The 288,358-nt window shown below is 37.8% G+C and overlaps 12 protein-coding genes across 39 annotated transcripts in view; 5 read left to right on the top strand and 7 right to left on the bottom strand.

The window, feature by feature from the left end:
• amacr (alpha-methylacyl-CoA racemase) overlaps positions 1-3,609 on the bottom strand; it is a 13,727-nt gene extending 10,118 nt beyond the window's left edge. Inside the window, exons 1-4 of one of the 2 annotated variants that reach the window (XM_055052528.1) lie at positions 3,282-3,609; positions 2,069-2,328; positions 1,832-1,975; positions 423-583 (exon numbers count right to left, since the gene is read on the bottom strand). In XM_055052528.1, the coding sequence (XP_054908503.1) occupies positions 423-583; positions 1,832-1,975; positions 2,069-2,315 (552 nt within the window). In that variant the 5' untranslated portion in view covers positions 2,316-2,328; positions 3,282-3,609. The remainder of the gene's footprint in view (positions 1-422; positions 584-1,831; positions 1,976-2,068; positions 2,329-3,281) is intronic. The other variant, XM_055052529.1, reaches the window with a different exon arrangement.
• Positions 3,610-31,893: 28,284 nt separating this feature from the next.
• Positions 31,894-52,548, top strand: LOC129374209 (lysosome membrane protein 2-like). 2 transcript variants are annotated; one of them, XM_055052490.1, is made up of 13 exons: positions 31,894-32,326; positions 38,647-38,804; positions 39,219-39,366; positions 39,529-39,714; positions 39,865-39,956; positions 40,665-40,784; positions 45,483-45,661; positions 47,710-47,828; positions 48,515-48,588; positions 48,687-48,738; positions 49,088-49,240; positions 49,395-49,436; positions 50,395-52,548. In XM_055052490.1, exons 1-13 carry the CDS (start codon positions 32,204-32,206, stop codon positions 50,497-50,499), a joined length of 1,551 nt encoding a protein of 516 aa, XP_054908465.1. In that variant the 5' UTR covers positions 31,894-32,203; the 3' UTR covers positions 50,500-52,548. The 2 variants fall into 2 exon arrangements, with proteins under 2 accessions (XP_054908465.1, XP_054908466.1); XM_055052491.1 differs by lacking the exon at positions 49,395-49,436 and having other exon boundaries at positions 31,897-32,326.
• A 1,417-nt stretch (positions 52,549-53,965) lies between these two features.
• On the top strand, positions 53,966-60,609 carry nup54 (nucleoporin 54). Of its 2 annotated transcripts, XM_055052573.1 has the most exons (15): positions 53,966-54,045; positions 54,431-54,535; positions 55,061-55,141; positions 55,311-55,475; positions 55,836-55,919; positions 56,494-56,649; positions 56,876-57,102; positions 57,356-57,543; positions 57,634-57,830; positions 57,920-57,974; positions 58,072-58,165; positions 58,798-58,905; positions 59,191-59,310; positions 60,069-60,179; positions 60,355-60,609. In XM_055052573.1, exons 1-15 carry the CDS (start codon positions 54,003-54,005, stop codon positions 60,481-60,483), a joined length of 1,863 nt encoding a protein of 620 aa, XP_054908548.1. In that variant the 5' UTR covers positions 53,966-54,002; the 3' UTR covers positions 60,484-60,609. The 2 variants fall into 2 exon arrangements, with proteins under 2 accessions (XP_054908548.1, XP_054908549.1); XM_055052574.1 differs by lacking the exon at positions 55,311-55,475.
• Positions 60,610-61,805: 1,196 nt separating this feature from the next.
• Positions 61,806-68,861, bottom strand: LOC129374253 (serine/threonine-protein phosphatase with EF-hands 2-like). 2 transcript variants are annotated; one of them, XM_055052571.1, is made up of 19 exons: positions 68,553-68,861; positions 68,228-68,297; positions 68,110-68,127; positions 67,990-67,998; positions 67,643-67,770; positions 66,918-66,972; positions 66,617-66,792; positions 66,374-66,488; positions 66,237-66,283; positions 66,004-66,170; positions 65,740-65,776; positions 65,501-65,650; positions 65,070-65,408; positions 64,354-64,539; positions 64,105-64,247; positions 63,474-63,580; positions 63,228-63,391; positions 63,050-63,137; positions 61,806-62,279 (listed from the first exon to the last, which is right to left on the bottom strand). In XM_055052571.1, the coding sequence occupies exons 2-19, from the start codon at positions 68,277-68,279 to the stop codon at positions 62,095-62,097; spliced, it is 2,166 nt and encodes a 721-aa protein (XP_054908546.1). In that variant the 5' UTR covers positions 68,280-68,297; positions 68,553-68,861; the 3' UTR covers positions 61,806-62,094. The 2 variants fall into 2 exon arrangements, with proteins under 2 accessions (XP_054908546.1, XP_054908547.1); XM_055052572.1 differs by lacking the exons at positions 67,990-67,998; positions 68,110-68,127 and having other exon boundaries at positions 68,553-68,860.
• A 7,712-nt stretch (positions 68,862-76,573) lies between these two features.
• gsdf (gonadal somatic cell derived factor) lies at positions 76,574-79,818 on the top strand. Of its 2 annotated transcripts, none has more exons than XM_055052738.1 (5): positions 76,574-76,800; positions 77,153-77,310; positions 77,417-77,500; positions 77,593-77,723; positions 78,034-79,818. In XM_055052738.1, exons 1-5 carry the CDS (start codon positions 76,679-76,681, stop codon positions 78,181-78,183), a joined length of 645 nt encoding a protein of 214 aa, XP_054908713.1. In that variant the 5' UTR covers positions 76,574-76,678; the 3' UTR covers positions 78,184-79,818. The 2 variants fall into 2 exon arrangements, with proteins under 2 accessions (XP_054908713.1, XP_054908712.1); XM_055052737.1 differs by having other exon boundaries at positions 77,414-77,500.
• A 4,891-nt stretch (positions 79,819-84,709) lies between these two features.
• aff1 (AF4/FMR2 family, member 1) lies at positions 84,710-100,635 on the top strand. Of its 3 annotated transcripts, XR_008607474.1 has the most exons (20): positions 84,710-84,918; positions 90,097-90,217; positions 91,005-91,820; positions 92,669-92,710; positions 93,258-93,341; positions 93,473-93,506; positions 93,824-93,881; positions 94,396-94,504; positions 94,629-95,504; positions 95,592-95,674; positions 95,758-95,968; positions 96,040-96,140; positions 96,597-96,660; positions 96,755-96,891; positions 97,072-97,143; positions 97,303-97,396; positions 97,472-97,512; positions 97,602-97,822; positions 98,450-99,007; positions 99,047-100,635. XR_008607474.1 is itself a non-coding variant. In XM_055052489.1 (19 exons), exons 1-19 carry the CDS (start codon positions 84,902-84,904, stop codon positions 98,569-98,571), a joined length of 3,300 nt encoding a protein of 1,099 aa, XP_054908464.1. In that variant the 5' UTR covers positions 84,710-84,901; the 3' UTR covers positions 98,572-100,635. The 3 variants fall into 3 exon arrangements, 2 of the variants coding, with proteins under 2 accessions (XP_054908464.1, XP_054908462.1); XM_055052489.1 differs by having other exon boundaries at positions 96,758-96,891; positions 98,450-100,635; XM_055052487.1 differs by having other exon boundaries at positions 98,450-100,635.
• LOC129374207 (macrophage mannose receptor 1) lies at positions 100,106-118,446 on the bottom strand. The gene is made up of 50 exons (XM_055052486.1): positions 118,267-118,446; positions 116,601-116,746; positions 116,406-116,518; positions 116,130-116,263; positions 115,154-115,377; positions 114,947-115,050; positions 114,741-114,859; positions 114,494-114,629; positions 113,979-114,061; positions 113,741-113,860; positions 113,561-113,662; positions 113,323-113,481; positions 113,113-113,195; positions 112,870-113,011; positions 112,745-112,789; positions 112,484-112,651; positions 111,900-112,019; positions 111,714-111,824; positions 111,599-111,631; positions 111,367-111,501; positions 111,105-111,251; positions 110,314-110,448; positions 110,024-110,181; positions 109,517-109,661; positions 109,370-109,424; positions 109,221-109,287; positions 108,994-109,127; positions 108,874-108,917; positions 108,610-108,783; positions 108,365-108,519; positions 108,169-108,282; positions 107,973-108,088; positions 107,236-107,390; positions 106,957-107,162; positions 106,184-106,361; positions 105,880-106,104; positions 105,602-105,771; positions 105,454-105,524; positions 105,245-105,345; positions 105,041-105,160; positions 104,676-104,813; positions 104,445-104,599; positions 104,261-104,360; positions 103,938-104,173; positions 103,327-103,510; positions 102,990-103,238; positions 102,702-102,884; positions 102,555-102,611; positions 101,475-101,620; positions 100,106-101,383 (listed from the first exon to the last, which is right to left on the bottom strand). The coding sequence occupies exons 1-50, from the start codon at positions 118,319-118,321 to the stop codon at positions 101,339-101,341; spliced, it is 6,495 nt and encodes a 2,164-aa protein (XP_054908461.1). The 5' UTR covers positions 118,322-118,446; the 3' UTR covers positions 100,106-101,338.
• A 1,092-nt stretch (positions 118,447-119,538) lies between these two features.
• klhl8 (kelch-like family member 8) lies at positions 119,539-128,346 on the bottom strand. 2 transcript variants are annotated; one of them, XM_055052608.1, is made up of 12 exons: positions 128,268-128,346; positions 125,730-125,949; positions 125,573-125,634; positions 124,902-125,067; positions 124,477-124,797; positions 123,623-123,809; positions 123,015-123,158; positions 122,723-122,858; positions 122,476-122,644; positions 122,226-122,385; positions 121,607-121,808; positions 119,539-121,014 (listed from the first exon to the last, which is right to left on the bottom strand). In XM_055052608.1, the coding sequence occupies exons 2-12, from the start codon at positions 125,925-125,927 to the stop codon at positions 120,891-120,893; spliced, it is 1,869 nt and encodes a 622-aa protein (XP_054908583.1). In that variant the 5' UTR covers positions 125,928-125,949; positions 128,268-128,346; the 3' UTR covers positions 119,539-120,890. The 2 variants fall into 2 exon arrangements, with proteins under 2 accessions (XP_054908583.1, XP_054908584.1); XM_055052609.1 differs by having other exon boundaries at positions 122,723-122,834.
• Positions 128,347-129,112: 766 nt separating this feature from the next.
• Positions 129,113-134,875, bottom strand: sdad1 (SDA1 domain containing 1). Its single transcript, XM_055052607.1, has 22 exons — positions 134,688-134,875; positions 134,513-134,617; positions 134,336-134,434; positions 134,116-134,226; positions 133,469-133,540; positions 133,280-133,380; positions 133,140-133,197; positions 132,979-133,053; positions 132,754-132,855; positions 132,451-132,520; positions 132,257-132,360; positions 132,109-132,166; positions 131,978-132,036; positions 131,821-131,897; positions 131,345-131,442; positions 131,100-131,176; positions 130,760-130,889; positions 130,529-130,620; positions 130,257-130,444; positions 129,721-129,805; positions 129,418-129,579; positions 129,113-129,312 (listed from the first exon to the last, which is right to left on the bottom strand). Exons 1-22 carry the CDS (start codon positions 134,775-134,777, stop codon positions 129,265-129,267), a joined length of 2,061 nt encoding a protein of 686 aa, XP_054908582.1. The 5' UTR covers positions 134,778-134,875; the 3' UTR covers positions 129,113-129,264.
• A 1,808-nt stretch (positions 134,876-136,683) lies between these two features.
• ptpn13 (protein tyrosine phosphatase non-receptor type 13) lies at positions 136,684-182,068 on the bottom strand. Of its 6 annotated transcripts, none has more exons than XM_055052379.1 (49): positions 181,748-182,068; positions 175,944-176,063; positions 172,843-173,009; positions 170,571-170,636; positions 169,273-169,458; positions 169,041-169,128; positions 166,116-166,748; positions 158,360-158,452; positions 157,776-157,872; positions 156,119-156,323; positions 155,465-155,539; positions 155,210-155,387; positions 154,448-154,598; positions 154,175-154,313; positions 153,793-153,945; positions 153,188-153,370; positions 152,923-153,085; positions 152,021-152,453; positions 150,334-150,440; positions 149,726-149,779; positions 149,155-149,244; positions 148,737-148,844; positions 148,502-148,639; positions 147,978-148,405; positions 147,519-147,650; positions 145,404-145,497; positions 145,241-145,326; positions 144,990-145,158; positions 143,322-143,536; positions 143,101-143,199; positions 142,641-143,014; positions 142,140-142,299; positions 141,864-142,019; positions 141,483-141,654; positions 141,149-141,359; positions 140,937-141,019; positions 140,778-140,839; positions 140,308-140,463; positions 140,024-140,189; positions 139,847-139,933; positions 139,661-139,755; positions 139,521-139,576; positions 139,328-139,428; positions 139,077-139,225; positions 138,562-138,652; positions 138,148-138,485; positions 137,855-138,070; positions 137,699-137,761; positions 136,684-137,606 (listed from the first exon to the last, which is right to left on the bottom strand). In XM_055052379.1, the coding sequence occupies exons 2-49, from the start codon at positions 176,056-176,058 to the stop codon at positions 137,529-137,531; spliced, it is 7,659 nt and encodes a 2,552-aa protein (XP_054908354.1). In that variant the 5' UTR covers positions 176,059-176,063; positions 181,748-182,068; the 3' UTR covers positions 136,684-137,528. The 6 variants fall into 6 exon arrangements, with proteins under 6 accessions (XP_054908354.1, XP_054908355.1, XP_054908356.1 ...); XM_055052380.1 differs by having other exon boundaries at positions 139,328-139,425; XM_055052381.1 differs by having other exon boundaries at positions 147,534-147,650.
• A 3,788-nt stretch (positions 182,069-185,856) lies between these two features.
• On the top strand, positions 185,857-221,544 carry mapk10 (mitogen-activated protein kinase 10). 8 transcript variants are annotated; one of them, XM_055052280.1, is made up of 13 exons: positions 185,857-186,208; positions 200,919-200,990; positions 202,846-203,015; positions 205,650-205,779; positions 206,217-206,275; positions 206,468-206,606; positions 207,292-207,457; positions 207,960-208,031; positions 211,311-211,493; positions 214,186-214,310; positions 214,461-214,524; positions 214,820-214,897; positions 217,644-221,544. In XM_055052280.1, the coding sequence occupies exons 1-13, from the start codon at positions 186,206-186,208 to the stop codon at positions 217,784-217,786; spliced, it is 1,404 nt and encodes a 467-aa protein (XP_054908255.1). In that variant the 5' UTR covers positions 185,857-186,205; the 3' UTR covers positions 217,787-221,544. The 8 variants fall into 8 exon arrangements, with proteins under 8 accessions (XP_054908255.1, XP_054908257.1, XP_054908256.1 ...); XM_055052282.1 differs by having other exon boundaries at positions 200,919-201,007; XM_055052281.1 differs by having other exon boundaries at positions 200,919-201,016.
• Positions 221,545-222,790: 1,246 nt separating this feature from the next.
• Positions 222,791-282,124, bottom strand: arhgap24 (Rho GTPase activating protein 24). Of its 8 annotated transcripts, none has more exons than XM_055052272.1 (10): positions 281,684-282,124; positions 271,017-271,235; positions 259,834-259,921; positions 234,234-234,356; positions 229,485-229,692; positions 227,627-227,759; positions 226,810-226,883; positions 226,606-226,727; positions 225,369-226,527; positions 222,791-225,174 (listed from the first exon to the last, which is right to left on the bottom strand). In XM_055052272.1, the coding sequence occupies exons 2-10, from the start codon at positions 271,218-271,220 to the stop codon at positions 224,910-224,912; spliced, it is 2,376 nt and encodes a 791-aa protein (XP_054908247.1). In that variant the 5' UTR covers positions 271,221-271,235; positions 281,684-282,124; the 3' UTR covers positions 222,791-224,909. The 8 variants fall into 8 exon arrangements, with proteins under 8 accessions (XP_054908247.1, XP_054908246.1, XP_054908254.1 ...); XM_055052271.1 differs by lacking the exon at positions 281,684-282,124 and adding an exon at positions 281,060-281,147; XM_055052279.1 differs by lacking the exon at positions 281,684-282,124 and adding an exon at positions 277,579-277,647.
• Positions 282,125-288,358: the final 6,234 nt, after the last annotated feature.

Raw genomic sequence — 288,358 nt, 5'->3', positions numbered from 1 at the left:
ATAACCTCCCTCCCATTGGGCTTCATTTAAAGATGTTCTGCCTTCTGAGACTCTGATGGGCTTTTCTAAGTAACTCCACCATGAGCTGTCCAACTTCACCCATCGATGCTAATTGGGACTTTACGACACAGAAGAGCCCCAACTTGCAGCAGTGCAGAAAACATTTTGTGCTTGTTGATGTCAACAGATCACATCACAGAGACAGAAGAGACAATTAGTTCTGCATCCTGTCCAAAAGTCATCTGAAGAATATATGATCCTTTATTGTGTCTGATCACTTTCTGGTTGAATTTTCTGAACTGTATCTCACCTGTATTGTGGTTCTAAGGTTTCCTAAGTGTATTTTGCCCTAAAGCAGTGACTGCAGTCAGGAGACATATAAGTAAATGGAAACTTGTTCTAAAAATCATAGGGTTTCTTACCATGCTAGCGTCAATGATCTGTCCCTTTCCCGACTTTGTACGCTCCAGCAGGGCTAAGACGATCCCCAGAGCACAAGTAAGACCACCACCGGCAAAATCTGCAACCAGATTCAAAGGCGCGTAGGGCTTCTCTCCACTCCGACCCAGTTGGGACAAAAGGCCTGTATGGACATTAAACAAACTCTTTAGATAAAACTTACAGCACACTAAGGACCAATTTAGATCAGAAACAAGATATTGTTTAGAAGTTTTTCACTGATGTGGAGGAATTCACTGCACAAATGCTTATGAAAGAACCTGGACTTTGTGTGAGACTTTCTGCTCCTTTTGCTGCACTGCTATTGCTCTCGTATCGCAAAGCACCTTGAACAATAATAAAAGCATAACTGTAATTGCAAAAGGATTTTCAAAGTTTCTTTGTAATATTTGCTTTGGATGCCGCATAGGAAAGGCCATACACAAATGTCAAACAGAATTGCTACAAAGTCTTCAATCCTAATAATCTAATCCTGATTTATTTTTAAAATATAATTTGAGCAGGTATTTATTTGTGCATTTATTCAAACTTGTTTGTTGTATTTTAAGATATGAATGAATTTTTCTGTTACCAAAGATAATGGACCTATCATCGGGGCTACAAAACAGCACTCCACTTCGGTTTGTACCCTAAAATGATCTTTTAGTCACAGCTGAACTCAATCTGTGTGCTACAAAACAGAGACGGGGCTGATGAACAACTGCAGCGTTCATTTGAAAGGCACCACACAGTGTTCACCCACAAAATATTACAAGCTTAAAGTACAAAGGCAGAGGAATCTCTGGTAATTCTTCATTGGACACCCTTGGTAGTTCACCCAGAGTCCAAACTCTCCTCAGCTCACCCTGCCGGTTTTTAATGGGATTTATGTCTGAGGACTGACAAGGCTATGAAGAAATGTTTATTTTGAATTTGATTAACCATTTCTGGTTTGGCCATATGTCTTAAGCCTCATAATCACCCTTTTAATTTAATTTTGAGGTTTATTTTATTACCTTTGTATATAAGACAAATTTATATTTTAACAAGGTTTCAAAAGCTTTGGAAGGAGAAACAGACCCCCAGCATCATACATCCTTCAATATAACCGTAGTGGGAACAAAACTGGGTCTCTGCATCATTTATAAGAAAGTCAAAGACAAGAAAATGACTCAAATGAATTTATATGACATTACTCTGATCACGACTACATTGGAAGTGAGTGGAAGAGGATCCAAGGTTCAAAGAAAAACTCTGACGGTCATCAGAAATCCTGCATGTTTCAATTAATATTCTGGCGCTTAGAATCAAAACAAAAAGAAATTTGGAATTAAAACTTTTGCAACAAACTAATATGACCATATTATTTACAGGTTTTCCAACCAGTCTTTACCTGACATGGCGAGGTAGTTGATGTCATGTCCAGCTGCAGAAGCGTAACGCCCACTCTGGCCATATCCCGTCAACCGAGCGTAGATCAGACGAGGATTTTCTTTATGTAATTCACTTGGACCAAGGCCCAGTTTTTCCATAACACCTTCAAATAAGAATAATAACCATTATTCGTTAAAGACACATTAGCAGTCACTCAAAAGCGTTCCCCCTATCTTTTCACAGACTCAGTTCTGACCTTTGCGATAGGGCTCAAGGACAACATCTGACTGAACACAGAGCCGCCTGAGCAAAGCCACACCCTGTGGCATTTTCAGGTTGAGGGCAAGGGACTGTTTCCCGCGAGCTTGAGTGTCCAGAGTTGAGAAAACCTTGGTGCGGTCCACACGGATCACCTTGGCTCCAAAGTCTGCCAGGATCATGCCACAGAACGGTGCAGGGGCCAGACCTGCCAACTCGATGACTTTCACTCCCGACAGTGCCATGGGTTTATGACTGCTGAGTTAATTTACACATATAGATCTCAGTTTATATAAGATAATGAATGAGTTATGTTAGTATTAAAAACAAAATGTCACAAGCAAGACGCAATCAATAATATTGAGTGTTATTCTCACTAAGCCCATCATTATGTTCTCTTTTTTCCAAATAATGTAATTCAGGCCATTTTTCAAAAAAGATCAACAGATACTTAGACAAAAAAACTTACTGACTGACTGCAAAACAGCCTAATTATGCTTTAGGCTATTTTTATTCAACAGTACAATTTTGCCTTTCTCCTGAGATTACATGTTGAGCTCATTAAATTCAAACTCAGAGCCTTTTGCCATTGCGGTATGATACATTGTCAGACGCTGCATAACAAAGTCCTTTTTGGTTAGTTGCATATTGTGAGAGCAGCTCCAGTCCAGCTGGACGCAAAAAAAATACAATAATAATAATAATTTCCTTACTTTAACAGTACTGTTTTTGCACAGTGTCAAAAAAATAAAAAAAAAAATATGAATGTACTTACTTTGGTTTATTTATCCAATTACTGCAACTGTTCCACAGTTTCAGCCTCTTATAAAACAATTTAGTATGTACATAAATTGTATGTATATACAATTTAGTACGTGCAGTTTAAACCCTGTTTCTATGGAAATTGGGTCTAATACTTTTAGTAAATAATATGCATCTCAAGTTAATGGGAGTTGTGATTTAAGGCTTCACTATAATGCACTAAAAAACTAGCTACTAAGAAAAATAAGCTGAGGTGAAATGACAATGTTGGAACAACAGGTGGGTATGAAAAGGAGTTATGATTTCTCAAAATAACCCGCATACCTGCAACACAGTAAATTATAACGTTAAACAGTAACTTCTGTGTTACAATGCCAACGAAAAAACAAAACAAGATATGTCTCTGCAGAATCTGCTCATGCAAATGACGTGTTTGAATAAAAGCTCACCTCAGTCAGCTCTGAACACCAAACAGCTGGAGACTCGGCTCAGAATGACCGGCTCCTTTATCTTGAGACTGAATTTAGCTGTTTGAACAGCGGAGTGAACAACAGAGGAGCCGCTGGCTCATAGGCTCAAAGTCAAGTAAACTACAGACAGTGGAGCCTACAGTGCGGCTGGCATTCAGTAATTGCAGATAGACATGCGTGGTTTAAGCATAAAATCCCGCCTCAGGGACTCTTTAGCAGGAGTTTACCCCGTCTTATGCGGGGAACGGTAACTCCGCCTGGTCCCGCAACTTCCAGGTCCCGCTGCGGTGTAAAGGCGATGAGATTCATGAATAAACTTCCTGGTGGCGTCTGACGTCATCGCGTTGTTTTGCTATGGCCATCTGGGAAATGTCGTTTTTTTTTTTCGTTGTTTAATCCATTCATAATTTATTAATTTCGATAAATAAGATCAAAATTATGCATCATTATGAAGAAACTTGCTTTGTTCTTTTAGACAGTTAAAACATGAAAAGTGTAGCTTACATTTGTTTGGTTATCCAGTAGAAGCTTCTTGTCCTGCAAATACACTTGCTGCTGACAAACTTTATCACAACATGGTGTGAAAGATGTGATGTTTTGTAAATCTTTTGTGTTAAAGCATTGCACATCTAGAGCCTAGAATCATTACCCATTTTCCTCAGAAACTGTCTTGAACTCAGTCAGATTGAATGTAGAGCATCTGTACACAGCGGTTCTCAAGTCACAGATTGTCTTTGCCATGTAGGTGTTTGGTCTTTCTCCTACTGGACAGGGAGCCTCCATCCAACACTTTTTTGCTTCTTCGGAGATGCTTTCTTCCAGGTTTGCTTTGCATTTCAATCCATCTTCTCATTCATTCTGGTCATCTTTCTTGTTCTGCTGAAAATGACTCTTACCAGTCGTGAGTGTTTGTTCAGTGAAGTGTTAGTTTTCCTCCATATATGGCACATGTTGCCTTGAAAGTTCAGATTTGGTCTCATCTGTCACTTTAAAGTTGATCCTTTTTTTAAAAAAAAACTTTGCCACATCTTTACCACGCCTTTCTGCCGTGTCCCTTGCTGTTGATGATGCTGTTTGTGTTGTAATGGTAATGACAAATCCCTGAGCCCTGGGATTCAGACTCAGTCTACATCAGTGAGGATCAGAGAGTGTCGTATCATGGAAATAGGATTACAAAATCAGGAAGACAGACAGCAAGCAGTTGGAGATCATTTATGTCAACATTCACATCAGAATCCTCACAAATGTTTAACAGTGCGCAACTAAAAGGCTGACAGGCTTTATCACAACACAAGGACCAAAACAGACCATGTTGTCAAAGGAAGGCACAGATCTTCTCTGACCCCTACCAAACGACATTTTATTTTGAAATGGGTGTTGTAAACTTTAGCTCATTGTCTTTTATTTTTTATTTTGCAATATTGAAGGGCTTAGAACCAATGCAATTATGTTTTGCATGTTATAACTCTGAATCTGAGTTATGGTTGCTTGTTTTTGTTTAATTCCCTGAGGAAGGAATATGACAGAATGCATCAGAGAGCTGATTTGATATGCCAGCAGATCTTAATTCCAGTGAGCCAAGATTAATTAAATGGGGACTGCAAAAGTGAGTAAACTGAGGAAGAAACTCATTGTAGGACCACTGGTCAAGTGGATTCTGATATAAACTTTTACAGAAAAGTTTTAACAACACAGTCCTTTATGGCCTGTTTGACAATGAAAACTGAATCAGCAAAAAAAAAAAAAAATAGATCTGTGTCAGAAAGAAATTCTGCTTGAAGAAGTCTTTGTTCTCTTCCCAGCCAATTTAACGATTCAGCTGGAGGTACTTAACTAGTGCTTGTTCTCTGTTACACAGCCACAATCTAAATATGGTTGGAGAACTGCTTAACAAAGAACAGGGAAACAAAGAACAGGGAAACAAAACTGCCAGCATGATTTGGCTCAATGGTGCATTGAGTTTATGTAAGGACTGCTTCTGCCATCAGAAAGTTGCTCATGTTGGTGTAGACAAATTTACCTATTACACATAAGAATAGGTAATTGCTGGAGGTAGCATCGAACGAAAGAGACCGCCACCCACAATGACTACAACAAATACTTATGGTAGACTGGTGTTACTTCAGATCCCAAAGTAGTTTCACACTGTGACAAAAACTTGTGACATGGGCTTGAGGTGCCTGAGGCATATTCATCCTCACAGGCTTTGTTTGTGATCAATAAATTTGATTTTGTACCTCGTTCGTTTTTAGTGCTGCTTCAAACTGTTGCTACTTGTGCATGGCCATTTTTTAAACTTTCTCTTTAACTGTGAAAACTGTTGAAATGTATCATTTTGCTTCCTCACAATAAGGTACAAATAAAAATAAATACATTGAATTTTGTGTTTCTAATTCCCCAAGCTTATTAATGAAGTTAAAATGGGATTTAAAACATTTGCAAAATACTGTGTTGTTTCAGTGTTTTCAACAGGTATTAATATAAATCCTAATCTCCTCATTGTTTAGTATCATAAGTTCAATAGCCAGGCAGGTTGCATCTCGAACTGCTGCTCTGCAGAAGAAATATATCTTTTCCGAGTATCCTTCAGGGTTTTAGGTGATTTCTTATTATCATTTTAAGAAATGTAGGGCAATAAGAAAATCTTTTTACAGAAATGTTCCTGCTAGCAAGTTCAAAGTCAAAAAATCAAAAGCATCCTTACCATGAAAAGGCTGCATCTGCGTTCTTAATTAAGTAGAAAATACTCTGCGCAACAAAAAAAAAGTTCATCACAGTGTGACAAAGGGAACGTACCAGAGATGCTCTTCAAAGGAACAGACTTTTGAGCTCATTTCTTCAGGTCATCAGCTTGAGAATTGTTGCTGTTGTGTTTTTACGTTCTAAATTGTTAATGATGCCACTTATTTAATGCTTGGCATATGGGTGTGCCGTTTTCCTTTATCACTCAGCAGTTGTAGACGGTGGTATCAAATTCTAAGTATTTGTATAGCAACTGTGAATTATTCCTTCTGTCAGAACTGATATAACTGAGTCAGGCTTCTGGATCATTTTGCTCAAACTCGCCTTAACTTCCTGACTGTTGTTTTAATACTTCCATGTAATGTTTTGCTTTTTATTGTACCATCTGTTTTGTATCACAATCTATCTGGGCTTTCTTGTGGCTTTTTAGTTTTTGTCAAAGTAAAGAAAGAACAACCTAACTTTTCATTTTTTTTCATTTGAAACACAATGAGTGGTAGATCAAACAAGACTTGCACTTATGAGGAGAAAAAAAATTATTACAGCCTATTAAGTAATCTCTTTTATGCACTGGAATAAAGTAAATGTTTCATTTTGCTGAGTGTGAAATGTTTTGAAAACAGCCATCTTCAAAATGTAATAGTATAAATATTCATTTTCCAATTATTTTTCTTTAATTACAATTTAGAAAATTCAAGGATGTGCTTGACAAATTATCTTCTGCAGGTTTAATCATTTCTGACACTGGGTTTTTTTTCATAATGGTCATTCCCTTTAAATTAAATTTAGAGCTGATTGAAAAATGTGTCATGTTTATCTTACGTTGTTATTCCAAGTAGTCACACAGTACACCTGAAAATGATCAAAATTAATTTAAAACATTAATCAGAAACACTCAAGTAGCTTGCTGGTGTAAAAAAAAATAAATAAATAAAATAAACTTAAAAAGCAACCCCAAATTGAGTTACTAACGTCTTTGCTGCAAAATTAAAATATCTTCAGGCATTAAAAAACTGCTGGCAGATTTTTTTAGTTGCAGTCGGTCGCTTGATCCCATGAACCAGAAGAAAAGCTACCGAATGAGTCCTAAAATCTATATCAATCCAACACATCTTAAAAATGTGATTATGATTAGTTTCTGCCAAGTTACTGTGACCTTTCCTGTTAAAGTCACTAGCATCAGTGGGAATAATGAAGCTTTTAACTGATAGACTAAAGTGATTTATTGCTACAAAAGAATAACAATAGTAGAATAAAAAAAAGAAGAAATGTATCTTGCAATATTTTACACAAACAAATAAACCGGTTGCATATGGTGTTCATAATAATTATGTGTCCTTTACTCTGGTACACTGTAAAAAGGTTTTTATATAGTTTATAGTAAAATGCCGGCAGCTGTGCTTACCAGAATTTTACTGTATTTATACAGTGTAGGTCAAAATAAAATCTGGTTCAAGCTACTGTCTTACTAGGTCATTACATTATTAAATGGAGTCTTCCTGGGTGTATTTTTTAGTCAGTATAAATATAGCTCTTCAATGAAGACCTCAGATGTTTGTTGAAGAGCATTTGAAAACAAAAACAGCATCACAAAGTTCAATGATAAAGTTGTAGGGACGTTTTAAGTAGGGTTAGGTTATTAACCAAGATCCCCAACTTTAAAAAATCCCTTGTAAACCTTATCAATTTAAATAGTTTCTATATTAAACATAGAAAAAAACTGCATATGTTTAGGTCTAACTTAAAATTTTTGAGCTAAATAAATCGGATTGTTTTATTTTGCATTTCTGTGCATGTATATTCATCAGACATAGCTGAGATTCTGCTCCCAGAAACTGTGGAGTGGCAGAAATCCACAACAATATGTGTATGACAACCTTGAATTGAAATGTCACCTGATGCCAGCAGATGTGAACTGATGGTTTATGTAAGATTTCTGTGGCTCGGTTTGCAAAGGTCATCTTACCTTGACAGTCAGATTTTGTGCAAACCCAGATGTGAGATTTTTTTATTTATTCATTTATTTAGGTTTTACAACATTTTCTGCCAGAAAGAGAAGAGATGCAGGAGACGAGGTAAAAGAGGGGTCTTTATTTCTGGGATAATCTTGATTTGTAAGGGGTATGTAATTTAGACGCATTCAGTTCGTACATAAGACATAATTACAGCTTTCAACTGAACGTTTTCACATCAGTCACCATGTTTACTCCTCAGAGAGCTGCTCAGCATGAAAAAAAAAGTCTAAAAGGGGGAAATTAGACAGAAAAAGGAAAGGGATAAATGTGCAAGTATGAGGAAAATATTTGATGTTATTTATTGAAAAAAAGGAAGTCTAAAAAATGGATTGTTGATAAATGGAAATAATTTTAAATAGATCTCTCAGTACTTTGAAGCTACTTCATAGTCTTAGTGAAATAACTCACACACAGCGAGATTTTTAGAAACAATTTTGCTCACACCAAATATTTTTGAGGTCTTTTTGTGTTTGTTCACATTTAAGCCTGGTATTGAAATAGATACTGTAAAACATTTGTGTTCGGGTTTGTAGCTCTCTGTGGTTAGATTTATTTCCATGACCAAAAATCGAGGGGTTGCATAAAGTGCTAAGGAGTAAACTGTGTGATGTAAGCAGATAAATCATTGTCAAAAAATTGCTCTTAAATCCACACTTCCTGTTTGGAAAACAATGGAATTGCTGATTATTAATCAAAGATGTTTATTTCAATCTTTCTATATTTTATAGTTGTAAATTACATTTGCTCAGCAATGATAATGACACATTGTCATTTCTTCTTTGTAGAGACAAATTGTTGTCAAATTAACTGCTGATTTCATCATTTATTTGTTTTGTCTGACCGGCTCTAATGTTTGATTTTGTTCACCGGTCCCCCTGCTGAGACTGATTAAGACTGAAAGAAATTGATTTCAATAAAATCCCAACAAATGATTGCAGTGAGGTTAAGGCAGACAAACTGTAGCATTGGGTCCAGCAAAAAATAATGCGCATTATAAAGGAAATTGGCCAGGAGACCAAAAGATGGCAAGATAAAGTGAAAGTTGGACATAGATAACAAAGATAATAAGATAGTGAGAGAAAAAGTTTTCGGATGTTAGGAAGGAGAAAAACTTGAGATCTTTGATTAAGAATGCCAATATTGCCAAGAAACACATGGGAAGAGAAAAATCTTTGAATGCCACTGGAGCCTTGACTCAATGACAGTAACAGGAAAGAGGCATTATGGAAAATCCTTGCTAAACAGCCTTTTCTGCAGGCATCAGGTCCATGAGGATTCGCACTTTGAATCAATACAGTATTGCTGGGGTCTCTTCAACCCTTTAATCTTTCATGTCTCTGTTCCTGAACTACTGCTGAATGTGTTCAGTGCATTTGCAGTTGAAACTTTTATTTGAAAATTATTTCAGTGAGGTTCCATGTATAGTAAAGATTGATAAATCTTGGTATTGATTTCTCTGCAGGGAGCCTTGCAACACTCCAAGGCACAGAGGAGAACATTCTTCTCTGCTGAAAGGAAGAACTGTCGGCGTTAGCTTGGCAAATGCCATGTTTGAGGTTTTTGGGGGTTTTTTTGTAAAAGGAATGTGACACATTATAGGTACACTGAGTTCAATTAATTAAACAAAATATTATCCCACCGTTCTCTTGCTTACCTTCATGCCATTTAGCTCTGGGAGCATGGAAATTGATCAAGGCTATTTAAAAAAGCTGATTTTCTTAATGTCACAAATACTAATAAATTTTTTATATAATAAGAAATATACATAGTGTCATTAATTTTTGGCCTGCTGTGATGTATTAGAAGATCTTTTTCAGGATCTTTTTTCAGGTTAAAATTATTGTATAGTAAACATCTTTAAATGGCAAAATCAGGAGTTGTTTTGACTTTATAGTGGATTTTTGCTATTCTGTCAAAATAAAATAAAACGCAATGTTTATATTGACTTATGTAAGGTCATGTAAACATGATACATAAAGAAATAAATAAACAAACAAATAAATAAATAAGATTCAGAATATTTACTATTCAGAATCTTTTTAAAAGTTTTTTAAAGTTCTTTCTGTTTTTTTTTTATTTTTTATTCTTTAGATATTCTGTAAAGTACTTTGAACTGTACATGCGTGGTAATGTGTACATAAACTATCCTGCCCTTGAGTTCATTATAATAAATAGTTTTTGTCATTCTTCTGCTTCTCCTCTTTTCAAAAACTCATCTTTTCCCATCCACTGTTCATCTTTAATAACAGAAATGTTTATGTGTTTCCATGCTGACCTGAACTCGGTGAGTCATCACATGCTGAACTTAAAGGTAGAATTGAATGTTTATTGACAGCTTTTCCTCTGTAGACATGATTATGTGACTTCCTTGTTCAATTTATGTTATGACTGGTTTCATGTAAAATGCATTTCCCCTTATCCAGCTTGCTCTGTTGGCATTTTAATCAGGATGATTGTAGTTGCACTTTGTGCTTCTCATGTATTACCATAAATTTCCATCTCAGTGATAAATGGTGGCTCTCAGGACACTTTCCTGTGGAATCAACTCTCCCATTTGGTTTTGGAAACCGATACTTTCTGAGTCACAAGAAGACCGGACAGAAAAATGTTGAATTGTCTCAAAGCTTAGACAATAACTGGTTCAAATGTCCCTCAAATATTCATGTGTTACTCTGCTATCACCTCTGGCTGCTTGGGGAAATTTAAATAATGCATCAAATGCCCTCCTCCAACTATTATCATCTTTATTTCATATTGTTAGCTTTGGGTGCTTCCCATAGTTTGACTAGCTATTTCACATCCTCTATTTAACCTGCTCAGAATGACAGAACTGTCAAATGAAAGCAAGAAAAGCACGATTAATTAACAATTCTAAATAGCCCCTTATATCCACACTTCTGCACTGCATTTTGCTTGTAACGATACACTCCAACTCATCAACCTATAAAATCTCGACTGCAGCAGATTCACTGTTCTTCCCGTCTCTCTAATTCAAACTCATGTTCTGTTTTGCTTCTGCCAACTCTTGTGTTTGTATTTCAGGGGCATTTTTAGGCTCTCTAACTCCCTACAAGCAAATTGACAGAGTATAGAATATAAATTTTACATCAAATATCACAAAGTTAATTTAATTTAGCTAGCATCACTGAGGAAACTGTTACTTGGTCTTATTTATAGTAATATGAAACCAGTCAGAGCTCTTGTTTGTGCTTGGCGAATAGAGCTGATTCTAATCACTGAGCTGCTCACAGATTCATGCATTCAACTAATGTCTTGGCTGTTTCGGTCTGCATTTTCCCTGGCCCTGCTTTCTGAAGTTGTCTGTGATGTTGCTGCTGTAAGTTAAAGTTTGTTTTGTGATCTCCGTTACATCAACATGACCATTAGTTTTCCATATAAAGCCCCTCTGTATCAAACTGTTTATTTTCTTCTATGCTTGTCCATCTTATGTGCAAAAATGATGCAAGGCAGCTCATCTTTAAAAAAATGAAGCTGTCAATGCCATCAAAGAATGCCCAGAAAAGTATTTTTCTGCTTCCTCATAATGGAAAACTATTCTGTGTATAGGCTGCTGTATAAATAAATCCTTTTAGATACAGTGTTGGATTTTTTAGCTGATTTCTTTGCTTGTTTCTAGTATTTCTACTTTTCATTCTCTTTGTACGTCAATGCACCATGGAAGCTTAATTCTATATTTAATTTTCGAAATATCTGTGTAACTTTTTTACGCTGCCATCCAAAAATATTTGGATACATTCAAGATATTTTGGCACATTTAAGCTTTTCATATGTTGCGTTATGATGCATATAACACATTAAAGTCACATTTACCAAAATGTGACTGTTCACCTAAACTGAAAACAAATTATCTTACCAAAATAAATTTTTTGAACATCACACTTAAGGATTTTTATTCTTTATCATAATTGGAAAAACTGTACAAAACAGACAAAGACATTCTGCCCAAATTTACTGCTGTAAGTGCTGAGAAAGATGGTTCTACAAATATATTTTACTATGTAAAATATAAGCTGCGTTTTCCAGTTCCACTTAACAAGTACGCAAGATAATGTTTTGGTTTATCATGTAAAATTTGAACAAAATACAAAAAAGTTCACGGTTGTAATGTGACAAAATGTGAAATGATTTACCAGGTCTGAAAACTTTTGCAAGGCACTGTATCATTCATGTATTTACATCAGAGTACAAAAAGAGAGATTATATACAGGAAAAGAACGGAATTATTTTCTGATTGGAACATAAACCCTGCTGTGAAATGGCCATGAATCTTCTTATGCATTTGTTTCATCTGTGCAGTTTCTCGCTCATGGACTGTAGTTTTTAAACTAAAAGTAGCACAAGTTTTATAAGCTTTGCAATTCAACTTTTGAGCCACATTTTACAGTCGATATCTTTATGTGGAAACCTTTTTTTCACTTTTTGACCAGATTGCACATCACTTAGATGGATATAATGTCATCCTCCTATCACATTTTACTTGAGGGAAAGGTTCCAAATTTGTTCCAAGTAAAATTAAATCATTTTTATAAATGAATATTATAAGCCTTTGTCCACAAATTTACTATTATTACTCTTATTTAACAACGGAAATTTGTTAATAATTCAGAAAGCTAAAGCTTTAAACCTTAAACCAATCATGAAAGAACACCTGCCATTAAATGAATATAGAGGTCCATTTATTAAATGGACCTCTATATATTTGAAGGTCCATTCATAATCCTTGGTATTATGAATGGACGTAGTAGATTTAGTCATCTGAAATTAGTTGGGATTTTGAGTGTATTTCTTTAGATTATTTATCAAACTAAGCAAATTAAATTCTGGGTGCTCAAACTTGTGGACTTCTTGCCGTTTTTCAAGAAGCTTTGTGATTAGAGGGGCTCTTTGGATCTGAAGCATTGAATAACAGATGGTATTTTGTGAATGCTGTTTGTCCAAAAAACATACTGGAAGCAGAAAAGTTATATAGAATATGTATTCACTTATTTTGCTCTGTACAATGTTTTGCCCATTAGCAGCAGCAGTTTTGAGCAAAACTGGTCTACATGTTCTCCTCCCTGTTTAGTGGCAGCTACACAGACTTTAATCACGGCCATTTTTTCAGTAATGGCAGTTCATCAAAGCTGCACAAAAATGATGGAGACACCCTGCTGTTTTTCTGCAAGAGAGGAGGGGAGGTGAGAGGAATCCACAGATCGTTGTTGCCCTCTGTTGGTCATGATGAATTAAGCATTTTATTCCAGAGGACACCTGCCTAGACATTGTTTCTACCACAGTGAGAAATAAATTGCAGGACCTGTGGTGATGAAGCCACAGCAAATTATCCCCGAAGCAGTTTAAGGTGTTAGGAAGAACTTCAAAGCTTAAAATGTGTCTCGTTGTGGTACTAAATAGATTTTTAATGCTTCGGTTATGCTTGGACTATTATTATTTTTCTCTGTTGAAAGGTAGCATGGGGTGTCTACAGGAATCATGAAGCTTATCTTCAAAATAAGGTGAAATTAAACAAGAAAATTGTTTTTTCCTTATTTGGATTATTGATTTTTTTTCCTCTTTTCTCCATAAACATGTTCTAAAAAGTATTCACTCCTAACATTTCTCTCACGTTATAGGATATAGTGATTATGTTGAGTTTTGCAGGGGAGTGGTTTTCTTCTTCTTCACAGGGGGGCAGGCTGATGGAATCCAGTTGTTACTCATCACCACCAATTTGCAAGGTCCTTAAAGAGGAGCAGCTTCCCAGATTCAGATGCCAGATGGTTCTGCTTCTACTGTGGTACTCTATAGCAATCAGTGCTGTCTTCCAGTGTCTTCCTTGCTCTGACTTTTTTCAATCTACTCCTTCCTCTAGTGAACCCACGCTGAACACCCTCTGAGATAGACTCACATGAAGGATCTCATCCTGGCTGCTCCGTTGGGTACGTCACACCCGCCACTCAGCTGCTGCCTGTCCACCCTCAGTCTTCTACAGGAACCCCTCCATCTGGAAACCACCACACCACGCCAACTGCTGGAACTCCCAAGTACTCCCCTCTGCCGGCCTCAATCCGCTGACCATAAGCTACCCTCAGGTTGCCCGTCGTTCCCTTCATTACTTCCCTCTTTAACCGCTTCCTCTTTCAGTTTCCCTGCTGACCTGGTCCCTCCCTGCTGTCGCAGATCGACGTCCCTCCACACACTTCCCTGTTTAATACATTTCTTAAAACTGTTTGAGTGTCCGTAGTTGTTGCTTGCCTTAGAGTCCTGGTAACCTCGCATTATGACAGATTAACATTTATCACAACAAGACTTGTTCGGCTCAACAAGCGTGGAAAAAGGTGATCTGCTCAGATGAGATTAAAAAAATTACTTTTTTTAACACTGCACATCACCTTGAATAAATGTTCATGAGTCCATTTTCTTAATATATTCTGCTTTACATCACGTTGTAAATACGACTTGATTCTGAATCAGGCAGAAAAAAAGTGGTGAGCCAATGCCCACATCTCATTGAACGTATGCCAAATTCATATTTTTATGGCATGGTAGCTTTTGGGCTCCAAATCCAGTGCTGTGAAAATGATTCATAAATGTTCAGACAGACAACTGTCAAACAGGAACCCTGCAGAGATAAAGAGAAAAATGCAATTCTGGTAAAAGTGGTGAGAACTTTTCATTCCAAGGACAAATTGTCCAAAATCAGAACCATTGTGTTAGGTTGTAGCAGTCTACCTACAAGTGACTCTCATTGTTTGTCATATAAGGAGTTTTGGTAATTACAGTTTCATTTATCTGCTACTATGACAGTAGACAAATTTTTACATCATTGCAAATATTGATGACATCTCATACATGTCAGAAGATACAGGTGCTGTGTTTATTACGAGCGTAGAACAAAAGACTGAAGAAAAACACAAATTTATGTCTCGAAAAATTACAAAATACAAAGGCACTCTGTCAGTTCAAGGATTTTATAAGTCATACACCCTTGAGGTTATGTGTTGCCATTTTATGTCAGTTGACTTTCATCATGGTTAGGTGTATACTTAGTTTTTTTTGTCTATTGTTTCAAATTGGCTCACAGCACACGCAATGGCCCCAAAGAGACCATGTCTGCATTTCTCATTACATTTGTTCAAAGGATTGTTATGTGTGGGTAGGACCTATTGTTTCCTTACCTACTGTAAATGTTATCTGATAACATAAATCTCATATTACGGATATTATTAGTAACAACGACTACAGGAGTACACTCGTGTTTACAGACTGACTATTTATGACTTGGTCAGGAGTTCACAAGCCAAGGCCATTTTCCCTCCTTAATGGTTTATACATCCCACTTTGCACCTATGCCATTCAAAACATGTTACACATATCTTGCATCAGTTTATTTTCTCTTATTATTTAAACATTTTGATGATTTAAGGAGACATTTAATCCAAAATGCTTGACTGCTTAGGAAAACTTCATTTATTATGAATTATTTTCTTAGAATTTTATATTAATCTCTGTTGCTAGAAACTGATTCTGTTTCAGTTTCTAGCAAAGTCAAATTAAAGTGACTATGGGTCACTTTTATTTATTAAAATTATAATCCTTGATCAGAACAATATAAATAATTACAGACTGACTATTTATGACTTGGTCAGGAGTCATAAATAGTCAGTCTGTATATATATCCTATATATATATATATATATATATATATATATATATATATATATATATATATATATATATATATATATATATATATATATATATATATATATATATATATATATATATATATATATATATAAAGTCACAGTGTGGGCTACAATAAACACATATATATATATTGTTTATATATATATATATATATATATATATATATATATATATATATATATATATATATATATCCTATATATATATATATATATATATATATAAAGTCACAGTGTGGGCTACAATAAACAATATATATATATTGTTTATATATATATATATATATATATATATATATATATATCCTATATATATATATATATATATATATATATATATATATATATATATATATATATATATATATATATATATATATATATATATATATATATATATATATCCTATATATATATAGGATATATATACAGACTGACTATTTATGACTCCTGACCAAGTCATAAATAGTCAGTCTGTAATTATTTATATTGTTCTGATCAAGGATTATAATTTTAATAAATAAAAGTATATATATATATATATATATATATATATATATATATATATATATATAATATATATATATATATATATATATATATATATATATATATATATATATATATATATATATATATATAACCTGGCACCTATAGGTGCCAGGTTGAGGTGCCAGAGATACCATCATGGGAGGACAAGCCCCTACATGGGATGTACCACCAGCAAATAACCCAAGTGGCTGATATCAGTAAATCCTACCAATGGCTGGAAAAAGCTGGACTCAAGGACAGCACAGAAGCCCTCATCCTGGCCGCCCAGGAACAGGCCCTAAACACCAGAGCAATAGAGGCCCAGATCTACCACACCAGACAAGACCCAAGGTGTAGGTTGTGCAAGGAGGCCCCTGAGACAGTCCAGCACATCACAGCAGGGTGCAAGATACTGGCAGGGAAAGCGTACATGGAGCGACATAACCAAGTGGCAGGCATAGTGTACAGAAACATCTGTGCAGAATATGGACTGGAAACCCCGAGATCAAAGTGGGAAACACCCCCAAAGGTGGTGGAGAACACCAGAGCTAAGATCCTGTGGGACTTCCAGATCCAGACAGACAAAATGGTAATGGCAAACCAACCAGACATTGTCGTAGTGGATAAACATCAGAGGAAAGCCGTTGTGGTAGATGTAGCAATACCAAGTGATTGCAACATCAGGAAAAAGGAGCACGAGAAACTAGAGAAATACCAGGGCCTCAGGGAAGAACTGGAGAGGGCCTGGAAGGTGAAGACCACAGTGGTGCCTGTGGTCATCGGGGCCCTCGGGGCAGTAACCCCCAAACTGGAGCAGTGGCTACAACAGATCCCAGGAACAACATCAGACATCTCAGTCCAGAAATGTGCAGTCCTTGGCACAGCCAAGATACTGCGCAGAACCCTCAAGCTCCCAGGCCTCTGGTAGAGGACCCGAGCTCAGAGGATAAGAACCACCCGCGGTGGGTGAGAAGGGAATTTTTTTTTATTTTTATTATATTACTAAAGTTATAAAATGACAGAAAAAATAGAAAAATAATGAAAAATAATAAATTCTCAGTACTGAAGGTAAATGTTACAAAATAAAAATGATGCAGGATGAAAATGACCAGCAGTCAGACAGAAATCAGTTCTTGCTCTTTCCTACAGATGTGTCTCCGTACTGAAAAGCGTATTTATTCAGTCATTTTGTTGAGGAAGAGTTTATTTCATTATCACAGTGTAGCATGTTCGAAGTGCTTATTGGCTGTTTTTGATGGCTTATAGCTAATGAAAGCCTAACATTTTATTTCCCATAATCCAACCACATCTTCAGCTATCCGTAATTCTTGCACCCCTTTTTCTAGAACACGTTTTACTTTCAGTCAACCCCACTTTAATATTCTTGGATGTTACTGTCTGTGACCAGCCAGCTATTTGGCAATTACCTTTGGCAGGGAAGTCAAAACTTAACATTTACGTTTTAAAAACTAACTTAGATTTTTTTCTTTTCTGTGATCTTTTTTTCTGTTTGTTTTTATGTCTGTTATCCAATTTACTGCCATTACAACTCTCCTTTTTTTTTTTTTTACTGAATGGCATGATGGCATTAGTTAGAAAATCAAATCAGGTTGCTAACTTAGTTTCAATCTCCATGCTCTATGCTTTGCTTGTGTGTAATATGCAGTTCTGAAATAAAAAAAATCTTCTTAGCCTGAGCTGACGTTGATGGTCATTCCACAGCCAGTTGTTACCATTCCACAGCTCAACATGGAAACAACCGCTTGCCCGCACACTTAATGAGGTCATCAGTCTATAAATATAGTTTTCCTTGTCAGCGAGTGTCAAACATTGAACAACCAAAGCTTTGATGTGCAAGTGCTTCATTCCACTTTACAGTTCTAGCTTCTTCACTGTCGTTCTCTGTCAGTGGGATTTAAAGGTAAAGTTTGAAGTTTCACCAAAATATACAGGCTATGTAATATTTAAACTTACTAGCGCTTGAAGCAATAATTCTGCAAACAAGAAACGCTACTACTTCTGCATTAAAGCTTCTTTGAACACAGACTTTGGATTATGTGAAAGGAAGGACTTATATACAAGTCCTATATCTATTAATAGCCTGGGCCACTCACACCTGTTTTTTTCACTCTAAACAAATTAATTATATGTCATGTGAAAACATAAATCATCACTACATATTGATCGACTTTAGAATATCTTGACATGAAACAAATTCAGATGCTTCAACTGCCTAAATAACCATTTTCAACAATTTGCATAAAACAAACCTACTCAGGATTGTTTTATGTAACATCTACCTCTGAATTACATCACTATTGGATTGGGCTTGGTGCTTTAAAGCAGCCTAAACAAAGACAATGCCAGGATGTCAGGCGACGTTGAATTATGACTTTAACAGGGAACAACTACATCCAGTCCTGGAGTAAGAGGAAGAAATATTGTTTTGGGCTACAAATTAATGACAAGGTTAAGTTGTAGACCTTTAAACAGTTTACTCAAGGTCATCATAAGATGTATGAAAAGCTATGACAGCAGTGGTGGAAAACATAATTATTCTTCAAAGGAGCGGATACATTCTCAAAGGAGTGGAGTGTGTGTCTATTCAGGCCCTAATTTACATTCAGTGCAAACAATTGACATCAGAAGTCACCCAAGATTTATAAACAATCTATTTCTGTTTATTTATTCCAGTAAATCTACACCTGTAGCCGTGAACATGCTTTTAATTCTACAGACAGAGGAACATGTTGTATCTACATTTTGTTTATATACTTACATTGCAAATCAATGGGTCCACATAATGGGTTACTAAAAGTATTACGCAAAAACGCTCCAAACCCAAAATTAGAAACAACCTTTGAAAATTTGGTCACATGTTTTCTATTCTGATATCAGTGGAAGAGGACATTAGTAGGCGTTTTCTCATTGCTCAACTCAGCTTAGAGTTAAGACTATTCACTTTTATGTTTATCGGCCAGAATCCATGCAGTTGACCCATTGCACACTTTTGAATTCATAAACTATTTGCTATCCACACTTAAACCCCCGAGATAGTACAAAATTTGAATAACATGCCCAGGTCAAAAACAATGCATTGCACACATATTTTTTATATTAGTTTATTTGCAAGAAAAAGAGAATAAGGCCACATGTTACTAAAAGATGTGTGAAAAGAAATGTCCTTGAAAAATGTAAAGACTCAAGAGAACACAATAAACTCCCGCTCTGCTGAATAATAAATCTTTAACCATTCATATAAAGAGGAAATGTCAGCGAGACCATCACAGAGGGTAAGAGTGGGTTGATTCAAGAGCAACAAAAAAAGGCCAATCATTAACCTTTAAGTCAATAAACAGCAACCAAACATCAGCAGTAGGTGTTCAGATGTGTCTCCTTCGGAAACACCGATAAATATTTTCACTCATGTAATTTCAAAATTCAACTAAGCCCAGTGTCACTGACAGTTATAAGCCTGATCATGTTTCAAATGTAATACAGACACTTAGAGAGGAAGCGGTGCCGGTTTCCTCTTCAGCTGCGTGACTGAATATAAACTGTGCAGCCACAGGCTTCAGATAGGCTGTGGGATTACAGTAGCTGCTCACACAAAGTCTTGACGCTTTGACCCCTATTTGAAAGGACTAATCTGGCACTCAGACACAGATGATGGATGTTGCTGTCTGGGAGTAAAAAAATCAGCATTTCAAATGTAACTTTTCCACAATGCTCTGTTTTGGGTCACAAACCTTAGCTCAGCTAAAAAGTTTGTCAATAGTAACAAGGTTTCTGTTAGAGAAAGTGACTTGATAATATGTATCAAATGAAACACTGCTATGAAGACAGATTTTCTTTCCATTTCTGTTGAAATAAAATTTAAGCAATGTTTAATAGTTTTCACAGAGACTGAAGTGTGTGGCAAAGTTATAACAAACTTTTGCCTTGTTTGTAACAGAGCAAAAGGTCAACAGTGATATGCCATGTGGGAGTGGACACTGACATTTGTCCCCATTAAACTGCATCTGTGAGTGGAAGCTGGAGTGTTGTCTTCAAGGAAGTAAATACCGTTCAGGCTTTACGTCCAATTCATAGTTATCTGCTGCTATGTACATGTCTGTCGAAATAAAGTGGGAGAAACATCCATTTATCAGAGAGTTTCCCTCATTTCATAATTTACAGTTATTAGTGAGATGTGCATCCACAAATCTCAGAGATTTTCAGCTGGAGAAAGAACACGTGGCTTCAAAAGCTTCCTTTTTGCTTTTGCAAAAAGGAAGCTTGCCTCCTACACAGGAAGTGTAAATTGCTCAAACCAAAACTCTGTCTTTATTTGCAGTATGTGGTCTTCTGGGAGGACAAGAAGACATTTACAATGCCAGCTAAATAACTACTTGAAAAAAGAAAAACACATCTAAAGAGCAGATGACTGTAAAACATCTTGTTGCAGAAACATTTGTTTTCATGTGTTCTGTGATTCTTAAAGTAGAGTTACATTGGTAACCTCGGGGTCACACAAAATGACTCTCCTCCCAGGCCTTATGAAACAAAAATAGGACTTTTTGGACTTTCCAGATGCTCAATCTGGAAACTCAGTTTGCAGATTGAGCTAATTTTGGTTGAATCTGATTATTTTTTAGCCGATAGGAAACAATTGGTTGTAAACACACCCAACAAACCTTTGAACACATTTAAATGCAATTGCAGATATCCAGGAAGGGGTTCCTTGGGGCCTTTCAGTGTTGTGTCAGCCAAGTTGAGCTAAAGGTCATTGGAGGCCATATCCCCGGTGTCGTTGTGGAATAACACGCAACTAATGCCTGAACAATTATCCAGAAGAATTCCACTTGCAGACACAATCGGAAAATGTTGAGCAACAGTTTCAGCCAAATCTACACAAGATGTTCACTACAGTTCCACACGTTGTACACCAGTGTATGTTTCAAACTGGTAAAGCGACTGCCTCCTTTGTTTATCATGGGCGGAGTGTTCTGTCGTCCATCCTGCTTTGTATCTTTAAACTGCATGGGAAATGTTCGGAAGTGAGAGTAACACACCAAGTCCAAGGCTAAAACACTTCCTGAGTGTTAAAAAGACCTTAAAGTTCGGTCCGTACGTTCCAACAAGAACAACAACAACAAAAAATCACGTGGGTGCGACACTGCAAGGACGCAAAAACGCTTCTCATGGCATTTTCTTCATTCTGTAAAGCGTCACGGGAGGTGCTCAGCTCAAGCAGATTGTTTGACAGGTTTTTGGAGAATCCTTTGGGAAAAAAAACAGTTTGTTTACAAAAGATAAACAATAGTAACATAAAGTTGGCAAGATTCCCACCTAATTCAAAAATGCCGTTTCACGTCTTTCCTGAGAAAGGGTGTCTCTGGGCTGCTCCAAGCTGATAATAGTTGCAGCTAAGTGTTTTCCTTTTTAAAATCACTTTCAGCACAGCCAAGTTCTTCTTCAAGGCAGATAAAGAGCAAGTTGAGGATGTTTGTTTTGACTCTTCCTGCACAGATGTTTCCATGTAGTCAAAGCAAAGTCACAAAAATTACATAAGTAATGTAAGGAAGACGTTATTCCCTCCTCAAAACTTTCCATGACTGTTGCTTTTATTCCTTTCACGCATGTTTGAGAAATCCTTGAATCTCCCATTATAGCCAGTCACCTGTGCAGAATGTATGGGGGGGACCAAGTGCCAATAATCACCACGATTCTCAGTTCCTTTAGACTAGCCATCAGCAATAAGCAAACAACTGGTGGAACTGATGATCTCTTAGAGGAGCAATGTTGTGATGTTGTGAGACAGAAGGACAAGACATTAAATTATGATGTCAAATTTCTTTTAAGCCATGTTTTATTGATAGAGCATTTTTATAACAGCTAAAGGTACTAGGCTTGCTTGATTGTGCTATGAAATGGCATAACACTGCCCCTTTAAAACATTACCAAAATGCCTCCAGACAAAATATACAGCACTAATTTGACACTACATTCTAGTTTCAATTTAAAATGTCTTCTACAGCACACCTTCATCAACAAATAACATTAGTAGTAATAAGTTGTAGCAAAAGTAGTAGCCATAAGTAGTATTGTGAGGAATGTATTTCCAATTGAGTATTCATCAGTTTAAAATGAATTTTTTGTCTGTTCAAAAGTGGTCTTCAAAATGCTCCCTTCTTTTAGAAATGGCTAGAACAGAATAATGCTTTATGATTCCATCATTTTGTAAATTTTGTCATGTGGATATTCAAATTTACATTTCACGTTGCTTAATTAAGCTTTCTCCATTCATTCATGTTGTTGTCTTTAGCTTATGTGAAATTAAGGAACAACAGATCCAAATGGGGAAACCAAAATGAATCTTGTCAGTAGCATTCTTGAGGATCTGTGGAGTTCCCAGGCGGGATATATAGATATAGTAACCTCTGGTGTTTCTGGGTCTCCTCCCAGTGGGACCTGCTTAGAAAAACCTTTAAAAATAGAAAACCTTTTGATCAGTTGACTGTACTGCCTGAACTGACTCATTTTCAAGAAAGGTCTCTTATGTAGGAAGATCACTTCAGCTGCTCTTATTCAAGGATAGTTTCCCCAGTGGGGAAATAAAGATCTTCATATTTTGGCTTAGCTGGTTGTTGACCACAACAGACAAAGATAAAGGTCACAGTACTGCAGATCAGGCCAATATCCATTTATTACACTCCTGCTCCATCATGTCACTCATCAACAAAATCCAGAGATACTTGAACTTGCCTACTTGAGGAAGAAATTGCGAAGAGGAAGCTGTCATTTTTCAAGTTGGGGACTGTGGACTTAGACTTCGAGTCCATCGTAGCATTCCAGGTGCTTCACATTCAGCTGCAAACCAATTCTGTGCGACCTGAGAGTCATCACCATGAGGTGAACCCAAGCACAGACGGGGCAAAGGCAGTCTTGTGTTGATGAGGATAGAATTTATTCAGCTGAAGATTCACAAAACTAAGGAATTGCACATTGTATGTCATGTCTCCTTATTTCTTTTGTTCCTCCTATAATTGATGGAGATATATAGATATTATTTCTAATGTATAAAAGTATTGTTTATGTCATTTAATTAGCTCTAGATCCTTCCAAAATGAAAAAAATAGGGTGGGTGATAAGATAATTTATTTTTTACGGTGCCCGTCATGCCGAAATTAATAGTGAATAATAAGGTACAAGACTGAAAGTGCTCAGTCCCCGCCCCTTTCTGCTTGCTGCAGCGAGGTCCTTCTCCAGTAATAAGGTGGATAGGCTACATTAAATGTATCTAATTAACAGGAAGACAAAAGTCTCTCTCCTTTTTGCTTTAACATAATTGAACAGCTCTTTTTTGTTGCTTTGTTGCCTTTTGTTTCTTATGCCAAGGCTAAATTATGAACACAAACGTCTTAATGTGTGAACACACTAAGAAGTGTGTACACACACTGTGTACATATTGACCATGTTAATTTAAACTCAACAGACAGCAGAACATCAAGGCACAATGCCAGGGTTGGAAGTATTCACTCCTGAAGGGGCTTTAAAAGAATCGATTTTTATACAGGCAGCCGTTGTTATGTACAGTATGTTGTATCTACTTGTTAAGCTCCAAAGCTGCTGCTTTTTCTTCAAGAAGAATGTAATTAGTTTAGAGTTTCTCTTAATCCATTTTCTGGTGCAATGGAGGGAATGGTAAGTGTAAAGTTGAATGTCTAAATACACAGGCACAAAGTATGTGTATTTTGTTTTGCCCCCAGGGGATAATTTGGGAATGTTCCCCTTGTCTGGTTTTAGGCTGCGGCATTCTTTCCTCCTTAGACAAGAACGCAAAGTCGTGACCCTAGTTATCGCAGTAGAGTCATACAAGAAACTGAACAGTCCATGCAAATTTACAAGTTATTATTAATTTATGTTATTTTCTCTTTATCTGCATTGCAACTATATCCTTTAATACATAAACAAATTTAAATGCTGAGTGAAATTAGAAAAAATGTCAACATTGCTGTGTTTTTTGCTTTTTAAATTGCTTGTTCATATCAGTTTCAAGCCCCGGTGTTAAAAATGCAGTGGTTGAGTTTACACACTCAGAACCAGATTTTTAGGACTTCTTGGATGAGTCATTGATTCTGGGAGTAATTTGGTAGACTAGCCACTCCTGCAAAGGTTCCCATGGTTTCCCTATTTGTGGATAATAGTTATTATTCTGGTTCTTCATATAATTACATAGGTAGTGTCTTTTTTCACCATCATTTGAGAATGGGATCATTTCTGTACTCCAACTCATCAGAACAGATGGGAGGAGCAGTTCTGACCCTCTATCCTGAATTGCACCCGTATGCCCTGCCAGACAGAAATATTAGCAACTATCACAGAATATCCCACTGATTACAACAGACTTCCCACACACTTCACAATGTTGTCACTGCTCTGACTTTACCAGAATAATTGCAGCCTTGTTGATGTGGTTCAGGTTGATATGAGAATTGAGGAAAAATTTCATTGATAAACTGTTGAATTTTTGAGGAGTCAGAAGCTTTGAACAGCTCGGGTTTAAATGAGTGGGTTAGTGGTGATGCGTGATCTTCAGGGGATTCTTTAGGAAAAAGGATAGCACAAGATTAGTTATAGGTACACACTAAGAATATAAAGACGAGTATAATAACTTTCCAGATGTCCAGGCTTCTATAACCACTCTGGGATCTTTCTAGATGGAATTGCATATGATCCCTTTGCTTGCAGAAAGATCCCAGATACTCCTTCCACAGTCTGAAAATATGATTGGTGCACTTGGCAATGTGCTTGGGAGTGTGTGTGCACGCATGTGTGCTGCCCTGTGGCAGACCAGACCAGAGTGAACTCCGCCGCTCATAGGCACCCCGCCCTGCAAGGAAGAGCTGATTGGACCATTAGTAGGTAGATGGATAATAATATTCAGCATGTTGAGCTAAAGAAAATGTTAAATTATTGGTCAGATAACCTTTTCAAATGTTAAAAGCAAAAAAAATGTAAAATAAATAAAAGTAATATGTTTGATATGTTAATGGTCATATGTGATAATGTAACCTTGATGAAAATGTTGATAACGGTTGAGTATTTTTAGACTTTTAATTAAAAATAAAATAAAAACATAAGTCCTTTTCCCTTCACTTCAAAATTATGCAACAAATTCATCTAACATTCAAATTAAGTGTAAAAAATGTGCACTTCTTCAGGAGGTATGGTTGAATATTTGGAGTTTTTTTTTTTTTATGTTACCATTTTAGTCAGTTTAAGACTCATTTATGGAAACATGTTTGTTTTGACTATATAAGGAAGTCAGTGAGGAATGTAATGAAGAGTCCAATGCTGACCCTTGAAGGAAATGCTGAAGAAAGGCTTTCTCCTTCTCATCAAACTCTGCTACCCACTACACCACTGTGCTACCAGCTACAACAGATATTTCTGAAAACAGTAAATGTCCCAAAAAAATCTTTTAACAATAACTAAATCTTCCATGACTGACAAAATCCAGCAGTTTGTTTCTGAGACACATTCAAACGACACAGCAGAAGCACCTCTGTGCTGTTTCTTGCTGCCCGTTTGCACATGAAAAGCATCTGCTTGGAAGACGCTGGTGAACCACAAAATACATGTTTCAGGGGAGTGTCTAAAAAATGTTCTACTCATGCTGTGTCTCAAGCCTTAAATCACAGACAATTACTTTTAACTTGAAAACCAGTGAAGAAAACTGATTGCTAGGCAGAAACCTGATGGCACTGTGTTGTGCTGATTGGTGGACTCTTTGATCCCCCTCACTGGCAAGAGTTATTCAGAGCTGGTTTTCTTTAAGACCAAGGAAACAATATTGTGGGAAGCTCAGCCATCTGTTGATAAAGTCTTCTGTCTCTCAGAACCCCTGAAGGAAGGGTCAAAGTTCACATTCTGAAACAGGTGAGAAAACCCAGGACTCCAATAAAGACAAAAGACAGTTTTGTGTTTCCAGAAAGCCCTGGAAGGCCTTTTCATTTACTGATGAAGGTAAAATTATCACAAAGAACAATGATGATTTTTTGTTTTATTCCTAGATGATAAAGTGTTTACGACAAATATTATGTCTTCCTGAAGCACCAAAGCAGCATTGGACCATCACAATAACACTGTTAACGTTTGACTGTCAGTATGTATTTTTAAATGATTTTTCATTAAAACTACACTAGTTTTACTTTTTGGAAAGTAGCATACTTTCCAAAACGTTTAACTGTCTCATTGTCACCCAGAATGTTTTTCTCAAACTCCTGGGAATTAAAAGTATAAATTTTGAATTTAAGAAGCTTGTATTTGTATGATATTAAAACTTTTTTCAGTGGCACATAAACTACATACAAGTACCCTTAATGTGAGGATGAAAGTTTAAATATTGTCTATAAGTTTAACAGAATATTTGATTTATGCACCTGAAGAATGTGCAAACACATAATTTAGGGAATAAGATATCACCCACCTTCAGGTATCTTACTCAACTGATCAATGTTATGAAAAAGCAGCACAAAAAGTCCTTCAGACATTTGATGTAGAATACAGAAAATCTAATATTCTGAAATGATGGTCACTGTTTGTTTGATTTGCTGTATTCTATCCTTGTGCATTTGTCCTATAATGAGTCCTTGTACAAATGTACAAGGATTTGTACAATAGGACAAGGAAAGCTTTGTATGAGTAGGACCTTAAAAATGCAGTACAACAGCTTGACATTTTCAAAACTTTAGATTCTTCCTTTAAAAAAAATATGATCTCTGTGCATTTTTAATTTGACTGACAAAAAGGCTCAGTTTTAGAAAATCACTGGAATTTAACTCTCTAGGGCAGACAGTTTGTTTTCAATGTTCACTTTTTTTCTTCTTTAAAGTAATCTGATTAAGAAAAACATTTTCACCTATAACATAATAAAATTGTCTGCATAATGGTTCAGTAAAATATTACTCATTTTATTAATTGGTTCCCAACCCCACCTCCCACACACCTCACACACATACACACGCCATCACTAACGTGCACAATCTCACAAACTGTGATATTGCAATCTCTCATTCACCTATTTTCATCTGCAGCCTACAAAAAAATGTATCTTTGGATTCTTTATCTTTGGAGTTGCACTGTGTAGGAGTTTTTCTAAGTGGTGTTTAAAAAATCATTTAAAAAGTACATATTGGATGTAAAGAAGCTTGTATTTGGGTGTAAAGATCGGAATAGATATAGAAATAAAATTACACATGTAGAACCAAGCACTGTCTGCTGTTTGCCTAAACATGAAATAAGAGATATAAAGATTTGCATTTCCCAGTATAGTTGGATATTTTATTTAGGTGTAGATTTTAGAAATAAGCAATGATCTTTTAATTGAACATGCTATTAACGTTATGTCAAAGTCATTCATGATTAGCTTCCCTTTTACCGACTGATCATATAAATTGATCGTGACTTCAACCTTTGCCTCATTGCTGAAGCAAGTCTGACTTGGACAGTCATTTCCTTCCTTGTGATAAGCAAGAACGGAAACAACTTAAACTTTTCAACATTTTGTCACATGACATTTATAAAATCCCCGTAAATTTACGGGGCAACTGTTTCTGAAAGACCAACCTAAAATATATTGTGAAGTACATGCAAATGACAGATACATGGTTTCAAAAGCTTTTTTTACAAATAGAATATATGGGAGATGGTGGAAGCAGCATCATAATGTGGGGACATTTTTTCCGAACAACGACTGAGAAGCTGACGAAAGTTATAGAGAAGATAGATGTAGCAAAACAGAGAAATCCTGGAAGGAAAGTTGCAAGATGTAATACTGGGCTCGGACGGAGATTTGCCTTCCAGCAGCACAACAATCTTGAACATCTTGATATAGAGACAATGGTTAAGTTTAGATAAAAGGATGTTCATGAGTTCATGTGTTGCACACATGCTTAAATACTGTAAATTTTAATGATGGTTCAGAGTTTACCTTCTGCCTGACTAGTGACCCCAGTTTCTCTCAGATCTTCAACTCAGACACTTGTATATTTACATATGCTTACACAGTGTGTACTCAGCATTGTTTCTTTGTACAAAGGTAAACGTGCTCTTGAGGTTCAGTTAGCCAATGATTACATATGGCAAATATCCAACAATAGTCAGAAAAGCAACATTTTCTTGTTATATATAATATGCAGTTGATGTTTGAAGATGGAAAAAAAAACTGCTTCCACAAGTTTTAGGTATTAGTAGCAGCCTATACAATGCAAACCACAGGAGGCTCCTGTAGGACAATGGTCATTTCCTAAAATCTATTTTTAAAATTAGGCCAGCGGATGAAAAACGACTTTTCATTTGGTCTGTAAAAGGGTTTGATCTTTGAAGAGACATTTTGTCTTTGTTTGAGGTTGCACCTGTTTACCAGCTGTGCTGTTTACATTCTCATATCTACTACGGCTGCTAGACGAGCAACCTTCAGAAATTATATAGCATGACTATTATTTAATAACAGATATTTTAATATATTCAAGACAAACTCAGCTTTTCACCCTTGTCCACATTTAAAGCAAACAAATTCATTAAAAAAAAATTTTTTTTGAATGTGAATATGTAAGAGATGCTTGGAACATGTATGAGTTGTTCTGCTCCTTCCTCTTTTTTACATAAAGAAGAAGTCTCATAGTTTGCAAAGGATTCAGTTCTAATGATTGCAAAACAAACAAAAAAAAGTGCAACATCACATTAAATGATGATAAAATCAGTGGTGTGTTGATAAAGAGGTGGACTATGACCAAAGTGGAGTTCTGGGCAGGAAAAATGTCAATTACATAACAGCTTTAACTTCACGGTTGACCTACTGCTCAGTTAAAAAGGGAACCAACTTATTCTTGTCAAAGACATCACAAGTCTTGTGTTGCACTGTTTTATCAGCCTGGACAGTGTGAATTGCCTCAAAATTAAAGACATGTTCACTCTATCAGTTCTATCGGTGTCAAAGTTTTAGCTTGTCAAAAGAGTCTAAAACTGGCTGCAACTTGCTCATTTTCCATATATCGGGAAATGGTGTCAAATAGCAGAGTTGCATACTCAGCATTATAGAGTTTTTCATTTTAATAAGATCCTTAAGCAATAGTTTAAAAAATGGGTTTATTTTACTTGAGGGCTTTTATACCATGAGAATCTGCAAATCTTAACATGCTTCTTTTAAAATGCCACTGTCAGTTTTTTTTTTTTTTTTTGTCCTGTAGGGGTTTTCAAGATCAGATCAGTTACCTTGAAACTGTAAAAAAAAAAAAAAAAAGGCATATCATTGAGATTTAGAAAGCATAATTTAAGACAAACACCTTTATGAAAGTGCTGCAAATGACCATTGTGTTGGTGTCTGATGAAGGGAATAACCTTAGTGATCAATAGTGCATTTTGAAGAGAAAAGTGAAAGCTTCGAGAACTGAAAAGGACACTGCAAAGGAAGGGAGATTTTCACAAAATGAATGGCATCTTGAGAAAAGTCCATTAATTGGATATTTACGCCATCACCACAGCGATATCCTGCAAGACTGTAGCAATACGATTCTTCCTGACATTGTGCAACCTCAATGAAAAGTGTTTTGCTTGGTTCTGATGAAGTAAACCAAGACATCCGACAAAAAAATTGTGCCTCTGTGGGCTCTCAAATGTGTGAAGATGAAGAAGCAGAGGGAGACCTAATACATTTCATTCCACTGTTATTAATCACATAATGTACACATGCAGAAACAGCTTCTAAATACAGAAAATGTCAACAAGAAATCCGACACTATGCCCCGGTGTGTCACATAAAGTGCATGCCCACCGTTTGCACCACTGCCTACGAACATCAATCACTTATACAATTTCAGGCCCAAGAAAGGGCCACAATCTCAGCCAACTGTCGTAATGTATGATCAAACATTAACAAAATATGCGTCTGTTTGGAATGTGCAAAAGAAATAGAAAAAGCTTGTGCGTCTTTTCGTACAGTGTACATAAACATTGGATTTCAATGTTAGGTTTTCAGCACCATTTGGAACTAAAACCTTTGGTTTTCTATCACAAAAACTACTTTTCCTATTTCACAGAATCTATTTTCTCTTTCCAGATGTTTAAAGTACTAGAATTTTGCAGTTTTGTGTTTTTTAAAAAGGTTACAATCCAGTGGTCTAATAGGCTTTCGAAGGCCTGGAGTTTTGCCAAGGATTATGTCAGAGTTCAAATATTTTGGCATGCTCTGATTTCTGCATGGCTCAATGTTAGTTCATAAAAGAAAAGTTTAATACTTAAAGAAGAAAAATGTAAAAATAGTAAAATGTGCCATTATTTTCCCTGGATATACCGTTTTCTCTGAATATCGAACGTAAACAATAACTCAGACCTCCAATTTGGAGAGTTGGCTCTGAATCACTCAACTTAAGAAACAGCATATTTTGGACAGATTATATTCAAGTGGAAATAAAGTGAACTGATCAGCAAAACAAACCACTATAGTATGGAATAGGCTTATGCACAGGATTCAGGCTCCATGCCATCACTGAATTAGCCTCCTCCATATCCCAAAGGATTCCATAGACAATACAGGGAAATGTAACTCGAAAATGATTCCAAACACACCATCACACCCAAGAGAGACATAATAAGTCCCTTAATAAAAGTGCATAAAGGTGATGAAATAACCCACTCAAATTCCAGACAAAAAAATTTGAACTATAGAAGACAGTGATTTAACTTGTTCCCAATGGACACAAACTTTCTAAAGTTGCGGAGAATGTGGCACAGTTCCACTAACATGATGTGTATGTTATCTGTCCTTGTTGTTTTACAAATTTTCAGATGTTATTAGAACACTGCAAACCCTTCAAGCTGGGGAAAGATTTAGTTTGAGAGGACAGTGATTTGAAAGGACTGTCATTTCACACTAAATCCTCTCCCTGCTGACCTTGTCTGACAAGGTGTCAGCCTGATAGTCAGCTGACACACTGTTACTTTTTTTCTTTGGTTGATAAAATGCAGAGCAGTGTACATCATCTTTGAGTGCAGCATTAAGATCATGTATTTATTTATTTATTTATTTTGCTTCTGTTTGTATGAGACACATTCAGTTGAGAAAAGCAAGCCTCGCGTGGAAATAGCGCCACCGAATAAACCGAAAATGAGTTTGTTCGGTTTTAACAGCGTGAGTTGAAATGAAGAACTCGAATTTTTGACCTGGGTGTTTCTGCCTGTACCTAAACACTTTCATTTTCAGGAAAGTGTCAAAACAAACCCATAACAATGAATACCATGGATTCACATCGCTGTTAGGTGCAGTCAATATTCTTTAATGAAAGAGAGACATGATCTCAAGATGAGCACCTGTTAACAGTTTAATAAAATGTCATTTATACGTGCAGCTCCAGTTCCTCTGATGCTTCCACCTCTGTGAATCCGACCAGGGAAATTCTTGAAGTTGGGGGGGTTGGGAGGGAGTTTTAAGGTTATTATAGGTTGCGCCCGAGAGAGAAGAGCGTCCTCAGCCCACTGCGCTCCCACCGCTGGAGCCAATCAGAGGGCTCGTGGCTTGGAGGAGGGAGAAGCTCGGCAGTCCGCTACAAATACGCCGCGCTTCAGTTTTTAATTCATGTGCTTCGCTCCGACACAGAAAAGGAACCGCGTGGTTTCATTACTCATAAGAGCGCCTCCCTGCAAAGCGTGGTGGTGGGACGTCTGTCGCAAACCCTGCTCAAAACTTTCCCTCAACTTTTCTACTGGGCAAAGTTCATTTCAAAAACGAAACAAGAGCAAGAGGCACATTTTTGTAGGGCGCTGGAGTAAGATGGTGTAAAACTTTCTCGGTGAAAGGAAATTAACCTGTCCATCCTTCCATCCATCCATCCTTCAGTCTTGCTGCTTGCATCTGCCAACAATGACGCGAAGGTCCTGCGCTATCTACACGGTGGGGGCCATCTGCGCCGTCCTGCTGGTCAGTGGAATCGCCTTGATGGTGGCTCAAGTGTTCCGCAGTTTGATGCACAAACGCCTGAAAAAGGTAGAAAACTTGAACCTTCTGAGTTTCACTTTTATTCAGCGACTTTGCCGTCTCTCTATATAGAGGGGGAGTAAAGTTCACTCGTTGCCACATGTGGTAAAAGCCTAACAATGATGTGATTGTGTGAACCAACCCTACAGATCCTGTACTGTCTTCAGTTATGTACAGCTTCAGTTATTACTAGATTGTAATCACATAATCCTTATATGATGTTTGATTCTACTTAATATGGAAAATTGTAGTTTTTGATTCAATAGATAGTCCTATTAAAATGAAAGCCAAATGTGAAATGATAGCATAGCCTTATGAGAAAACAAAACAACAAAGAAATGCCATATTTCCATCACCTTCCAACCCGAAACCTCAATATTTTTCAGTGGAATGAAAATTCTAGACATTTGTATTTACAAAACTGTCTTTTGTTGTGGCATGAAAGCTGTAGTCCACATAGGACACTTCTAGAGGAACATAGTGCTCGGCTGAGATCTTCAACTTTTTGGTTTAATGCCAAATAATCGCACACAGCAATTACATTGAGACTCAAAAGGAGGTGGCTGCATCATTTGAGGGATGCTTTTCTTCTACAGGGAAAGCAGTCTGAGTATTTGTAGATAAATGCTGCACAAAATACCAGGGACTCCTGGAAGAAAACCTGTTAGAAGTTGGGAAATTTGTGAGACTTAGTCAGACGTTCAGCCTTGATATACATCTAGAGAGCAACAGTGGAAGGGTTAGGGTGTGTAATGTGACAAAATGTGGGACAGTTCAATGGCCAGTAATATATTTGCAAAGAACTGTTATGCTTTTATCCTAAATGTATATATATATAAAAAGCCTAAAAATGTAAAAATCTCTGTGTTCTCTTTGCTTTCATGGCTAGCTCATAAGCATTTTGGCCAAGAGGCTCAACTTGATTCCATAAAATGAAGCAGCAAATTCATTGAACTTTTGCAACATAAGCTTTATAGGGACACATTTTAGTAAATTACAGTTGTTGAGCTGCTACAAAGTAGTAGAGGTTTTTACAAGAAGTTGCGGACGGATGACTTACTAGGAATTGTGGGTTCGGTGGCTGGCACAATGAAACCAGCAATTTTTACTCCTTCTGCATGCAGTAAAAGTCTGTGTTGACAAACTTTGCCATAGAGCCTACTTTTGCAAAATAAGAGTTGTGCTGGCAGGTTTCTGCATGTATTTGCTGGTGCTGCATAAATTTGACATATTTCAAGGATTTCAGTCAAATATAGTAAATAAATTGTCAGCAGTTTTACTAAAAGTGGCTTAGTTGATTATCTCAGTTGAATACTAGAGACAGATTGTCTGTAGTGTGTAATAGTTGTGAAAAGTAGGCCAATAATTAATCACTAATTAACCGTCTTTTGTAAAGTTATTGCATTTGCTTTGTGTTGTCTGCACTGCTTTGTTTGACACTTGTTTGTATTATTTAGAAATGATTCCTGATTTTAAGCAGAATGCTATATGGAAGTGACCAGTAGAGGGAGTCTAGCCATAAAGCTGGTAAATCCTTTTGTGTTGAGATCATAAAGTTGGTCAGTCTCTTCCTGTCATGTCTCATCTCTTCTCTGCCCCATCTTTTAGTGCCTGGTTGTGTTTTGATGTTGCTTTTGTTGTTGCTGTAATGCTTTACATCTCATACATTCCTAATCAATTGTAAACAACTTGCTATCCAAGCTTTTCCTTTCTTCAAAGGCATTGAAGTAATGAACTCTCAGTTGTGGTCCCCTTTGCAACTAACAATATCATTTGCTCATTGGCGGGATCAGTGCCTGTAGCTCTAATAAGAATTTTATCTCTGCTGTTCAAAGAAAAGAGAACATCAACATTGCCATCTACACATATTTGCCTCCTTTGGCTCAACTTTTCCAATGCTTTGGTTCAAAGGGGCTTGCAGATGTTTGAACTCATTCCCAGAGGCGGCCGATTCAATGAACTATGTGTACAGAGCAATATAGGCAACTTGTTATTGTTTCCACAAGATACTCAGATTCGCACATGGCGAGTCCAAAACACAGCAAAAATATTCAAAAAATTTTCTTTCTGCAAAACAAAGTATTAAAAGACAACAGATGTAGCCCAACCTATAGTCACCATCTGAGCTGGCAATTTTGAAGGGACTGCTAACATGCATTGCTCAGGTGGAAGGAATCTGTCAGCAAAACTATTAGTTGTATGTTCTACTAATTTTACAAAGCAGTCCTGGAATAAAGCCTCCACCTCAGAAAACACTTGAGGCGGAGGCTTTATTTTACAGCAGGGCATCAAGCCAAAACATACAGTTAGACCTAATGAGAGATGGTTTATGTCAGTGATCCTCCTTTAGGTGTTTCCCCAACTAAAATGTTTGGGAAACACATAAAGAGTGGTTAATTTGCAGCCTTCGAGCACTTGATGGCATGCTAGGAAAAAAAAAATACACTTGAATTAGATATATGACTCTAAAACATTTAGGGTAGTCGTCCCTCAGGAGTTAGGCATCACAATTTTATTTTATATGTCAGTGGGCTAGTCAGGAATGTTCTTCATGTTATGATAACTGATCAGTGTCAGAGAAATATATTTGTTTTAAATCAGAATAGGAATATTTGTCAAAAGTCATCAACCAATCACGATGCGCTGCAATGGAAACATGTCTTGTAATAATGGCCTAAAATTATAGCAGAGTAATTTCTCTTAAATCATCACATTAACAAAATAATTACCTTCTGGGGGAGTGGGCTCAGATTTATGTGTTGATGCAGAAATAAGCGGAGTCATGGGAAGACTTGGCAACGTCTCCTGACGTTACTGTAAATATGGATAAGAAAGCCTGATGGAATTTAAAATGACAGCAAAAACAACTAAAATCTTTACAGAAATGGAGAAATGAAGTTGGGATTGTGACTGCATTTGTAGAGGCTGCAGAATTGATTCATTGCTTTGACTACAGTTGACACACCAAAGTCCATGTTTTAGTTTTGTCTCCCACTAGGAATCAGTTTTGATTTTCTGCTGAGATCATAAAACTAGCCACAATATTTTGAGGGGAAAACTGATACTCTTGTAGGATCTAGACTTTGAAGATAACAGTTAAGATGTTAAGTGACTCAGAACCAGTGAAACAAATACCTATTAATTGCATCCAGCCTGGACAACTTAAAGTGTTTTTCTTAGAGGCAGGCTTAACAAAAAAAATTAAATAAATAAACTTTCTCACACACGAGATAGTATGTGGTGCACACATATTATCTCATGTGCACCACATTTAATTTAGGTATTTTTTTAAGTTAAAAAATTATATGTAATTTTTATATAAACAAACGTTTAATTTAGAACCTCAGCCTTGCTGAAAATTTTGATGACAGGTGGAAATATTTACTTCCTGAATTAAAAATTTACAATAAGAAGTAGAGGTGTTAGAATAAACGAGGTACATGTCACATATAAAAAAATAGATAAAATAAAAAGAATTTCCCCCATAACTTCTCAAATTTTACATTGCGGCATTGATAAATTGTCATGAACAGCTTTCCAATGTTCTTTACACCCAACAAATATTTTTTTGAGGGTCAATATCCTCTACCTCCTCCTTAAATATTTTAGCAGTTTCCTTGAGTTTAAAGATGCTGAAACCTCTCAATATTATTGTAAAGGTTTCTCAGAAAGTTCACCTTACTATGATAACAGTGCAGCCAGAAAAATGACATTACTCTGATGTTAGTGTTATCACACACTACACATTCATTTTTAGTTTCACATCAAGCCTGCTTCTCCATTGCAAGGATCAGGTTCCTTTTAGGTGAGAGGTTTTTAAATCATCCTTTGGAAAATAACAGAATACTAGCATTTCCATAGAATCAATAACGTAGATTTATTAGCAGAATCATTTAATAAAATGAACTCAAGTCATCAATAATTGTATCTTTTGGTTGAGTCTTGTTGCAGTTCTTCTCTTCAACTGATTCAGTTGGAAAATATGTTATTAAATATTTTTTTATGAACTCTTCTGTGACCCTCAATTTTTTATTTTTGCATAACATTGGCTGTGCTGATATAAATGGCACATACTTTTGGTCTTTTTGTGCATAGCATGAATTTAAATGTTAAATTATTTTGTTATTCTGTTTTGTTTTAACAATTTTAATTTCATCTGTGTTTTTTTTTTGTTTTTCTAAAAAAGAAAATACATTTTATAAATAACATCCACATTTTAAGGTTAAACACATTTGTATGGTAAACACACAACTTAATAGTATTAAATATTAATTATGATGTATTAAAATGTCTTGATACATAATATTAGTATGATAATGTTAGTATTAGTATGATAATATTTAAAAAAGCTGTTTTTGTCCAAGCAACAAACAGTTGCTTGTTTGACTTGCAACAACTTGTTTGACTTGACGACTGATAAGTATCAGGGGTCCTCAGGGGTTGTCAAAGGTCGTCGAGGGACGACTGATAATATATCTTTATTTTTGCATTGCTGAGAATATGTATGAAGAAAATAATTTGAGTTGAAACATACCAAATAGCATGGGTATATTTTGAACCGCACACTACATATTATGCCACATTTCTTGTTTTTCCCTTGGTAAATTAAATTGTTATTTTGAAAAGTACAATTTGGCCATATTTAAGTGAGGGTTGTGGTGCTTTAGAATGATTCTTTATCCACCTCCTGGATGAGTTGATGCCCTGTTGGAGTTATTTAGTTGGCCAGTCACTCTTTGAAAGGTTTAGTCCCAAATCCTTAGAAATTGTTTTTTATGACTGGTAGATAAAACATACTGTGATGCTTTTTGAGCTCTTTTCTTGCTGTCAAGTTTAATAGATTTGATTTATTCTCTTCAAAAATCATCCTTTGAAAACCGATTTTGTCTGCAAGTCTGAAACAACAAATTGTGTCAAAAAAGAAATTCTTGAAAAAATCTCTAGGTTTCACTGTGTGTGACTTTAGTTCGGAAAGTTTTGTTCCAATACTCCAGCTCAATCTCTCTGTTGTTATTGTCGGACCCCAAAGGCAAGAACAAATCTGAATCAGACTCATTATAAATTTGGTTATTTTACTACATTTAATTTCCACAATGCTGTAGATTATTTTGCTTTGCAGGAAGAGGCAAACACTTTCAAAGACTGTAAAACTTTTATGGCTCTACTGGAAGATTCTCAGAACTGCCTCCAGCTGTGTCCAGTATGTATTTGAACATCGCCACATCAAAGCACAGGTTTCAATGTGTGTTTTTGTATTCACCTGCCACGTGTGTTTATGTATTGGGTGTGGTGAAAGGGTAGCGATGAACAGAGATGAGAGAGATTTTTTGTTCCTGTTTCCCATGTATTTCATGTAGCATGCTGTGCAATTTTAAGCGACAACTTTGTAATCCTTGGCGACTCGGTTAAGGTTTTGTGTTATAGCGCAAGTAATAAGGGACTCTAAAAAGGAGGGGATTTTTATTCTCTTGAAAAAGTTGCTTGGTGCCTATGATAAATTTGACAAAATTAGGTCATGTCATCTTTTCTCTTTTCTTGCTGCTTGGAAAAAGACCAGTCCCAACTCTATTCTTATTCCTTGAGTTGTAGTTTGAAAAAATACCTTTGTTTCATCATACTGTATAATCAAGCAGGGTGGTCGGCAGTGCTCCTCCTCTGGGGCCTCAAAAAGCTATATCCTGAGGAATGTGGCTCAGATCATCAAGGTGCCCCACAAACAGTGGGCTTCAGGCTCCATGCATCACATGATCTGTCGGGCGGTCTCTCCAAGTGCCTGTCGTCAAGGGAAACTACTGACAATGGGGTGGTGGAAGGGTCCCCTCTCACACCATTTATGTCCAGAGCCAATGCTGTTGACCGACACACACACATTCCCCTGCACCCACCCAGAAGGATGTTTTTCTTCTTGGGGTTGTTTTTACTGCAAGAGTACTGGGAAAACTCCAGATTCAAAACATGTGCTTGCTGTGGCGAAGCACTGTTCATCGTGCAAGAACAGTCATACGATTAAAACACATCCAGTGGTCCACGAATCATTTGTATGCTCCGATGTGGAAGGTTTCAGCGAGCTCATTTTCTTTGCTCAGAGGATACAAAAAATTAAATAGTGTCTGATGTTCTGTTGAAAATGCATACCAAACTTGCTGCAATTGGGCACAATGACCTAGAAAAGCAGCAGATGCAAAGCAATAGCTACGAAGACATTTTAAGCAGTTCAGGAATGTTTTTTTTTCTTTTTTCATTGGTTTAAACTTTCAGAAAAAAGCTACAAAAAGCATTGTATATAGTTTCATTATTTTTGTGTGATTTTTGTTCATTCTTCTCAATAGGAAATTGTTTTAGTGGAAGGTAGCCGCGTGTTCGAGTCATGGAAAGCCCCTCCCCCTCCTGTCTTCATGGAGTTTTTCTTCTTTAATGTGACCAATGAAGAAGAGGTCCTTAAAGGGGAAAAACCAGAGGTGAACCAGATCGGACCCTACACCTACAGGTAAGTCAAAAAAGAAACAGAAAACTTTTTAAATTTGAGACGTCTTTTTGCAGAGCGACATGCTCATTTTGATCACGCTATAACAAAATATTCTTTTTATTTTGTGGTAATAGGGAAAGAAAATGTGGACCATTTTATACAACTTTTTTTAATAAATTAATATTTTTTTTATAAAACATTAATAGCTAATGTGCAAAAAAAAAAAAACTCCAAACAAAACAAGAAAAACGTGAGCCGTAATCACTGAACAACTTTAAAAAAAAAACAAAAAACTGTATTTTCTTTTTACCTGTATGTAAGAGGCATTGTTGGATGTACCAATAGCTAGTGTTCTTTTTTTCCTCTAATTTAATATTGATTTAATGTCCCATTCAACAGAAAAGTAATCTTTTTTTTTAATGACTGTTTGTACAGAGAGTACAGATATAAGGACAACGTCACCATGTTGGACAATAATACAAAGGTGTCGGCGTACAACGCCAAAAGCTTTGTGTTCGTGAGGGATAAGTCTGTTGGTGACCCATATGTGGATAACATCACCACTATCAACATCCCCATTTGGGTGAGTCCTTATTTAAAGGTTGGAGATAAGTGGAAACAAAGATTGGGAATCCAACTGGGGTAAAGGGGAGTGTGTACTCCCACTGCATTGCTCTGCTCACCACCAGCATATCCTGCAAAATCGGTTTTATTTTCTCATATCTGTTCAAATTCTTGACTCCAGGCTGCAATGAACAAGGCGCAGGGATTCAAGAGCTTTCTTTTGAACTTTATGATACGAGGCACCAAAAGTCGTCTCTTCACCACTCGAAGTGTTCAGGAATTACTTTGGGGTTATGAAGATGCGTTGTTGGACCGCATTGCCTCATCCGGTACCGATGTGGAGCGGGTTTTTGGCCTCATGCACAAGGTATGTACAGGTTTAACAACCATAAAATCATAAAAGCTCTCCTGTATTTTAGCAATTTTACAAAAGAGAGAGGACATTGTTATCTAAACTTGCTCTTACCATCACACAAGAAAATGTCATTTTAATGAGCTCAATGTTGGTTTGGCACAGAAAAATGAAAGCAGCGACGGAGAATATGTCTTCCACACCGGAACGCAGAACTACTTAGATTATGCACGCATCGAAACATATAAAGGGGAAAGGTAACACTGATGCAGCCTCACACAAACACACCCAGGACACAATAGAATCGCTCTTCTCATTGTGGCAGCATGTTGGGGGTCGCAGCTCACTTTGAAGACACTGGGATGATATGAGCTGTGACATTTAATTTCTCTTTGGGATAAATAAAGTATTTTTTTAATAGAATAGGTGTGTGTTGGGTAATCTCTACCTTTCACTTTTTTTCTTGTTGGTCTTGCAACCAACAAGCTTTCTCTTACCACAGAAATCTGGACTGAACATCCTGTTACTTGGATTTTCTCAAAAGACTTTCAAATAGCCTTATCTTATCCAAATTTCTTATCCTTAAGTGCTATAATTACCCGTTCGCACTAGGGATGCTGTGCTTTGAAGTGCTGTAGATTAAACCATTCTTGATCATTTCTAAGATGAGCATAGCAAACATGTTGACATAACAAATGTGATTTTTGGAAAACATCTTGTGCTTTTTCTTTTATCTGGGACCTCTTTATCTGTGCAAAATAAAATAGCTTGCTAAACCTTTCTCTAATGCTGGCAACAAAGAGGTACCACACATAACTTCATAAATTCAACAATTAACTTGGATCGATGTGCTGAATTTAGCAAAAACCTAAGCAATCCGTAAAGAGGGAAATACAGGCTATATGAACAGTTGTGATTGGTTTGTTGGCAACAAAGGACAATGTTAATTTAATTTTGTGTTATAGGATGCTCAAATACTGGTCAACTAATGAGAGCAACAGCATCCTTGGATCAGACGGAAGTGCTTTCCATCCCTTGCTAAACAAGAGCGAACGTCTTTATGTCTTCTCTCCTGACTTGTGCAGGTAAAAGTTCAGGACCAGACCACCCTCCTGTGTGACCTTTTATGTGCTTTGATATAAAGACTTTGGCAGGATCCTTCCACCTTCATTTGCTACAGGGAAAAACAGCAAAGAAAATACATACAGTTCAAGGCGATTTTATCTAATGGCTCTATTCCGGAGTGAAGTACAGAAGCATTGTACCAGGAAGACTTTCTATGGGAAAGAAAGATGATAGAAAAAATGGATTAGAGCAAACACTAGCTCTGGGTAGACCCCAACATGCAAAGATTCAAAGCTAAATGCTAAATGCCAGGATTCCAGGATTACTAACAAAGAAATTAGAGACAGTTAATCACAGCAATTGGTTTGTCAATGACTGAGTCCAGGAAGGAAATATAGCCAGAAGCTTTGAGCCAGAAGAACATACTAAAGATGAGTCACAAAGTTAAGCAATTGGAAGTTCTGCATTAATGGAAAGTAGGGAGGAAAGATAGTAGGATGGTCATAATATTCATTAGCAATCTGTAGATACAGTTATATCTAAGGATTATCTGAATCGCTCTTAACAGAAAGCTGTAAGCCTAAAGTACACTGAGTGTTTAGCTTTGGTAGAAAAATAAGAGCTGGTTCCACCGGAGATGGAACCATCTCCTATTTGAGCTCCTACTGTTAGAAACTAAAGGAACAACTTGCATTGTAGAGAAATGACACAATATTTTCCTTTGCACAGGGACTTCTATTCCATTGAATCCACATCTCTTCTAATGACCAGAAATGTGATTAACAGGAACAGATTAGGGTTGTACCCCATTGCCTGACACAATGTTGAGTTCAAATTATTATTTGCGAGGAAATACCAATATGTTTTGTTCTCGAAACCAGTTTTGGATCCCATTTACAGCATCGTGATCACATCCAAATAAGGCCACACCAAACCTCCTTTTAATTGCTGGCTTCCCATGCAGTGGAGGCATTTCATGTTTGATAAAAACCTAGTATCAATCAAATATATTTTTTTTAATGCTAACCTGACATTTCCGGAACGAATGTTTTGGTAAACAAAGGTGTAAGTTGAAATCTCTGTGCTCAAAGCTTGATCTGTGTGGAGAATAACCTTTTACTTATTAACAATCTAAGTAGTCCATTTAAGTTTGATTTCACAACTGTTAATCCGTGTTTGTTGCAAAACATATGTGCCTTGTGCTTATCCGTAATGAGGCCCACATCTTCCTCTTTTTGTTTGCGAGGAAAGAATCTGGTAGAGTAATAGAGCAAGCACCTTTTGCTCTGGTTGGATGTGTGCCGACGACCCCTCACCCAAATTTTCAAAACTCTTTCACACACTTACTTTATCCCTAATGATGTCATTGTGTCTGACTGTGCTTTAATGACCAAAGGGGAGACTTCCCTCCTTGTTCCTGTTTTTTTTTGTTTTTTTTAATAATTTGAAGAAGAAGAAGAAATACTGTTTTGACCCTTTACATACTTACTATAGTGTGACGCCTGTAGCTGAGTGGTAAAACATGTGCTGCATGACATCTGAGACTGATCTGCTAGATAAAAAAAAGTGCCAGGATTCCCATCTGCAAGCTCATGGGGTAATGACCTTTTGCTCCAGTAACTGACAGCTGACCTGCAAAAGCTGCAAAGTTTTGACAAACTGCAGACAGGTGTTATTGTTTAAATACCATTCTTCTATCTGAGGTTTATCTTCCCCCATAGCCACTAAGGGTTTTGAAGATCCTTTTGGATTCCCCTGAATCAGAAATAACCAATTTAGAAGTATGAATATTTGAAAAGGAATTCATAATCCTTGAACTTGTTCACATTGTGTCAAAGTACAACCAACTTCTCAAAAGTTTTTTGGGTTTCTTTTTTTTTTTTTTTGCTACAACATAATTGAGAAGTGGAAAGAAACATTTTCAACGTCTTTGACGATTAACAATTTGAAGAGCAAGCTGGGTTGCACAACAATATTCAGCTTGAAGAAGTGAGGGAAGGCTTGCACAGCTGCAAACTTCACAAGACAAGGTCCTTCACCTGAACTGACAGCCGAGGCAAGGAGAGGATTATTCAACAGAGCAGCTATTATCCACACATTTAACAGATCTGGAATTCACAAGTCCTGTTTAAAGTTTGAGACAAGCCGTGTAGGCGGACACAAGAAGAATTTTCTGAGCTCAAAAAAATAATAAATTGACAAGTAGGTCATCCTCCTGAATACACAATCACCCTGGTGAAACCTGGCGGTACCAGCGTCACGTTGTGGAGAAGCTTTACTTCAACAGAGTATGGTTCATAGGACAACAATAAATGTGGAACCAGCTCTACCAGCACTGACCCTTGTAAGTGCGATAGTGGTGGAGTAAAAGTTCAAACCTAAATCCAATTGAAAATCTGTGGCAAGAGTTGAAAATTTATGTTTGGGGATGTTTTCCTAACAATATGACTGAGCTGAAGCAAAGTTACCAAGAGGAATGGGCAAATATTTGTATATTTACAAAGCTGGGATAAGCATACCAACAAGATTGCTGCAATTACGACAAAATGTAGTCAACCGAAGCTTAAGTGTTTGCTCAGCTGATCTAAGCTCTCTTCAGATTGGTGCTTGTTTCTCATTATGAGTACAAGACAGAAATTCCCAGTCCAGTCGAAGGAAAGCGCTTTAGGTGCTTTCCTTGGCTTTTCTCCCAAAGGTCAAGAGAAAAGGTCTACATAGTGTTGATGCACTACTGGTGTGCCTTGTTTCCTCCCAGTCAGTTGGCAGACAGTGTATGGAGGGCTTTGTTCTCGCTGAGGATGGTCCAGATTCCCCTCACACTATGTAGCCGCAGTTATTCACAGAAAAAGGATGGGCCCCTCACAATAATGTGATTCTCCTATGAAGTGTTGTAAGATTTCTAACATAAAGAAACAGAACTGAAAGACAGATAAGAATAAAACCCTAATAAGATCAAGTAAAGATTAAATATGATTCATTTTACTAAGAAGCTTTGTCTTGGTTAAATGGCCCTGCTTTTTAAATCTGGGCTGTGACAAATTGTGATTTTGTTTATTTACGTATGTATTAAATGATAACTTTTAAACCATTTTAAGAAATTCAAATATGTTAGAAATGTTAACTGAGACTTGACGCTTGAGGACAGGCCTGAGCTTGAGAATGCATGCAGGATTTCATCCAAATGTACTTTTGGAGAGAATGAAACAGTTTAGACCTATCCAGACACATCCAGCTGGAATCTCACTAAACTTCAACAAATTCTTCTATTAAAAATTAGTTTTCTGGTGTCACAATTGTGTGTTGTTACATTGTTGGGTCAAGGTCCAAGTATGCTTTACGGCTTTGTGAACAAGTTTTGGGAAGTGGACAGTTCCATTTGATTTTCTGTTCTTTTAGCACAAAAAGTCACTGCTCTGACAGAAAATAAGGAAAGAATTTCATTTTTGTGGGGATGTTCCAGTCAGAGTTTTTTTTGTCTATCTTTTAAGCTCCTTTACTTATTCAAGTCATTGAGGATGAAGAGTTTTCTCTCTATTTCAGAAGCACTGAAATTCTTCTTTTCGAATTGGCTTCAGTTCATGCAGATTGAATAGACTTTTTTTTTTTTTTTGCAAATTTTTCCACAAATTCTCAAGTTAATTTAGATTTGGACTTTGACTGGGCCAGGAAGAGACATAACTATGGTTTGACCATTTTATTGTAGCTAATGGTTATGCTAAAGCTAATATGAGACTTGGAATCTGTTTGAAGTGTTTTTGGTCATTTTTACAGCTTCTTTGTTCCTATTTAAAAAAATAAATATTAACAGTATGATTCTGCCACCACTATTTTTATTGTGAGAATGCTATATACAACATTAGTTTTCAAACACACGACTTAAAGCAGGCTGAGTACAAATTAAGGTTACAGCTTGCAGAGTTTATTAGTGGATAAAATTGTAAACAAGCCTTATCTTGCTTTCCAAATCACAATTTCCCACTGTTTTGTGCGTATTTCCCCTCAAAACACAAAGAAAAAGCCATTGTGTAGGATGTCATATAAAAAAAAGTATAATTGTTGGCCAATCATTGCTACACATCACATTTAAAGCCAGGTCTAATGTGCCTATTCTGCACTTTTTTTTTTCCTGTGTGAAAGTACATCCACAAATCAATGGCACTGTTGTTACTGACGCTTGTAACTTTGAACGACTTGTGGGAGCACACACTAATGTCGCACTGAGCTCCTTCTGTTTAGTCTGTGTGAATTACCAAAAAGCAACAATAGAAGCTGATAAGCTGAAAGCACTTTCTGAACAGGGCTCAGAGAAAGCAAAGGAAGATTCGGGAGGATTTGGTGCTGTTGAACTCGCTGCTCAATCAGGCAACCCAGAGCATATTATCAATACTAAGCTTTAACAAAGTGCTTTTATTTTAATGACAGATTTATTTGCCTTCCCTCAGGTCTTACTAATAGTCAGAGTAATTTTATCATCATTACCTTGCTATTGTATGGCAGTCACACGGAGGAATAAACCACATTTAAGTCGATAATTAATCAAACTCCTGGCAGATTGAGGTTTGAATAAATCGAAACGTTCAAATGCTGGTCAGAAATTATAGGAAGAATTTGAATGCTCTAAAACTAATAAAGATATTGTCCAATAATATTTATGTTGATCTTTAAAACAATAAAACATAGACTTCAAAAACATTTTTAGCTTCTCCTCTGCTCTCTAGGACTATCTACATGGAGTTTGAGAAGGATGTTGAGGTGAAAGGAATCCCTGCCTACCGCTTCACACCTCCCCGCTCGGTTTTGGCCAGCAAGGACGAGAACCCGGCCAACAAAGGTTTCTGTGTCACCCCTAAAGAGTGCCTGGGAACTGGGGTCCTCAAAGTCAGCCCCTGTCGGAAAGGTAATTTTCACCCTGTGCGCCACATTTACCTTTAATTGTGTTTGAACTCCTACATGAATCTGAAGAGCTTTAGCTGTAGCATTTGTTTCTTCTTTTTTACTCTCCTTTTTGATTTTTTTGATTGCCGACAAAGGGGCGTAGGGTTTCAGTTATATCACCAGCAGTAAAATTAAGCATGAAGGACTCACGTGATGCAGCTCTGCAGCCCAGGCCACACCTCAGGCACCATCTGACCATGATTGGGCCTGCAGCATGTGGCAGTAAGCTCTGTCACCTGATTGTACCTTTGAATCTGATCAGGAATGACCTTACTGCCTTTGTTTCTGGACACTAAATCACTCATGTGTTTCATTGGCGTTACCGGGCAGTCTATTTCAAAGAACAACTTACTTCACAGGAAAAAAAAAATATTGAGTTAAATCGGACTTTTATACTTTTCATAGGGATAAAAATTTAATACTGCTGACAATCCCAGCAGTAAAAGTGGTGACATGTTGAAAGTTTGCAAAAGTCAATGTTCGGCTGAGGTCAAGAGTTTTGTTTAGCCACCAACAAAGAGGAGTTTTGGAGTGGAGGATTAAGGTCACCCGTGGCTGTGTTGATTTATTTTAAAAAAAAGCGAGTGCCGTGCTTGCTCTAGAGTGACCTTGCAGGTTGTCACGTGAAGACTGCTCTCAGGTGACTGCGGGTGTGCCGATGTTCTTGTCCAGCATCCACTGCCAAACACAAGAGAAGGAAATCTGTCACCTATGCTCCACTTTGTCATCACCTCACCCTCTTCCCCCTGTTATTGTTGTCAACAAACACGAGCAGTGTGCAAACTGTGAAATATATTAATTTAGCTCAGAATGATGTCCAAGCAAAGGCAATTCAGGCAAAAAAGATGTTTCTTGTCTGTACTCTTTACTTTTAAACTGTGTTATCTAGTACGGGACCCTGCTAACAATAAGAGGAAGGGAATAATAAGAATAAGAGGAAAAGGAATAATGTCTGGATAAAGAATGATTCTTTATCTAGACAGCCTTTAATTCATTACTCAAGTTGATTTATTGTCCCTTCGTGTACTGCTATGTTTTTGTCTTGGACATTAACTTTTGAGGACAGATTGTATCTCTAACTTCCAAGGCCAAGTTACATTCTGATTTAATCAAGCGTAAAAGTAAGGAAATAAAACGGTGTTTGCAGTTATCAAGCTGTGTGTATGTCTGTCTGTGTGTGTGTTTGTGGCTGTGTGCCTTCACTTTCATGACCTCCGTGTGTGCCTAGACACATAAACATAAAGAACAAGATCAGCTTGGAGAGCATTAATATGACTGACATTAAGTACACCTGTTCAATTGCAAACAGAACGGGGAAGACTGATGTGACTTCGAATGTGGTATTGTTGTCCGTACCAGACAGGCTGGTCTGAGTATTTCAACAGCTGCCGATTTCCTGTAATTTTCGTGTATCGCTCAAGGAGAACGAGCCAAAAAAAGAGAGAAAATATTCACTGGGCAGCAGTTGCACGGATCATAGCTCCTTGTTGAGAATAGGAAGACTTGTTCAAGACTTGTGAACAATAGGTCAAATAATTCATTAGAATTAGACAATACCAGGTTGGAAAAGGTGTTTCCTGGTGCTATGAATCTTGAATTCAGCTTCATAATTCAGACAATGGGGAAGATCAGAACTGAGTGAAAACAACATGAAAGCATGGATCTGTTCTGCCTCCTATAATCAACATCTTAGACTGACGGCATATTGGTGTGGGAATTATTTTCTTGGAACATATTGTTATTGTTATTTATATCAAACAAGGATTGTTTGACCGCCTCAGGCTACCAGAGTATTGTTGCTGAACATATCCACTCCTTTATGGCCACATTGCACCAATCCTATGGTGGCTACCTCCAGCTGGACGATGCACCAGAACTTGCAGGGTATACCTAATATATTGGCCAATGAATGTCTTTTTGGATACCCTGTATTTAATCAGTGAGTTGGCCAAAAAACACTATGGTTAAAGTAGTTCTTATTTGTAAAAATAATCATTTTTCCTCTTGTAGGTGCCCCTGTGGTTGCCTCTTTTCCTCATTTCTACCTGGGAGAGGACAAATATGTAGAAGCGATTGGAGGAATGTCCCCTCAAAGGCAACATCACCAAACATTTTTAGACCTCAACCCGGTAAGCAACAAGAACGCATAGCTGTCTTCTATTTATGCCAAAAAGATGTATTGCTACACCACCTACTGGCTCAAAATCAGCAGTGTAACCATTTTATGAAACATCAGAGGCCATAACATAAGGCATTTTTTCCCCCTCTTAACATAATTAGAGGTAGATTTGAATACAGTCTTTTGCAGGTTGGAAAAACATTTAAAAACAATTTATTTCACTAATTCAGTTCAATAAGTGAAAGTTATATATTGCAGCTTCCAGACACAAATTTATTTCAAGCATTTATTGGTTTAGAGAACATAAAACAATAAAGCTTAGATTTTCGAAAAACTACATTATTGCATAAGACAAATCAAGGGGACTTTTAATGAATCGATTTCGTACTGAAATGTAGGTTTCTTTATTTTCTTTATATCTTCTTATGTAACAGTCTAATTTCATAAAAAGATTAATATTAGGATTTCAGCAGCTATAAACTTTAATAATCTAGATTAACACACAAAAAACATTCAGTCAATGACTGTGTGCAATGACTCCAAATAATATGTCATTTAAAAAGCAACTTTTTGAAATTATTTACCGAAATACATTCACTTATAGTATATGATAGCAAACTTAATCAGGTTCACCTACGCTTTTTATTTAACATAATAATAATAATTATAAATATTTGGTAATTTTTTTGCCGACAGACAACTGGAGTGATTGTGCGTGCAAGCAAAAGAGCTCAGGTTAACATCTTGATCAACAAAATTTCTGGATACCCGTGAGTATCTGCATCCCAGTTTAGGCTTAACACTGCTGTATTTTTGCACCTTTATATTATTTATGTGAATCTTCACATTCTTTTCACTTTTTCAACAGGGACACTAAACTATTGAATGAAACAATCTTCCCTGTTATTTTCCTCAATGAGGTGAGAAATGACAGATAGTTGGGGGTATTTGATCTAGTCTTTTTGTGAAGTCACAAATGCTAAGTTAAACAGGTATTCTGTTTTTGTTATCAGAATATGTTATATCATTAACTAGTTTATTTATGCCATTAACTAGATTTGTTCAGCACCCTAAACCTCGCTAAGGGTGATGGTACCCCAGTTTAGGGTACCAGAATGAGCTCCCATCACGATTAAAACAGTGAATTCAGTACAACCAAATGACATATCCTTATCTGACTTGATGAAAACAGGTCATAGCTTATCGTAGATTATGTTGCCATATTCTTTTTTTGTCATTTAACTCTATAACCTACTTCTTGACTTTCAGAGTGTGGAGATCGATGATGCGTCAGCAGCAAAGTTGCACAAGCTGCTCATGATTGTCAATGTGGGCTCCAACTTCCCCCTCATTATTGTGGGGCTAGGTGGGATCATGCTTATTGTCTTCATCATCCTCCTGGTTAGGGCCCATCAACAGAAGGTAAAACACATCCTCCTTAACCAGGCATCTTTCTAACACCTTGCAGTTTGCTTGATCCTATAAAGTAATTTGTGTTAATCCTTGTTAATTACATTTTTTTAACCCCTCACCAATGTCTCTACGCATGTGTTTATCACCATTTATCTCTATGCAGAAAAGAGTTAAGCGCATTGTGTTTACCAAGGCTGCCTATGCTGTAAGTCTTGCTGCATTGTTTCAATCCATTCATTTCTTTGTTGTATTACTTAATGCCTAAATGCATGACGCACAGTTCTAGTGAGAAGTTTACTTGTGGTCACTGTGGAGATGAATTTTGTGGTTTAAATTATTTATTCAACCATTCACTTATTTCCAGCAAGACTGGTAGGAAGTGCAACATCAATAAGCTTCAGAAACGAGAGTTGGCTGCACAATTTTGAATTATTTTGTGAATCTTTAATCATCCACAGAGGTAAATGCAGGCTCAAATAAATACATAACATGGTACATAACATAACTATATGAAATGTCTTTTAGCGAGATTTACCTGAACCAGACAGTTTTTAAGCTTTTCTGAAATTTCTGGCATGATTCTCAACTATTCATCAGGGCAGATTTTGTGAATATCCTAAAGTTCTCATCTCTGATATATGAAAAAAATTTTTTTTTTTTTTTTAAAGCTTACTGCTTGTTGCGAAGCAAAACTGTTGAAATGAAATCTAGCAATTGTGCCAATGAGAGTGGTTGAATATCCAACTAGAATAAAGCAGCACCTCAAGCACATTTTAAATGTGGTGGCAAGAAGAGGGTCAGTTTAATCTTGGAGCAAAATACCAAAACTTGAATTCATGGTCCAGGTTCAGGTGTTTTATTCTGTTGTTAACATCTGTTGCAACAGAAGGGTTAATTAGACCTAATTATAATTACACTTTTGCCCATATTAGTGATGAAAAACTTCTCTCTGGAAATGCATGTAATTTTTCAGCACACAGTAAAGAACACCCTCACTCCTGGTTGTAACACTTTAACACAGCTTGGTTATGCTGGAGCGTTACAAGAAATGTTAAATGCTTACCAGTGCAAAAGACAACATCAGCCCTTTTAGCCAAAGACTCAAAACATAGAATCGAAACTGAAGATATATATATTTTTTTATCTTTTCCTCAATAATGCAGACCGCAACTGAAGAGGACACCTCCTATTCACGAGTCAACACTAAGGAGAAAGACGATGGCCAAAATGGAAACTACATTGGCATGACGACTAAAACGGAGCAATAACAAGGGAATGCGGTGTGGCATCCTTTTCATTTAAGCACAATGTATTCATTTTTTTTTTTTTTTTGATTAAGCACATGCCACCTACAGTCCAGGTGTAGCCATTGGAATCCTGAAAGCAGTTCTTTTTAGGTTTTGTGCCGCCAATCTGTTTTTAACTGGCTGGATTCTTGTCTTGGTCAGAGCTCAGTGCTGTCAGATTATGAAGTGCTCCTAAGCCAGGCACCAAGTGTTATTTAGGGAAGCAGCTCATTGGCATCTGTAAATGTAGTATTTGTAAGCTAGAGTTGTCATTCTCAGGGGGTCTCCTGCCAAGCTGCTGCCAAACATTATTAAAGCAGGAGAGACACAAAACTGCAAGTAATCTTTTTTTTTTTTTTTTCTAAAGACATTTCAATCAGTTCAGTGTTATTTTGTCCAATTTCCCTGTTATTCACTCAGTGTTGCAAAACATTTACTATTTTATATGTAGGTAGTCCGTTTAGAACTACGTACATATGGTCATGATGTGAAGTGAGCTTTTTGTATAGACTGTGGGAGTTGAACAGCTTTTTGTTGTTGTTAGTGTGTGATCGGGACAAAACTCAAACAAAACATTGTGTATTTGGACTGTTTAAATTTGGTTAACTTAGGCATTTCATGCAGTTTTTACTATAAATGTTAATTTAGAAATATTTGAGTATAGAGCTTCTCAAGCCCTTGAAGTGATAACTCAGAATTTTTGCAGCAAAGTTTTGCTTAAAGGTTTCATCTAATATGTATTCTGGAGTAGATAACTCCCCTAATGTTTTAGTTTAAAATGAATCCAGATTAATTAATACAAGAAGCAAAAGGTAATGCCGAGCCCAAAAAACTCCCTTCCCTCCCTAACATTATTTTGAGAAATCATAAACTGTTTGATATTTTACATCAGACATTTATTTACGGAAAACAATATAATTAGTTTGACAAGAAATCAACATAGGGATAGTACATTTGAAGCTCTTCAAGTCAAAATAGAAGCATAATAGAAAAGTTAGGCAGAGTAAAAAAAGCTTTGATTTGTTTTTATCATTACATTCTCTGTACAATTTTTGCATATAAGGAGGTCATTGTTGCTTGTACACCTGATTCTCCAGTGTCACTAAACTGGGTTCATATTAAATGGAGAGGCCATGAAGTATCTACTGCAGAACTTCTCACACATCCTGAAACGTCCCTTTTATCGGAAAGTTTTTAAATACGCTGTTCAAATGCCTTTACTAACCAACATGTTATTCGGAAAATTATTTTAACTGCTGTAGTCGTGCCTTTGTAAAGATCAGGATTATTGTGTGCCTTCTATTGTATTTGTTCTTTATAAATGGAGTATTATGCCATATGGATTTGACTTCTTCTTTCAGATTCAAGCAAAAGTAGAACATAAGACTCATGGAAGTTTTTTTTTTCTTTTTCCATGAGGCTGTTTTTATTTGATGTGAATTTTGATGCAATCTTGAAAATGCTGTGGAATGATTCAAGTGAAACTGTGATGAGCCCCAGCTGTGATGACTGCTCCTGAAACATGACAGGAGGGATCTGGTAGGAGTTCCCTATGCACATAAAATGAAAAATCATAATGTACATATCAGACAACAGTGGAGAGCTTATGCCTTCTTCATTAGTTTTTTTTCTTTTAAATGTTAGATCAAACCAGTTACAAACAATTAAAAAAAAAGTTGAATGGAGCTCCAATGCTGTTGCAATTTTTATTTCATATGAGCAGTACATTTCTGGATAGACATGATAGAAATGTTGTTGCTTTTGTAATGAAAAGTAAGCAGTATTATACAACAAAAATCTGTCAAATGGCTGGAAGAGGGTAAATTATTTTTGTTACACTTACAAAACCAAAACACTGACAATGTAGATACTAGTCTGGGGTTCTCTGTACCAAATTTTAATCACAATGTTCTGTTCTGTGAAATTATTGTTACTACTACAACCACATATTGCTCTGATTGTAAGCTTTTGAAATGTTGACTGTTAGCAATGTTTTTACTGTGTTCGCAAAAATAAAGCATAGTTTCAGTAGATCAGTCTCATTACTTCATGCCACTCACCGCTTGCTTCTCAGTTTGGTCATTTTAAAGTTACAAAAATGAAGAGTCTGTAGCTTACCGGATTTGAAGGGAAATACGGAGAGATGAGTTGCATGGATTTGATGGATTGATGTATAGCTAGATCAACGGATGGACAGATAGACGAACGAATGACAACATAGCCCTTTTGTTTAGCAATGACTTAAAAGCTGTTAAATAGATAGCAAAACCGGGAGACAGATAGATTACTTTGGTCTGGGTATTTCCCACTTCCTCCATGTTGATCTTCTCTGAGTGGAACAGCATTCACAAGTAGTACAATTGAATAAAGATTAAATGCTCCTTTAAACTATAATGAATAAAAATGTGAAGACTATGAGTGTAAATCACTTTTGTGGCTACTTGCAACATCAATAGACAAACCAACAGTTTGAGGGCTGCTGTATGAATAAATCTATCTGACAACAGTGCAAGACAAGTTCAAAGCATTGCCTTTGTGTTTTATAATGATATATATTTTAAGAATAAGCAACAGAGATGTTCAGTGTCTTAAAGACAAAAACATTATGATGAATATTACAATTACTAACTCACAATCGAGAAATTGTTATCTACATAACAACTCTCCAATTACCAGATTTTGTGTTCTAGTGACAGGAGACAATGGACTTTTTTATAAGTATATTGAAATTTTTTGCATTAGTGTGTTGTTATTAAGTCATATTAAATTAATTTATTTTTATTATTATTCCTTATTTTATGTGAATCTGAGAGCTTCCGTATTCTGTTTCATTCTATTTGTTTGTTGTCGACTTTGTTTGTTTATCTGAATTACGACCACAAGGTGGCAGTAGTTCCCCACGTTGTAGAGTGATTACTGACTGGAGAACAAGGCGAAGATGAGGTACAGAGAATCTAAATAACAAAGAAAAAAGAGGACGTGAAATAATATGACAGACATATTGAATTATTTCATAATGATGAAGTTTTCTTTGATAGAGTTAAATAATGCACTGAAGAAATCCAGTAAATCAACTCCTGAGAATGATCAACTCAGTTATAGTATGTTAAATAATCTTAGTGACGTGAGTAAAGAAATATTATTAGAATTGTATAATAAGGTGTGGGAGGAAGGGATATTACCTGATAAGTGAAAGGAAGCCATCTTTATACCCATTGGTAAATTGATGAAGATCCTAATTCAGCTGAAAGTTATAGCTCGAGGTTACCTATATAATGGTAAATAACAGATTAATTTATTTTTTAGAAAGTAAGAAAAAGTTTAAGTCTTGTCAATTTGGATTTAGAAAAGACAGAAGTGCAATAGATCCTGCATTATGTCTGGAACATACTCCAATCTGGCAGGTGGCGGTAATGTACCTAAAAGTTGTTTGCCGCCATTAAAAAAAAGAGAGAAGAAGAGCGCTTGTGGTGACAGTCGTCAACATGGCGTTCAGTTTTGGCGGTGCCGCGACTAACACAGGGGCAGGTATGAGCAATATTTACTAAGGGTTTTTTGTTAAACTCAGGATATGTCACATTTGTGTTACGAACGTGGGTTGCAGTGAAATTAATTCAGAACATGTTCATGTCACTGATTGGCTGAACGTTGCTAACTTACCGCTAACCCTCGACGTCTCGAGCAGTGCGGTGACCAAGCTAACGATAAACTTTCTTGATATTTCTTGTGGCCTTCACATATATGGCTTGGAAAAAAATAGTAATTTGTAGTAAAGACATGTATTGACTTCTGTTGCTGCTCGAGAGGGTGTAGAACGTGTCTTCATTTGCTCCGTACTAACCATGCCTCTCTTGAGTTTGTTCTCTCTTCAAGCCGAGGTAATTGTAACTGAACTCCGTTTGTTCGTCTGAAGGGACATCCGGGTTTTCATTTGGTCAGTTTGGGGCCAAAACCACGGCTTCGACGTTTGGTTTTAACCCCACAGCGACCACTACCACCGCTTCTTCAGGGTTTGGCAGTAAGTCCCCACAGGTCCTGAATTGTCTTCAAAGACCTCCACGCATAAACTCATAATTAATTGGGGTTAAAGTGTGGACAAGACTGAGATATGCATGCTTCCTGGACTTATTTATATTTTTCAGATAGTTCACCTTTTGCCCATATTTGTGTTGACCACATATGTTGTGGCAAACAGGAGTTTTTAAAGTTTTCTTCACTCCTCAATAAAGGCCTTTACACAACAACTGTATTTGATATTGAGACAAGAAGTACACACTGGTGGACTTTATAGCTTACTTCTGAAGTGAGTTACTATTACTGGATTGTGAAGTAGAATGGCCAAATACAAATCTTTTCAGGTTTTTCAGTGAAACAATTATACTCTGGGTTTATCTATGACATAGTCCCAATACAATACATGCAATCTTACACTCTTAACATAATAAAATGTATTCAATTTTATATACAAGTTAACTAATCTTTGTCTTATTTTGTATTTACATTTGTGTATCATTTTAATCACCGACTTATTTCACTTTCTCAGCTCTGACGGCTCCTGCTTTTGGCGCAGCCACGACTACAGCTGCACCAGCCACGGGATTTAGTTTTGGTGCTTCCAACACAGGTGAGCTGAAGGTCCTATTTCAAGCATCAAATGTGTTTATTGTTTCTTTAGATCGCCTTCATAAGCACATAGAGGTTGTTAATCATATTGAGTAATTTTGAGCTCTGGCGTTATTTATCTCCTCTGTGTTACTCTCTCTCTCTTCGCTGCCTGCCTGCTTTGGCTGCAGGATTTGGGGGGCTTGGAGCTGGAAGCACCACAGCTGGTGGGTTTAGCTTTGGGGGGTTTGGTTTAAATGCAAACCCAGCAGCAATCAGCCTCAATGCAGGTTGCTTCGGTACAGCAATCACAACTGGCTCTGTTTTCAATTTTGGTAATAGCCTGGCTAGCACAGGTAGAGGATCTTTGTGATTCAGTTCATTTTGTGCCTGTCAATCATGCATCTTTTAGTTTTTCCACCTCAGTGTGGTGCAGTGATGTTTTATTTTTCTCTCATCTCACTTGGTGATTCTAAGTCACAACATCTGCATGAAAAGTTTTGAGTTATTCACCCATGCCCATAGATGCCAATGAGGAATGTTATTTTATGGTGGAAATCTTTTTTATGAAAATCATTTGTCAAATTCTTTTCCAATTATTGTGAAAGTTTTGCCATGATTGTTTTCTCTGTTGTGTTTTTTCTTGTTTTCTTTTCTTTCATCCTCACTTTATCATTTGTTTCATCTGACTTGTACTCATTCCCATTGCTTCTTAGGTGCGTTTGGTGGCTTTGGGACAACTACGACAACTGCTGCTGCACCAGGATCCACTTTCAACTTTGCCCCCTCCAACACAACAGGTCAGTAACGGAGCTCAAAACATCCAGCTTTACATTTTCCAAATTTAAATTTGGAATCATAGCAATGGACAGTAAATTTAAGTTGTTTCTACAATGCCTTATATTAAGTGGTCACTGTAGAGCCAGTCAAAAGTAATGGAGTGATCCCATTGAGCAGCACACCTGATTTCAGTGTTCAGGCTACACACACACTTCATTCAGACATGATTGGGTGGTGTGATGCTGTGGGCTTGTTTCTTTTCTGAAAGCCCCGGGGAACCTGGTTAAACTGGAATGCATCATGACCTCTTAAAAAAACCATATAGCATTACAAATTTGGTGATTGTAATGATCAAGAATACTTTGCTGTAAAACTATGTTGTCCATCATCAATCATCCATCGACTCTATTAAATATTACAAGCTGATGAATTAAACTAACCTGCCACTAGATGTCACCATTTGTCTCCCAGAACATGGGGCAAAAGCCTGACTGATCTAGTGGTCCTCCTGCAAAGCTGACATATTTTCTAAACACTCCCGACCTTAAAGATGGTTTTTTCGTAAGTGATCATTTTCTTAATATTGTATTTCAGGAAGCTTGTTTGGTAACACACAGAACAAAGGGTTTGGATTCCCATCTGGACTCGGAACTGGTGCCACTACTGGAGCGACGGGCTTTGGAACTGGATTAGGAACAACTGGCCTTGGTTTTGGAGGTTTTAATATCCAGCCGACACAACAGCAGCAAGGTCAAAAATAAAATAAATAAGTTCTGAGAATATCTGAGCAAATGCAGAAATTTATAGCTCCACCTTAACCATAGCTTGTTCAAAGTGTTAGGTTTTTTTTTTAAGAAATGTGGATAAAATTATTTTATTAGATTATTATTTTTTTTTAACATTTCATTAACTCGATTGCACATAAATCTCAGCGTGACTGTGTTTCACTCCCCTTTTTTTACTATTTCTGCTACAGGAGGCTTGTTTGGCCAGCCGGCCCAGCAGCAGGGTCAAGCTCAGCCAACCCAGCTTTATCAGCAAGTGACCGCTCTCTCAGCCCCCACTCTGCTGGGAGACGAACGGGACTCCATACTTGCCAAATGGAACCAGTTGCAGGCCTACTGGGGAACAGGGAAGGGCTACTATGTTAACAACAACCTACCAGTGGACTTTACTCAGGAGAACCCTTTCTGCAGGTTCAAGGTAAACTAGGGATAATTGGTTCACTCATTTTCTACTCTTACTAATCATAAGCAGTTTGGAAAAATCTTAAATTGAAGTGTTTTGCAGGTTCAGATAAGTAAAAGTAAAAGAGAAACTGGAGTTGGGAATTAAATAATATTTAAAAATACAATAGTGGTTATGTATTTCATTGACCATTTTTGTCTAACATTGTATAAAAAAGGCTTACTGAGGCAGCCCTCGGTTTATTTATTAATCTTTGGTCTTTTTGCAGGCAGTGGGGTACAGCTGTGTCCCGGTAAGCAAGGACGAAGATGGTTTAGTGGTGTTGGTTCTGAATAAAAAGGAACCTGATGTTCGTGCTCAGCAGCAGCAGCTGGTTGAGTCACTGCACAAGGTTCTGGGAAGCAACCAGACTATTAGCGTCAATGTAGAGGGTGTTAAAGCTCTGCCCAACGATCAGTAAGTTTCTCTCACTTTACATGGTTTTGTAAATGCTGAAGACTAAAAAGTCATTCTGAACAATAACCTCCTGCTTCATTTGTTCTCCAGGTCAGAGGTGATCATTTATGTGGTGGAGCGTTCCCCCAATGGCACCTCCAAGAGGATCCCAGCTTCCACACTCTTCACCTTCCTGGAGCAGGCCAACATCAAGGCTCAGCTCTCCCAGATTGGAGTGCTCATGTCAGTAACACGCACAGAGCTGTCCCCAGCACAGCTGAAGCAGCTGCTGCAAAATGCTCCTGCAGGTAAATATGTGCACATATGTTTACCAACAGGTTGGTAATTTTGTAGTCAAAATCAGCTAACCGCGTTACCTCCTTTTTGCCGTCTCCAGGTGTGGATCCCATCATTTGGGAACAAGCTAAGGTGGACAACCCTGACCCAGAGAAGTATGTTGGAATGACTTTTTATTTTTTTCTTGCTTTTATCCAGAGCTCATAAATCATCCTAGGTTTTGTCTTTGAACCACCTTCCATAAATGTTCAGGTTAATCCCAGTACCCATGGTGGGTTTCAAGGAGCTGCTCCACAGATTGCAGATCCAGGAGCAGATGACCAAGCAACACCAGACCAGAGTGGATGTAAGTGAAAATATCTTTTGCTTTTTGTTTCTACATTTAGCAAAGGTTTAGAAGAAAAGGCAAGAAAATGGACAAAAAGCCACCTGGTTAACAGAAAAGGAATTCTGAGGCAGACTTCTGGTGTCAAGGTCGGTACGCAGATGTCCATTCAATCCTCACTGCCAGCTGCTTGTTTTCATCATGAAATATTAGAAATACCAGAGCAATCAGCGGGAGGAAGAGTGTTTCAGAAAATGTTTCCTTGTTGAAGACTTCAAATGAAAGCCTTGGATAACCTTGAGTCCTTGTATTTGTAACTCCAGTGTGGTTTAATTTGGATGCAACTTAAGGGAAAGGACTACAAAGTTGGGTTTAGTTACAGAAGATTTGGGTTTTTACTTTAGAAACCTAATTTGAAGCGGAAAAACATTCAAAAAGCATCTGTGTAGATGGAAGTAGAAAATTTGAACTTTTATGTCCAAATCTAGGGAGTTTTCATAACAAACGTTTGTCTATGGCTCGTTATTGCACAAGTCGAAAGGGGTGAAGGCCACAATGAGGGATGGATGCAGGGGGGTGGTAAAGTCTAAATGTAAAAAAAAAAAAGAATGCTTAATGAGATGTCTTTGTTTGCCGCCTTTGTGCACTTTCAGATAATCTCCAATGACATCAGTGAGCTGCAGAAGAACCAGGCAACAACTGTAGCCAAGATCGCTCAATACAAGAGGAAGCTGATGGATCTGTCTCACAGGGTGCTGCAGGTAGTTTCTGCATTCAGTTTAACTAAAAATGTGCGTCTCATTTGTCTCATTAACAAAAACATAAAACTGTGAATGACACAGATGCAACTCTTAAGTAGCCTCCACCCCGCTTCACTGACCCATATGCTCTCCAGTAGATTTCAGATCCCTTCTTTCTCCCACAAATAGCAAAACCGCATCGAGCAGCATGTGTAAATTATATCAACTTGGAATGTCCTGGCGCCGTCCGCTTCTCTCCCGGCTCCATAAATTCATCTTCAATAACTGGCATATTTTTCCTGGAAGGTACTAATAAAGCAGGAGATTCAGAGAAAAAGCGGCTACGCTATCCAAGTGGATGAGGAGCATCTGAGGGTGCAGCTGGACACCATTCAGTCAGAACTCAATGCACCCACACAGTTCAAGGCAAGTGTGTCCTGTCCAATAAGAAGCTTTTTATTTATTTAACAGTTTCATTTTAAGTGGACTTATAATGTCACTTGGATATTATCACATTTGTAGGTTTTACAAATTTAATATGTTGGTGTTGGTCTGAAACAATTAATTGTAATTAATCAATTTTGGTCAACTAATTTATTGATTGATGAATCATTAATTGAAGCAAGAAAAAGCCATTTGCTGAAAGAACGACACTGTCAGAATAGTAATTACACCAAAACTACAAAAATATATACATTTTCCATTTAAAATAAAAAAATGTAAGTATGTTCTACCCAGAACTCTGAAATTGTCATAGATTTAACTTCTCCTGGTTCAAATCCTGTAAAATCCATATTGTCCTATGATGCACAGTTTGCTTCTAATTATTAATTGGTTTATGCTAATGATCAAATGTTCACTAAAAGAATGCTTTCTTGTTGCACTTTGGACAACTAGCTATGTTTTTGTATTTAATAAAAAAGAATTAGATTACTTATTTGTATCTCTTTCATGCATTTTTAATATTGTATAAAATCTTAAGTGAAAATCTGAAACAGAATGCTAAGTTTTTTTTATCTGATTCATTATCTGAATAATCAACAGAGTAATGTTTGTTCTAGCCTTACAACAGTCAATCTAAAGTAGTGTATCAGTCTTTCTTACTCAGGGATCAAACTCCTGTTGTAATTTAGACACGTTTTTTATTCCATGTGTAATTTGTGTTTGGTTTTAATCCTATCCAGGGTCGATTGAATGAGCTGATGTCTCAAATTCGAATGCAGAACCACTTTGGAGCCGTGAGATCAGAAGAGCGGTACAACGTCGACGCAGATCTCCTCCGAGAAATCAAACAAGTAGGATATCTTTTTGCCCGTTTGTAAATCTAAGGCTTTTACTTATCAGATTGATAAGAATTAATCTGAAATATTTTTGCCTGTTTTACACCGACTGCATAATATGAGTTAATGCTAGATGAGGTGTTTGTTTTTTTTGTGACTGAAACACTCTTATCTTGCCTCACACTTCCAGCACTTAAAGCAGCAACAAGAAGGTTTAAGTCACCTGATCAGCGTCATTAAAGATGACTTGGAGGACATCAAACTCATAGAACATGGACTAAGCGACGGCGGCCACATCAGAGGGGGCATCCTGAGCTGAGGACGCCCATCCAACCTCAACGTGTGTTCAGACCCTCTATCAGTCTGAAAAGGGACACTTCTCACCCAGATCAACCTTCATCACAAGAAGGATATTAAAATCTCATTTTTTTTGCAGGTGTGATAATTGAGTGTTTGAATGAGTGGTCATTCTCTGCCGTCTGGGCAGATTTAAACAGCTTAAAGAAGACTCAACAGTGTCTAATAAAAGCAGGCTTCCCTCATGTTAAATCAGATTATGGAACGCGTCTGGCAAGTTAGCTGTAGGAGTACACAGCATGATTCAAAACTGTAAATACATATTTGTATTTCTTTTTTTTTATGCTAGTAGAATATTAAATCTTTGAATTTAAACAACTGTATCTCCTTTTATACATTGGTGCAGTAGAAGCTTTTTGTTTTGTGGTGGAGACATTTCTAGGCTGCGTTCTTTACTCGTGTGTTTGCATTTATAGATTTGCGTCGTTATTGTAATTGGTTCATTTCTTGTTTACCTTTTTGGATTAGTGCTTTCCTACATCTCATCAAAGCAGGGCTTCACTTGATAGGTTTATGTCCTGGATTTGCATCCTCTACTGGAATGAAAAGGCTGATTGGCAGTTGAACTTATTAGGCTCCTTCAAACCGATTACATCCCCTCATGCAACAGGGTCACCCACATACTAAGGGTCTGTAGTGTTATCCAGCGCACACGGAGATGTAAACATGTCAGATGTGTAGAGGAAGCAACACATAACTGCCTTCGGTGTTTATAAATAGAAGAACAAATTTAGAGGAAACGGATTAGTAGCAACTACCTCTACAGACAAAATAACCCTTAGAAAACATTTCCAAACAAAAAGCTCCAGGCTATGAGAATTAAACATGAGGAAGGTGACTCTTTTTTTATTTTTTCCATGAGTTGCTATTGATATGTTCAATAGCGACGCATACAAATGGGATGTTTGTTCAATAGACAGTCAGTTCTGGTCTTCGAGGGGAAGAGTTCTGGATGTCTTATATGAATATTTATCAGGTTATCCTAAAATGGTCTTCCAAGGCTTGTGGAGAAGAAAACAGACCCACAGCATCACCCACTGTGTTTAATGAGTTAGAAGTGCTTTTCCGCTTTGTTTTTCTGAACTGTATAAGGATCATTTTAGGTGAGCAACTAAAGTCGGCGTTTCCTGACTTATTGATGATGTCTTGTTCTTCTCATTTTGAAGAGTGACTAAGAGAAACAGGTCTCTGTGTTATCGAATGAACGATTTTGAATAACTGCAGGCATGGCTATAGGTTTTAAGTTATATTAGGCATCAAATAGTGGGACCTAATATATCATGGTTGATCAGAGAATGTCTTTATTTTCTTTCATCAACTAAAAAGGCAGTGTTTAAGTACAAAATTGTAGAAAATCAGTAGAACTACAGTGTGTAGGGAACATGATACAGATGGAGAAATAATAATGCATTCAGATAACCCACCTATTAGAAAAAAGGTAATTAAAATGTCCATTTTATTTACGCAGCACATTTAAAAACAACTAAGGTTGACAGGACGTTTGGCCTGATCTTCACACTGGTGGTTTTCAAAAAAAACCAAAAAACTAACCTATCACTCCAACTTCTCTCCATCAGGCGTGTGTGGAGAGGTCAACCAGGCGAAAGGCCTCCATGAACTCATTGATATCGATGCTGCCGTCCTTGTTGAAGTCCATGCTCTGGGCCAGGTCAGTGATGGCCTTATCACTGATTTCCACTTTAAGATGAGAGCTCAGGAGCTTCCAAGTCTGACGAAACTCCTCGAAAGAGATTAAACCTATAAGAACGGGAGAACTGCACACTTTAACCATTGCTTTGATCGGGTTAGTGTATAAATCACCGATTTATACAACGATATGTATCAGTGTAACAGATGGAAGTAGATTCGTTTAAAATCCTGTGTCTGAAAGTTCTTTCAAAGAATCTATTGGTAAGGATTTAAGTAAGCACAACTATTTCAGTCTTTAAGAACTTTGGTTCTTGCTCTGCAGGAAGAATTCAAATATATCACAAATAAATGGTAATTGTTTTGGAAGGTTGGAAAATATGTTGAAATAAAAATGCATAATTTTTATTCATAATTGCAAACTACAGCACGGTTCATTCAACATGAACTTTAAAAAAATCTAGTGAAGAAAATTATGCATTTTTATTTCCAAATCTGGTTAATATTTTGGTGATTTTGAATTGAATTTGACTTAGTTTGGGTATACTTTTTCAGGCGGTGGTGTCGGTTTTTGTATGGTCAGTTAAACAATTTCAGTAATAATTCAAAAGTCATGGCTACTTCTACATAAGTTGATAGTGGCAACGCACCACAGAAACCAGGACAAAAAACTGGTTCAATATGATATCAACGACCTTTAAATTTTTATTTAGTGATCAGTAAATGATTGGTTGCAGATCTATTTTGTTTATTTCATAGACTTAATTATTTCTTTAAATTTAACTGAAGGATCAAAGTAAGAATATAATTACTCATTCTGACATTTTAGCATTTCTTTGGCCCTCCACAGATGAAAAATACATCCGCTGCGTCTTGCTCACCTGAGTGATCTGTGTCGATGATGCGGAAGATGGTCTCCAGGTTGGAGTGGTTTTTGTACATCGTCTCCATGATGCTGGTATCTGACACCTGCCAGGAGTTTGAAGTTACTTTCTCGTGTTTCAAGTAATCGTGAGAACCAAGTGAGCAGCGAGTGGAAGATGTTTTTGAAGAAGACACCTCTGTTTTGGGCTCAGTGATGGAGAGCTCTCGTATCCACTGCTGGTAGTCCACCATGCCGTGCGGGGCTCTGTTGATGAGCTGCGGCCGCAGCACCCTCCAAGGCAAACCCAGCTTCAGCACTCTCTCTGTCGCTGTCGCCCAGTGGCGTAGAGAAATCACCCCTGAAATAAATAGAGATACTTTTCAGGGGGGGCGCTGTCACATTAACTGGTATGAAGATCAGTGGTTCTGCTGCTACTGTACCGGTGTTGTTTGGGTCAAACTCCTGGAAGGCACCGATGAGATCCGACTTGTGCACAAACAGTTGCTGCCTGAGCGCTCGCAGGGCGGATCTCTCTGTCCAGCCCACACTGGCGGAAAAACACCAGTTTAGTAAAACTCAAATGACTTAAATAATGAAAAGAATCCTTGATACTAAGCATGAAATTGAAATTCCAACACAAAATAATTGTGTATTTTAAAATAACTTTGATTTTGTTGTTTTAACATATTACCACCTGCTTAGACCCAATAAATTCTTAGCTATTTAAAAAAAGATAGTAGTTACAACTCAAATCCATGGATAATTTGATGGCAAGAGGGTTGTCGAACTTAATCTGATATTCTGATTTTATTTAATAATATAGTATCAAATAATATACATAATTGCAAGAATTCTTGCTATTAGTAGTAAGAAGCGCTTTTACTTCATCAGAAACTTATTTTTAAAGTTAGACAACAGAATAGAAAGCAGAACCATTTTTCACTATGCCAAAAGTATAAAATAATCCGTTTCTCTCATTCAGTGACAAAATAAATAGATTTTGTGCTGCTTAATAAGTCCATTGAGCCTCAATGGTGTTCTCTAGTCAAATTATTTGCTAAAGCTGTTCACCTCTGTCTCAGGGTCAGCTCCCTGCATGTCCTGCTTGCTTGGTACTGAATGAAGTGAGGGACCAGGTCGTGACCCATTCTGATGTAGGCTCCTCTGTTGCTGCCCACCTCATAATAATTAGAGGCTGAAAATATGGTCAGCACCTGTTGTAACAATAGAGGGAACACTCAGGTCTTGTTTTTTTCCTCCAGAACTTGAGTCTTTGCTTTTTTTATTATTATTATTTGCCGTGTTTCTTTCTGTGCTTACCCTGCGATTGTGGAAGAACTCGTAGCCGTCCTGTTTGCACTCGTGGGAGCGGATGAGAAGCTGAAGGTTGTGTTTTCCCAGCACCTCCTCAGTCACGTCCGGCCCCCAGTAGCAGCCTCCACCTCGCACCTCGTTGGAAATGCAGCCATTTTGAGGCATCGGATCGCTCCATAGAAGGTCCACTATCTGAGTGCATACATCACTTGTTAGATAAAAACACATCGGATAACACTGAAAAAATAGGACACAGATTAATGGACAAATGGGTCTCTTGAAATCATTTTTTTTAAAAATGGCACAAGAAAAATGAAAACATCATCACTCAGAATTTTGAAGTAACATTTAGTCTGGTGCATGCCAGAGTGTTGAAGTCAGAAAGAAGACCATACAGGAGTCATGGGGCCTTCAGATTGTAAAACATTAAAGAGGTCTGAAAATAATTTGAAGCCAGTCCACTGCACGGAAAATAAGAACAGGCTCCCTGTATCACAATGTCAGGGCAAAATGGGCAAAAAGAAGTCAAAATTATTCACAATGAGTAAATGTTAAAAAATACAAACTACTTAAATGTTAAAACATTTCAGTTAATGAGAGGTTAAATACACACTACCCTCTACTATGGTACTAAACTAAAGCGTTATGTTACAAAAACAAAAACTGATCCATTGACCTTTCACTTGTTAGAAGAGAATTGCTGTACATGTTTGCAGTCTTACTTGTTTCCACTCATGCCCGTGGGTTTCTGTGGGTTCTCCAAACTCCGGGTCTGAGTCAGAGTCCAGCGTCTTCACTTCTCTGTAGGTCTGATCGAACCCAGCCAGCCTGCGCCTCTTCTTCAGCTCGTCCTCCACCGAGCAGTTCAGCTGGGCGCCGCTGGTGGGCACGTTGTGGAGGGAGCGACGCGGGATGTTGCTCCTCTGACCCGGGGCCGAGGTGTTGGTCAGGGAGCGCACCCGGCGGCGGCCTTCCGCTGGTCCAGACGCGTCTTCGCTCTTTGCTTTGTTGCCGTTGGGAGTGGGGCGGATCACTTTAGGAGGCCGTAGAACCGACACATACTGCGCAGTGAAAGGTTCAACACTTTTAGCTTTCCTGGGTTTGTATTGTACAAAACACTCTAATCCTCTAATCTAATGGAAGCTTCTCTCACTCTGTGTCTGTCTATCCTGGCAACCATGTCGAGGTCTGTTGAGTCAGAGATTCCTCCATGGACAACCAGGACCTTATGGTTGATCACTGTAGCCAGGGGAAGCCAGCTGAAGATCTTTTGGAGCAGCTTTAGGATCTTCTTGCCATGTACCTGACAGACAATTCAGCGTACGGGATAATCTGCTCTAAAATCCATGGTTTCATCATGATGCTATTAGTTGCATAAATTTGCAGACTCACTCTGTATTTTCCCAAGACCTCCTTGGTAAAACCGTACCTGAAGAGAACACATTGATAAAACCACACAAGGATTACGAACACTAGTCTAGTGCAAATTATATATGCAATGTATTTTATATAAAATTCTGGATTATGTTTCTTCTACTTCACAAATGTCTGCAATGTAAAAATATATTGATGTTTATGGTTGTAACTTGACAAAATGTTGTAAGTTTAAGCACCATGAAGGTATTGGGAGTGTGAAGGTAAAGTGAAGATTTTCACCTCAAGTTAACAATGTGATCTTCATGGTTCCCTCTGTTCAGATGCACTTCATTGGGGTAAACAAGCAGGAACCCAAACAGGATGAGCAGAATCTCTAAAGAATTCTTGCCACGATCCACAAAGTCTCCATTGAAGATGTAAGGTTTCTCACATGAGGGTAAACCATTCTGATAAAAAATAAAATTAAGAAGGACATTCTGACTGAAGATACATTTTTACATATATTTTTATACCTTATAGAATATCAAAAGCAGATCTTCAAGCTGCCCATGCAAATCTCCTAAGAACAAACACACACAAATAAACATTTGTAGTAAACAGCAAAATAAAATGTTAGTGGAAGAACCTAGAAAGAGCAGCTTCAGTGTACCACATATTGTAATCTCCTTGGTGTGGCAGACCGATACATGATTGATGTTCGGAAGGATTCTTAGAAGTCTCCAAGTTTCTCCAAGAATCTGCAGAACATAGCGAGCGTGGAGTTGCTACAGGGAGAAAAACATGTATAAATCATACGAAAAAACCTAGAAACGCCTACTTTTATCTTCTTTTCTCATTTGGCTTTTTTTTTTTCAATCTACTATCTTAGATCTTTATGAACCAGAGCACCTACTTGTTTCACCTTGAAAGCCTCCATTAGCTTGGACACCCCACAGAACGTCATGGGGAAAGTCAAGTGGGGGCCGCAGTAGCTGTCCGGCACCTCTATGTCTTTGTAGCAGAAATATCTTTCCCAGTCTGCATCATGGCAGACCTCATTCTCACGAAAGATGTGAGATATTAGGTTTCCTTCATTAAACACAAAGGAGGTACAAAGGAAGTGGATCAATATGAAAGTGAGTCAAAATCTTGGAATAAGGAGCAGATTGTTGATAAATAAAAGATATAGGGTTAAAGTGTTTACAGTGTCTTACTTTCACTGCTGACTGGGGTGAAATGGTCCATCAAGAAGCCAAAGAAATGGTACAACTGCGAGAGGAGCCACAGTTTTAATGAAGAAAATGCCAAAGTTTAGATTTTATTTACTTGAGGATAGCTCTAAACTTAAACTCGCTGATTGTAATGTGCAGGTAGATTGTACAAAGAGCATGAACTTGTTAACAGAACACATGTTGCATTCTTAGCTGACCCAAAACAGAACTTTAAGTAAGCTGCTGCTTGGGTTCTCCGAACCAGCAGGGGGCCCCAAAGAGTGCTTGAGTTCTTACAACTGACATCTCAAAATTATAATTTTTTTTATGAAGGTTGAGCCTAACTATCCCACCAGATTCTCCAGTCTAGGTCTGTGGATCACTGCACCCTCTCCAGAGTAACTATGGGCATTTTGGCTACTTCTCCAATTAATGCTCTCCTTCCTCAACCTGTTAGCTTCGTAGGGAAGCCATATTTTTATTGGTTTGTGGTTGTGACATTCCCCTTCCATTTTCTGAGGAATGGATTGAACGGGTCACAGATTACGGCTACACCATTAAACTCCACTTTGTGTTTTTCCATGACATAAAATTTTGATAACATACGTTCAACTTGTGGTTGCACCTTGACCAGGTTTACGAGGTTTATTCTTTTGCAAGGTGCTTTATAAATACTTTTACTCACACATTGGGGGCCAATGTTTTCTGTGCCAAAATTTTGACCTCACCTTTATTTGATCTTGCTCGCCTGCATATTCAATAGATTGGAAGATGTTCCACGTGCACCTGCGTCTCATTTCCAGCCTGGCAACATACTGTCGATACCAGCGCTGGATCAGCAAAGCTGCTCTAATTGCTGAGAAACAGCAAAAGGAAACATCAGGAACGTGTCTAAGTGGCATTGTTTCACTGAAACTCAACTAGTTGTTTGGGATATCTAAGCTGTTAGGCTTCAGAAGAAAGTTTCTGAAACGTAATGACACACCTCCAAGTGTTTTCTTTCTGAGTTTTAGGAACACTTTGACGTGGAGTTATAATTAAAAGTAAATATCATTCTGGAAAGAAAATGACCTACCGGTGGCAGCTGTTCCGAGTGCATGAAATTTGGATTAAGATTACAACAATTAAACACAAAATGAGAAATCCGAGTGCAGATTTTAATAATTAAGGTTTTGACGATGGTAGATAAAATTACCTGGAACAGAAATGCTCACTGAAAATGACCAAAACAAAATTATTGAGGTTCAGAAATGAAAGGGAGGACTTGTTTAAAGTTGTGCTAAATTAAGAGTTTAAAGAAAAAAACGTTGCACCTCTGTCACATTTGTTCGCCTGGATTCTGGATTTTCCCATACTGCATCCCATGATCCTTCGCTGCTTTCCCTGTCAGAAAAATCAAGTCTGAGATATGTGACCTTGGGTTTTGCAACCTCAACTATTCAGCAAAAAATTATCTACACACAAAGTAGCACACTCCTCTACCATTTCCAACTCATTAAACAGATGCTGAATGAAATCTCTAAACAATGTAAGGACCAAAGATAAAATTATTATCTCAATGCATTCAATGGACATACTGTTTCTCAGTTTTTGCTTAAAATTGCCTATATGACTTAAAAAAAAAAAAAAAAAACTCACCTATAGGAGTCACCCGTTTTTCATCACCTCCCCTGACTTCCCCTGCTTGTAGATATGTCCATTTTGTTTAAAAACTCCTTTGCTGCAACGACACAGTGATAAAAAAAAAGAAAAAAATGTTTGATTAAAATATGTTATCTCATTGTTCGCTTCCTCTGCAGGTTTGGTGTCTGTGATATTGTAACTCTTCTCTGCTACACGTCCATGCAAAAGCCCCGGGGCATTTCAGAGCCAGGTGTCTCGAACAGGCTACTGTAATCACTCACTCAAAACGAAATGCAGATGGATTAGGATTAAACTTTACTACAGCTCACATCCACCCTGAATAAACACACGAGGGCTCTGTTAAAGGGCAGCAAGCTCTTCAAAAGCATCTCATGTAAGGCCGAGTTATTTTTGTGACTCACTGGACAAATCTGGGCACTGATCCCTGACTTGTCTGATATGTAAATAAAAAGAATATAAATATAATAAAAAAAATAACATCTGTATGTGTTTCAATGGAAAAAAAAGCTTTTTATTATTAAATTATTTAAATGTGTCTTGAAGTGTAAAGTTCATACAAATACCCTTTTTTTTGTTGTTGTTGTTTTCTTTTTCATTATAAAACTCCCACACTCCCCTGATTTTTTTTGCACCTCAAGCTTTATTGCAATGCACCGACGAATACTCCCCTCATTCACAATGTGTTGAAATACCTTTTGGAATCATCCGCCGCTGGATCAGTTAAAATATTTTCTCTCTGTAAGTCACTCATCAGTCAGCTCTCTGTGGTCCCAGACACTGGCAGCTGGCCGTGCTGTGACTCCCCGCTCCAGCAACGGTTCTGTGGGAGGCGTCTGGCCTTCAAGGACTTCGTTCTTTCACAGGAGGCAGCAAAAGGCCAAAGGTGCGCTATCCCACAGAGACGTGCACATGTCGGATTGTGTGCAGGCAGTCTCATGCATTATGTGGGTGGTTTGTTTTCCTTATACGGTCCAAAAAAAAAATACATATATATATATATGAAGTCAACCAAAAGGTTTAAAAACAGCCTCCATTGATTGAAATAATGTATAAAATATGTACTGGCCTGCAAAAGTATTTGTGCAATTTATTTATTTACATTTTAATGCATTGCAACAACAAACTGTTTATTTTTTATTTGGATTTTATGTCATATGCAACACAAAGTAGAGCAATAATTGTAAAGAGGAAGGAAAATGGGAAATCATTTGAAAGATTTTTCACAATTTAAAATTGTAGGGAGCCTTTGTCTTGAACTCACTCTGATATGAATACGACTCAAAAGAAATATCCAGTGCAATTAATTTTCTTCAGAGCTTGTCTAATTAAATGCAGTTGTGCATAATTCATTGTCATTGTGGCTAAAGTTCTTTGGTGAAGGCTTCAGGGCTTTGCTAGTGGCTATGAGTGAACAACCAGTCTTGTGAACAGAGAAGGCAGGTCAGGCATAAAGTTGTGAATTTAAGGCAAAGGTAGGTAATAAAACAACATCTCAAGCTTTGAACACCTCACAGAACTCTGTTCAATCTACTGTTCTGAAACGACAACAATTAAAAACCTTTGCAGACTGAGGGCACCCGTCCACCAGGCAAGGAGAGCTGAGCAGATCCAAAGATTCCCGTCGTAACTCTGGCTCCTGAAATCCACTTCTCAGGTCGGAAATATGTTGAGAGGATAGTTATTTGTGCATTCCACAAATCTGGCTGTTAGGAGATTATTCAAAAGAATAATCTTTACTGGAGAGCACTGCAGACTCTTGACAACACCTGGACTGAGTGGTGCACCTTAGCGTATGCATTCCCATTCTGATTGTTTATCATATTAACAGTACAATTTGAAAATAAGCCGTTTTTTCCACATACTGTTTTTCTTAATTTGATGTAATATTCTAAACTTCAGTGTCGTGTTTTTGTGAGATGTGAGCAGAAAAACATCCTCGTTAAGAGAAATAAATGTTTCAAAACATGCATATGTGTAATTAATCTAAAACAAACAAACTGTTCAATAACATTCAAATTTATCGGTGCAATGAGTGGAGCATAAGAAAAGCTGCTCGTCACTCTGAACACTTCATCTTTCTGCACAGCACAAACTAGCCCAATCCCAGAAGAAAATATGTTACAGGCTGCAAAAGCCATACAAGCTGAGCTTGTATGGAATGAATGGTTTACAAAACATAGTCACGTGTTAGAAAGGGTCACTCAGTTCAGGCCTGAAACCAGGTGAGAGTCCGTTTGAACATTGCTGCTCACAGGATTTCTCCGTGCAGCCTGAGCTTTATCTTTTCTGCCAAGAAGGATGGGAAAAGTTTATTTCTCCGAATGTGTAGCTCTGATAGAGATGTAGCTGGAAACACTTGTAGCACAAGTGGGTTATACAAAGTACTAACTCAGGGTGTCTGAAATTCACACCATTTTTTGTTGTTGGTTCAAAAATAATAATAATAAAAAAAAACCCATGCTGTATAATTTTCTTTCTACTTCACAGTTGTGCATAACGTCATTTTGGTATATTATGCAATTGCGACAAACTAACTTGTTTCTGGTTGTAGCATGGCAGGATGTGAAAAAAGTTTGAAACAGCACTGGCCATATCAAAGACACTAAAAACATAATATACATTTTTCATACTGAATTGAAAGACAGCAGCCATGGGCCATTATCTTAAATAATCACCACTACTTTTTTGCTCGTCAGAAGGCTCACTGCAAAATTTTGAACATCTTTCAGGCGCCAAAGTGACTACAGGTCAAGACCAGGTTACAAATACCTACAATGATCAGAACAAGATGTAATTAAGGCGTGAATTACTGCCTTAAAGTCTTGCAATGGAATGTGGGCCATAACCTTAAAGCATTGTGAAAAAACTTAGCTTGACAACTGAGCTAATATGTCACCAAACTATTGCTTCAAGGTTCCTTGTAAGACGAATTATGTTTATGTTTGTTTGCATGATTAGACTGTTAAAGCAAAATCTGTTTTGTTAAGTTAATGGTGTTTATATGCATTGATATCTGTACATGCATTCTAAAACAATCCAACAAAGTATGAGTAGATGTGTCTTTGTTAATTAGAGAAGGCAAATAAAGTCTAAATAAACCAGCAAAACAACAGAAAGTGAACTTATGCTTTTAAAAAATGCACTTTGAAGAATATATAATGAGAAAAGACCTTATATGGAGCCTTGAAGTATGCCATGGCTAAGAGAGGACACATTATGTGTAACAAAATGCAGTTTTCACTGTTACATTTTTTTATAAACTTCAATTATAGATCATTTTCATAAAACAGGACTTATCATACAGTTTGTGTCAGATCTTAGGATTTCTAAACATTATTGATCCATTTAAAAATAAAAAAATTGTTGCGACAAACATCTTGCACTTAAAACGCACACAGATCACCCCTGTGCCCATAGACAAATAAATTCAATGCATCAAGGTCCCGGCTGGAATTCGAGCTCAGTATCTTCTCGTTGTAAAATAACTGCTTGGACGAGTTCAGAACATGCATAACTATTGCAGCAGCCTGTTCCCACTTAATACATGTAGAGTCACTTTTAAACCTTAGGGGATTCTCACCCTCGAGCTGTTATAGTTTAAGGAGTTCATCTAAACTTAGGGGAACACTGGAGTTATGCAAGTGAAAAATAAAATAAACTTTAATTACTACTTTCAAGAGCTGAACAAAAGATGCTGCAGGCTAGGAACTATGGAGGCAAAGGTCTGGCAGGAAGTAAAGCATCAGATTTCCTTGACATATATTTTATTAAAAATGCTGTTGCAAAACACGGCTTTGAATCTGTGCAAAATACACAAACAGGCATAGCTTGAGCAAATAAAGGAGGAACTATTTTGAAAAAGAAAAATAACTTCAGTACTTGCAAAACAAATAGTAAATACCTATTTGTAGTGTTATTCATTTGGCAGGAACTATATAGATTACATAAGATGCTACTGGAGACATGTTACACAAATTATGATGCATGCACAATACTGAAGTGTGATTACAGGACTATAATGACTTCGCATGAGAAAATTGACAGACAGATTTTTGTACTCACTGATTATTGTTGTTAGAAACATAATCATTCTACAATGGCCTATATATGCACACAGGTGCAGGTGATACACATGTACATGTATGTATGTGTTTCTATTTGTATATCTGTTTTTGAATCGTGATGTGTATTGTATCACAGAATGTTAGAAAATAATGATTGCAATTTGTTGTATAAATGGAAAGTACAAATAGCTCTATTTTTGTTTTGTTCAATGTTTCATATATTCACCTAAATCCTTTTATGTGAATATAATTCTGTTGGACCCCAGTAAGAATAGCTGTAGCTCTACTGCAGCTGACAGGAATCTTAATGAATGCATAAACATCACTTGTAAGTGTTGCGTTGACAGTCATGCAATTATGACAGACAGCCACGCCAATGCTAGGAGAAGTTCAGACTTGCAGAGAATGGGACATATTGATACCTGTGACTGAGACCTCAGCAGGACTGTTGAGACTTGTCGAGCATCTCACAAATGTTTTATAGTATAAATCCATGAAACAAATAAAGGCTGTCACATTTAATCTCTTTAGAGGAACAGAAATGGCAAAATAGCTACTTGAAAATATTTCCCTGAAAGTAAACATCAAAAACTGAATACATACAGGTGTGGGAAAAAAAGAGAGGCCACTGCATTGAACCTCAATGAAAACCTCATGGTTATTTGTATTGTTATTCCTAAATGAATATGAACTGAAAGCCCCAAATCTTTTTGTTATTTTGACCAGTTTTCATTTTCTGCAAATAAATACTAAATTTCAGAGACATGTTGTCAGTAATTCATATAACAAAAGAACAATGTTCATTTGTACATAAAATATACATTGTAAAATTTATATTTACATAGAATGTATGCAGCGAGAGCATGCCCATAAATTTATTTCAATACTTAATCACAGCATTTCCTTCTGCATTCAAAATGCAGAAGTATTTTGAATCTAGAATTTTTAGTTATTTCTCTATTTTCTATATTTAGCCCTGTTTACTCAGGGTTTACTGTTCTTCTATCTATTCCATGTTTCTGTCTTGCCGTCAGTCTCTTGTTCTCAGTTCCTAAATCTTGCTCTCCACTCAGCTGCCTTTCATTCTTGTGACAATACGCACCTGATTTCCGTGTCACACTTAAAAACCTCCAGAGTTTTTAATTGGCCCTTGCAGGTTTCGACAGTGGTCCCTTTGTTGATTTTTCTTGTGTCTTTTAATAAGCTTCTATGATTTAAAATGTTTAAATCCGTCATTCCACATTCCTTCCATGTCTACCGGTGCCCTGTTTGCATTTGGGTCCTCATCAATGTGATGTTAATATATTTTACTTGAATTTTATTTGATAGACCAAATGAGAAAATGTCACTTTCTGCTGCAGTTACATGTGTGAGTATTTGGATCAGCAATACATCTCTAGAAAATTACCTTTTTACTCATTATTCTTTCCTAAGTTCAAGCTTCTTTTGCCCAAGTCAAGCCTTTTGCAACCTGCAAAAAGTCCCCAAAGCAAAAAGCTGCTACCACCATCCCTTAGAGTTGGGATGGATTACGTAAAATGTACAGATTATGTATTCCTTCATTGTTTGTGGCAAATTACAACAAGATGTCTAATGGCCTGATTGCTGCAGAATAGCTTACGTTTTAGTTAAAAACAAGCTGTGTATACTTCATGAATAGGTAACTCTGAAGACAGGATTTTATTTAGTGGTGTCAAAGTAAAGTGTCTGACTACATATGCATGCTACTCTTATTTGTTTTAGCCTCACAAAATGTGGACGTTTGTAGAATATGAACAGGGTGCAGCATTATGATACACTAGTGTTAACTGCTGCAAAACGTCCACTGGTTTTATTTCTCCAGGTCCAAATCCAACACGTAACATTCTTATCGTGGTCGGCACTTAAAATTCCTCTCATGGTTTGTTCTGTCTTGTTTCTGCTTGAAGCAGACATTCCTCTGGCTCTCTGGTGAAATATGGTTTGATATCAAGTGCACCTGAGAAATGCCCCATTTTGGGCCTCATGAGAAAGTTTTTACTTGTGCTTTGGTTTTGGCAAGGGGATCTCATTCGAGGGAACCTAAAGACAAAGCGCTACTGTATACAGCAACTCTTAACTCCGAGATGTCTTTTTTGTTTGTTTGTTTGTTTGTTTCCACACTTCCAGATAACATCACCTGCAGCAATTGTTTTGGATTTGTTTGTGACCACAGAGGACTAATGATGTTGTTGTCCTCATCATGTGAGGCAGCATGAGAGATGCATAAAAGCAGATAATTAACCGTATGCAGATATCCTGGTCTACGGTTTTGTGCAATTCTTTACATATTTTAGATCTAGATTGAATCCATCCCAACATTATCTGATATTTTTTGGTTTAACCCAAACATATACAAGGGATCTGGTTGTACATCCACACAGTGGTGCACTTGCAGACACCCCAGCTCAGGGTGGCACAGCTGCCCTTTAGCCTCTGTAACTTCTTGCGTGTCTCCCATCCAAGTCTTGCACAAGTTTGACCCCGGTTAAACTCTGAGATAACACAAGCTCGAGCTTGTTCAAGTGGTGTTTTCTAAAAGCCATCATCAACACATCGGGGTGGATCTCAAACTGGAAAATAAAGCTGTTGCGCTTCATGAATGGTTGCTGTTTTTTTCTTTCCATTTTTAAAAATAAAAATATGTTTTCTGTGTTGTTAATCAAAAATAAAACAGCCAAAGAACAAGCAGTGGCACAGGAAACAGCTATTCTGCTTGGTAATAAGCAGATTATGTACATATAGCAGTGATTTCTGCTATGTGCTGATCCAGGAGGATTAAATGCTGCAAGTCAGTGACTCGATGGAGTCTGGTGGGTTTCCTTAGATAGTAGCTTTTTAACTATTCTGAATGATTAATTGAGCATATTGTGCTGTTTGATAACCGGGATTAATTGGAATGTACGTGTGATTGAATTGCAATGATTTTTCATAAAGTGCCTTGAGACGACATTTGTTGTGAATTGGCTCTATATAAATACATTTAATTGAACTGAATTGATTTATTTTTGGGATACCATAGGAAACAATGACCCTATACATTTTTTCCATGTCAAAATTAATAATTTTGTCAATTCAAATTTCCAAAAATTTGCACACATTTTTACTCAAGTTACATAATATTAGTATAAAAGATATTTGAGGGTTGAAAGAACTGCATCTTTTGGCTTTGTTTCACCATTTCTCATTTTCTGCAAATAAGTACAAAATTTATGATTAAAATGTGTGGGACATGTTAGGAGTTAATAGAATAAAAGAACACATACCTATAAAAAGAGAAACTGGTCATTTTAACTGATTTCTTCATTTTTCTCAGAGCTGTATATGTAAGTACATAATAGCACATCACCCCAAGCACATCATTTGCAGAAGTATCACACTCTAAGGATGCTTATCACCAATAAACTCATGTTTGTGGTACTTTGCTTTGGATGCAACATACAATCTTATTGAAATAGATTGACGTTTGTGTTTGGAACTTGAATATATGTATGCAAGTTCATACATGTACTTGTATGAACTTGCTCAAGAAAAAAAATGCTCAAGAGGTGTGAATACTTTTGCGAGGCAACGTACTTACACTAAGTTTGGCAGAACGTACTCCAAAACATCAAAAGAGCGTCACCTTTAAATGTGACTTCAGGAGCTGATATTATATTAAGTCACTCAGCTGGAACAGTCACAGCTCTGTCCTGTGACACTGTTGTATTTTCAAGTGTATACTGCAACATGTGTGGCTTTGTTAATTTTGTCTTCTTCCCACCTTTCCTTCTGGTGTGTTTGTCTTGAGTCTACTAGTCTTCCTCTGTTGGACCGTCCTCCTTGCGCTTTTTCACACAGAGTTGGGACAAGACAACAATGTTAAATATCTCAAGGCCACACTGGCTTGAATGAAAATAAAAGCTCAGTTTCCCAGACCCCGTGTAACAGTACCTTGCACAGCATCCGCGTCTCCACACTTCGTCCAAGAAGACGTCTGTGCAGAACTGCCATCTTTATTCTTTTGGAACCAGCCTTGGCCTCACGCCACATCCCAGCATGTCTTTTGCATTCATTGGCATGATGATAGTTCTTGGCTTTTCGAAGACAACTGCATTTGTCCTGCATCGATCCAATGAGGAGCCTACAGCCCCTGCTATTTCTTCATTGTCTCATCAAAGGTCAGTTTTAGAAAATATGATTTTAATAAGTTTTGTGATTATATTCTGTGCATGTGTGCAGCCTTTCTATGATGTGGAAACATTTTGTAAGCATTTACCATAAATGAATAACAGATTTTATATGTGATTCAGGGTGACTTCGTTTTACATTCTTGCAAACATTTTCTTTTCAAGCATCAACCCTCTATCATAAAAAAAAATAAAAATACGCACCACTCCCCTTTCAACCATCTCCGCAGTGCTATTTTGTTTCATTTATTCCATAATTTCACTTAAGCAATAAAATCAAATTTTAAAAAAATTCTAATCGAAACCTTAATGGATACATTCATGTGTTGATTTTAATATTCAGGTGCAAGGACGAGTCATTGCAGTCAGTCAGGAAGGGTCTCCTTCGGGCTCTCAACCTGCAGGCTGAGCCACAGCTGCCTGCTGGTGTGATAGATAGAGTCCGTGACCAGTGGCAGAGAACAATCGGCTTCATTCCTCATGCTGCAAAAAAGACGGCACGTACGTGAAATTCATATTACAAAGAATCAACTCCAGGTGGTCAGACCTAATCCCATGTGACAGTAGTTTGTACCCAGCGCTGACAATGTCCCTCTTTCTCCAGCAGCTACTGATTACTCTGTATCGCATGACAGTGGAAACAGAACAGGCCTGAAGTGTTGCTCCATAGCCTCTGAGATCTCAATGAAAGGTACTGAATGAAGACTAAAAATTATAATGTACTCAAGACTGGGGATTTTTTATGTTATTTAATTGTAATAATTATGTTTTGTGACCTTTCAGACCTTAGCTGGGACAGCTGGGTGATCCACCCTTTGAGCCTGACCTTTGTTCAGTGTGCCCTGTGCAACCCTGCAGATGGCACCGTGCAATGTCCCTCATCCTCTTCCGGGGTCCTAGATGCCAGCTCACAGGTAGGAATGGTCAAGAGCAGTTCAATTCTCGACCTCCAAAAGAACTAAATGTACTACAAGTCGTTCCTTCTGGTTGTGACCCTGTTTGATAAAAATGTGTTTGGGAAACACAAGATTATAAAATAATTTCATATCCGCATTGTGTTTTGGTTAAATTATTTAAAAATGCTTTGCCATTCCACAAAAAAAACCCTCAATTATTTTAGTACAGCATACATGTTTATAAAATCAAGATATTTTAAATGCTTATTATTTAAAGGGTGTTATAATGTGCTATATAGACTAACTTTAGATCCCTTTGACCACTCAGGATCTTTCATCATGTTGCCAGCCCACCGTGCAGGAAACACTGAATATTGTCTACATGGATGAAACCGGCACCATCGTCATTTCCCCAATTGAGGTGAACCGCAGCTGTGGCTGCGGTCCTGGGAACGCCCCGCAGCCCAGCACAGAGTGAGCTGAAGTCTGTCCCGCAGTCTTTGGCATGAGATCCGAGCCACCTGGCATATCCAAAATATCTTTGTACACAGACCTGTTTTCTCAGATGTTGAATCACCCACCTGTACTGCCCTCTATCCTAAATCGTTTCTCTGTGTACTCAGGACTGATCGTGGGAACCAAAGCAACGTCTCAGTTTTGCATTCCTGCTGCTCCCTTATACCAAAAACAGATTTGTTGAGCCTGAACGTCTTGAAAATTAGGCCCTACTTCTGGAAAAGACACAATTGTGATGTTTAAAAAAAGAAACATTATCTAGGAGATAGGCTTCTATAAGAAAATATTGTCTTTTTTTTTTAAATCTTGGATTTTTCAACATTATTAGCTGGAAAAGAATTGTGGTTCAGATGTCATCTATGTAGTTGGTGTTCTCAAGTCATTTATTTATAGCTGCTAACGGTTACTCTGTGTTCCCTCTAAAAATGTGAGAGAGAGTCTTGCCAAATACTTGACTGGCCAGTTTTATTTCTTAACTGAATTGTGAGGCCACCATGCTTTCTTACGGGAAGGATGTTGGTTTATTCTCAGCTGGCAAATTCTAACCAGGGTTAGAAAAATAAGGGTGTAAATTTTATAGTGCCCTGTGAAGGATAGATTTAAAGTCTGCACGGCTCCAAAGCTCCCAAATTTATTCATCTTTCAGAAACCTTGTAAAATTGGGAGCCTTGGTGTTTGAGGGAGCTTTAGCAATAAAATAATTGTACTATGTACCAACAACATCCAGTAATGTAGAACAAAGGCAATCTAAAATGCACGAGTATTTATACACTTATCATTAACTACAAAAGAATTAAGAATTAAATTAAAGCACCATTTGAACACACTTAATTTAGTTAAATCTGATTAAGCAAACTACAAAAAGATCAACAACAAAAACATGGTTTTAGTCAGTACTAGATGATCTTAAGAAAGCATGCAGCTGTCAAGGAATTCTCCATGTTTTTTAGAATAATTATACTGCGGTGATGGTTAGTCCAGAATGCTTATGGGAAAACAACCTACCATTAAAACCTAGTTTTAAGGTTCACTTAGATCCTAGCAATATGTAAGACTGTCCCTCCTCTGGCAAAACACCATGTCCAGACTTTAGCTATCCAAAAAAAAAAAAAAAAACCTCCTTGAAATTTTTCTGAAACAATTTTTGATCAGTTTGATGTCTTCACTATTGTTGCCAGAGTTAGGGTTTGGCTTAATGTAAAGCTTATCTTAACTGGAAAGACACTTCTTTCTCTGTTTGAGCTCTAATGACAAAAATATATATATGGTAATATATATATATATATTCACAAATTTTAAATAAATTTAATGTTCTCTTCTGGGTACTTTTAATAACTTCTCAAGTAGTGACAATTCTTAATGAGTTCAAATTTTTTTTTATTTTTTTTTTTCAAAATTTTTATTGTATTTTTGTACTAACTTCACAAAGTTACCTCACAGTTTATGTCTTTTTTTCCCACAGTGTGCAACTACTTTTAATAAACACATTTAGATCCAATGTTTAGGACTTTGCTTTGCCTTTGAAATCATGTGTATCAATTGTGTGATTTCTTGCCCTTGATTATTTCAATAAATAAAAAAAAAAGAATAATTACAATGCTTTTAAACAGATTCTTGTTTTTATTCCTCTGATTTAATTATACATGGCCTCAATGTCCTTTCACAAAAAATAAAAAAAATACAAGTAAATATCATAAAACTCTTCATCAATCTTGTCCTATGCCTGCCTGACAAGCAGGAATTTGTGAAGTCACGCCAAGAAGGAGGGAAATCTGAGCTGAAGAAAAGTTGGCTGTGTGATTCAAAAGATCAGGTGGTGCTGAGGGAAACGATGATACGCTGCTGTCTTTCTGGGTAGCTACTGATGTTTTTACTTGTGGTGAAGGCATTTGTGCGTAGTTTCAGACTCAGCCGATTAGGACAGCTGAACACTGCCACTTGTATTCTTTGAAGCCTGTTACTGGACAGAATGGCAGGATATCTTACGGCGTGCCTTTTGGCCTTTGGCTTGCTTTCCCATCTTTTGCTGGCGACTGGTGCGGCTAAGTGCACTGAGAAGGAAACGCTGTTGGCGCCGAAGCCCAGCTCCATGAAACTGCCAACGGACTGTTTGATAGAGTGCAGTTCAATGACCTATGCTAAGAAACTGCAACTCCGGGACAATCACAACATACGGATTACAGACTCCACAGAAGGTAAGAGGCCACAAAGTGACTTCAGCTGAGTTTGATGCAAAAATAAATCCTGAGTTGTGTGTTTTTTTTTTACCTAAATTAAATGCAGAATCAATATGAACCAGTCTTTAATAAATTACTTTCTGACAAATCTAAGCTTTCTTTTTTATTTTTATTTCAATATATAAGATATATTATTTAACAAGGCCAGTTTATCTCATTCACTTCACTGTGATTCATATGGTTTTGCACATATTACACATAATAAACAATAAAACTCGTAAAAAGTTAGTAGCTTCTGCAAGCCAATGCTGTAGACTGACTTCTCTCAGATTTTTATATTTCATATTTTTGCTTAATCCAACTGTAAGCGATTGTGGCTGTATAAATCTGAACTTCATCATCATTAATACTTGCAGCAGTTTTTTTTCTCTCTATTTACAGAGACATTGTTAAAATTACAATATGTAACTGTAATTTATTAGCTGCCTGCATCAGATGACAATATTGCAATGCTTTGCATCCAAACTGATTTATGTAAAGATTTAAATCCTTCACAATTTTAATTCTCCATAAACAGGGGGTCCAGGGGAATACTGCTGGTCCACCAAGCTGAAGTGCCTGGAAGGAGATAGCTTCACAAATGCATATGTGGTGTTGCCTGTGGACGTATCAGCAACGGAAAATGAGCAACTGGAAGTCAAAACCACCGGTCCCACTGCCGCAACGTTGCATGCGAACAACAGGCCAACCACAATTGCAGAGAGCTGTGGACATATTTACGAAGTAACCCCACATTTCACCACGCCAGCCACAGAGACATCGTTCTGCTTGCAAGTTGTTACCCAAGAAAACGAGCCAGGGGACAGATTTCTTCTTTGTCCACCCTTTCTGGTCTCCTTCTGGCAGAGAAATCCAAACCAACCAAGTCAACAAGATCTTGGATAAATCACAGCTACAGTTAATTGGATATGATGATGCTATTGCAAAAGTTCTCATTTTAGATTGACTGTATTGACCGTGTGTAAACATTATGAAAGAAGTAAGAAGAAATTTTGTTCAAATATAACATAGACAACTTCTATTTGTAAATAATTTTTAAAAATTAAGATGATCAAGAAGGTCAGTGTTACAAATCATCAACAATGATTTAAATATCTGCAAATATTTCAAGGAGGACAACTGAGAACATCGGCCGACAGATCAGTGAAGAAAGATGTTAATTTTCAACTTGGTTGGCAAACAGTAGATCAAATCAAGAGGTTCTGATTTAAAAGGTCATGCAAAGCTTGAGGCCACAAAAATAACGTTTACCCAACCAATCTGCCATTTTGACCAAACAAGATATATGTAAATGTAAATGTATGCTGTGACAGTCACACACTTTCAGAAAAAAAAAAAATGATCTAAAGAGACTAATGGCATAATATACATACAATAACTATCCAATTATAAGAACCAAGAAACCATGACTATGTTAGATTGTTTAAGGTTAATTAAATTGTGTTTTAACTACCTAACAATACTCTGTGCACTCCTTCTGAAAATGCAGAACTGAACAAGTCTTTTGTATGCATTGAAAAGTCTGAAATCACCAAGTTTTAGATTAGAAACAATATGTCAATCATAGAAGCTGCTCAGTCAAAATAAAAAAGAAACTCAGTGTGATTTATCCTTTATATAATATTCAGACAAGTTATTCCAAACTTTACCGTGTATATAACTTCAATAAACTAAGCTGCTATTTGAATGCAACAAATTAGTGTTGTTTAAAAACATTTTATTGACAGATTACAATAAGTTGCTTGTCTGTTTTTATTTTCATTCTTCAAAGACTGAAGAAATTAGAAGACTTGGTTTATAATTTTCACCCTCAGCCTCTTTGTTTGTAAGATTATGTGATTTTCAGGACATCATCTGTCTTAAATCTCCTTGTTGATAGATTTATTTCAGCTGTTTCTTTCTTCTTTTTAAAGCTTATAATGTCACTGTAGCATTGATGTGAAGAAAAACAAAAATTATCCATTTGTGCTGTTTTTTGGAATTTACATAAACAAAACAGAAAAACTAAGATATGACTCCTTGACTTTGGTACATTGATAGTTTTGGAGCTTTGCAAGCAATTATTTCTCCTTCAGCTTACTCTTCTGCAAAGTTTGGCTGTTTAGGTAAGGCTCAGTGTAAGAATTGCCACAGTAAACGTGGTGATTAAAAAACAAAAAAAACAATCGTAAAGTAAGCAAGCCTAATTCTTTATAGTTTTGTGACTAGTAAACAATTCTCTGAATTAGGACATTGACTAATGTTTTTCTTCATCCCAGGTTCAAATAATTCAGTCTATTGTAGAATGCACACATTTGCTGGTATATTCTGCAATATTGTAATTCAACACAAGCAATAAAATAGGGCCACCTGCTGGACATAATGTAAACTGTTAAGGGAGCTTGAATGTCTGGATAACAAGGATGCTACAAAGCAGCCAAGATTTTTTGTGTATTGAGTAAACATAAAAAAAAGACCAAGTTTCGGCAAGATATTGTGTTCACAAGAACGTATAATTATGTACCAGATCGATTACCTTTCCTTTTTTTTTTAAACCGTCTGTGTCTACAAAATGGCTCTCTCCAATTCTTACCCCACACATATATACATATATATATATATATATATATTATATATATATATATATATATGTATATATATATATATATATATATATATATATATATATATATATATATTTATTTTTATTTTTTATTTTTTTTCACATTTTATTGTGTTGAACTACAAATAACATTGCATTTTTGGGGGATTTTTATGTGACAAATAAACATAAGTGGAAGTTTTTTTTCAGGGTACATCTCTACTTATACCTACATTTAGTACATTGTTCAGTCAGACTGAGGGTTTGCAAGAAGCAAATTTCAAAGTCAGATTCTCAAGTAGATTGGTTCTGAACTTTGACTGGGCCATTCTAAGGCATGGATATGCTATGGTCTAAAACCATTTCATTGTTTAGTGCTGTTGTCCTGGGAGAAGATAAACCTCTATCAATCTATTATCTAAGGAAACCTGCACCATGGTTTCTTTCAGGATTGCTGTAAATTTAGCTCTATCACTATTACCTTCAGCTCTGCTCACCTCCTGAAGCAAAGCTTCCCCACGGCATAATGCTGCCATGCCCATGTTTCATCATAGAGATGGTGTTTTCAGGGTAAGGTAAGATCAAGTCCTCATTTCCCTCCAGACACAGTTTTTGCATGTAGGTCAAAAACTTCAAAATTGGTTTTATCTGACTAGAGACCTTCCTCCAAACATTTAATGGTTAAATGTGTGGGGGGAAAACAAACAAACAAAAAAACAAACAAAAATTACTATTGCCTCACCTCTGTTTTAAACATCTCCATGACTTTATCCCTGTGTTGATGTGAAGATCTGCGTTTTATTGTGGTGTTGCATATATGTGTGAACTAAATACATTACCTGTTTTTTATATGGTAAATAGGAGGCACTTCCTGGGGCAGCACCAGGAGGGGGTATAGGTGGTGAATATCTGGCACTAGTAACAGATCAAATCTAAGTGAATAGGTTTTGTTTTGCATGACTGATTTGGGGGACCTAGAGAAGGGTGCACAGGCCAAAATTGATTCAAAAACCTATTTCAGATTTTCAGTTGTAAGAAAAATGCTGCATCTGTAACTTCCAATAGAATACAATGAAGTTTGCCATTTTACAACATGTGACAAATATGGAGCAGATTCCTGCATGGAAGTCCTGTCATTATCCATCCATTCTTTCAACATTGTCCCTTAAAGACGCCAAGCCATTAAAACTTTGAATTTTGCAACAAGGTGCTGTGTGAAGCCATCTTGTCTTTACGTTGAACCATCAGAGATTTTGTCAGATGAAGGTTTAGATTCTCACAGTTGCCAAGCGTAAAAATAAATAAATAAATAAATAAATAGATTATTATGAAACAATGTGTGCAAGCTTTTTTTCACTATTAATTGTGGCGTTTAAAACTGACAGCGCAGTAGGTGGAACACCGTAAACACAGATGGCAGTACCATGTTTCGTCGCGTAGGGGTAAATGTCCAAAAGTTTACCCAAACCGCAGCGAAGGACCAAGAATAGTCCCGAAACATACACCCGACTGGACCCGGATCCTTTTGCTGTTCAGTTTCTTTTCGAAATTGCAGGTGAAAGCGGTGAAAAGAGCTGCTTTGTGAGCCTTTCTCGGTACCATTAAGAGCATATAAAACCTGAGCCTGGTCCCCGGCTGGCTGCGGAGGGTAGAACAGTCCAGCAGGCAGACGGGCTGGACAGAACCCAAAATACGCGCAGAAAGCTGACAGCCGCAAAAAAACAACAACTTTGGAGCCGAAATAATTCAATTAAGTTCACCGGTAAACAATGTGACCAAGTGCAGAGATAACCTCTGCTGGGGACCTTCAGGAAAAAACGCATGACGACGAACTTTGTCCGCTGCGAGAGGCGCACTGCACCATGGCATCCCAGCCGAGGTAGGCAGAACCCTCCGCGGCTAGCCGCTAGCAGCTACCCCCGCTTAGCCGAGGGGTGAGCCCGGTCGGTGCCGCGCTGCTGGTGGCGGTCCAGCCCGTCCCGCGGCAGCGCGTCGGGTCTCCTGGAATGAGATTGCAGCTCTCTGGTGAAACTTTATGCGAGCACAGCAGGGAGAAATGGACGTGGGGTTTTGGTCATTGAACATCGTGTTGTCAAACTAACTTGAAGACATGCGAGGTTTCAGGTCGGGCAGAGTGAGGTGGAATCAGCTGGAAACCACAGACTGGTGTGATTTTTACCAGCTGCGAGCCACAGCATGTTAATGCATGTTATTTAAAAGGACGTCAATCTCAGGTCATAAGCTCCATATCATCTGGGTGCATGCTCTCTCTCTCTCTCTCTCTCTCTCTCTCTCTCTCTCTCTCTCTCTCTCTCTCTGTTTTTGCTTTAGCGTCGTGTTTGATAAACCTGGCTCCAGTTGTATTATTTCACTGTCCCTTTAACTATGTCCCCCATTACTGCCATCTAGCAGTGTTTTGCTGCCTAACATTAGCTACAAAGAATGGCGTTTGACAACAAGTTTCCTATTTTTCCACAAAACGCAGGCATTTTCTAAACAAAGCCCAACGACATGCAACTGAGAGAGATTTTAGAAAAACAAAATATAAATATTTCTATCAGTTTGGTTTGTTCGCACATCTCTAATTTACAACAGATGTCATGTTATTACACTTGTCCAAATGTAAAGCAGCCAATTATTTACTGTCCAGTTCAGTCAAACATGTAGGACGGTGCAGTCAGGTTTAGGTTTCCTACTCAGTCAAGAAACGCTGGGAATTTGAATCCAGTCTTTTCAAAGTCTGAATCACTATGAAAGAGGGCAAGTATTCCAGACATTACTTCCTGTCCTAATTTCATTCCTTCATTCATTCCCTGGTTGCATCCTTCCCTGTGTCCTCCTCACCCTTTTATTTCTACTTCTGGTCGCTCTTGCTATTCCTTCCTTTCTCGATCTCTTCCTTTTTACTGTTTTTCTTGTTTTTCCTTTAAGTCCTTGCTCCCTTTCCTTCTTTGTGTATTTCTTTACTTCCTCTGTTGTCGGTCTTCTTTCTAACTTTCTTTCATATTCTTTACATGTCATTCCTTCCAGCTGTAGGGACATTAGCAGTCATTATCACAAAACTAATGTTTTTTTAAAATGTGTGTAGGATGCAATTTCAGGACTGGTGGAGGTGTTGGGGACCTGCAACGATTTTTTCCAGATAGCCTAATCTAAAGATTGGCTTTACTAAAGAAGTGCAGTCCTTAGTGATGCATCAATTGAATATAACAATTGAATATATATAAAAAAATGTAATGCTTTGTTTTTCTTGAATGGAAGATTGCATGGAGTTAAAACTTTAACTTTTTCAATCTGAAAAAAATTATGCTCTTTTTGTGAATTGGAGTTGTTTGAAAATTGGGTTAGTGCCATGTTCTGATACAATAATTTTAGATTTATTCCATTTTAGGTTGGATTCAAAACTAGAGAAACTGTCACTAAACATGCAACACACAGTTTCTTTTATGGTAAATGTTTGCTATTCAGTTGTTGAGTAAAAGCAAATTTTATCCTAATATTTACACAAAAACAATTCAGTACATCAAAACGCTCTCTTTGTTTTCTCTTCAATTTGTTGCCTTGTTCACACTGTCATCACAAATATACCTCCAGTTTGTCCATGCGTTGAACAGATTAGTCAAAAAGTATGTTTTGAGTCATTCCTGTTGGAAAAACACAGTGATGACTCAGTGCTGGAGTCATTGCAGCTGGTTGTGGAATGCTGTTAAAGAAAGGAATATATCCCTGTAGGCATATTAGTGAGGGGTTTGGTGCAAAGACCAAAGAAAGCTGTTCCTGGCAAATTGTTTTAGCTGTGTATATAATCAACATTGACTGTGTTGTTTCCAAAGCAACAAACAACATTGGATCTTATTGTAACATCAATAGGAGTGTGATGCAAATATCTTAACAACATGCTTCCTCAGCTTACTTTGTAGAAGATTTCCAGGCAAGTCCCTCTTTGGGGAGACCCCTCATGGTAAATCCAGAGCATTGAAAGGAAATCTTTCTCTGCCTGAGAACACATTGGGATTTCTCTGGATGAGCTTGTGGAGAGATTTCTGGATTTGCTCCTGTACTTCTTAAATTTCCAACGCAAATTCAGATCTGCATAAGAGGTTACAAAACTGGATAAAAATCTGTTTGCTTGGCTGCATACGATGGTCTAAAGGAGAAGAGAATGGTTTTGTGTTGATGAGTCACTTTCTTTCTAGATTCTTCACTAGTTTAGACAAGGTGGTCATTGTTGTAGGTTCATTAGGTACAGTCTGGGTTGCATGCAGCAGCCTAGTGTTGAGTAGTTTCACTGTTCTATTGTTCACTCGTACACGGGGTTTTGTAGACCTCTGAAAGTCTGCTGCAGAATTTGGCACCAGTCTGCTAGCAGTAGCAGTTTTCTCCTGAACATCGCACAAAGTCAAATTAGGGCCACATTAAGTGGAAGTTGCCACCTGACATCTGGGAATATTGATGTTGGAATGGTTGCACACTTTGAAGAACAATAGCTGTTTCCTAAACACCCCAGGGGAACCTATGCTTTCCAGAGAAACCTTGACTCTCCAGTGACCCCGTTTCTGGTCCACTGTCCTTTTCTTGTTTTTTTTTTTTTCCTTGACTGAAACTCTAAGTTTTACCCAAATCAGACAGGAAATGACCCTCAAGAGCTTCTGGAACAAAATAGCAAGAACCTAGGCCTATAATGTATTCGCCATCCAGTCCATCCGTTATCTATACCTGCTTAACCCAGCTAGGTCGTAGGGAGCAGGCTGGTACCCTTCATCAATCACTGGGGAGACTTGGGATACAGCCTTATAGGTCACCAGTCCATGACATTAAATCAGCTCTTTTCAACACCATTCAACTTCTTATCCTTTGCTTTGCTTAACTTTAATTAATTGTTCTAACAGGCTTTGATGTAATTTGAGGTTTGAAGTAGGGACATTATGCAAGCTTTTCTTTTTTATTTGTATTTTTTTTGCTGATAAATTGTACCAGCAGTTATTGGTCTTCCAGCTGTTGTAAAGAGCTGCTTAAAATTTAAAGATTGAAGCCGTGTTTTACAAGGGTAGTTATGGTTCCTATCTGTTCTTTTACGGGACAGAGATGAGTTCTCAATGTTTATGGATTTCTTTTTATGTTGCCTCAAATTCTTCTGTTGCCAGTGGTCTCAGAGCTTGTTTTTTTTTCTTTCTTGCTTTGTATTTACAGTTTTGAGGGGAGTTTTTTGTCTTCTTGTAACCTCTGGGATTAACTTGTAAGAATTTGTAATCTTTATTAAACTTGAAACACTAGAGCTTCTGTATTATTAGGGTTTCTTCACTGGTTATTATTATGCTTTCTCCTTGGGTTTAAGAAGTTAATCATATGCTTGCAGTTTTTATTTTGTCCTTTCTTATACCATCAGAACCTTTCTACCTAAATTAAAGCCAATTTTAAGATGGGGAGGGGTATACACAGAGCAATAATTAATCTGCACCTTTATAGTCAGTAAAGTGTCTTACAATATGTAAATTCCAAGATGAGCAGCGCTATGTATATATTTACTTAAAATCTTAGAAAATGTAAAATTGTTAGGAAGATTTCCAAGATGACCTTTTTTCTCACTGCAAAGAACTTAGCTGCACTGTTTAGCACTCTCTGACTGGAGTATATCAAAAAGCATGACCTTTTGCAAAGCTCCCACACTATATATCAAGCAGATATGGTGGAGAAATAATGGATTGGCCAAAGAATCTGACACCTTGCAGACTTGACGTTTGCTACCCATCTATCCTGGAATACAAACTTTGGTCAACCATTCAGAGGCAGACGCTTGTCTAATTTCTGTCCTGCAACAGTACAGCCATCAGAGTTAAGCAAGAAAAGAGTCAGTGTGTTGCAATTCTCCCGGTCAAAGTCCGCACCACGGCTAGATTAAAATACTTTGCCTGGACCTAAAGAAAGAATCTTGTTCCTTCAGTGAAGTGAGACAACTACACGAAAGACAACACAAATAGATTGATATGTCCTATTGTTTCTCTGGAGATGGAACTGTTTCCTGCTGCAGCGTCAAGCAAACTGATCAATCCGATAGCCCTAAAAAGTGAACCTTTATGCTGTGCCAACACTTTTAATTACAGACAGTTTAATCAGTCGCACAATCTTTTATTTTTATCTTTGTGTTTAGTCAAAGTAGATTGAGCTATTGGAATTCAATGCAATCGACCTTTAAATCTAGGCCTGAAATGCTCAACTTCTGTGAACATTTAAATGCAACATACACTCAACAATCGCAGTTTGATGGAAAATAACCTAACCGATCAAATGAACTGATTTGGCACTGACATAACTTGTCTTTTATGCATATATTGTAAGTAACGTGTGATTCACTTGTTGTGTTGTTCACCCATGGGTGTTCAGCCTGTTACTGGGCCGTGCCAGTTTGTGCTTTCCTTGGAGTTTAGCAAGTCTGTCTGCTGCATTAATGAGGAGGTGCTCATCTGTTTGGCTTGGTCCCAAATCTTTGCTGCTCCTCTCATTGCCATGGCAGCATCCTGCTGGGATTGTTGTCAGTGAGAATGATTAGCACAGTGTTTTGGGAAGAAACATGTGAAAACTGAAAATGCAGTGTTTGTGTTCATATTTGTAAAACGTACCCATAGAAGTTTCTGCATTTTTTAAATTTATTTTTCATCATTTATCATGGTTATTGGGTTCGTAAAAGTTCAAACAAATCTACTTTGGAGACGTGGCATACGTGATGTGAATCCCCCTTGCACCTGTGAATCAGTTCACACTTGTCTGCAGATTTAATCTCATCTGACGCTGCTGCTTTCCCCTTGGATTTAAGAAGTCAATCATACGCATGCAGTATTTCTTTTCTGTTTTTGCAGAAATCTTATGATGGCGTATTATTGCTTTGCCTTGCAATGGAATTTAATTGTAACTGTTTGTTTTGTTTTATAAAATAAAATAAAAAAAGCAAACAAAATTACTTCATCACTGTAACATGGTCAGATTTTCATATCTTTTGTCCTAAGGTGATGGTCATGCGATGGTTGATTTAGCTTGGTTGTATTTCTTTGTGATTTTCCAGCGCACACAGTGAAGAGAGGAACCTTCTTCGCCGCCGAGCATGGGAACAAAGAATCCAAGAAACCAGCCAAACCAAAGAAGTTGATGCTGAAAATGCGCCACTCTTTGCAGAACCGTACAAGGTAAGAGCTGCCTTTAAAATGCTTAAAGGACAACAGTGGCTGTCATTTGACCATCTGGTAGATCAGTCCAGGCGGTCTGGATACGTGTACATGTAAACAGAAGTGCAGCCCCTTGTAAGGCTCTTGACTCATGGTTTCTATGAATAGCTATTTACTCATCTTAGCTTTGCTCAAAAAGGTTGCAAAAGTTCAGGATGAAAACTTGGGTAGAGTCTGTCGTCCTCCTCTGAGTCTGGTGATGGCCTTAATAACCTCTGCAGCTAAAATAGCCCAGTCTCTGTGGAGCAAACCAAGGGGCCTTAAGGTCAGTGAAACACTAGCTGGTTCTCTAAAGGATTCATTCTGTGAGGACACAGTCATAATTGAGCGAGACTTTGTTGCACTCATTAATCTTTTAGTTTTGAATGCAGCTGATGGAGGCTATCATTTTGTTCACTCAAAAAAAGATTGAAATAGTGAATGGTAAGACAAAGTTTAGCATTTTAGCAATACTGAGAAATTCAAGTAATAAATAGAAGAAAATGCACTTTATGTTACTAAATTAGACTATTATTTCAGTAATTGATTCAACACGACAAAACGAAAGAATCTTTCCAGTCATATTGTGGAGTTAAAATTTTTTCACAGAAGTTTCAGTATTTTTTAATTTATTTTGTATTATTTATTACAGTCATTGGGCTCCTAAAAGTTCAAATAAATCTACTTTTAGGCTTGGCAGACACGATGTGATGAGTGGTGTCTTTGTTTTGTTCATAAAAGTAGAAAAATAATTTTTTTTGTTTTCCAGACGAACAAAGCGGATGAGCTCTCCGATCGAATCCAAAGGATGCTGGGCAGTTACGAAGATGTGAATAATCCCGTGCCTTCTTCACTGGAGGCTTTACCCATTCCTTCCTACGTTTCCGTATCACAGTCGGATCAGAACCAGCCAGTTGCAGAACAATCAAGCAAAACTCTTTCCCACAAGCAGGACCTTCACATGTCTACTACCCAACAAAGCCAGAAAGGGACATCTGATAGTGTTTACTCCTCATCTCCAAACCACCGTGGACATTCATCTAGATTTTCAGCTACATCTTCGACCCACAGTCAGCTGAGTTGTTTAGGACGTCATATAAAGGAGAGTGAAGTCTTCCCAGATCTCAGAGGGGCAGTCAGCCTTCCCCAGGAAGTGTCTGCCCCCTCTCCAGATGCTAAGCCTCTTCCGGTCCTACATTCCTGTGACCACAATACTAACACAGACACCAGGGACACGTTCAAAAGGGATCAGCTTCAAGGGTCTCCAGATCTTTCCTCTGGGTTGACTGGCAGTGTGACTGTTTTTACATTGAACAGCAAGCTTTCACCTATAAATCCACCTCCACCCCAAGTCAAGACCAGCACACTGCCCTCCCAGACATTTCCTTCTCTGCTGTCGTCCAAGCAGGCTGGGATAGTCATGACCCAGAAGCCAACGGCCTACGTGCGACCCATGGATGGTCAGGACCAGGTGGTCCAGAAGTCACCTGAGCTGAAGCCATCGCCAGAGCATTATGCGCCATTACCAGAGCTGATCACCAAATCGGACATTGCCAAAACAATGAAAGTGCCTCAATTCTTCGAGGTAAGATTTTGCATGTGCAATTAAACATAAATGTATCTAAAATCACTGCTATAGTGGTTAAAAAATATCTCTACTAAAAACTGCAACAATAAAGGACACTTGCGCTAGTATTTTCAATTTGAAATTAGGTATTCAAATGAAGTTGAGCGGGAACTATCAGAAGCTAGTGATGCACAAAATGAAAATTCCTTCTCCTGCTTTACACTTTTTCTTTCATGAGTGGATATCCTTTTCTTTCCACTTCTTCTCATTTAGCATTTCACCAGGTTGGAACATTGAAAGAGAGGAATGCTTGACCGTTCCTCTCTGGCTCTGCCTCCCTTGGTCAATATTTTATGGCATTTATTGCGAGTATAGAAGTGGTGATTAAAAAAAAAGTTGTTGTAGGATGCATCCCTGCATACAGCTAGTCCTTTATATAAAACAAATGCTGCTGTACAAAATTAAAGCTATTGTCAAGAATCCATTAAGACTCCATTATACATTGATTTATTAAGAATCAATACATTGAGTAGAGTAACTGTGCCTCGAAATCGAACAGAGTTATAGTACTTCAGCCAAATCTTTAAATTGTTTGTTTATTGAGTCTAATGGAACCTACTATGGAAGAAAATGTTCAAACAACTAATGTAATGAAGTTAATTATTACTTGACTATTATCAGCAATATGCTGGTGGATATGTTGATAAATCACTTATTTATTCCACTAATTGTGAATTTAGAAATGGTGTCATTTTCACTTACACATATTAGTTTTTGGTTTGCTTTTTTTTTGTTTATCAGGCAGTGGGAAAAAAAACGTATATAATTTTATATATATTATAATATAAATTTTCCTGTTTTTAAAGGCTCCAGCTGATGAAGTTCTGTGTGTGGAAGATATCTTAAGGGTAAGTGCAGCCACTTATGTCCATGTTTAAGCAAATGATAGATAAATAAATAATAAATATGCTCAAAATTTTTCTTGGATTTTCTGAAAGTACTTAAAAAAATGAAGTTGAAATGCAGAAGTTGTTTTCTTTTTCCTGTTTTTTTTGTTTGTTTGTTTTTTGCCGCATTTGACCTCAATGTACTTCTGGGTTTTTTTGTTGTTGTTGTGTTTTTTCATCATTTTGGGCTTTATACCAGATTATGAATTGGTATTTGCAGAAACTTAAATTGTTTATAAACAGCCTTCTGTATTTCCTCAGGCTTTTAATGTTTGATAAGCAGTATTCGAGGATCTTTAAATGTGAACTCAAAATAAAAAACCGATAAGGTTTTGAGTTCTTTTGTATTCCAGATTTACTGATTTCCATATTTAAGTAACACTTTCTCCAGTTCTAGTTTACTGGACAGAACAAATGAACTTGTTCAAAATAGATGGTTGTGAATCAACCATGTTTTTTTTAAACTTTTTTTTTAAATGCATGTCAACCTCTTGTTTGTGTTTGACAGGAAATGACTCTGCCATGGCCCCCTCTGCTGACAGCGATTCACACGCCAACCTATGAACCATCCAAGTCTCCAATCCCAGCCAAGGTCAATGAAGCTTAATCATTCAGTTAACCTTCTTGCCCTTTTCCCTCTTATTATGTTCTAACTACACGGTTTATCCCTGAACAAATTTGCTGATGAAAAATAAATTCATCTTTATTTTTCCATCCTGGCAGGAAGCAGAACAAGTCTCATCATGTCCAGAGCAAAGTGAGTAACATTTAGCTTGTCTTTAGCAGTCGCTACAGCTAAATGAGTCTGTTTTGGATGGCAGGCCTTTTCACAGTTATGGTGAGAAGTAGAAGTTTAAGCTAACAGGAAATGTAAAAGACACAGATTAAAATACATTGGAATATAATATCAGGTCAACATAAAAGATGAGAGCTTTTAGTGAAACGTCAGTTGAATAATTTGTACATCCAGCTATAGCGCAACTAAGAAGAATTGTCGCTCACATTGTTACTGATCAGTTACTATTTTAGTTCATCAAAATGTCACGATCAAAATTTCTGTCTGTTTCTTTTCAGAAAGCCTTGAATTCTCCAGTAAAGATTCATCTCCTTACAAGCGGCTGAATTCCTCAAAGTGAGTATCTAAACCGTTCAGAACGACAGCTTCCTCATTTCATAAATATAATATATAATTAGCATAACCATATATTTGTTTTCATCAAATATGCATGTTTTTTTTTTTTTTTACATGTAGATGAGAATTTACCTCTAAGCATTCTTAAATCTGTGTCGTGAAAGGAAATTCACTCCCTCAGATTATGGCAATTTAGCAATTTTGGATGGCAATAACAATTAGCTTTTTTCCAAAAGCCTGAGAACTTGGTTTATTCTTTAATACACGTCTTATGCTAACTGTGCCCCACAGAACTTTAAAGAAAGTTACCCATGTTATACATTTATTGGAGTGCATCAATACCTCCTTTTGTCCTTGTTGACCTAAATTCGGACTAATTTGTCTGATTTACTAACCAGTAGTGAAAGGTAAATGTTTTATCGGTTGTACAAAAACATCTGGTTTCAGTTGCATGTATTAATGATAACCAATGGCTACTTTTTAATACCACTCTGTGTGTATGTGTGTTTTTCAGTTCCTTTGAAGCCACACATTCCAGTGATGCAGAGATGAGGAGCTCCAGTGACAGCAGCTTAGAGTCAGACAGTGACATTTCCATTAAAGAGCCTCCAAAACCTCCAGAGGTAAAACTGGTTGAAATGGAGGTCTTAACTCATTTTACTATGCTTTAATTATAAACCTCTAAATTAGTCACATGCTTGTGTTTTCTTCTTATTATTTTTAATACTCTTTATGTTCTTTTTATAGCCTGATGCTCCAGCAGCAAGTGATCGGGACTGGCAGCTGGGAGAGCGGGTTAGCTCCCATCAGCAGACCTTCAGCACTGATCGTCAGACCCCCAAGCAGAGCAGTTCAGATGCCAGTGAGGAATCAAAGTCTTTTTCCCAGCAAAAAGCTCCCACAGACAACATGGCTGTTACTCAGCAGAGCAGTGAAAGCGTCCAGGATGCCTCTTTCAGCCAGAACAATGGCAAAAAAAGCCTTTCTGATGTAGGGAGCCGTCGCAGCAGTTCAAGGAGACTTTCAAAGCCTTCAGCGGCAGGGGGCCCAAATCGCACTGAAACAGCTCTCAGTGTTAAGTCTGAGGAACTCGCAGCTCCAAAAACGGAGCATAATTTCACAGACAATCCTGAAGTAAAATCAAAAATGGGTGAACACAAAAAGGAAACTGAAAGAGAAGCTAAAAGAACTAAATACGCCAAACATAAGAAGGCTGGATTAGAAGTCGCGCCTGCGCCGCGTGGTCGCTGTCCAACCTGTGGTGTTCATTATCCTAAATCCTGCTGCTGCTCAGCTCAGAGCCCTGCCCGGCCTGCTGCTCCAGTCAGAGTCGGCTGTCCCAAAAACAATCCAGAGACCAAGGTGCCTCACAAATCAACGCACAAGCATTCACATAAGGCCTCTCAGGCAGCAAAGGGTTGGTGGGACCAATACCAGCCTCCTAAGTCCCTGCTGGTGAGGATTGATATCAGTCTGCTCTCAAGAGTCCCCCTGAAATCCAGTAATAATAAAGGGATGTCCAGCAATGCAAAGAGACCAGCACTGGCCATAGAAAAGGATGAAGCAAGCAGAGAGTCCTCTAAAGCACACAGACCTGGAAAAAGCAATAAAAAGTCCCAAAATGTGAGGATTTTGTGCGGCACAGAAGAGATTGTACCCATTCTTATCAGAAAATGTTTTTTTACTGTGCTGTGCTTTTTTTTTTTTCAGGTTGAGACTAAAAGTCCTCCCAAGAAGAAGCTTAAGTTGGAAAACCAGAAAACCTCATTAAGTCGTGCTTCTGTGAAAGTAGAGTACGTCCAGTAAAACAAAAAAATCTGCAAATTTAACATTAAGTCATCGCTGCTGTAACTCTTGTGATCTATATTTCACACAGGAGTTCCAACAAACCAGACAAGGAGCAAAAGAAGGCTAAGAAAACATCTCAGGACCTGGCAACATCCAAAGACGCCACTAAAGCTCCAAAGATACAGAATCCCTGTTTTGCAACGGTACTAAAGATCAGCAAGGAGAATGCCAAGGGTAAGGACTCCAACAAGCACAAGACAATTAAAGGAAAACACCCACAACCCTCACTTCATAAAAAGGTAATTGTTCAAACTCTAGTGTATGTGGTGAAATATGAATACAAGTTTTCAATCTCATGCGTCTTCTTCAGAGTCAGGCCAAGACCCCAAAGAGCGGTCTGGATGTGCCGTCAGATTTAAAGCCCCAAAAAGGAGCTGTGAGCAACAGACCCTTGCTGAATTTTGACAAGAGGTACAATTCCAGGTTTTCCTTGCACTCAGTCTGGAAAAAGTTTTTATAGCCGTTTTATGTAACTTTTCCGAAATATTGTAATATGGTAATGTATTATCTTTTTGCAAGAGATTGTGTGTTTATTGTTTTTTCACGTTTCCTACACAATTTCAGCTGCTTTGGTGGACTTAATTGGTTTTTAAAATTCAAATCAATTTATTTATGTTGCTGCAATTCACCACACATGGTGTCTCAAGGCGCTTAACAAAAAACAGCAACGTGAATCCGAGCACGCAGATTCAAAATCAGGTACATATTGAGCCCAGTTATTAAGCTTGGTTAATTGTTCAAATTAGCTTAAAAAAGGAAATCCAGCAGATTGCATTAACTTGCAGCGTTCACTCCTACTGGATGAGCAGGTAGCATCAGTAGACTCACTTACATTGAGTTGTAAAGTAAAATCATTCATTTTCACAGGCAGTATCCAGTGAACCATTACATAAAAGAGGCAAAAAAACTGAAGCACAAGGCAGACGCTGAGGTAAGTCGTTTTTTTTTTTTTTCTTCTTTTAATGCACCACACTCCATACAGCAGTGCTTTTTTTCTACTCTTGTATTCTGTTACGTTTGTGCAGCAGGACAAGCTTAGTAAAGCTTTCACCTACTTGGAGGCAGCCATGTTTTTTGTTGAGAGTGGCATTGCCATGGAGAAAGATCCACAGATTTCAGGGTCTTCCTACACGATGCTTGCAGAGACGGTGGAGCTGCTCAAGTAAGACTTTGTGCTTCTTTGACAATGCTTCAGGGACTTATTACTCATGGATGCTTTCAGAAAAGTTTGGAGATCGATCCTTTAAAGCTTTTCACATACTATATTCTTATAGATGTGAGGCAAGTTTCCAGTAATGGTGAGATAAATAATTTTTCCTGATTGTTTCTCTCATTCTCACAGATTTGTTCTGAAACTTAAAAGCCCAGTGGGCTCATCAGCTGCACCCCCAGAAAATGACTTTTTAGCTTTATGGTAAGTTGAAGCTCCATCTCAGATAGTATTATGTTGGGTGGTTAAACTGTATTGCAAAGGATAGAAAAGCTGCAGAAATGCCATGTCTTCACCTAATGATTTTCTCATTGTTTTCTGACACTTTTTTTTTTTTTGAATAACTTTTGTATCTTTTTGCAGTTTAAAGTGCCAGTCTCTTCTTCACATGGCCATGTTTCGCCACAAACAAAAAACTGCAACAAAGTTTTCAAAGACCCTTACGGATCACTTTCAAGTAAGTTATAAATGCTTTATTATCATCTCCGTTTGTTTTGTAGTTATATTATAAAATATTCGGTTTGTCTTTCAGAACTTCACTCAGGTGTCACGCAAACAGCTCTCCTCAGCAAAGTCAGTCACCCCCGCCCCCCCGCAAAAAAATCATATTTAATGTTTGCAACCCTACACAGGGCTTAAGCTTTTTACATTTCATCTTTTAGGCTAGCAGAAAATCCATCGCCCAGCGTGCCGTCTCCAGCCAGCTCCAGCTCAGGTACCGGTTCGAACCACAGCGGCTCCGAGATCGCTGCAGTCGGCAGCACTGTGGCGATTCCTCAAAACATAGAACAAGTGGCCTTTTCCTACGTCAACATCACCACGTTATTTCTAAGTGCTCATGACATCTGGGAGGAGGCAGAGGAACTGACATTAAAAGGCAGCGGTAAGAAAGAAAAATCCCTCCAGCTGGTTGGTTAGCCAGCTAACATCTGGAAATCAAAGATAAGCTTCTCTGGGTCTTTATTTCTATTGTGCTTTAGCCTTAAGTAATGTGTGATATCATTCTAGTGTTGTTTATCTGCAAGCATACTATCAACATGTAGACACACATACAGAAACTCATGGCTTTTAATTTGTTGTCCACTGTACAGGGTTGTTTGATATGGGTTGTTTCCAGAGCTATAGAAGTATCAGAATATACATATATATATTCCCAGATTTTATTCCTATACCATTTTTTTTAACATATTGTGCCTTTCTTTGTATTTACTATAGAAAAAGCCCATACTGTAAAGATTTTAAACATTTAAAACTCAGATCCCTGAAACTGTATAGTGAATAAACACCAAAATAAGGATTGTGATAGGTGATAGACGGTGGGATATTTGCATAAAATATCCTCCGCATCACATTTTGTAATTGGAGCTCAATAGGAAGTTGACTCGGTGACAGTGACTCATCGTTCCACAGTGTTAATATTTAGACCATAAACCTTATATTTAAAAAAAGTACATCTATGCACCAAATGATCTTTTTGAATATTTTGTTTCCACTAAATGTGTGTTTTCAGGTGTGCTCACAGAGCTGGACGCCACCATGGGTCCTCTGAGCCTGATGTCAAATATGAGCTTCATGGTCCGCTACATCAGACAAGGTGTCGACTGGTTAAGGCTGGAAAGCCGAAAGCTTTGATGCTGGACGCCTACGCTTTCCCCGGAAGTGTATCTCAGACTTATCTGCATGTTTATGCCTCTGACATCACCTTATTTCATTAACAAAGTGGATAGCAGATGGCTGTGGAGGTGGCTCATGAGAAAATGTTCATTTTCTCCCACGGACAAAGACATCTACTTTCATATCCATCATGTGTATTTTTATTATAATTTTTGTGCGTGTGTGTTGTAAACAAACGTGGGGGGAAGCAAATCAGATATTGCCAAAAGTGCCATGTTGGGGCTTTGCAAATTTGCCCTCTTAAGATCATCTGCTTGTGTCCAAGTATTGTGAGCTCTATTGTTCCTTTTTTTTAGTATTACGATCTCTGAAGAGTCGGTAATTAGAAAACCTCGGCACTTGACTCACACCAACCTCCAGGTGTCTCTGCAGGCATCATGTTCTTCATTTCATTGTCAAACGTTGGCTTGACCTGATGATCCGTGATCATCAGGTCAAGCCAACCTGATCATCACGTGACCCGATGATCATGTTGAACTGCAAGTTTGTTGCAGTAGTGCCACACATTTATGGATCGGTCTTTAATTTATTATTTTAGCTTAACGTTTGGCTGGGGTTCTGAATTTTGTTTATGTGCAATAATCAAAAGTGATGGATAACAGGTGCCTTACTAAGAAGTTGAATTAGAGGAGACTTGACTATAGTTTGGTTCTTGTCAGACACTGTAAGGTGCAGAAAGCTCTGAGCAACAAGTGCAGCTGGAGTGTTAGTGGCATAAACCAGTTCTTCTTCTTTGTCTGAATTTGTTCTGCTGCTGTCCAAAGTTGGTGTGTATAATGAACATGAAGTTTTCTCTGGTTGATGGTGGTCTTATTGTTGCGGTGTTGGGTTCGTCAGACCAAATCTAAGAAAGATTCTCAGAGTAAACATAGAAATTGTTTTGACGAAGAACTTCTTCGTCTCTGTTGTTCCTCCTGTCAGGAACAGATCCTTACAGTTTGATTGTGGAAGCAACTTTGAAGTTCAGCCAAAACTTTGCTCTATTTGGTGCATCATGGTTCCTCTCTTTTAAAATCAAAAGTCATAATATCAAGATCTTGCTTTGTGTTTCCATGTGCACAACCGCCTTAGCAGCTATTGGTTGTAAAATTTCAACTTGATCAAAACAATCATTATTAATGACGGACGATGAACTTTGAAGACGGTTAACAGAGAGAGAGAGTTTTCTGGATTTTGAACACCAAACTTTTATATCAAGTTGCCTTTACAGCCTGGAAGAATTTTTACATCTGTTCAGAGAAAATGATTCAAAGAGGTAAATTTTGTTATATAATTTCATAGTTGTGGACATTAGCCAGGATCTTGCTACAGTCATTTCCATTTGTTTTTATATTTTGCCATATTTCCCATATTCTATAGAGCTGCAACATCCCACCTAAATATGTAAGAGGTGGACAATTTAGGAAATAATGCAGTTTTTTTTTCTCAACATTTTATTTTAGATATATCTGTGTGGCTGGATTATGCTTGTTTGACTCAAAGCAATAAGATGTTATGTTATTACAATTCTTTATTAATATGCAGGGAAATTGCTTTTGGTGTGACATGCTGATAAAGAAGGTCTAGACTAGCGTAGGAATAGCACTTGGCGTTTCTTAACTTAATTGTTCCTAGCTTTATTACTTTCAGCTATGCAATTTATATGTTTTAATTAAGAACAGAGTGCCATGTAATTGGGAGCTATTTTTTTTTTTTACGTTGGAACCTTCAGCAGGATGTCATTGAAATGAGCTTTACAGTTTGGGATGGATGGTCGTCTACCCTGCTCACGAAGGGAAACTGCAACGTTCGATACTTTTTTGTCTTTTTTTTTTTCTGTTCAAATCCTGTGGCTCTAATTTCATCATTTGTTTTTGCTATTTAATTTATAAATTATATTGTAACTAATTGTCCAATTGTGTTTTGACTGGAAACAAAATCTTCAGACCAGTTTTTGAAAGATGTTTCTTTTTCATTTCGTGAAAATTTGTGAAACTGTGTTGCAGTGTACAACGATGAATAAACACTGGAAACTAAATTGCAGCGATTGTAGAGGGCAGCGGGTACTTACTCTGGTTTATCTTGAACAAAATAAGTACATAAGTGTGGATGTAGAAGCTACACAATAATATTTTCTTAAGAGATGCACAGAGAAATCAGATGGTATTCAGCATCAAAATATGTAGCATTTAGTTTCAGCGACCTTGACTAGTCCTAGTCCAATCAAAAACTCTAAATTTGCATATTTTCATGGTAAGTAAACATAACATCCCCAAGAACAGTTCAGGCAAACCACAACCCTCTTCAGTGTGGAAGAAGACACAAAGTATTTGCACTGTCAAGGAGGTGACAAAATTTTACATAGTATTTTTTTTTTAATGAAATAAAGAAGCAAGAAAACATGAGTTTGTTTAAAATGTAGTTGTACTTTTATAAGGTCTGGGTTTAAAATTTAGTCTGCTTCTTTTAAAATCTTAATTTGGATGAGAGTTGGAAAGAAGAAAAATGGCTACAACACTGGCATTTTTATGGACTTGTCACAAAAGTTCGAAACATTGCAAATATTTTTCACTCAAAAAGATGTGCGCTAAAAAGAGATCACGTTTTCTTGTCCCTGCCGTATTAAAGTTCACACAGCATTCCTTAATCCTATAAAACTTGCTTATCAGAAGCTTCAAACTAGGCTGATTAAAAGAACATAAAAATAGACCTTCATTAATGTATTTTACAGATATGGGAGGAGGGTTTACGTGTCAGATTCTCCTGTAAAGTTGGGGTTGCTGAAAGCCGGCTGAAACAAAAATGGGGGAAAGAAAGACAACCCAGCATTAAAACCTATACAAATTAAACTGGATTTATATCAGCGCTGATTTGTAACCTACCACATCAACACGGGAGGTGGTTCTTGTTGGTAAGCTCAAGCTGCTCAGTTTATATCCCCTCACTCTGAAGATGTAATACAGCAGGCCAACCCCCAAGCAGAAGAAGATGACGGCTCCAATGACGGCGCCGACTACCACCCCGGCATCTGTAGACACAGCAGGTATGTCAAAATGACAAACTATTGGGATCAAATAATGGCACATCAACAAATGAACTCAAAGCACAACCACAAGTCTCTGAGGCTCTGTTGTCTCTCTATTGATGGGTCAATAGGCTAGACAATTACAACAAAGAGTGTAACTCAACACATTTTCTGAGACAGTGAATTTTGGGTTCTCACTATTTGCACACCGCTCACAAAATGACAAGAACTAAAGCTTGGGGTATTTTAGTCTGTGTCATGAATCTGTATAATACACGAGTTTCACTCACTGGAATAAGTGACATTTATTGTCACCTATTCAATTTTTTTATGTACCTGTAATCGTTCTCCTTTATGACTGCATGTATTAGAACCTCTTCACCTGTTGCTTGATAAAAGCCTGAATTATTTGAGGGATGAATTTCACTGTCATTTAACTTTGTTAAGGCTTCAACGTTGTTTTTATTTATTTATTTTTAACAAATTGCTCTTTATTTTTAATCTGATATTCTTCTACATCACAGAATTCAAGATTTCATAGTAGAACAAGGCCTACATTGATACATTAGAAAGAACTCTGCTGCCCCTGGTGGCTTGCAAGGATCATCACATCTAAAGAGGCCTGCTCTTTTATTTTAATAGTATATTGTCAAATTATTAGGCATACTTTGATCTTCAGACTACAATATTTGTATATGCAAATATTTCATACCTTTAGTTTTTCAAACTATATTTTAGGAAAAAATACAGCCGGCTTATAATGTTGGGTCCTCAACAACCAATTTAAGGTGTGAAATGCTCAACTAATGGTTTCATGAGATTAGAATGCCTTGATGTGCAATATATCTCACCACTTTGAAGGTCTTAATTTTAAACAGCAGACATGCACTATGATGTTAAAAGAGCTGAATGGACAGTCATCCACTTCATCACTTACTTCCACCTGGGCTGTCAGTGGGGAAGATGGGATTTTTGCCATCATCTGTTGTGTAATCTGAAAGAAAAGTGCACACACAAACTGTTAAATCAAAAACTAAACTCTGAATCAAAATTCAAAATGAAAAATCCAAGAGGAACTCCTTACACTGGCGGTGGCGACATGCAAAGCCTCTCTTCTGCAGGCAGTTGTTGTCGTTCCAGCGCCCGTCAAGATACATCTCCACGCAGTTCTCCTCGGCAATATCCCCGGGATGGAAGGCCGAATTGGGCTCACCTTGAGCCCAGTTAACAAATCCCAACGACGTCTTGTCTGTCCAGCCCCAACCAACTAAGTGGCAAAACATGTCATATGTACCGGTGAGCTGTTTGCAGGTACTGGACTCAATAAGAGAGAATGATCACGGTTGCTGTTTCTGCTTCATTGCCAACTCACAGTTTCTGTCCCGGGTAAGGCCGATCCAGATGTTGTGCTTTTTAGTAAAGTTTAGGTTCCTGATGAACTCAATCTCTGCCCTGCTGTGAATGGAGGTCAGCTCAGTCCTGACCGACTGGCAGTAGTGTCGGGCGTCGTTCCAGGAGAAGCCCTCCGCCCCGTCGTACATGAAGTAACAGTACCGGCCGTAAGGAGCAAAGAAAGGCAAACACTTCCCATCACCGGGGCTGGGAGTGGGAGGCGGTTTTACTGCAGACATTAATAATGATTTGAGACTTATTGGTATAATGATCTGTTGCAAAAGAAAAAGTACATACACCACTCAGGTTTGTTATACCAGAGGAGATCTTGCAGATGTAGGGCTTAGCCTGGTCACACTTGGTATCGTTCCAGGTCCCGTGGAACCAGATTGAAGCATGCATGCTGACACATCCCTCATCCTGGATGTTGCTGGGCTCTCCTGGACCCCACTGAGTGAAGAAAACTGGCCAGCCGTCTGTCCACATGTAGGAGCTGTCCTCCTGCATCACAACACAGCTGAGGATTTATCTCTGACTGAAATCAGGATGTTGCTCTGCCATAAGAAATGTGTTTCTACTTGCAAAGACAATGATATGCCTTGAACCTTTGGAGAGTTTGTCATCTTACACTCACAAAAAGCCCTCTTTATTTTGACACCCCTAAATAAATTCCAATTTCCCACATAAGTAGTGAATAAAACCTAAATATACGCATATTGTCAAGAGAAATTGAAAGATTACGTAGATTCATTTGAAATGGAGTGAAATATTTCATGCCTTGTACTTGATTCTTGTACTTTTTATGTTTATATCTCACAGATGATGAAAATCATTGAATTCTGTGGTTGTAATTTGACAAAGTCTTAAGTTCAGGGGGCAGAAACATAAATGTAAACATTACTGTAGGTAACATTAGCCATTGTAAAACCTTGCGCCTTAATCCAATCCAGGCATCTGCCTTTCCCTGCAGGACGACGCCGGCCACAAAGGCCTGATCGTAGCTCATGTCGATGCTGGCCAAGTTGCCACCCTGCTCCTCGCAGGCCGCCTGAGCCGCATCCCAAGTCGCCGGCTCCTCAATCAGCTTGTAGCAGTTCTGGTACCAGGAGATGTAGTCGGCAGGGCAAGGGCTCTTCGTGGGAGGAGGAGGTTGGATGCTGCTTGCTGATCAAGACAAAAATATTTGGCTGCCAGCTTCAAATTGTTGGGAATCTTTTCTAAGATTAAAATAAGTGCCATTATCTGACTTACATTTCTTTCTGTAGCAGACAAAGCTATGATTCTTGTGGCAGGCGTCATCGTTCCACTTGCCGGTAGCGAGAGCGCCGTGAGTCATGGCCACACAGTGTTCCTGTCATGTAGAACAATTAAGATCATGAACATGTTTCACGGCAACCTCAAAAAATCCTCAAGAGTTTGAAGAAAAAGAGCTCACCGTTCCTCCTGCGTTGTTGGGTTCGTGTTCATTCCAGTTGGTGTAGAGCACTGGACTGACCCCGTCGCTCCAGGCGTACTGATTCTCCACTAAGAGATCCGACAGACCGATCCAAGTGGGGAGCTCTAGATCTTTGAGATAGCTGGCCACAAAGTCTTGAGGAGAAAAAACAAAGAATGAGCTGACAGGCTAATTTAATTTGTTTTTTTGCTGGTTCTCTGTGGAGCTTACCATTCTCATACTGGTTATCAATAATTGCCAGCTCCCCTCCTTGATCCTTGCACCAGCTTCGAGCATGAGACCAGTTTGCTTTGATGTCATCTTTCTTCCCTTTAAACATGAAGCATTTGTCCTTAAAACGCATCCATTCTGCAGGACAAAAGGACGGAAATGAGTGAAGAAAGATCTGCTTTCTAACCTCTTCAACCATTCATCTCTACTAATCTTTGATCACAACCAAAAATAGAGGTTTCTGAAGAGAACCAATGAATCCAGATCCTAAGGAAAGATCCACAAACATTTTGAGATCTAATGAAGGATGCTCGAGAGACAGAGAAAATCTTCCTGATGTTGCATTTGTCATCGACAGGCATTACCTGCAGGACAGTTGCCCTCCCAGGGTTGTGTGGGGGGAGGAGGCGTGTGGACGTCTCCAGGAAACTTCTTGCAGACGTAACCCGCTCCTGCTCGGCCGCAGTTGGCGTCGTTCCAGCCACCTTCCCAATCCAGAGATCATTGTTCAGTGAGTGAGAATGGGGATGGGCTTGCTTATTTTCACAGTTAATAGTAGTTAATGGTACCTTGATGTCTGTTCATCTGGACACACTGTTCCTCCCCGTTAGCGTTGTTTGGCTCCCCCGGTGCCCAGTGGGTGTATGTTAGAGGGGAGAGGTCTATCCACCTGAGAAGAGAAAACAACCAATCTCCTTAATTCTTGTACATGAAACTCGTTTCCTCTGTGGGACAATAAAGGCTATTTCTATTCTATTCCATGTTGTCGTCTACCGACATGTACTGTCCACTTGCGATGCCAAACATCCTCAGTCCGATCCAGGCTGCAGCCACCTTCCCTGTGCCCACCTGGCAGAGTGAAACTTCAAATCAACATATTTGTTCCTATTTCTCACGTCCACAGAAGCCAAAGAAACAAGGCGTACCATGCTGTTGACATATGCCTGTTCATCTTTGTTGAGAATGGAGACAAGCATGGCCTTCTCTGCGTAGCAACGCATGATGGCTGTGTGGAAGTCAACTATATCGGTGTCATTGTAGTAGTAACAGATGTTGTTGTTCTTCCTCCAGCCAGGGTTGGAGCCACAATCAGGAGCTGGTAGTGGGAAGGATGCATGAAAACAAATATGTCTTGAGAGATTATTCATTTAGATGATTTTCCCCTGGAGGTTGGAACAACTGGTGCACGTTGGGGATAGTTTACCTGGGACAGGAGATGGAGGCACTGGGGGAATGATTGGGGTTTTTCCTTTGGAAATCATGCATATCCAGTCTTGATGCGCGTCACAGTTCAGGTCGTTCCACCAGGAGAACGTCCCGTTGTTGCTGCTCACCATCTCCACGCACTCCTCACGATCCTCGTGGTTGTTTGGCTCCCCGTGGCCCCAGTTTGTGTGTGACAAGGGCGTTCCATCGCTCCAGGAATACCCTGAGACAAATGAAGAGTCGTTAGGTTCTCGTCTCAGATTCCATTTAAAATTCATAGAAAAACACAGTCAACTTCTCACCTCCTTCTGTAGGGTTGTGCCTGAGCCCGATCCACTTAGCGCTGCCTTTACTGTACACAGATAAGAACTCCTCCTCCTCATGATTGTGGATACTGACCAGATTAGCTCCTCTGGATATGCAGTCCTCCTGTGCTGCTTCCCAGCTCTTTTTCTGGGACCAGTCCACGTTGTGGAAAAGCTGCATTACACAGAAACAAGAAAATCAGTTTCTTTCATGGCTTAAAATTTTTATGCTTTCTAGAACAAATTAGGATAGTTCTAAGGGCCATACAAAGCATGTTCTTTACATTTTTTTGCACAACATCATTCCTATATAATGAGATTTCAGTCTGAGTAGTTTTGCCTAGTTTGAACTCCTTTGTCACTTTGAATGCAAATAAGCTGCTGATGGCCAACTTTATGAAAATGGCTGCGGAATTATACAACCGTACATCTTTGGAAAGCAGAAGTGGAGCCTCCTCTACATTCAACAAGAATACAGAAAGTGGTTCCCAGATGGTGAGTGAACAACAAAACACTTGTATTTTCAGCAGCCATTGTACAGCGGCAAACCAGCTGATTAAACATGCTGGAGCTCTGCTTGGGTTGCAACTGGGAGGCTTTGGACTCGGCTCATTCTTGAATCGGCTCAAGAACATTAACTTATTGCCAAAAGCTGCCGCCTGGGCTGATATAAGAAGCAATTGAGATCCAACTGGAAATACAAAAGCATGTGAAAGGTAAATTTTGGATAACAGATCCTCTTTAAATCTCTATTTTACTGTCATCATCACCCTGTAGCAGTTCCTGAAGTGGGGCAAAGCCGTCCAGCCGTCAGCGCAGCCCTGAGACGGAGGAGGAGTTGGAGCCTTCGTAGGTGGAGTGATGTCAGGTCTGGCCTTTTCACAGATGAAGGAGTATTTCTCTGAGCACTGTTTGTCGTCCCAGAAACCGCCAATCTGTCCCGTTGTCATAGCCACGCAGGTACCATCTTCATTGTCTGATAAAAAAAGACAGTACATGTTTTCTCATCCTTGTTCCCTTTCAGGAAAGGTTACACTTGGTTTTAGTACCTGGCTGGTCTTTGTCCCAGTGAGTGAAGGTCAAAGGTAAACCGTTGTCCCAAACGTAGTCGACCCCGCCACTCATGTCTCCCTGGGCGCGCAGCCCCATCCACCAGAAACTGGTTCTTCCTGACAAGGCTACTGTAAAATGGGACTGTTCGTAGCTGCAGTGAAACATAAAAGACATCATGTTTGGATTCATCTCTTCTAGAGTTTTATGTGATACGCCAACACAAGGCAAAGCACTATTTTGAAGAGAAATTAAAATAATATGTGGTTTTATTTTGGGGTTTTTTCATCTGTGATATGCACATGTAATCAGCTCCTTTGAGTTTGATATAATTCATCCAACTTGCCTAGTAAAAGTTTGCCTCTGTGTTATTTACCCCTGGCTATCCTGTGGAGAACACTAGTGAATTGTATGCCAAATGTCCTGATCTTTACTGAATTTTCTATTTCACAATCAATAATTTTCACAAATTTTTACCCTCTGCAGAAACCATTGCCATAGCACAGAAGACTTACAGTCATAGACACAATGAAAGGTGATTGAATTGAGTGAAAGGTGGCTACATACAAATGCAACCAATACTCTAAATTGCACTGGTCTATCACATTTTGTACCCACCCAAATAATGATACTGAGATTAAAATATGAAAATGATTCAAGGTTATGAATACGTTTGCATGGCGTTACTCAATCATTCAGATCTCTGCTGTTTGGAAAAACACAGATTCGTCCTCACATGTCTCCGATGTGCAACAAGACGGCGTCCTGCTCCTTACAGAAAGCTTTAGCATCGGACCAACTCCTGGCCGTCTCTTCCATCCAGTAGCAGGAGTAGCCGTACGCGTCCCAACCCTGACATGCAGGAAGGGATAAATTCACTGCTGCTTTAAAGTAATAAATACAACTGAGACGACAGGAAAAGTCGGTCCTACCTGCGGACATCCATACATGGTGGGTTTGACTGATGGGAGAGGGTAATGGGCTTTGGGCATTTTGCATATGTAGGTGTTAAGCTCTGTGCAAGACGCGTCATTCCATCTGCCGGTCTGCAAGAAAATAAATCTCAATTATCTGCAAAGAATATAAATATTTTCTATTGGCTGCATGGATACAAAGAAGAGTTCTCACCTGGTGTAACATTTCAACACAATCCTCACTGAAGCCGTCATGGTTGTTGGGTTCTCCTGGAGCCCAATGGGTGAAAGTTACGATGTGTTCATTGGACCACATGAACATACCAGGCACGGCCAGGTCGTTCAGACCAGTCCACACGTCACTGGTGGCTGCAGATCGAAACAATCACACGTAGAAAGATTGGCCTCTGATCTCCAGCTCTACGTTTTTATTTCTTTTCTTTCAATCTCCATCCATACCCATGTAGAGGTAGCTCTCCACCCAGCTCTGCTCCTTCATGGAATGGATGGAAACAAGCTCGGCGCCCAGATTCCTGCACGATCTCCGAGCGGCATGCCAAGTCTTTTTGTCTCCAAAAGGTTTGTAGCAGAAGTCTCCAAACTCATACCAGTCAGGCCCGGAGCATCTCAGCTCTGACGGCAGGATGACGAAAAAGGGATTCAGCAGGAAGAATGAAGAAAACTGGAAATAATCGAACTGATTATGAATAAATCTTTACTCACCCCCGTCTGAAAAAATATACGACACATCATAGTCTCCATTAAACCTGCAGCCAAACATTATTTAGTCAGGCTACATAAAAAAACAGAGTTAAAGAATGAGACAGTGAGTCCTGGACTCACTGTCTGGAGATGATGCCGTTCCTGGTGGACCCGGGATAAAAGCTTTGACCAGGAGCTTTTAACAAAGTGCAGTCTCCTCCGTTCTCATTGAGAACAACTCCAGCATGGATGGCTGCTGCACAGATGTTTGAGTCCTGTTGCAAAATTAGGTGAAAACAAGCAAATAAGAGAAAAAAAAATCTAGATGCATCTTAAAGTGATGCAGGTAATGGGACATAATTACATACCCCACGATATACTGATGTGCCGTACACTAGGTAATCTGTATTAGCACACCCAGCTGGACAATGAACCCTGAAAATACAGCGAGATTATAGCATAAATTGGAATCATCCAAATGCTGCAGCATGAATGAAATATCTTGGAATTGACTCACGTCATTTGATCATTGGCAAAACTGAAGTTGGGCTTGTTGGCACATGTAATTGCATCTGTGAAACCAGAGTTAGTTTAGATAAAAATGTTAGAAATTAGAAACCAAAACAATATTTCTTTGGAAATCAAAGTCTTATGACTTCCTCACAGTCAGGTGTGCATCCCAGTACGTCAAAGCGGAGCCCTGCCTGGCCGCTGAACTCCAGTGGACGGAGGCGGACGTACCGAGCGGACACAGGGGTTCCCAGCAGCTGGGTCTCAGGGATGTTTCTGTCTGTTGAGCCTGGGAAAAACTGCAAATAGAGAAGTACAACAAAGAATGATTATAATGAATATTTAAGCAAAAGCACATTTTAAATATCCCAAACTAGAAAACCTTTATTTTCTCAAATAGTGATTAAGGTTTATATACATTTTCAGACTATAATTCCATTCTACTGAAAAATCTGATTTTCAAATCTCAGTCCATGAAATTGCATTTTTAAGCACAAACATAAAAGTTGATACATTTATTACAAACAGTGATCCTGCTTCAAATATGGAGAATGAGGCATGGACGGCTGATCAACGTAATGTTCAGATGAAGAAAAAGATCAATTCTGGAAATACAAATATTTTCTCACAGCAGATGGTGTACAAACCCTGTCATACTCACATCTCCATCAGCAGTGTAGTCAGTCCAGCTTGCCCCGTCCATACTGTGCTGCAGCTTATATTTAGTGACCCAGTGGTCATTCTGAGGACAACCCTGGATTACAATCCCAGTTACTTTCCTGGTCTGACCCAGGTTCACTTGGATCCAGCTTGAAGTTGCTGAAAGAGGAGACACAAGAGATCAGGTTTCACCTGGAAATCAACCCATCAATGGCTCTTCCCTAGAAGTTTAAATTCAACCCTTAGTCATAATGTTGAAGAAATTATATTAAAAAAATAATAATGTCAGACCACTTCCTGAGGGCATCCAGCAGGAGTTTCCATTCAAACGGGCTTTGTCTGCAGTAAAAGAACCAATAGAAGAAGAAGCAGAGAGCTGGAAGTCTGTGACGTTCCCATCCTCAACACCCAGGCCGTGCAGACACACTGTGAGAAAAGCATGGCTGATTATAGTTGGTGTTTATGATAATGCATGTGTAATGAAATCGTATCAAAAGTATTGTGAAGAAAATAAGATCATTTCTGTTCTGCAGTTTTTGCACCCCTTAATGTATTTTTGGTGCATTTCATTCTTCCAAAACCACTGACAAATAGTAATAATATTTATCATTGAAGCAACATGTGTGCACTATCATTTGATTTGGAAGGGTTATATACTTTGCGGTTCAAATCTAATGTGAATAGCTATTCACATTAGGTAGATTTAAGTCATATGCCATGTGGTTTATGTTACATTTTTATTTGACATGCATCTAAATCAACTAAAATTCACTTCATGTTTATTTTTCTGCCAAGTCATTAAGCAGAGGAATATTGTGTGGATGTTTATTGGATATGTGGCTTTACTGCAGGGTTATATTGTACATTGATGCAACATTTCCATTGGCTTTATTTCTGGTTTCATCAACAATTCTCACTATTTCAACCTGTTCTTTGTATTTTTATTAGGATGGTGTCTGTAGAGATAAGCCTAAGTTCAAGTGGACAACACTTGGTCAGGGTTGGACAGATATTAATATTTTGTTTCTACATGTCAATATAGAGAAATCATTCACATAAAAATGAGAAAAAAAAGATATTACCTTTTTGTTCACAGCTATATACTATCTCCAGATATTTTGAGATGGTGGGGCAGGGGTCTTCCTCAGTGTGGGCGTACACGAAGCAAAAAGGACGGTTATCACATGCCTTCCTGTACTGAGGAAGAACTCCTTCGACTGTACAGCTCCCTGGAAAACAAAAACAAAATCATATTTTTTTATTATATGATACTGATGACACGGTGTGTGGTTGTAGTAGCAGTGATCTGTATTTCCATCCATTGTAGCTCATTTGTAGCAGAACCTTCTGATCCCTCGAAGTGTGGGCAGATGTCATTGCTCTTGCGGCCGTAGAAAGCAGACTGGATGTTTATCACGCTTTCCTGAGGGCAGTGAAGGACAGCGGCGGATTCCTGGCACACAACTGCTGTCATGAAACCTGTGACAAAAACGACAAGAATTAATACTCGGGACATTTAATTGGGTTTGTTGATGAATCGTGCTGGATAAGAAAAGTACGGAGATGTCCTTTTTACCATCGTGTGGTGGAGGAGGCTCTGGTGTTTTCCCTGAAAGGAAGAAGCTCATTTTAGCTCTCTTCTGGCCTGGTTGTAATTCACCATCAGCAACATTTCAAGCAGCATTCCTCACCTCTCCGCTTGCAGATATATCCTCTCTTGTTCTGGCAGTTGTCGTCATTCCAGTAGCCGTCGTTGATGAGTATCGACAAGCAGTCCTCCCCAAAGTAATCATCTGGGTTACCTGTGGGGAACACAGATCTTGCGTTCTGATGTTGTTTTTCAGAAGTAACTCACAAGTTTTTAGTCTCATATGAACCTGCATTCCAGCGAATGTATCTGAACGGAGAGCCGTCCGTCCACTCCCAGCCGCCCTCTGTGATGGAGTCATGACCCCCCATCCACAGGGAGATCCCGGTGGGAGCCTGCTGGATCAGGCCTGAGATTGAACACGAACATTTCAGTAGGCTGCTTTTCACAGCAACCGACTCGTTTTTGTATCACTCTGGACCCAATATGTGCTTTATTTGATCAACGACTCACAGTGATGCTGTGTGAACGTCATGTAACGCACCTCTTTGGATGGCTTCATAAAGGACAGCATGAAGTTTTAAATTATTAAAAATTATTTTAGCAACTTGTTTATGGAGCAACAAGAAATAATCACAGCAAAGCAATTAAGAATCCACACACTGAAATACTATAAATAATATAAATAAGTAAGGATTATGTTCACCAGTCCTAAAAGTGTGATTATGTTCACCAGTCCTAAAAAACCCTAATAAAACCAACCTGAACCCGACTTCAAGTGGGATTTGCCTTATTAGTTGTTTTTTTTGTCAATGCAAATAGACAATCACTGACAATAACCTGGATTAAAAAATGACTTAAAGCTCTAGATACCCTGTATGAAAGCCTGTTCAAAAGGTTCAGTGATACTGAGAAGGTCCCCTCCCTGGTTGACACAGTCAGCTCGAGCCTCCGCCCAAGTCCTCATCGACAGGTAGTTAAACAGGTAGCAGAAGTCGTTGAAAGGGTCAGAGGTCCACGAACCGCATTTCTCATTCCACCCTGCAGCAAACGCAACAAGTCAGACATTTGCGTGCAGGGAAACACGCATTATTATGCGTTTTAGAGCTAAGAAGACCATAACGTCAAGTCAACCTGGTCCAGATGTTGGAGGCTGAGGAGGAGGCCCTTGACCCTTTGCTGCAATGACAGAAAGAAACAATTTACCACAAAGGGAGAAGAAGGACTAGAAGATGTACAAATGTATTTAAGCTTCTCACCTTTTTTGCAAACAAATTCTTTCGTGGCAGAGCACTTGTCGTCATTAAGCTTCCCAGGGTCAGGGTGAGTCATTCCCGTCAGGTGAACGCAGTCCTCGTTCTCCCAGTTGTCTGGCTGGTCGGGAGCCCAGGGCAGGAGATTCTGAGATCATCGGCACAGAGCGGCACAAACTGAGATGCTGCTCTGATTGTCACAGCAGGAAATGGGAGTATGGTGGGTGACATACTGGTTGTACTACTTACTGCAGCTGATCCATCAGTGTACACAAACTGGTTTTCAATACTGATGTCATTCAAACCCACCCAGGCTTCACCTGGCATGTGAGCTGCAGAGAAAGAAAAAAAAAAAAAAACACATCCAGTGTAGCTCAAACTAATTCAAAGGTGTAAGAGTATGTATGCCAGACGCTATGTTTTCTTAAACCACAGTGATTTCATGTTCAAGCTGCTCACCAGTGAGGAAGCTGAGCTCTTCCTCCGAATGAAAGCTGACCAGATGACCCTGCTCTTTGACGCAGTAAGCCTCGGCGTCTTGCCAGTTTTTCACCTGCTCAGTCTCAAAGTGGTAGCAGAAGTCCTTATAGAGCAAGTATCCACGGTCACAATGGCCATCTGAAGCAAACAACACCACGGTCACTGGCAGCACTATTACTGTCCAGTATATGGGAAAGGAGCGTGAAGACAAACCGACCAGGAGACGCAGTTGGTTGAGGGTTCAGTCCACCGGTCATCTCACAGATGTAACCCAGACTCTTGAAGCAGTTAGTTGTTTCCCATTTGCCCTCATAGTTCCCTGAAATAAAAGGCTTATTCTAGAAGCTAACAAGAGGAATCTTTTATTATAAACGGAGCGACAGAGGGAAGACCCCACCTGTGTAGATCTGACCACAGTCCCAAGTGTCTTTGGTGTTTCTGGGCCAGCCAGTACCATAGTTTGAAAACGTGATTTTACTTTTATCCGTCCATTTAAAGTCTCCGTCCTGGTACATATCTGGATGCAGAAAAAGCAGGGAAATAACTAAAATGGTATATCAGAACTGTACGTTATGGCCTAAAAACTGACTTTTTTTTATCTGCTTAGAAAAAGAGGATTTACTCAAAGTCCTAACCTGATAAGCCAATCCAGATATCAGGAATGTCTACTTGGTGAAAGTCTGGAAGTTTCCCATTGATAAAAAACTGCTCCTCTTGACTTTACCATGCAAAAGACAAACAAAAGGATGTGCCCCACTCCATATATATATATATATATAATATATATATATATATATATATATTATATATATATATATATATTATATATATATATATATATATATATATATATATAATATATATATATATATATATATATATATATATATATATATATATATATATATATGTTGAATATATTCAACAAAGAAAAAAAAAGTACATAATTTGTTTTGGGGTTTTTTAAATAAATGAGTTGTATCCGTAGCTGCTTTACTTATTTTGTGTCTCCAAGCCAGCAGTGACCATTTTCAACTCATCATGCATGCAATAATGATAATGTCCACGGCTGCAATTCTAACCCGCATAGATGACAAACACACTTGTCATTACATTTTTGAAGTGGAAGTGGAAGTTCTTCATCCTCTACCTGTTAATGAACAGCAGGTGAGCCCCCATCGCAGAGCACTTTGTGACAGCTTCATGCCAGGTGGTCAGTTGATTGACGTTACTGACAATCCAGTAGCAGCTGCCATTAAAGCTCTGCCACCCTGGAAGACAGATGGCTGACCGGGGAGGAGAGTGGGTTGAAGAAGAGATGTCAGGAAAATCCAGACAGTATTGAGTTGAACTTCCAAACACATCATCGCTAAGGAAAGACAAAGTGCTCTGCTTACTGCTGATTAGACGCTTGCACATGTATGGACGCTCGTATCGGCACAAATGGGACTTCCACTTTCCAAAAGCTTCTGATGTATCTTTGACCAACGCAGCACACCCGCCGACCTGTGGATCACTGTTAGACAACTGCAGCTTTATCCTAAATTCATCACATTTTTACTAATAGAAGATGTATTTTGTGAAGATGGATTATTCTTCTTACACTGTGGAGGTAACCGCCCAGTTAGAGAAGCTCACCGGCATTGCATCAGACCAGGCAAACTGGCTGTTCTCAGGATCAAGCTGACATAAAATCTTGTTGCATTTCTGGAGAGAGAAAGCTCATCTTCACATTCACGTAGCCCTGCGTTGATCATCTACTTCCAGACCAGTAGGTCAGCCTCTCCATGCCTCAACAAGTTCCTCTCACCAGAGTGGACAGACCAATCCAGAAATCCAGATGTGTCGACGACAGCGTTCCCATCACATAGGTGTTTTCTGCCAGTGAGGTTATGGAAACCAGATCTCCTCCCTCCTCCACACAGTCACGCCTGGCTGCCGACCAGCTCTTCATCGTGTCAGACTTAAACTTGTAGCAGTTGGAGCCGTGCTGCCTCCAGCCGCTGGCTAAGTCACACTGCGGGGCTGGATTTGCTGCAAGGCAGGAATGAAGAAGAAGATGCTTCTGGTGTTGGAAATGTCATTACATTCAACATCTTTCAAAGAAAAGCGTGTTGAGGCAGCGAACATCCTTCTTTCATTGTTGTTTCAGTAAATATGTACACTAATCAACAGGATTAACTGGAACTGCACTGAAATGCCACAAGCCAAAGTATCAACAGGTCATATCAAACAGAGAAAGCGTGTTAGCATTTGCTTGTAGCATTTTTACAAACTTAATCTGAAAACACCGTCAGTATAGGCCAAAACAATGAATTTATTACAGAACCTAGCTATGCCTTTAGAAAGAAATGATATTTAGGTGGCACATTTAAAATTAAAAGCGTGTATAAAAAGCGATGCTTTCACTCCCTTTAATGTAGCATTGAATCTGGATTTGTATCAGCAAATGTTTTATCTTCAATTTCTTTGTTCTGTGTTGGGATTAAAAAATGACATCATTGGAACATTTATGTTTGTCATTGCCTGTATATCTTCTGCAGAAATATTTAATGATGTTAACTAATGAAGAAATTGATTCTTGACTTTAGTCGTGGCTATTTTTAGGTTTTGCATGTAATTGCATTATAGAGCTTCATCAAATACTGGATCTAGATCAAACGTCACACCACAAGAAGTGTAATCAAGTAAAAACTAAAAACCTAAAATAAAATTAAAAGAATGGTAAAAAATAAAAAATAAAAATTAAAGTAAACTATGTCGAAGTGGCACTTAGGTTTTCTTACCATTGATGTATTTGCAGATATATTTCCTCTTGTTGCTGCAGTTGTCATCGTTCCAGTGTCCAAAGTTGTATCCAACCACCTCTCCGCAGTGCTCCATCTCATTAAAGTTATCAGGCTGGCCCGACATCCAGAACCTGAAGAGGCAGGAATAGTGTTTTCCTGAAAGCTTCGCAAATAAATTCTAGACCCTTGATGTTGTGAATTTCCCTCTGGTATCACTAAAGTATATTCATTCATTCATTTGGGCTTCAAAACGTGGAGCAGCAGCATACATACGATAAATATTCTATAAAAGGCTTCCCGTCACTCCACTCCCAGACGTTCTCAACGACCAGGTCGTTCAAACCGATCCAGAAGATCTCTGTGCCGATTTGTGTTCTCACCCACAGCTAGAAAAGGAGACAGAAAAAAAAATGGCTTAAAAATGAACATGAGAGTAACTGTATAGTCATGTGTGTTAAAACCCCTCACCCTTTCATGGATGTCTTGAATACTCATCAGGTTGCTGTCCTGCTCCATGCAGTACGCATTCGCCTCAGTCCACGTCTTGGTGTCAGTTGAAAAGAAGTAACATTTACTCTCATATTCCCTCCAACCTTGCCGACACTGGCTGTGAGCTGAAGAGAGAGAAGTGAAATGTGGGAGACTCAACTCTGATCACTGTCTAGTCTTGTAGTGACTGTTAATCTGGACAAAGACTGTGCGACCACTGTTTTTAAAAACAGCAGAATTTCACAAGCCGATATCACAATTCACATTTTACTTTGAAGGATGTTTTTATTGATTGGACGATCCGACTGTCACAGTTAAAGTGCTTTTTCCTGTTTTCATTTCCATGCTTTTATAAGAGTTAAAAGCTGCAAATAAAATGAAGAATTACATTTCTGGTTGGCTAAAGATTTAAAGCATAGTTTGGAAAAGCGAGATCATGTTATTGTGCTGCAGCAGCATTTGTCACTCTTGATTAATAACATCCCTGTAAGTATCAGTAAGCCAGTAAATATTTGCTTACTGGCCTGTTAAATGCATATAAAGTTTAAATGTTTTAAAGTCACGTTGAAAACATGCTAAGCACATTTCCAAATAGTCTGTCTTGAGTTAAAAAAAAAAAACCTACTTTAGTTTTGGAATAACAGATGATTTATTCATAAATAAAAGCTAAATAAAAAAAATTAACTTTCATTGTGGGATTAAAGAAACATAATTCCTTTGATTGTCAAAATTAAGAGCAAGGGAGAGCATTGCAGTGATGGGACTTTTTATGTAAACTAAGTTTACTAAAGTTTATCTTAGTTCTTATTAAAAACTGTAAAATAAATAAATAAATAAATAAATAAATACATATGTTTTTTTTCACTAAATACTCTGACTGTTCTACATGCTGCATATCACAGTTTTAGAAAGCTTATCAATGCTCATCAATCATAAAAGTCTCATGACAAGTTTGCATTTACAGACTGTCAGCCAAATGTGGATTCTCACACAAATCTTTAGGTGAATGTTTGACAAATTTACAGTCAGTATAGTAGAATCACATGTTTTCATTACTTTAACTGGTTGAAAGGCCATCTAGGAAAGTAGGAAGAGTCAATTCATGTCTCAGGATGTCTCATCCTGAGACAGTGACTTGACAATTATTTGAATTCCTTTCTTAGACCGGAACCCAGTTCCTCCATTATTATTATTATTATTATTATTATTATTATTATTATTATTATTATTATTATTATTATTATCGTCACAATTCTGATTACAGACACTCTCAGTAAGTGCTGGTTGTAAGAATCGAAGCGAATGCACTCATGTAAAATATTTTATCAGAGAAAATTTACAATGCACCACAAAAAAAAGTTTCATAAGAAAACTTTATGTGAAAAAAATTGAAATAAACTAAACTGCTCTTGTAATATAAAAATGTAAAATATATATATTCTTCAAATTACAACTACTTTGTTTTTGGGTTTTTTTTGTTGTTTTTTTTTTTGGTCATTTTTTAACCTGCAGAAACAGACAAACATAAATGATGCAACTGAATCTGTTTCCATTTGTATGATTTTGAGAAAGTTTCTGAATCAGATTCAAACGTCAAACAACTAAATATATTTACACATTTTATAAAAGAAAGCTACATACTCACCACAAGCAAGAAAAGAAGCAAATACGAGCAGCTTCAGAAGAACGCTTCCGTCCATTATTTAATTTGTGTGTTTGGCTTTCAAGGTGATTCCCTGTACATCCTAGTATTGATTTTTTTTAACCTCCCTGAGCTTATCAGTGAATGCTGTGCTGGATCTCTAAGTGTTCAGGCTTCTGAGCATCTTCTCTTTTGTTCTCCTCTTTTCAGTGTTTGTTCAGAGTCCAAAGACTGAAAGCAATAAAGCAGAGAAGAAAAACGAGGCAGTGTGCAAAGGCATACTGTCATAACTTCACAAATTAAGGATGACTTGATTTGAAATTCCAAGAATGGATTTTGTTCTATAAATAAATTTATTTATGCGTAAAACAATTTGTGTTTATTTCTTAATATTCTTCTTTCCTCCTCATTCCTTGATCTTTCATTTACAAATAAATTCACTTTTGAAGAAAAATATACACTTACCTCACCAAAACAGTTCTGCCCACCCTTGTTGCAAATTGCTTAAAGATAGTAGAAAGTAACTCAATTAGAGCAACAGATAGTGTTTTCAGGAAATTACTAACTGAACTTTAAACCTACAGGAAGTAAAATACTGTAAGTCTTTTTCCTCAAAACTCCCAAGTCTTTGTGGTATGAAAACAAATAATAAAAGAAAAAAAAAACACATTATACAATGTAATTACAGGATGTTTGTAGGAGTGAACATAATAGTATATTTGACAGGACGACCCAAAAGTCCAGAAGCACCACGTCAGACACCAATAAACTTAAAACTGCTCAGACCGGCTTCCACCTGTTACTTTTTAACAAGGCTTCATAGAATGCTGCATAACGTTTCAAATTAAATTTTTATTTATACTTTATGCAACTTCACCTGGATGACGCATCTAGTAATTTATTAGTGAGGAACTTTTCCAGAAAACGCAAGACTCTGGTTTATTTTCCTCCTTTCAGTTTGACTGCACTTGCTGAATGATGCTTGTCTTTTCTAATGCAAAAGTCTGACGACTATGTTCAAGCAAGGTCCTGTAGTACAACTTTTGCTGGACACTTCTTCACTCCTCTTGTGAGAAATCACAGGGCTAATTTAAATTTGCTAGCTTCCTGGAACAGACCGTGTGTTTTTGTTACAGTTTTAAAAAATTCTCAGTGGGGTTAAGATCACAAATCTTACAAGACTTTAGGTCTTTGTTTACAACCACTGCCTAGTCGGATTAAATGCAACAACTTATGCAAGTTAGACTGAGAAAAGAAAACCCAGACCCCATTAAATGATATTCAAACAACTTTATTTAATAATTTTATACCAACACTATGTTCATAAAGCACAATATAGTCAAACGCCTCACTTTTCACACATTAACATTTAAAAACACAAAACTGGCTTCAAGTTTGCTAGAAAAATGATTGTTAAAATTAACACAAGAATTGTGCAAGACTTTGTATTTATCTTGTGCAAACAGTATATCTGAAAGAGTCATCTGTAGTACTTTTATGAAAATTCTGCCAAAGGTTATAAATATTTGAAATCTTCCACTTGTGCTAAACTGACATACTGTATGAACATATAACATGAAATTTCCTAATTTGGACAAAAATATATTCAGACCTCACGTCTATTCTAGGAAAATAGAGAACAGCAATGGATTATACAGTTAGGAATTGTTCGATTATACAAAAATGCTTATATGTATATTGAAATATAATGGGACCATTTGCAGACACAAACCTCGTCTGAATAGCGTACACATCTAAAACAACAAAATGATTAGGATTTCTGACAGTCCAGCTATCATCATTCACAAATCTCAAATTTTAAGGGAAATATTGTCGAACTAAAGCGGTGTAACATATTGCTTTGATCTCTTTATGTCACCTCTGTCAGCAATGGAGAAGCAAAATCAATTCAGCAGATTTCAACTGGATTTGTCAGTGTTTGTTTCTGTTTGGCACTTGCAGGAGTGCGAGTCCCCGAGTGTGAAAGGTCCTGAAAGCGAGGACTGATTTGTTTCTAGGCTTTACTGACTGGCAATGTTCCTTATCGGATAAATCAAAGGATAAATGTCAGCTAGTTCAGCTTAAAACTACAGAGAACAAGAAAAAAATTGAAAATGCTAGAACAAAAATTTGGAGTGAGAGTCAAGGAAAACAACTTCACATCCTAACTGATAAAAATGAGCCAGTGAGATACCGATCAGTCACATCACTGGACAAATGGAGCAAATGCAGCGAAGTAGCGGCCGTCTTCTCAGAGAACTTTAAATCCTGTCATACTGGCCTCTTGTTACAGTCTTTATTCTGAATATGTTAATTCTCAGGACGTTTCCTTTAAATAAGAGCTCAGCAAATAATAGCTACTCAAAAAACAAAACAACAAAAGTACAAAATACTTCATTAAAGATTGCAAATACCACCAGAAGTTTAGAAACATAAAACTTTGTCAGTGTGTATTTTTTTAAATTCAAGTCTGTTACTTTCCCTAATCATCCTCAGATACGGTGTGCTGACCGAACATCGGCCTGCAGCGTGAAGGTGAGTAGCTTCGCTCGCTGTGAACGCTGTGCTGTGATTGGATCTGATGGTGACGCTGCAGCCAGTCGCCTCTGTCAAACGCGGGGCGGTCGTCACATGCAGTTGACCACGTTGCTGGAGCCCTGGCCGACGTCTCTGATCTGGCTGACATGACACGAGCAGACGGCCACCCCGGCTCCGGCTCGGCAGTGGGACACAGAGCCCACCAGTTCCCATCTGACATTAAAATGAAATTTATTGAGCCTTTGGAGAATGAAGAGTTAAAGGTCTGCAGCTGAACAAATGCACGTGAGGTCAAAAACAAGATAAATGAGTTGATAAATAAAGCTCAGAAAATACTTAAGGACAATACGATTCTCAAAAGATTTTTTACAAAAATCAGTTTATATAGTTAGTCGAATTTAAAAAGGATAAAGTCCTGGCCTGATTTAATGTAAACAGATCATAATTTGATGTACTTTGGATTTCACTTACTTTGCAAACAACTTTCTTAGTGAACCCATCTGTTACATCAGATGCTGTGAATTGAGAGTAGCTGAAATATGTTTTGACCATCTAAGCAAAGGGCTAAATTTGAAATATGTAGCAAGCTAAATTATTAAAAAGCCACCAGATCAGACAGGAAACACGCTTAGCCAAGCAGTCAACTTAACTGCTTCAAACTTTCTGTTTATTGGAGACTTTGGCTGTTAGTGTCGCGTCAGATATTTTTTTCACAAAAAAAATAAAAAATAAGTAAATGAAAAATTGGCCATTAAAGAAAAGCAAATACTGCAGCATCCAGAACTGCAGTGATGTTCTTCCTCACCTGTTCATCCTCGGCTCAAAAGCCTCCACTGTGTTCAGGTAAATGTTCCCGTTGTGTCCCCCGACTGCAAACACTCGGCCCATTACAGTGGCAACGCCGACTCCGCCGCGCGGGGTGGTGAGCTCTGCCACATACTCCCAGTGGTGCATCCGGGGGTCAAAGCGCTCCACGGAGCTCAGGGGGGAGTTGTCATCAAAGCCACCTTAGCAATATCACCAAAGAGATACAGTTATTAAAAGATGGCTGCCCTTACGTAAAACAAGTGCATATATAATGTAAACAGTTATGTGCCAAACTGATGTAGGAATCTGAGTGGGATAATATTGTAATTAACTTGAGCGTTCACATTGCTTTCTAACACCATAAATACTGAAGAAACTATTTAACTTCAAACTCTGCAATAAAATTCCAGCTTGTGAATAAGTGACCATAACAGCTTTACAAAACATGAACTTTGTGTATAAAACTGAAGGGTGTGAACCCAACGCATGTGATGAGTGTGCATCAAAACGGGGAACTTTCTGTACGTCTCAGCTGCATTTCTCAGACTTGCTGTTTATGGCTGCGAGCGACGTTCCATAACCCGACAAGAGTCGAAGAGACGCCACGTTTCTCTCACCAACAACGTAGAGGCAGCCATTGAGTTTGCTGACGCCATTCCCGGCACGCCGCTGGCCCATCTCGCACACCTCCGTCCACTTGTTGAGGTGGGGATTGAACCTCTCCACACTGGAAAGTGACGCCACACCATCATTTCCTCCCACTGCGTACACGTAACTCTAAAGAAAACGTGCAATCAACAACTTGCTGAGAATCAAATCGTCTGATGGACAGAACAAATGATTTGATTTTTCCCCTCATGCTTTTACCCCCAAAGCCACAGATCCAACTCCTCCTCTGGGCGTGTTCATCGGAGCCACTGCGCTCCAGCTGTCACTTTCAATGTCGTAACGTTCTACATCGTTGAAGCAGGAGTTGTCATCGAGACCTCCAATGGCGTATATGGGACCGCCGAGAGCTGCCAGTGCTATTCCCCTCCTGATAAAAGCAAACGTTTAAGTTAAATGAATTTAAATCAATGAAACGGCGCTCTAACAAGTGTCACGTTGTGTGTACCTTTTGGTATTCATGGAGGCTTTCATCATCCACTTGTTTGTGAGTGGATCAAACATCTCCATATTCCCCAGATGTTCGTTACCATCATGGCCGCCGACAGCATACACTTTACCTGTGGTGGGAAAGAAACAACAAACTTCACAACAAACAGGCAAACGTGATATCAATGGGTGTTCTTCAAATTTGTAAAAAAATACTTTCTCAATACCAAGTTCCATATTGTGTAAGCTACATAATGTTTATTGTATTTTGCTTTATTTTCTGAAACATTTGAACAAGAATCTCTTTTTACCTCCGACAGATATCACACCCACATGACGGCGCCTGCTGTTCATTTCAGGACCAAAGAACCAGTTGTTTTTAGTGATGGAGTAGCATTCGATGCTGCGAAATGGGTCTCCAGAACCTCCCCGTCCCCCAACACAGAACAGAACCCCTACACAAGGAGATGATTGTAACAAACACAAATAAATGATTGTTCTGAGCTTGAAGACAAACACAAAATTTACGAGAAAAAGCATATAGAGGGGTAGAAAGTGCCCCAACAAATATCCACTGAACCGATTCACATTTGTCACATTACAATCATAACCTTTGATGTGCTCTTCAAAATCTATGAAACTCTGATATTCTTAAATAAAATTCAGTCCAACAAATTGCCTCCAGAAGTTTCCTAAATAGTAAGTGACTTTTGAAGGCAATTAAAGCCACACTTTTCAGATTCTATATGCAAAAACAAATTTCAAACCAAGACGAACATTTAATTCATCAAACTTTAAAAAGCGCTATAGGTATGTCCTTGAATTTGTTACAAATGCATGCAGGAACCCGGTTCCTTTCTAAGTAACTGCGTCTTTTTGGCACTGCACAAATCACTGAGTGTTGCCATGACAGTGGTACCTGCGGTGTGCCTCCGTGGGACGGTACGGACAGAATACTCGAAGTCTGGAACCACCTTGTTACTCAGGTGAAGGTGGTAGTTCCTGGCCTCATCCATCAGGTCCCGGCAGTCCAGGTTCCCCTTGATCATCTCTTCTTTTGCCACGGTTCCCGTCAGAAACTCTACGGGCAGCAGCGGGAGCCGCACCTGGACAGAGCAGTGGTTCCGACAACTGAGTCAAGAAATGAAACTGCATGTGGAGTTGACACAGATTTTCAAGGTGAATTGTCCGGACTTCTTCAGAGACAGGTTTTGAGATGTTACTTCTTCCCTTCCAGCTTAAAACCTAAAATACGAGAAATCTATCTAAATTTATGGAAAGTATTTCCATAAAGAGTAGATTTTATGTATCATTGTTATTATTCTTAAGTAAATACAGTATTTAGGAGATGTGTACAATTATTTATTAGCATAGGACAAGGAGAAAAACAATTTAATACAATGACGCACAGAATGAACAAAAATGAACTGAACTAGAAAACAAAAAACAGACAAGAAAAAAGACCAGAAAAAGACACAAGGACAGAAGGCCAGAAGAAAACATAATAAGGGAAAAAACAGACAAGAAATAAAGGACATAAGTAAGGAAAGAAAAAGTAAAAATGACTGAATAGAATAAAGGACAGACAACAAATAATTGCATTCATTTCTTTTCCTTACAAATCGAGAAAATTAAATTAAATTTCCTACTGTCCTGTGCCGTGTAGGAATTCGTTATTACTATCTGTGGTCAAGGTAAACATTTTTCATGAATGAACTTTGCAGATGAAGGCAAAAACCATAAAAAACACCACTAAAATCTTCATCCTCCAACCTGAGACATGATCTGGTCCAGCCAGGCTTCATGGTGCTGTGGGTTCGCTTTCAGCCACTTCACAGCTGCGTTATACACTTGTGTCTCTGAGTGGATGTTGAGGTCACAAGAGGACAATAACGTGCGGAGGTGCTGGGGTGACACGCATGTGAAATCCTCACACTCCACCACCTCAGTGAAGTGCTCGCAGGCGTAGCGGTCAGCCATGTCCATCAGGTCCACTCGATTGTGGCTCTCTGCGAAGGTTCGGACTGCTAGGCAGTTGGTGGGGTGAAAGTGGGCCTTCATGTACTCACAGCAAGCTCTGGCAACCAACTCAACCTGACAGAGACAAGCAGAGAAGCACATTCATACATTATGACATAAAATTCAAAATTATACACTGGATTAAACTACAGAGCTTACTGAGAGAGAGTTCAGTTTACCTGTAGGATGCAGGCAGCATAAAGCAGTGGCTGAACGTTGTCAACGGTCAAAGTGAGTTTGGAGGAGTAGGCGAAGTGCACCAAGTCCTGGATGGCGTCTCCATCAAAGTCTTTAATCTCTATAAGATCCTGTTTGGCTTCAGACATGTCTGACAGGAACATTGCCCTGAGGAGAAAAACAAAGCCCTAAAACTTTGATATACGAGATCAAAAACGTTTTTTAAAAAAAGCAACCAATTTGTGATCAAAATGGTTAATTTTGTGGCGCAATTTTATTGCCTAAAATTAAAAAAAGAAACTCCTCTCAACAAAAACAGAAAGCTGCAACTGCTATGTTGCATGTTGTGTATAACCAGCTAGTATCACTTATTTACCATCATGATACCACAATGTGGAATAGTGACTCAACAGGTTGAAAATAAGCGATAAAACAACAACAGCAACTCATTTCAGGTACCATGATCAACCAAAAGCATCAAAATGACCCATAAATTTCAAGAAAGCCACATTGTCCTCATTAAAAATTACCACTGATGTGGCACACATGGTATTGTCGCAATAGATCAGGCTCATTGCTTCCACGTGAAAATTTAATTGCTGACAAATGTTTCAAACAAATAGAAAAGAAACCAAAGGATGTCTTGTGTATATAAGACAAAATCTAAACCTACCGAAAGTAGGGGATAACACAAGCTAGAACTAACTTGTGACATGGTATCAACCTACTGCCAACCTATAAAAAAGGAGAAACACAGAACACATGACATAGAAAACATGGTGTGTATAACTCAATGCTGGTGAGAAAACGGAGGACGTGTCTCTGTCTACCTTCAGCGTGACATCACACAGCTCGCCGACTTCATAGAAATGCCTGAGAGAGTTATGGAAGTCCTTCCAGGCCTCATGAGCCTCAAACACAAATGACCCATCCGCCTCACATTCTGACTTTGGTGCTTTGTTTCCTGGACGTTTCTCCTTGGACTTCTGCTGTTTGGCATGCTCTGGCACCATATCCCCCGGTGCCATGGTGGGCTACAGGAAATGACACCTGCAAAGGTGAAGAGAAAGAAACGGCATAAACTACTTGGGGAAAGAGACCATGGCATGGAAAAGCAGAAACCTCAACTGGACAGATCTTAAGAGTCTGCGTTTAGAGAGGATTGTTATGATTAAAGCTGCCCAGAGATTTATGGAAAAAAAGAGGAAAATCTCAGACCATTACAAACAGAAATGTCCAATTCTCAAGAAATCATCCTGCAACCTTTAGATGCTTCCCTTCTCCAACACATCTGAAATCTGAATCAAATGGCTCTTCCATAGAGGCCTGGTAACAAGTGATGCATCTAAAAGTTGGAGCATAGCAGATCTTGAGAGCCAGACTGGGACATCCCTGCTTAGCATCAATGTTACCACAGGCCTTTTTTCTCCAGCACTGACCATTTTCTAAGAAAAGCACAAAAAAATAAATAATAATCTAGCAAACTTATGCTGCATTTCCCCAAAAATCCAGAAGACGTCAGGTTGAGGAATTTCCATAATAATGAGAACAGACTAAATATTTCAGCTTAGCAGCTGAAAGATATGGATAGGAGTAATATTTGTCATTTCAGGACTTTATGTCACCTAACAATCTGAATACAGTGAGCTCTATAGTTTGACCATGCTTTCTTTGCTGATTCAAGTATTAAATTTTATTGCAGTCATCAAAACATCCTAAATATGACTAAAGTTTTATAACTCAACTTTGAAGAGGTCAATAACATATTGTAAACTTATGTGCAACTGAAACTGGGTTATAGTGTGATTTCCTGTGATAAAGGCAAAGCAAAAAAAAAAAAAAAACATGATTACAGTCGCTGTTTGTTTTGCAACAAAAGATTACATAAAAATCTTACCTGCTGATAAATCAGATGAAAACATTATTCAGCCATTCAGTGACAACCATTTAGCGTTTGTCACTGAGAGTCAGAGAACAAAACACAATGTGGAAACTTCACCCACACCTCATGGCAGCTGTACTGTATCTTTTAAGCTTTGAACGCCTGACTGAATAGGCTCAGTGTATCACCCCTCATCACTAGTCCTCTCAGCTATGAGAGCAGAAAACATCAAGTCCCATCAAACAAACTGAGAATCAAAAGATTTCCACCAGCTGTTTCACTTTGTAGAGCTCCACATTTTGAGGCATTAAGTTACGTCCGCTCAATTAAAAAAACAGATCAGCACTGTTCAGCCTCACAGGTAACCAAAGCCTCTTGCTATTATGTGTGCAAAAAAATAATGATTCTTGTTGTACATCTACTCATATTTATTCAAAAAATTCACACCAAAATTGTATAATCATTTTAAAAAAGCTACCTAATTATGTATAAAACACCAAGAGGAGACTTGGAAATGCAAAATGGAGGAACTGATGGAGACACAGGAATGGAATGATGAAGAGTTTACATTACAAGATAGAAAGACACTGACAGATGTTTGGATGTATATAGCACTCCTATGTCCAGCTACAACTTTAAATCCACAAAATGGCTTATTTTCTAGAAATGTTAATATTTACCATGTTGTCAAATTGGATAAATAATCAAATATTTTTCCATTCCATGTTTTCCAATCCAGACTTTTGGAAATGCTCACATTGATTTTCATTCTTTTTCAGCTGACAAGTATTTCTGTTTTTGACAAGGATATTGTTCACATCTTTTCAATGTCTTGTGACACAAATAACATTCATAAAATGGACAAAATGTTACCCATTTTAAAGCAAACATATCTGTTCACAGGTGTGCTCCACTCTTTCCTGTAAATTGTATACTTGAGGTCTCAGATGTCCCATATTGGACATCTTCCATTTATTCAGTGCTGTGATAAATGTGAAGAATCATTATGATTAAAACGATCCTTAGCATATCAGACCCCGACTGTCATTCAAGACTCATGGGAGGAAAAACCATTATATATTATACAAAGGTGCTGCAGCTATAAAAAGGGTTTGTTGAGACAAAGCACGAAAGCTAAAATTAAATCACAGCTTAAACTTCACGTCACAGATTGTCATGTACGGTTATAAACTAGTCACCACGTGGTTTACAATCCTTTTTCTACACCACTAGTTTTCGTAATCCGTCGTCAATTGATCAAATTAATCGCTTCGACGATCGTTAACATGATAGATTAAGGAAGCTAGGCTAACGGTATGTTGACGCTTAGCTTGTTTGCTAACAGGAACGGCATGACAGCTAGCTTGGCAGGGAACGGCGAGGATTTAATCATGAACCTACCAAAATACTCATAGCAGAATGATAGAGATTACAGTGAGTTGTTCTAAAAACCTTACGTTATATCTAACATACATAAATTAGATACCTCATATCGCAGAAAGATTTAAAATGCCGGCTTCTTTGAGTGGAACCTTTGGCACGGCTGTTTTGACCGCAAGTGCCTCATGGGTATTGTAGTTCAGTAAATAACATCTTGGTAACAGACTGAAGACATTCTCCCAGACTCAGATTTATGAAGTATACGGTATTTTCTCATAATTTCCTTTTCCTCCCCAGATTTCACAAAAATGCTTAACAAGACAATTATAGTGAAAATAATTATTTGAAATTTTATTGAAGGCTTTTTAACTAATTAAATTTTATTGGACCATGAATACTGTATCTCCAAATCCCAAAGTAATTTGCCATTAAGTTTCTCTCTGAAATACAAATTGGGATCACAGAGAAATAGGCGGATGAAACAGTTCTAAATTCAACTTTGAAACGGAGTACCAATTATATTCTGTCAGCAGTTCATCCTGACATTTAAATTGCCTAACAGGACAGGACTTCCTGTACAGAACACCAAGACCCAAAGTGAAGGCTAAGAGAGTAGCAGGCAAAACCATAAAATGTTAGAATGTAATTACATTCATTGTTGACTTGTGCAATAAAGTCTCATAAAATTACACATTAACATCTTTGCACCTTGGCATAAGTTTCTTTACAGTATATCGGAGTTGTGTCTGCGAATTCCTGCTAGCTGTTGTAAAAATGAGGACACCTGAAACGAGGTCATGAAACAAACCTAAATTATATTCGCTTGAAAAGGAGGAAACTGAAGGAAGCAACAATTATTACCGTTTCTGTACATATAACATCTTTGCAAAAACTTCTGGTTTAGTATTCAAATTTGGGATGTTCAAAAAATTGAGTCACACAAAATTATCCAAATAGTAATGATTATTTATTTCAAAAGAGTGTATGTTAATATACATTTGCACACAAAAATACGTGAAGACAGTAAGTTTACATGCCATTTAAAGGATGTGCAATATTATTTGACCCAGTCACATTTCTGTGATGAGTGTCTCATGCTTGTCCTACTTGTACTGCTTCTTCTTCTTCAGGAGGGCGGCCTGGAGTGCAAGCTGGATGAAAAAAAAAAATCATCATAAGTGAAATTCCAAAAGTCAAAATATTCCTTTGAAATAAAAAATTGATTGAAATAAAAAAGTATACATATTTTGAGCTACCTGCTTCTCTCTGAAGGAGCGTTTGCCTTTTGTTCTGACATTCTGACTGTGTCTCATCATCATGAAGTTCTTCTTCCTCCTCTTTTCCTTGTTGCTGGTGCTGGCATGCGGGTTCAGCTTGGTCCGCTTCTTCATAAATTCCTTTCGATCCGTTCGTCCGGCCTAGACAGTAAACATACCTTCAGTCGTCATCAATACCTGCTTATTATATTGGTGAGAAATGTTATTCCACTGTGTCCATTGGTAAATAATCCAGTTACTCCGGATTCAGTGTAAAATTTGAAAGCAGGCGTAAGGTGTTACCATGGCTGTTGCAAGTCGGGTTTCTTTGTCTGATTTTGGCTTTTTGTGCAGTTTCTCGATGTGTCTCAGTGTCAGCAGCTCCCCTCTGAAATTTTCAAGAAAAAGAGTAAAAAATTATTTCAATATTTTGCTCTGTTGTTTTCTGAGCTGTAAAAAAACAAAACAAAAACAAAGCTAGGTTAGCAAATCCACATGTTGACAGCAAACAGATGCTATTTTTTTTATTAAAGAAAAAAATAACATATTTTTCATCAATACATAACATCAAGATCATTTTATAAATGACTATGAAACCGTGCTTTACAGTAATGGTTTTCACACACAGTGTGACGTCGTGTCTGATCCTAATATAAAAAAACTGATAAAGACTCAAAGTAAGAAGGTTAGACAGAACTCTGTTGAATGCTGTTTTTTTTGTATATTATTGAATCTCAATAATATAGAATCTCAATCAATGGTAAAAAAACAAAAGATTTTAAGTGAGACAAAATTTTAAAAGGCAGATCTTAAATATTGTTCTACTTTGTGTTACTCACTTGTCCTCTTCATCGTCACTGTCTGCCATTTTCCTCTTCTGACCTTTCCCTGGAGCAGCATTGACCTCTTTTGACATTTGGGCGAGACGGATTTTCTTGAAGTCGTCCTGAGTGAGGAGCCGGCTGCCACTGACCGCCGCTGCCTTCGCTTTTCTCTCTTCAGCTGGTATACTCTGGAGTTTCTCAGCCTTGGAGAAATTGCGGAAGTGCTTAAACTGAATTGAAATCACCAGGTTTCTGCCGTCTGACGGGTTGTGTGTCCCAATTCTCACCACTTCGCCTGCGTCTTCATCAGATGAGTGGTGAACATCAACCCACTCTCCGTCCTCGTCCTCATCACTGATGCTAGCACTCTCCCAACCATCTGATGAATTATAGGGAATAGCATTGCTAATAAAATCAAAACTCTCGCAAGTTTGTATGTGCAGGACAACACTAGATATCATTTCTGTATTAACCACTACAATGGACACCAATAGTTCTTAAGTACAACAGTAGCTGACCTTCATCTCCCTCTTCCTCTTTGTTTTCCTCCTCCACCTCCAGGACCTCAGCTCCAGGAATGTAGTCTTTAGCCTCAAGCTCTCCATAGTCTTTTATTTTGGCCTCTGTGGAGGCCTCTGTGGGCCTCCCCTACACAACAAATTTGATTTAGTTATAGATACTCAACTTATTTTTATGGCTAAAAATTGAAAAAGCAGCAATGGAACAAGTTTTCCAACTTATTTTTTTAAGCATAAATTATAAATTCAATGTGATGTTGTATTGCTCCTCTTGTTCCTTATTGAGTACACCGTATTAGGGCTAATGAGAGTTAAGGTTTGACACACATCATGATCTCACCCTGTCCTTTTTGTGCAGCAACTGTGGATTGAGATTTCTGAACAGTTGAATCAATCCTCTGGCAGACATCATTACATCTGAAATGTGGCAAAACACAGTGTGAATAAGAAATTATATATATATATATATATATATATATATATATATATATATATATATATATATATATATATTATAAAATATATATAATATATTATAAAAAATACAAAACGATTTAATAAATAAACAGAAGAAAATCTGCTCACTCTTGTCCTTGTGGGTTTTGTACTGAGCCAAGTCCTGCAGTAGGTCCTCATTGATGGCGAGCGGGCAGCGACCTGCCACCTCTCTGATGGCGTTGATGCTAAAAAGTGCAAATATGATCAATCTCTCAAATGTGTCAATAAACTCGGTGCATCACTGTACACAACCTTAAATTAAAACAATGGCCAAGTATATCAGAGATGACTGACAGCACTAAGACCCTCCTCCTGGCTCTTACTGGTTACTTCTAGATAACACTGGGAGAATTGGGAGAAGGCAGAGGACTTAATATTTTCACAGATTATCTGTCTCACAACATAGGTAAAAAAAACAACAAATATAAATATGGAGGAAGCTATAAAATAACTAAACATTGTCTGTTTTTTTCCATCACAAAACCCTGACAGTTCTAAGTGTTGTCCACAAAGAGGTGAAAAAGGACATTTGGGCATTTATTAAATGTGAATTAACTACTTACCCGACAGTCATGACCTCCCCAGAGTTCCTGTCAGTCACAAAGTTGTTGGCAATAGTCATGATCACAGGTTCAATGACCTGCAGAGGGCAACACACATAAACAATCTCACACCCTGATGTGTAATCTTTGTAAATTGCAGAGTGAGCTTAGGATGTACCTCAGGTGGAACCAGCTGGTGTGAAGCTTGGGCGGCACACAGCAGAATCTTTGTAACCTCTGTAGAGACGGCAGCGCACCGTTAGAAAAATCCCCAAAACAAAGCGCAGCACCACACCGAGCGACACTTACCTCTCTGATGCGGCTGCAGAAACCTCTGGATGAAGGGGTAGAAATTGAAGAGGAAGAGCTGCAGGAGCCAAGTAGCAAAAATGATTCCTTAATATTGGATTGATTTCATAAGATAATAGAGACATGCTGAATCGAAAACAAAACTGACCTCATGGATTCCAACCAGACGAGAGATGAGCTCCATCATCATAATCTTCACCTCAAAGCGCTCCTTGGAGCTTTCCAGCTGCTTCAAGAGCTTCTCTGAGAAATCTTTATCAAAAGATTGACTTGATGTTAGTTGCTCAGTAAACAAGAAAGCCAATCACTGCATAAGAGCACAGAGACAGTAACTGAGCGTACCTTGAGGATCGTGAATGAGGTGGATCGCCGAAAAATTGAAGACTTCAGGCTTCTTCTTTTTTTTATGTTTCTGCAGTTAGTTTAGAAAAAAATTGACCGAATTAACGGTCAAACAGCATACAACAACAACATGTGTAATTAAAATGCATATTTCTGGTTAGGATTAAACTAGGACACCCCATTGTTTATTCCAACTTTAAATGGAAACATTCATAGTTGTATAGTACATTAGGTGCACATCATTGCTAAGTATTTTGAATGAGGACTGTCCCGACTGCTTCTGTATTTTTACAACAATGCTACCTTGAGGACTTTCATCGCTTTTTCCATCTTCTTCTTGTTTTTGGTGGTTTTTTTGCCTGTCGAGTATTTCACCATCAGGTCTCTTGCAGACGTTCCTTCGTTCTACAAAAGAAAAAAAAACAAAAAGAGATTTGTTTTTACTTTGAGGTTTCAAAGACAGTCTGACCTGCACAATGACCTGCAGAGGTCATTGTGCAGGTGACCACCTTGTGCGTCAAAACTTACCTCAGATTCCGAATCACTCTCGTTTTTTTCGTCTTCGTCTTTTCCCAAAAAGAACTTTAGGCCTCCAACAAGAATCTAGTGGAGAGGCACGTCACGTTTACTTATTTACTTTTTGGTACAGATTGAGAAATGCATCCCTTCCCCCTAAACAAAAAGCCTACCTTTGTCACCTTGGAGAAGCATGCTGTTGTAATGACATTAACCGTTTTGGCGTCATTCCTGAGCAGAAATAAAATCAGATTATGAGACGCAACAATTCACAAGGAACGACCGGGTTTCACGGCTCTTATATGAAACCCACCATATGTTCCTCTTGTAAAGCTCAGCCATGACATCTAAGGAGATCTTTGCTGCTATGGGGTTACTGTCTCTCAGCATTGTGTACATAAAGTTCTGTAGGATCTGTAACGAAGCACAATGCAACAGATATGATCATTTTAAGCTGGTTGATCACAGAAAATTGTCATAGACTCAGATACACTCAACTTACTGTGTTGATCTTGTTGTTTTTGTGCCTTGCGTTGATGTTTTTGATATCTGTCACGATGTGTGTGTAAAGAGTCTGAGGATAAAAAATATATACATTTCCATTTCACACATATGCATTACTTGTGTTGATCTGAGGGGTGGGCATTTATCCCATTGTTTATCATTGTGGTACATTTTTTAACTTAAGATTTTGATTTATTATTAATATGTTGTTGGGTTTTTTTTCAAGTGAAACTGTCATTGTCAGGGTTGTTACTTGTACATTTCTTCCCCACTGTCAATTTAATGAGAGTGTAAAAAAAATAACAAATTTGAATGATTAAATGCAGTTACTGTGTGCACTTTAGAGACAAATCACTGCTATCCCAAAGAAGCATATTACAAATGGGTATGTTTTTCAAGAGTAGTATTTGTGTTTGTGGGGCCGTAATTACTGTGCCATGCAGTCACATCCATATTGTTCCCTAAAAAAGAAGTAATAGTCCTCATTGTTACTTTTATTGATAATACAACTGTACCACAATAGGCTAGATATAACTTTGTGCCCGTATTGCCCTCTCCTAGTTGGTCTGCCACATAAACAACATCTTTGCAGTCATGAAAAATGTGAAGAACTTTAATGAGTGTGTTTGGATTTTCCAGGCTGACCTTCCTGAGAAGTTTATCATGACACCGCAGCAGCTCAAAGAAGAGCTCCAGGAGGACTGTGGGGTCGATCAGATCCTTATTCCGCAGAAGAATCAGCGCCTTGCAGAAAGTCTGCCAAGAACAAAAGGACTCCATCAACAACAACTTAACATCTTTGTACATCTTAATGATGTGCATGATGCTGCACATGTTTATCATTATCTTCAAAAAGGCCTCTCACCATTCGCAGCTCTGGCTCTATGATGGTGTGGTAGCTCCTTAGTAACTCAGACACGTCCCGAGGAAACGTGGACAGCTGCTGCGTGTAGCAGTGAGCCACCTGAGGAGAGCAGGGAGACATTTCAACACGTTTCTACCCACTCCATGCTGCGCATGCTGTCCTCCCGGTGAATGATACCTGAGACAGGAACATGACCAGCTCCGCCAAGTCCTTGTTGGCTTTGTCAGGCTGCAGCTTGAAGATCTCCACATTGGACTCATAATGGCGGTACTGCTGGAGAAACTGGAGCAGAAGAGAAGCGTCAAAAACAATGTCTGCACAACTTTAACCCCCGTTTCCTCCCAGCACCTACCTCATCGACATATGACTGCGGGTCTCTCTTTATGAGATTCTGGAGCTGCGGTAAGTTGTTGGGTAATTTGTTGCTTTGTCTGCCCGGCATGACTACAGTTTATTCAAACCAAGGAGGGGGAAAAAACAACAATAACTATTTTTATAAGGCAAGCGTGGCCAATGTGTATGCTGCCATTACATACAAAACACGGGGGGCGACGTCACGTCCGTCTACGCGGTCGTCATTTCCGCTTTCTGCTAAGGCAGGAGGGTTTGTTGGCATATAATCCAAAATACATTCCTCGAACTTTTTAAAATCAAAAGTGAGATTATTTCGGGTCAAACTAATTTTGTTGCGTTAGGGAAGATAATGAAATAATGTGTTGCAAAAAAAGTCGGACAGTGTTTCTTATTTTTTTTCCCAGAGTGTGTCATTTAGAACAAATTTCAAGACATCTATATTTCAAATTGGCAGTGTTGCAACCTCGAGTTTAACGCTGCATGTTCTGATTGTCAAAAATCCATGTTTTTAACATTTTGCGTAGTTACTTACCTATAAGAAATAAAAAAATAAAGTTCCTTTCAAGGGAATGTTGTAAGTTTTATTGACTCCAGCTTGCCTGTCAGCATGATGCATTCTTCATGATGAATTTTGATCCATAAATTAGCCTATGGATAATCTATGAATAATCCATCAAGGAGGCATATGGATAACAGTTTTTAGTGTGATTATTATATTTTTCTTAGTCTAATTAGGAAAAGCAGGAACATGTATTTATACTTTGATATATTATATTACAAATTCACTTGCCCAAGTAAACACATCTCTATAAACATTTTAATGAAACATATTTCTTTTTACGCTAAATCAAATAGTTTTACAAAGTACTTCATGTAGGCTGTTTTAGTTTTACTCTGATTCAAATAAATGTATCCACAAGGAGGCAATGTGGCTCAACTATAAACATCTAAGCTGTTGACCATATGGAGCTCTCCAAGGCTTTATTACCCTGTGGATATGATTTCTGACACCTAGTCTGAGCAAATACAATATTGTTGATTTTTGCACTCATCCAAATAGTAATTGAATTTTTCAATATTCCTGAAATTAGAATCCCTATGCATACTTTTGTAGCTTCAAAACACTAAGGGTTGAAATTATTTTATTTTTTTACACCTAACTTAGACTTAGTGTATTGTTAAGCACTCCATTGTTGAACAGAAAATATGGAATCCTTCAACAATTGGCCAGATCAGTGAATATTAGCAAACATTTTGAGCAACAAGTTTTATTGTTCTTAACAGTGCATCTGCATACAGGGTTCCTACATACTTTTCATAAAAGAATTCCACTTTTTGGACCTAATTTTCGCAATTTCAAGTCCTTTGCATAGACTTATATGAAATACTAAAGTTCACTACAAAATTATAGTAAATATGCCAACAACATACAGGCTTAGAAATATATAAACATATAAAAAACAAGAAAATAGTAGGAGGGAACAAATTACAGCAGGAAGGAAAGAAAGCAGGACAGAAGGACAAAATGTAGAAAGAACTAGAGAGAAATGAAGGGAGAAAAGAAAAATGACAGAAACTCTTGAGGGACAAAGGAAGGACAACCTTCAGACTAAAAAAATAAAAATAAGAATAACACAAAGAAATGCAAATATTTTCAACACATTTGCACACTTAGAAAATAAAATTATGTTCCATACATTTCCAGACTATGCAGGAACTGTGCACTGCAATTTCCAAATATTACAAAATATGCCAGAACAAATACTTCCAATTAGCTTAGATCAAAACAAAAATCCATATTTTACCACCACATAGTGGTAGAAGTCGTCAGCTACTGTCTGCACTAAATGTTCAAATGCTTGCAGTCTGGAATATAGGTTCAAAATGCCTTAAAATATACAGACGTAGATGAAAGAAATATGTGTAAAAATGTATTTCAATAACACATGAAGGCTGTTACATTGTGAAGGTTGCAATGTACATCATTCATAGTCTTCAGACTCAAAATGTTTTATTGTGTAAACGTGAAGTCGAACAATAACATTTCAATAGAGCACAACATACCACATACCAAGTTCAGCCCATATAATACTTTTTAGAGTGCAGTCACTTTTATGGCATCTATGTCGGAGGGGTAATAAAGTAAATACAGCAATGTTTCTTCTTCTGACATTTTGGGAGATTGTTATCCACCAGAATTGTATTTAACAATATAATGATTGAAGCTTGGAGTGTGACTGCCATTGTATTATATAGCATGAATGCAACCGAAACAGCTGTAAGATGCAATAATAAACGTAACAATAAAATATGACAAGACAAATAAAACTTTTAATATTTGATCTTATTTGAAAGAAATTTCCCTCTACATAATATTTCAAACATATCCAGTTGAATTTTCCAGAGATTAATATGTACACTTTCAGTTTATCATTTGCCTCAGGCAGTATATAATAACTGCATAATAGATTTAAATAGCAAATACTGACACAGTATTCTGTCAAGGCCAGTTCAAGCATCAAAATACACATAAATGTTCCACATAAAATATAAAATCATTTCATCATCAATAAAAAAAAATCTAAAGGAAAAATAAAACATTAATGTTCTCTTGTTTGATAGGAAATACAATCAGCAGCTTGCATAAATGCAGTGAAAAAGAGCAGCAGCTATAGAGAACAAAAAGCGAAAATAGAAAATATACTTCTTAAATGATTTATTCTTGGAGAAAAAAATAGATGAGGCATTAAAGAGCAGTGTAATTTTTGCCAATTTCTGCCTGTATTGACTTGTTCTGCTTTGCTCTGGCTGGTCACCCAGGACCTAGAAGATATGGTTACTATCCTGAGATGTTTTCTTCTGCTTTAAGGCATCTGAGGACGTAGAGGGCCACTTGATAGCAGAAAATGTACTGCTCCTATTAAAACAAAACAAGCAATGAAAGATAAGCTAAACAATTGAGATATTATTATAATAAATTCAGCTACTAAATACATCAAAGATAATTACCTCTGTCTGGATCATTCCATGTCTCTGAAGTCTCATATTTCGCACAATATCTGAAATATCAAACTAAAGGGAGGAAAAAAAAACAACACAAAAAACAGTTATTAGATTACAGCAATGAAACAAACCTGCCCCATAAACAAAACTTTGCACACTTACATCTGCATCTTTACTGATGAGGCCCAGAACCACATCTATGCAGATAAGGGCCCCTGAGCGACCGATGCCTGCGCTACAGTGTGTGATGACGGGTCCTGATCGATGAATGTGTCTCATGTAGGAAATAAATGTGAGCAGATGCTCGGGTTGAGAGGGTGTTCCATGGTCAGGCCATCCGGTGTAGTTCAGATGAGTGACAAGCTTCCTTTCATTAGTCTTAAAGAGAAAAACATGGATGTTAAAGGTCCCATTTAATCTACCCGACACGTAAATCAGCATAAACTTGTGCTCACCTGGACATCTTTGACCTCAATGAGGCGAATGACAAAGTGGTCTAGGTGCTGGTCTTTGACGAGCTTTATCTGCAACCTGTCGTCCACCATCTCTGCCGTCCTCGGCGTGTCCGGCCAATACCGCTGACATTTCACTTTGCCGCTCTCGATCTCCTGAGTCATCATAGCTATCACGTTGGAATTCTGCTCCCACACCATCTGCCAAAAGTCGCCCAGTGTGGTGGGCAAAGGTCCCTGACAGGCGACGTACTTGAAGTGCTCATTCTTCACTTGCATGTTGATGAAGTTGGCGTTGATGTATCCACCATCTTTGCCAATAACTACACGAGTCGTGTCGACTAGAAGATATGAACTTAGTATTATTAGTTTTAACTAAAAAACCCCAAGCGGAAAAAACTATGATGCTTTTCTTACATGGAATAATGTTCTTGTAGCGGTTCTTCTTCTTGTTCTCCTTGGTCTGACCAACTAAGCAGTCATCGAGTGGCTGTAGATTCTGAAGATTCTAAGAGATAGAAAGATAAAAACTAATGTTTTCAAATTTTGATCAAATATCATTTGTTATGCTTTACTAAAACTCTGGGTGAACATCTCTAAACTTGCGAGGTGTGATAATTGGGAAATGAAGGGATTCCAAATTAGATTAGATCTTCATACATAGAAACATATTTCTGGTCTGGTGGAGGAAGCTAAAGTACTAGAAGAATAATTGACCATGTTGCCGCAAGGTTTATCAGTACTAACAACGTCAACATCAATAAGGTCTGGGAATGCAAATATTTGTCCAAATTCTGTGTTTTCCTTCCAGTCAGGACAAAAAAAAAAACTAAAATGAAATTTCACATTCTTCAGGCCTGTAAGCGAACCCCATATATTCCCTGAAAACAGGTCCTGTACCAGCAACTACAAGCATTTAAATCCAAACTTACTTCAAATTCTTGAAGTGGGATTTTCTGGTCCAGGAGCCCCTTTATCACGCGAACTTTAGAGTGGAGATTAGTTCCTGTGTACTGGCCACCAGGAACCACTTTGACAAGGGGTAAAGCAGTCAGCTGGTCCTTAGTGATGATTGATTTGTCTGTGTGAAAGAAACAGATAAATCCAAAACTAAATCACTCAACTCTCCTTCCTGTAACCAATCAAATCCCAAGTTTCATTTATTCAAAAAATGAAACCCTACCATCTGTTGACTGGGAGCTGATCTTTTCTATGGGGAGCTCATCACTTCCCCATGTGAGGTCCTCATCTTCTGGCTGCACTGCACTCATCTGCAGGTAGCTGCTGTTTTGAGCAGAAACGGTGTACGTTTTTCAGAAAACATAGTATTACAACCTTCATTTTGCTAAAGTTTACATCCAAATCCAAACTCATACTTTTCATTCCTTGGGACATCAACACTCTCTTCTTGCCATATTGATTTCCGAGAACTCTGTTTGGATTAGAAATGAACAATTTAATAATAAAGAAACATCTTAATGGCTGAGTGTTATTAAGTGGGATGTTGAATTTGTACCACAGGAGAGTCTTCAGGTAAAGAGGATCCATCACAGTCTGTGTCCTCTGAAAGCTCTGTGTCTTTTTTCTCCTCAAGAGGATCATTGTCGTAGTCTGTCAAAGTGAATTAGAAACATTAAGAGGGAAATTTAACGTTTTTTTTTGTACACTCAGTTAATTTGCTCTATCGTTTTATCTACAGTACCTATTGGTGGTATGGAAGGAATGTTGGTGGATTTCTGTTCAACCAACATCCGAAGTTTAGTGGTCACTCCGCTGTCCTCACTCAGATCTAAAATAATAATAATAATAAACATTTAAATTCAAGTTTAGCAGCTGTTAATAAAAACCTGAAGAGCAGCACTGAAGCCCTGGGTTGTACCTGTGTTACCATTGCACTTGTCAGAGTTCATAGGTAGATAGGCCAGGTATGTGTTTGGGTTCTGATCAGGTGGTCTTGAAACAATCATATGTACGAGACCTTTAGATTTCCGAATGGTAGTGACGGCTTTGGTGTGGGAGATATTAGTCATTAGGTCATCATTTACCTAGAAGATGAAAGACAGTCAGTCATATTAAAACCCTCAAAAAGGTTGAATATGTGTTTGAGGCTACTGTATGAAACAGAGATTATATGAGAAACAACAATAGTCTAACAGTGCTCACTTTAAGCAGCCTGTCTCCAACCTGCAGCTGTCCTGAGGACTCTGCGACGCCACCTGGAGTAATGGACTTCACAAAGATTCCCCTCTCCCCTCCAATTAGAGAGAAACCAAGGCCTCCAGACGGTGGCTTCTCTAGATCCAACGTTATAATCTCCTCCTACACTCACAATAAGAAAAATATGGGGTTCCCTTTAACAGAAACTCACGGTGACTATTTGTCAGAAACGCTGAAACATGTTTAAAGTGTTTTGCAAAAACACTTCTAGTCCTTGGAATTTGTTCATATTTGGTCAGATAAAAACCACAAACTGTAATGTATTTCATTGGGTTTTATTTAAATAGGCCAATATAAAAAAGTGAAAGTTCAAGGAGCCTGAAAACCTTTGAAGGACATTGTGTGGGCTTACTTACAAATAAATAACAAACGTTAAAGTTTTACCACAAAAACTTAAAATGAGTTTCCAGACTCACCTCTGCAGGACAAAGTCTGGCCAGATCCTCAGTGTCTCTGGAACCGTTCTTTTGAGGAAACCCTTAAAGCAACAAAAAAATGCTATTGTTACACTAAAAACAGGTCAGATGAAATGAAGCTCCCCCCCAAAAAAAAAGTCTTCAACATCCAAAACAAACCATTCATGCTGGATGACAGCTTGGAGCCAATGTTGTCCAGGAAAGTGACATGTTTATGTTCAGGAGATACAGGCATTCCGTCTCTGAGAGACAAAGAACAGAACAAGTAAAAAATTTAGTTTCTGAAATTATTTTGTTGACATTTTATAAGTTACCAAGATAAAACAACACAAGTTAGATATTAGATAGATCAAATGTTGAGTGCGTAATACCTTGTCGCCTTCAGACAAAGGTCATCTTGGGACAGCTCCAGGAGTCTGGTACTCTCACTCAGAGTTAGGTCCTGGGTTGGAGCCCCATTAATGTAGTGGATAAGATCAAGTGGTTTCAAGCTTCCCTCTTTTGAGGCTGGTGAACCTGGTATGACATCTTTTACAAATAAGACCCCATAAATGCTGTCCCTTCCCCCATCTAGGACCAATCCTAAGAAACAAACAAACAAAAAAAAAAAGATAAAAGTTCACTTAGACAGAGGAAATAATTCATAATACAAAAGAGTCTGCCAACAAATTGAACATATTTTAACGTCTAAAAGGCGTTTCTCACCCAGTGGCTCTTGGTTGCTCCTGAAGCAAATATCAGGGAGCAGGTGGGCTTCCACTGGGAATTTGGGAGCTTCCAGAATCCTTCCAACCACCAAATCAACAAGAGGAGGGGCTGCACGGACCAGACTGACCACCTCAGTGTGGTTCATTGTACTCACATCTGTGTTGTTAACCTGTTGGAAGAAAAGAATGCGTTCACAACAAGGAATAGTTCAAAATTAATTGAAATACCTATCCAATGCTAATAGAGCAATGATCAAAATTTTAAAAAAAAGATGCGACTCTCAATCTGAACTAATTAGAAATTAAATTTACAGTATTTTTTTTATTCAAATGAACAGACAAATAAAAAAAAAATGAAGACATTGTTGTGAATTCATACTTTGATCATTCGGTCCCCAGGCCTAAGCCGTCCATCTGCTTTGGCCGGATCCTGGACAATGTCATGGATGTAACACCCTTGATCGTTGCCTTTGGTGAGGGTGAAACCAAGACTGCCTTTATCTGACTTCAACAAAGAAATCATCAGCTCTGCTTCCTTAACAAAAAACAAAAAAATACCCTTCGTTTTAGGAATGAACATGTATGAACAGATCTAGATCCTTATTTTAGCACAGCTGTCTTACATTACACCATTCCTCTTTTCTCATGTCCTTACCGAGATCACTTCTTCTATATCCTGTGCATTGCTGGGGACTTTAAATTTTAAGGGTAGTGACAGTGGAGGGGGCAGGGGATCAGGACTGGGGGCAGAGGCGGAGGATGTCAAAGGCAGAGGAGATGACTCCATATCAACTTCCACAGGTGATGAAGAACTCCTTTCAAAACATTTGCAAAGATTTAAGGAAATATTTAAAAAAAGAAGACCCAAAGATGCATCAAGAAACTGTCAAACATCAGTCTCATCAAACAAAACTAAGTTAGAAATTATAAGTCAGTGAGGTGTCTAAACTAAAGTCAAAGGAAGCACAGAGATGAAGGAAGCCACAGAATGCTAAGAGTGAGAGAAGCAAGACTTTCAGCAGATAACAGAAAGGTACTGAAAATTTTCTGTTTTTTTAATCACCTGTGATGAAATATGCCGTTTCTGGTAATGTTGAAAACTCGGACCTAAGCTGAATGTCTGCAATTGCAAGGGAGTGCATTACAGATCAGTTACCTGTTGCTGAGGTCCAATCTTGTCTTTGAGAGGATCGGAGAATAAAAAGCAGAGTGGAAAGTGCCGTCCAGCTGACCGGAGCTGTCAAAGCGTCCCAGTTCTGAGTTGCCACCTGGCGTTTGATAGACACTCCTGTCCCAGTTTTGCAAGCTGTGCTCAAAGGCGCTGGAGGTGAAAGCTTTCTCCACCTCCTCATCACCGTCGGTGCTGTCGCTGTAGCTGTTGTGTCGGCCGGGGCTCTTGAAGTTCAGCCTCGCCAGAGCCTCTTCCACGGCAGTTTTCGGAGTCGTCCCTGGAGGAGATGCTGTTCTGTTCAAGCTCAGATTGGGTTCTGTAATGGTTACAGGCACCTTCCTAGGTGATGGCTTGGGTGTCTAAGAAGAAATATGTTATTTTTTATTTCTATTATTTAACAAATCGTAGATATAAAAATGTTTTTGTTGTTTTTTAAGCAGCTCACCAAAGCTGAGGCATCCAGATCTCGAAGAACACCTTTTTCAGGCCTACAGAGCAGGAGCGTCACTTCCTGTCCAGTTCCTCGTAAAGCTGATATCACCTCCTAGGTGCAAACAAATGCCCCCCAAAAATATATGTGATTTTAAAAAAAAACATAATGACCAAAATAATGCTGCTGAGAAATTTGAATTCCAATTACACACACAAAAACAAAGAAGTACAAACATGTTGTGAGAGTCCTTTCAGCGAGGTTTGGTTGACTCGCAAGATGACGTCGCCCACATGAATGCGGCCACTCTCTGCAGCTGGTTGCCCCGGGAAAAGCTTCTTCACTCTCACCAGGCTGGGGCCGTTGGGCTCATCAGGGGCGTGCTCTTCTCGACTGAAGCTGAAGCCGAGTCCAGAAGTGTTCTTCAGCAGACGGACCTCAAACATGTTATCTGTCAGAATGAAGATGTTAATCTGCAGTGAGAACCAAGTCGAGCATTGGCTGAAGGTTCAGTTAATAAAGAATGAAAGTTACTTGTTATTAGATTTTCTTCTTACTTTGTGCCATTACCCGAAATTTCCATTTGGCTGCACAACCTTCTTGGAGAAACAAATCTAATTACCAACTAAATCAGAAGCTACTCAGCCATTTCAGTTCGCTGGTTAAAGTATGACTAGATAGTTTTGGCCTGATTAGTCACAATTATGCCCTGAAATTCCTGCCTCTAGGCTGCATATTTACATCTAAACCCGACTCTTAGAGGTAAAAGATTTGAAGTCTTCATTTTTTCACCCTTAGAGGTTTTTCACATGTTTTTTTTCCCTTTTTACATAGAAGAATCTGAAAAATTTAGTGTGCATTTATATGCAATCCTTTCTCAGTATACTTCATGAAAAACACATGCAATTGCAGCTGCAAGTCCATTTGGGGAACATCTTCAAGCTTTCCATATTTACGGCCTGAAATTTATTTGCAAAACAAAAATTCTATCAAAGCGACTTCAAGGAGAAGTTTTTGTTTACTGCATCCTCTCAATGGCTTGTGGAAAATGGCAGACCCAACAATTTAGCCACTTTTTCTTTGAATACACAGACCACATTAGCACTTGTACAGTGCTAATAGTTGTCCTCTTCACAGATTCTTCCACCTGAGCTGGTGGTCTCTCTGATCAAAGCTCTTTTTGTCTAGTCAGTATAAGTGGACAGCTACATCCAGGCGGCCACAATTGTGTCATATTTTTCAAATGGTAGATTGAACAAGAATTTAAAACCAGGTAAACCTGTTCTACATCAGAGTATGAATGAATCTGCACAGCAGAGATGGTAAATTTTAGGATACTATAGCTGTCTTACATTATGTAATTTAACATAAACCAATTGCATACAATTTAACAATGGGTCGCATACAGTAAAACCTATTAAACAACTGGAGGCGTAGTCACAACTGCTGATGCAACTATTTGTGGTGTTTCGTGTTTAATTAAAACATATATTTCTAGTACATTTACTTAAAAACGAGGTGAATACAAAAACAAACATGTAATTTTTAAATGTTTAATCAAAGTCATTCCAGGAATAAATGTGTTTGGCTTCTTCTCCAGTTCTAGGAAGTTCAGCTTGTTCTGACTGCCCGCTCAGCCCCAAATAGGCATCAGGGCACAGCTAGTAGCCTGTTCGGACATGCTCATTTCCTTTCAAATCACATTATCTATGGCAAGTTACTTTGCCGGGAGTGAGAACAAAGGTTGCATTGTGAATATTTCTGAAAAATTGCTGGCTCAAAAAAAAAAAAAAATCAGTGGTATTCAAGATAAGGCAACCTCAGTCTGTGGAAACTAATGAGCTTTTCAAGAAAAATCTTGTGAAGCTACACACCATCTAAGAATCCTCCTCATTAAGTCTTACCTTGCGTGACAAAGCTGTACTCGGGTTTATCTTTGGCCTCTGGTGGCTGCTCCTTGTCCTTTGCTTGAGTGTGGTTATTGGCAGACATGCGGGTGTTGGGTTGAGGGGTGAGGGGAGCTTGATTGCTGTTCATAGGTGAAAGACCTTTCTCCAGGTGCAAGTGAACCGTCTGCACACACAAAACATGATTTACATATCGTCCAAAGCCATCTGCTGAACAGCTTGTTAACTATGTAAGCGCCAGCCCTCACCTGGCCTGTGTCTCTGAGGACTTCAACAGCCTGGTGATGAGTAGCTCCCTCTAGACTTTTTCCATTGACCGCTAATACTCGATCACCTGCACCAATGACACACCCATAATTAGTTAATTTATCTCCACTTCAATGTTTGTAGCATCGGTTTTTAACTGCTGACCTTTCTGTATCCTCCCATCAAGCTCTGCAGCTCCTTTAGGTATCAGGGCTTTGACATAGATGCCTCCATGTCGCACTGTTGTATTAGATCCACCCTAATAATAATAAAAAAAAAAAACTCTTCAGCCAAAGGGAGTTGATACTTTTACGATTTTCTATTTGGGTTAATGTTAAGTTTTTTTTTCTATTCTATTCTATCGAATAAAATGTCTAGGCATTGAGTTTTTTAATTATATTAAACAAGTCTTGGACCTTTTCCAGTGCTCTCAGCAACTATTAATACTCTGGTAAAGATGTCAAAATTGCTGAGATTGCTTTTTTATCCCCAATATTAAAAAATAAATAAATAAAAAAATCACAAAAATTTTTTTTTCAATAAAATCATGGCATCAGTGTCTTTAGTCTGAGTTAGCACTATGAATTTGTGATCTTTGGCTTTCCTTTTTCTCTGAGTTGTAAAGCTGACATTGACAAGCCACTTGGCACTCCTAAAAATGGGTGAGAATGTTATTAAAGTAAAGCAAATGTTTATGGAGCTAAATCAGTTCATTTGTAGGAAGATGAATAGCTACTTGCCTAGATTTGCCTGTACCGTCAGAACAATAGCTAATAAGTTTAAAACTGGAACTGTGGCCAAAAAAAAAGGCTGAATGAGGACCAGAGTTTGTTTAGCTGTCATGCACAGTCAGGAGGATGGCAAGGGAGGTATAGCACTGGGAAAAAGTATTTAACTCCTTCAAAATTTCTTCTGCTGTTGCTTTGTTTGTCACATTAAGGTTTCAGAGCAAGTTAATTTAATATTAGACCAAAATAATACCATGAAACGCAAACTAAACATCTCCTCGACTCAACAGTGAAAGATACTTTTCATGCATTTCCTGCCACATGAAAGGTTTTACAGCAAGCAGATTTTTATGTCAGACAAAGATAATGTGGGTAAAACAACAGTTTTACAACGTTTTGGAGAAATTACATTTTGGCTGACTGTCAAACATGGTTGACAGTCAGTTTTACAGTAGTTTCAACTTCTAGAAGAAGTTGAAAAATGGCTTTTACATGTCTGAAAAAAATAAAAGGTTCTGGAGCAGCCGAGACAAAGTGTGGACTTAAAATTATAAGTTGTTGCTGCCAGTGGGGCACAACCAGTTTTTACATTTGGGAGACAATAACATTTCACATACAGTCAGAACGTTTTTCTACCTTCAATAAATTAAACTACAGTGTAACAACTGCATTGTTAATTTACTCAGATTATCTCTGTATAACATTTGAATTAATTTGAAGATCTAAATCAAAAACAGAAGAAATATGAAAGCCAGATTTACAACTTTGTATAAGAAATCTGCAAAACTAGAAAGTGGCAGAGCACTACAGGAAAAGGATCTGAAATTATTTTAGGGCTTTAGCAGGGTGCTAACAACTATTGGAGTACTGAGTAATAAGTCTCGATTTTCTAAGATAACAGCTGAAACATTTATCATTCAGCAAAATATTATCTGAAAATGATACCACATTCTTCAACATGATGTTATTGACAAATATAAGTTAGAGATGTAAAGCACAAATGATCAACAACACTCAGGTAACGATTTGATCTTTCAATGAATATAGTATGACCTCAAGATGTGCATAATCAAATCCTAAATAAATTCTACACATGTTAGAAATGTTAAGACAATAAATTGTCACTAACCATAATGCAAAGGTTAACATACGGTTGTTCTCAGCTTATGTGAACATACATAATCTAGTAACTGGTAAATTGAATGTTGCTGTTTCTAAGTAGAAATCCCAGCAAATTAATTTCTGATTTCCCTGAGAGGAAAGTTTGATTAATGGCGCTCCAGAAAAAATCTGTCATAAACTGAAGCCAGCCATAGAAAATCCCACAAAGCGGCTCTTTGTATGCAGTTGTTGGTCATTATTGCCAAAGTCCAGGACTTTATTAGCATTTTTTAAAATGAAGATAAAAAGCAAAACACATGCAAAATTAGTTATATCACCAGAAGCTATTCCAAAAGAAAGCATTAAGAAATCCAACCAAAAACAAACCAAACACAGAAGAGCGACAGTGAGGAGGATGAGCCAGAAAGGAGCCAAAAGAGAGGGTGAAAACCTTGTCGAACAGTACCGTGACATTTATGCCCAGGCTGCTGTCTATTTTGGACAGCTCAACGTCAAATAGATCTCCTGGACGGAGACTATTGACCCCTGGGGCATTACCATTTAAATTTTCCATGATGTTTTCCTGTAAACAGAGAACATGGCATCAAGGTGAATTGAACATGCAGTGAGAAAAGGGTGATCAAGGCCAAGTGAAGAAGATAAATTTGTTGTTATTGGAGTCAGATGCATATCATGCAGTATACAGGCAAAAAAAAAAAAGTGCTTTCCACCAACACCCATAACAATAGGTCAAGCATCAGGCAACTAATCTGTGATGCTTGTGTTCATGGGTGAAGGATTTGCTCCAACAAAACTAAAAGATGATTTATGGTCTCTCAAAACTATTATGTTGGGAAATGGCAGGCAAACATTATTTAAAGCACTAAATTCATAACAACAAGGGCCGCACCTTTTTAGCCTTCACTTTCTCTTGACTATTGGAATAAGTCTCTTCATCCATGTCTGTATCCCCCCTGTCGGACTGCTCAGAAACCGGAGGAACTACTGAAAGTTTGACTCTTCTAGTTTTTGGAGGCAGAGCTGGAGGCAACTGATTCAATACAGCCTTTGGCTCTGGTTCTCGAGATTCAGTAGCGGTTTCAGAGGAGGCAGCAGCTTTCACTCTTTCTAGCGCCTGCTGAAGTCTATCACGAGGCGGCTGGTTGATTTTAGAAGAGGAGGCAGACGTAGGAGTGCCGGCGCCCTGCAGAGGAAGACTGGAGCTGACCGTGCCATGATGTTCCTCTAATGATGGGTCAACCTCTCGCTCTGATCTCTGAGCAGGTTTCGGTGAATTAAAATATGATTTGGGTGGTTGGGGAAGAAATGGAGAAGAATCTGACAAAAGAAGGGAAACAGGCAGTGATGTAAGCCTAAGAGGAATGTAAATAATCAGACATTTTACTTGCAACTTAAACAGATTTATATTCTTACGTTTATCCTGATACAGCCTCTCTTTTGGTTGTGACACTACCAGAGTGACATCATCAGGAGCACTCTGAAGGATGTTAACCGTTTCATCATAAGGATATCCATCCAGGTCTATATCATTCACAGATATCAGCCGGTCACCTGAAACAATTAGTCACTGTTAACAACGAAGTAATGTAGCAAAGGAGTAATTTGCAGCATGATGTAAAAATAAAGTCACTATAAATTAGTCTTCTACCAGGTTTTAGAAGTCCGTTTAGATCAGCAGGACCTCCAGGAGTGATGGAGCTAATGATAGTACCGAGGTTTGCACGGCCAGAGTTTTCCCCTCCAACAACCTGAAATCCTAAAAACACACAAGCACAAATATAGACTCACAAAAGTAATAACATTCCCTATTTTTTTAAGCCTATTTCAACAAAGTTTACTATAGGCCATGTTCTGACACAGGTAAAAGAATGAGCAAAGCATTTGTAATAAAGCTTAGAAAAAACTATGTTCCCTACAAAAATCCATTCAATCCAATTGAGTTTAAACTATTTCAGCCCGTTAGTTAAAATCTGTGTTTGTGATAAAACCGTAGTTCAACTATATGGTGAGAAACTCTCTCTTTGGTGAAGTAAATATCACAAATTAATATGAATATGGATTCTTACCCAGCCCATATTTTGCATCTTTCTTTAAGTTTACAGTTGTGATCTCTCTTTCTAGAGATGGCAGCTCATTCAGCTTTTTCTTCAAAGAATCTGTACAATAAAAATAATATGAATATTGATAATAAACAGTAGCATTTTTAGTTAAATACATCACTGTCAGGAGACAATTCCCCTTCTCTGTATTAGGCATTTCTTAATATTAGCTGGATCAACTGTAGGCTACCCTGACTGCATAAAAAAAAAAACACCATAACCATTAGTCCAATCAAAATGAAAACAGAGTGGTGATGAAGGACTCCAAATTCAGCAAAACAGCAAGGATAAAAAAGAAACGAGAGATGTGCATGGAGCTATTAAATCGCAGGAATGTAGCCAAAGTTCAGATCCACAGGCCAGCAGCAAAATAAGAACAAAGGCTCAATTCTAGATTATGCAAGCCAGATTTACAAACTTCTATTTTTGGTTTGTATCCAGATTGTACTGTCAAGTGCAGTCAACTAACAAAAGAAGAAAATGGTCACGTTTCAGTGCAGATTCCTAAATACTTTTTTTTTTTTTACATCATGCATACCATTAGCAGAAGCTGGAGTTGAAGGAGCTCCAGAGGAACTGTGCATACTGACACCTGTGAACAAGAGATCAGCCTTCAGTGGTTCACTTTTACTCATTGTACAGGAGATATGTTGTTCTGTTGATGATCAGGCTATGCTTGTTTTTAAAATAGTCCTGCAGTGCAATGGAAAAATATTTCAATACTTTTCTTGCTTTTTTAAATAAATTATATATAAAAACACATTTGTATTCAGGAAATATTTACTATAAATATATCTCTGTATTTGTTTGGGTTATTTTTAGTTAATTTAAGTAAATTAGGTTTGTTATCAAATTGAGGGACTCCACAAGAGCTAGAATAAAGGATTTTTATGTAGCTTTGCTCACTCTTCTTATTAGATACTCCAAAAAGAAAAATCGATATCCAGAGAATTGTTTCTTCTGATGCTGAAGAAACAAGTGTTAAGTAGGTTTTGCCTCAATATAATGTGGAAAAATGTACTTAAGCCATGTAAATGCTGGAGTCAGAAAGCTCCAGTCTACAGTCTGAGCAAGAATTTTTTTAAATGGAAAACCTCTTCAGATATGTTATTTTTCTCTTTGTAATAATCTAAAAATTAATCTTACCAACTACATATGCTTGGCCATTGTCCTCAATGGAAGATGAGTCCGACTCCTTTTTGGACTGGTCGAGGTGCCATGATGGGCTGTTCTGGAGAACTGAACCCAAAGGCCTGAGAAAGAGAGAAAGATGCAAGTTTATCTATATAGCACATTAAAAAAGATAATCTTTACAAATCACTAACGGGAAAAAAAAAAAAAAAACGTAGAAAAAATAAATAAACAGAAATGAAGGAACATCATCTGCTCTAACAAGGTGCCAAACTCTGTTCAACAGTTTTGTTTCAGTCTCCACAGAAGCTTCTGTGCTTTTTTCATTTCACTTTAGACCTTGAAGCATTTAAAAAGAACTGGTTGTTTGACTGCAGTGTAAATCCTTAGTAGGCCACATAAATATGGTGGGACAAGACCATTTTAAACTTTATAAGCCAACATTAAAAGTTTATGATTGATTCTAAAATGGACTGAGAGGAACGGGATGTAATGTTGCCTTCAGAAGATGAGAGCGCTGCATTCTGGAAAGTTTGTAATTGGTGGAGGGAAGACTGGTACAGACCAGCATATAGGGAATTGTTAAGAATAGTTCAAACATGAAGTAATAGAGAGATGAATAACGTTCTCCAGATATAAGAATATTAATCTCTATTTGAAGAGATAAAACCCCAGATTTCACAACTGCAGAGATCTGTTTGAAGCCAGGGGGAACAAAATGTGGTGGGAGGGAATGTTGTTCCACCTTCCAGTGTTAATCATCTTTGATTGTGCTCAGTACTGGTGGGATGAACAAGGGAGGCAAAACTAAACAACTGAAACCAAATGCATTATAAAGTGATGTGCTTTAGTCAACCATTTCTCAGAGTCCATCTGTTTATTTAAAATGTTCTAAGCAATCTCAATGCATTAGAAGTTCCTGGCAAGAAGGAAATTGACAAGCCCTAAATAAACCAGCAAACACAGAGCCAGGTACAGTCTCCCACGGACACAGGGGATTGTGTACCCCCACACACAGAGATTCCCCCCAGAGAGTCAATTAGGCAGAGTTGTGTCTCTAAAGTCAAAGCATAGGTTAGATTCCTGAAACAAATCCTCACTTAATAATCTTACTGTGTATTAAAGTCAGCACAAAGGGGTTTAAAGAAACAACCTACAAACACACACTGGATTAGGCCTGGGAGGAAAGGATTTTTTCATAACAAATTGGATTCTAATCATTTTTTTTCTCCTCACTTTCTTTTCTTAAAAATAAATGACAAATGACAGAAACTTAGCTTAACTTTTATTTCAATTATTTCATGTGGATGTTGACCTGAATTTAAAGTTGAAATAAATACAAATTGCAAAATATGCTTGTGAAATAAGATGATAGGGTCGGTTGATATCACTATGAAATACAAAAACCCAGAGTGCATTGGTATAAAAAAACGAACAAACCAATAATAATAATAATAAAAAAAACAAACAAACTTGATTTTCTAAAATATAAATCACCATAAACAGAAAATTTGATTAATCAATAAAATTCGTTTATTGCCCATTCCTACTTGGGACCCATCTAAATAAGTAACTTGGAAAAATGTTTCGTAAAATACAGCTGAAAAAATGCGAAATTTCGGTTCTCCTCAGAATATGCACTTTAGTGTTCAGTGTTCAGAAAAAGCGTTTAGCTCTGAACATTTACATTTTATTTACTTACTTGTCCTGAAGATGAGAAATTGAATCGGTGTCTGAGCTTGCCCGCTGATGTTGCTGGAAGTTGGAAGTTGCCTGGTTTAACTGGGGCTGGGTCAATCTGGCGTTTGACGAACGGAGCAAATCTAACACTGGGTTCTGCTCCGACTCTGACATCTGTGCCAGGTTGTGGTGGGACCGACTCATCAATCGTGGATGGGCTAAGGCAGTGGAGGCTAGCGGGTTGTAACCTGGAAGGTGGAGCTCGTCATGGACTAATACTGAGCCAGCCGGTGTCTTGTTGAGAGCCACCTCCGAGTATGAGATCCTCTTCAGGTGGTCCGGGTTGGAGCGCGTGGATAAGCTCTGGGCCAGGCTGATGGGGCGTGCTATCCGGGCTGATGCGTCTCCACCCTGAGAGTCTACGGAGTATTGCCTGCTGCTCAAGGGGCAGTTCTCTGATGAACGAGAAGATGAAATGCAAAATATTTTATGCTGGTTTCTATTGGAGGATTCAGAACCAAATTGGATTATTTAATTTGCTCTTCAAAAACAGCACCAGTTGGAAGTTTGTACTTTTTGATGTGAAGCTTTTTTGAAGGATGGTGTGAAATGTTTCTACTTGATTGAATGTTCTCAGCCTTAGCTGTTCAATCAATACAATAATATTCAATCAATACAATAATATTGATTATTGTTCAAAACTAATTTCAATATGTAACATCTGAGATTAATGTTAATATTCTCATTGCTTTCAACAGAGACATCTCTCTGCAGATCACTGAAGCTGCAGTAATACAGAGTTTTAAAACTGTTAAAACAATAGCTGTACAAATACAAGTTGACAGGTGCATAAAATAGCCAAATTGGTTTGGATACTCCTTCTAGATAGATGTTTAGATATGTGTAAGTCTACTTCAGACATACCAAGATCCTGCAGCTCCTGGTTGTTTTGTCGCGCCTTCGACTGCAGGTGGAACTTGTGCTGATCTGAACACAGCTGCAGCAGATACTGACATGTCCTGTTGCTGTCAGTCTGAAAAAGGTGTTTGACCTCATCCGATGTGTTCTGAAGGCAAATTTTCTTTTTCTTAAGGAAGAGAGAAATAAACAATAGACAAACATTTACTCTAATCTTTCCATAAAAGCTGATATTATTTATAGAGATTCAAAATAAGCGACAAGTACGCACTGCAAAGGAAATCTTCTTGGTCTCTCTCCAGGGGAACCTCAGCACTGGGGTACGATTTCCATTAAGGACTTCAAAAATGAGCACGCCTTTGGAGTAGATTCCCAGCATGACGCCTGATTGAGACCTCTTCTCTGGAAGGACTCGATGGAAATGGACTCCATACTCAGCCAGCCTCTGGCTCGCCTTTAAGACAAACAATTCGAAGGGTTATTAAATGTTAAATACCCTAAAATTAAAACACACACACATATAAAAAAAATAAAAAATCAATAAAAAAAAATATCAGTAAGTAAGTCTACATTGAGACAAATAAAAGATCCACAAAAGGGTAAAATATTAAGAAGAATTAGCAATTTGGATTTGCTATATAGACCAAACTCCATTCATAATGTATGTACTTAGTATTTCTTAGTGAATATTTATATCATTATATGTTTACAAGCTACTAAGAAATATCAAATATTTACTAATACAGACATTATCTGACTTATTATTGTGTTTATATATTTTGTATACATTTTAGAATCCATGTATTAAAAATATGCACTAAATTTCAAATTCAGTGTATTAGAGCACTTTATATATCCATATAAAATGAACCTAACCTTGAGAAACTCAAACTCTGCCTCTGATTCTGATGCACCATAGTAGTTACTGTGAAGTTTAGGCAGTTCTTCCCGAAGAGTTGTCTGGTCCACCTTATCCAAGATGGACACTGGCAGGTAATGCTCCAGCCTGAAATATGTCTTCCCATGAAGCTGCAGCACAGACATTAACTTGATTATAATATCATGTGAATGGCTCCTTTTGAAATACATTAACTTAGAAAATCGGTGATGTGTTGAATACTTATATTACCAGCCGCATGCACGTAAACATATGCAGCTATGTGAATTTGTGAGGTAGGATAAGTGGCTAAAAAAAAACTATGTATTTCCAACTCAGTTTACATTTCCACTTCAATTATTGAAAGATGATCTTGGTTACCTCTGGTTGGTAGTCACCAAATTCAGCCTGCAATGCCAGGGAAGCCAGAAGCAAGGCATTTTCAGTGTTGCAGCGCATCCTTTCCTCCAACACATCCTTCCTCAGTTGCAAGTAGTGCTGATGTTTGGTCATAGCATGCCTGTTTTCCACATAGATAAAAAAAAAAAAAAAGGTGTCAAAAAGATCTTTATATTTGCATTTTAACTGTGCTGTCCCAGGGAAGCATATATGAAGCAGCAGAGTTATTCACTCAGATTAAAAATATATGCTTACTGTATGAGGTTGACATCATCGTGGAAGAATTTGATCCGCAAGAAAAGGTTAAAAGGCACGTCGGTTCTTCTTTTCTTGGGATGCTCCTTCCATCCATCAGGAGCTACTTTGGTAAGTTTGGCATCAGGTTCAACGAAGAAAAACTCAGTTTCTGTGTGGGTTTTTTTTTTTTAAGACAAAACGGATTAAAGTAGGTGACAGATTGAAAATAAATCAGACTGAAAAGAAAGTAGTGTTTGTGATCACCGTCAATAATCTGATTAGGTGGTAAATAGGGGGCGGAATATAACGACAGACAACACTTATGATTTTTATAAGTTAAAACTCTGACAATCATTTCATTTCTTTTGTGAACAGATGATTGGTTTCTGTTGATCACTTAATAATCCAGTAGAATAAACTCATCTTTCAGTTTATGTAAGATATGGAAATGTTTAAGGGGTATGAATACTTCTCCAAAGCACCGTATATTTGTATTAAAGAGAGGATGAATTTAGTGTCAAGATAGATAAAAAAAAATCTATCTATCTATCTATCTATCTATCTATCTATCTATCTATCTATCTATCTATCTATCTATCTATCTATCTATCTATCTATCTATCTATCTATCTATCTATCTATCTATCTATCTATCTATCTATCTATCTATCTATCTATCTATCTATATATATATATATATATCACAAGACAGGTGACTGTGATTAAAATGACAAGAGATATACAACTACAAATATATAAATCCCAAAATCTCCAAATTACCTTTGAGGTATGCAAGGCCAAATAGATGGTGCTCCACGAGGCCGATGTGGGCCACCACCATATCAAAAACGTCTTTGCAAACTGCCTTCAGGTCACAGCCCAGCTCCAGTTTTTGCCCATTCAGGAGCACAACACCCACCTTCCTTTGCACGTCTTCCACCTTATTTCGTTTTGGTTGCTAGGGATGACACAGCAATAGTTACAAGACAGATAGTTAAACTGTTATTTGAAGAAAGAGCAGAGTTAAAACCTCACCATGATTGACGAAGGCACAGATAAGGTTACTGATGGTTCGCTGGCCATCTTCACAAACTCAGGTCCATTATAGTTCTGAAAAAGCAATCACAGAAAGCTCTATTCACTCAGTTTATATTTTGTAGCTTTTCGTGGCTGTGCACAAATTCAAGTCCTAAATCACATTACGGTAATTAAACACACCACAAACATGTGAGGAAGAATGTCTCACACATGAATGTGTTCCCAACAACAGCAAATTTGTTTTTGCATTACCAACAAACATTTTTACTAAATTTGCAACATATCGAATAAGTCTGAGCAAAACTCTTAAATTCCCACATGTCCCATGTATTTACAATTAACCCTATAAAGGCTGAAATAAATTAAATACTGCAGTCAGCAGCTTTTGCGAAACATCAAATAAGCATGGAATCAACACGTTTGTGGCAAGTGAGCTTATGCAATTTAAATTTGTACAAGAATCATCAAAAACTGCATTGTAAACAACCCTCAAGCTGCTTATATGTAGGGGGTTTCAAGTTGAAAGGGAGGTGTAGAAATTAAAGCTTTTAGGGCTTTCTGGATTAGTATCTTAAAAGCTGTCTTCATGATGGATTACAGTTATCTCTTTTGGTGCATATCTTTAAATACTGACTCACATTGTATACAAACCTTGTTTTTGCGGAGCGATAAAGGAGTGTAAAGAGGGTCCTGGAGGTCAAGTGCTGAAGCCTGAGGTTGGAGCAGGGGCTCATCCACAGAGTAGAAGTTGGCCCTGGACAGCCTATTGGCCAGTTGCGTCTGCAGCCGCTGCACCTCCTCCTCTTGCCTCTGGAGGAGCATCTCAGCACTTTCATCAGCAGGCCCTTCATTTTGCCTTAAGGGAACCAAATGTTAGTTGGTTAGCTCAGCAGTTTCTTGTGTGACTGATGCCTTGTAGGCATCTGTGGCAAACTGCACACAATATAGGAATTTTGTTTTCACCCAAACAGGGACGGGGAGCAACAGAGGGACAGATCAAAATGATTTTGTCTTTGGAAGAAGGCAGAGCAACAGCAGGCTGTTTAGGCCTGTGATGCCAGAGATTAGAGAGATCAAGAGGACTGAATGTAAATGTCACATCAAATGACCTCACTGTTGAGGCATGAGGCAATCCTGCTGTGCCGCACCAGCTGTGTGTGGCCCAGAGGACCGAAATGGGACAGCTTTGTCTAATGCTGCTCTGCTCAATGGAGGGTTGGAAGGGCAGATACCAGCTCATCGTCATCATCATCAACAGTCAGACTCATTAGTCAACACAGACTCACTCACAAACACATTATGTTTTCTCAGGACAGGGATGTTCACACAAAAATCAATGAATTAACCCTGGATGTGATAAAAAAAAAATCAGTCTATTTATAATATTATTTACTAAGGACATTCTGACTTCCCAATACTCATTAAGAAAAAGCAATAGATGATGCTAAGTACATCCAGGAGCAGAGTGACTCATACTAAATAGGTTGTGGGTGTGTGTGAAATTTGCATCTCCTTGTGTTTGCATTTGATTTTCTTCCTTGCAAAGTTCAAAGTTGTGTGTTATTCTCCATTCTGGCATCTGAATTAGTAAGCATTGCTTTGAATCTCAGTGTTATGGAATAACCAGGATGAACCAAATGCTCAGACAAAATTTATGCCCCTTTAGAAAAAGGTTTAAACAAAGATAAACTGATATCGGTTATGAAAATTATTCAGGCTCATTAAACTTCTTCACATGTTGCACAATGGCAATTAAGGTTGCTCAGCCATGCAGGAGACCAGAAAAACCTGAAGGAATGCTGCTGCTCTGGTCAGGTGAGCTTAAAACCTAACAAAATGCTGCACTTAGCAAAAAGTTAACTTGGCACATCATCTCAACTGGGGAAACATGGTGGTGGCAGCATCATGCAATGGGGATGTTTTAGTTCAGCATGAACTGGAAAGCTCGTCACAGTTCATGGGAAGATGGATGGAGTGAAATACATGGCAACCTGGGAGAAAACCGTTTTACTACAGGTTCCAATGCATGAATCATCTTCCGCCCACTTCACAATTATGTTTTACTTTGTGTTCACATGTCAGAGAAAATCTCAACAAAACAGTGAAGTCGGTTTCCTACACAACTAAGGAAAAAGATCAGCGTGATCTTTTTCACGCTGATCTGAAAAAGATCAGCGTGAAACAACTTCTGCTAAGATTGAGTTACCCTGAGCTGAAGAATACCAAGCAGCAGTAACTTCAAGGGTGTCAATTTGTGATGGACAATACGTCTTCTGATACGCAGCTGCACTGGGCCTGTGTTTACTACCTGCGTCTCTGTGAGTTGTGGCTTCTCAGTGACAGGGCGTCTTGTTCTGCAAGCGCCAGCTGGGAGCCGTACCTCGTCACTTCGCCGGGTTTCTTAGCTGCAAGAGATGTGGGAATATTAGCTGCACAAGTGAGCACAAAGCAGCACGTTTAGTTTCATCAATCTAACACACCTCTCCTGACACCCACAAGGTGATTAAACTTGCATGAACATGTGTGAGCAGAATTGTGGTTACAGAACACTTAAATCAGGCAAAGCAAAGGAGTATGAATAAAATCTGCTGACATCCACTGAATATGTGTGAGTAAAGTGACATGACTTTACAGCAATACACTAAAAGAAATTAAACCCTGTAAGCTTTTATGTGTCTTGGTTGCCATGATTTTAAATATGTTTCAATAGAAAATGAATGAATAAATTTAAAAACAGGGTTTGGCTTTGGAATTGCTTGTTAACTCTTCTCAGCTGCTTGTTTAATAACTCAATATATGTTTAAAGTAAGTAAATATAGCTAAATTAAGTGTATTTTTATTTGTTTTTATTTATTTATTTTTGCCCCTTTAAAATATTTAAGGATTGTTTACCAAGCCTGTAGTCTGGATCTGAAGAGGCCACTGATGGGCTTTCACTAGATGAGCTGTAGTCACTGTGGTACCTTTGGTGTGTGTGAACAGGGTCTGAAAGAATAACATTTATCTCAATGAGAAACGATAAAACAATCATGATCATGCATCAACTAAGGGAAAAAAAACTCAACCATCATGCATATAATACTACATAATGATTACACTGATGTGTTTGGTATATTTTTATGTTAGGATTAAGCCGATTGTCTTCCACATCAAACTCCAAAACAAAAACCTTGTCACTTTTTATAACGGGAATTTAACAAACAAATTGATGAGTGACTCATGCTTTCATCCCCAGAAACCATTCGAAAACACATTTAGACTTTCCGTAAAACTGAACAAGACGGCACAACGAAGAACAAATACAGGTAGTCATGCTGTTGGTAAACACTGTTAATAAGGAATATGAAGCTACAGAAAGGTGAATTCACACTTTGTGTGTCTCTTGTCAAGATTTTTAATCAGGGTTTTAGCATTTGTCTTGCTTAACTGGTAGAATCACAGCAAGCAGAGACCAGCTCAACACATGTTTCCCTAAAAGGTATTGCTTCATAAACCCTGTAATGAACTTAACTCAGATGCAAGAAGAAAACAAACAATAAATTTTGAACCCGAACCAAAGTGTCATGTGTTTTTCTGCTAAGTTCACAGAACCTGAAAGTCCTGATCCGCACTGTCAGCTGCATAGCCTGAATAAACCACATTCTTCAGTCACCACTCAAGAATTTCTGTTGTTTCACAATACAGCCGAGATTTCTTCTCTTCATGACGACAATAGTTGTTCAGCTTGGCAAACAGATTCAGGAAGTGCATTTATAGTGCTTCTAAAGTGATCTTAGAAGCAGGTCAATCAGTCACCTAAGATCATTTTCCTTTCCTCTGCTGAAGTCAATTATGAGTTCCCTTTACACAATCACGCAACTGAAAAGGTTCAGAGGGTGGTTCATTTGTGCGCTTTTCCCATGCAGTTAAGACAACAAAACAAAACAAACGTGTACATGTTCCCAAAATCTGACAGACTCATGCAGTTACCCACACATGCAGTCACTTGCCCAGAAAACCTGATATGGCAGTTCTTTAAAAACCTAATGAGTGAAGAAAAAAATATAATACAGACAAAGAATTAAACCCATTTAGCTCTTAACAAAAAGGGATTTTGAAATGGAAAAGAAAAAAAAGTTTCAATTTCAACTTACAAACAAGTAATTTGAAATAGCACTATCTTGCAGCATTAGTTTCATTCCACAAATGTAAAAAGGAAAACCTCACCCTTCCAAAGAAGTTCAGATGAATAGAAAATAAATTGGGTTTTTTTTATATCCATATATAAATAAGATTTAGGATTATCTAAGATTACAAAATTATCTTAAATAGTTACAAAATATTCAATATCTGTTATTTTTACAAACAATTTCTTCAGTCAATCTTCAAAGTAAGGAGCCTATGAAATAATCACAGCAGTTCTGTGATTACTCTGACTCAGAGCCACCACCCTGTCTCTTTCATCTACAAGTCTCCTTTTATCATTTTCCATACTGGACCTGACCTCAGCTCAAAGCTGCATAACCTACTGCCAAGAGCCGGAAAAGTCCAATAATCTTAGGAATTCCCTCATCCGCCATGCATGACTCCAATTACAGCTTCAGGGTAGGCTAGGAAAAGTTTCTACTCCTTGAAGACTGAAGCATTTTGGGACTAAAAGGTGGGGGAGGAGTCGGAGTTGTCTAGGTGCTGGAAGACAAAGAGGTGGCCAGGTAGAAACATGCCCCTGCATATGCAGGCAAGTGGACAACACAAAGACTTGCACAAAGAAAAGAAGCTCTGAGAAAGGCTCTGTGGAAACTGAGACAAACACCTGTGCCATCACTTTTCTGCAGAAAAGAACAGAAACAAGAAAATATGGGGAACTCGGGCAGTTATCTTCAAATCCTTAATGTTTTGAATACACACATTTAGTCCTTCCAATTCTCCTTATTTTATTCAAATGGGTTTCCTTTGAAAACTTTTTTTAAAATAAACTATTTCTACTTTTCTTTGAGGAAAATAAAAACAAAATACAAATGTCATGGTACTCTGTTTGATACACTGCATCATTGCCTCCTATGCCTGTGGCCTTATACTGTTTTAGCTGGGCTGGTTTGTAGCCAGTGCCAAATTCTTCACCAACTCTTTCCATTCTGACAACCCAGGAACCCAAAACAGCTTAAAGGTAAAAAAGAACCACACCGCCTACAACTGTCCAAATTTATTATGCTGACCAGGAGATGAAAAGAAACAAAGGCCACTTTTTGTTTTATCCACCCCTTGAAAACTGAATGCTTTTCCAGACTCTGTAGGAACCGTCTTTATGCTTTTTTTTGTGGCCTTCAACATAATAACTTCTATTGTTAAGCTGCTGTAATTTTTGAATTTTCTTTTTTAAAAAATCACGCCCCATCATGTTCATGCGGTGTGTATCCCTTATGACGCACAGGCATTTTGCAAAGGCGGACTAATACTGTGTTGCAATTTTCAAGTTCAAGTGAAAGTAGTGGTTTAAATTTGCCCAAGTAAAAATTAAATGTAACCAATCTAACACATGCTTTTGATAAAAGTCCCCGAGTTACTCCAAAAGCAGTGATAGTGATAACAGCGCAAAGGACAGACAATATCATGCTTAAATGAATTAAATTATTACAGTGCATAAAAAATATGGAGATATGCTAATTTGCTAGAAAGTACATCTCTAGAGTTGCCACTAAAAAAAGAAATATCAAGTTATAATGTTAAGGATGGAAAGAAGTCATTGTGGTTGACGTTTCTGTGAAGCTCAGTTGTTTTCATTTTATTGTACACGACATAAAAATACCTATTTTGCATATTACCTGCATTATGAAAAGTAACGTTAATTGGTCTCTATAAAAGAAACCTAATATGCTTTACAGTATCATAAAAAATATTCAACACAGAATTTTCGTCTTGTATGGTGAAGAATTACAACTTCTGAACTACTTACAGTGTAATAACTACCACATCAAATTTTAAGACATATTGCACAAGTAGTCACAACCTATAATGTCCTTCCAGCAGTTCTACACTTGAATTCTTGTAAAGTATGAAATGTCCTGACCGGAAAGAACACAGTTCTTGTCTCTGCCACCTTAGAGAAAACAGTCTTGGCCTTTACTTTTGCCATCGTGTAACTGACTCGTTTTATGTAATTCATTTATTTTTTTCACATTTAATGATAACTTCTGCAAATGGCGGTAAAAGTTCAAAGCTCTATACACCTTGTATAAGTGTTTAAAAGTGCCAATTAAGTTAAAAGCTGAATTAATCAAAAGGTAGGATAGACTTCTGTCAGTTACAGCTGAACCAAGCAAGGTGAGGACATTTTCATCCGTGTGACCTGAACTGAGTGTTTGCATAGCTTAGGACAACCCAAAAAGAGGCATTGCAGCAACAGAAGGATTTAATAGGTTCAAAAAGAATCTAGATAAACTGGTGATCACATTGTGTGTGATCACCTGTATCAAGGGACATGCTGGACATTATAAATAGCATTCATAAAAAATACTGAGCGTGATTCTTAGGGATTTTAATAATAATCTCTGTTCTGATGTCTTGCAGCTTTCTAGTAACATTTTCAATTATTGGAAAACGCCGTTGCTTGAACCTACGTCAAGTAAAAAGTTGACTATTACAAGCTGTGGCTTGACACGTAATAAAGTGTTTGAAGTTTAACAAGCCCTGTAAAACGTTAAGCATTTGGAAAAACAATTATCTTTCAGAGCCGGTTTTATTGAAAACTGTATATTCAAAACAGGACAAACAGTTTGATTCTTCCTTTATCATGTATACAGAAATGAACTATGTCTTAACAACATTTTGTCATATTAATGCGGGATCCAATTGTGATCAAGATGACAAGAAAAGAAAGGCATTTCCCCAAGGAACATGTATAAAAAATAATGCTGTATTGCCAGTGTAAAAGTAGCTGCCGGCAAAGTAAGGAGGCTACAAGTAGACTGTAAATGGAGTTGTGGGGGTCTGGAAAAAATGAGGCAAGGAAAGGGAAGTATAAAAGAGAGCAGATTAGCTTATGAAGCCAACATGGCTGTTTGAACCTTAATGCTTTCTTCATAGTCACCAGATGACCTTCAAAGCCACACAGGTACATGTGAGTCAGCGACTAAAAGCAGCCTCCCTATGTAGCTTTTACCAAGAAGACAAAAAGCTTTTGAGAGAAACAGAAACTCTGGAGGGGTTTGTACTAGGTAATTACACAATTGCAACAATTGTGATTTGCCCAAGCACGCAACGGTACAGTTTTTTCCACTATACCTCTGTTAGTAAGCAATGGCAGTGTATCCAAAGAATAGCTGCCCATGACGTGTGAAAATAAGGTAAAGGCTAGAATTATGCTGTTCTTTAATTAGAATCAGTAATTTGGGTGACCTTCGTGCCACTGACTCATTCTGTCTAAACACCGCTGAGCGGCCAAAGCAAATGATACTCCCTTCAAGCCAATAACTAGCTCTGAACCCATATAGCCATTCAACTCCTGTAGCCAAGTGCATGGCTGCTCAAATCATCCCACTGTAATCCGCAATTCTCTCCTTAGGTCAAATATAACCAGCTTTAAATTGCTAATTAATTACACTGTCTAATTTGCCATTTTTCTTATTCTGAATAACAACAGACATCCTCATAATACACCGACTTAAAAGATTAAGTCTCGGGGCAGAAGCAAAACATAATACGGCTTATGGCTGAAGGGCTGAGGACCACAGTTCAAGTTCAGACAATGTTCTGCTAAACACTTATTACAAAATAATGACATGGCCTAGGTATGGCGTTTTGTTATGAAGGATATGATGCAGTGCCTGTATTCAAAAGGTAGGTGGTGAAAGACTTGGTGTACGTCATTTGCACCTTTTCTGTTTTTTAGCGGTGTGTAACCGATGACAAACTTCAGAACATTCGAACAATAGTTTGTTGATTTAAACTTAGCAGGACACTCATCAAATGTTAAGAACCTCACAAAATTTAAACAAAGGCTTTCATGACTATCGTCTGAGACTGATGGGGTATGATAATCACATTTAGTGAAATAAAAGACACCCAAAAATACAAAGCCACTGTGTAATGGAAACAAAATGCCACATAAAGATAAAAAAAATATTCCGAAAATAAAAGCTATGCAATTAATATTTAAATAGCCATTCAATATATTTCTGAAAAAACTGATTTGAGTTGTTTTGTTTCATTTCTTTAGATAAGAAAACTGATTTTTATTTAGAGGAAGAAGTAGTAGTCAGTGAGGGTAATCAATAGATAAAATATACAACAGGAAATGAAGGAAATCCTGTCTTCAGAGAACTTGGGATAGACTGATGTTCTAAACAGGAAAGATCTCAAAGAGACTGATTATTGTGCAACTGGAAAGTATTCACACTGCTGCACTTTTTCCACATTTTCTGATGTTACAGCCTTATTTTAATATGTATGAAATGAACCTCTTTCCTCAAAATTATACACAAAAATACCCTATTCTGACATGTGTGGACAAAATATTTTTGCAAAGTTATTAAAAATAGAAAAACCAAGAAATCACATTTATGCAAGTATTCAAATCTTTTGCTTAAAACTTAGTTGATTGACATTTGGCAGTAATTCTACCCTCCTGTCTTTTTTAATATAATGCTTAGCTCACCTGTCTTTAGGAAGTTTGGCTCATTCTTCTTTGCAGTTCTTCTCAAATGCCATTAAGTTGGGTGGATAAGTCTGTGCAGCCATTTTCATATCTTTCCAGAGATGTTTAATGAGTTTCAACCACATTTTACAGGGTGGTTATGAAGCCACTCTTTTGAGCTCTTTACCACATGCTTTGGATCGTTTTCCTGCTGAAAAATGAGCCACCAGAGGTCACGATTCTCTGGAGTAGGTCTTGATCCAGGATGTCTCCGTACATTGCTGTGTTTATCTTTCCCTCTATCCTGACTAGTCTGTCAGTTCCTGCTGCAAAACATCTCCATGAAGAGATGCTGTCACTACCATAATTTACTGTGCGGATGGTATGTGGTATGGTTTCCTCCGAACATGACCCATGCATTCACACCAAAGAGTTTGATCTTTATCTCCTCAGATCATAAAAGTCAATCTGTCATGGTTTTAAAGTCCTTCATATATCATTTGGTAAAACTCCAGACTTGCTGTCATTTGCCGTTTATTAAAAAGTGGCTTCCATCTGGCCACTCTACCATACAGGCCTGATTGTTGGATTGCTGCAAAGGTGGTTGTCTTTCTGGAAGGTTCTCCTCTCTGTATAGAGGAATGCTGGAGCTCTGTCAGAGTGACCATTGGGTCGATGGTCACCCCTCTAAGTAAGGCCGTTCTCGCCCAGATTGCTCGATTTCGGCCAGCTCTGGGAAGACTCCTGCTGCTCCAGACTTCTATTTACAATTATAATGGAGGTAATTGAGCTCATTGGAACCTTCAAAACAGCACAAATATTTCTGGATCCTTATCCAGATTTGTGCTTTGAGACAATCCTGTCTCACATTTTTATTATTCTTTCATCCTTGGCGTTTGACCATTTTCAACTGTGAGTCCACAGTAAATTCTGAACAGTATGACTCAAAAACATGTCATATTGTCATATAGACAGGTGTGAGTTTTTCCAAATCACGTCCAGTCAGCTGAATTTACTGCAAGTGGCCTTTACTTGAGGTGCAGAAACGTCTCAAGGATGATCAGTGAAAACAGCTCAAATTTCATCTCTAACAATTAAGTATTAAGCAAAGTTACGCAAACTAACTAAACTTTTTCCATTTTTAACAAATTCGCAAAACATATCATATTGTCATAACGTCCATTTGTTTGAAGAATTTTGAGAACAGATTTATTTAATACCACTTGTAAGAAGGATGAACTGACAAAATGTGGAAAAAGTGAAGGATTGAATAATTTCCAGATGTACTACAATCACAGAAGACTAGAAGTGATAAAAACCATATGTTTAGAAATGCAGTTCAAAAAATGTGTTATCTGCTCAGCTAGACAGTTTAATGACAGTCACAGCAAATTCTGAACAAGAATAAGTGAATGAAACATAAATACGTAAAATAATTGTTTCTTTTGAATAACACTGCTGCAGGACGGACAAAGTTCAAAGTTAGGATAAAGACAGTTTTATTACTGCCTGTATTATCCAGCTGAACAAAAAAAATGGCAAAAGTTAAGTTTTTGGTTTTAAAATGATGCTCCATTTAAAAGGTGAGTGACTCAAACACCAAGTCTCACTAGTTGGCTGAGATTCCAACAGTATATTATAACTTTATAGATGACCCTTTGGCAAAAAGAGTTATTGTCTATAATCACATGATGATGAAAGAGTTTAAATATAGCTATTCAGCAGAAAAGGAGCAGTAGCACACATTTTTGACAACAGTCTTATCAGTACTTGGACATGGAACAACCTGGGTAAATATATTTTATTAGTACTTTATAAACAATTGAAAAATATAAATACTATGAATAACTACTAAAACACTCAAAGGCACTCACTTCTGCATTTTGAAAACCCTCTTAACATAAAGAAGTTATGAAAATCTCACTCTCTAGAGCTGAACTCAAGGATCTGGACTGAATCAAACAGTGTGACAGCAGAAGATTCACAGTTGTGCAGAACACAGTACATGTATAGTTTATTTATGATAGCATTACTCACCGTTTACTGCCTGTTGTAGTGCCTGGAGTTTCCTCTGTCTCTCCTTGATCCTGTCATATGCAGCAGGGAGCCCAGAGCCGACAGACAGGGCAGAGAAGTGATGAGGCATTCTGCCCTTCAGCTCACCAAACTCAGAGTACCGATAATCCACCTCCTTGGTCACAGACAAAGGTGATTTCCGCCTCCCCACAGAATGCGTGCTTAAGACACTGCTTCCTCTCCGGGCATCTTCCAAAGCTCCAAAACGAAGAGCTTCTGGGTCGATGTAAGCCAAGTCCACAGAGGAGGCCCAGGTCTTTCTGGGCTGACTCGGCCCTCTGTCTGTGACTTGGTAGGGTAAAGACCTACGGTCCAGCTCCACAGGCCGGCCCTTCATTTGGGGGTGCAGCGGGTGCAGATAGGGGTAAGAAAGCTGGTGCTGGAGTGAAGGGGCTTTGGGGAAAAGTTCTGTGGAAGAGTCAGCATTTGTGTGGTAGTCAGACAGGGAACTGTGGGGAGCTGCACCCTCATCTCCCTTCAGCAAGTCCTGAATCGGCAGTGAGCCCATAGATCGACTGAGGCCCCTGTTGAGAGCCGCTTGCTCCTGAGTTCTGGCTTTGTAGCGCTCCAAAACTCTGGGGGCGGCACTCCTCCCTGAGAAAGAAAATGGTGTTAATTTTTGAAGACAAATTAGTCACATTTTTTAAATGCTGAGTTATTCATTCTTAAGTATTGTTGACAGATATAAATAAAAAACACAGACGTATTCACAATGACTACTTAGCTCTGCTATTAATTATTTTACATTAATTTAAAATGTAAAACCAGTTAAATGTTCCAAATTTTTAAATCTGATATTCTAAATGACATAAATACAAAATCAAGGCAATGAATGTAGCAATCAGAACAACTTATATAACCTAAGCTTGAAGTAAGTAAAGGTAGTTAGACTATGTCTGCATGGAGATGTTGACAAGAAGTGAACTCAGAAAAAAGTAATTATTAGCTTTCATATGTTTTTCATCCGTGATATCATATGTATATTTGTGGATGAGAGCCTTTCTACACTCTGGTCTAAAAGATAGGGACGCTCAAGACAGGTTCCTATTTTAAGCCGACTTGATATGGATGCCTTAATCTATCAATGACTGTTCAGCTGCACAACTCAGATGTCACTGCCATATGGCTTTTAAGACAGTGCCTTGCCAACGTACTCATACTGACATATTTCAAGTCCTGCTACAGACTTTCAATTGAGCCACTCTAACATAAGAACATACAATGATCATTGTAGCCCTGGCTGTTTTTTCAGGGTTGCTGTCCTGCTAGAGGGTGCACCGCCATCCTAATCGCAAGTCTCCAGCACGTTTTTTTTTTTTTCTTCACTCTTGCTGGGTATTAATTTCTGTCTTCCTGCCAACTCTGATGCTGTTACCGTTTGCCAAGTTTCACTGTGAGGATGATGTGTTCAGTGTGATTTACAGTTTCTTCTTCCATATTTTTGCTCTGACCTGACTGCAGACAACTTTTTAAGTCTCTATTCAACAAAATAATTTCTTCTCATCACTCTTTCATTTCAGCTCAGAAATGTGGAGTACACAACTAATACTGCCCTGTTAACAGACTGAGCAGTGGATCTCTGCAACTTTCAGATATCATCTTTGCTGGTTTTCTGATTAATGCTTTTCTTACCAATCCTAATTACTGTCGTGCCTTATCCTATTTTCAGACGAAAGACTGAGCACTGCTCTGTGAGACGTTTAAAGTCAGGAGTAATGTTTCATCACGTAACTCTGCTACAAAACTTCCAGACGACTTTACTCCGGACCTGCCTGTGCTCCTCACATACACAGCTGTATTTATATTGGGATAGTTTGTTGCTCTGGAATTTATTTTGGGGTGTCAGAGTAAATGTGACTGAATACAAATGTTTGTGATACTTATATATTAAAAAAGGTGCGTGGTTCTAAGTGAAGAACCTTTGGAAAAGTTCCAGGGATATCAAAACTTTTGTAAAGCAGAGTAGTTCAAGAAATAGAGACATACAGCGTCTATCTGGGCAAAAAATAAATAGCCAGAAACCTGAGCAGCAGCTACAAGTTGAAACAACTAGGATGCAGGAGGGACTGAGCTGCTCCATTAGAAGAAATATGCTAAGGAACGGAGTGATCTTCTTTTGCATGTACTTTCCCTGAGGCTGCATTGTGTTCAACCAGACAAACAAAGCACTGATACAAACAGCAGACCAGCAGCTTCACTGGTGACTCAAAAATATGAATCTAATCAATATCATGCAGCGCTTACATAATGTGGATGACGGCCATGAGTGTGCTCTGGCTGTCCTTTCCATGGCCTGGAGAAATGCCGGAATGTTCTAAAACCACCGAGGAGGTTCAGTCATATTTTCCTGAATTTAGTTTAAATTAGAGGTTTTGGTGTGTTGTTCCTTGTAAGTCTTTGCTATTCTAAAAGTCATTCCTCAGAACATAAGTTGTGGAAGCTGCATGTATTTGCTTTGCTGCTACAGATTTGTTGAACTAAACTGAGCTCTTGAAGGAGAAAATACTCCCGCTCGTAACTCAATGAAAAGAAAACAGCTCATAAAGTTATTAGTTTCACTCCATTAAAGCCTATCTTCAAGTTATATTACAAGTAAAAAGGCCTCTAGTGCTTAGCCTTGAGGTAAGACAATCTGACAGGCAAATAACATTATTGCAACCAAACATAAAGTACAGGTTAAACTTAAAACATATCATGTGTCACACCTATCTGACTGTATAAAATGGTAAGTTTTTATGACCAACAATGCCAAATATGACACAAGGATCAAACAAAAAGATCTCTATATAACTCCATATGCCACTGCAGTATGACTTAGGCAACTCAAACAGCACAGTAGACTGTAGCTACTTTGTGTTCATAATGTATAAATGTAGCTCATTTTACCGGATGGCAAGCCTTTGCCTCTCAACCTCTCTCGAATCTCCTTACTCCGCTCTGGAAGAGATTCTCTATCTGTCAGCAGACCATCCAGCTAAGAAAAGAAGAGTTGAAGAAACAATAAAATGATGAGAGATGGTAAAACTGGTGGAGAAAAAGAACCGTTTCATGATTGAGAGACTCAATTTTCTGCAGCTGACACACAAATCATCCTCATGGTTTAAATTGAAGTGTGTACCTGGGAGAGACTGCCAAGCACCAACCGGACCAGTTTTCTAATGTAGGAGAAAGGGGGGTCACAGGTGGAGTTTCTGATGTGCTTGCTGCAGATGTCCAGCACCGTGCGCAGCGACATCCGACTCAACGTAATGTCATCAGACATGTTGAGCAGGAGACCGTTAAGGTGTTCCCCCAGCTTCATGGGCTGCACAATGAAGAATGAAAGCATTACCAAGGGCAGTACTTTTATCTGATCTGATAGTGTAAATCACCATTCATTTTCTAAATCATCTTGTATGCCTGACTTAAGTACCTTACATAAAGAGTGATTTAATATGCATTTTATATAAAAAGAAATGTAAATTATAAGTATATTAGCTCAACTCTAGTGATAAAAAGGTTGTTTTTTCCTCCCAAACTGATCATAAAGAACTCTAAACCCAAAGGTCTTTATTGGAGATGAACTCATCCTTTGTAAAAAGAGTAATTTATCTCCAGAATCAAAGGCTTCAGTAACAACTGTTTGCTCAAAAGCTTATGAAATTCACATCTTCTGTGCTATCCTTCACAATTCTATCAAATGAAATAATGTGCAACTATTTCAATTGAGGCAAATATTTCATAGGGCACCTTTTCCCAGAATAAATGATGCATCGGAATAATTTTCAAATTCCTTTTTCTGATATTTTTAGTTTTAGTTTCAAGGTAATAGATAGAGGGCATTACAATAAAATAGTTGCCATTTAGTTCTCATTTAAGTAATTTGGATGAGATTGTTTTTAGATAAACTAAATGGTTACAAAAATAGACACTACATTTGTTTCATGACACATATTGCAGTTGCAATGAAGTCAACCTCAGTGCCAGTCATAGTGACTGTGGGAAGCATTTCCTCATAAATGTGGACGTGTTTCACACCTGACTGACATGTCATGAGGATGCGGGGAAAACCTGACCATCTTCATTTTCCAAGTACATTCCAAACGGCATTTCCAGGCAGCACTTTTCTCATCAAGATTAAACTTCAAGATCGCGTCATGGGGGAACAAAAATAAATCTTGATATACATCGTTATGAAGCATCTGGACTGTTTCCAAATTTTACTTGCTGTATTTGTGACAGTGTAATCAGACAAGCGACAAGTTTAGGTTGGAGATTTATGTGATGCAAAAATATTAACCGAAGGAAATAGGACTACAATAGTTTTGCTGACAAACAGCAGATATTAGACTCTAAAGTCTTTGAAAAGTAACATAAAAGATTTGTACATATTAAAAGAAGCCTTTTTAAAGATTTTTTTTGATTTATGATGTTTACCTGGCTTTGAGGGATCTGATAGTCTGCTCCCCAAAATAATGTCATTCCCAGTGAATACATATGCATCTGTGGGAGAAAAAAAAAACAACTAAATCTAGATGTGCAAACGCCCCAGAAAAAAACAAAGACATAACAAGCTGATGAAAGTGACAAAAAATGACTGAAGAAGGTTGATGGCTGGAGACAAAAACAAGGATAAATTTAGGATAAGTAGGCAAAACAAACAAAGAGGATTAAAGTTGAATTAATTTTCCACACACAGAACATAAATGAGGTCTTTCACATTAAATCCCCAAATCTTTTTCCATTTTCCTGTTATTACTCTCGACTCATTGCTGTGGAGAGAAATTACTTCCCCTGAATGTTGGGCTTGGTAGAGGAAAGAATAATTCAGGGATTGCCAAAGAATGCACCGTACCCTTTGAGGTCCTTCAGGAATAGACAGAGTGCAAATTTAAAGACACACCAACACTTTCAGAAAATCTGCAAGATGGGACAGTGAGGAATTAAAGTGAGCCCAGAACACCAGGTTGAAAACAGTAAAAGAAAGCTTTGGCTCTTGCAGCTGACATGTATTTACACTCAGTCTTAAAATGAAGGAAACAGATTATAACTTTTCTACTGAAATAACTCAGCTGGAGAGGCAGATCCAGCCTTGGAAAACTGACTCAGCACAAAGCTGTTTGAGGTTTGTGGGTCTGAGCCAAAGATGGGTTTTCAGTCGTGCAAGCTTTCAGTTATTCTACCAGAGTGGCTGATTTGAAACGGGAGGGCTGCAGTGATTCTTTTAACTACAGACGGAGGCATACTTCCTCAGAACTTTGGACAAAGCTTCTGCCAACGTGTCAGTTTGGCACTTTCAGTCAGGACAAGTTCAGCCGGACTACACCGCCTATCATTTACATACACACACACACTGCTAAAAATACATGCACAACTAACAGGCATTTATAGCTTTGCTTTTTGTTGACAAACTCTAGAGTTCATTTACATTTTAATCCACATAATTGTCAGCTCAAAGGTCAAAGAAAGAATGAGATGTTCTTTCTTTAAAGAGATGCTACAAATTTCTTTAAGGTAAATAATAGAACGTTAAGTCCTTTTTAAGACCAATATTCTCACAAAAAGTCAAAACAAACTAATTGGTAGCTTTATATATGGCATTTAAGTCAAGTACTTTTATACCTAGATTACCAACTTCAACTTCTTCTAGTCAACAGAAAGCTTTCTACCATAACTACAGGTTTCTGCCAACAGCTGAAATCCCCACTTTCAATAGCAAACCTTATTACATATGACCTTTTATTTTTTTTAAAAAAGCAAATGATGATGTAACATTTTTTAAATTATTATAATATAAATATATGCTGAGAACAGTTCAGGAGTAGCTGGCTTAGTGTGAAAAAAGGGTCAACACAATATGGAACAAATTAACAATCATATAAAATTAAGACAGAAGATTTGAATAAACACACATGTAAAATACCTAAAATTGAAATTTCCCTGACTTTAAAAGTTGGCAGAACCATGTTTTACATTCTACATCTGTATAGGACTCCTCTGACTTTATGCATAAGGAATCACAAGGTGACCGGACACACAAAATTCTCACCCTTTTTCGAATCGGCAAATGCTGATGATGATGACACACTTTGAAGTGGAAGTTGTAACTGAGTGAAGAAGACTTCATGTTTACTAAATTCAATATCTGTAATATTTTTAATTGATTAAGTAAAAGGAGGAACAAAGATGTTGGAGACTGTTTAAAAATAAATATTTTCTACAGACGTATGGTGGCCTGCGACAAACTGGCGACCTGTCCAGGGTGAACCCCGCCTCTCGCCCGGAACGCAGCTGGAGATAGGCACCAGCAACACCCGACCCCGTTAGGGGGTGAGCTGAGGGTGAGCTGAAAATGGATGGATGGATGGTATGGTGGCCATTGAATTATATTACTACATAAATAAGGACAAAGTTCAGCAGATAACAGAACGGTAAAATCTTCACAGCGATGTTGCTCCGTTTTATCCTTTTAAGCTTTCAACCTTCATGAATTATGCAGGATTTGGAAATTTTAGGAATCTCTCAAGAATCTTTGTTCTCAAGGTAAAAGAGAATGACATGGCCCAGAAAGCTTCAATTGGTACATCTCTGCACTGGTTGATTTAAGAGAGTGCACCAAAGACCTTGGTTAGAAATGCATCAAGACAAAGATAGAACAAAGAATGTTAAATGTTTCTGTCCCAGTGTGAATGATCTTAATAATAAATACCTTTTCAATGTCAGAAACTGAATTCAAGGGGTTGCCTTCCATGACCTCTGGGGCTGTGAAAGCTCTTAAGTCCTCCTGGGTGACATACTCGTCTGTAAATGAAATGTTGCCAGAGGGCATGAGGAGGAGGGACCAGGGTGAGATGATGAAGCCCATGGCTGCTGGGTCTGGAGACGGAAACAGACAATTCAAAACATGAACGTGGATATGAGACAGAAAGAAAACTTGGCTTTTTTCAGATAAACTTTTAGATGGTGCCAAACAAGCTCAGAGACCCACAGCATTAAAAAACAATGTTCTAGAACTCAATGTTAGTATCATATTCTGTCCAGACATTTAAAACCCAAATGCCTCACACTTGGACATATCTAACCCCAGTGGCTGTTTCTTGCAAAAGGCTTTGGCATTTATGGATATCCGAGCTGACAGAAGTAAACACAAACACATGTTGCTTTCCTGGCCTGCATTAAAAAAAAATAAAATCTTGAAGCATGGGAGCAAAAAGGAATGACTACACAGCACAATTCTCTTTTCCTACAAAGCCACAGGCAGTGCTTTGGTTAGAGACCGTTTTAAAAATATACACAGGAATGCTTGAGCAGTGCTGCAAAATTCTTTTCTTCAACTCATACTTTAATCTGAGAAGAGCAGAGGAAAAGGGGAGCTCAATTTGAAAAACTGGGGGGAAAAAATTGATTTCAAAAGCTGGAATTTACTAAGTAAATATAGGTTTTCTGTTTAAAACCCATCTGATTATTCAAAGATCTTACTGTATATTTGACTTGGGTAAATATCAAATACAAAGATTTTCTGAAAAAGTAATCATGATTTTTAATAAATTATAATGATAATTATAATAAAAATATCCTGTTGCTGTTTGATGAGCAACTAAAGTATTACTGACAGGAAGTGATTCTGAATCACCGCTCTATAAAACTGAGTGCTCAATGTCATTTTTATTGCTTTGCTGACAAGCAACAGCACATCTGGACAGTAATTTAAGATCTGGACAGACTTACAGTTTCCTACAAAAGTATTCACACCCCTAGACTTTCTACACAGTGCAACCACAACTTCTATGTGTTTTATTTGTAATTTATGTGCTAGACCATTTGCACAACTGTAAAGTTGTAAAAAGTTAAACTTCTTGGACTCCAGGCAAAATAGTCTATCTGACAGAAGGCACACAGACTGTGTGACTTGAACACAATCCACACTGTGAACACAGAGGTAGAAGCATTATGCTGTGGGGATCCTTTTATCATCTGGGACAGGGACACCAGTCAGAATCACTAAATACATGAAAACTTGCTAGAACTTAAGCGAAAAAAAATTATAAAGCAAAGGTTTACAGAAACTTTGAAAAACATGGTCATAGCTGCAACAAAATGATTAGGTCAAATAATATTCATGTAATGGGTTGGTCCAGACATAAATTCACACAGAAATCTGTAGAAGTAAAAGAAGTTGCTAATGATCTGGGTAAGTTTAAACACCATGTGCCATTACATCCTATCACTATATAATCTGACTGAACTTGATTTTTTAATTTTTTTTTTTTTTTTTTTTTGCAAAGAAGCACAGAGCTGACAAAGACAAAACCTGAAAATCTTTCAGCTTTGATTGCAGTAAAAAGGTGTTTGTAGAAATACATATTTTAAAACTATGAATCATCCTCCTTCTGTCACATAAAATACATCACATTTGTGGTTTGCATGTGACTAAATGTAAAATGTCAAAAGATATAAATGGCTTTGCAAGCTCCGGTAAGAACACTGAAGCAGACGAATGTGACAACGTACTCAAAGAAAACATGGAAGCGTACTGGGAAAATCCTTTCACTAAACAGACAAACTCATACCAATTACTAAAACTAATCCTTCCTAAGCAAAAACACAGTAACCACTACAGTTTGCACATGAAAAGTCTACTAGTTTCATATTTCAAGACCATCTCCTAATCTTTATGATCACCTTCACTAAACAGAGCCAAAGAAAGCAGAAGAAAGGCTACATTTTAAGTTTGAATATTTGTCATTAATAACACATTCTTGTTCCAAACAGACTTTACATAGTTCAGTAACTATAATTACTGGGTCCAACATCTGCTATTCAAATTTTAGCTTTGCTCAGCAGTCTAAAGCTCCACACACCAGCAGCCACAAGTTACACAGTACAACAACACACTGAAAGAATAAAATTGCGCTTTAAATACAATGGAGAATAAAGTAAATGTAAGACAAAATAATGAAGAAAAGCTTCAAATATCCAGCTTTTGGTTCATCAAATAAGCCTTCACAAGATCTTTTCTGCAAAATCCTTTCATCATAAAAGTGACCTCGGCAGCTGAGGAATATTTAGAAACATTCATTGATAAGGAAACTTTTCTGCAGCATGATAGGATTTGCATCACCAAGCATCACTAAGCAAAACCAGAAAGTGAAGTCAAGCTGGTTTTTCCCAGAAACAGAGACTTGGCTACAAGTTAATGCTTAGTGGAAATTTTAAATGGGCAACTGTTTAGACAATACTTTTAGTTTGTGTTATCAGGTGTACTGGAACAATGAGTTAAAGTAGGAGCCTCCAAAAGTGTTTTTAAAGTGACAATCAAGGTCAGGATTTCTGCAGACTCGCATCCTCTTTAGCGTCTCTAAAGTTAAACTTGCCTCAGTCACCCACCTTCCAGTTTTCTCAAAAAACAAAGTGATTCTGAAAGCTGGACTTCTTATCTGCCTGTGCCGCCAAGGACAACGAGATAGCTTCACCGGCAATGACAAAAACTATCAAAATGTCCAGGGATGTCTCAAAGTCTACCAGGCATTTAAAATGAGCAAATGAAGCCATCAGAATAATAATTTAAAAAAACATGACTTATAAGTTTTCATTTTCCGGTTCTGATTTCATTTAAAGGAGGACAAAGATTTACTAGCTTTGCTCCAGTAGCAGTATAAAACGGTCAGAAAAAGGCTTTTCAGTGTTATTTTTCTTTACGGACACAAACCACTATGCATGTAATTATGCATAAAAAATAAAGTTGGCCCACGCAACAGAAAGAAATAAGGAAAAAGAAAGATTACTGAATAATGTTTTTGCACATCATACCTTTGTTAAAAAGATCTTGGAGGCTTTCTGCACTCTGACTGAGCAGTGCCCATACCTCCTCCTCCTGGAGCGGCCCCCCTCGAACTTCCAGGGCTTCTGCCAGAGACACATGCATCTTCTCTGCAAAGGTAGCGAAACACACAGTTATCACCTACAAATTTATTAGCACAAACATTCTTCAACGTGCACAGTTTTTGCTTTCTCGTTTAAAATTCCATTGATTATTTTCTTTAACATACGGCAACTTTTCTCCAAGTTAGTTGACATTTTGTCCTGTTACCATAACAAGGAGCACCAAGCAAAAAAACAAACAAAAACATTTTGACTTTTGCCTTGTTTGAAGAAAAGAAAAACCCCCCTAGAGCTCTGGGAAGGAAACCTTGAAACAGATCAGCATAGCACAGAAAATGCAAAGGCAGCACCTCCGAGTCACAGTTCTGTTCATGTCAGCAACTACAGCCTCTGGAAAACCCTTTATGAAGTTATCTTATTTTATTGCCTTACAACCATGAATTAAAATCAATTTTCAAGAAGCTTCCTTTAAGCAAATGGTCAACACATTCCTCTTAAAGTCCAAATTTTATTGGTAAAGGCACTGATTAATAATACTGTGAGTTCATAAAACTTGTGTATATTAATGTGGAAGTTTAGACATTTATGCATTTATTGTTCTTTATATTTTATCATCTGAAGATTATCTGTGCTACTGAAGTACTGCAGATAAGACAACGATCATTCACACCTGGTCAGGCTTAAAAATAAACCTGACCAGGTTATATAAATTACTTTTCTTTTTTTTTTTTTACTGAAATTTTAAAGCTGTTTTTTGCTGTGTCTTATGTAAACTTCTGTTTTCTGATTACATGTTGTAAAACCTGAAACTGGGTCAGGCTCAGAACAAAACCAGTAAAAGCAAAAACACAATATTTCACTGTTACATTAGGAAACTCAACATGCCTTTAATTTATTTAACCAATGCCCCTCACCCACATTTAAAACAGGATTTGTGTGCTTCGTTCTATATCCTAGTCGAGTCATTCACACAGGGATGTGAATGAGATAAAAGATGCATGCAAATTTGTTCCCAATGTGTCACAGTTTCTGTCTGTACTCCAGCCGCTGCTCTGCAGTGGTGACAATGGTTTCTAATCTTCCTAATTCATCAATGGCATGACACCAATGTAAGCGAACCAGTTTTGCAAACAGGCTGTGCAGAAACTATTTGAGGCACGGTAAAGTTCCACATCCGAAGGAACAAATAAAGATTTTATTACATCGCATTGGTTACACAAGCATAAAAAGCCCAAACTGTAAATCGATGCTGTGAACAGCGATGTTGGACTTTTCTGTCAGATTAAAATGTAAATGTCAGGCTTGTTCCTAAAGAGGACACTCCTGTTCCAAATTCAACTTACTTTTTTTAATGTATTTATTTTAGGATTTCAGAGTCTAATATAAAGAGTAAAAAAGTTAGAGGTCAGCAAAGTTAAAGTGTAATCAAGTAGTTATGTGAACATCCACTGTATCTTAGTGAACAGTTGAAAAATTGGACCCACTTTGAGACCTCCAAGGACCGTGAACGTCTCCAAAAATTTCATGAAAATCCATCAAATTAATACACACATATTTCAGTCTAGATCAAACAATCCCTACTGTCTCCTGAAAATCTATCACAAAGAGAGGCGATGAAACACTGCTGCATCCGACACTGCAGGCTAAATGTGTGCATATCATTTATCCAGAAATCCTTGCAGTAAACTGGGCCAGTAAAACATTTTTTGTTTGCTTTGTTTATCTGAAAACAATATGTGAAACAATGTCCTTTCTATGAGTTGGAGTTTTCAGAAGAGAGCTAATGAGTAAACCTGTCACGAGCCTAAATGTTTATGCAGGAATGCAGGTTAACCATTCTAGTAAATGGGAGGCGCGAAGTTTGAGGACAAGTGGAATACCAACCATCTATTTCATTAACCATGAGAAAGGGGAGAGCGGGTGCTGTGAGGGCTGATTGTTTTGTGACCCTTGTTATTTCAGCAGAGACCTACAGTGGAATGTTTTTTATCCGTGCTGAGACCGCCGTACAGGCCAACTACTCTCATTGGTTCTGCTCATTACGGAGGGTGCTCGGCAATCTAAAAGCAGAAAGCCCTCATCACTGCAGAGCCTCTTGCTCTTTCAGCTTTGCCAACTATCTGGATTTTTGTTCCCAGGTCTCTCTGTGTATTAAAACATCCCGCCTTCAAAAACAAACAAGAAAAACACCAACTAAAGACTGCTGTTGTTGGCTAGAGTTTCAGAGTTTTGACTACAGTCACAAGAATTTTAAAGAAATAAGCCTGGAAACGTGACAGAGATCTTTACTCGGCACTTCCACCCACTTTCCTGTGTGTGACAGAACCCACTGGAGTTACAACCCATTGGATGGATTTGAAAACAGTTTCCTAAAAATATCCTTCAACTTCATAGAGCTACATATGTCAATTATTCATTTTGTCCTTTCAAGAAACAGAAAAAAAATCCCCTCCATTAAAACTCTTAAAGAGACAAGCCCATAGAAGTGACATGAGATTCGGCTCTTGATTTAAAGACAGCATACATGCCATGAGAATGAATTTGATAATATCCTCCAAAAGTCAGAACTCTACTCTGAGCTGGCAAGCGAGTCTGGAGGGAAAAAGCAGAAGCAGCGAGGTACGCCAAGAGAGATTAAAAAAAATATTCCAAAGGTTATTCTTGCCAGTAAAATTCAGAAACAAATTTAAAATGAAATATTACCATTACTTCCATCTACTCTATTCTTAGAATTAGAAAGACCATGAGCACAGGCAGCTTTCATAAGGTTATAATATTTGCCAACATATCTGGAGATGTATAGGGGTAATATTTCATATTCATACCAAATCAAAAGCAGGTTGAACATTACAGAACTACTGAAATGAAAACCCAGGACTAGTACATCTATCATGCATTGTAGTAATTCTGAAGCAGAGCCACATCTGGAATATCTACTGACAATTACAGTGAAGTGATGTTGTGTTTTTATGCACTGTAGTTTTTTCCTGGAATACAAATCAAAGAAAGTCACTGAAGAAGGGCATCAGAATGTTCACAGGAGCACTTTGCCTTCTTCGCAAATTTTTGGTTAAGAAATGTTAACATCACAACGGAGCAGCACGAAGAAATGCAAACATAATCAGGTACTACAAATTATGCGACAACAAAATAAAATTTTATAATTTATAATATCAGATATAAAAACTGTAGGTTCTGTACTTCTGCAGTCCTATGTTTGCATGTTGCATCATAGTAGCAAACACAAAGATTTGTATGAGCACTCCACATGAATACATGATGGAAATCTTATGAAAAACACTAGAAATGCTTAAAATTTTTTTTTTTTAAATCACCGATATAATAGCCCACAACTTTGGTTTTGATCCATGTTTCAGCCAACTGACTGACATAAAATAAATGTAAAGGGAGACTTTTTCACAGCGGGCACAAAGCAACCAGTGCTAACCATGTTGTGACAGAAGGTGTCTTTTTGTACTCAAGAGGGACAAAATGGACACAATCTATTTGTCATATTGCAGCTCTGCATTTACATAGAAGTATTGTTACATAAAGGCAAGCGTATCAATTTTGTTATTGTTTTTTTTATAGCCTCTGCAACACAGAAGTCAAGTTAGCACCAAAACTTTTAGATTTTTCAACAAATAGCTGGCTAAAATGAATTAAGTCTCTATGATTATAATCCATTGCAGAAGCAAACAAAGGAGATGCTAAGCATTATTGTCTTGGTTCCTCAAATATTGTTTCACCACATCTACTGAAGTATGTTTATTGGAGTAAGAGAGTCTTAGTTTTAATTTATGTAAACTTTTTATGGATCAGAGTAAAAAGCAAATCTCAAACGTGTCTCTGTATCTAATTTCTTGTGTCTGATGTGGTATCATAAAGCAAAACAACTGGATGTTGCTGAGATGAAAGATCAACGTTATAAAATGTGGTTTATGAAGCTGTGGGCATTTCAGATTATTTACAAGGTCTGCTATTCAGAGTAAAAAAAGGCTTGTGAGTATCAATTAGGAATATAAGAGCATTATTATAAGTCAATAAAAATAGGGGTGAAATGACAACACGCACATTATCAAATACAACCAAGATGTTTTTCTAATGTTTGTCTGCCTTCACTATTATTTTTTTGTTACTTACTTTGGATTAGCACCAGTTAGGAAATTTCTTTAGTTATAAATTATTTATGGTTTTCTTTTAAATTTGCAATGTCAATTCTGATTTTGAACCTTTTTTTAAATGGACATATCAAAAAGAGCAAAAATGTATGTAAAATATTTCTGATGACAAAAAAAAAACAAACAATGTGATCATAAAATTGTCATATTTATATGTCAGAAGATCTGCCACTAACATTTGTCTATTTTTTATTAAACTGAAAGAGCAATTGATGTGTTTAGACCAACATGTATTGGAAGTTTTAAAAAATTATATATGTAATGAACAACCAAACAGCAAAACAAACACACACACACACACTCCATGATCAGAGCTGCAGCCTATTATAGGAACCTTTTGCTTAAAGTCAGGAATAATTTGGTTCTGCATACAGTAAGTTCTTTCTTACTCTAACATTATGTTACAAAAATAGAAATGAAGTTTCCCAGCTGGGTTTTAAATGTGTTTCATGTGAACAAAACAGTAGTAGGGAGTTAGCAACAGCAGTGACTCACCTAAATAAAAGAGAAAATACCATGGTTAGTTCACATTCTTTGTGATCTACATACCATCCACAGCATTAGCAGATGTACTTTTCCAGATTACACAAAACACAGGCCAATACAGCACATTCTAGTTCGGGGGTTGTTTTCCTTCTTCACAAACCAGTGAGCTCCACTCAGTGTTTTTGTTTTTCAGTGAAGCCTGTCTTGAAGTGCTATGACTATTTCCTTGGTTATCAGCCCAGCTCTGGACCAACAGCCCTCATTTCTCATTTTGGTCTGGACCTCATCCGCTCCATTTCTGTTAATCACAGGGTTGCTATGAGAACTGTAACATGGAGAGAGCTTTTTTTTTTTTTTTTTTTAGCAAAACTTCACTCTAGCCTGCCTTCTTTCCAACACACAAACCCTACCCTTAAACTATTTTTGCTCAATTTTTCCTATGAATGATGCTCTCATCACCTTCTCCATGACAGCGTAGATGAGAATGCTCACCCAGTCTCACAGCCTTATTTAACTTAGCTTTCCCTGACCTTTCACTTTGAGTTAACTTCAGTGTACTTCGATGTTAATGAAGGGGGAGGGGGTCTCAACTACCTTCTCACATGCCAATCCATAAAACCTCTAGTCAATAATGATTACATGGCTCTAAATGCTTTGGTAACAGGGACAGGATGCGTGCTGAAACATTAAACTTGTGGCTTATTTTGTCAACATTAGCCAAGTTACCCAAGCGATAGAAGTTTGAAACAGTTACATGGCATGTTATTTTTATAGTAGTGTCCCATCCCTCCCAATTAAAATACTCTTACTATAATGATGTGGGGCAGCCAAAAAAATATACACATAAATTTAATAAAACATTGGATTTACAAAAAGATTTTAAAGTGAATCTTAACAGTATATATAATAGTAGGTAGCTACCTGCCTCGTCAACGTATTGAAGAAAGACTAAAGTCTCACTCCAGCTGACTCAACCCTTCAGGTTTCACAGCTGGGCTAAAGTTAGCCAAAACACATGCAAATAAAATAGACTCAAAATTAAAGTGGGCTTAAAACGAAGCTCACCAAGAAAGAAGAGTTAGACGATGAGTTCAGGCGTAAATGTCCGTACTCCGACGAAAGCTACGAGTCCGCACACAAACTGCACCAGTCGCCATCCCATCCACAAAGCAACATCTTGGATTGTAGTTAACTACACGGCGAGGAAGACAAGCAACAGGTCATGCGACTCATTCCACTTTAATGGTCCTCTACGTGGAATTGTTCTCAGTAAAAGTTTTTTAAAAAATGTTACATTAAAATATTTTTTTTATTATTATTTGTTGGGGAATCCAGTCTGTTCGCTTCGGCACGGTTACGAGCTCTCCCCCAGCGAAACAAAGTTACCATTTCTGAGGAGCAGCGGAATAAGCCCTCCCTCTGCCAGCTTAGCGTGGGCTGACTGGGAGTAACCGGACACCTAAGGCTGGCCTCTGATTGGCTCGCTGCTGGGGGGACTGTCGTTTTAACCACTGCCATGACAACACACAACCGGGAGGGAAATGTTGAGCAGAATCTGGTTTATTAAATTTTCTGTGGCGTTCAAATCCCCTCCCTTCAATTACCATAAATGTAGCGTGACATGACACAAAAATAATAAAACATAGGCAAACACAAAAGAAGTAGCAACAGATGAGGAATTTTTTTGGCGGCGTTCTGGCTTATGTCCGAAATGTAAATGTTTTGTTTTCTTTTTGTTTGTTTGTTTGTTTTTACCTTGAAATGATTCATATTTTATGGTTTACATATAAATCTTGTAAGCAAACAAGTATCTTCATATCTTCATAGTGTTCCATTTACGCTATTTAGTGAATAAATAGGAAATGTTATATCCTGAAATAAGGGCTATTTCTCTGACAACCTTGCTTGATCTGACAATCGACTTCTAAAGTTGAGCATTTCAGAGTGAAGGCCTGTTTAATTGGTTTTGCATACAGGCACACATAGGTTTTGTTGTTGTTTTATTATATTATTGACTGTTTGCAGTTGCATATACTGTGATTCCAGCACATTCAAATATCAGAAAGGATCATATCAACAACATCAACAGGCAACATTTTACAAGTTGTATACAACTTTATAAATACAAAATTGCAGCAAAAATAAATAAATAAATAAAAAATCCTCAATTTTTCTGGGGATTGTATTACTTAAAGTAACACAACATACTACCTCTGCACCTGTTGTTGCACCCTTCTTGACAGCCTAGAAAAAAGGCTGATAAACATTGTATTTACTTGTAGAAGGATGGCTTTCTGAAAGTCATTACAGATGCCACCTTATCATATGACATGAATAATTTTATATATATACAATTCTATGAAAACATGCTTTTATCTCTTTCCATCCTGTTGTTGTGGAAGCCGATATTTCTTTGAAACTCAGTGAAAATCGAGACCGTGGGCTTCCCACAGGCATCAAAGTGATTCATTTTCGGCACACTCAGGAAGCAATTCACAGCTGAGTATTTCCTTCCCGCGTAGTACTTCAAAGTTGAGTTTGTTTATGATTTGTCTATCGCCATCTAGTGATTATTAGTCATTATTACACGGCCCTTCACGTCATTGTTGTTTTAGTTATCTGACCCAGCCCATGCCTGGTAAATGCGGTAAATATCAAGCGTTTCCCTGAAATACCTGCCTATCTACATAAATCACTCTGAAGGGACTAAAAACTGACATCACACTTATCATTGCATGTGTGGGTTCAGTTTCCAAGGTGACTATTGCACTACTCACCTTGACCCTTCAAGTCTTGCATAGGGCAGTAACTGATTTACACTGTGATTTGTAAAAGGGAACTGTAGTAGCATAATTTGATATTTTCTAATAAACATCCATTTCAAAAAATAATTTCTAATTTTTGACATCTGTCAACTACAGCAAGAAGCTAGGTCCATTTTGCAAAATGAATTCCAAGCTTTGTATTTGAAGTTTCTATCTGATTTCAAAACCAGCTTTGCTCTAATTAGCGCTGATGCACCTTTAACGGGATCCTTTCAGCGCTGTGCTGGTTTTATCGATTAATCAGGCCGTGACACGGTTTGTCTTTAAAAAGGATGGTTTCTTGATTTATTCTGACGAGAACAACATACAGAAAACAACCATGTTACAGGCTGCCCGCTCCAAGTCCTACACAAAAGTACATAACAAAAATCAACTTAATAGATCTATTAATACCTGGATCTATTTAGATTAAAAATAAACAGCATACACCTCTCCCGCAAGACAACATGACAGAACGGGGAGGGTCCGAGGGGCACAAACAATTCAAAAGACAATACCACAGAAGAAGAAATGAAAAGGAGGGGCTTCTGGTCTTAAAGTAACACAGTTAAAACAATGAGTTTTTTTTTTAGCAGCGTTGGAGCCAGGTAAGGAACAATACAAATAACCAAAAAAAGACATTTTGTGTAATTATAACAGAAAAATACAACCAGGTTATACACCCAGTTACCGAAAGGCCGTTTCTTTTTCAATGCTAAGAATAATGCCAAAAGTTGCATAAATATGTTAAAACATCTACTTCATCAAATTAATTTATATAACATCTTTCACTTGGAGATGGAATTACAAACACAGACATTTTCAATCATATCCTAATTTATGGAATGACTGTATTTACTGAGTATATTTGCGTCAACATAGCAAATATTAAAGACACAAAAACCCGTTTTGGGTCTGGTTGGGGCAGTTGGTGAGTAGAGTGACTACTCACCAAGTGTATGGGTCACATTTTACAGGTTTTCATAAAATGTGACTTAAAGCTGCGATGTTTGGACATGTAATATATATATGTACTCTCTGCATATAAATCTATCAATAGTTTGGTTTCTGACAGTTCTGATACAAGAGAGAACCAAGCGAATTTCTCTTTTATATTGACCAATAATTTAATGTTACTTAATTGTCGCTGTAGGAGCCTTGGTTTAAAATGTAACAAACTTCGTCTCTTTATGCTTTATAAAATATTTCATCCTATTTTATGATGCTCTGAATATTGCCACGTTCAATCGTGCAATTAGTCCAGGGGGGAAAAAATGTAGAAAAACGGGCGATTGTGTTATTTTTTTCCCAGCCTGTCAGCCTAACGTCACTCTTAGACACGTTGCCAAGGCAACCAATAATAACGGCTCCACTAGAGCAGAGCAAAGATTAGTTCAAGTGCGTCAGGAATTAATACTAAAAAAACAACACATACAAAACATTTCACTAAACAGTATGTAAAAACACCAAAGTGATCACCTGAACACTAGCGGTGGTTGATTAGCTAAATTAACCACACTTCTAATTATCTGACAGAAAATGTGTGTAGTTATTTTGTGTTAATAGAACCTGAAATACTCCGAACTCCTCAAGGGTGAATGTTGATAAAAAGTTAAGCTAGCATAGCTAAGCTAACCTAACCCACTCTACGCTCCACTTTCTAATATACATTTTCACTTAAAGCTGGAAGTGATTCCCTTGGACCTTGTTTTCTTGTCGTCGTAGCGTTTCCAATAGATATAAAAACTTTGCGTGCCTTTCTCAGATTCTTTGCTTGATTGTGTCGTTTCATTTCACCGATATTCCCGTCTCAACGCAAAGCAACGGCGCAGTGAGTCACGTGACGTCCAATCCACGAGCTCACTGAGCTGACTTGTCGTTTACGTTTTACAAAGAAATTTAAGCCGAGTCAGCCACATAAAGAAAGACAGGAGTAGGGAATATTTGTGGGGACACGTCCACACCAGTCCTTCAGGAAGTTACGCCTCTGTAATAATATGTTCTAAGCTATGAAATGTATTTTTGTTTTCCTCCAATGAGGGACTGTGCTTCTTTGTACAACAAAGTTTTCGCTGATTCCTGATAAACATTTGGCTCGTCGGACACACCTGCCCCGCTAACAGCTGCACCACAAAACTACAAATTCCTAATTGGACGGCGGGACAGTGCAGAGTGAGAACAGAGGAGACGTTTCACCCCTCCCATCTGGAGGGACAGCCTCCATGTGATCGCTTCCTCTCAGCACCGTCTCTCTCCCTCTGCCGAGGCTTTGACGTCAGACGTGCTCCTGGGCGGTTGCTATGGCAACATCCCCCTCCGCCCCCCGGACCCCCCCTTATTTTTTCTTTCCCATCCCTCCCTCTCCTTCTCCGAGCTCTGGTAGGCTTACAATGGTACGGCCAGCATCTTGCAGCACAATGGTTGCAAGGTGGTGAGCTGGGAGGGAAGAGTGATTCAGCATCAGCAAACCTCAGTTTCCGTCCATCCCTGCTTTTTTTTTTTTTTTTTTTAGTTGGTTTTCTTTCTTCATCGCTCCTTCGTCTTTAAGAAAGGAAAAGAAAAGAAAAAACAAACAAACAAACAAACAAAAAAACGCCTTTTTGCTCATCCGCATGAACGTGTTTTATTACGCCTCCAGCGATGGTCACTGCGATGTTTCTCGTCGGGATGTTTTGAAAGGGACTGTCTCCGGACTGGGATCGTCATCAGCTGGCACGGAATGGTAAGGCCGCTGAAAATTGTCAATGCCCCCCCACCACCACCATCACCACCGCACTATAGTTGCCAGGAAGGTGGAGTGATACATATTGATTGCAAATTGAAGGTTAATGAAGTCCACTGTAGCGGTGTCTTGGTGAGGGGATTTAATAATAAGCAGAAATCTAACCATAGACATGTTTTACAAGCAATTTTATGGAAATGCCTAAAACATCACAGGGCTCCTTCATTGGCTGGACTCTACTTGCAAACAAAGAAAAAAAAAAAGGAGCATCACCTAATGGGGTAAAATTTCTCCTTCTAAGAAGCAGACAAAATACTGCAGTTAGTCATGATCTAAAGGTATGTAACTCAAAACCTTTTACACAATTGCAATATTTGAACATAAAAGGCACAATTTGCATTTTTGATTAGGCACCTGCAAATGGATGTTGGATGACTAATCTTCATAACACAAGTCTAAGTACTGTAGGCCATCATGCAGCGCTTGCTTGTCTCTCCTCCCTCTCAGAAGTCAGCTGCGCACCTTGTGCATTATGCAGAGCATCACTACTTCTCCAGGATGCCGGACCAGCTTTGGATCTTTCAGAAGTCTGAGAACATCATAGATAGTACAAGTGTAGTGCTTTCAGTCAAACAGTTGGGACTGATTTGGGATATTTTTATTTCGGTATTCTCCTTTCTGCTGTGGTTTGGATGCTGCAGCTGTTATTGTTTGTGGTTTATATAAATTTCTTTGGCCTTGTTCTGAAAACATAAGATGTAAAATGGATATGATGTTTTTTTTTAGCCATAGTCTTGTGTTGTGTTCTATATAGTGTTGTGTAAATTATCTATTTGGGGGGAAATTTTAGTGCACATTACTGGGGCACTGCAAAGGCACCTTATTAAACTTGATCTAGTACACTGATTGCACATGTATGTAGAAATAGAATGTATCATTCCAGCTGCATCATTAAACTCTTAAATTGTTTTTGTTTGGGGAAAGATTCTCATTGTGCTCATTACTGGAGGGTTGCTGGGATATTGATAAAGATTTAAAGGTGTCATAACAAACTGTCTGCATTAAAAACAGATAAGAGCGGGTTTTTAGCGCCATGACCTTGGCTGCTGAATTATTCAGTAGGCAGGCTTGGGAAAGAGCTGCAGGGAACGGATCTTGATTCGCCAAAGCTTTACACGGTTTGTTTCTGCAGTAGCTGACGAGAATGACATCTGTCTGTCATTTTTGTGCTAGGCCTTCTTAAAGTGTATGAAGAATAGTGCTCTCCAAATATTGGAAACTAGCTATTTCTTGTGAATATAAATTGTTCTCGCACTATAGAGTTAAAAAAAAAAAAAAAAAAAAGTTGCTTCTGCAGGTCTGCACAAACTGGCAATTAACGGCATTGATTTCTGAAGAGGTAGCTTGTTTATGCAATGCAGAATCGTTAATGGAAACAGCCACAAGCAAAGGAATGTTATGCTGTGCTGTAAAACTTGTGATTCATTTCCATCTTGTTCTTCAGATTTAGGAACACCAGAATGCCCATCCTTAGTTATAGAATTATATTAGGTGATAGTAGCAAAATAAACAATATTCATCTATAGCTTCATTCATCCATGTGCTGAAATATACAGTAACATTTGTACAACTTTTAATAATCCATGGTAATTATCTGTCTTTGTTTCATATAGAATATAGAACATTACTTTTAAATGTCTATTATTAAATGCATTGCATAGTTTCCCCAAATTTGGTGTAAAAAGTCAAGTTTAAAAAGATAAAGACTAGAAAAAACATGCTCTCCCAAACCCCAAACAACATAAGATTACATCTAAGAGCAATTAAAATCTACAACAGTCAAGATCAAAAACTTTTTTTTTTTCCTACATTTGCCACTTGAAATTTATTACTCCTTTAAATATTCATTATGTCAAAGCTGTATGGAATGAAGGATGATTAGGGATCAATAATGATGGCTGGCATTAGCCCTGACTTTGAGTATTTTTCCCTGACAAATTTTAATAAAATTAAATCCAGTTAAATTCAGTTCCAAAACAATCTTGTCTTTTTTATGAAGTATGGTTCCACATTGCAAATAAAAAAGGTAAAAAGCTAATTTAAAAGAAATATTTGAGTCATACAGAAAATTCAGATTTAAATATTGTTAAAAATTTGAATGGAACAAAGTGAAAAAAAAGTATTCCATTGGGGATTGATATATTTAATGTCACAAAAACTGAAATATATTAATTAGGACTTAAATAAGTAAAGGGCAGTGCCTTCAACAGCTGCAGAACCATCTACCTCATCTTCTTTGGATGAGCTGCATTGAAATTATTGCGCTTCGGTACAATAACAATAAAAGCATTCTGATTGTGATGTACTGGAAGTTGTAAATTTCTATTAGAAATATCGCAAGTAGTCAATACAATATTTTATAATGCATCAGTATCAATATTTAACAAATATATTTCAAATTCATTCAAGGAAGATTGATTTTTAATGTTTTTGATTTTCTCACCATTTCTAAGTTGATTATATATTGCCACAGTTTGCAAAAATGAGTTTATCTACCTGCCAGTTTCATTGATTAATTGACTTTGCTGTAATCCCTCATCCAATTATTGGGCGACAGTGGAGAGGAACCTCTCCTTTATAACGGGGGAAAGCCCCAGCAGAACCAGGTTTAGTAGGAGTCCCCATCTAAAACAGCCGACTGTTGGTTGAGAGGACAGAGGAGGCAACCAGAAAGCATTAAATTGTTGGTCTAGGCGTATTCTTTATTTAGAAGATGACGTATATACACATTTGGATCTATGATGTTTACTGAAAAAATTAATAAATCAATATATTTCTAAACAATCTCACTTTCCAAAGACTTAAATATTAAACTTTGCACGAGAGTTAGTTTATCCAGTGTTTCTATCTACATCTCTGGAGATAGAAACATTAAAAAAAGACAGAGAGATATGCCAGTGGAGTGAAATGCACAGTTACATAAAAAGATCTGGTCTGCAGCTTTATTTTTTGTCATGTATTTGTGTGATTTTACAGGTGGTTGAATGCAACACTTAAAAGCCGTGTCAGATTTTGTTCCAATCCTCCAAGGGCACATCTGCAGAGAGAATTACGAGTCGCCAAAGGTCACAGATTGCAGCAGCTCAGAGCTCATTGGATGGATTTTAGAGGAGGGGCATTAAATCCAGACAAATGACAGCTCTAGAAAACAACAACATACGACTAAATGTTCTCTCAGCCTTTCATATTTCTTATTGGTATACAGCGTTTTATGCAAGATGTTGACAGCTATTTGACACTTTGTTTTTAGGATATGTTTGATTTTGGCAGCCAGAGTTTAAATTGCAAATATAATGCAGACTCAATAACTGCTGATTTTGTTTAGGGAAGTAGTTGTTGTTTCTGTTTAATGCAAAATCTAAATATATTTTGAATTATCTCAAATAAAATAATTTGTTTGTCCTCTTTTTAAACATCTGTTTAGATCATAATTTTTCTGACCATAATAGTTTTTCTCTTTTCCTCAAAATCTGACATTGCAGTTCCATTTGGATTGACTTATATTTTTCTTTCTAAAGAAAATAGATTTAAAAAAAAGACACAAAAATGAAATAGTACTTTTGGAATCCAAGAGAAAATTAATAATTTGCAGGCTGATACCCTTTTAGTTTAGTTTTTTTGTTTTTATTAAACTCACAGAAGTGCACCGTAATTCATGTCAGGTGATGCATTTCTGGACAGAAAATGATGAGAGCTCTTAGATATGATGCATTCAGTAAATAGGGAAAGTAAATCAGATTTTTCACAATATATGCTTGCAGTCAAGGCAATCAGAGATGTTCAGAAACTGTGATTCGTCAGCTGTTTCTTTATAATGAATTTTGGCACATCACAATAGAGACCAGAAGGAAGGGAAAGGCATTTTTGAAGCGCGAATAAAACAAATCAATAGACGCCAGTAAATATTCTGGGTTTTTCTGTCTGAAGATGTGCTCTGGAGTCCTGCTGCTGTCTTGTTTTCCTGCAGCTATAGAAGTGCTTAACTTCCCTTCCCTACCCCTCCCCTGAGCCCAAATAGGAGGCCGTGCCATGCTTGGCTTGGGCTGCACAGTCTCAACAGCGAGGCAGAGCTGCATACTGCAGAAGAAGCGAGGCTGGGGCTGCTGAACCAAGCACTCACAATGGAGCACCGAGGGAGGGGGAAGGGAGGCGCATGCAACGCAGCCTGGGAGCCTGGTAGCGGGAGTGGTGGGATTGAGGGAGGGACAAAAGAAGGGAGACAGGAAAGGGAGGTTCTCCTGATCAGCGAGGATGGAGGGGAGAGCGAAGACATGGATGGATACAGACAATGCTGCGGTGTGCATTGTGTGACATTCACAAAGAGTGTAGCTTTCAGGCCTTTGGCAGGAGGAGGAAGAGCGATGAGGGGAGAGGAAGAGATGATGGATAGAAGAGCCAACAATAACAGTGGCTGCTGTGGACACTCGGACCAGTACATTGTGTTTCATCATTGCAGCTAAAGCCGTCTGTCAGCTTGTTCAGTGCAGACAAAAAGAGATGGAGAGATTAAACTCGGTGTGACCACATCAAAAAAAATGATCAGAATAACTGAGAGATACAGCAAAAGTAGCTCAAGCAGGCGAAAGGCCAGAGGATGTTTTATTGAGTTAGCTGGGTCATTACAGCCTAAAAGCCCCCATTACAGATAACAAGTAATGCCATGGTGTTTATTATTCCTCTTCTTCGGGATATTTTCATGCTTAAATAAACAGGGAGTGTTTCACATATCATTTTATACTTTTTTTCCATACAAAATATGGAATCACCTCAAACTTCATCCATAATAAGGACCTTAGAGGAGTTTTACTAAATTCATAATCATCACAGCATACATTATCCATTTCTGCAATCAAGTTAATTTTGAATGCTGCTTTCTGAGAAATTGAGAGAACATGCACATTAGCTGGAAATATGCTTGTTTTGTGAGAAGACAGCGCAGTCTAATAATGCCTGTTTAGCTCCATCATAAAATGATCCACATTAATATGAGTAGTCCTGAAATTGATTATTTCATCAATAATGGATGGAGATAGTGTCCGAACACTATCTCCATCCAGGAAATCTCTTTTTAAGCATCATAGAAACTGTTGAGAGTAAAAACTCGTAAGAACAAAAATCCTTTCCAGCTGCACAGCATCCAAAAATAGAGGGAATAATTATCCAAACATGCAATGGCTCAGCCTAAGAAATATGAACAAAGCACTTCTAAAAGAACAAATCAGAACTGTTACTCCAACATGCTGCCAGCATGAGCCATGCAACGCTAGAATTGTTTTTAAACTATTCATCAACATATTGATTGATTAATGCTTATGCAAATGTGTAAGAAGTTTGCCCCAGATGGTTAGAATAAAATCGAACTGACTCATCTCATTGCCATCATATTATCACTGAATTAGTTTTAAAGGGTTTTTATTTGAAGTTTATTACATTGTCTGTTGATTGTCCTGAGATAAATTATGATTTAACTTATAAATATACAGAAATAAAAATACTTCAGCTAATTCAAATGCAAAAAAGATCATCTTTAAGTCATGGGTGAAATTCCCATTGTTTGCCTACTTACTTTGTGCTGATCATCTTTTGGAATTACACACAACATATAATTCTAAAAAAATCATCAGCATTTGGAAGAATATACCAAGACAAAAATTAAAAAGTTTTTGAGAATCCTAAGCACAAGCATGGCATAATTTCTTGTTTCTGTTTTATTTTAGTTCAGTCCATAGTGATTCTAGTCTGTTATGTCTGTGTCTTGTGTCTAGTTATTCGTTGTTACTTTAGTTTAATTATGCTTCTAGTTATTCCTTAGTTTTAGATTTATTTCCTAGTCTCCTGCGTTCTCTCCCTTACCCCCTGCTACTTTCTCTCTCTTAAACTCATCAACATTTGATGATCCTTCTACACTTTGCCATCACACCTGCAAACCATTTCTAATTAGTCATCTGTTTCGTGTTCGATAATCAACCTTTCCTTTGATTATCGAACACGGAACACATTCTCCATTCCTCTTGTCTAAGCTTGTTACTTCTGTGATTTCTTTTTGTTCTGCTCTGGCTCCCTGTGCCCCTTGTGAGTTTTTTTCTTGTCATTTTTTCATTAAACCTTTTTCAATATGATCCATGCTTCCACCTTCTTTCTACAGTTTGATTCGCCCTTCAAACTACATTACATTACATATTCCTTGTTTTTTTTTTTTTGGCTTTGCTGCTTTGTTTCAAAAAAAAAAAGTTGCGCAACCTCTGTGCCATTATGCTGCAGTCAGGTACATTTTGTTCTGAATTATCGTGCAGAATAAATTGGCCTGGTGGTGAAGTGGTCCCTCAAAGGAGACTGCATTTTCTTTCATAAAGATCCAGGTGCTTCCCACACAGGAAAAGCTCAATTATTTTTGCAAAATTTGTGTAAGCTGACCCAGAAATCCTAAATACTTGGAGTTTTAATATATTAGAAGTCCTGCACAAATCATGTACTTTGCAAGATTGCCCTATTTTTCAACCACTATCACAGTGTTGCTACTGAACACAGTACACTGAACGCATGTTTCTAATGCAAACATGGAATTATACAATATTTATATAGTTGGTTTCCAACGTAGCAGAACATTTGTTTCCATTATAATGTGACCAAACATGGTTCACACAATGCAAAAAATAATCTTTTTAAAGTATCTCATTTGCATTCTGATGTTTTTAAGGAATTGTAAAGTGTCTTGAAGCATAGGAGATTAAAACTTGCCTCTTTATTTCACTGTTGACTGATTCAGAAAAAAACAGCTAAATATACTTTTCTTTTTATTTACATCTTTACATTTCCTCATACATTTGAGTGTAACACCTAGGTGCTTTTATTCAAAAGCACCTAGGATTCAAATAAACAAACTTAACATTTTTAATCCAGTTAGCTACATTTCTGTTATCAGTTTTTTCTTTATTGAAGTCATGATCCTACTGTAAAAGGGCATATTCTAGCAAAATAAAAGACTCAGAATCAGCCAAAACTGTAGGCACAAACAAGGACTTTAACTTGTTCACAGTGCACAGTTTAAATGAGTGTAAACATTTAAACCTTAGAGGGAAAAAAAGCCCAATAAGAACAGTATGTATAAGTGTGTGCAGACATTTATTTTTAAAAAAAGGCAGTTTGTGGTTGTGCAATTTTTTGCTGAATGGCTGAATATTCAGGGTGCATGGTTTTGATTATGTTTGTCAAAGAGAGAGCCTGGGGTCTTTGTGGTGGCCAGCTTTTGCAAGTAGCACTGAAACTTGAAACAGTCTATGTCCAGGATGTGTGGGCTCTGTAGAGCTGGTAGCTGCCCTTTTCCTAACCCCATAGAATTGCACAAGTCCTGGAGGAGGAAAAAATCTGGTTTAGTAATTTTCTCTAAAAATGTTGTTTTGTGGCTTGGAATGGAGAAAGTGTGGGGGTGTAAAACATCTTTAAACTTTTAAAAATAACATTATACTGTCAAATGCTCTTATCAAAAACTGTTACTTATTCATCAAATATAATATAACAATTCATAGTGATAAATATTACCATGACATTTGGCTATATAGATACAATTTCAACTGGCTGTATTGGAGATGCTTTTAAGTGTTGAAAATGCAAATGAGAACCTCTGCAAAGCTGAATGTCAAGAACAGTTATTTATATCCTGCTTATATGACAAATAAAATTCGGGAAAGCATAAAAAAAAACCATTAAAATGTATATAAATGTTGGAATACACTTTTAGGTTGTTTGTTCTTCCAACTCAACTTCACTGACAGGGTGATTTTAATAATTATCAGCTGCCAGTAATTGTAGATGGTAGGGAAATATGTATAAACAGCAACATCAACAATAACAAAAAAAAAAAAAAAAACATGGAAATAAATCATTATTATCGAGACTTGGAGAGCCTGTCATTCCCAGCAGAGGCATTAGGTACCGTTATACAAATTCATGATTTATTTCATACCAGCTCCACCAGGAACTAAGCAAACTCTGGGAGCTTAGATTTGTTATTTTAGAAAGTTTTTTATAGATTCACTCCCAAGTAACCACATGAGAATAACTGTGCCCAATGGTTGTTATGGAGATTTGGAGTGCCTAAGATGCTTTTCTATCCTGAAATTCTCCATCATTAAGCTTGGGATATTTTTCTGTGCCTCCACTCCATTCCTCTGCTATGTGGTTGCAAGACAGACATGACAAACAAGACTCCTAGTCTTGTTTGTCATAGTTCAGTTTATTATTGCTCTGCTTGTATACAAGTTCCTATTTTCTTGTGACCATTTCCACACATGTAAATCTCAAATTATTTACCACACTTGAATAACATGTGACAAATAGACACTATGGATGTAAGTAATATTTATATACTTACATATATAATCTATGGATTAATAATCATAAGTTCCCATATTTTACAAATCTTTTTGAGAGGAATTTTCAGTTTTTCAATATTTACAGCACCAGAATTTTTTAATAATTTTTTTTTCTTAAAGTGATATTTTTTCCACTCTATAGAAATTAGTTTGCAACAAGACTGTTCCTGTTTGTGTATTGGAACTACTTTCTTGACGCCAGCATTATCAACATGTTTTAAGGATTTTTACACATCTCTGTCAAGGTGCCAAAACATGTGAATGTCATTTTATGGTTTACTTTATTTTAGAGAACCTAATACATTACCTCCTTATCCACTTGCTTTTTTATTTTTATTTATTCCACTAGCTCTTTGATTTCGCTATAAGTAAGTTGTTAGAATTTTACCCAATCTAATATTTATTGTGCTAATGATTTATTTCTGAATCTGTGAAAGATTTAGGTCAGAATCTCTGAACTAATTTGGGTTATGTTTGATTTTGTATATCATTTCATGACAACTTTTAAGTCCACATTGCTTTATGCTTTATGTTTTAGTTTGTTTCTGTGTCTTGTTACTCATCAGTCTGATCCAGAAATAGACTTCATGGCCCAGATGTTTTTGATTCCTGTCAATGGATGGCACAGCAGTTTCGTGGTCTCAGAGTGGCTTTGACAGGAGCTTTCTAATTGGCCTCAAAATGACTCAGTCTTTGAGTCTGCTGGAGAATTGACATCTGCTGTTAATTCCACTAAACAGGGAGAGGCAATGCAGCTGAGTCCCCCTCCCCTTGTTAAAAATTGGCACTTTTATATATAATCTATACTGCTGAATCTGAAACCTCTTCATCTTACAGTTACACCGCTTTTTAAACTCTGACGCAACAGTCAGTAACTTTTCAATTCAAAGTAAATCTGAGCTCTGCCAATGTCTTCCTAGTGTAACCAAGAGAATCAACTGTGAAAAGTTACAGAACTTAAAATTGGGTTGTGTAGAAAAAACATAATAAAACATTATATTTTATTTAATTTTCAACACAAGGTATGATGCAAAGTTTTGTGTTTGTTTATATGGATAATTGTACTACAGTTTTTTTTTTTTTTTGCCATGCTGTTTAATCTAAATGCTGCATCAAGAGTATTTATCACACTCCTGCTAATGGTTTCTACATCTGCCAACTCACTCCCACTACTTCCAACACTTCCTGTAAAACTGTCACTGTTGCCGGCAGTTTATCTCAGTTTGGATCATTTAGCAAAGCTCCTCTGGCAGGGTGTTTGGAAATATTCACATTTCAGGGATAAACAGGTTTTTATTTTGCTTATCTTGGCCGAAAGCGGAAGTAAAACTATCAGTTACTATCAATGTCCCTACAACTCAAGAAATTTTTTTTTGTTGTTGTTGTCGCTGATGTGCTGATTTTTTTTTTTAAAGTTTGCAAATATTACAAACATACATAATTACTAAATTTATGTTAAAAATTCTGAGATTTATGTTTAGATTTCATGAGAATCCTCCATTCTCAGTAATCTGTAACAAACTGGTTCAAGGAGTAACTAATTTTAGTAACACATTGACTAAAATCTGTAAATGCTTCTTTGCTAAGATATGATTATAGGAGGACGCCAATGTATTCAGAGTTATTAAGTCTTTCAGCATTTTGTCATGTCACAACTAAAAGCGTCAATGCATTTTTGTCTATAGTTTTAATGCAATACATAGTAGAGCATAATCAAGAACAGGAATAAACAGTTTCAATGTTTTTTTTTTTATTTTTTAAAGAAAAATCTGAAAAGTGTGGATACTTCATAGACAATTTTCTCAAGCTTTGTTATGTTGTAAGGATCTTTTTTTTTTCCAAATCTTGCAACATTCCCAATTATTTTTAAAGTTTGACTGTGTCATTCCAGTAGGTTTTCTAGCACAATATAGTAACCAACTACTCTATGCACAGAAAAAAAGAGAATGCACTTCCAACTTAAATAAATCTCTTTTCTCCAGCATAATTATTTTACATTTATTTAACTTGACAACTTAGTAAACTTAATAAATTAGCTTTGATTAACTTAATCCAATTGCTTGTGACCAATTAAAGCAATTTATTTAAGTTAAATTACTTATTTTCTTTTTTTGGTGCACATGTTGAAGAGACAATATCACAGAATGATGCTGTTTGTAGTGATACTTAAAGAAAGCACCTTCTTCTTCCTTTTGACAGGTTCTTTAACATCAGCTGTAGATCTCTAGAGCATAAACAGAATTATTTCAAGCCTGTTGGCTTGAAATAATGTTTATCTGATTAATGTCCTTCCAGTCAGTTTGGTTGGGTAACCATGCCTTGGTAATTCTGCAGTTGTACCATACTCCTTTCATTTTAAGGTAATTGAATGGTTCTTCCGAGATGTTCAGATCATTCTCCACAATCTTTTCCTTGAGCTGTCTGCTGTTCTCCTTGGACTAAGATTATCTTGGTTTCTGGCATTCGCAGAACACCTGAATTTATAATGAGATGAAATTACACGGATAGAGCTGGGCTCTTACTTGTTGGGTTGTATTGTATTGATAAGCATCACAGTGAAGAGAGCCATAGAGATGCCTGTCACACTTTTCAAATTTTAATTTTAAAATAATAAGAATTATTGTTACCTGTGGATTTGTGTTGGTCTGTTACATCAAGTGCAAACTAAAATAAATCAAAGTTTGTGGTTGTAACATGACAAAACTGGGAAAGGTTCAAGGTACGCACACTTTTAAAATATCAAACAGCCATAATTACTCTCCATTGATTTTTTTTAAATGTTTGTTTAATAATGAGAGGCAACTTACTTTGCAAAAATATGCAAATATAAGATGTATGCAACATAATGTTGCCATGTATTAAACTGAGCTTTAAAAAAACAACCCTAAGCACTTTTGATCTTATCTCTCACTCAGCTTCTCTGGTTAGCTGTATGTAGTTGGAATGATAAATCGGTGTTTTGAAGAAGGTGTTTTAATCTCAGCAGCAGCACTTTACCCATAACCTCCATCAGCAGAATGACAGCAATGAATTAGCAAGCTCAGAATCTGCTGTTTTCATTTTGCTCAGTGAGTCCACTGGAGGTCCGGTTTTATGGAGGAAAGATTTGACATAGCTTTTCGTTTTGCCTTTTCAGTGATTAATTTCTCTTGATAATTGCTCAGATTTGTTAGCCCTATTTGACATAGCAGGAAGCCACTTTCTTTCTTCTAATGTTAAGTTGTGTGATTTCTGTAAAAAATGAAAACAGCAAGGTTAGATGTCAGTTGTCCTTACTCATTCACAGTTTTTAAATGATATTGACAGTCTTTAATTTATTTTAATGAAAGCGCATATTTACCATACATTGTCCTTGCAAGCTCCTACAATCAATGACAATTATAAGGACAAGGAATAGATAAAAGATACACTAAATGTTTGTTATGGAGAATTGAAAATGCCTTCTATTTTGTGCAGTTTCCAAGCAAGAAGCTTCAGAGATTTTCCTTAATAATTGCTTTTATTTTTATTAATTTTTTTACCATTAGTGCTAATCATTGTAAATTTCCCTTGGAATATGCTGAACACTGAAAAGGACAATTTAGTACATTCATGCAGCCATCAGCCATTAAATTTTTGGGGGGATTTAATTAAATGTAAAACACAGAAGCTCATGATAAGCATTATACCAAATTTGTCTTGTAATCACACAACACAATAATATATTTCTGTTTGAACTGTTGCAGTGGAAAACTTTTCTGTGCACACAGATGGTCAAAGATTGTTCCCTTGTCTTGCTACTAAAACTGATTTAGTATCGATCAGTCAGACTATCAGCAGATACACTAGCAGTCTTTATGGTGACAAGGAGACTTTGTCAAACATACAAAAGGTCTGTAAAATCATTATAAACAAGTGATAGATTATGAATGATTTATTGACTAAGCGTCCTTAAAGCCTCATCCTTTGACCTGCATGTTTTATTTACTCCTTTTTGCCCTCCCTTTGTTCTTTTCTGTGTCATAGTACACTACATTTTTACCTCTTGTGAGACCTGGATAAAAGAAATGGGCCACTTTTTTAAAGGTCAGAAAATTAAGCCACAACATAAATCTCCAACCTCTGTGGCCCACATTTCTTCTTTTACAGCTGCGCTGTTCCATTTTGAGTACAGACATCAAAGCATGAGCTGTGACTCTAATACAGAGCTGGTGGAGCGAGGTGATACAGAAAGTTTCAGAAAGTACATCATTTGAAAGTAAAAAAAAAATAAATAAATAAAATAAATATATATATATACATAAAGGTCTGGGAAAATATTCAAACTTTTTCATTTCAATGATCTCATTGCTTACCCTCTGGACAGACTTTTATTCTTCTATGAAAAGTTCATACATTACAAAAAGTGTAATGTATGCACTTTTTGTATCTTGTTTTCTTTGCATGAAAAAGCAGAAAAATGGCAAAAGCTGCGTGTCAGCCAAATTGACTAATTTTTCTTTCTTTCACTGTAAAACTCTCTGACGTTTGTGTATCATCACAATGTCAGCGCTGTCTCTGATGATGTGAAGCTTTTGTGCTTGGTAGTGACGCTAATATAATACTGTTACAAATAATGACAATTGTTGGTCTCTGTCAACACAAATCGTCCCCTTAAAGTCTCTTAGTGTCACACCAAAAGGTCAACATATATTTATATTAAACAGGATATTTGTTGCCATTTTTGTTTGCTTTCTGTTTCATGAATTTGACAAGTAAATACAAATGTATACATGAATTAAGTGACAAGCATAAATGTTTGTTGAAGCCGAAATATTACAGATATTCTTGTTTAGATATCCTGGGTTTGTAAAGGCCGTGGATGATGTTAAAGCATCAAATGGCTGCAGGGCTTTTGGCAGACCTAGGTGGCTTTACTGTTTTAAAGCTGAATGAAAGGACTCTCCATACACTCAAGGTTTCTTTTTGGCGATTTTCTTGACAGAAGTGTACAGCTGGTGATTAGGGATCACATTTAGGAGGCACAAGATCGTTCTTATCTACCCTCAAAGGCCTCTGAATGATGCGCAGAAGTTTTTTTTTGAAGGGTTATAGAAATGCAAAGTATTTTGTGTTGGGACATTATTTTGACAGCTAAGTTTTATTTTGATAAAATAAAACATAGCCGTAGTTATGGCATTATTTTGCCAAAATTGCTTTATGTTTTCTTCTTCTTCCACAATATGCCAGGGCATTCTGTTTTGAAACTACCAGGATTGTGATTTTTTTTTTCACACAATAAAAATCATACCTCAGCTGGAACAACAATAATAAAAAAAATCTCACAGTGCATTCAACTTGTTCAGGTTAGCAAATCTTGGCAAGAGATTTTTCGTTTCATTTTCTACCAAAGCCAAACTAATGTAGTGCAATTAAAGGTAATGGTACAAGTATTTTAAAAATAAAAATCATTGTTGCATCATTTAATACATTAAATGGTTTACTTGTAAAAATATAGTTGTTGCTAGATTAAATATGTAGAACATAGATTTTACAAATATGTTGTAAAAAGGACTCTAAAGTTAGATTTTTGCTTTAAATGTGTCTGCTTTAGTTAGGTTTGTACCTCATTCTCGTTCCAAAATACATTGTGCAATGACTAAAAACATGCTTTGGTTCTGAAAGCACTGCAAGCCCAAAACTTTTTTTTCAAAAGGCTTAGAATAGATATGAAAGTAAGCAGAAAAACTGAGAAGTAATGATATAAAGATATTCTTATTTAATCATCTCAAATCATCTCAAATCATTAATAAACCATATTTGTTTCTTATAGTCCCAGGTTTGCTCATATCTCCATCTGCAGGCTGATAGACATTGATCTCTGTCGTCCTGCTGTGCTGTTCTCTGATGAGGAATTGATGTATTGGTCAGATTATATTTATAGAGGTGAGGGTGGCAGTGACTTTCTGTTTTTCTCATTTTTATTGAGAAAAATGGGGACAGGAGGGAGAGGAGGGAGAGAGAATGTTCCTGGAGGATTCAGTTCCACAGCAAAGAGAGAGAGACTGCAAAGACAAATTTCCACAGAACTAGTTTCTCAGACGCTCCATCATAAGTTAAGCTGCTCTTTTGCATATTAAGATAAAGCTGATCCAGATGAAGGTGCAGCAATTTTTCTTTTTTCCATAAAGGTGCAGATCATATTTTGAGGCCATCATTCATGTGAATAATTTCAGAAAAAAAGTATTTGCACTTTCCTGCCTCTCGGGGCCCCTGCAATTACTCTCTGACTCCCCTTCTCCCTTGTTTGTGTCTTCCAGGTATTTATGAGCAGACATTTCTTATATAACTGCAGCCAACCAGTCCTGGATGTAAAGATAGCCTTTTGTCAGGTGTGTGTTCCTTACAGGTAAAAAAGGTACAGTATTCAATCCCTTCCATTTCCCCGTATTTCCTATGTGTGTTTTTGCTGTGTTTGCTGTGTTTCTGATAGGGTTCTACAGTGACTGGTGCTCACAAAACCTCTCATTTCATGTAAAAACAAAATCCTGCATAATGGTCTGGAATCGCTGTATATTTCCTGTGGGAATTCCAAAAGTAGATGAAAGCGAATGAAGAGCTTTTAACCTCACCGTGACAATTAAGTATGCAAAACTATTTCCAGTGCAGACCCAGTTTCCTACTGAAGTTCAATACCTCAAGTGCTTATCTGTATCTGAGACATTTGGCTAAAGTGGGTCTTAATTGCCAGCTTCCCGTTGACCTCCTATCGCTGAAATGCCAAACTCATTTTGAATATTCATAATCCATACATATAGCATGTGTGTGAGAGCTGCATTGGACCTTTTCACTGCAGCTCACATTACTCAGGAGCTTTGCATGCTATGTTGGATTGCACATGCATCTTATATTAATGTTTAACAGCCACTGTTGGTACTCCTATAAAGCCAAACATTAAAAATTAATCAAATCACAGGTTATGTGTATTCATGTCATTATGCACATTTTCCTGCTTCTTGACTTGTATAACTTTAAGGCTGAACTTACACAGTCATACCCAACAATGTAGCTTCATTTGGTTTGTAAGCCGTGGAGTAATTATAGTCTGTAATAAACGTAATTATTATTTTGTTGTGCCACTATTTCCTTGCCCATAATTACAGCTTAAATATTCTGTACACAATGATGTAATAATGTCTTCATCTGAGGGAAGCAATTAATGGTCCCGATGTAATGACATGGTCAGTATTTATTCTGCTGCCTATATTTTCAGGTAGAAAACAGGATTTACGTTTCTGTAAGGCGACAATATATTTTGCACAAAGTGTACCTTTAAACCCTTGCACACAATTCCTACGGTAGAGGAATAGTTTGCAACAACATTGTAAACGATCCTCTGTTTAAGGATTTGTTGATCTTGCTAGTGAAAAGAGCTCCTATGAGAGTGAATTTTGTAACGATCGGTGTTAAAGTGTTGTGACAACAGAACAGAAATACATCTTGTAAATGTGGATTATGTTATAGTTTATGAACATAAATAAGAGTGAAGTAATGTAACTTGTACCTTCTTAGGAACTAAAACATACAGTAAAGCCCAGACCATTTTGGAACAACATCCTCAGATGAAGCTGAGCCTTTTTAAGAGTAACAATTTTTAAGTTTTTCCTCTTTTTAACGATATGAAGCACCACATGATGACAAAGTGCTGTTGCCTATGAAAAAGCGGAAGTTAAACTGACAATGAACCTTTCGACAGAATAATAAACCTCTGCAGTATAACAGAAAATTGAGTAATAAAAAGACTTGAGTCAAATCCTAGAGTTGAATCCCTCTGAACTGCTCAGGGGATTTAAAATGTACCATATCTAAGAAAACCATAAAACATCTAAAGTACTTAAAAAAGTACGATTAAAAAAAGAGACTATTAAAAAGTTCTCTCTCTGACAGGAGCTCCAGCGTCCAACACCAGACATTTATTTTATCAAATTAAATGACTGGTGTGCCTATAAACAGAAATACATGGTATGAAGTAGAATTCGAAAAAGTAATCAGGTGTTGAAACAATTTAAATGTTGATTGTTAAATAGTAAAAAATATACACATATATATTCTATATTTCCCTTTATTTTGTGATTATGCTAAATTGCATTGGACATATTAGTTGGGGTTTTCTGCTGTAAATGTACACCATGCCTGTCTCTTTCAGCAAGACTAACGTCACTACTGTGCTGTATTTGACTCACACAGGGTTTTGGCAAACAAGTGGATGTGTCATATATTGCCAAACATTACAACATGAGCAAAAGCAAAGTGGACAACCAGTTCTACAGTGTGGAAGTGGGAGACTCCACCTTCACAGTCCTAAAGCGTTACCAGAATTTAAAGCCCATTGGTTCTGGAGCACAGGGAATTGTCTGGTAAGTTCACAGCCGTGCCTTTTGTTTTTTATGCCCTGGCTTAAATAGCGTCAAGCTTTTTGACGAGGCTCTTTGTTATATTTAATGTTGGGGTTGTCTCAGTTTTACTGTTGGTATCCTTGTCCTGTGGTTTATTGCTTTGAATAGCCAAAGAGAAACTCTACTTTCTGCGTTTTGATCTAGAAATGGCATAAAAGCATACTTTTTAAGACATTTCTTAGTAATTCAGATAAACTTTTGTTTTTAGCAAGCATTCAGAATTATTTTCAATATCTTATGTAGCTGATTCAACTGAATATTCAATGCTCTCTGATTCATTTTGTGCTTTTAAGAATAAGACAAACAAGCTCTGAGCAAAAACTTCTGCTATGAAACCTTTTAGCGTGACAGCACCAAGTGTTTATGAATTCCTATTTCAAGTAATAAAAACGCTGCTAAATGTTTTTAAAGTGGGTTGCTTCAGTCACTTCTTTAGTAAGTTCAGTAAGATTATTTCTGACAATATAGCAAATATATATCTGAAAACAAACAGAAAACATTCCTTAGAGGGATCAAGGTCAGTATTTGTGATATTTTTTTTTTCCTCAGGTGTGAGTTGATATTTGCATTGTATAATAATGGATTTTAAGGGTCTACCACCACAGTCTTCTTATGAATCCTTAATCCGTATTGCAGAGGGAGCCAGCTTTCATTGTAATTCACCTCACGCCTTCCCTGTCAGAATGCAATGGAACGTCTGCCAAAGCTCCACTTAAAGAAATGCCTCTTACCGTCTCTGTCGATCCACCAAACACATTCATAACTCACGCTCATGCTAATGCTGTGTCATTGTGCTAATATACAACCTCTCAGAATCCTTCCACATGGATGATCCAAGTGGACGTGTTTCGGGTTAGGATGTATCGCAACACCTTTGCCCTCCATGTGCCCTCTTATAATCTCTGCCTTTTGTTACTTCGGTCCAAAAGGTAGCAAAACCAATTCGTTGTGGCTGCAGGTTGGCTTGTGGCAGGCTTGGAGGAGGTTTGCAGGTTTAGAGATCAGTTGTAGAGAGCACATCCAATTATATCTTCCCAGCTGGATATTTCTTGTCTTTGCCCGTAGATGGCATCTGGTGGACAAAGTCCACCAGATGCCACCAGCTGTTTTGTCTGGTAACAGCAGACAAAAAAAAAAGACTTATTTGAGACATCAAGCATGAAACTTATCTTTTTCAGATGTTTACAGATGCATTAATGCATATTATAAAAAATGTGTTTTTGTATAAGCTGTGTTCGTGTATAAGTTGAAATAACGTTTTGCTCTCAACATGGTGATGAAACAAAAACAGAAAGATTGTTGGTTATCTTCAGTGCGAACCTCAGATGGGTGACATAATCACATTTACATAAACATCTGTGTGACTCAGTTCTAACAGCTACCCTCAAATAAGCAACATGCACACAAGTAGATAGATTTAAAAGATTATGTCTAAGTCAGCAAGGACACGTTCTGCTTTGCTTATGCAATCAGGCAATTTATTCTAGTTTAGCCAGAGAACATGCAAGTAAGGAGAAACTTGCTTTCTGTTAAAATTTATTTTGCCACTGTTGTTGCCAGTGCATGTTCTAGTAAAGTAGTGTGGTCACAGTTACATGACATGAATAAGCCAATCAGTTAATGCATTATATTTTTTATTGTGAGCAGGTTAAAAACTGTTCAGCAAGATAAACAAAATAATGTATATGACCAAGAAAAAAAGGATATAGTTTTTTGTTGTTGTTTTCTTATAAAATTAGCCACAGAAATTAAGGCCTCTGTGGTGGCGCTGACAATGTTACAAACATATGCAATACTTTGCACAAAATTTTAATATTAGGATCAGACTTCCTGGCAATGATGCTTATTTAGACAGACAGAGCTGTCATGCTTTCATATGGGAATCCTAAAGCTGGATCAAGGTTTGAAGTAGTTTAGCTATTCATGACATCACCTTTCACTCTAGAATAGTGATGACTTGTTAAAATCCTTCTTGGATAAAAGCTTTCATAAATCCATCATATGCATTCTCCACAGAGACACTTAGAACCACAGCACATTGCACTCAGCATCTTCTCCACGACAACATAAAAATACACTGGTAGTCCCTCTACAGCATTAAAGGGCGATATGGAAAGATTCAGAATGTTAAATGGGATTTTCTGCTTTATTTTTCTCGACACCTGTTCTCTGAGAGTCAACAGAAAGGACTGCAAGGAGCTCCAATATAAAAGGTCTCCGGAGTCAGGGTTGCACTGTGCTAGGAAAGAAACAATTTATGACTCATGTTTCTGACTACTGGAAAACAAATGGATACATTTTATTTTGCCAAACGGATTTCTCTGTGAACCATTTAAATGGTTCTGTATTTTTGTACACTGTATGTAAATATCTGGGTCAGCTGTAAATATGTTTGAAAGAAACTGTCTGTAGGTGTTCTTTACACTGATAACCTCATCATGCAGAAAATCATCTATTTGCTCTTGTGCTACAAATTGCAATTACGGTGCAACCACATACACCCAGATAACCATCCAGCTATGAATGCTGAAAGAATGCTGATGATTATCTGTTTCCCCCCCCCCCCCTCTCTGTCCTCTCTCTCTGTCTCTGCAGTGCGGGCTATGATGCTGTCCTGGACAGGAATGTAGCCATAAAGAAACTGAGCAGACCCTTCCAGAACCAGACCCACGCCAAGAGGGCATACCGGGAGTTGGTGCTCATGAAATGTGTCAATCACAAAAATGTGAGTTATTGTTTTTTTTATGCATTGGGACAAGGAAAGTATAAAACAAAAACACATCTGCTGTCAGTAAGATTCTATTTCTAGCCAAATCACTCTGCTACAAAGTGCACACTAGCCCCGGTGCAATGTTGTGACCATGCTAAACTCTGCGCCTGCAGGAGTGCAGCAAACTGGTGAGAGAGAGTGAAACCAAGAGCACTTGGAGGGATGACTGTAATCCCCACTGCTACACTTTGTCTCCCTCTCTTTGTTTCCTGTCACCAGCCTTTATCCCCTTCTCTTGCCTCCATGCCACCTCTTCAGTCTGTTTTGTCCTCTCTCACCAGTGTCCTTCTCAGCAGTCATTATCTTCTCACAGTCACTTTCAATCAATTAGTTTATTTTTCCTGTTTGATTACCTGTATAATAACACTCTGACTGCATTTTCTCTCTTTCAGATAATCAGTTTATTAAATGTCTTCACGCCACAGAAATCATTAGAGGAATTTCAAGATGTGTGAGTTTCCCTCTGTTTTTTTTTTATTAATCTTTGTTTTGATACTCGGGGATTTATACGTCTCATCTGACAACAGATTTTTTTTGTTGTAGTTCATACAGAAACATTTAAAATGCATGACTTGTGCGTACAGCTAACCGGTCAAATGTCAAACAAGTCATCTCTCACTGAATGGTAATGGCATTTTCCCAGGTACCTTGTGATGGAGCTTATGGATGCCAACTTGTGCCAGGTGATTCAGATGGAGCTTGACCATGAGAGAATGTCCTATCTGCTCTACCAGATGTTATGTGGCATCAAACATCTGCACTCAGCCGGCATTATTCACAGGGTAAGAGAAGACAGTGAGCATTTTTTTCCACCTATACTTGTTAAATTAGCTAGTAGTAAAGAGAAAGTAGTAAAGCCTGCAGTTTGCTTGCATAATATCTTGGCAGCGATCATATTGTTTGTAATATGAGAGTCTATTTACTTTTCAAAGCAGAGCAGACTCTACAAATAAGCCAAGTTGTGTGAAATGTCAAATAGGATCCAGTGTTTCTTGTTTTCGCTGCTTCATCTCAGTGAAGCATTTCTCTGACAGCCCAACTGGAACAAATTTACAAAATTTGGTTTAGATTAAGTGTAAGGTTTAAAAATAAAAATAAGATTTAACTATAAAATGTAGATGAACTTTGATCTTTGAGGAAATCTTGTTTTGGTAAAATAAAATCTGTTACATAAAGATACACTTGATAAAGATTATCAATATTTTGACAGCAAATGAGAGATTTATTTTTATTTATTTGCTAAGTTGAACATTTATGTTTTAGAATTTTTAGGTAGGAAGTCGTACATATCTTTTTATCATTTCACAAATCAGGAAGTACCAATTAACACAATAACACCAATTAACACAAAAAATATTCAACTAGTTTGAAAAAGAAAAGTTTAACTTTAACAGCTCCTCCTCAAAAGGAAATATAATGTTCAGTAATTTAAAGATTGCACATATTTATTTATTTTTTCCTCTCTAGGATCTCAAACCAAGCAATATAGTGGTAAAGTCTGATTGCACCCTGAAGATCCTGGACTTCGGTCTGGCTAGAACCGCAGGCACTAGTTTCATGATGACCCCATATGTGGTGACGCGATACTACAGAGCCCCAGAGGTCATACTGGGAATGGGATACAAAGAAAATGGTGAGCTTTGCCAATAACAGGGTGTGTTTGTAGAGTCACAGATCTCTGTCAGACAGCTCTGAATGAAAGTTTAGAGAGTCCAGCTCCTGCAGCTGATCAGAGAGCATCTCAGCACTGTTTGTTCTGTGACAGAGCTTAGACGTGATTCTGGTTGAATTGCACTAGAGCTGAAAGTGCTGGCGCAGTGAGTCATTGATTAAAAGCCCTCAGAACATGAAGACACATGACTGAATGCCAGCCTTGCTATGATTCATTAGTCACACTTCTAACTTAGAATGACAGCCTGTGGGCTTTGAGTTTCCTGTAGATAATCAGTCCTTCTGATGCTCTGCTTTCGTTTTCACTCTTAATCCTTCAGCTCTTTATTTTGTGCATGTTAAGTCGTAACATGTCTCTCACCTACTGAATAATCTGCTAATCACTGTAGACTACTTTAACCTTTGTTTTCCCTCCTCTATCCCTTTGCTCCCTCTGTGTGCCACCTTCACCTCTTTGCGTACAGTGGATATTTGGTCGGTGGGATGCATCATGGGAGAAATGGTGCGCCACAAAATCCTTTTCCCTGGCCGGGACTGTATCCTTACTAATATTTTATTTATTTCTTTTTTTTTAAAGGTAGCTTTGAAAATGACACAAATTAAGTTTCAAAATGAACTCACCTAATTTCAAAATGCTTAGTCTAGACTACTTTAAAAAGTAAATATCACAGCTGAAATAGACACAGCGCCTTGAAAAAAGCATCTGCAGTATTGCACTGGAAAAACGGTGAACTGCAACACATTTTCCCTGATACCTTCTTGATTTGGTTTTGTAATAATCCTGTCCAGTTTGGAGAAGAAGTTGAAGAATTATTGTTATTTTGGTGTTGTTTAATCAAAACTAACAATATGAAAAGGCTGAAAATAACCAACAGAAATGCAGGGATTTCTTTCAGAGTACGGCACATTTTAAATACTTCATTAAAGACAAATATATTAAAATAATACTGCAAAAAAACAAAAACAAAATACAGTCATAATTACTGTTGGTGATTACATGAAAATGGTCAATTATAATTGAGTTTTTGCACTGCCCTGTTCTTGACTTACAATGGCTGCCACACTCTTTGAGTTCTGCTTGTCAAAAAGAATGAAAATCCTGCATCTTCATTATGCAGGTTTTGCAGAGTGAAGCATCTCAATTCTGACTAAAATTTATTCAGTTACGTTGCTGTTAGGAGTGAAAACCTGGATTAGGCTTAATGTAAAACATTTAGTGCAAATAAGGCTTCATTTTGAATATTATTTTCATAATTCTTTGCTGGAGTAGTAGACCTGATTTTTGCTGTATGCCACAGAGGTGCACTAAAACCACTAATATTTGGCCAACATTTTATAACATGTTTATTCTTTGTAGTTCCAACATTTCTTTCAGTAGTGCTTCCTCTTCAGATGTGTTGACTTTTAATGCAAACCTCTCCTGGCAAATACATATTTCTCTGCTTGTCTCTGAATGTTTAAAATGTGCGCTGTGTGTTTTAGAGTTCAACTCAGAGTGTGTTCTTGCAGTGAGAATGAATGTCGGTATTTTGGCTAAATAGTCCTAATGTTATGTTTTTTTTATGTCATCTATGAGAGCCTACACAGCATTTGCTTACTCAGTTTGAGCATCTGTTAGTCATTGCATAGTTTAAATTGCATGACATTACAACATGAATATTTTATTATGTATTCTCAGAAGATTCATGCATTTGAATAACTCCAGCATTTCTCCAACCCCAATTCCAATGAAGTTGGGATGCTGTGTAAAACATGAGTAACAACTGAATACCATAGTTTGCAAATCCTATCTTCTATTAAATACACTACGAAGACAAGATATTGAAAGTTCAAAAGTATCTACAGCAAAAAAGACAACCCTACATTTTATAATGGCTACTCAATGTGACAAAACAACTGCTCTGAAGTTGGGTTATTTCCACATGTAGCATGCTGTCAGAACAAGAGTTTGACATCTGCAGATGGCATTTAAATATCTTTGTGCTTCAAATATCATTTGTGACAAATGGCTCATGAGGTTGTTGAAGCCCTGGACAAATAATTTTTTCTTTGCCTTCACTCAAAACATTTGCTCCTAATAAGTTAGACAACTTTTAGATTTATTATGGCTTAAAGAAGAAAATCATTAACAATATGTGCCATATACAGTTGCAGCATACACAATGTTAGGATGTTTTTGAGTAACCATTGTGACTGGTTGTGCTGCAGTGTTTGCAGCATTATGATTGTTTGTAAAACAAATCAACCCAGACGCCTCCACAGGACTTCACATGTGAGTGGAAACATTAAGCATGTCGAAATGCTTCAGGAATAGTTGTTATTTTGCATCTTTGTGCCACATTTTGACAACATGAAAAAAATGACCACATTTACTATTTAAGATGGTGACTTAATGTAGCTAAATGGCCATAGGGAGTGATCAGAGACCAGGTGTTGGGGGGATTCCTCACTCTGCAGCCTTGTATATGCAGCTCCTGGAAGATTAATGAGCTGAACAGTGAGAAAACCCTGCAATGAGCTCAGCAACTTCTCATCCCTTCTGTCTCGGCTGTTGCTGAGACTGTTGTCATTTGTATCTGCCCCCATCATCAGTTTTCTTTTCACTGCAAATCGATGTGCTCTCAGATAAAATTTGGTTAATTTTCAGCTCGTTTGGCAGTGGTGGATTGGTACCTCATATTTAATGCTATTGGCCGTAAGCATACTGACCTTAATGAGGTCTGAGTCAACCCTGTGCTTTGTCCAACAAATGATGATGGAGTGCAGCACTCTGTCCACTGACACAAGGCCACAAGGTTAGTGGTTGTTTAATGATAGACGATTGTAGCAGCAATGTCAAAGAGAATCGGAAGGTTATTATTTAAGGTAGACAGTTTAATTGCAGAAGTATATCAAGTTTGATGCACTTGTGTTAATAAACAGACATCAGATAATCATTAATTAAATTTTTTGATTGTGTTGTTCTCTGCTCTCTGTTTAGATTTTTTAAAATGTATTTCTCTAAGGGGGAGTAGGCTGAGTTTAAAGATGCCCGAAAAGGTCAATGAACATGTACAAGCACCCTCATCGGACCGATCCCACCAATAATCGCTCACATTGCTGCTGATATTATCTTTTTTTTCTCTCTAAAAGTATAAAGATGATCAAAATCCAAGAGAAATTTCGTAGTTACTGGAAGCAGCAAAAATATCTTGGAACATAACAGCTTACATGATTTTGTGTGTGTGTGACACCAGTGGACATGTGGTCAGTGGGCTGCATCTTTGGAGAGGTGATAAGAGGGACAGTTCTGTTCCCTGGGTCTGACCGTATCCTTCCACCTTCTGCATACCTCCTCTCTCTGATTCATATGGAAGCCTGGAAGGATTTTTGACAATTTGAGGAAAAAAAAAACCCACCTCAGTCTGTTTGGCTAAATCTGAAACTGTAGCGAGGAGGAATATGGACTAAAGCTGTGAGAGATGGAAAATGGGACTTTACTGGCTCAACGTGTAATGGTGACAGTGAAGAGGTATTACTATGAGGACTCCCAGCTAAATAAAGCAGTGGCTGGCAGAATGACTCAGCATATTTGTTGGGAAAAAAGAAACAGTAAGGATACCGCTTATGATCCACAACTTATGATCTCATCATAATCTTCACTAGATTTGTGTCTTTAGAAAACAATAAGCAACTGAATTTCCTTTTTTTTTTTTCTTTAAACTGCCTTTTCAGGAATATCATAACAAAATATCACCCAAACATTCTCACAGATGAGATGATACGATGCTACATATTCCAGGTATGTTTCCTTTAACCTTGACCTGCCACGCCAGACATTGACCAGTGGAACAAGGTGATAGAGCAGCTGGGCACGCCCTCTCCAGAGTTCATGAAGAAGCTGCAGCCCACGGTGAGGAACTACGTGGAGAACCGGCCAAAGTACGCGGGCCTCACCTTCCCCAAGCTCTTCCCCGACTGCCTTTTCCCTGCTGACTCTGAGCACAACAAACTCAAAGGTGAGAGCCAAGGTTTTATATTGGCGGGATGCTCCAAAGGTGCCTGTTAGCGAAATGCTTTTATTATGACTTGACCATTTGGATGAATTATTATGTGGGGTCAAAGAATATAATTAACTCAGACAATATATTTTTGTCAGCTCTTTATTTATTCCTGCCATTATGGTTAACTGGAGCAGTAAAGCACCTGAGTAATAATAATTTAAAAAAAATGCAGATTTTACCATAAATATTTTTGTAGTCAAGCTTATTTGTATTTCACATTTCAGCAACAAGGCAGTTCACAGTGTTACACCATAAAAACATAACACAGCAGCCAACTATGAAGCAAGCAGTAAACATGCTATCATCAAGACTATAAAGCAAATATTCATTAAATATATTGATTCACGTTCCAGTTCTTATTCATCAAAGGCACTTCGACACAGTTGTGGGTTTTTTAGCTTTGTTTTTGAAGAAACTCTGGGTTTTGCCTGTTTTTCAGTTTTCTATAAGTTTGTCCCAGATTAGTGGAGCATAAAAACTGAATGATGATTCTTCATTCTCCAACAACCGATCTTTCATTTTGGTACTATGCTGTTCAGTGATTCATAAACTAATAAAAGTATTTAAAGTCTGTTCTCTGGACTTTAAATATGTTTAAAGTATTTCAGAATGCTTCCACACAACATCCAAACTTTTTGTATGAGAAATAAATGAATTACAGAGAAGCCTTTAAATCTCCAAATACACTTTTGTGAACTTTGTAAATAGTTCAAATTAAAAAAGCTGGTGACACTTTATTTGAAGGGGTGTGCATAAGACTGACATAGCACTATCATAAACATGAGTGAATCTTTATGAATGTTTACAACTGTTTTCATAAAGTGTCATTCGGTAAATAATGACACTTTTAATGCAAAGATGACTCTTTTAATTGACTTTCAATGTTAGTTTCAATGCAACTTTGCATAAAAATGCAATTATTTGCCAAATATTGCTAAGTTGACACTTTTAATGCACTTTTAATGCAACTTGTAATGCTTATTTTGATTATTTACCAAAAGACACTTCATGACAACAGTCATAAACATTCATGAAGACTTCTTCATGTTGCTATGTCATGTTTATGACTATGTAATGTCAGCCTTATGCAAAATCCTATTAACCAAAAAAAGTCCCAATTCCCCATGAAAATCAAAAGCAACCCCCGAATTTTCCAACCCTGCTCGTCAGTTTCTGCCTTTTAGCTTCCTTGTTAAAATTCAGAGCTGAGTACTGAAATCCCAATCAGGGCTCCCACTTGACTCTGCTTCTGGATATGATCAACCCTGTGCATCTTCTTTTGCTCTCCCAGCTGAGAAAGCAGGAAACAGAACATCCATTTTACAAGAGACGACACACTTTTCTGTTTGTGTGGTCCCAGATCAAAGCTCCAGAGTTGTTAAATTGTCATGAACCAGTTTTGTATGCGGGTTGTGGGCTGCTGAGGTGAGGAAGTTAAAGGGAAATCACCCAGAGAGGCACAGTGGGAATGTGTGAAAGCAGGTTGAAGAAAGGAGGGAAACACTCGCTGTGCTTTGGCTCTCGGATTTGTTTCAGACTGACAGACAGCAACGTGTGAGAGGATGATGTATAAAAGGAATCCATATAGGAGTTGCTCCATAGATTTGCTCTGTTTTTGTTACTGATAACAGAAGAATCCATTCTCCATTTTTCCGTTTCTGTTTTCAAACTGCAGTCTCTTTTTTCTCCATAGCTGCTGTGGAGCTGTTAAAAGTGACTTTCTCAAGAGGAGGAAAATTTCCCCCTCGAGTGCGTTGAAAGAATATATCCATACTGGAAAGAATAAATTTATTTGTGCAGTAAAAAGAGAACAAATCAGAGGAACAGGAGGAGTAACATGGATATGTCCTTATTTATTTTGCAGCTTATTTCTTCAGCGTTTTAGCTGAAAGCCTAAAAAATATTCCATCCTGCGAGCTTTTAGGACAAATGTCTGCGAAATGCTTTTGCACATTTAGTACATTTAAAAGGAAGTGATTTTATCAAAAAGGAACTGAGAAATTCTCTATATTTATGGATCTTAATACATTTATGATGGAAGGTAGCTTTTACATTTGCTCTACTTCAACCTCCTTTTACTTGCCTGATTTCAGTTTCATAAGTATTTCCTGAGAATTATCACCGTAGAAGCACTGGGACCACCTTAAATTATAAAAAGAAGAGTGAATAATCTAAATGACAAATATCTGAGGACAGATCTAAAATGAACAAATTACACTAATCTATGTTTAGCTGTTGCATACTGATATTTAACATTGCACATAATTAAGAACTATAATTCACTATAATCTTAGGCTTGCATTACTGTCCAGTTCTTTAAATGTCATGTTCATTTTTCTTTCCTCTTCATTGTATTAAATTTGTTGGTGCGCGCAGTGTTTGGATAACTGTTTCATGTCTAATTTTAATCTTAATTTAAAGTAATTTGTCTGAAGACTGAGAGTTTATCATTACCATCCAGCCATGATGGGTTTCTGGAAGATGAAAATGACATCTAATAACCTTCTGTTTTTAATTATAGCTCTTTTTTTCCCCCTCTGGATTTGTTTTATCTCAATCTTTGCTTTCACATATGTGATGCAGAGCGATACTTTCTTGTCTGTGTGAAATCAGCTGGGTGCTTTTGTGTTTTCTCTTTCGACTTCAGCAAGCCAGGCCAGAGACCTGCTGTCTAAGATGCTCATCATCGACCCTGCTAAGCGGATATCAGTGGACGAGGCCTTACAGCACCCCTACATCAACGTGTGGTACGATCCAGCTGAGGTGGAGGCGGTGAGTAGGCGGCGTGTGTGCGTGTGCGTGCAGTTGAAACTCTGTCCAATCCATTTGTGTTTGATCAAGCTCTACCCAGTTTTGCTTTTAATATGTGACACATATGTGTTCATCTAAAGATCTTCCTGTGCTCCCTGCTTTTCACTTTAGCCTCCACCTCAGATTTATGACAAGCAGCTGGATGAACGAGAACACTCCATAGATGAGTGGAAAGGTAAGAAGAGCCTGTTTTAACCAACACTTCAAGCTAAATGTCAACAATGCATGAGTCTAGTTAATTTATGTATTAATTATGAAATGTAGGGTTTGACATTGCATCGGGAAATGTTGTTTTTGCAGCTTCAAAGTACACAAACCACCGTTGTCTCTGCCGCGTCAGAGACAACGGCAGAGACAGATGATGTCTCTGCCGTTGAGACAGAGACATCACCTGATGATGTCTCTGTCGGATGATGAAAAGTGAAGTTTCGCCACTGTTTGCATGTTACTGACTCTTCTCTTTTTGCCAGAATTAATCTACAAAGAGGTGATGAACTTTGAGGAAAGAACGAAGAATGGCGTTGTGAAGGGACAGCCTTCACCTTCAGGTACTCTCAGTGCATAAGCCTAATCGCTCTGTAAGTGAATTTACTATAACCTTAATGGAGTTTTCCCTTGTAAATTGAGATTCCCATTGTGCTGTTGACCATGTGTCTATGTCTCTTGCATCTCGAATTAAGTGTTGTTTAATTATAGTGGGTGTTTTTTTTTTTACTTTTTTTTATTTGATTAACAGACTTTGAGAACAAAATCTGCTAGTGTTAAATGTACCTTGTAGTGCAGAGAATATCTCATTAAAAAATGTGTGAATGTTTGTATTTGTGCATATAAATGTTTCACGATTTAAGGTTTGGGCTGTGTGGTTTTCTTTGCAAATGTCAGTTTTCAGCTGACATTTTAAGCCTCTCGAGTTGTTCATGAAATGAGAGCAAGTGCTGGCTGCATTTTCTACCACAGAGTGGCAGTAAAGAGTCGTGTTTATGCACTAATAATCCAGTCACACTCCTATGGAAATTCAGTCAAAGAAACAGCTTTATCATGGTAACAGTAGCATGCTGATAAGATAGACTAACTAAAAAAAAGGTGCATTTAAAGTACAATACATTTCCTCAGGCTATAAAAATGTGTAAAGTTTGTCCATCATTTGCATTTAGTCATTTAAACAGCACCTAAACTTTATTATCTTTAATTCTTTCGTTGCAAGAAGAGAGATAGCATTTTGCAATTCTTTTTGCTCTATGTATCTTACTTTCTTTATTCCCAACTCGCACACGATATCCACCCTTTTCTGTGTTTGCAGCTTGTTGCAATTAAGCAGATCGGCCGCTCTGTAGTGTCTGATGCTGAGCGTATCAGACGCAGTGCAGGAGCTGCAGACAGCACTATTTCACTGCAGCAGGGAGGTGGAGGAGCAGAGAGCACATGATGCCCCAGTCAGAAGTTGAAAACACAATATCCTTAATACCGTTTTAAATTTATGTAATTATTATTTTTTATTTGCTAACATGACACAAATCAGAATTACACTCAGATCACTTTCCACTTGTATGTTTTAAATCTACTATATATATGTATTAATTGTCAACTACAGCAAACAGATGAGAAAATGTTGTTCCATCAGTGGCATAGAAAGAAACACTATAAAGAAATAGTTCAAACTGTGTCCCTGAAATGCTGCATTCAGCATGTTGTAAAACATGTTATATATATGTGGAAAACAGCCTCCTAAAGCTCACAGTTTGGTGTTGTGTCTGAAAGAAAAGTTCACCGGTTCCATATTATCAGATAAATAAATCGATTTGTCTCACCCATCGCGTCATTACCATCAGAACTGCAAGTGCTGTGACATGAACTGAAAATGGAGCACTCTGTGATCGCCTTAATTGTATCACTTAATCTGTGGTAATGATGAAACGACGGAATAGCAGGTAAGAGTGAGAGTCCTCTGATGATGTCTCCGAAAGTTTGCTGCGGATGAATTCTAACGTCAAGCAATGATCAATAAAAGAAAATTGCAAAACTGTTTTAATGACTTCCAAATGAACTGACATAAATAGTGCCAGCGCAGCAGCGTGTTTAATGATGACATAAATCAAGGATTGTAGGGAGAACTATCAAAGAGCTTATTGATATCATGTGAATGATTACAACAGCTGCCACCTAAATAATGCGGGGAGCCTTTAATGGTCTTTCATTTAGAACCCACACAACCCAAATCTTAATCACTCTCGTCTCATCACACTCACTGTACACTTCTGGTCAGATGCTTGGACACAATCTTTATAGACATGAATGTCAGAATAACTCGGGGGTTTGAACTATTCTGTTTTTATCAGGCTGCAATAATGCTAAAGCATACATCTCCAGTAAGCCTTAAAAACAAGAATTGGGTGAAGCATTTTTAATATAATGTGGATTTTCTCAAAATCCATGGAGGATGAGAAGCCTCTTCAAGAGTTGCAGAGAACCCACACACTCTGGGAGTAACGAATAACCTTTTTGCTTTGTGCCGGTTGATTATTTTACCTGCACTCTCATCAGACAATTTGCCATTGTCGAGTGTTAAGAGTAGTATATACTTACATATATGTAGCATTTTGTAGGGCTAGCCTGTGGCCATTGTAGATATCTCGGTTTTGAACATTTCAGAACCTATTTTGATCAGCAGTCATCAGTCTGCTGAGATATCAGAATAACTAAAGATTATGAAACAAATCTTTGGTTATTTTATGCAGTGAGCATAGAAGCATATCAAAGCATTGTTCAGAACGGATGAACCAGGCTACAATAAGCTTTGGCAAAGCCTGGGCTAAACCCGAAACGAAACACAAAACATTTTTTTAGTTTGATGAAAAACATGCTAAGGTAGAGCTAATGAAATATTAATGGCGTGTCTGTTTATAGTTCATATTTGAACTTAAATGTGGAACTTTGACTTTGCGCCACAATAAATTTAAACCTCATTCTTGTTGTTAAAAATCACTCTTGCTGTTTTTCTGTATTAGCTGTTTATTCTGGCATAAAAACAGTTCAAATGCATCAGTAAACAAACTTGACATTCATGCCTCCAAAGGCTGCTTGGGAACATCTGATCAGAGCTGCAGTTGTGACTCTTAGCGGATGTTGGAAATGTCCTTATCTCTGTCCCAGCAATGCAACTCAACTTTACTCAGCATCCATCCCCCCTTGTGCTGTCCGTGCTTGCGATATATATATACATTTTTTATTAATCTGCTCCCATCAGAACTTTTTTACGTTTTAACCCTCCTGCTGCTGTTGATTCCCGTAGCACAGGTGCAGCCGTGAACAGCAGCGAGAGCCTCCCTCCCTCCTCCTCTATCAACGACATCTCCTCCATGTCCACCGACCAGACCCTGGCTTCAGACACTGACAGCAGCCTGGAGACCTCCGCGGGACCCCTGGGGTGCTGCAGGTGACTATCCGCCTGCCTGCGCAACCCCATGTTCTTCCGAAGGTGAAGAACCCAAGAGATTTGAGCGACAAAATTGAAACGATGTTTAAAAAAATAAAGGAAAAAAAAGCAACAAAAAAAAAAGATCAAAAGGAATATATTCTGAACAAAAACATAAGCTACTGAAACACAGTCTGACATGATGAAACCCAAAGCTTGTGCATTATCATTCAAAAAGCAGCAGTGGCATTAGACTGAAGATAATGAGCTGAGATATATGCTACTGATCCTCTAGTTGCTTTGCTTATGACCCCTCACCCCCGAAACTCATACACACACACATACACACACATGCAGACATGCACACGTCTTGTATATGGCATCCAAACAAAAAAAAAAACAACCCGCGCCTCCTGTAAAATGCATTTTGGCCGGCTGCTGGTTCCCCCAAATTACTTCCGCAAGCATCTGTGGCTAATCGTTGTGGCAAGGTGGGCTGCCAATGTCTTTTGATTACAAAAGAAATTTCCCTTTTTTCTGCATTCAACTCTGAACCTCAGCTCATTTCCTGAGTCACTCCCACCCAACATGAACTTTGAAATGTAACTTTGCCTGTACTGTTCACTGGGTCTTGTATATCTTCAGGGAATGTGCAGTCGCTCTCACCCCGCAGCTACTTGTAAATATTGTAATTCTGTACAGCTGAAGGGCAGACAGACATGGGACTGAAGGCCAGTACACTGGAAGGTTTTGTTTGTTTGTTTTTATTGTTTTGTCTGACTAGCGCTCACCTTGCCACATTACTTCTCTCCACCTCGGTTGCCCCTCTTCTTATTGCCGTAGTTGTGCATGATTAGACTAAAACTGCGCAAATCACACTGTATGCTGGAGAGAGAACATAAACAGTCTGTACAGAGTCTTATATTTATGTGCTATGTAAACTAACTTCATCACGGACATTAGAAGGCGGGGTCTGGTCTCAGTAGGACAGGGGGTGTGTCTGTGAAACACGGGCGAGCTGAAAAGATGGAAAAATCAGGATCGAAACGGTCGATGTTTTCAGAAATAATTTGCAGTGGTGAATAATCTCCATGCCGTTTCCCCTGGTGGCGTATAAGCGGCCCCACCGCCGCCATCATCCCATGTGCTGACCCACGACGTTGCACGTCACTGTATAAACCGTCGCGGTTGAAGGAAGTGGAAATATTTCACTGTGGTTCCACCACAAAAGCGGCTTCTTCCAATTATTTGACTCCTTAAAAACCATTCAATGAGACGCTGGTGAAACAGTGCAGAGGTTTATGGGCAAACAAGGAGTGTTAACTTTGAAGCTGCGACTTCACCTGACAAATAAACACGCTCTTATTGTTACCGCACACAATAATACTTTAAAGAGGCAGCAGGATAGGATTCAACTGCCATAACTCCTGGCTGGATGGCTCATCTATTTATTTACACCAGTGGGAGGAATCTGAATATGGCTAGTTTAATTTGGAGTAGGCTAAAGGACTCCAGCTGCACCAAAAAAAAAGAAGAAAAAAAAGTCCCTAAACCACAGTTTGGTGAAAGGATGTGGGAAGCCCTCGTTCAGCCTCCATTTTTCCCCCCAGGATTGCTCTAGTTACTTAGCCTCTCAAATCGTGAGCTCTTTTAGCTCTTTTTTCAGCTTCGTCTCCAGGGCATGCGCCGCTGCGCTGCTCAGCCTCACTCTGCTCAGCCTCACTCTGCTACATTACACTGCATCACCTGAGTGATGTCGGCCCCTCCACCTTCTTCAAATCGGACAAAAATCGCTGTCAAACGTTGTGCTGTGTTTGTGCTGGTTTATGCAGCAACATGTTTTGTTTGTGCTGCTGTGATTTTAAAGATATACAGAGGTCATCAAAGGTCAACCAGCCCCTGCACTGTTATGAAATCAAACAAAATTGGTGAACAGAAATTTAGCTCTTTATGATATTAAGAATAATGATAAATATCCAAAGTGACAGTGATGAAATTGTGTTTATTTGATATTGAGGCAAAATGGCAAATTATTTAAATTCAGTAATTTAATGGGCACTAAATAATGTCACAACAATGGCAAATGGGGTGGACTGCACAGCATGAACTAAGGCGACTGATAACTCCTGGCTAAAGCCATTGTTTGTTAAATAAATTGTCAAAATAAAAATGCAGCAGGCTGTCTCCACTATACATATCGTCACAAATCATACTTATAACAGTAGAAAGGTGTGGAGAATTGCTGATTAGGTGGCGTCTGCCTGTATATAGCCTCAGTCTCAGCAGCACAACATAATTGTTTTCCTGCGCTCTGTGCACATACAAAAATCCTGACTTCGAACAGCTACTTTGTTAACACTCCTGAAGCCAGTAGGTACCACAGAGAAGAGGGCGACTGAGGTTGGCGTCTCCAGAATAAGCTACGACTTGCTTGGCTTTCTGTTCAGGGTCTGGGTCAGGGCAATCTTTCAAAAACAGGGTGCGACTTTGAAATGTTTTGTGTTTTAAAATGTTCAAATAATTTTTCTTATTATTATTCTTTTCCACCTAAAGGAGGGCCACAGCTTGAGTTGGCTCCTTTATACCACAAATACACACAGTAGTGTTACAGGTTTTCTACAAGGCATTTTTGAACCATGTAAACACTCTATTTGTTTCCGTATCTTGACATGTTCCTGGTCACTTAGTAGAAATATTGACACGTCTTACTGTTGACCCCCTCTTTTCTGAATGTGAGCTGTTAATCTTTTTATTCAACATCCCTCTGGACAATTTTCTTGTGATTAAAGGTGCTTTTGATCCTGGTTAATGTGCCTGAAGAAGAAAAAGGTTTTGCCGCACAAACTGCTTTTTTTTTTTTTTTTTCCCCTAACACCAGATGTAGAAACAGAGTTTCACAAGCGCGCATGTCATTGTCCTGAAATTTGACCAGCAAAAAAAAAAAAAAAAAAAAAAAAAATAGAGATAATTTTAAGTTGTTACCTGATCTGGGTTTTTACTGCAGTTGCTTTCAAGAATGTCAAACACGAACTCGGTCGTGTGTTTTGGAAGCTGTTTGTGTGACTCTTGGTGTTCAGTCACATTAACCAACGGATTCAAAAACTTTACTGTCAATCATAATCCAGATTTTTGCGGAAATATTTCAGTGATCTCGTGTGTTCAGAACCAACAACATCTATGTCTCTCAGACTTTTAATCCGAGGTTGACTGACCTGTCATTTAGCCATAACATTGCAAATAGTGAAAAAAAGAAGAGTACACGTCACAGGTAAGGATACGTCTTGTAGTAGTGATCCCCGACCTACTGATTTTCTTTCACACAAGCTCAACTGTAAATAATAACACTCCAAAAAAATAAAAAAATGCAATAAACACTTTTATTGTACTCAAACAAGGAGGCAAGCTACTGTGAGGGTCAGGCAAAGTGTCTCCAACAATGAAACCCTGTATAGCTCATCTGAATCAGGTGATGTTCTTCAGTTCTTTTCCGACTCCTTCGCTCTTGATTCTTTTGCTCCGTGCTGTTTTAAACAAGTCATTCTTTTTGACATTGTCAGGTTAAAGACAAAAAGAAACTGTATCTGTTTCACGCTGATCTCAAAGCTTCAGAATATAGCGTTTCGAGTAAAAGTCAAAATTAATGCAAATGAAAACAGAACAAAACAAAAAAAAAAAATAAAAAAATTGAAAGCTGTTACTGTAAACACAACATTTTAAAGGAACTGTGTATGTACAAATAGTATATGTATGTGATTGAAAATAAAGAAAACCTTTGATCTTGGACTATTGTTGATTTTTTTTCTTCTTCTTTAATTTAAGTCTTTCATATGAAAAGTAGACAAGGATCATGCATGTTGTCTGGCAGAATGAGTAAAGACTCCTAAACTGTCATTGCAGAATAAATACATAAAAGAAAGGGATTTTATTTCTTATTCTTCATCTGTTGGCTTAGGAAGTTAGCAGACAAGTTCTTATGCTATCTGGGATTCCTGGAAACCACAATATACTGTAGAATTATTAGAAGTGTGACATACAATCATTTTCACTTCCTCAGCATCAACAGTGATTAGCAAACATAATGGGGCACCAATATTTACATTGGAAATTAGTTTTCAGTTAGTATATATAATCACCAAGACAATAACTTTAATATGGTTTGGGAAGAAAAGCTTGCACATCACCATGGAATAAAATAGACAATTATTCATATTAAGGGTATGGTGGATTTGTGGGAAATAGATTATGGTGAGAAAATATTATTTTCACTATGTAAAATCTTTAGATACACTTTTATTAATATTTGCTTCAATCCCTCGAGTAAAAATCCATTAAGAATCTAATCCTAATTTTCAGGATTACACGTTTTATATCTGTTTTTCAGCACAGGCAACTCTTCAGGGACATAATTATTGGAATAAGAATGCTAAATAGTTTTCAATACTAGTGTTTAGTGAATTAAATTCAGTATACTTATGTAGAAAACTCTGCTTTATGGATTTGTGTATACATGCCGTATTAAAAAATGAAGAGGTAATGACAGCAGTGGCGCCTTTGTTGACGTCATCTGGGAGAGAATCACAGCGAGACAGCTGAGTCATTAAAAAAGTACGTAAGAATAATTCTTTAGTATTGGTGGTCATCAACCATCATGATAAAGTTTATATGTAATAAATATTCTCTCTGTGTTGTTTGATTAATAGTTATGTAATTAGCTAATGTCCTGCTTTTGTTTTATTGGCCAAGTTACATCAAAATAACAATAATGTTTGCACTGCCTCCCTTCCAGGATATTAATTTTTACATTTTAGAGCTTCTGCCCTTGTAACACAGCCCCGCTTTTCAAATGTTATTCCTGTCTTTATGACTGAGACAACTTTAAACATTAAGATAGGCTATACTGCAAAGCATGTGAATCTTTTTAATAATCAACATAATAGCTGAGTAACATCCAACTCTGACTCTTCTAGTTATGTGCTACACAAAAGGTCCACATTTATTCTATGAAAAACGCTCAGAAGTGACACAAGACTCACAGGAAATGCATTTTTATTTATAATGTCATGTCTTTTCAAGGTTCTTTTGAACATCAAGTATCACGTCTTGCATGAGTTTCAGTATCCACCACCACCTTAGTCTCATATCTGCTCTTTATGTGGAATTCAGAGTGAGGTGGCACCGTCAGCTGGCCTAAAGCCTATTATTTCCTGGTGAAGAGGGTGAAGAGAGAATTGTAGAGCCATCTCTCTTTACTTGGTTGTCCAGGCACTTTCTTTCTCTGTGCACACATCCCACATGTCCTGCAATGACCAGCAGCAGGTTTAAAATGGGGAACAATCTCTGGTGGAGAAGCACTAAGCGTGTTCACGACTCATTCGACCTGACTTGTACCCATTAGCAAATCCACACCGTGTGTAGACGTTTGGTTTGGAGCTACATACACACACTTGGTGAATAGAAAAGTCCCTTGACGCATATCAAGTTATTGTACACAAACCCTCGTGAACCTCATGCACCTTCATGCGTTCGTCTTCTGCCAGTAGATCTAACAGACGGGCTTCTAATGTCATTGGTGCTGACAAAATTCTTGCGCTAGTCAAGATTTTTGTTTTTTCTCACAGTTAAAAACAGTTGTGTTGGTAATTATCCAGATGCATCTTTTGCACTTGTGCTATAGGTTAGAATAAAAGTCATCAGATGGGTGTTTATATACAATCATCTTTTACAATCAGCATTTTATTCAATCAGTTTAAATTAGACTTTCCACAAGAATTTGCTGCATATCTCTTGAAGTGAAAATGTATATTTTCTCCTCAAATTCTGTATTCTGGACAAATATTTGTTGCCTAAATCTCTGACAGTGCCAGTCAGATGTTTACACTCTCTGCAGGCATACATCTTATATTAAGTGTGGGCCCTAATGATATTTTTACAGTGTTCTGTCACAAAGGTGGAATGGTTATCTAGCAAAATTACAACTTTTAATTTATTGTGAATTTCCTTCACATTATGTCAACATTACACATAAAAGCTTCGAAATATACTGTCCACTGTAAGCAAGTTGAAGGTGGAGCATCGTTTTATGTCCATCAGCACAATATTGACGTGGACAGAAGCTTGTTTTCCACAGACAAATTTAAACATCTTTAAAATTTACTGAGGTTTGTTGGATAATCGTTCCACCGTGATGCGTTAATTCAAATCCATCATTAAAAGCCCAAAATGAATATGCCATGCTTGGTCAACGATGAGTGTAGGTAAACTTTTAACTGGCACTGTATGCAACTGACCAATTGTGCCAGGCTTAAATTGCAATTTTAAAGCTACAAAACCTCCATTTGAACTGCTACCATGCCATTTAAACAACGATCAAAACCACAGTGCCGACTAACAAGTAGTGTCTTCAACATCTAAACAATATTTACAGAAAGGTTCTTTTTTTTTCTTTTTGGTCATGAGTAAATAAATTTAACTACACAGAAGTACAAGCAATATACTCACCAGTTTAACATGGTTTGCAGATTGACTCACAGAACATTCAGTACCAACTGGTGGAGACTGGACAAACATAGAAGTGCAAGGACAAAAACAATCCTGATACAAAACATTTCACCATGATGACTTTGCTCAAATATCATGAACATTTTAGTGACTGATTCAGTTTCAAACATTTACCTGCAGTCGTCTGCATCGTTCCCCACTATGTACATGAGCCCACACAGAATGACAATTTTATTAATTGGAAATTAATAAAATTGGTGAGAAGTATCACTTGATTATTTTTAGGTCCACGGTTGAGAATATTATTGTTTTTTTTCATGTTTTTTTTTTCACATTTTACATTCCCCACATAAAATGTACAGTTTACTGATACACTGATGAAGCTTTTCTTTATTCCACTTCGCAGCAGGTTAGAAAGTGTCCATGAGGTGTTTAAATAACGCTATGTACAAATATAATGTAAGCCTGACATCACTCCAGGTGATGTCTGTATTTACACAGGTATCCCTTTTTTAGCTGTATATGTTTATTTAATATATATTTTTTATATAAAACAGGCCCAGATTTCCTTCAGTCAGGATCCTCATCCTGTCTCAAGTCCCATCAGCATTCAAATCCATGAAATGAATAAACGAACCAGAGTCTGCCATTCACTGTATCCAGATGGCGTTATTTCGGTCCGGTCGACGGGGTTCTGTGGCTGAGTTGCTGCCAGTCGCCGTGAGGTCGCTGAACGTGGAGAAAAACTGCTCCATCTCTTTCTGCAGCATCTGGTTTCGCCGCTCAGCGTCCTCCTTGGCCCGTTCAGCGTTACGCAGCTTGATTTCCACCATGGTGTACTTCTTCCTCTCTTGGTCCAGCTCCTCGTGTAGGCCCACCATCTCCGTCTCCAGTTCCAGGTTGCGCTGCTCCAAGCTAGAAAAAAAAAAAAAAAAAACATGAGGAGAAATTATAGTCAAACAATTTATCAACAAACCACCTCAGCACAGAACAATTTGTGGAAAAAGAAAGTGATCTACAACTCATTATTCTACTTTTCTTCAAGAAAGTAATTATGTCTATAAATCAGGGCACTTATGGAATGAAAGTGTTAGAAATGGAATCTGCACCTTTTTATCCTGGCCTCATACTCTGTCTTCTGTTTGTGCATCTCCTGTTTCAGACTAGCCACCAGACTGTGCAGAGCACTGTGGTTCCCAGGTCCATTTCCAGTGGTGAAACCTTCACTGGTATCACTGCTGCTGGTGCCGCGACTGCTCCCTCCTGCTCCATCTTCCCTGCTGCTGTTCCTCCCGCCACCTCCTCTGCCTCCGCCCGTCTGCAGAGGCGCTCCCTCCTGAGCTGGTCCGTCCAGGTCTTCGTATTGTTCGTTGTAGAAGTCCTGCTCTGGGCAGGTGGTGGTGGAGGAGCGGCAGGAGGTGGAGTTATCAGGGAGGGAGATTTCACAGGAGGACGTGGACCAGGTGGCGCTGTCCACGCTCTGCTTGTCCTCACAGCTGGTGTTCAGACATATGCTGGTGATCTGGTTCTGCAGGTTCTGATGGTTCAGTTGGACGTTGTCGTACGTGGACAGGCGGTTCTGATTGGTTGTTTGATCCCCGTTGTTGGAGACGTCACGCGTCTTGTTCTCCCGAAGTGCAACGCAGCTGTTTTGTACCCAAAGACCATTGCGGCTGGTTGGGCCTCCTGAGATCATATCAGACCCTGACATTCCCAATCGAAGACCACCTGTCCCATTCGCAGCAGGACTGCCTCCACTTGTCACCCCGCTGGTGCCCATTTTTGTGCCCGGGCCTTTAAGCGCCCCACTTCGACGCATGGGCAAACTCCCACCTCCTGTCAGGTTCTGGGTCTTATCAAAATCTGCAGGGGGTGAGGAGCTAAAGGAACCATTAGTAACAATGCCACTACCTTTACTGAAAGCTGGGTTCTTTTTCACCATAATGGGCGGACTACGCGTCATCTCAAAGCGTCCTGTGATAACTGTCCGCGGGCTCGCCGATCGCGGCGAGCCGGTGTTGTCTGCTTGCTGGCGGTGCGACTGAGACTCGGTGTCCCAAACACACTGCCGCAACAGCTGCGTATTGTTGTTCTCTGTATTCTGAGACAGGGCGCTGACAGCCGAGGTAGTTGTGGGGACTTGTCCCTTCAGCGGTTCGATGTTGTTGTTAGCGAGTTCAAGTGCCGTCGGCTCGTCTTCATCTCTGGGGAACAGCACGTCATGGTGGCCAATCAAAACAGCCATGAGCTGCTGGACCAGGACAGTTCCTGGAAAAAAAATGGGATCATGAATCATTATATAAAGTAAACACCATAACAGACAGTTTGGATGTTCTTAAAACAGACCTTCCATGATTGTTACCGGGTCCTCAATCTTTGGCCTCAAGATATTTGGCCCAAAGACCGTCGCCAAGTTCTGAACACTCATTTTATTCACTCCTGAGTATGATTGAACTTCATCAAGAAATCTATAAAAAACAAACATTTATATTCAGAATTTTACCTAAAACCACTTTCAGTGGCTTAAATTTCATCTATTATAACACATACTTGCAGATGTACTTGAGGAGGTTATAGTTTACTGGAGGTAGACTTTCCACAAGCCTTTTCAGTTCCTTCGTACCCTGCATGTTAGAGACATCTTTCATGTTAAAATCTTAAAATTCCCAAACTGCAACTCTATATCAAACATACAAAAAAATAGAAAAGAGAAAAAAAACTATGTGAAATGTAATTTATGATCAAATCGACGTTGCTTACTTAGCTAGTAGATGTGTATACCAAAGGTCTACTAGGTGTAAATATAGCAAAGTATAATTTAACAAAGCATTGACTCAGGGTGGTTTCCTTCCACTTCAGGATAATGAAGAACTTTTGCTAGTCTGCTGCATACAATCACAAGTGAAGACATTGAAGTTTGTGATTGTAACACTGCAAAATGTAAAAACATCCAAGGAGTACGTTTGAAGTATATGTAGAACTTTTCCCCAGTTTATCACTTTTTAACTTTAACGTCAGGAGAAGGCTAAAAAATGAGGGAAGCTGAACAGGATACGTTTTCAGGATTTGCAAACAACACTGTAGCCAAAAATGTTAACTTACTTATAACAAACTGTTTTGAACAGCACAGAACATCTGGTCCAAAGTGTGTTTTACAATGCATGAGAAACCGTGTTTATGTGGTCCACCACTGCGTGAGGCAGAGCGGTGCATGGACTGTGAAATAAATCAGCTTTAACGGGACTAAAGTGAGGATTTTCAGAGCTAACTTTATATCAGTCACCTACCTTATGCTTGGACACAGGGATTAAGTCTGTGACAGGAAATATACAAGAAAAAAAAAAAAGCATAATTTTTCATTTCCTACCATTTCATCATCTTTGCCGAGGAGTTTGGCTTTGGCCAGGAACTCTTCGTATTTCTGGAAGGGGATGACAGGCTCGGGTAGTTCTCTGAGGTACAGCTTCAGCAGAGACGCCACTGTGTGCACATCTGTGTTACTGTAGACAGATAAGGTGGTGACAACAAGCAAGATGTCGATGACACTCAAACTATGACAAGGCCTATTCTTCTAAACAGAAGAAACTGTTTAGAAAGATGTTTTTCAGAGTTGAACACCACATCAACATGTATATTACAAGCATTAGATCCACAACAAGAAAGTGCAGATAAAAAAAATGCTCAGATGTTTTTGCTTATTGTGTCAAACCCAGACTTTAGGTTTTTAATGAATGATATTTTCATGTCAGTCTGCTTTTAGCAAATAGCTTAGCTCTAAAGTTTTATATAATTTTATATGAAATATGAATGCTGGTGCCTACTGTGTTTCAGTCTTTAAAGATTTATTAGAAGTATTTGACACAGTGGATCATAATACTTATGTAAAAGGCTTTTAGACAGAACCATTTGGTGCTTTTATTAATGCATTTTTTTTTTTGCTTCCAATTAGTATGTTCAATGTTAATGACCCCTTTTGAGGAAGACCTTATTGTAGTATTAGTGGTGCATCTCTCCATCTCTATGTTGTTAAATGCAGTTGCTTACTGTCACTCAATCTCTGTTTCCCTGGTGTTGCAGGTCACATTTGAGATTATTCAAGGGTTTGTTGTAAATTGCTGCTGTGTCAACATAAGATACAGTCACTGATCTTATGTGGATTCATAAGATCAGTATCTTCTCACCATGTTAATGTGTGCCAACTATTATTCATGAATGTGTTCCTATTTGCTCACGTTACTCATCTTAGATTCTGTTTACCGTGGACCACAAAGATTTATCACAAGATGTTTAAATCTTATAACCAGCACTGCACTTTGTACTCTTTGGTTGCCTGACAATTGTCATCTACATAGACTGGCACACTAGCATAATTCATTTGGGCATCAATATCTGGCTTTTTTTTATGTGTATGTCCTAAATGTCACTAAAACAGAGCAACTACAACCTCTGAATTATATTTAGTGTCCCCTTAGTGCAGAACTTGAAATAGAAGCATAAAGAACATGAAGCTGTAAAGCTTGAAAAAGGACTTAAACTATTCTTGTTTTTATTATTTCCCCTTATATTTAACATTTTATTTAATTTGCTCGATTCGCCAATAGACTTTTGCAACATTTAAACAAAAACGGCAAGCTGTCTTTTTTTTGAAATTGAAATACCATACAGTTTTAGTGTAACATTTGAAATGTGCTAATTTTCAAATGATTAAAAAGCAAAGCATGAATCTGGGACACATGTAAGAACCCCACGTTTTACCAGAGGGAAAAAGGAAACGAGAAAAGGATTTGAGAGGAGAAATGAAGCCTGCATTGGCGAGCTTAGATGATCTTACAAAAGAAAAGGATTTGGGTTTAGAGATGATAACGATCCAACAGGCGACAGGTGGTGAGACCAGCAGGGGGTTAGAGAGGCTAATCAGGGAAGAGATGGATGGAGTCATTGCCACTGATATGCAACAAAGGATTTTACATGAAAGGTGCTTTAGCCACTGCCCTCAAATGGATGATTATCAGGTTAGAGAAAATTTATTTGCATATTATTAGGTATTTTTAAGTGTGCTTGTTTTTACACTAGCAAGTACATTTAATTAGACCACTTGTCTTTCGCATAAATTAACCAGTGCCCAAGTTTTTGCATTCAAACTAGGAATATGAATATGCTGTCACAGCGGTGTAGACAAAATTACAATCTTTGTAAAGCCAGTTGCATTTTTGTTCTTCTCTTACCAATCAAACGAGGGCTTCTCCCCGCAGTCGAAGGCATCTTGAAGCTCTTTGACCAGATTGGCCTGACCGGGCAGTCTGAAAAGACCCTCTTCTTGAAGGCCCCACTGGCGAATGAAGTCCACACATTGCTCAACCAGCATCGGAGCAAGTTTGTTCCCGAACCGGCGCTCATACCGCACTGTGTCCTCCAGTTTCTGGCCGAAGATCCCTGGAGAATGGGAAGAAGTTAGCAAAGATGCATTTGCCATAGTATATATTTGCTAAATAACAAAACAATTGTGTTTAATATTTATCACTGCCTACCAGTAGTATTTCAAAGGCTTTAGTGACAAGGCACACCCTGAACAGGTTGCTAGTCAATCACAGGGCAATGTAAAGACAAATGTAGGTGAAATAACCCAGACCACTCAGATCTAAGGGTATTTTAGAGAAGGCAAGTGACTTAAAATGTAAAAAAAACTAATTATGAGAAGAACCAAGAGTTAGATATGGCAACAACAAAAACTGTGACAGAGCCTTAGGTTTGAAACACTGACCTTGGGTCATTCAAATATACTTCTTGCCATTTTGGTCAAACAGGTTTATGTTTATCTGATGAGAATAAAGTATTAATCCAAAAAGAAACTGGATTGTCATTGTAAACAGCTGCAAATCTTAGTCAAGCTTCAAGGTGTCTATTTTGGATTCGACGCTTCTTCCTTTGTGAAAACCAAGTCAGTTTATGGGAATGATAACTCTGCAACTGATGTTCCAGCATTTTCCAGAACATAGCATGTTGTTTCCCAACTTTTTCTAAAGATCGTCACCACTTTCTACCACAGCCGAGGTTAATAGTTTGGGTTAGAGGGATAAATAAAGTATTGCACCAGGACAATTAATCCAAGTATATCCACAGTCTGGTTTTGGAATGGACAAATCAGGTTTGTGGAATGGTTTTCCAAAAGCCCAAACTAAAGCCTTAATCACAATTTTCCTCCTCAGGAAACCATCTAATTAAAATGAGCGCTACAAATTTAGACAAGAGCTATTAAATATCCAGTCTGAATTATGCCAAAAGCTTGATTATGGCTACATAATAAATGTAGCCATCGTACAAAATACAAAACAAAACAAAAAAATCAGCCGTACACCTGGACGGATTGAGCCCAACTTTCAGATCAGCACCACTTCCCTTCTTTCAGAGGCAGACGGCCATTTAGACGGGAGGAGATTAAGGTGGCCTCACAAAGAGATTTAGATTTGCATATTTTTTCAGCCTCCAGACGCAGACAGAAGCTACTCACACACATTCAGACATGTGGACGTGGTACGACCAGGCCCACTGACCGAATTAGACAAGGCTTATCAAACGTACACTTGACACATTTTACACCCTAAGCTAAACAACTGCAGAATAACTAGTCTGAACTGGACTTGAAACATATTTCCCTTTTGATTTTCCTATGCATCGTAAAGAGTCATCAATTCCTGTTACATCCTGCACTGAACACCTTTTTCTCTGACAATATCGTGTATGTTATTAAACTCACTTCTCTTAAAAATTAAAGATCCAGTCAGCTTCTTGAAAAAATGCCTTTTAACAAATTTATGGTGCGACAACAGAGTTGCAGATCTTCATGTGCACATATACCTGCAAAAAACATCCCACTCTAAAGTCATGAAAGAAAACCAAATCAGTGCTGGAAAGCAAAGAATGCATCCATTTCCTTTTTCTATCAGACACTAAAACATTGTTCAGTTATTTTCGAATTGAGAAATGGCTGAAACATACGCTGAAAATATCCTCAATGAATTACTTCAAGTTGAGTTTCTGCTTTCAAAATAAAAAATAAGCCCATGTCCACCCTGGGAATAAATCATAGATCCTCCCGTATCGACAACCACACAAAAGAACCAAATGAGAAAATGGGACTGAAAACAAGATCTTCTCTCCAGGCGTTCCAGTCATGAATGAAGGAATGTTTTCCTGGGTCACATGTAACAGTGTGTGCTGAACAGCTTATGCTTCAGAGTGTGTTTTTTCTGCATGTTTGCTGTTCCTTCTGGACAAGTTGTACTTAAAACGCAGACCTTTGGCACACAGGAGTGGCACCTCTAAACAGCATGCAAGCCCTCCAGGCTTTCCACCAAACCTCTCAGGCTCTGACAGTCACACAAGTGATCCAATCACCAACACCAATGTTGACCCAAAATGAGTGCTGCCAGTTTATCTTGTATTATTTCTGCAATAATGTTTGCATAAACTAGCCAAATCAGTCTTTCATGAATATAAGTTTGAACTTTGATAGCAGAGAAGAGAGTTGAAGCCTTTTTTGCTATATCATATTGCTACAATAATGTATTCCTAATCATATCTAATAAGAGTGGAAGCTCTTATGTTTTGTTTCATTTGCATTAAAATTCAAACCTGGAAAAGATGGGAGCATCTTAATACTTACTCTCCAGTTAGAGGTGGGGAAACTAGCCGGCCTGTTAAGTTGAGGGACCAGGATAGCTATTAGGAAATTATAAGCTGCTCTCACATCATTGAACCTTGAAGTTTGATTTTCAACATAGCCACAGAGCTGAAGTGAAAAAATAATAGTTTTCCTGACCTTAGTGTTCTTTTATTTAAATTTCTTGAACAGCTACAACTCTTGAATTTTTACAAGTTGGTGATGAAAACTGAATGCAAACTCCAGCCAAATGCTGTTTAAATAATACAAAATATAGAAAATGAGAAAATTACAAGTGCTGTTGCTCTGTCTCTTCTGAACGTTCATATGCAGATGTTTAATTAAAGAGTTTTTTGGAGAGATAATATAAACTTCATTGTCTCCAAGGGGCAGTTTGTTTCTTAATCAGCAAACAACAAATGCAAAGAAAAATAGGGAGAAACAAAAAGAGATAACTAGAGCTGTCTCTCGGTTCAGCTACATTAGAAACATAGCTTCAGACAAGAGCACCATGCATCTCTTCGCAATCTTCGGCAAATGAAAAAAAATTCCAAAATATATCCCCAAATACAAATCATCAAAAGGTAGTTACCATGAAATAGATCTCCAAGGATCCAGATGAAGAATCCACAGCTGCACATTTTTCCCCAATCACTTCGTTTCTTGTTTCACTGTTGACCAGTACTTAATGCTTTTGTCCAGCTGTCAGTACTTTGGGCTCTTTGTCTTTGTCCAGCAGCCTTTGAGCAAACTTTTTCATGAATTTTCAGCAGTCATAATCAGCCTATCAGGGCTCAGTCGTTAAGTGCTGCTGCTGCAGAATGGCTAAAGGCTGATGTGTGTAATCTCTCTGTTTATGTATGCTTGCGTGCGCGCATGTGCATGCGTGTGTGTATGTGGGGTGCGCCAGCATGAGGGGGAGCCCGACGAGGCTCAAACATGGAGCCACCTTTCCTGTGGCATCTTTGACAAATGGCTCGTCCTTTTGAAAAGCAGTCAACTGCAATAGACATCAAACTCCCTGCACTGAAAACAGAGGGGCCAACTCCGCCTCATCTATTCTGTTGGTCAGCGAAGGCTGCCTGGACTGCCTGTCTGGTTACAAGCGCCGCACTTGTGCCCCGCTAATGCACAATCTAGGCCAGTGTCTGCCAGGACAGTCAATAACAAACCACGGCGACGCAGCGGGGGACTCGATAATCAGCAGAATGATTCCAACAAAGTCACAGAACAATTACAGCATCAATGGACTGCATCGGTTTTTTTTCAGTGACAAAGTTGTATTGGTTTATTTGACACACATTTGATGAAAACCCATTTATTATTTTGTTTGGTAGAAACTGTGAGAGAAAAAACAACAAATATGATGGATGATGCTATGATTTCCAAGAGGAGTTGCTGCACATTTTCCAGCTCCTGAGACAGGAAAAAAAAACCTACTCTTTTCCTACGACGCACAGCAGCATGTGGATGGACTTTAGCTGCCTCAACACAAAGTAGTTAATTCTTCCTGAACTAAATCCTAAAAAAAAAAAAAAAAAAAAAAAAACAAAGCTTAAACCAAATGTTAGAAAAAAAGCATTTTTAATTAATGGGATGTGATCAACAAAAGGTCAAAAATGTAACTAAACATGACATTTCACCCAATAAATGTTAAGAATTTAGACTTATATAGTGCGCTCAAAAAAAAAACACGTCAAATCTAAAACATCCAAAAATACAAATTGCTAAAAATTATAACAATTTCCCAAACTGTAACAAAATACAGGATTGTTACCAGTAACTACATCTCCAAGAATCCAGATCAAGAAACTGCATATCCCTGCTCCAACACACCAAAATCAAATAGCTGATTTTCCTCATCAGTTTTCAATCTATAAGCTCTGCAGATGTCTGGTAATGAGCCATTCATTTGCTGAGTCAGGTGTGTTGGAGAAGAGTCACATCCAATATTGCTGAGTAGTCGCTACATAGAGACGGTGGATTCCTAATAGACAACTAATGTTGTCTATTAGGAATCCTACTCCCAATAGACCTCAAGAGTCTTACTTTAGGTACATAAAACTTCAGAATAAATATTTGTCCTGTGCTTTTATTCAAATGTGAATATGCTGTACATATGCGTAGAAAGTGACAAAAACTGAGATTTGCTCGACTGACCCCCTCATGACATTGAACTCATAAAGACTTTTGTCAAGAAAAACTGTTGCGAGGACAAAATCAGCAAATATAACTCAGGTGTATAACAGCATTGCTCCCAACTTCACTTACTGCTGATAAGATAAAGAAGAACAAGGGCTGTATTCATGCTAACCTCCACCAAATGGTGCCCAGATGACTCTCCGGATCGTCTTCACCCAATCCTCCATGTCATTCTGGGTGCTGGCCATAAGTAGGTAGGTCTCATGGTTGGTTGTCATCCGCTCTCTATCTCCTCCTGTTCAAGGAAAACAGAAGAGAGAAAAAAAATTATGTAATATTATTGAACAAGTTTAATTATCTGGTGTCTATCATCATTGTAGATCTCTTTGTGCAAAATGGATTTATGGGACAGAGTAAACACCCCCCGACTTGTAACATTTCCAACGAAATGTTTAATTTTTAATGCATTACTTCCTGTTTCCTTAAAGTATGTCTATGATATGACAAATAGGCTCATTTCTTTTAGCCACTCATAAACATGGGGATGACAGGTCGACATGTCACTAAAATATAGAAGTTGTGTTTTGGATCTTTATACGTCAACCATGGCAGCAGAAAATTGCAAAGAAAAAGTTGTCACATGTCCTTTAAAAAGCATCTACGCACTTATGGCTTTTCAAGACGGTGAACAATCACAGGACCCCAGCTCTTTTCCAGGAATGCACTGCTGGTGAAATCAACTAATAACTCGACCCACCACCAGCTGGATTAATCATGCCTTTGACTGTGAGGGACCCTGATCCATTGATTGCATCCCAGGATGAGGTCTGCCAGTGCCAAACAGAAACTATTTATAGACACGAACACAACATGAGAGGCACGGGCAGCGGGTTACAATGGATAAAACACAACTTCAAAACGCAACATTTCCATTCAGGTAAATAAAACCCTGACGAGTCATTAATTCTGCAGTTGAAACCTGTTTGTAAATGATACTGCTAATTTGATAGGATCAAAACAACAACGCATTATGGCATACCGGCTTAGGAGTTCATAGACCCTGAGTGGTTGGAGAGCCAGACTAAATTTAGACGTAAACGTTGACAGTGAAATTTACGCTAACTGTCTGCCCTGATGGGATCTCATTAACGGTTTCAAGAGACCATATGTTCTCTGCATGAAGCATTTAACATCTGCAAGGCTCCCTTCACAATCTCAGTCTAGGCTCTTTCAAAACTAAGACACTTAAAGTTGTCTTACCTCTAGGTTAGAAAACCCCCCAAAATGAATCGGAATACTTTTTATCACATGTAAGAACTGTTTTGCATATTATATAGAATACTGTTTTACATTATCAGGCAGGCAAAATTTGCAGTTCTTTTTACTTAACTTAAAATGCACTTTCAAGAGTTCCAGGTCAGCTATCCATGGCCAAATGTCAGACTTGATTACATTTTAAAACTGTTGCGAGATATAAAAATCAATCAGTGTGATTTTTATGGATCCCTCTAAAACAGTATTTCTTAAATTTTCCACAGGGACAAGTTGGACAGTAATTGTAATACTGACATGTTGCATAGGCTGGGTCAGCGTTTACATCCGGTCACCTTAAGACAATGTCAAAAGAAAATCTCCAGCAAAATTCTAGTAAGTTCTTCAAATTTGCAGTGATTTATGGAAAAGAATGTTTCAGTGTCATAACAATATATCTTTTTTATACTAATTCAAATATTGAGTTGCATTCTTAGTCCACTGAATTCAGTCCTGTGTTATATTATTATCTATCTTATTCAGGGGTAAACTGATCTTGGTTTTTATGGACAATTGTTTTCTTCAGACATGTGTTAAACAGTTCACACCGCTCATAAGGACTACAAAACATAAATTAGTTCATAAACTATACGCTATAGAAATATAAACTTTTAAATAGTTTCTATCTATGGACAATAATTTGATTTATATTGAATAAATCACATTTGGAATTCTGTATATAGTAAGCAAACCAACTAATTCAAATTTAGCATTTGCCGCTTTAATTTGTCTCATACATCACTGGTAGCACAAACAAAAAATAAATAAATAAATAAATAAAAATCACAATGCAATAAATAAATCATAAATACTGTCTCATTTCCAGAAATGAAAATACACAGAGTTGGCACATAAATATCAAATAAATTCCTCAATATTGTGGTTCACAAAATAGCACCAACTGATTGGTTAACATTCAAACATATTGACATGCAAATAATAAAATAACTATACTCATGCGTTTTGTAAATAAAATGCGTCTATTAAAAACAATGGATTTATTGAAAATGTATTTGAAAATATTTCATTCACTTATTTTAGATTAAGTGAAACGATTATTTGTAAAATAGTGTCACTTTTGGATCTCCGTATACATATTGATATACGTCTATTCAATTCTTTATTTCAGTTTTGAGTCAAACGTCACAATAAACTACCAGCTTAATAACTTTAATAATGAAAATAGTTTCGTTTTGTTCTTTTTGATGGCTGTGTGTCCAAGAGGGAGGCTTTTAATCAAGTCCAAGTAGTCTAATGGATTCTCCTTCCAGTCCAGCGATTAGTCACCCCCGCTATTGATTGTCCTCCGCGCTCTCATTAATTAATTACCCTCCACCTTGCAGTGGAGGCATTAAACTTCACCGGGCGCCTGTCTCCACCCCCCCAAATGCCAGCAGACGTCCGACTTGTATTAAACATATACAAAATCCGTTCCCGGTAATAACTCAACGGGTCCATTTGTGGGAAAACAAACAAAAGGCAGCTCCGGCTCACCTCCCGACTTGCTAAAATCCATAGTTTCATTTCACTCCGTATCCCTCCGAGCAGCGACGCGGAACAATGTTTCAGTTTCACAGGTACCCCCCTCACCCCCCACAGTGAAGCGCGGTACTGACCGGGTAATAGAGCCGCTCACTTGTTCTCGCACATGGGAGCGTTTCCTCAGCTGCTCTCGAAGCTCCGCCGCTCCAGGTCCACTTTGTTCGCGACCCGGAGCTCAGCGTTGACTTCAGCCCGGGGTTCACCACGTGATCAGCGCCGCTAGGTGGCGAATCAGTTATTGGTTTAGTAGAATGAGAAAACATTCACGTATCGACGAGTGTGTGCATCCACACTGTCAGATATACCGGGAGAGAGAGTCACCACCAAGGGCCGTAGAAAGTTTTTCCAGGGCCCAGACGCACCCAGCCCCCAATTACTATCATTAACAATCATTAAACCTTGTTTAAAGATAAGTGCATAATTGATCTAAACAGAGGCAGTTTTAAATGTAAAAGTATTCTCCTTAAATGTTAATGAAATAATGTAAAAGTAGCATTTGGAAGAAAAAAAAGGTAGTATCTCCTTTTCAAATTTTTTGTCAACCACTCCTTTTAAATTCTGACAAGGTTGTCTTTTTTTTGTTGTTTTTTTTTTATACTTCTTTTGCAATGAGGCCCAGGTCTTAGAGGTCAGAATGTCTCCTTCTCATCTTGTCTTCAGTTCCCTCCACAAATTCAAGCAACTATTCTGGGTGGGCCATTAAACATGTTTAAAATCACCTCCAGTGCAAAGCTTGGTGTTTTGATGGTCAACATTTTACTGACCATTTGTGGGTCAGCAGTGAGCTCACGGCTGTCCATTTGACAGGCCTACAGCAGCTTTCTCTTTTCCAAAAGTCCCCTTTTTGCATAGGACTGCATGCGTACGTGTTTAAATCTCTGTCGGTAGAGATGTAGCAATGATTACAGGCTATTTTTATTGACAAAGTTCTCAACTTGTCAGTGTTCAACGATGTCGATCTGAATTAAAGTTTAAAATAAAATTAGTCCAAGTTGATCTTCTCATCTTGTGTCAATCAAATATATATATATTTTATAATCTGCACCCTCCATGTTTCTTACACTTAAAATCAACCAGAAAATTGTTAAGTTTATGTTAGTGTGATGCTTTCTTTGATAAGCAGACTCTCCATACACCTCACTTGGATCTCTGTCTCGTTTGCACTGTAAAAAGTAATATTTTTTTTTGACATTTTAATCATAAATGTGCCTGGAAAAGTTCATTTAATGTCGCTATGTTTTTTCAAAATATATTTTAAAATTTAAAAGTTTTTTTTATTTAACTATTTACTTTTTAAACATTATAATTTAGTCTCTAGTACTGATTTAATATAAAATGTTACATGGGAGAATTATGTTTAAAAAGTCTAAGAAAAGAAAGCTAAAACTTTTCTGCTCGGTAACAACGCAGCACTCACATACTTCTTGACTTGAGACGTAAATAACATTTATAAAAAGTTTATATCTCCCCTGCCCTCTATTGGACAAGTAACAATAGCTTTTATTTCCCTCGTACTGCTTCCAGTGCTGTAAAGCAAACACAATTTGTTTCCCCAACAGCTGGGAATTTGTTATTTCACTCAGTTACACTAATTACCTCTGAATCCAAGTTTCTCACTTGAATGTTTCGCACCGCACCCTGCAAGTGTTGCTTTTTTCAGTTGACAAACACAGACATTGTTTCTGTGTGTCTCTGAGCACATTTAAATTCACTCACTAATTCCATTACTTGCTTTGATAGATAGCATTTCCGCTAGAAAAACAAAACAAAACATTATTATGAAGCTGAGCAAAACGATTAAACGGCATACCATGGCCATTACTGCACACTCCTGTTCCTGCTGCCATTTCCTGTTGATGCTCTGTTTTTTTTTTTTTTTTTGTCTAAGAGAGCTTGTCTCCAGGTTTCTAAAGATGGGGGAAACACTTTTCATTTATATGAAGCCTCTCTTCAGCAAACTACAGTTTGGATCACTGAACTCTCACAGCTCTGACCCGACATGTCAGTGTCAATTTCTTATTTGGCCTGTACTAGAAATCACTGTCAGGGAATCTGAGAAAAGTATCGTCTATAACTCTGACTGCTGTGGAGGTCTGTGCGGAAATAAATGCAGAATAATGTTTGCTTCAAATTTCAGTCTGGTGCCTGTTGTTATGTTTCTACCACTGTAAACTGACTGGACAGTGTTTTTGACAGATTCCTTGACATTTATTATGCTCCACACAGTAAATTTTATAGGTTTGAACATACAGACTATCTTGACATACAACTTTCTAAACGATGAAGCAGTTATAATGTGTAACAAGGCATGATTCCACAGGCTACTCAAAAACGTTTGTTCCAATTGTTAAGTATTGTCAGCTTTACAAAAGCATTAAAAATTTCAGCAATATACAAAAACTGTAGCATTCTCTTCTTAAATGACATTAACAGGAACAAGAAGTGCCGCACCCTTGCTGAAAAACAATCAGCCCTTGTCTCTTTCTCACGTATGGAACACCATCCTACGTCAACTTTTTGTTTATTACTGCAGCAGATTCAGACACAGTGGTGACAATAGCTAGATATTGCACATGGATGTTATTCCATCCATTGTCTTCTTCTCTTCCATCACTCCAATCCCCCTGTGGCTCCTCACTCTGCCTGTACGGCTCAGTCTTGTCAGTCAAAAAAAGCTAATAAAGTGCTTGCATCAGGTTTTGATCCATATTCTACCAACCCAGGTGTAAGTTAGTCTGAAGTTGGTACCCCTGTATATTGAGAACTTCGCTGTTGGTCATGCTCGGGCTTCTGCACAAGAGATGGTGGCAGCACCAACAATACTCTCATAAGTCTTCCATCCATCTTATGCTCCATCCTCCCATCACTAGTGAACAAAAAACACCAGTGTACTTTAAGTCCTGCGCTTAAGGCAGAGACTGACCCCTGACCTGCAGGGACAAATCCACCTTTTTAATGAATCTGACAGCTGAACAACACAAGTAAATTTAACAGCATGTTATGTAGCACACATCTGAGCAACTACATTCCCCGTAACCGATGACTGACAACTTGCCGTTATATTAAATTATCTCCGTCATGTCACGTCATGTCATAATTGCTATCTCAGCTCGTCTGTCTTCAGATAACAACTGTTCATTCCAGTTGTGACCACCGGCTTGAGTAAGTGGCCAGCTGCTGACTAGACTTTAACTAACGGTCTAAAAACAGGTGGGAGACAACAAAGGATCCCACTGTGCTGAGAAATACCTGTAAACCCCTTTACGCTTCACACTCGGTCTAAGAATCCTGTAAAAACCCAAAGTAGATAAAATTTTATTTTAACTTGATTAAGTTAATTATTTGCAAAATATTAACTGTGTTCCATTCCCAAGATGTGATTTTTTTCCCCCCAACTAACTGAAAAGGAAGTTATATGAATTAAAGTTGAGTGAAACATCTGCGATGTTTCTCAACAAAGAAAAAGACATTAATGAGTAGAAACTGACCGTTTTATTAATACCAGAAAATCTTTAATAATTAGTTGCAAAAATTAATTAAAAAAAACAACAACTGTTTCAACTGTAAAATATGTAATTTAAACGTTAGAGACTGTGTGTTGTGTAGTTTAAAGTAGTTTACAAGTCATAATTCCACCACTACTTGACCTACAATATTATGCATTTGCTAACTGGAAGTCACTTTGTACTGTGGATAGGCTAACTTCTTCCAGACTGAGTTTGTGTTGCCTGCCAAGAGCAGGAAGCAGCTGCAGCTGGCGCAGAAAACAATGCAGACCCAGTAACTACCTTGTTGAAATGACAAAATCTGTGTCATAATTCTCTCTGTGTGCGGATATGTTTAAGCAGTCGGAGATTAAATGAATACAAAGGGTCGATTCTCTCTTGTCTGTAAGAGTTGTCTGGTTTGCTGCAAGCAGGGGCAAGTAGGGATTCAATAATGTGTCTAATGATAGTCTTCTCAGAAGTCCATGCATCATAAATACCTCCAACATAACAGGAAGTCACTCACTGAGCAGCAAGCAGCTCTACACAGCAGAATGTCTGTCCATTCACGTGGAAGGAGGATTAACTTTGGAGACAAAAGTGATCTCGACGATCTAAATCATCTAGTTTTCAAATGAAGCTATCCTCAGAGATATTAGCTCATTGTACTTAAAAAAAGCTAGACAGTTCCAGTTAAAAAAAACAAACATAAGTTTTAACAAAATAATCTTCATTTAAATCTGATGTATGCAACTATGATCAAGAGAAGCTGGACTTTCAAAACACTCATTACCTTGATGTAAAGGCAGCAAAGCAGACACTCCATAGTGTGGTAGACTATGAACTGCCTGATAGACCACCTCCATGCCTCGCTCACCCAGAAAAGACGCTCTCTGAATGGGGTTACAAAGTCCCGGCTGCCCCGGTTAACTTGAGGTCTTGAGTGGAGGATCTGTGCTGCCGGTTTTTGGCCGGGATCAGAAGTGAGCACAGCTGAGAGGGTGTGAAAGAGAAAGGGAAGAGGAGAGGCAGGGCGGGAGGGAGGGAGGGGAAGTTCGCAACGGGGGTTGTGCGTATGCATACACACACACCTACGCACACGCACACGGAAGTACTGTATGGTAACAATAGGCAGATCTCTCTGAAGAGTACCACGATTTGACACAGGGCACGACCCCATAAGCAAACACGAGATCGTTCACTCACACTGCAGTGCTTTAAGATCTTAAACTGTTAGCTGCATAAGACGGTCAACACTTTTGAACATGGAGTTAACTGAATGTAATTAAACAAATATACAATATTAGGAGTGAATAAAAGTACAATCATGATGGATTATATGTAACTTTATATAAACTTACTGACAGAATGACAGATTATCAATTTGTACCATCTAGTTGCATTTTTTCTAATAGTATTGTGATTGTCTTTGGGACCTCAGGGTTTGTCACTTTGGTTTGTGTTCTTATTGAATATATGGTCTATCATTGATACTCACTGCATTTTGTATTTTTGTCTCACAGTCCTAATTTAAGTTTTACACTTAGTAGATTCCTCCAGGCTCTGCTCAGTTTCCAAGATTCCCTTTTAGCCATCTTCCCTCAGTGAAAATGGCTTTTAGTCCATGACCTCCCACATTTTCAGGCACTGTCAGATCCCATTGTTAACAAACTAGCTTCACCAAACAAAACTATTTATTATTTACAATGTTAGTTTGGCACTTTCAAAGTGTTTTGAAAGTGCCAAAAGGTTTTTCTCAGTGTTTTAGCACAAGATATGACAAAGAGAAGGTAACAACTCTGAGTTCACCTTAATCATTCATTAGCCTCTATGAGCGGAAATCTGTAAAAGAAATGTCAGGGTATCCTGTTTATTTTATGTCACTGTGAAGTCTTGCATAACCTATGCACATATTTTCAGACTTTATCATTAGTCTGTAGAAAGAATTAGTGCAGCCTTGTAATTATCATATTGGTAGTTTTGGATTCATGCTAAGCTGGCAGTCTGATAAAAAGACATCAGAAGAAGACATTTTAATGGGTTTATATTAATGTTGCTCTGATTTTTTTATTGTATTTGCAGATGTGTACTTCCAAGTCATTATGTATGACTTCTTAAAAGTTGGCTTTTAGGCTAATTCAAATAAATTTGATTGATTTTTCTTGCCAAGAGAGAATTACACAGACAAAAAAAAAAAGCCGTCTATTCCGCTGCCTATAGATGTTGGTACTTATTCTGCAGCTACATTTTCCCATGTGCCTGTGATGTTTCTACCATTTCACCCGACCCCCGGTAAGGTATTGATGGCTAATTGTCTTCCTGGTGTCATGGTGGTCCTTGTTCATCAATAGACATGATCTTGAGACAGACACAAAAACATTGGCCTCCACCTGCGTCCCCAAAGACATTATCCGGTGGGGAACACAGACTCCATAGAGTTACAATAGGTATCCATTACCATCTGATGCTGAACGAGAAACAAAGTGAATAGCAGTGGGGAGGTCAAAGAGGACAAGGTTTGTTCAGCTCGTCTGTCTCTCACTGGTACCCTTAGGGAAGGAGGTAATCATGGCACAGGAAAATGGATTAGAATGATGACATCAGCCCCACATTTATATTCAGAAAGTTTTAGATTATCCCTCAATCATTTGTAGCCACAAAGCTCAAGCGGTAAATTTGCATTAATAAGTATCTATATAAAGCATTCTTTGGCATAAACAGTGAAATCTGTTTACCTCTAAGAACATTTTAATAGATTGTCATGGATCCGAGCGGGGTAAGCTTCGGGTCAGTCCGTTCATTGCAGTCACAGAGTTGTCCAAAAGCCAAGTGTCTCCGTTCTGATTTCATGCCAGCCGAAGAGCAATGTCTGTGTGTCCTGCCAGTGATGCTGTAAATATACCATTATGTAAGGGGTTTCAATTTCCACTTTAGAAAGTGAACCCACTGCTCAGACTTGGCCCAAAGCAACAAACTTGTAACTTAAGTTGTGCACAATAAACACAAAACAGTCACAGAAGTGCAATAAAAACGAGCTCTATCATGAACTGCAACATTCTGACGGGGTTTTACAGGCCGTCTTACATTTCACTGGCTGCTAATGAAATGGAAGAAGATTTGATCGAGGAAGCAACATGTAAGTATTTGAAGATGACAGGCAAATGAAGAGCAAACTTATACGTTGAAGCAAAAAAGCACACTCTGCTAGAGCGGGATGCCCAAAATGAAAAGGACTCAAACAAAATAAAAAGCAAAGTAAGGCAAAACCAACAAGAAAATAAAAGGGTTGTAAATATGCCACAAAAACAAAAAATAAATAATAAAAAAACGTGCTAAAATTCTTGGATTACAACTTAACTCAACAGGAAAAACATCTTAAATGTTCGTATTTGGGGAAAATCTTTCTAACATGATATTAACCATACTGTCTTTAAAATAATTATCAGAGACAAAATGAAATCTCCACATCAATGTTATGTACAGCATAGCTTGTCGAATTGTCCATTCTGTTTCTACTTGTTCACTGGGATGCAAATGACACAGTATTAAATTGGGGATTATTTATTAGCATTCAGGGATTTTGTTTCTTCTGTGGTTTTGTGGCAGATGATTACATGAGAAGAATAATAAGTTTTCCTAATGAAGTTGCACACACATTGACTATTACGAGCCACAACAACAAAAGTTCCCTGAGTAATGAATAATATTCTAACAATAAGCCCGTTGATAAAAACCACAGTTATACAGTGAGGCTTTTACCATCTTCTGCCAATTTTCACAATTTTTTCACAAGTTCTCTTTTAGGAATACCAGAACATGCAAACTCATTTATACAAACTTTTCATTCAACTTTTGAAAGTTGAATGAAAAGTAATAATAAACAATAAGTATGAGACAAAACAGCTGAATAGTATCGGGCTAGGGAGCTTTCTAAATTTATTCAATGTGTACGCAATGTAAGTAAGAATAAAAAAAAGAACAGATGAAAAAAAAAAATTCTTTTTAATCTACATTCACACATCTGAAGGGTTTCTTAGATACATTGCTGATTGTAAATTAAACAGACAGAGATGAGCCTTGCATCTGAAGAAGGGAGTGAACTCTCTCATTTCCCACCAGACAATAAAACAAGAGGACTTGAAAAAGTATCTGCTTCTTCACCTAATAATACCTTGTAATATCGCCTTTCAGCACTGATGAGCGCTTCAGGGTAGATGCACACCTGCACTCTCCACAAACCAAATTGCTAGGCTGTGGCAGCCCTTTCTGGAGCTCTTTGAACCTCTCACACAGGGATAACCTCACTTCTGGTCTGCTGTGACTAACAACTAACTAGCCTTCCTCCCCCCCCCCCCCCCCCACAGTCAGAAAGACTAGCTTTCTAACTATACAAGCTATGAAAAACATGATTTTCAGTCAAAGCACTCGTTTGGTTTTCTTAATAAACTCACTCCGGTCATGTGACACTAAAGCATTAATCAACTTTTTCCATTAGCATTATTGCTCTGGGAGATTGAAACACCCACCGTGAGGGAGCATTATTTTTGATTACAAGAAGAGGTAAATCTCAGTGATGTTTATCAATCATCCCAACATTTATGGGCCTTCCATTACATCACTTTCTTTGTAGTGACTGGTGAGGTAAAACATGACGCATTAAATTAGGATGTGTCTCCAGAGTAGAGGCCTCTGCGTCGAAGCTTAATATCATCTGTTTCTGTGAAATGTCAAAGCAAAAAAAAAAACCTTCCAACAGATTTTAGCTTAGGGAAAGTAAGCATGTTTTCATTTTGGTCATGGCAGCAGTTCTGTACACGTTGCCACTTCTTATAATTTTCTGTGACATCACCAGTCAAAACGCCGCTGAACGAAAATGACTGCTGTGTAGAGAAGGTAGTTGAAGGCGAGTGTGATTGAAGAGAAGGATTTCGGGTGGTGGAGCAGAGACAGATAAATGCTGGTGGCGGTGTTTTCTCTCTGTGCTGAATATTTGGAAAGCACTTTAGCTTTAAAGATTAATCTTTTACTTAAAGGGATTGTTGTTGTTTTTTTTTCTCACAGTAAGGTTTTGTGGAATGGATGTAAGCAGTCAGTGTCTTGTAAAATACTATCTAGAAAATGTAATGGAATGAAAAGTTTTATGGCAGAATTCGCTCATGGGATAGGAAACAGGATGAAAACATGGACTACAAATTATTGTGGGATTATATGTGGCCCGGCACCATATTAATTGTTTATACAAACCAAGGGACAAAGGGGAATTGCTTTTCTTATTAAGCATTTGAGACCTACCAAACAGCATAATAAGGCTTACAATAACTTGATTTGATATGGCTTTTATATGGTCAACCCAAAAAGGTCCAAATCTAGGGGCCTGTGGTGAATTTAGTTTCATTTAGTATCCATTCAGGCTGAGTAACATCAAGATGGAGTTCATATGCACATGGAAAAACTTTAAGATAGTGCTATGATATTTTTCATACTGGAGTTGTTTTAAGAACACAGAAACACACTTTGGTCTTGGCCCCGCTCTGACTGGTGAGTGTCGTCTGGAGAAACTCTCCTGTCTCTCCAGGCTGACCTCATTCAGAGAACTATCCTCCCAGATAACCTACTCTGAAAAAGATTGCTCTAACACTAACCAAACACTAGCTAATTTCCCAATCACAAAAGCAGTTTACACTGAAATATTTTTGATGTTGAGTAAAAGGTCTTGGTAAAGTGCTTAGGATTGTACTAGCGTTCAGCATTTCCAGAATGTGACAAAATTACATTTGGAAATCAATATAATATGAATGATGGAGGTTGGTTTTTTTCTACCATCTCTTTTACTGGTCACTGCTGTGGTGATATTATTGTAAAACTGTCCCAACTATATTCTTTTGATACATTTTCAGGTTGTTCGGTTTGTTAAGTGCATTACGCCGTGTTCCAAATTATTATGTAAGTGACATTTTCTTCGATTTTCTTAAATGGTCAATGCAAACGATGGTCAGTATAATTTTCAAGTCATAAATTGTTACAGTATAAATCAAATTTTATTGAACAAAGCTCCCCTTAAAAACAAAATGTTTTGATATGAACAGCATGCACAACAAAAAGTTTAATCTTTATGACACTTTAATCATATTTGCATAATAATTTGGAACACGGTGTAAACAATGTCCCAAATTTACCAACTTCTTAACTCTTCAGTTAAATTTGACCTTGTGAACTAAGTTATATTTTGGATTTCATCACCCAGCTGTTGTTTGTAAAAAGTCATTATTTGTTTTTCCTCCAATAAGGGGACATATATTCCGAAACATATTTCAATAAATTCGCCACTGACCTCATTCTGCAGACCTTAAACTCTAATTTTAATAGAGTTTGTTGATGACAGATATTTTTTTTATGCTTTCAGATTCTCATCAGTCTTGCATTGAAAAAAAGACGTGCATAAAAATTCAGTTATTACAAAATTATACGCAAGTGATTTTGCGCCGTTTATTGTTTTCGACCTCAATTTTCTTTCCTCCTCTCTTTGCTTTCCACATCCCCATCAAATCCCGTTCCCCCTCCAACGTTCTGTCTGAAACAGATTTACTCCTGCCTGTTTCCTCAGCCGTCTGTTGCTTCAGATTTTTCGCATGAGAACATCTCTACTGGGATGGATTTACAGGCAGGCTGGGAGCGATGAATTCAGCAGTTTGTTCTGTTATCTTGCCGCGAGCAGCCAAGCAGGAGTGAAATTCGACTCTGTCATGAGAATGCAGTTTTGAGAGCAGAGGTTTTCTTCGAGTGGGAGACATTTCAGACTAAAGTTAATTTTTAGAGCCACAAAAATTAATGACGCTTGGATAACATGAAAACTTTCAAGGAGCTTTGTTGTTTTTCTTGCTATGTTTAAATTGCGGTGATGCGTTAACAGGCTACTTAAGAGTACGGCTTTTAAAAATGTCAGTAAATTGGGAATTTTAATGTTGCATGAATGCTGGCAGGTCTAGGCCGGTAAAACATTCACAATGCACATTTATAGGTTATGTTGAGTGAAAAAGGAATTAGTTAACAATGTGAAACTTTTACAAACATAACATTTTTCTGAGGCTTGGAGTTAATATTAATGAAAGATGTGACAGAGTCTGGCTTGGAAGCGATAACTAAGCCAGCACTGACCCAGCTCCAGCTTGCATTGCACTGCCGGTCAGCTGGCTGTGAGAGGGTTGCTACACTGTTGCCTCGTTGACTCTTGTTGAGTGTAAATGATCTGCTCATGAAAAAAATGTGACAGTTTATTAGGTAGCAACAAGTCTGGTTGACAGTTTCACTTGTTTTTGTGTTGCATATTAAGAAATAAAAATATTTTGCTTCCTTTGTGTTTTTACAGTCAATGATAATCTAGTTATAGACTTGATGCATCAGTTGCTGACCCTTGTTAGCCGCTGAGAAAAGTCCAAACAGTTGTGAAATATACCATGAAAGCTAATTTCCTTTAGTCGCAACCAATTTTTAAAACAGTGGAAAGCAATAATTCAGCCATCTTGAAAGAAGACTGCATTTCTTTCAGTATTCAACAATGCAAAAAGGACACACCTGGATTGGAGTTAACATCCATAGGGAGCATATGTGGACCTGCCCCCTTCTCAGCTTGGGCTTGAGGGTGAAAAAGCCACGCTCTCGCTGCTGACCGCTGCCCCCCAGGTGCCGCTTCTTCATCTGTTCCTGCTCTAAGCCACAAATATTGCACGTTTATCTTTGCTTGTTTCTTCTAAAATGCTACATAAGCTTCTCCTCCCCTGCCTTCTTCTCCCTCAGGCTCTCACAACTTTCTTTTTTTTTTTTTTTTTTTTTTCCTCCCCACAATTTTTTTTGTCCAAGTCAACGGCAGGTCGTGGCGATACGTCGCTCAGCAGCAGAGCAAGGAGAGGTCAGGCTGAGGGTAGTCAGTCTGCCTCTCGGTGAGTCGTCCCTCTAAACTTTTGCTGAAGGAAAAAGCAGAGAAAGCATATTTCTGGGCCACGCACAGAAAAGACGCATCGGTGAGTGGAAGCTGAAGGCAAAAGATGGTGTGTCTGCTCTTTTCTGAAGGAAGCGAGATGGGTGGGAGGTAACGGGTTTGGAAGGAGGTGGGAGTATCATAAATCAAGCTGCCCTCCCCAAAGTGGGGATCTGTAAATCTGGTGAACGAAGGGAGGGCACTCGGCCAAATGACTCATCCGCAGTGCTCTATAAATACTGCCGTTCGGGGTCGGCAAGGCAGTTGCTACTGTTGGCCAGGAAGCCCTGAGACGCTGGCTTTTCTCTTTGGATGAAAGGTCTTTAATGAGCTGCTTATCTGTCTTCTAAACTCTTACATCTGAGCCTCAAATCACCGGCATCCATTAAACAGCCTGATCCCGGGAGGACGTAACGCCAACACTGCTGTATTTTGTTTTCATTCAGAGAACCAAAGCAGCTGGATGTGGAGACATCTAAATATTTATCCAGAGAGGAAAAGAAAAACTTGTTTACATACCGATCGTCTGGACGTCCACATCAAGAGTTCCCATCAGACAAACAGACTGTGAACCAGAAACCCTGCAGTCGTGGAGGGTTCTCTTACCTATTTCTTCTCCAGACTGGGCCAACTCGATACATGCGGGGGTCAGGGGTCATGTATGGAGGTCTAAGCAGGAGGCTGATAGTGAAGATTGGAATGCGACATGTCAAATGCCGATCTCCTCAATAAGGCTGTTATGAAAGCCTCTGAGCTTCCTGTCCTGTTCTTAACTCCCTCCGGCCTGCAGTGCTTTCAGACCCCAGTGTTTCCATACGTCCCATGCTGTAATAGTGACGCATGGACACAAACCAGGAGGAGGAAGACAGTCTGGAATACTGTTTCCATGAGAAAGAGGCGAATATTTTAAACATACGAGAGGTATGCAGCGTATTGTTTGGATAGAATGAACAACCTGCTTCTTGTCGCTAACCGTTTTCAATAGCAGCACTTTTTAGACTTACAAAAACTCAAAGGGAAGAGTGTCTTAGATGAGACATTTGATTGGATTCGTCCTGAGGTTCACTCTGTGGGCTCCTAAATGACCAAACTTGCACCAAACATAAAACACGTCAAGGGAAATATCCTTCTAATGTTGCTGAAAAGTGAGATTGATTCAAAAGAAAATTTTTTTTAAAATTCTTAAGTAACTTTGTAAGACTATTCATAAGAATAAGACAACACAGGAATCCCAAGATGTTATTGTTGTTGTAGACAACACATTACTTAGAATTTCCTTTCTCTTCTTTTTTTTTTTTTTTTTTTTACATTAGAATAACAATTTTAAATTAATATAGCTAGGATTGTGTGTCACAGACCAACACAAAATATTTTATAATTTGGAGGCTCAGGCACATATTTGCCAAAATAAAAAACTGACAATAAATCTGACAAAACATCTAAATATGCCCGCAAGTTTTCTATATCTCTGCCAGCCAGACACTAACATTTTGAAACACATTTGCAGGAGAGCTTAAATTCTGCAAGTGGTTTTGCAGTTATTCTGAAGAGTTTTGTCACTAATTCTCAATTGAACACAGACCTGGACTTAAGTATCTACACGTGAAGCTGCTTTCCTTCGTAACCCTGGTTGTATGTCACGCTGCTATTTTCACTTTGCATGAATCTCATCTGTTTTGTAAGATCTCTGGAACAATTCTTTTTCAGCATTGCCATTGATTATGCCTGGTATAATGCTGCCACCACCAGTTTATAAATTCAAAGTGACGTGAAGTGTTCAGTTTATGCCGTACATGCTGTAGCGTTCTGCATGAAGGGTCACAAAGATACATGTTCATCTCGGCTCATCAGGGAATCTACTGCAACTTTGTGGCTGTAACATGACACACTGTTATGAAATTCAAGGGTGTAAATATTTTTTGCAAAGGCACAACGTGTAAGTTGGGTAAATTATTTCAACATCTCGTTCAAATTTTTGCAATATGACAATCTGTCACAAGTACAACCATTGTACTTGTGACAATGCTTGTACTTGTACTTGTACTTGTACATTGGCTCTTAATGTTATGAGCCAAGAGTGTTTTATGAGTTGATGATTATCAGGCACTGCAGAAACACGCTAATGAACACATTACAAGCTGGTAAAAGAGACCTTAGCTTGATGCCAGTAAACCAGTGTGGTTTTATGGGAGGTAACAACATTAAACCAGTCACTCTCTTACAGCAAAAATAGTAACGCCATTACCGTAATGATCAAACTATTTTTGCTTGAGCAGGTGTCAGCAGTAAGTTTTATGTAGTGTCACTCAGCGTCTGAGTTAACCTCTTGGCACCTTTAAGTCACACTGCTCAGATGAAACGTTTCGGTTTTTATTTGTTGCAAAAAAATATTGCAAGTTATTTACACTCTGTGCAAACTTTTATTACCATCACAGCAATCAGCCCCTTCTTATAATTGCTGACCAGCTCTTTGCATGCCTCCATTGGTATTTTTGAGAATTTATGTTTTGTAATGAGATCCAAGTCTTACCACTACAGCGACGTTTGGCTCTCTCTTCAGATTCTCTGTCAGACTCAAGCCAGGACTTTGGCTGGGCCACTCCAAAATATCAGTATTTATTCCAGTTATTAAAAACAGTCACATTTTGGTCAAATGAAAAGATTATATGCAAACTCCACATGGACCCTGACCCAGGATTCAAACTGAGGACCTTCATGCTGCAAAGTAACAGTGCTAACATCTGTGCCACCATGCAGGAAATAAAATAACCTTCATAAAAATGAAAAGTGAAATAACTAATTATGAAACTTTTTTTCGACTTTATTGCCATAGCTGATTTGTTTCCCTGTCAGTCCCTGACTCTTCTGCAGGTAAGTGTTGTTACAGAGAACTGAACACTTTTCATATTCAACTTTAATGAGCGGTGTGTGAACATTCCCCACACAGAAGCTGTCCTTTTCATGGAGACCAGTGCACTCTTTAGTCAACCTGCTCATTAAAAGCATGCCAACTATGTACAGACTATGATGACTAACAGTTTCCAGCTGCAGCAATGGCAGCCCAAATATCCAAAGCACCTTCTGTGAGATGCCTTAAAAACCTGGTCTTGGTCTTTATCTAACCCACACAACCAAATGAAATTAAGATTATCATGTTGCTGCCTTTTGAATCAACTTTTTTTTTTTTTTTTTACAGAACAAAAATGTGCCAGTTTTACCCTGATAATTGGAAGTACATATTATTTTCAGCAGCCTAAGCTTGTTTCTTCTCATGATAGGTTGCTCATACTAAATCAGCTTAAAAAAACCACATCAAGGAAAACCAGCCTTAGAGTCCAAAGCCAAGCAAAGCCACAACCCCAAACACCGGAGTCTCCCTTTGGATCCAGCACCTGGCTTTCTGGGACATTTTGGACTGCTAACTTTGGCTTCATGTACAAGACAAAATGTGTCACATAATGCTACCACTGGATTTTATTGAGTGTCCCTCACTTACAGTAAGTCTGCTCAGACCTCTTGCAGACATACAGTACCTGTTGGCACCATGCTTGATTTACAGCCGTATTCTTGTTGCACTTCCCACCAATCTAATTGGTCAACAGACTGTCTGCAGTTCATCTGCTGTGAATGTTCAAAGATGTTTTTCATTGCGAAAAAAAAAAACAACAAAAAACATGACAATCATTTCAGGCAATTGATCAAAAGCCAATCCATTAACACATAAATCCTATTAGTAAATATTTTCTGAGCTTACAATATTTGATCTTTGTCATTTCAAATTAGATTTCAAGTCAAAGACCACACAACCACTCTCTGCAAATGCTTAATTGTCCATAGAAATCCAAATCTCCAATTCTTTTCCCTCTGTCTCCAGTATCTGGTCTGAACCCATGCTTGGCAACAAGGCCTGCAAATAGCCCTTACTTACGGTAAGCAGAACTATATAGATTCAGAGGCTCGTAATTTAAACTGACAGCACCTTCTACGCCGACAGCAGGAGCTTTAGCTTCAAATGCTGACAAGCTGTTCACCCCTAATTAACCCTTTATGTATGGCAAAGATCTGGACAAGCTTCAGTTTGAATCTGAACACAAATCTGTGTGAACATAAACCACAGCTGTTGTTTATCTCTGATTAGATGTTTCCCAAGTTTTAGGGAGATCAATTTAAGCTCTGACTTTGACGCTAAAAAGCTATGTTGCTATGTTTATATGCTATTAGCGTCCTGATATGTTACTCTCTTTACCGTGTTTACAAATTCTGCAGTAATCACTTTTCATGTAAAACCCCAAACGTTAATACTGTGATTCATAACAAGATTGACCAAGTCATGGCCCAAAGGATATGTTTAACTGTAATTGTGGTGAAGGTAGCAAAGTTTTTTTTTTTAAAGGATTTCACATTATTTTCATGAACCTAAAATAAAGCTTGAAATAATACTGAGATTATGAATCTAGATTCACATTAAGAGAGATATGGTATTTCAAAATCAGGGACTTTAACCCCTTTGACGGTAAAAAGAGGATCTGGTGACCTCCTACAGAAACCTCAGGAGATATGGTTCAGCGTGAATAATTCTGCTGTTGTCTTTAAAAGGTACTTTGCTTTTACCTTAACACATTTTGCACCAGAATATGTTGAAAATCAAACTTTGGCACCATTTTATTTTGTTGTTGTAACATACATAATGAACCTGTGTAAAGCTTTGCCACAGTTGTATCTACAATGTATTTTCAGATGTGATTAAATGACAAGATTTTAACTTGTGCCAAAAAAAAAAAAAAATGGATCAACACAGAAAGTGATGTGTGAAAATATAATGCAGATTAGAAACGAAAATAGGTTAATTTGAACAAATTGAACATTATGAATTTGAATATCCTATCAATTTGACTCATTCTATAGTTTTGAGCTGGAAAAAAAAACAACATTTCATAATATAACTCAAGAAATGTATTTCTCTAAGAATTACTTGCTGGTTTAATCTGAATTTCACTGTTATCTATAAATGTCTGTCATTTTAAAACCTCTCATATCAGGCTGCAGATTCTTTGTCTAATCAGTGAGCTGCTAATACAAACGTCTCCCACTGCAATCCCCGTAACGCCTGCAGACAAAGTCACTAATGAAACACTGGGTGACTTGGGAAAAAAAAAAAAAACACTTCTTGTTTGTTTTGTGATAAAACAGTAGATTTTATGATAAGCAGCAAACATTTGCTGCCTTCATAGCAGCACATCTTTGTAAAGATTTAGCTCTTTATAAATGTTACTTCTGGGGTAGCTCAGATGTGTCTCAGGTCCCCCCTTTTTCCTGGCACTGACATGTGATGTGTTGCAGTATTTCCCACTGAAGGACACATTTAAGATGTGATGAGAGATTTAAAGCTTCCCAGGAGCCGCGTAGGAGAAATGTCAGGCACAGTGTGCTTGGCCAAACTCAAGGAGGATGCATAATACAGCTCTCTTGGTTGTTGACCTCATGTATCCACTGGGAAAACATGAAATGTGCATAAGAGTAAACACATCCACTCACACGATACACTGAAGAGGTTGAAGAGAAAAAAAAAAAAGCTTGTAACCTTTTGGAAAATGTCAAATTGTGAGAGGACTTGGCAAGGACATGGTGGAAAGACATCCCAGAGGTTTGAAGGATGCAGAGTATTGGAAGACATGTAGCTGAAGTTAGTTAACAACTGAATTTAGTATTATTTTGTCTTAGAAATGTATTATTTTGCTTTTCAAATCACCTGGTATGCTTCTGCTTTTGCTAAATTACCAAAGTACTCATATGGCTGGTCATTAATCCAGTCCATTGGAACATGCTGTCTGTTTCATTTTCGCATTTTATGCCAGATTGATTTAATCGAAGCCGATTGTGTTTTGAAATATTGTAACTGCAACTGTGAAGTGGGACTTTAAAAGACATCATATTTTTTTTCTTATTGAATACAATTTGAACAACGTACCCTCACAGCACTACCCTTCAAATATACCACATTACTTAGTCATAAAATATAATATCAAGAACATTTCTATTGTTTCATAACTGTAAAATCACAGAAATAATAAGGAACACATGAATAATCATGTGTTCCTTAATATATATATATATATATATATATATATATATATATATATATATATATATATATATATATATATATATATATATATATATATATATATATATATATATATATATATATATATATATATATATATATATTATCTTAAAAGATTTGGCTGTTGTAAACTACAGTAAAATGATCAAAACATGTTTTTATGCACAATATTTGTCCTTGAAATACAGTAGCATATGGCACGCCTTTCAAATTTCCAGATCTTGATAATAACTTTAATTTCATTCTCATGGTATTTCAGGAGCTTGACCAATGTCGTTCATAGCTGTTAAATGAAAACAAATTGATACAGGTATGCCGGGCAATTGTGCTTATTCAACACGGCACAGGCAAATTAAAAGAGAAAGTTCCACCAGGTAGTTAAAATCAGTTTCCACTGTGCAGGATGGTGCAGTAGGGTTGTGGCGGAATGTATAAATAAGCAATGGCAAAAAATTTAAGCTGCACTTGCCTTTTTATGTAGGCTAACCTCGAAGGCCACACACATTTACATCCGTGCAGTAAGTGTCAGCAATGCACATTGTCCATAACTAATATGACACATGGGTTGATTTGAAAAATACCTCAATAAATCCTTACAGTTAAATGTCAGTGTGCCAGATTCATGTTTTCTTTACTACTCCACATGGGCTTCCTTCATAGTCTCAGTCTGTCATATTTCTCGCTGAACAAGATGAATAATTGCTCTGAGAATTAAAGGTCTCCCCTGGTGGTTTGTTTAATTTAAATTCTTCCATCCATCATTTAATCATCGGCTTCTGGTGCTTTCAGTCATCCTGCCAGCTTAGCCAGACTATAAATTACCTTGTTGCTAAAAACAGTAGCCTTGTCTGTGGTTAGAAAATTGCATGTCTGTCTTCAGTCTCCAATAGTTATCTGTTGCATTAACCTAACAATCATTCACTAAGACTCGGGAGTCTTAAATGAGAAGCCTTAGGTAGGTTCAGGGTTTGCATGTTAAATTCCAATTGATTGGACAAAATTTCATCTTAGGAAGCCAAGTTTCCCACTTTGGTCATGAATGTTCTCTTGAGAGAACAGTCATAAATTCGCAGTGGTTCTAAATGAGAGCCAAATAAGAAAAATAATGGTCTTAAATCCATAAAATGAAATTTAGCAGTTACTGCAAATGTTTGTTTTGTTGTTATCCCCTTGAAAATGTTGTTTACTCAAACCTGCCAGAGTTGAAAGTTGCTGTTGCTGGATCTGTTGCTCACAAACTTAGAAATAATCACCAGAACTGCTATATGCTAAACAGACACATGAGGGCAGTATAACCTTTCAATTCCAATCACCACTGATTTCAATTCCATTCAAAATGGGCAAAATTATTTTTGCTCTGTTTTTATTGCAATGTTCTGGAGCTAAAAAAAAAAAAAATGTCTCAGCTGCTGTTTCCCACCATGATTTCCAGCATTAAGATGGTTCAGATCACCACTGGATGCAGAAAATAGTCATTATTCACTCACATTTGACGGTATGATAAAATAAAAAGGTTTGAATCATGTGTTCCTTATTTGCTCACTGTAGAGTTCGGAGTTCCTTTTAGGTTCCTCTTCTTGATGTGTCCTGGCATTCTTTAGAGGATTAAGATGAAGATAAAAGCGCACAGTGAACTTGAGTGGCAGGAAGCTGTGATCTGAATTTCTGATAAGAGAAATATCTCATCTGAAATCTTTCCTAGGCATTCCTTCCTGTTTATTAAAGACAAAAAAAGTATTTTTTTTTCTAAAATCCTATTAGAACATGAGTTTCTAAGAGGATAATCAAGTAAATAGTTCATTTATAAATCAATATAGTTTTAGTCTTTTTTTTTTCTAAAATGTAGACCTCATCTTAAAAGCATACATTTTATGACAAACAATCGACCCTGGCAGGAAAATCCTCGCATTTTACATTTTGAGCACAAACATGTTGGCATAGAGGAAAAAAAAAAAACCCACAAAACAACAACAACAAAAAAAAAACAATAGCTGAAACACAAACAAGTCTTACTTTAGGTGAGCAAATAAAAGAGTCGTTGTGCCTGTGTTTTGTTACACAGCTAAAAATAAAAAAGACACAATGCTCCCAGTCTAAACATTGTTTTCAGTGTGGTTAGCCTATTTCTGCAGGTTTAACACACACCAACCAGATGTGGAACCGTGAACAAGGGGTAGCAATGAAAATAGCATCTGAGAGCTCTTGATGCAGGTGAGTGAAAGTAGCAGAGATGTTTTCGGTGAGCTTTGTCAAAACTTTTTTCCTGCTTCTCTCCAGTGCACAAAGGAGAGCGGGTAAGACTTTACAGTGCAGCTGAGGATTCAGAGCCATGTTTTTAATCTGAGGAGCAGTCATCCTGAAGCATATTTATCCCCCCCAAACTGACTGGAAGACAACGGACTTCTCTGTGGATCTCCAGCTTCCACCCCCCCAAACCCTCACGACCGCTCCCACTTCCCGTCTGTATGAGTTTTGTCCCAAATGCCGCACCGCATTTAGAGCAGTGGAATAAATGTGTGACGTTTTCCTTTCATTAGCTGTCTTTGCGTCTCTTAAACTCTTTTATGAGCTGTCTCATAACAAGTCATGTACTTGTATTCTCATCAGTGTGAGGGGAGCAGAAGTTGGTGCAAACTGGGGGGAAGCTGCTCTGCCTCTCCTTGCATCTGTGGAAGAGCGCTGCTGTTAGCAGGCAGGTATTCAACACAAGGTGGTGGCATGAATGATCAGCCTCAATCACATCGAGGACATGGTATGTATGGGATTGTTCAGAAACAGACACGCCAGTGTTTATATATTGGAAGTGAACTCCAGGCTCCAAGCAAAAACATATTTTTGTAATTTTCCTATAGCAATAAAGAGAGAAAAACTGAAATGTTGCTAATGTAGTTCAAGAGAAATCAAATTTTGTGTTTATAATTTGCTCTCTAAATGTATCTTCAATTTATTTGCAAGATCTATGTTCACAAAATATAAACGAACACAAAAAAATACTTCCTTGTTCTTTATATCACTGAAGTGAGGTATCCCCACTTTACATAAAGGACTTTGTATATAAAGAAATAATGTTTCACCTTAGAAAATAAATAACATTTTTTAAAGTCTGTTTGAAATCCACTCAGAGAAAAAAAAAATCAGAGTAAGTGAACAAAGCTTGGATGCTGTGTGCTGAAATTAAGGGGATGAATAAAAACATGCATTGGGTCGGCTCTAATAATTATGTCAAACACAAGGTGGCTTCTCATTTGAACACATTGCTCTGTGTGCCATTCTTTGCCTAATATAGCGAGTTTCATAACAGTTACATGTGGGGTTTCACTTCTTTACCTAAAATATGTCAGTGCTGCACCTGCGATGGCTCACAGGGTTGGTTATCAAAGGTGGGGTATTTTTAACTGGTACTGGAGAGAAGTAGAAATATCAGATTTTGTTTTGAAAAATTCCATTTTCACCTCTTTCAGAGGACATGACACTTTTGTTCTTTGATAGACTTGAATAGACCCTTTTTTTTTTTTTTTTTTTTTTTACAGCAAAAGGCTCCAAAAGTTTCAATGGCTAGCAACCTTTAATCTCGTGAACAGTGACTTAAATCAGCTTACTACCAACGGGGATTATCGACAGAAAATGACACATTTCTCACAGAAATAGTTATGAAAGAAAATGGCATTAAAACACCATGACTCTCAAAAACGTACACACCCTGCTGAAATTCAACAACTCACTTAAAAAGCAAACATGTTGCATGTGTAAAACCCTGTTAAGTCCCTAAACCAATACATGTTACAGTAGATCTACCATGTCTACTCAGAAGAAATTCATGTATTTCTGTATTTTCAGGCAAAATAATTCCATAGTTGATATAGATGGATATATAGACCCTCTTTGATAAAGTTCTTGAAAAAAGCAGAGTTTTCAATTAAATTAAAATCTACCAAATGGGTCAATATAATGAGGTTATTTGTTACAATATATTTAGAAAAAATTGTTAAATTGCTTACTTTTGTACAGAAAAGAACCTGCACATTTTTTTTAAATCTACAATATTTGAAGTTTTAATCTTTATTTGAGTCCTTATCTTTAGGAGCTGCTTCTGATAATTCATCCAAACATAGCTTCTGGCATCCGTAAAACTCCTTCTGTGTAAGTATCAGAAATAAAAGTTTGAATTTTAGGATGAAAGTTCTACAGAAAATTATCTATATTTCTGTGGAAAGTGAATCTTCTTTTAACCGCCGTAGACAAAAACAACAAAACAAAAAACACGAAGCACACCTGAACTGTGTTGGTATCTGTTCTGATAAGCCCACTTTCACTTCCACACCACATGTTTGATCACGAATTATGTGAGAAGGAGTCTTGCTCCATGCACGTCAGCGTCATCTAAGACGTATTCGCCTGGTTACACCCGAGGGGACAGACTGATACAAAAAAAGAACAAGTGGTTGGTGCTCACATCCTGTGTTTTCTGCTGGGCTTTCGCACAGCTTTACTCTCTGACAGCGACAGCTGTGTCTGTTTCTGCTGCATCTACGTGCGTTTCTGACATTTTTACTTTACAAAGATTCTTTTGCTTGCCCTCAGTGGGATAGGCCAACTTTCGTTTATGGCGCAATCTGCCGCTTTCAAAGTTGTCTGTGTCGCCTTGGAAAAGTATTTTCAGGCTTTGCAACGTCACGGCTGTGAATTTAATGGGATTTTAAGTGATAAATCATGACACCAGTTTTCTTCTTAACTAAAATGGTGAATGGTCAGGATCAGGGTGCAACCAACTGCCTTCACATTAGACTGACTAGTGTCAGTCTAATGCATGCCTGGTTCAACTTTGCTCTCAAAGAGTCCAAGCAACCAAAGAAAAATATACAATGTTAGAAACACAAGGGCCTTATGTATTTTTAATTCACAAAGTGAAAAAACGAATCACTGGGCAGTAAACACTTAACAATCAGTAAATGATGTCTTGGTGTTGTTTGCTGCCTTGTTTCAACTGAGTGGCACAGGATGTGGTTTGGTCGATATTCTATTTGACCTATTTCCCTTAACACTGAAAAGGACTGAGTCGTTTTAGTTGTAGGTCCAGGGGACAAAGGCAGAGTATGTCTACTGTAGAGCTACTGGCTTTACACAACACGGTTGATTAAGGGACAGATAAACATCACAATCTGCAACAAGCACAAGACATAATAGCGTGTCACTTTTGTCAGAGCACTAGTGTGACATTCCACTACTCAGTTTCATTTATCCCGTATGGTGGGGGTGTCATACAGCTCAGAGGAAACTTGGCATTACTATCACTGCTCAGTGAAACCCACAGGCATTAAGTGAGCTTTGATCTTACCTGGAATGACCTCGAAAAGAAATTTCCCTCCTTCATCTCCGCTGGTTGGATGTTCTGAAACTTTGTTGCCAGGTAAAGAAATAACACCCTGCAGAAAAACAAAGAACAGACTCATCAGCGACACTTTCCTGTTTGGCAAATGAAGGGTTGGCCTTGATTGTGCGTTGATGAAGTCCTGCCTCACTGCAGGGGTTTAAATTTTGACACCTTCAACTTGACTTACATGAATTGAATCACACATACTGTTTGAGTTATCCAGCTGTTTCAGTAAATAACCTGAGCTCAGTGGCTTTCAGCTCCCATCTCACTGGAATTTGGTTTAAAAATGTATATTTCTCTCCATTGTAAAGGTTGTATTGTTCTCAGAGGTATTCCAGGATGATTGGTTTAAGTGGTTACGGATGTGGCAAAGTGACAACAATGTGGGGGGTTGCATCTCTCTGGTTCAGCTCTGTCCAAAATGATGTATCACACAATTTAAATAACAACAGCATCAGCAGCTTTCTGCAAGCACAACTCAGTTTTGGCCATTAATGTAAATGCGGTTATTGCCAGCTGGACGCAAGAAGTTTTCCCATTGCATTTAAAAACTGACTGTGTTGGGGAGAGGGAGTCAAATTGTTTTAAAGTCTGTACTGATGTAAGGTATTCTCAAAGAAAACTGGAGCAAGAGTTGTCATGTTAAGTGAAGTAGCCCTTTAGAGGTTGCTGGGTGTGAGCAACATCACATGTTCTACTAAATAGTGAATTTGAATTGCAGATTTCAAAATCACAAAATTTGGTCTCTCTTCTTGTGACAAACCTTGATGTTGAAGGGATTAATTGAATTAGTAATATCTGTTTCTTTCTTGCTCAAAGCATGTCAGCTCCCCTTAAGTTAAATCATTTCTTTGCTTCATTTTTATGAATCTGTCAAGATAGCATAAGACAGAATTTCAAATGTGTGAAAGGGGATCACAATGACTAATAACAGACTTTTTAAACTGTCTGTATTTTTTTAAGCTTTCTTCTACTTCAACTGAGTTATAGAACAACGTAAATTGTTCTTTACCACAATGTAAATGAGGTTTGTCCTACTGATGCAACATATTTATGAAGTATTGGTTTGCTATAATGTTGCTCCTTCCTCTTAACATTTTTCCCCCCCGACCCTTTACTGAAGAATCCGCAGAAGTGTAGTTTTATTAACAACCTCAGTTCATGAGTGCAGCATCTGACTGTGATTACATTGACCTCTATCTGGGTTAATGCTAATTCAGACAAGATGTGCTTGGGTGACAACTTCAGTACTGAGGACTTACACACATTATAAAGATCTGAGAGGGAGTCAGTTTCCTTTTTAATGAGCCATAACTGTGACAACCAGGAAGTAGAAACCCTACCTGAGGCCCCAGATGAAGTGCTTTAAAGGCTGTCATAAAGACGAGCCCGGCATGCTCCGGAGTGGAGGAGAGAAGAGGGAAAAGACCCGTTTGAAGTGGCAGCCGGGAAGAGAATCTGCTCTGCTTCAATAACTCTGGATTAAAAAGGAGCTTTCAGGACCGACTTTCATTGCACACTGATCTTCTCACTGCACACGCTGAATCGATTGGAGGGAAACAAGAGATAACTTCAATGCAGCATTTCTACGTTGGGACACTGATTTTACAAATGTCTGTGTAGTCCCTCCAAAACCTTAAAACAACAATACCACAAACATTCTGCTTTAAGCCACCGTCACACTTTCCATATGTCGTACCCGGTGGCCTCTTGTTTACGACCACAGGCAGAGTGATATTTACTCACTAAAGAGTTCAACCCAACTGTTTCCTTTTTTTAAAAAATTTTATTCTTTTTTATGTTTTGCATTTTCAAAAGTTGTTAAGTTGAAAGAGATCATTTCAGGAGTCTGTGCAGTAACACAAAACTCATCTTTTATGTTCAGACAAAAAAAAAAGAAACTTCAGACACATGCACAGCAGTCACATGAGGATCAGAGCAATGTGTTGCATAAAAAGTGACAGCAGGAGGCTGAGGCTTGTGAGCTCATCAGGAAGCTGTCTCTAAGGCTGCGCCCAGCACCGCGCTCGCTCCACATTTTCAACAAATTCACTATTTTCTTCAGACTCCATGCAAGTACCGGGATGCTGACTGTGACTTTGTTCTTTTAATGACATGTTCACAAGTTTTCTGACCGTCCTGCTCAAACTGGAACAATTAGATCCACATGTTACTTATTTTATTTATATTAAAAAAAGCAACAAAAAATAAAATAAAACGCCGCAGGAGAGAACAAGACTTCTAGTTGTTGCAAAATCCCAATTGCCTCTGCACTTCTTGACAATAAATGTGACTTTTTTTTAATGAATGAAAAGGTTTTATGTGGTTGGCAAATTAACCACATAAAACCATAAAGCCATTCTATGTCATTTACTATCTTTCAAAACTCGGTTACTATACATATTTTAAGAGTTAAGCCTTTTGTTTCACTTCACTAGGAAATGTCATATAAAACACCTGTCATACTAAATCAATTCACCTTTGGTCAAATTAGACACTTTAATGCATTTTATTGGGGTTTAATGTGATGAACCCAAATGATTATAGAGCAGAAGTAATACAATTTTAAATATTAAAAGAAAAAAAATGATCTAAATTTGTCTTTAATTTTTAACTTTTCAATAAACCACTAAACCGCTTAATCTAATCTAAGCTGAATTTTTTTAGGGGATTAGAGAAAAGTGGGCAGAATAGAAGTGCCCACAGCAGAGTTTAGATTTTTTATGTGTATCCTTTTCCCCTGCCATTCCACATTTGTAATTGCAAGTTGGCGATGTGGGGAAAAAAAAACATTTAATGGGATATGAATTCTTCTGCAAGGCACAGAAAGTTCTTCCCTGCCTTTATTTTCTTGGAGCTGAAATGTAGCAGTCTTGTTCAAATCGTCCCCTGGCATTCCTGAAACAAGCTGTGTGGAGCAAACGCATCATCTACAAGTGCACTTTAGTCACTTGTAGATGTCTTTTGTTGTCTGAAGCTGATCAACAGTCCGGCATGAAGATATTGCCTGATTATATGTGATTAATGAATTTTGTCCAGTGGACTTTTGATTGGTGCTTCAGTTGCAGCAATATCTCCTTTGTTTAAGTCAGTCACAGCAGTTTGACAAACATTTATTTCAAATTAAATGATGAAATGAGGATATTTCAACTATTTGAAACAGGTTTATGGCATATTTCTAACATTAAAATAAATGCATTGCAGGTTCATCTGAAATGTTACAGCACAATATTGCTGTTGGATATTGACATGATGGGTTTTCTCAATATGGCGTACATGGATACAGAGTTTAAATGCCACATTACCAACCAAATAATCCATCCAACCAGCCCTTTGCGGTATTGCACACATTGATATTGCTATGCATATCAAGAATTCATATACTTGCAATTATAAAACAAAAACAAAAAAACAGACAGGAAGTTCTATACTTACAAGTTCAGGAATACAATAGGATGACATTTCAAAAGACTAATTTTCCCTTTTAAAGTCAAATGTTGACTCTGCTGTGTAGGATATGTTAAATCCTCCATTATTTCTATCCCCCCATCTGTTCCCAACATATTAGCTTTCTCGGTCTGTTTGGTGATTCAGAGCAGGTGTGAAACGAATATTTTAGACTGAAGAAAGAAGATCCTGATTCCTGAGAGTGGTGGCAATGAAACTAAATGAGCATAAGATAAACAGCTGCTTGCTAAAAAGCTCCATCATCAGTTGATAATTCACGCAATGAAGTGAATGTATCATTGTAATCGAGATATGAAAATGTGTGTTTGTCATGATAAGAAGTAACTATTGTAGAGTTAGCTTCAGTTTCTTTAGAGGTTTGATCTTAATGATAAGATGCAGTAAACAGAAAAGCAGAGGTTCATTTTATAGGTGAGACCAGACTGATACTGCGAACAGAGAAAACCTCCAGCTAAAGTCAATACACCACAAACCTCGGCTGTAACAAGTAATTTGAGTGCTCATTGATCAGCTGTCTTTTTAGTCCGGTAATTACTGTTCTTCTGCATTCGTGACCTTTCAGGCCGTCACCAAGAGCAGCAAGAATCTCAGGTCTTTAGTTTCCTTACTGCAAACTAAAGAACTGAAATTATACTTGACCATATGCTGTTTCCAGAGGTGGGTAGTTTCTCTTAACTTTTTCTCAGAGACATTCACTTGAGTAAAAATATAACCTTTTAAGAGTTTAATTTTACTACACACCATCTTTTTTAGTTTTAGTTGAGTAATATTATGAAGTATCAGTTTGCCAACTTGAGTCACATTGCTGGACTCTCCACCCACCATGAGTGACTTCACTAAATAACAAACATGCACCAGAGATAAACACAAACCTACAGCTTATAGGAATCCAAAACATCTTGTTTGTAGACAAGTTTTTTTGCTCTAATATCTCTGTTGTACCTTTTGAGCCACTTGGAGGTCGAGACAGTACAGTAAACACTATTTATTGTTTGTAGAAGCACCATATCTTTTTCTAACACATGCTTATGTATTAGTTTTATAAGTATTATATTCTTAAATATGAACTGGAAAAATGTCTTCTTTCGTTATTTTGCAACAATATTATTTATCTGTACCAGAATTTGCCCATTCCTTTTTTTCTGACTGCCCAATCCTTGTAACATTTCATGATGTTCTGATTGAGTAGCCTTTTAAGAAATACTTTTTTACTCGTACTCTTGTCATATTTTGAATTTCTACTATTTACTTTTATTTGAGTAGAAAGATGTCAAAGTAGTGCTACTCTTATTTGAGTACATTTTGTTGCTTCTCATTTTACTATTTCAAATTACCATGCAATTGTGAGATAACTGGTAAAATAGATTTCTATAATGGTGCAGAGGAGCAATATGCATCCCCAGAAAAGGTCTCTGCAAGTAAGAGCTGGAGAGGTTTTAAAGCCTAAAATAAAAGGGATATACTGAGCCACACAAAATAGGAAATTGGTCTATTTTACTCTATAAAACAGTGACAGAGCCAAAGCAATTATTGCAACCTTGAATAAAACAAAAGGACATCATCTAAGAGGTTTATAGTTCTGAGAGAAAAGCTCCTCCTTTGAACGTTTCTTTAATCATAAAATTGAAAACAGACAGAAAACGGGACAAATAAATGGTCCTGCCACACCGTAGAAGTTTCTTAATAATGTCTAACTCCATGGAATTGATCATTTATTCTGCTCCTGTTAAAGTCAAGGAGTTCTTTCGACTTGATATCTTGCAATTGTTCACTTTGCAAGGGCAGAATGTTAATGAGACTGAATACTGGTGGAGAACTCTTTCATGCTACCAACCCCTGCCATTTTCTCAAAACTGTGGACGTAATCTCTACTTGCTTAGATCTGAGAATGAAATGAAAATGTTTGCAAAGTAAAACTTAGACTTTCATCAAAGCATTTTCTGTTTCCATTTTCAGGAGACGACACTCACAGGATGATGTATGGCTTACTGAACGACCAGGTGCACTGGCGAAATGAAATATGATCTTGCTCATCAATAGTTTTCTGGAGAAATTAGTTGTCTGCTTCAATCTAGCAGAACCACAAATTTACAAGAAGATTTGTCTACTCTGCAAGATATTAGATTATTCTGTGTGATCTGATACAAATATCAAAGCACTGAATAATAGATGATCATCTGAGTCCCTAATAGTAGCCTTAAACTGCAGCAAATGTACAGGTCAATAAAATGTAGTAAAGACAGAAATGCATCTCCTATAAGACTATTTAACTGAAATCACTACGCATCCCTCTACAACTCAAACATGTTTGTGCAATGAAAAAAATGAAAGTGATCCAAACTGTTCCTTCTGTTAAAAATGTGTCCAGACACAATAACCACTAATTTTCCATATCATTAGGCTTTATGCTTATCACACTAATAACCATCATAAGCTGAATGGAAACATTCAAAATGGAATGTAGACACACTGCAAATATTAATCGCATTCAGATACTAAGAGTACCAAATGGTGATACAAATACGGGAGACTAAAGCTTAGCTCTACGGCACGCTGAGATATTTGCATGTGCAGTTTTATTACAGTGAGAAGATTCATCTGGGGACAGTAAATACCTCCAGGGAACAGAATGTGACTACCACCTTTTGAGGTGCCATGTGATGGATCAGTTTAGGTCCAGAGAAATATCATTGAGTTTTAAAGAGAATGAAAATTTATAGCTCTCATAAGAGCTCTTATTTCGCCCTGTCTGCACAGACGAAATTTCTAGTATTAATTCCATGAGATGTGCAGCAGACAAATGCTACCTGGCAATAACAGCCACTTTTATACCCACTTCATATCTTGAAAACATGTTTTACTGTCTAACATTTTTGCAGGACTCAGCTTTTTGGCCAAAATACCAAAAACAAAAGCTTATCATAGATTTAATGCACTGTTTCTATTGCCTTACATTAGTTTACATGTTTTTTTAAAAATGTTAATTATTTAATTTTAGAGATAAATGCTTCTCCTCAACTCTACTGGTGTAATCTGTGACATCTAAGACAGATCTATTGTTTTTCCCGTCTATTCTGTTTCTATTTAGTCAAAAAAGAAAGATCAAATATGGATGAAATATATTCAAAATATTATTACACAGTTGATACCGCGATGTACAATAAGGATGGAAACAAAATAAATTCATGGAAATTGCTTGTTGTTCTTGGAATCTTGTGAAGTTTATTTTTTGGCAGGAGTTCAATTGTGATTCAAACTGAAAATAACAAAATTGTGGGTTTGCTAAAAACAATGACCAATCAGTCCTGCTAAATTATAATTTGATGATATTTTCAATAAAAACAGCTCCACTTAAATCTATGAATAGTAACAAGATCCCACTTTCACCGCTGATATGTTATTGTCAATAGCAGCCGCTACCAGAAAGATGTAACTTAAATGTCCCCGGTGGAAAGCAGGATGAAGTACATCACCAAGAATTCAACATTATATAACCTGCACAAGATTCATGTCGTCTGAAAAAAACAAAAACAAATGCTACACTTGGCTGTGTATTTGACACTGTTTGCCACGTCATCTTTTGGACAAAGCAGAACTTGCACCAACTTGCTGCAAGTTTCCTTCCAACACAAAAATGCAGAGCGTGACAAACAAAGCTGTCCCGGACAACATTTCTTTGAAAACAGTAATTATACTTCAGGGTCTGTTTTACAAACATGGACAGCAAGAAAGTGAAGTGTCTCTTGGTGATAATAAAAGGCTTTCCCAACAACATAGTGTATTTAGGCTCCTGCAGAAAATAAATTTAGTTACTAAATTACAGAGAATTTAGTAACTTAGTAATTTAGTATGTGGCTCAAAATCAGATCAGATCAGGGGATGTTAATTTCTTAGCATTTTACTCTGCCTTTTGTCAGAGTGCTGTCAAATTTTGCGGATAGTTTTCTGTGATGGTCAATATTAAAACGGCAACAGAGTTACTGTTTTAATACGAGATAAATATGAGGAAAGATGAATTGTTGCACAATTCATGATTCAACAACTCCAATGGCATTTTATTTACCCCAGCTAAATGCCAAGGTCAAACAGTTTCCATTTCATGCAGAGAAAACAAAACACGTTCAGAGCTTCATTGTGCTGCTGAATTATTGAGTTGATGTAATTCATAATAAGAAGTCGCTACTTTTCTTTTTGTCTGAGTTCAATGTGACTTCCCAATCCTGTGAATTTTAATTATTTATCTACCCCCAGACTTGTTGTGGCTGGAATTATAATATCTTGATAAAATTTTAACTTGTCTCTGATTTCTTATTCCATTAGATTGTTTTAATGTATTCACCCAGAGTTCTTCTGTTCAGTCATAATGTCGTCTGCTCCTCTCTTGCTTCTCTGGCATAACCAGATCCAATCCTGAGTGGCTTAAATTACAATAATCATCTCATTTCTGCCGCTGCATGAGTGGCGTCTTTGTTTGTGGCTCAAGCTCAAGATAAAACACAAGCGCACGTGTGTGAATGCGCTTCTCGCAATCTCCGTGACTACACACGCGCATGCTTGGGCGTGCATACATCTCCACGGACGAGTGAGGGCAGGCAGATGGCATGTTGATGCTGAGCCTACATGTGCTCCTGCCCTCTGCATGCTTTTCGGTGACCCTTCACCTCCATCTGACTTCCATTCTTCAGATTCCTCACGTTGCTCTGAGAGGTTTGGCCCAACTGTAAAAGACCCCAGTGCGCCAGCCCACAGCGGCCAAAAGGACATCATCTCAAATAACCTTATCTACGCAGATCTGAATTCCTCAGAGGAATCGTCCATAGATGCAATATGTTAATAATATTGAATAATAAAATACCTTTGAGATAAAACCGGAGAAGAGGCAAGGCGATTGCCTGACTAATTTCCTTTTTCTCAAAGCAGCTCAAGCTAATGCTATAATTTTATTTTATTAGCCGAGTAATTATACATCTCTTTTGAAAAGAATTTGAATTCCTATTTAAATCTCCAAGTGTCTCTTAAAATTTTATGCTTTTTTGGTTGACTGTAGAGTTGGCAGGGACTCTTCTCTGGTTTTAAAAAAGTTGCTGTTTTAATCTCTTCCCTGAAAAATCTGCAATACCATTCCTCAAGGGATACAGACTATCCCCTTAGTTTTTAACCAGTTTACCTGAGTTGTCAATGCAGTAGTTTTCAAAGCATTTTGACAAAAGTAAAAACAAAATCACTATGATAAATCACTGAAATAGCTCTGCTTCGATGACTCTGCGTTGTTTTCCCCTAATTTAAGACATGTATCATCGGAGTAGTGCAGTACAGCTAGTACCTGGCTAATCAGGAGGCAGTTTTCATGTTTTTGTGGTTCCACGGGCAACAGAAAAGGGCAGCTGTTCTTTCTCCAACCCGGGGAGGCAGCAATTAGGGCAATGTGAAGCAGAACAAATAGAGACGTCACAGCAGGGAAGAGACTTAATTAATAGCTGATCTAGATATGGCTTCACACCTCCGTTTTATCAAGTTTGTAGCTCGTGACACGCCGGTCATTAAATGTGTCTTTGCGGATTTCAGCGCTTATGTGTGTGGGTTTGACCTGCTCTCTCCCTGATCTTGGGAAGTCAAATGATAGGACACTTTTCAGACGGTCCTCCTTGTCCTACACATGTTTTCTGTTAAGTAATGACACTGGAATCTTGCATTTCTTGCATTCGTTTAATGCTATGTTTGGGTGAAAAATATGACTTTTATTACCTTCAATGCTGCTCTGAATTGGAGGTCAAAGTCGCATGGTATCAGAATGTCGAATGCTCCTTTATACCTGACCTAGTTTCAGTACAAACCTCTATTCGCTGCAAAAACATAGTGGTTTCAGGTGTTCATTATAGCTTTGGTTGAGAAGTAGGGCAGAGGAGGAAGGCAGCAAACCATGTTTTCCAGGTGGTAAAGCGACCAGGTGCAATAATAAGTCTGCTAAGAGTAAACTGCAAGATGGGCTACAAAAGCAGTTTTGTAATTTTGCTTTAGCGTTCATTAGAAGCGACGAGTTTTAGCGTTGAGACAGTGACCTCACTAAGACCTCATATAAAGTCACCTTCCATTATAAATGAATGCCCTGAGACCCAGAGCTCCCATAACTAACAGTGAAGAATAACTCTCCCTTCTGTCTGGCCAGCAGCCCACCTTCAGGTCTGGAGATTCAACCTTCTGAGACTTTTACTGCCAATGTGGCTTCGGCTTGGCTGAACTTCGTGCAAGGAAATAAGCCAATGAGCAAATTGAAAGTTTAAATTGAGTTTGAGTTTCCTCTGGAAGAGGGAGGATATCGTTTGGACAGAAAAGCCAAGAGAGAAAGATGTGATCTCCTGTCTATTTGTGAAGAGCTTCTGTTCTGTTATTCTACCTGTTGGAAATACAAATTGGAAACAGTGTGGAAAGAAAAAAGCAGGCTAAAGATACTAAATGAAGCGTTGGTTTTACAATTGAATTCCAATGAAAGCTAAAATGCTGCAGAATGTGCAACACGATACTAACGTGATGTAATTATGATATTTCAGTCTTCATGCACAAGAATGTGGATAAAGGGGGATTATTACACTGATAAAATCAAATGTTTACGCATAGGCTACTGTGCAGACAGACATGCTACTATTTTTAATATTTCAATTTTTAGGCAATTCAGAATTAATTTGATAATTTGGTTAATAATTAGTTTAATACCCAAAGTAGAGACATTTTCACTTTTGCTTTTACCTCCTGAATCACTACTCCTGCCCAGTCCTTAGCAGGAGTCCGTAGTTTGCAAAATTTGAGCTAATTGGAGCTGAAACTGTGGAAACAAGTCAAACACACTGCTTCCTGATGTAACTCCACAACAGGCTGTCACAAAAGAGTCTTTTTTATTTTTTATTTTTATTTCTGCCATGCCTGGATGCTATGCAGGTTGTGACTAATTGTCATCATGGAGACTCGTTAACCCGCAAGATGCAGCTCTCTGTATCTGCACAAATGGTACTTGATAAACATTAGATTATTTTGCCATCAAAGGTAAATATTGTATTGCTCAAAACATTTCAATGTGAGTTTATTCTAACGCAATGAAGAGCTAATTTATCTGAATATTATTACTTTAGAAAAACAAAACAAAGAGTAATAAATGTAGTGTTTGCTTTAAGGATATAATTTTTCTCATTTGTGGTGTGATAAAAGCAAAAAAAAATTTTACACAAAAATATGCCAGCAGCTTTCCAAGCTGCACGCCCTTCTGTGTGTTAGTATTTTACAGAGGATCTGGAACCACCAGTTTAGACCTGGGTGTGTGTGTTGGTTCTTAGAACTCACCCGACACTTTTTATGTTGTGGCATTTGAAGAATGCCGACTCTAATGTGCAACAAACATTAAAGGCTGTTGCATTTTCAGTTTAGTCAATGACAGCTTAGAAAAGTGAAGCTTTTAAATTCATTTTAAGCATTTACCCTTTTTATTTATTCACATTTAGTTGCTGATTTAACAAAATGTGAATCATTTCTTATTGGACGGATGAGTTTGCCAAAACAAGAACAGCTGAAACAGTAGGTCATGGATAACATTTGTGGGGTTTTTTCTCTCTTGTTTGATTTGCTTGTTCAAAACTCAAAATAAGAAAGTTTCAATGAGAATCTCTGACATAAATTCAGAGTCTTACCAGGGGTTTGGTCTCCTCCTCATCTTTGTAGTAGTAGAGCAGCTCCCCTCTGAGAACAAACCAGCGACTGTGCCATGTCTTCACGAAACCTCCTTGCTTCCTGAGCCAACCGCACCTGATCACGTTTGACCTCTGACCCTCAGAACTGGACTGACCTCCGCAGCGCTGAGGGCTGCTGTTTTGGGACACGCTGTGGTCATCCATTGCAGCAGCTTCAATCTAAAAACAAATAGAAGTTATTTGACTTGTAGAGGCTGAAGAGTTTGTCTTCTGAATTTCAGCTTGTTAATGGCATGAACTTTTGTGCAAGTCTGATTGTGTGTTTTCATTTTATGGAGGCTGAACCAGTGTAGGTTGAGAGACACGATGACACAAAGGCACAAATGAAATTGTGGGAGGAGGATAAACTAAAAGCAAATAATATGTGCACAGACCAAGCCGCTCCTTGAGTTTTTTCTTTCTAATTGCTGGGCCTGTCAGGCTTCATTGTTTTGGCTTATCTATTTTACTACATGTTTCTTATACTCTGTCTACTAACTTTTCACTACAAACAGATATATTCAACAAAATCACCATCATAGCAGATTTTTGCTTGTTTGTTTGTTTGTTTATTTGTTTTTTCATCCAAAAGGTGAAACAAGTACTTATTGTTGTGAAAGGACTTTGTAAATCCTGCAAATGATTCTGGTTATTGAATAAAAATTGAATATTAAAGCAATTAAAAGTTGTACAAATGAAAGAAACAGACAATCACGAGAGTCTCAAAGACTACTGGAACACTCTAATCTTGAAAATTATTTTAGCTCTTGGAAATAGTGTCAGTAGAAACAAATACAATTTCTACTTTGCAAGCAGATCTTGTTTGCTTGTTCTTGTTTTCACCTTAGCATAATTTAGGTGCAATTAACCTACTGCTCACCTTTTTCACATCTGCAACTATGATACATTGGCGGTCCTCTTCACATACAGTGCTGAGTAAAAAAACCCAACATTCTGCACATCTTGTTTCCATATCAACACACATACTTCTGCTTTAGTCAGTGACATGTGCTGAGTTTGCTGCTGTCAGCTCTGAGCTTTGCCATGTTGTCAGTGGCGCTCACTGTGCTTGGCTTGGGGGATGTCCAACCAGCCCCCAGGTCCAGATGAGGACCAGATGTCGCTCCGCAGAAGTGGAGCAAGTGCGACAAGTCTGCTGTGGTGCAATCATAACTCTCGGTGGTCACGGAGAGTCCCTTTGTACAGTGGCTTGCAAAAGCATTAAACTTTTCTACAGTTACGTTACAGCCATAGATTCCAAAGTGTATTGTTGGGATTCAATGGAACAGATCAAAAATAAGAAGCTCATATTTGTGAGTGAAAGGAAAAGGTGTGTCTATAACTCTATTTCTCACACATAAGAACCTGAAAAGTGAGTTTGTATTTTGCAGAACTACCTCTTGCTGTAGTTGCTCTATGTTTCTAGAGCCTGAAACTTTTGCTTGTCCTGTCCAAAATTGCTCAACTTTAGTCAGACAGAATACAGAGTAGCTGTGAGCATCATCTATAAATGACAGCTGTCCTGAAAATAGATTCCCCCACCTGAGCTGTGGATCTCTAGTTACACCAGTTATCAAGGCCCACTTGGCCCATGAGTTTAGGTGGCTGGTCATGTCTTGGTAGGTTTGAATTTGCTTCATACTCTTTATACTCTTTTCTGAACAAATCTTAGGAAACACAATCTAAAGCCTTACTCTGCTCTAAATTCATCCACAACTTGTTAGATTTGTTTCTTGGTTCATGATAATCTCCTTCAAACCTTTAAGTCCTTTACTCTATAGCAGGAAATACACCAAAGTGAAATTTCATACAGTTTAACTTTTTTTTTTACCAGTTATTTGACTTCTGAAGTCATTTGGGTGGATTGAATTGCATCTAGTTGCATGATTAGGGATATCCACAGCTTTATGTTTCTCTGCAACATGAAATAAATCCGAGTAAAAAACCCCACAGAAGTGTATAGTTTTAATATGACAAAATGTTGAAAACATTCAAACGGTCAAAGGGAGAGAATACTTTGTAATTCCCTGTATAAGGATAATGGGAATCACATGTTCCTCTATGTCCACTCCTCTGAATTTCTCTAAGAAATATTTGCTCCAAGACAACATTGTGAAGTTTTAATCTATAATTTACCTTCCATTCCTCTCTGCTGAAGTCTTTAAATATGTTGGGTACAAACATATACCCAACATATTTGATCTTCTTTCTGGAATCTTCTTTCAAAAGTAGGATAAGTTCATGGAAGAAATGGTTCCTTATTTTTCCGATTCTGGTTTATATGCCAGACAAACAGATACATACCTGAACAGAAATCAGGCAAACAGTTTAGTATTAATTTTCAATGTGTGGGTAAAGGTACAGCATATAGCAAAGGTATAGGTCCCAGCTCCACAACATCATGTTTTCTGCACAGGACTTTGTAACAGCTCTGCTGGGACTGATCTGTGTTGCAGTATGAATTGAAACCATAAATAACTCCTGCGTCTCTTGGTGTAAATAACTTTTAGGTGGTTGACAATAGCAATGTAAGTGCAAATTTACACCACACTGAGGCTTTGTCTACAGGAAATACATTCTCATAAATTTTCTGTGGGCATGTTCAGAGTATAAATAACGGCATAAAAGGAATCAGTGGAAAGAAATGTATGTATTTTGGTCAGGACAATCGCGTTCACGTATTCTGAGGACGGAAAGTCAGTTGGTCTGCAAATCATGGGCTTGAGACTAACTAATTAAGTCAATTAATAACAAAAAACAAAAACATCATATTGTCTTGTTTACAATTAAACAGACTCAAAAGATAAGATGGCTGATCTGTTTATGAAACTCTAATTTATATGAAGCTAGTCTTCGTGAGCCATCCTATAGGTGCCATATGTAACTCTGAGCCGCTCTGTAATGAAACAACTGCAAAAACCCCAAATGGCCTGACTTTTGTGTCCACTCAGCAGATTGAAACTAGCGTGCTGGAGACGTCTGCTGCATCCCTGTGAAACACCTGTGTGTAGATGTATACGCAGCCTTTTTATGGCAGCGTTACCCCCCTTAAGTCACAGTCTCCAAAATAAGCAGCGAAAAAAGATAGTTTATAAGTCTTGCAGTAAAGCTTCGCTTGGCAAATATGAGATATTTTTGAATACAGAAGCTTATGATTAAATAACAATTAATGAGGGATTTTTTTCCCCATCCATCCGTCCGTCCGTCCGTCCATCCATCCATCCATCCATCTATCCATCCATTTTGTCACATGTTGAGCAACAAATAGTCAGTTTTCTGTTTGTTTTGTCATTGTGCTCTACGTTTGTTGAGATCAACTCGTAAAGAACAACCTTCCACATGCACATATCTTGGAAACACAATATATTGCACATATATCATATATTCTTAGTATGTCCATATGAATTTTTAGTTTTGCTGCGCTGCCTTTATAAATACATTTTTTAATCAAATTTCTCTATCAGAGTATTTTACTTGTGATTTATTGGATCGGAAGCCAAAAGATGTGGGAACTCTAAAGCTAGAACACAATTTAGACAGCATGAAGTGCAACTCTGCTGGTAAATCCCATAACCATTGAAGGTGATGCATGCAAATGAAAATAATTATAACAGGGACATAAACAGCTTTGTGCAAAATATCTGAATCAACTTACTGTTATCATTACTGTTTTGCTTCAGCTGTTTTAGTCAGAGATATGAGCATGGGAGAAGATTGTCCGAATTAAACTTTGGCTTAAATACATCGTTTCAAATATTTCAATCTAAGTCGAAATTTGGACATCTGGTATAGTGTTTATCAATACCAACTTCTCACTGATAAGCTGGCAAATCAAAGCATGTCATTGATTTTTCAGTCCCTTGGATATTATTGGCCCAAACGGGCAGCAAAACACAATCAGCATTTTCCTTTTTAATTAAGAACTGTGCATTTTACAAAATTTTCCATTGGCTATTCCAGGTTTGCTTTTGCACCACTGGATAGCATCTTTGACCATTTTTTTTTTCCGGTTGCAGCTTTGAAACAACATCCACTGACATCTTGAGTCAAAGCATGCTCCAGGATGTTCTCACAGCATGCCTCCAAACTTTCACCATTCCGAGAAGTCTGTGGGAAGAGCCACTCTGACCTTCTCTGTAAACAACAACAGCTCAGTATACAGCAGAGACCAATGCATCATAAACACTGTGCGTCCGGAAGGACAGCACAAAGTTAGCTGTAAATCAGACCTCTGAGGAGTTGTGGTATGTAATTTCTTTGCAGAGTGCACGCTAGTTTGTGGCTACAGTCACATTAAACCAGACGTATTCAAAATCCGCAAGTACAAGAGAGGAGAATGGAAAGTATTTTCTTTGAGAGCAACATGTCTTTTGAGTCATCATAATTTTGTTTCTATTAGTGCACAGAAGGATTAAGACCAAGTCTGTGTCGACCAGCAACGCATCAGCAGACGGTCAGTGTCAGACTCAGGGATGTTTGCTGCATGCTGATGTAAAAATAACCGTCTGTCTGTGGAGTCACATATACAGAGATTTAATAACTCTCATGTAATTATGACAGCTGCTCTTTGAAGTAATAATAAAAGAGCCTATATTTGACTTCTACAGTTGATGATTATAAAACATGTATCAAATCCTGTTTAATGAAAGCAATAGCAACCATTAAGCAAGTACTACATTTACAATTGTCATACGCACTGGATGTTTGCTGCATTATGGATCACAGAAATGGGATCTTTCAGTAATAATTCAACAGAATCACGCAAAATGGCAGCGTGTAGAGATTGCTCTGTTTGAGGGCTTACACAGACTGTTTGTTCTCTATATGGGAAAGTCCTGTGGCCTGAAGCTCACAAAAGCCTGCTGTTTGACACATCTTTATTTGAATTGTGTGACTCTGAGAGAACATAGATTGAGGCCTCTCTGCAGAGAGTAGCCCATCCTTTGGGAAATTAAATTTGTGCAAGCTTTTTCTTAAGACTATAAAGACAGTTTTCCAATCGTTTGGCCAAAGTTGGAAATTTCTGAGACCACGGGAAGTGGCCGGTTACAACAGCAAAACATTGCATATCTGAGGACAAAGTGAATCGGTGGTTATGCAGCATCATAGACTGAATCAGTAAAACTTAATGACTTATGACTGATATTAACTAACAACCTTTCAATACTTCTGCTCTTGTGCAGTTGTGGCTATACTCATTCGGGAAGTTGATGATGTTGCATCAATTTCAAAAGAAAACTCAATTCATTCCAGATGCACTTGTTAGAAGTGCATCCGGACTTCTGATGCACATTGGACAGATTAAGCACCTGTCCAATGCTTAATGAATGACCTTCACAACAAGGAAAATATAGATCACTGTATATACCATGATACCCTCATGTTGTCTAATGATGAAATTGAGGTGCATAGGTGAACCTTTGCACCTGATATGAGCTGTTTGAAGACTATTTTATCTCCAACCTAAAATCCTGCTTACATACTTGCTGAACCTAATGGCCAGTCTCAGTCTTTATGCTCTTCAGTTTTGTAGTGTTTTTAACCAAAATATCTAAATACATAATGTCTTCTGCTCTTTCAGCTTGTGCTGTGCTCAGATTATCCTGCAGATCTATCTGCAAAATAGATAGTTGGTAAAGTTTTTTCCATCACTTTCATTGTTTAAAATTGCATTTTTGTTATATTTGCTTTTGAAATTGCGGCAGTTTATTTTCAGCACCTACATAGCTTTATGTCAGTACTTACGCTTCAGTAATTCTGGTCTAAAAGCCGACTGAGGAACATTGTTCACTTCCTGTTTTCAAGGATATTGAGTACAGAGAAGAAGGGAACAGACCACCAATCCCCTGTCAGCTATAAAGAGGAAGAAGCATTCGTAAGATCTGGCTGAATTGGCAAACCAGCAAACAGAAGCAGATTTTTTCAGGATGTAAATATTACTCGTCTTTTTTTGATTGCCAGCTGAATTATCAGCTTTACTCTGTTGTCCAAGATCTGAAACTTACTAATAGTCTCATAATGTTAGTAATAATTAGCTATTTTTAACTAAGCAATATGTGGTTGTCTTATACTGTCTTCATTTCAGAAGCTACTACCTTGCATAACCTCAAACACCTCAAATGTAAAATATGATCATCAAAATGTATTGACGAAAGTTTGCTGTCATTACATATGCATTCAGTGATCAAATGCACACTGAGTTATTATTATTTTTTGAATAATGTCCTATTTCAAACCCAATCTACTCAGTTACTTAGCAACTTTCAGTTGGCAGAACCATCTTGAATGCAGATCCTGCCTATGCGTAAAAGTTACATTTCCCCTTGTTTTACAGAGGAAAGTGAATAAACCAGCAAAAATAGTGAGAAAACATGAAAAAAAACCACAAGTGGAAACATAATCCATACATTGTCAGTCAGTTCTGTCAGCGCTTTAAATATCCCCAAGTAACTTCCTGTTTTAGAGCTGGCACAAAATACGGCCCCTGTGACCCACATGTGTCAAAGACGAATATAAACCTTGCCTGCCAAAGCTGCTGCGCTTCAAGCACAGTCCGCTGCCGGTAGACTCCTGCCATGACAGACACAGAAGTGAGACGACAGCAGGTTTCTTGCTGTGTTGCTCCTGCGCTAATCATCGGGGAGAACGTGAAAGAGGAAGGGCTGTCAGAACATCCTCAGATGAGAATGTTTACACGCATGAAAGCAAACATTTGTTTAATGGTTACATAAATGAAGTCCAGTATTATTTAATACAAGAGGAGGCTACGAGGAGGTTAAGATTTGAGAGAGGGGACTTCTTTATGGGTGAAGATGTCGTTCAGGAACAGTTGCTACCCACACAGCTCACTGTGAGTCAATAAAGTAGATGGATGGATAGAAACGGGGAGAGATGAGAGGCAGTGAGGTGCTTAATATCACAAACACAGAAGGATCAATTCAGTACAGAATGGTGTTTCCAGTAGGCTCACTGATGAGTCACTCAGTGACTGAGGGATACATGTGGCGTATTTTGTCTACGCCACATGTATCCCTCCTCCAGCTCCACGGTGACACAATGACACCCCCGGCTCACCCTTTCCCATTTTCTGCCCTGCCATGTGTCAATGCATGTCTGGTAACTGAGCAGCAGGCCTGTGGAGAGACAAGGGTCACGCTTTGACTTCGACTGGCTGACTCATTCTACATGTGTCTGACAGACGACTCCAGCTGAATGAAGATAACTGCTGATGTGGCTGTCTTTTGAAATGAGAATACTGGAAGACGTATGAAGAATGTCTCACAGAAAAGACTTTGTGTAAGATCATATCGCACTTATCTGTGTGTAAGAAACCAAACTGATTCTGATATTCCCACAAACATGGCTATTATTTGGTTTTCAAGACAGTCAATGCAAAACTGTATATATGAAGAAAAATCGACACTGACACCCTTAAAGACGCCATAGTGATGGCATCACACGGATATCGCACTTTTCTTCACCGGTTTAGTGAGTGGTTCGAATCATTTCATGTTCAACTTTTCAAAAGGTTGGCTCAAAGTCCAGATCTAAATATGATTGGAAATCTGTAGCAACCTTTTGATGTTAACAGTAACTACCATGTTCATATCTGACCTGACTGACCTGGAGGTGTTTTGGAATGAAGAATTAGAAAATATAATATGAGTCTCTAGAAACATCTACAGGTGTAAAACTCGTCCCAACAGACCTTCTCCTGTTATTAGGGCTGCATACAAATCCACATTGCTTTGCATGTAAGAAACATATATGCATAATTCTTTTCTTTAATTCTTAAATCAGTCTACCATAAAAGACAGTGAAACAAATTGAAATTTGTGGTTGTAACATGTTAAAATGTGGCGAGTCTTAAGTTTTATGAACTGCACAACACACTTGGCGCAAGTCAAATACTGATGTGGGTGAAGCAGAGCAAATATTCTCAAAGCATAGAGGTATAGTTGCACAGAACATTTCTCACGCTTTCACTTCTTAGGTTTACTTTGCAACAACAAAGAACTGTGTCAATAGCCATGGTAGTCCTTTTCACCGCTAAGCAAAGTAATTACAGCACATACAAAACCAGTAGCTTATATTAAGGGATGTTTTATAGGGTAATATATCCTCTCAGACTGCTAGGAGCATGTCTAATAATAATGATGTTCATTTACAAAGTAATTGCAGAGTAAGAGCAGAAGAATGTTAAAGCTGTGAGGTGTATCTCTGCATCTTTACCTCGCTTGGCATTTGAGAATCTGTAAAAAAATGCAAATTAGAGTGATATTTACTGTTGCTTCAGCACAGAAATGCGCATAAGCGACAGCTTCCAATCTATCAGCGATAATAACAAAGGAACCAGTAAACTGCAGGGACTTACACTGTTAGAAGTCTCAGTTTATATTGATGAATATTGTTCACCTCTCCTCCTGTCCTCCTTTACCATCCAGTTTCACTGCTGTGCCTCAGTATGTGAACATACTTTATGCAGTATGCTATTCTTCCTTTAAGCTGTTTGGGTTTCTGTGTTGTTGCTGCACTTAGTTGTTTTTTCTCTTTAACAAAAAGAGAGTCTCTCTCTCCTCTCTCTCTCTCTCTTTCTCTCTCTCTCTCTCTCAGCTGTGTGACTCCAAGCCCTGTTGTTTGTCCATGCTGCTTAATTACTCAGGGTATTTTTTCTTCCCTTTCAGTTTTAGCCTTTATGTGTCCGCCGCCACCCCTGGAGATCTGGCAGCAGTGGTTCACATGGTGAAACACATCACATATTTGGCCAAAGGGTAAAAAGAATCCTACAGTGCACTGATGCAAAGAGAGCAAAACAAGCTTTAGTGGAACAATTTTATGTTGGTAATATAGTCAAATGTTTAGCTTTTTCTTTTTGTTAACTATCCCTGATTGTGATTATTTTTTTATTTAAAAAATAAAACGCATGCAGTTAGAATCCTACTAATGCAAATTCAATTACAGTTGAACTCTGTCTCTTTTTCTCAAATCAATGAGATACATGTCAAATGCTGAGAAAAGAGATAGCTTAAGTCAGAGGCAATTATATAAGTAGAAAGAGAAAAATCCATGGATAACATGGGGATTTGCCCAATAAGTCATAACCATTAAACCGTACCACATTCTGTCACCAACCAGAAACGTGAAAGTATTTTATCAAAATTTTATGTGATGGAACAACTCATTGTAAAGGATCATTGTGGAGTGGAAAATAAAGAAAACATTAAAAACTTTTGAAAGTTTTTAAAAGCTGAAAAGTGTGGCATGTTTTTTTTGTTTTTGTTTTGTAATTAATGCTACCCCACTGGCACCTGTCAACAGATAATCCTATTTGAACTGTGGCTCTCTGCAGCTCCTTTTTTCCCCCACTTCAAAGTTATGTGTCACTTGGTGTTACATAAAATCTCAGTAAGATACATTCAGGTTTGTGCTTTTGATGTGACAAAATGTGGAACAGCAAAAGCTCTATAAATACCTTTTGCAAGGCATTCTAGGAAGAAACACGGGTGAGAAACACAGTCATCATCAAATGACCTCTGAAATTCTGGCACCTGTGTGTCATATTTCAACTCCTTCTCTTGAACCTTTGTTGCTCCGTTTTTGTTGTCCTCTACACTCACTTAACAGGACACAAACCGTTTCCCCAAAAAGTCTTTTTGTTGTTTTTTTTCATATCACCAAAGTGATCTCTACCCCCATGTTGTTGAAGTTCTAGTCTCACCCCTCCGTCTCTTGATAAGCAGATATCATAAAGCTAGATCGGGAATCAGTCGAGCCCAGCAGCTGACACGGGGAACCTGATCCCTGTGGCTTTCCAGCAGCACAGCTTGTGTCTGCTGCAGACATTCCTAGTGCAGGAGGGTCATCATCCCTCCTTTTACCTCAGCCCGTCCCCTGTTTGCTCTCACATCTTCCCTTTTCCATTAACCCACGAGGCCGGCTGGCAGACAGAGGTTGCAGAGGTGAATTTTCCATTATTTAAGCCATTTTTTATCAACATGTCTGACCTGTCTGGTGCAGACCATCTTCACATCATTCCACGACTTTCCACATCTTCGTTTGGTCTAATCCAGTCCGTCAGCACTTGCAATCAGTGAGATCCTGGTACTTGGTACACGACTGGTACATTAATCTGGGGATAATAGCGTTTTAGCATATTTAGCTAACCCAAAAGCCAGTCAGAGGTCACTGCTTTGGAAGGATCTAAGAAGGATCTTGCAGCCTTCATGTAAAACACCAGAAATATATGGAAATCTGTTGGAAGGCTGTGAAGCTCTGGTCTAATGAAGCCACAGGTGTCGTGAATTTTAATAACTTTTTGCAGTGTCACTGATTTTAATCTGTAATAATATGTCACTTTACAATTACGTGATTGATCATTTGATTAAACTGTCAACTCTTGATTAGACAGCTCATTTTTTTTAGTCAACGAAGTTATTGTAGTGAGTTTTTTTCTCAAATGCTGCAGTGCTGCAAAATGTGTCACAGCTGATGTTTTTATGTAGAGGTGATTCTCTCATTCATAAGATAAGTCTTCTGTGAAAGATGCTGGAGAACTGTAGACATGTATGCCTCCGAAGAACAGAAATTGAGATAAAAATAAAACACCACCGAAACAGAGTCAGACTCACCTTCTACACAGACAGCCTTGTTGAATCCTTCAGCTCTGTTGACTGGGGATGCACGGCTTGAGTCTCCAGTCCTCTGACAGGTAATCAATCAACAACAGAAATCCAAGTCTGAGACAAGTTCAAGTAGGAGTCCCCTCTCAGCTGCTCCGTCTGCTGCTGTTTCTCCCCCGACTGAGTCAGACTGTGCAGAGCGGACTGACTGAATTAGGCGAAGCTCAGACGTGAGCTGTTAGAAACTTTTCCCCTGACTGCTCACGCCATCTACATTCTGAGAAAAGTCTTCCTGGTGCTCAGGATGACTGTAGCGGTCAAACACACACGGGGAGGAGGGGGGGGAGCGCCGTTATAGCTGAAGTCCACCTGGAGACCTGCTCAGTCACAAAAACACGCACACAAGTCTCACTCCAGGCACTGCAAAATGCAGCCCCAACTCCTCCAGTCATTCTGCCTGGTGAGGCTCAGGCTGTGTGTCGTTGGCTACAGAGAGGAGGAGGAGGAGGAAGAGAAGGGAAGAGGAAGGAGGAGAGGGAGGGGGAAACGAGTGCATGAGTATGTTTGAGGAAGTCTTAGAGCAAGAGCTGTGTTGGAAACCAGCTCCGAGTGCATCTGACTTTCTCTTGTATTCCACAATAAACAGACGGAAAAGGGAGCTTTTGACCTTTCAAACGGTCTTCCACTCATTCCAAACATCTGAATCAACAGCAGAGAATTTTCTTTTCCTATGAATCATGAGGAGGAATAAAAAAAATGACATTTTCCATTTATTATTTGTGACTAACCCCGAACACGGAGAGTGGAGGGAGGCAGACGGAGTCAGCACTGTTCCAAGGTGTCTTCAAAATGATGACATGAACTAATGGCTGTGTAAATGCAGCTCAACAAACATTTAGTTAGTCTCGGCCCTCGCTGTGGTGAAAAGCCAGCTGTATACACACCACGGAAACTCCAGTCTTGTTTATTTGGGACTACCCTAAATGTTTTCTCTCTCCATAGTGATGCAATGGTTCCTTCTCAAGAACATTTCTACTGAGGAGTAGCATTTTTCCTCTGCATGCATACATACAAAGAATGAAAATTAGTATACAGAGGTGAAATTAGAGTTTGATGACAAGGATTTGAGGGTGAATTTATTTGTATTTGTCAACATAAAGAAAAAATCTGATGCAGGAAATATTACTGCAACATCTCAGTAAATCAGCAGTAGAGTAAAAGCATGTGACTTCAAAATGGAAAATAACTCTAAGCATGCCACAAAAGCTGATCTTTGTGATGAGCAGCCATCACAAAGACCTGGTCTCGGTTCCATAGAAAATCTGTAGAGCACAGAATGTGTGGTTGAGCTAAGAGGAATGAGCCAAACCTGCAGCAAATCACTGCAAGATAATTGTGCAGCAAATGTTTGACCCATGTCAAAAAGTTTGAAAAGTTCTTCTTCCAAGTACAGAGGAACCTTATGTCAACTTTGAAAGATGAAGAAATTCAAGTCAAAAGTATTCTCTCCAAATTCTGGAAACTTGCAAATTGAAAAAAATGTTATTGATCCTAATTTCACATAGAGATGAGCCGATTTGAGACTTGCATAAACATTTTGCTACTTTTGGTCTGACCAATATTTATAGTCTATAGGAAAATAAAAAAATAAAACACTAGGTGGTACTAGCTATCATTGAGCAGCTTTTCTGTTAAACACCTCGTTTTAAAAACTCATGTTTATGCTGACTGTTCAAACTCTTAGCACTGTCAGCATAATGAGTAAAAGCCAAGCTGTGTTAATTTCCATCTTTCAAGATTGACAAGAACCCATAGGATGCTGATTCGCTGGAGGAAACAGCATTCTATGGTTCCTCGGATGCTGATGATTCAATCCAGATTCTAGATTCTGCAAATAAGAGGTCACATCAGTCAAGTTTGAAAAATTACACTCATCAAGCTGTAAAAACCCCCCAAAATACTCGTAGAAGCAACTTCATTCCCTTCTTTATGTAAAAAGAGAAAAGATTAGAATGGCAATTTCAAATATATCACTTTCTCAAAGTATGTAAGCTATTAATAAGCATCACAATTGGAGTTTTTTTTTTCAGTTAAAGTATCAGCAGGTGGATGCTCAAAATCTGAGATAATTTCTCCACAGTGCCCCTATTGGTCATCTGTATATTACATCTGTTCACAGCTTGGTGCTGATTTCTAAGAACAAGAACAAACCGTCTCCTGCTCCACAAAGATTTTTCTTCTTCCAATCCACAAAATTGTTTCACATTCACATTTTGAATGTTGTGCTGATAGTATAGATCTTATGTGATCTGAATCAATGCGACCTGAGCACAGATGGAAGTATTTATGTGATTTAATATCATTTTTAACCTCACATTTTCAGCTTATTATTAATTTTCTCTTCACTTTTGTGAAGTCAGTTGTTTTTGTATATCTATATTTTTTTCATATCTTGTCTGGTTCCTGAGTGTGATAATTTGAGTTACTGCATTATGCTAACATTACACAATTTTAATCAGATATTGAATTCCACTATTTGAAGCTTATTCCACACAGGGTGTGACTGCTGGGTGTTACAAGACGCCCACCCACACTAACTCCAAATTAAGTGTTGAGAATAAACAACAGTGGGCTCTGAACCATATGTGCTCTGTCGTCCTTCAGCACACTTTATTATATTTGCAGCACAAAGAATGTTGAACACGAAGCGCTGTGACCTGATTGGTGTAGGAAGAGGTCGTCTGTAAACAAACTGGAGCTGCAACTTCTCCCGTGAGGATTCTGAAAGTATTCGTCTGATGGACAACTAATAAGATCAGAATGAATGAATCTATACAATGAGCCCCTGGGAGTTGCATTTTTGTCCCAGTGAGTCTGGGGTTCTCATGGCCTCACAGTCAGAGGTTTCGGACAGTCGGTGACTTCTGGAAAGATGACGGGAATTTCTGGAGACCCGAGCAGACAAAAGGGTTTTCCTGTTGGGTTGGAGCAAAGTTATTTTAATTAAATCAGTTTAGAATTTAAGATGTATAATAATAAGTAATATATTGTTATAATTTATGCTCATCTGCAACTCTCCCAAAAAGCATTTAATGTGCACTGAACAGCAGGAGCTGAGCAAGTACCTTTCACACAGCAATTTTAGAGGACTCAAATTATTTATAATGCAAATGAAGCATGAGGTCCAAGTTGAGAATAATAGAACTGAGAGAAATCCGAATATGGATTTCGTAAATTAATAGTTTAATATGACCTAAGTTCAACATCCAAATTGGCTGCTGTGTATTTAATTCATTGTTACAGTTTGGGGGAAAAAAACGTTTATCTCGTAAAAACTAAAACACGCATGGCTCTTCAAAATCGATGTATATTTTCTCAGTGATGGACGTTACACTCAATTTATTTATTTATTTCTGTAATTGTTAATAGCAGTGAGGAGCACAACAATCATTCTGATACCTTTCTGCTTTTCCAGCAAGGGCTCTGTTTAATTTGTTTTGAAAGTGGGTCCATAGATATGGGAATGACATCACACCCAAGAATAGTGAAGGACAATGAGCATGCTCATACTGTAAATAAAGGCTCAAGAGTTCATACATACCACAACGAAGCTTTCTCTGAACCTGAACTCAGGGACCCTCGACTTCTGCAAGTCACCACTCTTTATTTTTGGAGAGGGACGCCCCAGTATAAATAGAACATAGCAACAGAACGCTGCAAAGTTGATGTTGCAGAATAAAGTAGTAAGCTACATACTTATCACTGCTGGGAAATTTTTTATTACACTGTACTAGAGGGTATCACTAAGCTCTACTTTCTAAACACACGGCTTTCATTTTATGCTTGAATGCATAAAATGAAAACTAAAATACACTGAAAATGTGTCATATATACATAACATGGCATCCAAGTGGACTAAACTTGGATTTGATGTCAAAAGAGGCTGAAAAAGTCAGTATCTGCTTAAAATCACTCAATATAAGCTTCTCTCTTGGATCATCAAAGAAAGAAACAGAAAGAGAGAGAAAGAAAGAACAACTATAAAACACCCTATTTTCTACAGACCACTGACATAAACTAAAGCTAATTTTATCCCTAAAGTCACCACACCTTCAAACATGCTTGCTTTGGGATTTCTGCTTGCAGTCTGCTCAGCACAATCAGAATCTAAACACATTTCAGGCTGTTATAAAAAAAAAAAAAAAAAACACTTGCATGACTCTCAGCTGAACTGTATTCAAAGCAATCCTAACATTTGCTGGCCAGTGGAGTACACAATGATTCAAACTAAGTTAATACAGAGGATTCCAACTAAGCAGTCCTAGTTTTGATATATATATATATACTTGCTCAGCTCCTGCTGTTCAGTGCACATTAAATGCTTTTTGGGAGAGTTGCAGATGAGCATGAATTATAACAATATGTTACTTATTATTATACATCTTAAATTCTAAAATGATTTAATTAAAATAACTTTGCTCCAACCCAACAGAAAAACCCTTTCGTCTGCTCGGGTCTCCAGAAATTCCCGTCATATATATATATATATATATATATATATATATATATATATAAATATATGTATATATGTATATATATAGATATTATATATATATATATATATATATATATATATATATATATATATATATAATATATATATATATATATATATATATATATATATATATATATATATATATATATATATATATATATATATATATATATATATATATATATATATATATATATATATATATATATATATATATATAAATTCTAAAATTCTAAAATGATTTAATTAAAATAACTTTGGTCCAACCAACAGAAAAACCCTTTCGTCTGCTCGGGTCTCCAGAAATTCCCGTCATATATATATATATATATATATATATATATATATATATATATATATATATATATATATATATATATATATATATATATGACGAAAGTTTTGTAAATCAAAGCATTCACTGACCCATTTATCCATTTTCATAATGGAGTCTGTTCAGATATTTCAAATAGTTCTGCAGTAACAAGAAAGAAAAGCCTGGTCTCATTCATCCATTTCTTTACAAATTTACAAATCCAACCTACTTGGATTTCTGTACGCATAAAGTGTACATATATTATGGCACATGAATAATCTATGAGCGCCTATATGTGGATGTAATAATGATCCATTATCCTCTCAGAGTTAGGGTAAGCTGTCATTCTGTTCAAGGTCATGTCTGACTTTCTGCATGCTGTAACAGCGCTCTCTGCTGGTGAATTATAAAATTATTTAATAAGTAGTTTCAGGTTTGCTTTTAGATGTTCGTCTTTGCAACTACGAAGACATTTTCATGTAGAAGTGGCGCTTGTGTCCCTTAATAAACTACAATCGTCTCAGAATGTGCATGAAAATCTGTATGGAAAGGCGTTAGCAGGTTGCTGTCTGGGTTTTGTTGTTGCAATTTTTGCAGTCACGTAATTATAATAAAGATTTTTTTTTTATTTGTGCAGTTCACAATTTTGTTAAGATTAGGTAACATGGTTTTATTTACGTGTATGCTTGAAACATTAGTTTTTGCAGAAAACCATTCAGTCTTTTATTGAGGAACATATTTTACAAATTTTTGCAAACAATAGGCTTAAAAGTGACAATTTTTCTGATCACATTTTGACATCTGATCAAAATGTGACTCCTTCAATGATTTGATATCAGACAACACCTCTCCAATAATCCAAATGAGCATGTGTGAGTAGTTCATTCATGTTAAGAAGCATTACATTTTGGTGGTAGAAAGTGAGTTACCAACACTCAATTAACAAAGAGCCCTGCAATTTACAGTAAGAACAAAACATAATACCATCAAACTGAATAATGGATGATTGCAAACGTCCATATCTGTATACGTGGTATTTTTGAAAATGTTTTCAGCATAGATTCAAAATGATACCAGACAGGAAGTAATTCAGGAGTCAGGAAGTCGGAAGTTCCATTTGTTGATGCTCTTCACAGAAAAGGCTGATTATCCCGAGGAAGTTCTCGCTGTAGTCATCTTGTGGCAAACATCAACTCAGCTTATTCTCTCAGGCATATCTCACACTGTGTTTGCCTGGAAAATAGGATGTCCGGGAACTGCAGTATTAGATGTGCAGTCTGGTGGAATGCAGCAAGAAGGGGAAACAGTTTTACTGTAGCTCCATCTTTCACGGTAACCTTTTCCACATAGCTGATTCTTCCCTCTTGAAACCAAACCAACTGTGTGCGAAAAACAATGACTAAGGTCTTGTCTCAAGCTCTAAAGACAAAATCAGCAATGTGTTTGAGCTAACTGTCCCAAAGTGTATGTGTGGTCTGCATGTTAATTAATAAGTTGATTTCTCTTAGGAAAATTGTAGGCTCTATTTATTTTTCAGCATCCGAACGAATGAGGATCGGCTTCCAAAATGGCAGCCTATCCAGCTTTTCAAACGATGCCACCATGTGGAAGGCAAGAGTAAATAAAAGAGTAACATCTTTTAAGCCTTGCCAATCTGTATCTTTCTCAAGACCTTAGAAGTTATCCGCAATCAGCTCCATTTAAACTGCAAAATGTAAATTGGTCAGCAACAACTAACCCTTAGATACAGGAAAATTCTTGTTAGCAGCTTATTCACATTATAGTTATGCAAGAACTTGAATTCAAAGAA

The sequence above is a fragment of the Poeciliopsis prolifica genome, unplaced genomic scaffold, assembly GCF_027474105.1.
Source record: "Poeciliopsis prolifica strain line A6 unplaced genomic scaffold, Auburn_PproV2 SCAFFOLD035, whole genome shotgun sequence".
Classification (NCBI taxonomy): domain Eukaryota; kingdom Metazoa; phylum Chordata; class Actinopteri; order Cyprinodontiformes; family Poeciliidae; genus Poeciliopsis; species Poeciliopsis prolifica.
The sequence above is the reverse complement of the archived record's forward strand: the minus strand, read 5'-3'. Positions and strand labels throughout refer to the sequence as shown.

Bases quoted from the DNA above. Each gene is read 5' to 3' on its own strand.
- LOC129374209 (XM_055052490.1), top strand. From the start codon at position 32,204: ATGACGCGAAGGTCCTGCGCTATCTACACGGTGGGGGCCATCTGCGCC. The intron at 40,785-45,482 runs GTAAAAGTTCAG...TCTGCTCTCTAG, and splicing joins TTCTCTCCTGACTTGTGCAG to GACTATCTACATGGAGTTTG. The intron at 48,589-48,686 runs GTGAGTATCTGC...CTTTTTCAACAG, and splicing joins AACAAAATTTCTGGATACCC to GGACACTAAACTATTGAATG.
- nup54 (XM_055052573.1), top strand. From the start codon at position 54,003: ATGGCGTTCAGTTTTGGCGGTGCCGCGACTAACACAGGGGCAG. The intron at 57,544-57,633 runs GTAAGTTTCTCT...TTTGTTCTCCAG, and splicing joins AAAGCTCTGCCCAACGATCA to GTCAGAGGTGATCATTTATG. The intron at 59,311-60,068 runs GCAAGTGTGTCC...AATCCTATCCAG, and splicing joins ATGCACCCACACAGTTCAAG to GGTCGATTGAATGAGCTGAT.
- LOC129374253 (XM_055052571.1), bottom strand. From the start codon at position 68,279: ATGGGATGCAGTATGGGAAAATCCAGAATCCAGGCGAACAAATGTGAC. The intron at 66,793-66,917 runs GTAAGACACTGT...TGTTTAATGAAG, and splicing joins CACCCCAGTCAGCAGTGAAA to GAAACCTAATATCTCACATC. The intron at 65,651-65,739 runs GTGAGTCTGCAA...ATTGTCTGTCAG, and splicing joins AGGTCTTGGGAAAATACAGA to GTACATGGCAAGAAGATCCT.
- gsdf (XM_055052737.1), top strand. From the start codon at position 76,679: ATGTCTTTTGCATTCATTGGCATGATGATAGTTCTTGGCTTTTCGAAG. The intron at 77,311-77,413 runs GTACGTGAAATT...CTCTTTCTCCAG, and splicing joins TGCTGCAAAAAAGACGGCAC to CAGCTACTGATTACTCTGTA. The intron at 77,501-77,592 runs GTACTGAATGAA...GTGACCTTTCAG, and splicing joins CTCTGAGATCTCAATGAAAG to ACCTTAGCTGGGACAGCTGG.
- aff1 (XM_055052487.1), top strand. The intron at 93,507-93,823 runs GTGAGTAACATT...GTTTCTTTTCAG, and splicing joins CTCATCATGTCCAGAGCAAA to AAAGCCTTGAATTCTCCAGT. The intron at 97,513-97,601 runs GTCAGTCACCCC...TTCATCTTTTAG, and splicing joins AAACAGCTCTCCTCAGCAAA to GCTAGCAGAAAATCCATCGC.
- LOC129374207 (XM_055052486.1), bottom strand. From the start codon at position 118,321: ATGGACGGAAGCGTTCTTCTGAAGCTGCTCGTATTTGCTTCTTTTCTT. The intron at 114,062-114,493 runs GTAGAGGATGAA...TGCATGGTAAAG, and splicing joins CACCTGCTGTTCATTAACAG to TCAAGAGGAGCAGTTTTTTA. The intron at 108,283-108,364 runs GTGAGAACTCTT...ATTTTCTTGCAG, and splicing joins GTGTTGAAATGTTACACCAG to ACCGGCAGATGGAATGACGC.
- klhl8 (XM_055052608.1), bottom strand. From the start codon at position 125,927: ATGGCACCGGGGGATATGGTGCCAGAGCATGCCAAACAGCAGAAGTCC. The intron at 121,809-122,225 runs GTGAGAGAAACG...GATATTGCTAAG, and splicing joins TGGCTGCCTCTACGTTGTTG to GTGGCTTTGATGACAACTCC. The intron at 121,015-121,606 runs GTGAGGAAGAAC...TTTTAATGTCAG, and splicing joins TTTGAGCCGAGGATGAACAG to ATGGGAACTGGTGGGCTCTG.
- sdad1 (XM_055052607.1), bottom strand. From the start codon at position 134,777: ATGCCGGGCAGACAAAGCAACAAATTACCCAACAACTTACCGCAGCTC. The intron at 134,227-134,335 runs GTGAGAGGCCTT...TGTTCTTGGCAG, and splicing joins TAGAGCCAGAGCTGCGAATG to ACTTTCTGCAAGGCGCTGAT. The intron at 129,313-129,417 runs GTAGCTCAAAAT...TTTTTCATCCAG, and splicing joins GCTCCTTCAGAGAGAAGCAG to CTTGCACTCCAGGCCGCCCT.
- ptpn13 (XM_055052379.1), bottom strand. From the start codon at position 176,058: ATGCATGTGTCTCTGGCAGAAGCCCTGGAAGTTCGAGGGGGGCCGCTC. The intron at 170,637-172,842 runs GTATTTATTATT...TTTCTCCCACAG, and splicing joins CAGTTTCTGACATTGAAAAG to ATGCATATGTATTCACTGGG. The intron at 137,762-137,854 runs GTAAGTGTGCAA...TCCTCCCTTTAG, and splicing joins TCATCAGTAAAGATGCAGAT to TTTGATATTTCAGATATTGT.
- mapk10 (XM_055052280.1), top strand. The intron at 200,991-202,845 runs GTGTGTGTTCCT...TGACTCACACAG, and splicing joins TAAAGATAGCCTTTTGTCAG to GGTTTTGGCAAACAAGTGGA. The intron at 206,607-207,291 runs GTAAGAGAAGAC...TTTCCTCTCTAG, and splicing joins CAGCCGGCATTATTCACAGG to GATCTCAAACCAAGCAATAT.
- arhgap24 (XM_055052279.1), bottom strand. From the start codon at position 277,632: ATGGCAGGAGTCTACCGGCAGCGGACTGTGCTTGAAGCGCAGCAGCTT. The intron at 226,884-227,626 runs GTAGGAAATGAA...TCTAACATGCAG, and splicing joins TCGGCAAAGATGATGAAATG to GGTACGAAGGAACTGAAAAG. The intron at 226,528-226,605 runs GTCTGTTTTAAG...TTTTTTTTCCAG, and splicing joins CCCGGTAACAATCATGGAAG to GAACTGTCCTGGTCCAGCAG.